This window comes from Neolamprologus brichardi, chromosome 1 (assembly GCF_056152115.1).
Source record: "Neolamprologus brichardi isolate AB-2024 chromosome 1, ASM5615211v1, whole genome shotgun sequence".
NCBI lineage: Eukaryota > Metazoa > Chordata > Actinopteri > Cichliformes > Cichlidae > Neolamprologus > Neolamprologus brichardi.
The window spans coordinates 2,292,633-2,515,952 of NC_142104.1; the positions used below are offsets into that span (position 1 = coordinate 2,292,633).

General features: G+C 43.2%; 6 protein-coding genes across 14 annotated transcripts; 4 read left to right on the forward strand and 2 right to left on the reverse strand.

Annotated features, from left to right (window-relative positions):
• The first annotated feature begins 28,032 nt into the window (after positions 1 to 28,032).
• Positions 28,033 to 30,249, forward strand: LOC102788759 (forkhead box protein B1-like). Its single transcript, XM_006802303.3, has one exon. The coding sequence runs from the start codon at positions 28,360 to 28,362 to the stop codon at positions 29,281 to 29,283; it is 924 nt and encodes a 307-aa protein (XP_006802366.1). The 5' UTR covers positions 28,033 to 28,359; the 3' UTR covers positions 29,284 to 30,249.
• A 62,233-nt stretch (positions 30,250 to 92,482) lies between these two features.
• LOC102779827 (annexin A2-B-like) lies at positions 92,483 to 102,453 on the reverse strand. Of its 2 annotated transcripts, none has more exons than XM_087838155.1 (13): positions 102,338 to 102,453; positions 99,747 to 99,808; positions 99,110 to 99,203; positions 97,010 to 97,104; positions 95,930 to 96,043; positions 95,716 to 95,806; positions 95,530 to 95,609; positions 95,056 to 95,115; positions 93,778 to 93,871; positions 93,410 to 93,505; positions 93,154 to 93,212; positions 92,939 to 93,061; positions 92,483 to 92,830 (listed from the first exon to the last, which is right to left on the reverse strand). In XM_087838155.1, the coding sequence occupies exons 2-13, from the start codon at positions 99,795 to 99,797 to the stop codon at positions 92,771 to 92,773; spliced, it is 1,017 nt and encodes a 338-aa protein (XP_087694281.1). In that variant the 5' UTR covers positions 99,798 to 99,808; positions 102,338 to 102,453; the 3' UTR covers positions 92,483 to 92,770. The 2 variants fall into 2 exon arrangements, with proteins under 2 accessions (XP_087694281.1, XP_087694332.1); XM_087838206.1 differs by lacking the exon at positions 102,338 to 102,453 and adding an exon at positions 99,887 to 100,031.
• A 6,212-nt stretch (positions 102,454 to 108,665) lies between these two features.
• Positions 108,666 to 144,678, forward strand: cngb1a (cyclic nucleotide gated channel subunit beta 1a). Its single transcript, XM_087838264.1, has 40 exons — positions 108,666 to 108,954; positions 111,480 to 111,600; positions 112,157 to 112,196; positions 112,295 to 112,346; positions 114,274 to 114,376; positions 116,045 to 116,064; positions 116,180 to 116,194; positions 116,496 to 116,595; positions 116,947 to 116,971; positions 117,056 to 117,119; positions 118,024 to 118,124; positions 118,676 to 118,733; positions 119,090 to 119,119; positions 119,312 to 119,372; positions 119,471 to 119,498; positions 121,857 to 121,996; positions 122,918 to 123,015; positions 123,170 to 123,307; positions 123,496 to 123,537; positions 125,855 to 125,974; positions 127,503 to 127,517; positions 128,330 to 128,543; positions 129,618 to 129,654; positions 131,067 to 131,208; positions 133,732 to 133,833; positions 133,921 to 134,069; positions 134,313 to 134,543; positions 135,622 to 135,830; positions 135,917 to 135,967; positions 136,864 to 136,950; positions 137,030 to 137,094; positions 137,465 to 137,587; positions 139,008 to 139,149; positions 139,244 to 139,403; positions 139,501 to 139,598; positions 139,672 to 139,755; positions 139,833 to 139,951; positions 140,272 to 140,418; positions 141,347 to 141,539; positions 142,945 to 144,678. The coding sequence occupies exons 2-40, from the start codon at positions 111,481 to 111,483 to the stop codon at positions 143,194 to 143,196; spliced, it is 3,975 nt and encodes a 1,324-aa protein (XP_087694390.1). The 5' UTR covers positions 108,666 to 108,954; position 111,480; the 3' UTR covers positions 143,197 to 144,678.
• A 19,863-nt stretch (positions 144,679 to 164,541) lies between these two features.
• On the forward strand, positions 164,542 to 194,156 carry kifc3 (kinesin family member C3). Of its 6 annotated transcripts, XM_087838397.1 has the most exons (22): positions 164,542 to 164,955; positions 174,521 to 174,641; positions 180,220 to 180,362; positions 181,038 to 181,194; positions 181,309 to 181,394; positions 183,088 to 183,153; positions 183,916 to 184,065; positions 184,147 to 184,428; positions 184,578 to 184,751; positions 186,657 to 186,804; positions 187,298 to 187,428; positions 187,578 to 187,689; positions 188,171 to 188,352; positions 188,512 to 188,616; positions 188,765 to 188,895; positions 189,402 to 189,525; positions 189,785 to 189,914; positions 190,303 to 190,532; positions 190,624 to 190,770; positions 190,891 to 191,020; positions 191,570 to 191,727; positions 193,538 to 194,156. In XM_087838397.1, the coding sequence occupies exons 1-22, from the start codon at positions 164,704 to 164,706 to the stop codon at positions 193,544 to 193,546; spliced, it is 3,168 nt and encodes a 1,055-aa protein (XP_087694523.1). In that variant the 5' UTR covers positions 164,542 to 164,703; the 3' UTR covers positions 193,547 to 194,156. The 6 variants fall into 6 exon arrangements, with proteins under 6 accessions (XP_087694523.1, XP_087694587.1, XP_087694480.1 ...); XM_087838461.1 differs by lacking the exon at positions 191,570 to 191,727; XM_087838354.1 differs by lacking the exon at positions 193,538 to 194,156 and having other exon boundaries at positions 191,570 to 191,881.
• Positions 194,157 to 196,706: 2,550 nt separating this feature from the next.
• Positions 196,707 to 216,372, reverse strand: katnb1 (katanin p80 (WD repeat containing) subunit B 1). Of its 3 annotated transcripts, XM_087838903.1 has the most exons (23): positions 216,229 to 216,371; positions 215,335 to 215,457; positions 215,155 to 215,236; positions 211,470 to 211,621; positions 209,465 to 209,617; positions 209,242 to 209,372; positions 208,365 to 208,482; positions 207,704 to 207,804; positions 207,582 to 207,623; positions 206,853 to 206,936; positions 205,331 to 205,446; positions 203,725 to 203,796; positions 203,498 to 203,648; positions 203,220 to 203,413; positions 201,860 to 202,008; positions 201,376 to 201,426; positions 201,111 to 201,175; positions 200,540 to 200,758; positions 200,309 to 200,458; positions 200,082 to 200,158; positions 198,728 to 198,802; positions 198,178 to 198,294; positions 196,707 to 197,501 (listed from the first exon to the last, which is right to left on the reverse strand). In XM_087838903.1, the coding sequence occupies exons 5-23, from the start codon at positions 209,502 to 209,504 to the stop codon at positions 197,360 to 197,362; spliced, it is 2,094 nt and encodes a 697-aa protein (XP_087695029.1). In that variant the 5' UTR covers positions 209,505 to 209,617; positions 211,470 to 211,621; positions 215,155 to 215,236; positions 215,335 to 215,457; positions 216,229 to 216,371; the 3' UTR covers positions 196,707 to 197,359. The 3 variants fall into 3 exon arrangements, with proteins under 3 accessions (XP_087695029.1, XP_087695103.1, XP_087694984.1); XM_087838977.1 differs by lacking the exon at positions 211,470 to 211,621; XM_087838858.1 differs by lacking the exons at positions 211,470 to 211,621; positions 215,155 to 215,236; positions 215,335 to 215,457 and having other exon boundaries at positions 196,708 to 197,501; positions 216,229 to 216,372.
• Positions 216,373 to 218,387: 2,015 nt separating this feature from the next.
• On the forward strand, positions 218,388 to 222,158 carry cog8 (component of oligomeric golgi complex 8). Its single transcript, XM_087838768.1, has 5 exons — positions 218,388 to 218,814; positions 219,329 to 219,536; positions 219,748 to 220,572; positions 220,659 to 220,827; positions 221,280 to 222,158. Exons 1-5 carry the CDS (start codon positions 218,486 to 218,488, stop codon positions 221,555 to 221,557), a joined length of 1,809 nt encoding a protein of 602 aa, XP_087694894.1. The 5' UTR covers positions 218,388 to 218,485; the 3' UTR covers positions 221,558 to 222,158.
• The last annotated feature ends 1,162 nt before the right edge of the window (positions 222,159 to 223,320 follow it).

Below are 223,320 nucleotides of genomic sequence, written 5' to 3' on the forward strand. Positions count from 1 at the left end.
ATAATTAAATTTGCAGTCGAGTGACCTTGAGAGTTAAAACATAAAAACATGATGGATGGGTAGACGACACACACACACACAGAAAATATAGTATGAAATTATAAAAATGTCAAAATTAAAATATCTCCTTTATATTTATATTCTGACTGAGCGGCCCATGTAAAAACAGACACAGTGGAGAGGTCAAAGGTCACAGATGCTGAAAGTAAAATTTTGAAATTTTACTTCCTTCAAAAACCAAAAGAACAAACGTTACAGTTTAATAGGAGAGAAGCTTCTTGTTGAAGACTTTCATGCTGCTTCAGGTTGTTTTGGGACTTTTTTACCTGTTTAAAGGTCTCATCTCCACTTTTTTTTGGCTTTGCTCTGAGGTTTAAACCCACTTTCTAACGGGAATCGTGCGTTTTTTCTTTGAAAAACAGCGCGTTCAGTATTCTGACATGATGAAATACCCTTTAACTATCCCTCAGTGTCTTCTTTGAGTTTGGTCGCCTAACAAACCGCAGCAAATTACATATTAACTTTCTTTTCCGCTGCTCTCTGGCTTTGTCTCATCGACTCGGCCGCTGTAAGTCATCTCTTCATACATGACGCGACCGACCTCCTCTCGGGGACTGTGTGAATGTAATCGGACCCATCGATCACAGCGAGACAGTGCGTTTGGAGTTAAATGGTCCTAAAGACTAATGACAGAGCGGGTCGAGTGTTCCTCCTAAAGTTGGATGAATTAATCTCCTCTGTCACTGCTCAGTCAGAGTTCAGCAGATTGAGCCATTATTCAGCTAAAATTCAATCACAGTTTCAGCTGAAACACATTTTCCTGTGAAGTTCCCAGGCTGAGGGCAGCTACTTCTCCAGTTTAAACAGGAAATCCACACAGGAAGGAAGCTTAGATTTAGGGTTCAGTCTGTTAGTTCAAATATTAACTGGTCTCTTCCTGTTAAAAGGGAGTTCTTCCTCCACACCATCACCGAATGCTGTTCACAGCAATCTCTCTGTCTTCGAGACAGAAAGCAAAACAAATTGAACAACCAAACAGAAGCTGCTGCTTTTTCTTCTTCAGGTGACATGTTTCGTATCTCCTGAATACAGCTGCCTGCTACCTGCTCTACAGTTCTTGAACCTTTCTCTCCTGGTCTGGGGCGATCGTGGCTCAAGAGTTGGGAGTTCGCCTTGTAATCGGAAGGTTGCCGGTTCGAGCCCCGGCTTGGACAGTCTCGGTCGTTGTGTCCTTGGGCAAGACACTTCACCCGTTGCCTACTGGTGGTGGTCAGAGGGCGGTGGCGCCAGTGTCCGGCAGCCTCGCCTCTGTCAGTGCGCCCCAGGGTGGCTGTGGCTACAATGTAGCTGCCATCACCAGTGTGTGAATGTGTGTGTGAATGGGTGGATGACTGGATATGTAAAGCGCTTTGGGGTCCTTAGGGACTAGTAAGGCGCTATATAAATACAGGCCATTTACCATTTTACCTTCAACAGGTAACGTGCGGTCTACCTTCTTGGTCTCGGGTCGTAGCATACAGTGCATATTGATGGATGATGATGCTCAGGGGTTTTTGAGGCCAGTGGCCAAGAGTATGAAGCTTTCTGGAGGTCAGTACATCTGTCAGGCGTGTCTGTCCGGTTCTTCAGTACGACGTCATTGGTTACTCGCTCTTCTCTACAGCAACAGATGGCAGCAAATGAGTTCTGCTGGTTCTTTGTGCACTGATTCAAAGGTTTCCTTTGCATAGGTCAGGAGTCCCCAACCCCCGGACTCCGGTCCAGAGCCAGAAACCATTTTGTCTTTCACTGTGTAGTTTGATATTTTATTCCTTCCAGCTGCCGTGGTTGACTTTTGAACAGGCGTGACGGGGAGTTATGTGGGTCAGTAACTTTCTGGTCCACACTCCAAGCCAGGTGGTGGCGGTATTGCACCACCAACCACCATAAAAACAGCAAAGAAGAAGAAACTATGTGGGCCCTTCAACGGCTGTATCCCAATTCAGGGGCTGCAGCCTTAACGGTCCTCAAGGGCCGCGTACTTAAAGACCACTGAGGCCGGAAGTGCGAGGCTTGTGAAATGGGACGGTCTAGCCTCCGTCGCGCTGCCCAGGTTGCCTAGCAACCACGACACTAACAGCTGGAAACGTTTCATACAGCTTTGTTTGACAGAAACGAAGGAGAAAATCTTTTGTTCATTTGTTTGTTTCTACATGAGCTTTGATTAGTTGAGTATCTGAGGCTGAGACCACAGGACTGTGAATCATGATTGTTGGGCTTCATTTCTGTACTGAACAGCCATTTAAGATTAGCTAGTAAATAACAATTAGCTCATGTTGTTCATGAGACTAAAGTCATCTCGCTTTGGTGATGTAAATATAATATGGCCAATATTAAAGTTATTATTTCAATCATTATTAGTCATTACAGCAGTGAATGACTCTGTTTCAAATACTGAGCTTCAGTAAAGATTCAAGCTGCATTTATTTATATTATTTATATTTCCTGTCACCTTAAATCTTCACTATATATATAACTGTGTTATATATAAGAGACAAATATTGTTCTTTTAATATGTTGGCATTACTAAATTTGTCTCAGTGTTTACTTTAAATATCCATGAAATCATCAAATTTTCTGTAAGATTAAGCTCAGCTATTGAACGGCGTATATTTTAAAGTAAAGGCTTTAAAACCAAGTTAGTACAAACGTCACTAATGTCACATGACTTTGCCGACATGTGGCCAACAGGAATGTTTTAATGTTCTTCGTTATTAAACATTTGCACATAAATAAGTGACATAATATTCAGTACTTACTTAAAGTTTACTCTTCGGGCGCCCCTCATCTGCCGTTTTTTTTTTCTGGCAAAATTATCCACACCCACCGCCGCGCTATGCATTCTGGGATATGTTGGGCCACAAAGTCTACACCGCCACACCCTTAAAATTCAGGGAAATGAAGGACGCATTTGAGGGCTGCATTTCGAGCAGCCTTCGAATTGGGACAGCCTTCGTCGCGTCGCTGTGACGTAATCGGCCTTAAAATGCAGCCTTTAAGGCTGCAGACCCTGCAGGGATACAGCCATCGTGGGTTGCTAAGTTACTAGCTTGGGACCTTTGCACTGGGAGGTCTGCACTTTGGACCACTGCAGCAGCTCCATTCTTGTTTTTCCAGCCATTCTTTTGGAGATTTGTTGCTGATGTCCTGCTGAGGACCCAGTTTGGTCCAATTCAATTTTATTTATATAGCGCCAAATCACAACAAGTCGCCTCAAGGTGCTTTATATTGTACAGTAGATGCAGAGAAAAACCCAACAATCATATGACCCCCTATGAGCAATATCTCACCCTGGGTCAGCACACCTGAATCAAAGGATTAGTTCGTTACCAGGCTTCTGGAGAACTTCAAGACATGTTGAGGAGGTCACTTAGCCATTTAAATCAGCTGTGTTGGACCAAGGACACATCTAAACCTGCAGGACTCCGGCCCTCGAGGCCTGGAGTTGGACACCTGTGCTGTAGAGTCTGAGTTTGAGCTCTTGGCTTTTCTGTTGTGTCTCAGCGTCTTCCAAAAACCAGTGGGTGGTTATGTCGCTTTAAAATCGAATATATGGTGATGCTGGCCAATCTAAAGAGAGCGGACTTTTAGTGAGGAGGATATTAAAGCGATTAACGGCTTGTTTCAGATATAACCAACCATTTTAGGGTAAATAGGGATTATTTTGAAGTGCGATTCATACAAAGCTACTCTAATTAAGTCTGAGATAAAAAGAGCTGTCTGTTAAAGAGCACAGAGATCCGTTTAAATCTGTGAGATGGTAACTCAAACCTTCTGCTCACATTCTTGAAATACTTTTCTGAAGAATCGCTCTTCCTGTCAAACAGTTGGAGACGTCTGGTTTTAGCTCCGACTATTCAAACGGCTCTCAGGTAAATATCATCGGCAGTCGGGTTGTGATGATGGCGGAGACAGCCGCCTCGGTCACGCCTGTCGCGTTGAACGAGTGCTTTCATTGAACTGCAGCAGACGTGTGATCAGCTGGAGACGATCCGTCTCTATATGAGGCTCGGCTCATCGTTCAGCAGACTGAAGGAAAACCCCGAGAGGAGCAGCTCGGATCCAGGAGGACTCGGCCTCAGCAGAGGCAGGAGAAACGTCCCTGAAGACTGAAGCAATCAGCTTCAGTGAGATTAAAGTCTTTGTAAAGGAGGAAGACAAGAAAGGAGGTGGGTCCAGATATCAATATGAAGAGATTTTAAAATTCCCAAGTTTGAGGTTCCTGCGCAGTATTTTTTTTTTACCATGAAGACCGACCCCTGCAGCTGCTCTGCAACATATTAAAAGTCCAACAAAAACAGAAGCAGCACAACATCTTTTATAAAGTTTAGATGTTTCTTTTGGGTTTTCCTGCAACAGGAAACGCACTTTCTCTGCATCTTTGAAAGGTTTGTTCCTGCCAGGCTGCACTGAGGGCTCAGCTTGAAAACAAACTGACGTAATCTCACCTGCGTCAGTTCATTTCTTTGTTACTGAGTTCTGTTAATACTTCCCGCGTTCATATCGTCCCTTCAAACAAAGAACAGTTTGTGTCACGTGACTTGTTCCCGTGCAGCACGTAACATGCACGTTTCTGTTGTTTGGACACATCTTTGGATTTAGTAGCGACTAGAGATGGACCGATCCGATATTACGTATCGGTATCGGTCCGATACTGACGTAAATTACTGGATCGGATATCGGAGAGAAATAAAAAATGTAATCCGATCCATTAAATATCAGAAAAGCACCTCACAAAACTTGCGACTTGGCGTAACTCGGCTCGTCGGAGCAGTGTGCTCACGTGATAGAGCGGCTGTGTGTATTTGTAGTGTCGCTACCAAACCAGCATTTTATCTCTGAGGAAGTTTTCCCAGAGAGAAGTAAAGCAAGTGTGTAAGTTCATCTCTGAATGTTTGTAAAGCATTTTCACGTTAAGCTTAACAACCGATATATGGAGCGACTGCCTCTCTCTCTCTCTCTCCTGCTGCTACTTCAATCATGAAACTGATCAATGATCAGCTGATCGTCTCTCTTGTTTGTTTTTGTCTCACTTTGCACCAGAAAGAGGAAACCAGCGGCTGAACAACAGCAGCACGTTTAAGCTTGATAAGCTGTTGTTAGAATTGATTTAATATTATTTCTACACCAGGATCTTTTTCTATGTAGCTGACGTAACTGTGCAGGGGCGGATCTAGCAAAGTTTAGCCAGGGGGGCCGATAGGGCATGAACAGGGAAAAGGGGGCACAAAGACATACTTTTCTTTCTTATTCTCATTTAAAATGTCGAGCTTTTAATAAATAATTATCTGAATCTTACACCCAAAGTTTTAATCTGATGTAAAATGTATAGAAGTCCATTACTGTATATAGTAACTGTTAAGTCTAATATACCCTAGTAAGCTATAGTACTTTTTCCTTTGGGAAGGTACCATCTGTGCAGTTCTGTTGAAGAAAGATGTTGAATCTATTTAATTATTCTTGAAAAATAATTTATTTCTGTGCATTTTTTTTCACACTGCATCAAATTAAAGTTGATTACGTCAATTAAGCATCATGAGGTGGAGGGTGGTTCCCTATTTTTATTTTTATTTTTTGCTGGGAGTTTGCAACCCTGTTAGTTAGGTTGCTTACTCTTTAAAATACCAGAATAGGGAGGATGGAGCAGGTTTAAGTTTATTAGATTGATCAGTATTGCTATGAAAGATTTTGGGTGCAGTGTATTTTTTACATACAGGTATAACAGAATAGCTTTAGTGTTGTTGTTTATTTAAACTTGAGTATGAACTTATACAAAATGCAGCAAGATATTTAAAAAACAGTTTTATTGATTAAAAGAAACACTATATCGGATTCATATCGGTATTGGCAGATATCCAAATTTATGATATCGGAATCGGTATCGGACATAAAAAAGTGGTATCGTGCCATCTCTAGTAGCGACGACGTCAAACAAAAAGATAAAAACAGAAAACTAAGAAAGGTGGACCAGTCTGTTGCAACACAGTACAAAGCTACTGAACTATGAGGCCAAGCAGCTAAATATTGCATGTGCTGATTGTTAATGAAATCAAATGAATAATTTCACTGTGTCAAACTGTCACGACCTACAAGACTCAAACATACAAACACAAACAGCTAATCTTAAATCATAACTGCCTCTGATTCGTTTCAGTTGAAGATTTTTAGTTTTTCTGTCTTGTTATTTTGCTGAATTTCCCCCTGAATCTTTTTAAAGATTAGTTTCCCCAGTACTATAAAAAAGTGTCAAATGTATCACTTTATTGTCCTTTTTTAGCCAAAAACTGTGATAACGGCTGATAATGTGGCGATATTGTGCAAAGTCTAAGGCATGTCTTTAGCCACTGTTTCATTGCTGCAGACAACCTCACCTCCGAGAGGGTTAGAAAAGGTCAGAGGTCATCACTCACTGACGTGCAGTTAGGACACTTTCTGTTTAACACTGTGAACTTAAAGATCAGGAGACCGATCAGCTTCCTCGAGTACATCAATCTGAAAAATCCACAGACATTGGCACAGATCCGTGTGTGCTGGTCTCACTGCTGATGTGGAGACAGAAGTGTGTTTAAACACTCTCAGTGTGGGGACTGGACATAGACATGCAGCCCTTTGAATAAATAGTCATTAAATTTTTCTTGGTGTGAGATTATTCTGCAGGAAGTGAGTGTGATGTCCTCTGAAGAGGTGGAAACATGACTGTGTGTGTGTGTGTGTGTGTGTGTGTGTGTGTGTGTGTGTGTGTCTGTGTGTGTGTGTGACAGATGGCGGGTTAATGAAGGCCTCGTGTGGCTGACATTTCAGTCGATACAGTATTGACGTCCCAGTTAAGCCGACAAACGAGCAGATTATTGTGTCGACTCCTGTTAGTGAACCGATCAATCAGCTCACTGTCTGTCCATTTATCAACACACACACACACACACACACACACACACACACACACACACACACACACACACACACACACACACACACACACCTGACTGTCACCGTGTTTATCTTGTTAGGCTGCTCTCATTACATCTGCTGCTTTAACCTGTCATTAATGAGCTAAATACACAGCTGTATGCCTCTAGTGGTGTTCTGTGGAACTGCAAGAAAAACTGCTACAGGACTGAAAGGTGAAGCTGGAAGCTGCAGTTCCTGTGACGTCCAGCAGGGGGTTCCAGCAGCGAGTCAGTCCCCATAGACTCCCATGTTAAAGCTTTACAGCAGAAATAAACATGTTTACAGCCTGATACACAAACTGTGTTGGTCTATATGGATAATTTCCCCCTTTATGAAGTGGTCAATGTCTTTGTAGGGGCGTGGCCTCTTTGATTGACAGGTGGATGGCGACACAGGTGGCTGCCAGGCTTCACCTCAGCTAACTGAAGTCCCTGAACTGGACCTCTGGACCACGTTTGATTGTTTTAATGACATCATGTGACCAATAATATGGCTGCTGGGAGGTTACTGTCCTAACAGACCGTCCAGGACGACTGAGCTGCAGTTCTGGTGCCAGTTGACCAATTAGGACGAAGTACATATTACAAGGTATCTGCTTTTTAAATGAGGTAATTGGCTCCACAAAACCAACTAAATGGCGTGGCCAAAATCCCAATGTTCGAAATGTAAAGGCCGCTATGATGTCATGTTTTTAATGTAATTTCATATTATTTAACATAGTAACATAATATATATCTTTAAAGGGCAAACTGAATATACTCGAAGAAAAGTGTGTGTCGTCCTCTTCACATTAATGTTGACTTAAATCACGGTAACTCCTGCCAGAACGTGCCGAGGGCCAAATTCATCTCCGGGGGCCAGGGGCAGCAGAGTAATGGAGGACTTCCTCCCTGGCTCTATTTAATAACCACCGCTGCTCCTGGGTCCCACGGTCCCTGAACACATCAGAGCCGTAATGTTGGCAGATCGTCTCCTAACAGGTCAGGACCATTTGAATGCTCCGACCCCCCCACACCTTGTTAAATCCCACTTTGTTTGCGTCCCTCGTCCTCTGACAGTTAAAGAAGTGACGGATGGCCATTATTATGGAAAGAAGGTTACTTTTATACACGGCTCGTGGTGCCGGATGAGGGGGGTGCCGCCGGCCGCTCCATCACTGTCAGGGAAACTAATGATAAGATATCATAAGACACAGGACGGCCATGTTAAGATGGAGTGGCCTCCCAGCGAGTTTTCATCAGCCGGCGTCTGTCTGCGCTCAGCATTCATCTTGATTCTGCATCCACTTGCACTTATTTTGCTTTACACCTGCAAAAATGCATCAAACACCCAGAGCTGCATGGATTTATAAACGGACGAATCTGCAAATGAATAATGATGATGAAAGCGTCTTTATTTCTGCACGATGCCACTGTTCTGTAAATGAGGAGGCTGCTGCTGCCTGTTTGGGTATCAGGCGCTGACACGCTGACAGGAACAACAAATAAAGTTCAATCAAACAGTCTCAACACAGAATAAATACAAAGACGGCAAATAAATCTCACAAATTTTGCGTCAAAATAAACCATTAATTTGTTTTAATTATAGATAAATGGACTGAGCACCTGGCCACCACCCTGAGGACCCTCCTCCTGATATATATCCAACACACAGACATGTCTGCAAACACTCTCCAGCTACTCCCAGAGTGACAGTGCAACACAAATGGTGGCCAATCTCCTTCAAAATAAAGGTTCCACCTTTTCAAAAATGTTGGCTCTTTTACTTTGAAGGCAAACGGTCTTCATTTCTGTTTTTCTACGTTATTTTTCAGGAAAGTTTTTGGGCGAGTGACAGCCAGAAACATCCTAAAAGCGCTCACCAACGACCGGTGGAGTCGCAGCCGGAGGTTGTATCACGTCCAATATGGTGAACAACTGTTGATCAATGTGAGAAACCTCTATTTGGGGCTTTGCGTTGTGCTCATTGTGGCTCAGCTCACAGCTCTCATTGTAGATCAGCTCACGTAGCCAAACCCTAAACGAGGGAGGAGGTGGTGATTTCCAGTGTTTTACCTACAATCATGACAAACATTAAGGCTTCCTGAAGAGGACATCGAAGTTCCAGTGATGTTAGGGAGCAGCCTGCAAGTACAGCATCTGACTCCAGTCATAAATCCGGTTATATATATTAAACATCTCTTCCCAGAAACTCCTGAGTGTAGGGCAGGACCAGAAAAGGTGGCCTAGGTTCTTTCCATTGCTTTGCATTTATCACACAATGAGTTAATCGATGGAAAAATACTGCCTGGCTTCTTCTTAGAGAAATCATAATTCATCATTTTTAACACAGATTATAAACACCACTGGCTGATGTGCAGCTGAAACCGTGACAGAGCCTCAGAGATGGCTGCAGACTCTCACTGTTGGACCTCCTCGTACATACTGACCATGATCTGGATCCATCGCTCCATCAGATCTGTTCCTCTGATCTTCTTGTATCATTTTCATTTTCTCCTGTTTCCCTTCTTAAAGAATGGCTTCCTGACAGCCGCCCTTCCACTGAGACTATTTCTGATGAGGTTTCAGTGAATAAAAGCTTCTTTATTTAACTAATGAAACTGGACCAAATGATGTCTGTGAAGGTTCTCAGTCATCCAGGTCATGGTAGTCTAAGGAGTTCGGAAAGAAAAGCGTCTGGACTTCTTTAAGTTGCTTGAAGATGTTTCACCTCTCATCCAAGAAGCTTCTTCAGTTCTAAGGTCAAACGGTGGAGAGTCCCAGATTTAAGTCCTAAGGGAGTGTCCCACAAGAGGGTCACGGACCCCCTGTTGATCCTCTACCTAATCACACGAGTCAAGAGACTAAATGAAGCATTTTGTGACAACCTGCTAGTGCCTGATTTAATTTAATAAGGGTTATTTGCCAGGTTGTCTCTTCTCTTGAATTAGGAGCTTTTTTTCTTCTTGAATGATCCACAGACTGGTTTTAACAGACAAAAACATGCCTCTGAAATTGTTCAGGTACCAGGACTGGATTGAAAATGGGTGAAAAATCAGAAAAACTTCGAAACACCTTCAGAAAGCTGGAGAACTTTGGCCCAACACCAACATTCAAAACACTACATCAAAGCCTCCACAGCACTTTTCTGTTGTTGTGCCCTTTCGAGGATGTGAAGTCGATCAAACCTATGTAGGGTTTTTAAGGAATAACCTGGCCACTGACGTTCCAGAAAACGATTTTTGTTTTTGCCAGCACGGTCGTCTCTCCATCTCAATCAGAGCAGAAACTGTAAAGCTGCGCGGGACTGATAACTGGTTTTAGTCTTTCTGCCTTTGTCCCTTTTACTTTATTTCACATTAAAAGTCCCAAATCTTAAACCCAAAGGAAGAAGATGTGTTGTTCAAATACTCCGGGTACATTCACGTCCCGGATCGTCTTGTAAGCAACGACGATGATAAAAACGAATTCTCTCCCCTCGTATAGTTTCTGTTAACAGTTCACTTTGTTCACAGCGGTGCGATCGGAGGTTTTATTTTGCCTGTCTGTGCATATATTTGCTGCAGAACTTCATCTCCCCTCGCTGGCGATTAAACAAAAGCTGCCTAATAAATAAAGATTTAATTATCAGAAGATTAGTGTGTGATTTTGTTGTAAATTAAGAGCGGCACAGCGCCGCCCCGCTCCTGGATGTGTGCGGTAAATTAAATCAAAATCCTCCTCAAACACATCGCGCGCAGATTTGGGAACCGACCGGTGAAAACTGCATGTTTTTCCAGGGCTTAGGCAGCACACGCTTTCAATTAATTCACAGGAAACTTCAATGAAACTGCAGCAGGAAAACAATCTGAGCCTCTAATCCGTCCATCAGAGGCGAGAGTCCGAGACGATCCACTCATTAAAACTTACACTCGTCTTCGTCTTCTTCTTCTGGTGTCGCAGGAGCTGCAGGACGATGGTTGTCGGATGCACTGTGGCTCTGAAAAAACTAAAAATCCGGCGGCTCTCTGTGCTGATGCTGTAGTGAGGTGAAAGTATATTTAAAAATGTGAGATTTCTGTCTGTAACATTAAATCATGTCCCACACTTTGGTGGATAGTTGATTCTGGTCATCTGGATGTTTTCAGTGGGAGAAACGTTTCATCGTCATCCAGGTGACGTCTTCAGTCTCCGCTGACTGCAACCTTATAAACAGGACATTTGCACAATGACTGAAACCAGCTGAAGGAACAATGGTCTGGGAGGTCAGTCCCATGATCCTACTGAAAACGTCCAGATGAACAGAATCAACCTTTTGGGATTTATTATAATTAAAAATGAATAAAGAAATTTCTTAGTCTAGCGCAGGGGTGGGCAACTCCAGGCCTCGAGGGCCGGTGTCCTGCAGGTTTTAGATGTGTCCATGATCCATCACAGCTGATTTAAAGGGCTAAATGACTCCTCGGCATTTCTTGAAGTTCTCCAGAAGCCTGGTAATGAACTAATCATGTGATTCAGGTGTGTTAACCCAGGGTGCGATCTAAAACCTGCAGGACATCGGCACTCGAGGCCTGGAGTTGCCCACCCCTGGTCTAGCGTGTGTCACCTTATTTTAAACCTTGGGCTCTAGCAATGCTTTAACGCTGTATGCGTGTAATGATGGTTGTTCGATGCTCATTTCGTTTCCTGATTCTCTGTTGGCTCCAAAGAGCGCACGTTCAAAGGATGGCGCCCTTTCAGCTTCAGTTATCTGCTTAAACCCTGCTTCCTGGTCCGAGCGCCGTGTTCATTAAGGCTGTCGTCTTTTTAACTTGTTGTGAAGCTCGAGTAGCCACAATGAGCACAACGCAAAGCCCCAAATAGAGGTTTCTCACATTGATCAAGAGTTGTTCACCATATTGGACGTGATACAACCTCCGGCTGCGACTCCACCAGTCGTCGGTGAGCGCTTTTAGGATGTTTCTGGCCGTCACTCGCCCAAAAACTTTCCTGAAAATAACGTAGAAAAACAGAAATGAAGACTGTTTGCCTTCAAATTAAAAGACTCAGCTTGAGCCAACATTTTTGAAAAGGTGGAACCTTTATTTTGAAGGAGATTGGCCACCATTTGTGCTTTGTGTTGCACTGTCACTCTGGGAGTAGCTGGAGAGAGTTTGCAGACATGTCTGTGTGTTCTTGTTCATGTTGTCAAGCTACATGCTGTTTCCTGTTTTATTTTGAAAGTCTGTGTCTTATTTCAGTGCTTTGCTTGCTTTGTCTCGTTGTGTCAGATTAGCCTCAGCCGTTTCCCGTGTGTTTCCACTTCCCCTGATCACCTCATGTGTGTATTTAGTCTGTGTGTTTTCTTCATTCGTCGTCAGGTCGACCGTTAGTTCTCGCCATGTTTCCAAGTTTCCTGTCCAGGTTTGTTCAGGCTTCTGTCAAGGCTCTTTTTTATCAGCCTTATTAAACGGCTCGCCTTTGTTCATATCAAGTTTTGTTCCACCTTCTTTTGTGTCTGCGTTTGGGTCTATTAACAATTCATACAGGCTGCTTCAGCACACTGATTTCTTCCTGGATGTCTTCCCCACATCGATTGGACTCGCTGCCCTGTCTAACTTTACACGGAAGATCATCTTCTTCGGACTCCAGCATTTGTCTTGAACTTTTGATTTGAACTGACTAACTTGGTTTTGTTGGGTTTTTTGGTGGCACTGTGGTTAGCACTGTTGCCGCACAGCAAGAGTTCAATTCCACCATCGGGCTGGGGTCTCTCTGTGGGGAGTTTGCATGTTCCCCCTTGTTTGCGTGGGTTCCCTCCAGGCACTCCGGCTTTCTCCCATCGTCCAAAGTCTTGCAGTTAGGTTCACTGATTAATCTAAACTGCCCATAGGTGTGAATGTGAGAGCGAATGGTCTCTGTGTGTTAGCCCTGCGACAGACTGGCGACCTGTCCGGGGTGCAGTAGCTGGAATAGCAACATACCCAAGGATAAGCAGAAGAGAATGACTGATATGATGAAACTGAGATTTTGTTACACTTAATTACTGCAAACACGACTAAAACCATAACTGAAACTAATCAAAACTAAACTGAAACTAAGGATTTAAAAAATAAATAAAAACTAAACTAAACTAGCAAACAATTGGTAAAAACTAATTAAAACTGATATAAAATTGAAAATATGAACGTCAAAACTAAATAAAAATAAAAACTAATGAAAACTGCAAAACTATTAAAACCCTGGTCTGGAGTGATTTTATGTAATTTTGAACTTAAAATCTTATAAATTAAAAAAAGAAAAGAAAAAAAGATTAATTATGAACCGAGAAAAGTTTGAGCCATCATGCAGTAACATCTGGAAACATCTGATTAACAGCAACTTCATTTTTCAGCATGATAGTGATCCTAAAGTCACTGTGAGTGCAGTAAAAGCATGGCTGGATAGAAACATGTGCAATGAGCCACAGAGCTGTGGTTAGGCTAACAGTTCCCGTGCTTTGGGAAAGTCAAGCGCTGTCATGGCAGGAAGAAGGCCGCGGCCCAGGTTAATCGTTAATGTATTGATAGCTTGATATGACAGCTTTGCTGGCCTGAGAGTGATTCTTCCACTTGTACCTATTTGGTGTGACGCCACCACGAGGCCACGGGCTGCAGCTACATCACGAGATTTTAAGCACGTTTGGAGCGTGTCATAAATGTCTTCCTCCCATTTCTTGTGTCTCTTTAGTTACAAAGTATTCACATATTTCTACTTCAAAGTTCCCACAGATACGCTGAACTCGTGTGTCTCTAAGTCGAGACATTTCTGTGAGACCTGCAAAACAATAATATGTGTCTGTGTTTGTGCTGTGGACCGCTCCTCGGTGAAATGTTCCTCCTCAGAGAGGCCGGGCTGAAGGCTTCTAAGCCTCACAAGTTAACGAGTGTTTCTGCTCCGTGCCGCCGCCGATCCTCAGTTCGCAGCTGAGCCACCTTTACATTTACCTCCACTGATCTCCAGAGCTTTTACTCTGAAAAACAGGCTGCGGGCTCTGTCAGATCGTATATCAACACGTGTCTTTCTCCCCGTGTTCTCGCCGCCTCCTCGGGCGCCATCAGGAGAAAACAGATTGGAGAATCAGTGGATTAAACCCACAGATCACCTGCAGGAAATCCCCGCCGCCCGCCGCTCTTTCAGCTTTACAGAGTTGTCTGAAAGAAAAATGAAATAACGGGCTTCTTTAAGGTCAAGATTTGCTGTGGCGGGCTCAGCTCAGGCGTAAACGCTCAGTAACACCGGCTCGGCTGATTGCTTTGCTCTCTAGACGATGTCAATTTTTGGTCGAGGAGCGCTCGGTATTAAGGTGGCGGCGCGTCGAGGGCCCTTGTTGGCGGCAGGTGAGTCCTGAAGCCCCGCTCTATTATCGGCTGAGCCCAGAGGAATATCTCACAGAGTAATAGCACATTACATTCTTAATGCGTCTAAAACATGAGGCGCTCCTCGCACAATCCCCCCGCCATCTCTGCACAACCTTTTTGTTTTCGTCCTGTTGTTGTTTTTGTCACTTTGCTCCGGCCTCCCAGCGGCGTTTTGGCTCGTGCTCGCTGGGCCGCGGAGCATCCATCAAACCGGAACTACGTGCCGAGGGAGCGTCGGCCAACGAGGAAGTCGTTAGAGAGGATGAATCTGTTGTATTTACTCCTCTGTTATGCAATAATAAAGACGGAGTGCAGCGCAGGACAAAAGGAAATGATGGTCTTTACACAGCGCTGGTTGGAGCCGCTGTGAGGGGAGCAAACGGCGTCTCTGAGATCAGGAAGAGGCTCCGATGTAAATGCACCGCGCTGGACCCTCCAGCTTCACCAGCACCTGTCTGTACAAATGAGAGCGTTACCTAAAACCATTAGGACGTATGAGCAGCTTTACTTTAAGGGTGGAGCAGCTTAATACGCCGGGCAAAGACTCACAAAGTGCTGAAATACATTCACATCCATGATTGTTAGTAAATGTGACGGATGGCTTTAAAATGAGCTTGAAAACAAGAAATTTCAACTTCCTGGTGTTCATCTGGTGCACGAACACATCAGTAAATGGTAAATGGCCTGTATTTGTATAGCGCTTTACTCGTCCCTAAGGACCCCAAAGCGCTTTACACAACCAGTCATCCACACATTCACACATTGGTGATGGCAGCTACATTGTAGCCACAGCCACCCTGGGGCGCACTGACAGAGGCGAGGCTGCCGAACACTGGCGCCACCGGGCCCTCTGACCACCACCAGTAGGCGGGGCTCGAACCGGCTTGGACGCTTCATACATTCTAAAAACACACATGACTTGGTTAAGCTGAGGCAGGATTCAGCGCCTCTCGTTTGGGCCCATTTATCTGAACAATACTCGCTCCAAACACAAAATACTTCAATTCAATTAAATTCAATTAAATTTTATTTATATAGCGCCAAATCACAACAAAAGTCGCCTCAAGACGCTTCATAGATACAGAGAAAAACCCAACAATCATATGACCCCCTATGAGCAGCACTTTGGCAACAGTGGGAAGGAAAAACTCCCTTTTAACAGGAAGAAACCTCCAGCAGAACCAGGCTCAGGGAGGGGCGGGGCCATCTGCTGTGATTGGTTGGGGTGAGAGAAGAAAGACAGGATAAAGACATGCTGTGGAAGAGAGACAGAGGTTAATAACAGATATGATTCAATGCAGAGAGGTCTGTTAACACATAGTGAGTGAGAAAGGTGACTGGAAAGGAAAAACTCAATGCATCATGGGAATCCCCGGCAGCCTACATCTATTGCAGCATAACTAAGGGAGGATTCAGGGTCACCTGGTCCAGCCCTAACTATATGCTTTAGCAAAAAGGAAAGTTTGAAGCCTAATCTTAAAAGTAGAGATAGTGTCTGTCTCCTGAATCCAAACTGGAAGCTGGTTCCACAGAAGAGGGGCCTGAAAACTGAAGGCTCTCCCTCCCATTCTACTTTTAAATACTGTAGGAACAACAAGTAGGCCTGCAGAGCGAGAGCGAAGTGCTCTAATAGGGTGATATGGTACTACAAGGTCATTAAGATAAGATGGGGCCTGATTATTTAAGACCTTGTATGTGAGGAGCAGGATTTTGAATTCTTGATTTAACAGGAAGCCAAAACAGGAGAAATCTGCTCTCTCTTTCTAGTCCCTGTCAGTACTCTTGCTGCAGCATTTTGGATTAGCTGAAGGCTTTTCAGTGAGTTTTTTGGACATCCTGATAATAATGAATTACAGTCGTCCAGCCTGGAAGTAATAAATGCATGAACTAGTTTTTCAGCATCACTCTGAGACAGGATATTTCTAACTTTAGAGATGTTGCGCAAATGGAAGAACGCAGTCTTACATATTTGTTTAATATGTGCGTTGAAGGACATATCCTGGTCAAAAATGACTCCAAGGTTCCTCACAGTGTTACTTACGTACGCAGCCATCGAGAAAAACATCTGCCCGGCTGTGAAGTGACAGACTGTCAGTAATCCACGAGAGTTTAATGATGAAGTTTAAAACTGAAGCTGTGCTCTCTGCTATCTAAGTTATGTTTTGAAAAAGCTCCAACCTGCTGATAGTCTTTTAGGAAGTCCAGGAAAGACGGCGTTGCAGTGATCCCGTCGACTGGAGAATATCTACAGTTTAATTCCAGGATTAAAACGTCAGCTTTTGACCTCGTGACCTCTCGTGCAGAGATAAAAGATGTCACGTCCTCTTTTCCTTCGTCTCTCTGTATGTTTTGGGTCTGTTTTTTGGCCTCCTGTGATCTGCCAGTCATTAAACGCCTCTGGTTCGACCCAATTGTTGAGGAAACGGCCTGTTTTAAGCCTTTAGAGTCAACATGGACGCCTCCTCGGGGAGAAACGAGCGGCAGTTTAAGTGATTTCTCTCTGAGCGGCCCCATAAGTGCAGCAAATATCGCCTTTAAAGCCCGAGACCTGTAAAACATCTCACTCTGAGGTCTTTTTTTCTCTCTCTGACGCGTCTTTTTAGAAAGCTCAGCGATCACCGCCGCCGTCTGAGGAGATGAGCTAATTAAATTGGTACTTTTTACAAGTCTTACTCAATAAATCTGAATAAATTAACAAGGCATTACTAAGGCTGCTACATTAAATTTGCATAGTGCATTTAATGAATATGCAGCCGCGACTGGAAAGGTCTGCCACTGTGAACCCCGGCGAATTAGCATAACTACTTCCAGCATGTTTCTTAAATAATGCTCTCATTTGCACATCACTGAGTTGGCTAATTCTGGCTTCGGCGAGGGCGGCCCCGTAATTAAAGAATCTCACTTTAATTTTTAATGAAGTTTATGTTACATCAATCCTGACAGTAATGAGGGAGACGTGGAAACAAAAAGGCTGCTAATAATTAAATTCACAAACCAGTTTGAGGGATAATAACTCCTGAGGAGGAATTACATGACTAATTATTAATTAAATATTCATAGTATCATGCAGCAGCGGCGGCGGCGGTGAGGGCGGTGGCTCCTTACCGCACGCCGCCGGAGCCCAGATGCCAAACGGCTTTTATCTGTGGAGGACCTGAGTGGATCATAACGGCGCTCCAGACTGCCATTAATTATAATGACCCTACAACAAAAACAGGCTGTAATTGGTGGGCGTTCGCCACGTCCACGGATCTGTCTGGGAGGCTTTCCCTCCGGTTAGCGAAGCTGCAACTCGTCCCGGCGCCTGAATGGACTCAAATAGCTTTCATTCAGTTCACTGTTATTTACACAGCACTACATTATTGTACTCATAAATATACTTTTTGAACGTCTTCAAATAACTTGATGCATTCTCATAAACTTATTAGATTAAAAACAGAGATGTTAGCCACCATGTTGCCACGCCATCTCGAATGCAGTGGCAGAGACGTACCTCGCCACGTGTGGCTGGAGACGGGTGAAACAGCAGCGCTCACCGATAGAAAACTTAACGATATCTCCAACAAGTCGCCCGCTCTTCAAGTATCGATGTCCTCGGACAGACGTGAGCTTCACGGACTCGTCCACTCGCAGGTTTTACAGCCTCCTCCAGAGTAAAGAGACGTGGACACCGGGCATGAGCGTCCGGACAAAAACCTTCATGGAAAATTGCAAACACGTTTTGGTTTTTTATGACGAAAAGAAAAAAGATGAGACAACTGTTACGTGACGTTTTCTAAATTTAACCTGAGACGATAAAATATGGAGATAGAGTCCGGTTAGTGTGGAAGTGCTGTTCTGTTTAATGGCCACCAGGAGGCGATACCTGTGGTTAAAGAAAGAGTCTATGGGAACTCAGTCGTGACCTCTAAGTGCTTTCCTGATGAGCTCAGTTTGTTTTATTCTGAAGTCCAGTTAATAAATGTTGGTGATGCTGATGCTGCTTCCTCGCAGGAGGCGATTCATCTCAAATCGCTCTGCAGTGACTGTTGGTCGCTAGCAGGTGTTCCAGGCTACAGTTGCCTAGGCAACTGGTAACCTGCGTTTTCATTGGTGGTTGAACCTCATAAACGAGGTCAAAAGCTGTGTCCCAATTCGTCGACTCCTTCAAATGCGGCAGACAAATGCGTCCTTCATTTCCCCGAATTTGAAGGATGGGACGGGTGTGTCCTTCGTGGCCCACCATATCCCAGAATTCATAGCGCGTTCTAGCCAAATTTCAGCTGCCAACAATGGCGGCTGCTACTAAGTTATAAAATTACTCATATTAATCTTTCTGGGTCACAAAATAAACTTTTAACTTGGGATGCAACGATACCAATTTTTTCAAACCGATACGATACCGATACTTGGATCTGAGTACTTGCCGATGCAGAGTACAAAAAACGATACTTCTACCACACACACACACACACACAAATACAATTAATTGGAAGACAGGTTTTATTATATTTCCTGCCGATAAAAAATAATATCTTAATAAAAATGACGACAAAAAAATTTCAAGTGAAAAATCAGCACTTCTGTTAAATTATTGCAGAGTCTCCACATTGTAATTTTACAAAATATCACTGAACTATTGGCACTGTCTCGAGCTTTCAGAATAATAAATAAACACTTCTGTTTGGAATAAAATAAATACAAATCAGGTTTGCGAATAAAATAAACTTTTAAATTATTGCAGAGTGTCCATATTGTAAACAAACAAACAAAATAATTATTATTAAATAAATAATAAAATATAAAAAATTATAAAATAAATAATAAATAAAATAATAATTGGCCCCCTAGTGGCCAACCTAAAAAACTACAACAGAAATGACAAGCCACCCTCTGATTAATGAAATAAGTTAGTATCGGTTCATGGTATCGGTTAACTTTTACGAGTATGAGTACACACACATTTTACAGTATCGGCCCCGATACCAGTATCGGTATCGGTGCATCCCTACTTTTAACATATTTTCAGGCGAGAAAGTAGCTGTGTAAATTACAAATATCTGCTCGGTTTATCAAGACATTGCATATTTGCAAAAGTGTACCGACGTTTTCGGAGACGTCTGCGTCCGGGGAGTTCAATGGTCACTCGAGCCGGCAAGAGCAGCGGACTCCCGGCGTCATCGTTTTCAGTCCCCCGCTCTTTCGCTACTCAGGTTAAACATGATATATAAGTCACTCGGATAACTTAAAAATGTAATTTTTTACCCTTTTTCTGTGTTTTATTTGTTCCGGAGTAAATCGGTTTGGCTGAGATCAAAGTTATTAGATAAAATAAAATTTTATTAATCCCTTGGGTGGGTTCCTCCGGGATTTTCACACAGCTGAATAAACGTCAAACAGAAAACTGATTAAACAGAAGTGTGAGACGGTCGAGATTTACGCCAATGTCCTGTTATATTTTAGATAGCAAGGAGCAGACGGACAAGTTTATTAAACTCCACCGACACAGCGCTAATCTGAAGGCTAGACCGTCACATTTCACAGCCACACACTTCCGGCCTTCTCGGTCTTCGAAGGACCTGGCCCACGTAGACCACGAAGGCCGGGTCCTTCGAAGGACGCAGCCGCCGTTTTGGGACACAGCTCAAGAAACAAAATTCGGGCAAAGAACTGTGAAGTTGACAAACAAGGGTGTGTATATATAATGGCTGCTCAGACCACTATAACACAGCAGGGGTCACTAAACACAACACAATTACAAACCACAAAAACGATGCAGTACAATCCAGTTTGTTAATAAACTCAACACCAAAGAAGAAAATCAAAAACACTAAAGTCTGAATTCACATATTTAGTTAAATACAAATGCTTGTTTAACTGAAGAAAATACACATTCTCCCCCCGTCAGCAAGACGTGGTGGTGCCGTCCAATCATCCCCTCTTTGTATTAAAGTGCTCTAAACCCCGGCCGCCATCTTTTGTCTGGTAACTCCCAGGGATCATGGCAGGTAAGAAACAAAGAGCAGTCACAATTGCAACCCACAAATAAGAAATGAGCTGTTATAAAATCACAGGAAAACTAAACGTGCACGCTTGCAAATAGAACAAATGTATTTAACCAATCAATAAACTTACTGCAAACTAAGGTGTGTCCAGTAACAGCTGGAACTAGGAACTGAACCCACAGATACTCGTGGAGTCGACCTCTGCTGGACATGAGAGAGAGTGCAGGTTTGAGTGCTCAGCACTGTTGGTTTTTGTCAGACGTTGAAGGGGCGTTAGCGTCTGGAAACAACCAGCAGACTTTAAACTGAGTGACGGTTCAAATGTAAATGTGTCGCTGTTGGCGGGACCGAGTTGTAAGCTCTTCGGTCTAATCAGAGCCGAGAGTTTCTGCCATGTTTAAAAGTTAATTTCAGAGGTAATGACTGCTGAGCTCCCGCTAATACGCCACCGCTCTGAAATCCAGCACGAGGAGGCCGAGCCCGTCTGTCCTCATTACAGGCAGCAGAAACATCCTCATCGCTCCTCTATTTAATTGAGCTGCAGAAATGCAGCATCAGGAGGACTTGGGGATAAATAGGGAGCGTTCCCATTGGTCCCACAGAGGAGCTATTGATGTTCCATAAATCCCAGTCAGGAGAAATTTAATTGAGTTATACCACACTGAATTACCTTGCATCTAAATGGCACCCAGATCCAAGCAAATGGAATAATTAGGCGCCGGACAAAATGTTAGGGAGCGCTATCCCGAGCGACGAGGCGGCTGCCGATATTCATGCATGTTAACGTGATCGGCTGCATTTATGAAGAAGCTAATCAGGTAACAGGGCCGAGCGGGGAGCACTTCACGAGCTCAGAGGAGGAAGACGCTGGAAATAACGATCCACACTAATCCTCCAGCTTCACAAATACCACAGCCACATTTAGACTTTTAATTTATGTCATGATGTCTGTGGAGATTTCACTTCGTCACATGATCTTCAGCAGATGGTGGAAACTTTTTAAATGTGTGTGTTGGAGCATCGGGTGAGAGGACGCACTGAAGCTCCTTCCTGACGCTGGAAGGAAAAGAAATTTCTTGTAGACCACTTCTGCGTTCAGACGCATATCACCTCTGCCCTCCAGTTATCTCATGATTTATCAGAAAGCATGGAATCATTTCTGTTCTGTTTATTAGTTTGCATTTGTTAGCAGTGGCCTCACTAATCACAGATGTTCCCACCTGCAGTGATCAGGCTATAAGACTCCATCCTGGGAACCCGCCGTGCTTCCACGGAAGCAGCATGACCTCAGCGCTGGATTGGAGGTGGGTTTCAGAGTGGCTTGCAGATGTGGGCGGGATAAAGCAACTTTAGTGGCCCCTGTTAGAGAGAATATCAGCTGATCTAGTGCGACTGTTGCAGAAACTGATCTCATGTTGCTCCTGAACATTTTTGTAGTTGTTTTTGGCCTTTTGTAGTTCTTTGCTCCTCACTGAGTCTGTTTTGTGTGTTTATGGTTGATTTTGGCACCTTTCTGTGTATTTTCTCGGTGGGATGGTTGTTTTGTTGTTTGCATTTTATCTGCTGTTTTTAATATATCTTTATTACAATTTGATAAATCCACAATACAATGAAATCAATAATCGGGGAACACTCCCCGTCCTTCATACTCCACTTGGTACATTCCCCCACAGGAACCTGACCATTTAAGGAGTCAGGACTAGTTTGGCACTTCCGGGGTCCAAAACAGGAATACTGGGTGCACTTTGGAGGAGATTTGAGAAACAGAAACAAACGAGTCAAATTAGTGAACTTTAGCATTTATATATAGACTTAATAGGTTTCTACGTTAGTCAGCCGTGGGTCAATTTGCTGTCCACTCTTTGCTTTAACCCTTTAAAACCGGTCAGAGCAGCACGCTCCGTTTTGCGTAACTATTTTTAAATCCCGGTAGCACTGCAACCACATAAGTTAGCGCAATAATTTTTTTTGCATATGAAACCGGAGGAGTTGTACTTACATCTTATGCCATCAGCTTGTCCTCGGTCACAGTTTCCTTCCACATATAGCTTTGCATAAACTGCATAAAAAGCACTTGCAGCAACAAAAACATAATATTCCAGAAACACACTTTGCCGATCCGATCAGCTGTTCATAACACTTCCTATGTCCATCGGCACAAACTATCGCATGTCTGCCATGACCTGCCCAAAACCGGAAGTGACGTCATTTTCGCGGAAATGTAGTTTTTTACCATCAGGGCCTCATGAGCCTATACTGGTGTTTTTAAAAGTTATCTTTGACTTTATGACTTTCTGTGTGGTTTCTGGGATGCTTAGGACTCATATTGCACTGCTGGAAATAGTTTATTTTGATGCATATGCTGCTTTTTTGCAAATTTGCATTATAATATTTATTTTCGTTTTTCCTGCAGTGTATAAAAATTGGTGTATTTCAAAAATAAAACTATGAAGACACTCAAAATAAATTTCCTGTGGTGGGAAACTATTTTGTGCAACTTTTTTGTATTTACAGTTTTGAGGGATAAGCCTCTTAAATTTCTCTAACTAGAAATATATGTTAAAAAACAAAAACGATTTTACATTTTTGTAGTTTATTGCACTTTTTTGCAATTTATGTAATTACTATGCACTTAATGCAGACATATTATTAGAATTTAGGCTGTAATGGTTGTATTGATGTATAGTAACTTGAAATGCTCCCAAAAATGGCTCCACAGCATGTAAACATATAATATAAGCTCTGGCGGACTTGGTTCTATGGTAGGTCTTAAAGGGTTAAAAAAATACTGCCATGAAAGAAAAAGTTACAAATGGCACAGAGTCAACGTCTCTCCTCGCTAAAGCTCAGGTACACTTCAAGAACGCTCAAACCAAACTTGATTTCCTCATTAACGGTGCTTCTCAGTATTAATCGGATGTTTCCCATCAGGGTAAAAAGGTCCAAACCAGCCGCTGCAGGAAGGAGCTGAAGATGAAACATGAGAATTTGATGATAATAAAAAGTCCAGGATAATGCCTCGAGATTGAAAGGAGCCTTCGTGGACGTCGTCTGCGACATCTCGCTGTGACGCGGCAGCGTTTTGGCATCCCGATGGAGTAATAATCTGTCAGTGTGGCTCTTAACGAGCGCTGACGCCTCATTCGCTGCTCTTCACACGCTAATCGCCTCACTAATTAGCAGCAGCTCTCCTGAAGGCCGCTGCTCGTTTACTAATCAGCCTCCAATCTGCTTAATCAGCGATTTAATTGAAGTGATCGCCTCCCAGAGGCAAAGAGCCACTCGAGCATGAGAGAGCTGGGAATCGAACCTGCAACCTCAGTCTTTAACCCAAGATCAATGGCCTTTGACCTTCAAATTTTAACAGTTATATATATTTTTTTTAAATATTTTTGATCAGTCCTTTAATTTTTCTTTGTGGTGAGTTTACTGTCTGTAGTAATATTGGGATAGTGGAGTGTCTGTTTAGCCCCGCCCAAGCCGCTGTGTCCAAACACTATAATTGAGTGATTTACATTGTTTTGAATTGTGTCCTCCTCCTGATAAATCAGCAGCTCTAATGGAGGCCAGCAGCTCCGACTGGGGGTTGGAGGAAGGTGGGGGGACGGTGGGCGACGTGCTGGGCGGTAACAGCTATGACACGTTCGGTGGCACCCATTCATTCATTTCATAATAAGGGCCTGGCAACTCTGCGGCGGTGGGAGGGTCGTCATTAATCCGTCACAAATTGGTGCCTGGATGAGGAACATTTAGAGGAGAAACACAGGTTCAGGTTAATGAGTTTGTGTCAACGCGACAGAAGAACCACAAACAGATTTTTACTTTTTTCCTGTTTGTCGATAAAAGTCCGAAACAGAAATTTCCTCTGAGCTTCTGGGGCTTTGTTTCCCTGCACCATTGCATCACTACGGACACTTTGAAATATATGTTTGAAAATAACAACAGTTGGACAAAAAGAAGATGATTATTTGGAAAATGAGGGGTATTAGTTTGCAATCGGACACCTGGAAAGAGCAGGACTGGTTTTAGACGTATGGACGTGTATTTGCAGAAGTTTGGATGTTATCACAAAGATTCAAAGTGCTGATTGTGACATCAGACGAGGTTTTGGGTCAGTTTAGGAGCATATTCCAATTTTAGGGTTAATGTCCCAGGAATGCATTATGTTAATGAAGGTCCTCACAAAGACAGCTGTACGTGTATATATGTGTGTGTGTGTGTGTGTGTGTGTGTGTGTGTGTGTGTGTGTGTGAGGTCGTGCTTATTTCCTGAGTGCAGCTGAAGTGTTGGTAGATGATGAGAAGCGTGCTCAAGTACCACCGCCACTGCTGCTCTGCATTTTGAATCCCCTTACACACACACACACACGTGTGTTTTTCTGCCTTTGTGGGGGCCTCAGTAATATAATGCATTCCTGGGACGCTAACCCTCAGCCTGGACCTGAACCTTAAAACCAGACCTTTGATGCTCTATCACAGAGTGAAGATCTCCTCGCTTCTGCAAATGTCCCCACAAAGTTTGAAACGTGAATGGGTCCCCACAAAGTCAGATAAATGACAACACACCCCCACATGTAAAAATGATGGGGAATGTGTAGTCCCTCATTTTTAAGAGCCCCCGCCCCCCATTAAAAAGAAATCACGGGAACACCCCTGGAGAGTACAGCATTATAGCTGAATAACATCAAACCTTTTCATACTGGAAACAATTTTACATGAACTGATTTGAAAGCAGATGTTAGAAGATTTGTTCTGATAAATGTTTATCATGCCATCTTTGTTCAGAGCTGAGACAGAAAACCTCGAACATGTCAGGGAACATGTCGGGGAACATTTCAGTGGACCGTGGGGATGAAACCTGAACAGGGTTAGGTGTTCCTCCTCTTCCTCCTCTGCTGTCGGCTGCTTTCAGCTCCGCTTTAGTCAGTTAACAGAGCCGTTAATGAGAATCCTCCTGCTGCTAATTAACTGCAGCCGGCTGAATATTTATACCTGCTGATGATTGTTATCGTCATTGCAGGTGCTATTAATGTTTGCATCACAAACCTGTAAGGGATAATAATAATATTAGAGGTGGTGTTTAATTCAGTTCAACTTTATTAATCTCAGTCAGAGGTGAGACCAACACAGCTTCAAAAGCTCCCGGCTGCACCTGCCAATAGTGATCAATACATTGATTCATTAATAGCATTAAAAGTAAAAAGGCTGTTCTTCCCTTTAGTTGTAATTCTGATAATATTTGTATGTTTTCAGTGTAAATATAATTAATAAAGCATATTACGTAACGAGGATTAATTATGATAATTGGGATTACAGCCCTGATCGCTGCTGAGCAACCAATCAGAACGCTTCAGCAGGTTAGGAGAACCTTTAAAATGTGTTTTTCATTTGCTCACATTAAATAAAAGTAATAAAAAAATTTAAAAAATCACTGCTGCAGAAAAAATATAAACTGGCTCACTCAATAATAGTATGGATAATTTTTATAAGATTGAGTTGTATTTATTGCATTTGTATTCAATATTATGTTGGATATTACTTTAAGTGAACACTGATGTTGTTTTACAAGAAAAAAAATTTTTGTCAAACATTTTAAACTAAATATACATTACAACTGAGTTTTTATATATATATATATTAAAAAAACAGCGCTCAAAGAGTTTTAAATAAAACCTTAAGAGGAAGCAGGAAGCACCATAAAATCTGCAGCTACGTGCTGAATATTATCAATAATTCATAAATCACAGAACTTATTACATTTAACACCAAAATAAAATCACATCATAAAAAACTGATTTTATCATTTAAATTCTTTTAATCAGTTTTTGAAAACTAAATTTATTTTATTTGTATTTGAGTCACCAGAAAAAATAAACTCACAGCCTAATACAACACGAATTAATGAAATCATAAATGATGATACAAGAATTAAATGACACTGAAATAAATTTTCATCGATTTAAAACATAAACAAATAAAAATGAAAACACCAAAAATGCACTGAATAAATAAAATAAAATATAAATAAAAAGCAGAAAATAACTAAAGTGATGAGCACCAACAATAAGAGTAACTGGAATAAATGATAACAGGAAACTGAAACTAGAAAATGAAATGACCAAAATCAAAAATATTAAACAGGAAACAAGTGGAAACAATAAAAAACACAATATAATTCTGTATGAAACCCTCTCATGTCACATTATCAGCTCACAGGCCAAAGGTCAGACGTGTGAAAGTAGCTGTTTGGTGTCACCCCCTCCCCCCTCCTCCTCTGGGACTGTTAAACCCCGGGGCTCCTCCAGTTTAATCCTCCTTCTGCTGCACTTTAACTGACACGATGAAACGATGAAGAACAAAAAGAAAATAATGGACATGAAAGCAGCCGTTACGTCAATAATTAATGACCAAAATATGAAGAAGAAAATCAGCTTTTTAGAATGATCATTAGTTTTGTTTTGAAGAAACAACTTTAGTGTTTACTGATAATTGATCCTATTGTAAGATCATAAAATCAGTCAACAAATTAACTCATCATCAGATGATTCTTGCACAGAAATGACTTGAGAATATATCAAGTCTCAGAAATAAGTTCTGCAAAACAAATAAATTTGTTAAATATTTTTCAGTGTTAATATAATAATAATAATAATAATAATATATAGCAATATATCTGCTAGATTATTTCCTTTTATTTTAAAACTGACAACTCTTTTTTCAGGATGATAAAATCATTCTGTCTCTTTAACATCAATAAGATTTTTAATTGTAAATTACTAGATATATACAAAAAATAAATGTATGTGCTACAAATATCAGATATTAAGATTATAATTAATTAAATTGCATTATATTAGAATTATACTGACAGATCAGTTCAGATTAAAAATGAAGCTTTGCTGAGTAAAATAAAAGTGATTAAGAGCTTTAAGGCGGAACCTTCAGATCCATCTGCTGAGGAAAAAAGACTCAAAGCTTTAGAGGCTCCTTAAAAAATTATCTGCTTATTATTTTAGAAAAAAAAAGATAAATGTGGCATTTGGGCAAAAACGGGAGAAAAAAAGCAAAAAGGGTTAATCGTATGAAATTAATCGCAGAAATTGTTTAAAGTTCAGGGTTGTTTCCACACAGAGCTGTGGATTCGCACAATAACTTGTTTAAATTTCGAGGAAATTCACTTTAATTCCGTAGTTCAAGGAAAGTGGAAAACAGGAGCTTATTAAAGGAGTTTCTCTCCCACAGTGAGAGAAGTCTCGTCTTCATCGGCTCAGACTCTGTGAACGATACCTGGATGTTTGGAGAGAAGCTTCGTGACGGTTCTGTGAACAGAGACAAACGACAAAAAGACAAATAAAACAAATTAAAGCGCTCACACAGCAGCTCTCAGCGGCTCTATTAGTCAATGCAAATTGGTGCGAGAGGCCACAAACAACCCCCCGACACACACACACAGACACACACTGCGCGTAAAACGGTGCCAACACACCTCCGCTCGGCGCACACGTTCCCGACAGTCGTGCTCCTCTCTTCGGCTCTTTCTCCGCCGCAGCTTCAAATGAAAGACTCGTGTCGGTTCACCGTGTAAATGACAGCACGGTGTGTCCCCCGCTTCCCCCCTACGCCCCCGCCTCCCTCCTCCTCCTCCTCCTCCTCTTGGCTGTGATCATGTGATGGCGCAGAAGTGGCCCATTAATGAAGCTCCTCACCGGGGGTCTTTTCTGCTCCTGTCACCGCGCACGGGACAGATCTGAGAGGGACATGGAAGAGGCAGCAGCAGCCGCTTAGCGCAGCTCACCAGCGGGCAGCAGGAGGACGGACACCGCGCTGCACCTGCCACCCAAGCGGAGGAGAGGAGGAGCACCCACCGCTTCAACTTCTCCCAAAGTTTCGCTACCAGCTGTGCGTAAAAACTGGGAGCATGCGTCCAGGACAGCCGGCGGTTTCCGTCTCGTGCGTAAAGGCGCAGTGAAGAGTTTGGAGAAAGTTTCCGAAAACAAAGCGAAGAGAGGCTCTTCTGACGGGATCCCGGTCCGGCTCGGCTCGGCAGGAGAAAATGCCGCGCCCCGGGAGGAACACGTACAGCGACCAGAAGCCTCCGTACTCGTACATCTCCCTGACGGCCATGGCCATCCAGAGCTGCCCGGAGAAGATGCTCCCACTCAGCGAGATTTACAAGTTCATCATGGACCGGTTCCCGTACTACCGGGAAAACACGCAGCGCTGGCAGAACTCGCTGCGCCACAACCTCTCTTTCAACGATTGCTTCATCAAGATCCCCCGCAGGCCGGACCAGCCCGGCAAGGGCAGCTTCTGGGCTCTGCACCCCAGCTGCGGTGACATGTTCGAGAATGGGAGCTTCCTGCGGCGCCGGAAACGCTTCAAGGTGGGCAGCATGCAGGCCGCGGACCCGCTGGCCGCCAGCAAGCCGCAGGACGCGGCGCACTACCTGCAGCAGCAGGCCAAGCTGCGGCTGAGCGCGCTGCACGCAGCCGCGCACCTCCCGCAGATGCCGGCCGGATACAACCTGAGCTCCGTCTCGCAGCCGTCCAGCTTCAAGCACCCGTTCGCCATCGAGAACATCATCGCCAGAGAGTACAAGATGCCCGGCGGGCTGGCGGCCTTCTCCACCGCCGGGTATCCGCTGCACAACCAGCTGACCCCGGCCTGGCCGCACATGTACGGCTCCGGGATGATGGACACTGCGGCCCCCATCTCCATGGCCGCCAGCGACTACTCGGCCTACGGCATGCCACTCAAGACCATCTGTCACGGCGGGCAGACGCTGCCCGCCATCCCGGTGCCGATCAAACCCTCCCCAGCCTCGGTACCCGGCCTGCCGGGGCTGCCCGCGCACATTCCGGCTTTCCTCGCGAACTCGCCCCAGTCTCTGAGCCCCACCTCCCCGCAGACAGCCACCGGCCAGAGCAGCCCGGGCGGCCCCGGAGAAGCGCTGCAGTCCGTGGTGGCGGTGCACTGACGGGGGCTGCTCCGCTTTTTCTATATTTTAAAAAAAAAACTTCCACCGCAGAGAGTTCAGGAAACCGCAGGCTGACCTCTGACCTCCACAGAAATAATCAAAATGATCGACTGGCTTTCTTTTCCACCGAGGTCAGAAACAAATTTGCTCCACATTCCTTCGCTTCACCGTGACTGAGTTTAACGGCTCGGTGGATCCCGCACAGACAAATTATCCGGATCTTTTGTGTTTGCAGCCTTTTCTTCTCGGACTCAAAGAAACCCTCAGATTAATGACTCCAGAAGATTTTTCTCCCTCTTGAGCCTCTCCGTTTCTTTTCTGCCCCCAAAACAAAAGTTAAACCTAAAAGGAGGTTAATTTGATCCCATTTGTAAAACTCTTTCTCCCTTTGATTGAACCTCAAGAGGAAAATCTGCCTAAAGAAGCCGGCAGGCTGTGAACAACCAAATATGTCCCCGCTGTTTTTTCCTTTCTCAATCGAGTTTATTTTGTAATAATCGATATGAACAATCGCAGAGAAGATGAAACTTAAAAGCATATATTTATGTCACAGTCTAAAAACCCACCGGAGAGGTTTGAATGCAAGGATCTATGTCTCTGATGCACTTTTTAAAGACCAACTTTAGATGTTTTTTATTGAGTAGCGAGGCCGTGTTGGTTTGATTTAAAGGTTTGGTGTTACAATGAGCCGCTGTCTGTGTATTTGTACTGCTGCATGCTCCTCCGTCTGAAAAGCAGAGAATAATCCAGTGTTTGTATGTTTTTTTAAATGATTATTTTCATTTTGGGGGCAGTGAAAAGCATGAACATGACTAATGGGCTTTTTATTCCCTTCGCTGTGTCTGCTCATCCAGATCCATTAAAGAAACCTTCATGGGCAAAAATACAGGAAATAAATCCAGTCCGAGTGCGTTTGTACACTTTAAAATCTCTTTAACATTTTCAGCTTTTATGGATTTGTGCAGTTATAATTCAGTCCTCTAAGTTTGTACATTTAACCTCTAACCTGCTGTTTTCTCCCTGTCTTAAAATCACAAAGTGACATTTTTTATTTGAGTTTATTTATTATATTTCAGCCCAATATCACAGCAGAATGTGAAATAGTCACAAAAACAAATGAAAGTAGATAAAAAGTTCACAATCTTTGTTAAATCAAATTAAAATTAAATTAAGAATAATTTAGATTCGCACCTTTAATCTCAGTAAACGTGAGATTAATTCTGCAGAATTCTTTTTAAATTTATTTTTCTCGTAACCTGAAATGTGGTTTAATAAATCTGCTTTACCAGGTGTTACATGAACCCAGTTTACCTGGTAACAGCTGTATTTTTTTTGAACTCCTCACTCTGTGAAATGTCACCTGTTCAGGTATTTTAACAGCCTGACACTAGGTCTTGTTTCCCTTCTGTTATATATAAACCCGAAATCTAAGGTACCTTAAATTCAAACCAAGTTTTATCAAAGTGTAGGCCTTCTGTCATGAAGTACGAGTACGTCTGTATTCCTGAGATTTGGAGCCGGAGGCCTCCGACAACAAACCAGTTTTAAAATGAGATTAAAACTCTCGCACATTTTATTTTTAACATTTCTTTGTCACTTTCACAAAGCAGCAGCTGAGAAACTGAACTTCTGTCAGTGATTTATAGGTGATCATTTCAGTGCAGCCAAATATAAAATCAGAGTTCATATTGAGAAGCTGAGATTCACATTTCAGGCTCCGTGTTATTAAATCAGGATTAAATGAACCCTCAGACTGTTTCTATTGGAACACATTAACGTGCTCAGATATTAAAACTGGACCAACGCACCGTCTCACACACAGTTCATCAATGCTGCGTTTTAATGCTAAATCATTTATTTAATAAGACAGCAACATAAAAATATACACTGAACTAATGGGCGTGAATAATCGTAACACATTTTTAGTTTGGTATCATAAAAAAATCTAGACCTACGTGAACATTTGAAAAAATATTTAATGCACACTAAAAATTCTTTATTCTTTATAATTTGGTAAAAAAATAAAAATGAGTGAAGCTTTATTTTGCTTTGTCTTTTTTTATATACACGAAAAACATTTACAATAAATGTGAAATTATGTTTAACCTGTTGAGTGAGACAACAACATAAATATAAGTTTAAATAAAGGTTTGAATATTTTTCAGTCACCTGTGACGGCAGATTTGTTCGTGCAGTGAGCTGATATCACAATCAGAGGTTTTTGACTGATCATAAAAAGTCCCGTTGAGCCGACCCGACATGTTTCATTTAATAACGCTGTAAGAAAACGTCATCGATAAACTTTGACTCAGTTTTAACGTCTAAATGTGAAAACAAACAAAATGTGAAACAGAGTAAACGCAGAACAAATTCAAAAATAATCCTTTCAGTTAATAACTAAGATTTTTTTTGTTAGACTACAAAACAAAGTCAGTTTCTTTGGTTTTGTTTTCTTTACATTAGATAAATTTCCACGTGTGTGACAGGATAAAAGATGCTGAGAAACAGGAAGTGGCGCGTCTTTGATTTATTGCATTAAAAAAATAAGATGGAAATGGAAAAGCTCGTAAAAACATTCACAGTAAATCAACATGAATGTGACTCCTTTATACATCAACTCGGATATTAATAAAATATAAATGCAGCATGTACTGATGTCGAGAGAAAAATCTCTTCATACCAAATTTATTTACTAAATATTTCACACTTGTGAGGATCCTCAACATGTCGTGACTGTAAATCAGAAGAAGACCGAGTCCCGCTTCACGTTAGTGCCGAGTCGCATTAATACATTCTCAGGGTGTGAAGCATCGATGCAGCACGTTCACATGGAAACACGCGTGTTACATACGAGTTTAAAACATGAACCATGGACGATGACGTCCCTTCAGATCACATTAACCTGGTATGTCGAGCGGCCGCGGCACTACAAACATTTCCACATCACATTTAGCAGAAGTCAAGTTTAGTTTAAGTTTATTTTCAGCTTTTGCAACTTTTATCTTGTTGTCATTACTGTGACACAACTGCAGCATTTAACCTTTTAATTAAACGCCTTTAGCTTCCCGTTATCCTTTACCTTTACTTGGAAGAAAAGGGGCGAATAAAGTCGGATACTTCAGCTTTCGTGCATGTAGTCTGACCATGATAACACATTTGTACTGTTGGGGCATTTTCTTATGTAATTATCTGACCAATAATGTGGCTCCTGTGCGATTAACGCTGCTAACAGAGCGTCCAAGAGACCGTGAGCTGAACTTGGCACTTCCTCCTCTTGCAGAAGCGGCACCGAGATCCAGCTCAAGGCAAGATTTACCTTGAACTGTGATTTATGCAAAGCTGCTCTAGTAGAGACCAAAAGTAAAGTCTGCAGTGTCAGTTTTGTCCAGAAAAAGCGTAGATGTCACCATGACAACCAAGAACCCAGAGCTTAACAGGAAGTAGGAAGTGTTTTAACACAAACCGGATACTGAAACTACCCATGTCACCTGAATAATGTAATCATAATCAAGTTTATTTGTGTTTATTTTAGTCGTCTATTCATAGTTAAACTGCAAAAATCTCATGTTTGAGTCAAACTATGGTCTCTGATGTCACATGATTCCCACAGCAGTTAGTGAAAAGTCCACATCAGAAACATCTTTATTAGATGCACAAGTTTGAATTCATATTTATGCTTTCCAAACCAGGTTTTGATGTGCGTGGGATCCAAGCGCAAGTTTCAACCATCCAGCTGTTTTTCTTTGGAGGTGAAGTTGAAGAGTTTGGGTGTAGACCTCCTCCAACATTGTTCCATCCACTTTGTGCAGCAGAGCAAAGCTGCTACCACCACCAGGCCTGACAGTTGGTACGGTGCTCCTACCTTTACTCTTCCAAACAAACCTCTCGTCATCACAGCTCAATCTTTGTCTCGTCTGATCACAGAACTTTTCTCGAGGAGGCGTCTGACTTCGTGCGGGCAGCTGCAGGTTAAAGTCAAACTTGAAGGGGTGATCGTGGCTCAAGAGTTGGGAGTTCGTCTTGTAATCGGACGCTTGCCCGTTTGAGCCCCGGCTTGGACAGTCTCGGTCGTTGTGTCCTTGGGCAAGACACTTCACCCGTTGCCTACTGGTGGTGGTCAGAGGGCCTGGTGGCGCCAGTGTCCGGCAGCCTCGCCTCTGTCAGTGCGCCCCAGGGTGGCTGTGGCTACAATGTAGCTGCCATCACCAGTGTGTGAATGGGTGGATGACTGGATGTGTAAAGCGCTTTGAGGTCCTTAGGGACGAGTAAAGCGCTATATAAATACAGGCCATTTACCATTTTTGGAGCCAAACCTGAATTCTTTCGTGCACGTATCCATGGTGATGTAGAGCTGGCTTCACTGTGGACAGTGATGCTGGTGTTGCAGCAGTTTACAGTTCATGGCAGAGCCTTGGTGGTTCCTGTTATTAACATCCTAACCACTGGGCGATCATGAGTTTGGATCTTCTTCCAGACTCTTGGCAAAGTGGTGACACATTAAAATAACTTCTACTGAAGTATATTTGTTTGAACTGATGATCTTGGAATCTGCAGCTGTTTAGCAACGACTCCACGAGACCTTCAATCATCTTTCTTAGATGTTCGTCGACTCGCAGGAGTTTCACGTTGTTTTGAGTGTAAATTTTGCAGTAGATTAATGTGCAGACACTTATGGCTGCATTGATTCTGCAGTTAAAGTTTAAGGTGTAATTTATTGTTAAATCCTGGGAGTAGCTCAGCATAGATCCTGCAGGTGGTTTCTGTTTAATGGACTCTGTTCCTCTGAGCGCTGAGAGCCAGCACCTCGTGTGAAGAGCTTTTCCTCCCCCCGCGGTGACCGAGCTCTGGTGTGTAAACACTGGCCGGTTTGTGCGGAGCAGTGAATTAGCAGCGGGCGGCGTCTGGGCGGCCGTAAGGGATTAGCCAGTTAACACTTTCCTGGTGCCAAACACAATTGTGCTCCGTCAATGCGTACGGGTCTTTGAGTGCGTTGCCAAGAGACGGCGACTGTTACCATAAAAATGTCAGTTTCTGAACACCCCTGCCACCGCCACCTCCATCCTCCTGAGCTGTGTGACCACACACAAGTAAAACAAACCGACTTTAAAGGGAAAAACCTCCACAGACGTAAAAGACGAGGTTAAAATAATCACACGGGACAGAAGGAACAGAACAAACACGACTTATTACTCCACATTTATTGATTTCTATTGATTCCATAGGGACTCAACTTTGAAATCAATAAAACTTTATTAGTACGGCCCATCTTCTGCAGTTTAGTGCTAACATTTGTTATAGGTGACGATGCGCAGTTTGATGTAAATAAACAATCTGAAACTAATGCGAGAAATAAAAATGATTCAGTTTAAAATCTGAACCAATAAACAGCTTCTTATTTTAATGAGGCACAGCAAACACGCAGCAACAGAGCAGTCAACAATATCTAAAGTTTTTTGGGCATTTGAATTGAATTGCAGGCGTTCATAGCAGGTTTGATTATTTGTGGCTTGTGTGTCATTCCAACATGGGAATTCAGCGCGTTTGTTTTCATGGACCCAACAGAGGCTGGAAGCTGAGTTACTGAGTAAGGATGAAAATGTGAGCTGTTTCCACGTTTAACCCTCGCAAACATCTTAATACGCAGCTGAGAAGCTTTTTAATGCCTCGACTTCAGTTTCAGTCGAGTGAAGCTGGATCTGCTGGATGTCCAACATCAGCTGCTAAACTCGCTGCTCGCTGAAGTGCAATTAATCACGAGCCCCTCGCTGCTGTTCGTTAATTAGACACTTCAGGATAAGGGGTGACAGCGTTAATTAGCAAACTGTACAGACGATCTGTGGAGGAAGACTCAGAGAGAGAAGAAGAAGAACGTGGCGATGATGATGATGATGACGACAGAGCATGCCGTCTGCTGTCAGCCGAACAACACATGGCTTATTTACACTGATGAACTCGTCAGATGATGAAAGGCTGTGAAAGATTTTTGGTCATGAAAATGCAGGACGGCAGGAAACACAACTCGCCGTTGCATCATCGACTCCAGTTTGGCTGAACAAATATTTAAAGTCATGTAAGATGTTTTTCTGATTAATGTTAATAACAGAAATAACACAAAGTAGCATCCAGCCAATAATCCTAAACACACAAATATGGTTTTTCCTACATCAGCCGTTGTGTCGCGTCCTTCTATGAGCCAGTCTCAACAACTGGCAGCCATATTGAAACACCTCCAGACTGTTATTATGATGTTAGGTAAAATATGGTCAATTTTAATGGTCCCCAATAGGGATGCAACGATACCAATTTTTTCAAACCGATACGATACCGATACTTGGATCTGAGTACTTGCCAATACAGAGTACAAAAAATGATACTTCTACCACACACACACACAAATACAATTAATTGGAAGACAGGTTTTATTTTATTCTCTGCCGATAAAAAATAAAATCTAAATAAAAATGACCACAAAAAAATTTCAAGTGAAAAATAAGCACTTCTGTTAAATTATTGCAGAGTCTCCACATTGTAATTTTACAAAATATCACTGAACTATTGGCACTGTCTCGAGCTTTCAGAATAATAAATAAACACTTCTGTGTGGAATAAAATAAATACAAATTAGGTTTGAGAATAAAATAAACTTTTAAATTATTGCAGAGTGTCCATATTGTAAACAAACAAAATAATAATTATTAAATAAATAATAAAATATAAAAAATTATAAAATAAATAATAAATAAAATAATAATTGGCCCCCTAGTGGCCAATCTAAAAAACTACAACAGAAATGACAAGCCACCCTCTGATTAATGAAATAAGTTGGTATCGGTTCATGGTATCGGTTAACTTTTACGAGTATGAGTACACACACATTTTACAGTATCGGTATTGGTATCGGTGCATCCCTAGTCCCCAATAATAAAAACTGGATCAACAGAAAGCTCTTTCAGGTCCTTTCCTTCAAATTGAGAAATTCAATTTTTCCCTCTTTAAGTTACTTGGTCATGTTTGCTGTTGCAGGTATTTTAATTAGACGGTTTCTGGTTTTATTTTCTTAACATTAGACAATAGAAACAAATCAAACATTAAGCTCTTTATAGCCAACCAACAGCAAGAGATTATCTAAGTATTCCTTCTACCTTTTCCACATGTAAGAAGGCAGCAAGAAATATTTGTCTTAAACTTCTGGTCCAATTACCAACCCGGACGTGTAAAATTTGTCCAAATGTTTCATGTGTTAAAACATTTGTCGCGTCTCTCTTGGTCTGTGAAGGCCTCAAAGTTTCAGATCCAACCCCACTTTTTATTTTCCAGCCTTGGAATTTGAAGCTTGGACTTTCTGATTCTTTCTGAAACACTCGTATACGGCGTTTCAACAAAGCTCAGATGATGTTGTTATTTTTCATAATGTTCTTAAGATGATTGTTGTTAAAACAAGAGAGCCATGAAATACCTAAAGATGTTAAAGATGTGATGTGCAGCTCATATTTGTGCAGTACCCTGAGCCTGCAGGTCAGACCCCCCCTCCTCTCCGTCCTGATGTGGAAACTGGTTTTCCTGTCAAAACTGCTCCAAACTCCTCCAGGGCCGACGTGGCCTTTTTCCCAGCTCCCTATCATAATCTATGAGACCTCATCCATCTGCACATCTTTCCCCTTTAAGCGCTGGGCAGGTTTTTGGCACCTCGGCAGCTTTGAAGTGCGGCTCTGAGGTGTTAGTTTACGGGCCGAAGGTGGAGATAAGATTCCTGAATGGGTCGTAAATTAAACCCATCACCGCAGAGGTTTAAAAAAGAGGCTGGAGGCAAAAACACACCGAGGTCATTAAACCTGAAAGTCTGTTATCAACTCAAACATTCTCCAAATACAAGAGAAGCTCTTTAACAGCCTGACCCGAAGCTTTACGTCTGTTTGAATAAAGGAGTTTTTACTCATGACCTCCAGTGTGTGAGCTGTTCACATTTATCATCTTCGTGTCATTTCATGTCCTGGGGCAGTGAGAACAGAAACTGCAAAAAAAAATCATATAAAATAAAACGATGAGTCGTTTTTCAAGCAAAAGCTAAACTGACACTAATTAAAATGCAATTATCTGACAGATAATTCTGGAAACGATCTGTTATCTGCAGTCTGCTTATTTACAGAAGTCCAGTTTAGTTGAGTGAAATTTGAGGATTTAATCTGGGTGTTGCTCACTAGCAAATAGCTGACCTGATTGGCTACCTCCCTGGACTTTTTTAGGGGGGAGCTAACATTGTTTAAAACAATAACAATAATAATATTTATATTTATAACAAGGTGCAATAATAACAGTGTGCAATACAAATACACTTCTTTTTTTATTACTAAGTTAATATACTGTGTTGTTTGTGTTGTGATGTGTCATATCGTGTCGTGTTATATGTAGAGCCGATGTAGGACAGTTTTCCAATTTCATTGTACTACTGTCCTATGTATGACTGTGCAATGACAATAAAGAGTTATCTTATCTTATCTTATCTTAGTCGCTGAATGAAGACACAGCTAGCCAACCATAGGTTACAGTGTATACAGCTGCAGCAGTTGTATAGACTGTATATAAAAGATGGACTTAGCCACTGTGATGTCACACCAGGGTCTGTAAAGTCCTGTATGAAGCTGCGTGCATCGTGACACATCGGGTTTGTTTTCATTTTTGCCGTTTTGTTGGCTTAAAACTGGACGTGATGAGCGATGCAGCTAACACGTTAGCTAACGAATGACGGATAATTGAATCTGTTAGCATAGCTGGGTTTATTTTTTTAACCCAAAATTGAACTTTAGTTTTAAACTTTGCGTTTTTTTCAGTGGGGCTTGAAACTAGCGACTGAACCCAAACTCATGAGAACAGCGATGAGCTCAGATCAGGCTACCAGCAGGCTCGCTAACATAGTGAAATATTCACAATACACATTCAGTGATGAAATGTGTAGATTGTGTTTATAAGATTAATAAAATGTTTTGTATAGTTCAGTTTTAGAACATTTAATTTGCCACAAATAAAGTGAAAAATGAAATAAATTAAAAATGAGTTTTGGTGATGAATTTTCTTGTTATCGGGAATTCTTTGAGCTACGATAATCACACAGTAAAAATCTGATATCCCAGAATTGGTAAATATTTACAAAATTAAGTTAAAAAATCTGACGCATGCCCTTTAAGAAAATAAGTAAAATGAGTAACAACGCATGAACAAAAGAAAGGAAAATAATTAAAATAAAATAAATGACTGTTTGTTGTTTTTTTAACCTTTACAGTTTTTGTTATTTTAGAAGATATTAAAAAAATGAATTGTCATATTATTGAACTAAAAAGCTTTTATATTTTATAAAAAGCTGAAATTTTCACTAGTTTGATATCCTCGGTGTTACTGTTTTGCTTCATATTTTGGACTTTCACGGCATCACGTTTTCCTTACTTGAAGTTTACATGATCATAAGTTTCATATTTTTAGATCGTTTCCGTTCTTGCAGGAAGAGTAAATTAAAATTGGCATCTGTCCTGGCGTTGGTGATCCTGGTTCAGGATCAGTTTGGGGTCTCAGAGTTCAGAAGTTCACTGACAGTTTATGGCTGAGTTGAAGCACCTGATGGCTGCAGGGAGCGACACCCCGTCAGTGCCGTGCACAGGTGGGTTACGGGAGGGCGGAGCCGCCTGCCACAAACCATTTAGGGTGTAGAGAGGGGAGGCCAGGGGGAGGTTAGTTAGTGGGCGTGTGAAAAGAAAACGACACTAATTCATTGGTAATAAAAGCACCACCTCGCCACCTCCTCCCCTGTCTGTTCCCAGGCAACGCCATGCTCAGCAGCCCCCACCTTCATCCCCTCCATCCTCCTCCAACTTCTATGACTAATCGTAAGACATGTGGGGGAGGAACCCGCCGCTGTGCCCGCGACCAACACGGCTCATCAGCATCATCACAAACAAACAAGCAGCGAGAGCCGGACGCCGCACACAGGAAGTTACGGGGTTTCGGGCCTTAGCGTCGACAAATAGCAACTGACGGTAAAAGGAAGTGTGAAAACAAAGATCTCAGGGGGGCGGGAACCTGGATGAAACATGTTTCTGATGTTGGTTTCAGATGTGGATCAAACCAAAGACTGACTGAAAAAGAACATCTAATGATCCCACCCAGTAGACTTCATGAGAACCAAATAAAGTCCATAAAAGCTTAGAATTAGCGTAACGATTTCAAATATACTTTTTTTATTTATATGCTAAAGTCTTTTCTTGGCAAATGCATTTGCAGGAAAATTCACCAGGAGACAGAAAGCTTGTGTTGTGGATGGATTTACTCCATTTTTGGTGTCTTCACCAAGGACCTCAACCTTTATCAGGAACAATTTACCCTTCATGCTCCATCTTCCCTGTGCTAATGTGTTCTTATTAGCCTAACTGCAGCTATGAAGCTGCGTTGGTGTTTAGTTTTCTGCCTTTGTTTATCCCCAAAGTTACTCCAGAGTTAAATGTTTCATGTTGAAATTTTTGTAATGAATAAATCCATCATCAGTGGATCATCTTTAGATGGAAGGTAGCTAGCTTGCTAACTTCTAACTCCCCTGAACCTCTTAAATCCTTTTAAATCCTCTTAAATTTTATTTTAACAGCTGGGCAAACAGCCACACCGATCACTTATTGGAGCTCAAGTTATTTTGTCTGTTTTTATAAAAAGTAAGCTCAGTGATGTCACTGCGATGAAGAACCGGAAAGTTTCATTTTCACCGCTACGATTCAATAAAAAGTAAATAACCTTAACATTTCAGTTTAAATATTAACTCTGGGTTTACGGCGGTTACTTTTTCAACCAGCTGCTTTGAAACCCTGAAAAAGACATTTTATTTTCAGTTAAACTGCTATGAATCTTTTAGGCTCATAATCTCGTTCTCGCCAGTTTTACCGAACTCGTAGCGAGGAGCGCCGGTGAAATATGAATAAAGGTAATTACTTGGAAGGTGTAAAGTAAATAAAACGTTACATTGTGCAAAAGGAAAACCAACAAAAATGCGCGAAGCAGGTCAGCGATGGCGCGCTGACCCGTCGGGATGGACTCGTTTCTCCCCGTCGCTGCATCATTTACGCCGTCACTCAGGGGAAGCCGTCTTATTTGGGTCACACATGAAATCAAACAGCTTCACCTCTAGCTGAGACGGATGATTTATTCAGACGCTGGCAGCCGCTCAGCGCGGCGGCAGATTGTGTTCTTGGTGATCTGCCTGAAGGCGCCAAAGGGAAGCCATCAGAGGAGGCTCTGCAGAGACACGGAGGTTTGCCGCGCTCACAAACCGGGAGCTCGGAGAGTGCTCGCTCCTCTGACAGATTTCAGTTTGTGTCTTAAACAAAGCACGACGTGTAAAAGAGGCACATTCAGAGACACGTCCAGTCTTCTCCTGGCTGCTGCTCCAGCTCGTTGTCCCGTCAGAGAATAAACTCACATCTGCAGGTGATGAAGACTCGAGTATATAGTCAGCGTGGAGCCTTACACATTATGAGAGATACACCACCCTCTTTGATTGTGAGGTCAGGGTCTGTGGGGCTTCTGCCACACTCCAATTGGAAGTCTGACTTCAGGGAAGTTCCAGTTCAAAATTCCGACTCAAAAAGTTGGAATTACCGACTTCCCAGAATGCAACATTAGGACCTAAAAGCTACTCGGTCAGTCTTCAGGCTCGCTGGAGGAATCTTGAATTGACATGGATTTTATCTTTATGACCTGCCGTCCTGCACCTGCATCCTTTTTATCAGGCGGAGAGGACGAACCGAGGCCGCACACATTCACATGTACAAGATTAGGCCCAATTCAACCTCCTTTCTTCCTCCACAGCTTGAAAGACACGACGAGGGGAGGGACAGACGAGCCGAGAGGACTCCTCTGGTGTTTTTTTTTATCTGCTGGAGGGTGAAAGGCAGAGGGGGGGAGAGAAAAGAAAGAGGAGGCGAGGAGACAGAGCCCTTTGTGTTTCTCTCAAGTGCTAATTCACAACGGATTCCTCTTAATGCACTCGTGAGGCTCTGTTAATGGTCTGAGTTTGCATTCAAATGGTGTATTTGTAGCTTTATAATTAGTCTTTTTTAAAAATTGAAACAAGATCAGTTTAAACACTTCAGGAACTCTGACCGGTGCAGGATGCTGTTGGCAGAAAAAGGAGCTCCAGCACTTTCACACTGTATGAAACCAGCAGGTTGACTTGTTTAGCTTAAAGTGTCATGGTTTGCTGCTTTTCTTCCTCTGGACCTCAGCAGCCCATAAAAACACATTTCCAAGTTTGTTGAGCTATTTTTAAAACTGAAGACCAGCTGAAGCTGCGAAATGACCAAAACAGGACAGTAAATGTATATTTGAGAGAAGCTCAGATTAATATTACGTAGAAGCTGTTTTACCAAATGAGGATAGAACAGTTATGATATCCAAGGGTTTGTTTTAATTTTGCAGAAACACTAAATATTCAGAAATACACAGTATTCATTATGTTCAGCTAGCATAAACAGATTTTGCTTGTCAACACGCGAGCGAGATGAAGATCCAACTAGATATTTTCTTGTAGTTCTTTATGTATTTAGTTGAAACATTCTGTATTTCCCACATATATACTTACTGCAGCAACGACCTTAGCTGTAGCTTAGTTCAAAATGTATAACTGATTTAATAATAAAAAGTCTGGGTAGCTTAAACTCAGATTTCATAAATAGAAATATGGGAGAAAAGTAGATTTTTAGAATAGAAATGTTAGCCCAGCTTAAGCATTAGTTAGTTTAACTCTAGTTGGATTCATGTTAGCTAAAAGTTAGCGGCTAAAACTCTTAAGCGATTTATAACTGATTTAATAATAAAAAAACTCTGGGTAGCTTAAACTCAGATTTCATAAATAGAAATATGGGAGAAAAGTACATTTTTAGAATAGAAATGTTAGCCTAGCTTAAGCATTAGTTAGTTTAACTCTAGTTGGATTCATGTTAGCTAAAAGTTAGCGGCTAAAACTCTTAAGCGATTTATAACTGATTTAATAATAAAAAAACTCTGGGTAGCTTAAACTCAGATTTCATAAATAGAAATATGGGAGAAAAGTACATTTTTAGAATAGAAATGTTAGCCCAGCTTAAGCATTAGTTAGTTTAACTATAGTTGGATTCATGTTAGCTAAAAGTTAGCGGCTAAAACTCTTAAGCGATTTAATAAATATAAGTTAGTTAGTTAGTTAACAGTTAACTTTAGAAGCAAAACGGCTTATTTCATGTTTAAGCAATAATTTAATGGTTCAAATTATCTAAAAGTTTTGTTAGCAGATAAGGCTAACGGTATATTTCAGTTTTTCTTGGTACTTTTTGGTTTAAGGTGATTTATATAGTTCAAATTCATTGAAAGTTGTGTTTTACACTAGCTCTGATATTTGTATATTTTGTACACTCTTATCGATGAAAAAAAAAATTAAAAAAAATTATTTTCAGTCATTATTTAAAAAAAAATTGAGGTAAAAACAAAATTTTGAGCCACGCATGAAGTTTTACAACATTTTAAAGCGTTTCCCAGCATTATAAAGCGAGTCTGTCCTCTAAGTGTGTCAGTGAGTAAATATTAATTGTTGGAAAATTATCTCAATGGCCTCTTTGTCTGGAGCTAAGCTCTTTTTTCCTGTTCACTGTTAAAATCGGTAAAACTAACAGTCACTTCCAGCCGTATTTGCTCACAGCCATTCAGCCGCACACAAAGCGCAGTTCAATCACGTTCATCCACAAGTGGGACTCGCGTTTTGTTTCGACAAAATAAACTACCGGAGCCGTCTTTTTCTTTCTTTCAGCCTCCTTGCAGCTTTTATTTCACGGCTGCTCCGAGTCTCAATGGGAATGTCAGCACTGAAGAATGCTTCGCCCTCCTCCTCCTCCCGCTCCGCTCGCCGGGATTCAGCCGCCGTCCAGCCGGCTGACAGCTTCCCCACCACATCACCTGGCGACTAAAGGGACCACACACGCTCCTCGTCCTCTGTGCCCGGCTAATTCTTCTTCTTGGCTTTTCTGGAGGGCGAGACTGTTTTCAGCCACAGGTCTTTTCTCTCTGGCAGCTTTTCACCCTCGAGGACTTCCAAACAAATTTCAAGCATGAGTGTAAAAGCTGTCGAGTGTTATTGGACAAAAGAAATGTCCCCCCGTTTGTTCCAGGTCGAAACTTTACAGCACTCAGATCTGTGTTAGTCATTCAGCGTCCACAGCAGAGCAGTGACAAGTCATATTTTGCCAGGACCACACATGCAAGACTTTATTATCCCAGAGGGAAATTTCCTCTGGACGCACAGTAAACAAACAAAGCGTCCAATTCATACTGAAATAAAAAAGAGACGATCAACTACAGCGTCACAGTGTGATACATGCCAGCATATATACGAAAGAAACATGTCTCATGTCAGTATTTCTAAGTAATATATTTTAACAGTAGTACATGCAAATTCATGTTTTTTTTGTTTTATTTTACTTATTTTTGTGGAGGTTCGGCTGGTTTAAATGCTTCTACAGTTAACTACAGCTATACTAGCTTTGAGGTTTGCTTCTTTAAATGCCTGATGGTAAATCAAAATAAAATAATTTATAAGTGATTGAATAAGTTGAATGTAATTGATAACACATGCTATTAAGAAAGGATTCTACATGGTTTAAAACTGCCAAAATCAACCCTGTTAACAGAAAGGGAAGAAACAGTCCAAAATGATCTGCGTTGTGATGAAGAGACGTCAACTAAAGTCGAACTAGTGCTGATCTGTACTTTGGTGTATTATCAAATTGTACCACAAAGTGTTGCTGAGACTGACAGTAACCTTTATTAGATCGAGTTAGTCATGCATTCTTAATCACAGTGGGGAAAATAAATAATTAGATTGTAAATGTCCCAATATGCATTTGTGATGCTTTTATTTTGAAGGAGTCGGGTGAGTTTGGACTGGAATAATTGTTTAGGTATAAAATAACTAATTGTTAGCCAATAAGCTTGCAGTTCCTCTCAGTCTGATTGTTCATTGATTGTATGAAAAGCTTTGCTGGCTACATGGCGTACATGTTCACTGCCACCAGGGGGCAGTGTCAGAAATACGTGCTACAATCAAAGTGCTGTGTAAGGCGAGGTTTTCGACGGTGCAGTGACTCGCCACATTGTTGTATAGCTTAGCTCATGCTAAGCTAATCAAAGCCTGGTTAGCTTTAGCCTGGTAGGCGACTGGTTACTGTTGCTGCTGTTAGAATAATTGTGTCACCAAAGTCGCGCCCAGTCTGCTCCAGAAACCTAATTTGTTCTGCTCATGTGAAAAAAAGGGCTATTTCCTGTTTCTTCCCATCAAAATAAGACTCTGTGTGACAGATTCTGGGGTTAGAGTAAAATATAATCCTTGATTGTGATAATTATGAAATGGCACTATCACTATTCCTCCCATCAGGTAAACTCTTTGTACATAAACCGCATATATGATTTTAAAAAACATATTATGAATGGCAACTTATTCCTAATTTATGTAATTATAAAAATAAAATGTAAATATTCTTTATACATATTTTATAATTTTCTCTGCTTAAATGAAAAGCACAACATCTCTCTTTATAAAATGAACTGCTGAACATCAGGCGCTCTGGTGTGTTTCCGTGTTGTGACAATTAAACCCTCTAAACCACCACGTGGTCCGCCTTATTTTGAAGGGTCGGGAGGCACTGCACACTTCCTATGTCAGACGCTGTGTGCTTTATTGCCGACAGTAAAACATTTTAGTGCCGCAGAAATTGGGCTGTTATTAAAATAGCGGGCTCGTATCTGTCACGGGGAGACGTACAGTTATCTTTTGGTGACGCCGAGACATATTTTATCATAATCTGCCGAGCGGGGCCTTGTACACATCATTGGCTTTTCCTGCTCGGTTAGATTGTGAAGGTCAGAGTTCCTGCAGCCTTTTATGGCTGTTTAACTTTTAAGAAGGATTGCGAGGCGGTGGCCGAGGAGATTTATCTTCACCTCCATCAGTCAGTCAGGGCGTCGTGTTTGGACTTTTACAAGATCTCTCTGTCAGTCCACAAAACGTCACTCAGATCAGGGGCTTCAGGTCAAATTTAGCAGATAAATAAAACGCAATTTTCTCTTTGAATGGCTCTGAGTTTAACATGTAAGATATACAACCATGTAAAAATGATCACAGATTGTATAGAATAAGAAAAATAAGATTTTATTTTGAGAATTTAGTGGAAATTTTGGATCAAAATAAGACTTTTAGTGATGCTGCCTCTACAAAACTTTACTTCAAAGCCAGGTTTAGTAACAAGGATGCACTGATTCATATTTCGGCATAAATGCAGTGTCGTTATTAGGATTAAGGGAAAAGTGCACCAATCTGGTCGTTAAGTGATGACGTGACGAATCCTACTTCCGGGCCTAAAGTAGTCTGCGTTTAATATGGCTTTTGTGTTGTTAACATGTTTAATGTTTTGTATTTTCTTCTATTTAATCTCAAAAAGCTCCTAAAACAGTCAGTGATCACTGTTGACCTCCCTCGGCTTTTATCACCGCTAATCATTTATTTAAGCTCAGTTTTTAAAACCTTATGATGTAACTACAGCCCAGCCCATGCAGCAGTATATGAATGACTAACCTCGTATTGTGGATGGATTATCTCAGTTGTTCTCCTGGCTGAAGTTTGGTCCTTTTACAGCATCCTGCCATGCGATTACATTTGTTCCTGACCACTGAGAACACTCACGTTAACTTTTATCGAGTGGAAAAAAAGTTAGCTTGTTTATATTATGCTAACATAGCTGTGTCGCTAGCGGTCACGTAGCACATCATTATATAGCAGCTAGCCAAACTTCAGTAACCCTACAAACGTCACTGCTGTTTAGTTTTCTGTCTTCATTTATGTTGGAAGTGATAACAGAGCTGTACGTTTGAATTTGTTTCCAAAACCCCGCAGTCAGGACATGCTATATTGTATTTAGATAGAAGCTAGCGAGCTAACTTCCTGCTAACTTCTAACTCCGTTAAATGTCATAAATTCCGTTTTCATGGATGCCTGGATGTTAAACTCAATTGTTACACCTGGTAGAGCAGAACGCTGATCATTTTATTAAAGATGAAAGACTTTAGACAGTTTTTCAACTCTCAGTAATGCCATAGTGATCGTTTGATATATGGACCTGCAGCGGAGTTTAGGCCCAGACACGGCTAGTGACGTCAGACTGAACGACCGGATAGCCTGCACAGACATATCCAGATGTATTGGCGCCCTCGCTCTGTGACCTCAGTAAACACTTCTTGATGAGTTTATGGTCTTGGCGAATAAAACCAGTTGAATTTGTAGATTATCTTTCTCACGTAGCTGAAAAAGTTCAGCTGGAGACTTCATGCAGACTTGGGAAAACTGGTGGATAAGACCTTACTGTCGATATTTTTCCTCCTTAACACTCTTTTCTTTGGACGTCGTTTCTTTCCACCGATCCTTCGTACGCTGACTCTGATGACAGATTAAAATTTGACTCGTCGGCACGTGAACACCTGCGACTTCTCGTCTGTGTTTGTCGTGGCGCTTTCATAACACGCGATCAGTCAGAATGGTGACGTCTATCTCGGCCACTGTATTCAGGAAGGCGGCAACATGGCGTCCTCCATAAGCCGGTCCCCGCTCCTATGTATTTCAGCTTAATTCTAAGTTTAGGAGATTTGTTGGCAGACGTAATCACACACTAATCTGTGTATATTTTTAAAATAAGCTCTAAAAAGACAGACGGTTCCTTTAAAGTTTCATTTACAGTTTTGTCTTCTTACACAAAGTGTCTCTAAATCTGCAGCAGACTTTGTGGAGACGGACTGCCTGAGTCTGACTGTGGGTTCAGGTTTAAAAAGCAGCTTTGCAATAACTGAGTTGATAAACTGACATCGCGCCGGCGCTCCTTCACATAATGGACTTCCTGAAGTGCCGGCCTCCCGTCAGGCGGTGAATGTTTGGCCGGTGGTTTCGGTCTCATGGGACTCGCCGTCACCAGCAGCGTCTTCTTTAAACTCTGAGCAGCCGTGTGGGATCGTCTCCGTTTCATTCGCTTCCCACCGCTGGTTCCCTCTTTGTGCTCATTAAATATTTAATGGGGAGGTTTAAGCGGTCGGCGGGATTAGCTTCAGTCTCCGGGGGAGTGGGCTGCATTGTTTCTCTCCACGGTTTAGTCTGTCTGTTTACATCTCACAGTTTAGTCGTTTTGTCGACGCTGACAGTGAATAATAAGCCGAAAGAGTCTGTTTAAAGAGAGGATACAGTGTGAATGGTGATGGACATGCGGCGGGTGGTGTTTGGATGAGCGTGCCAATTAAAACCATTTAGGCGGAGCTAAAGTGATTGTCATACACAGCTTCAGCTCTCTGTCACATGTATGAGCTGCATCAGTCGCCAGCAGGACGCTGAGGTCAGTGAAGGTTACAGTGAAACTTCAGTTTGGTTGACCTCTCTCTCAAGCAGACGTGCAGGGGGCGGAGTCTAAAGGGGGCCACGAGCGGACTAACGCTACAATATTGTAACTGTAGCTAAAAGACAGTATCAAAGTAAACAAAGATCATCATCAGACAATGAAGTCGCCGTGTCCTCTGCGTTGGCAGCGCTCGTTGTTTACTTGTGTGGACTTGAACCCAGTTTAGCTGAGTGGCTCACATGTGAGCGGCAGTCCTGCTGTCTTTGTAGTGGCAGAGCTCTAAAAACTGACACCCCGGGGGCCTCGGGGGCCCGGGGACGTTGGTATTGGGGGACTGCGGGGCCACGCCTTTCAGCCACCATATGCTCCAGATACCAAGTCAAACACGGGACTCTTTTCTTGGCTCATTAAAATGTTCGACATTTGGCAGGAGACGGCTCCCTGTCTTCCTGACCTATTTTCATGTGCGGAGCTGTGAACGTTTCACTGTTTTAGTTTGAGAGACCGATGCTGTCAGATATTCCACCACACTCTGAGATTCCTCATCCTCGGCTCTTCAGAGGCCTGCAGACTTCATGCTCCTTTACCCTCTGTTAGCAGCTTGATTATAATGTCGTCTCTCTGAAACAGGGCCACTAGTTCCACCCTTAGAGCTTGTTTACTTTTTAATTGTAAGCTGCGGTCGTTAAAGTGGATTTATTCTGCTTTTTTAAATTTTCTTGTCAAACCTGGTCAATGTTTGGTGTACATTCAGCTCCAAACACTCAGTTTATCACTTTTTCTTAATCTTGGATCTGTATGATGTCACAGAGATGGCTAATATTGATCTTAAAAGGGGAGGAGCTAAAACAGCTTGTTTCAGACAGTTCAAACTGACCTCCAGGCTCAGTATCAGATAAATAAGGATTACTCTGAACTGTTAATCATGCAAAGCTACTCTAGTAGAGTCCAACCATAAAACTACAAAGCTTAAAATGATCAGAAAACGTGCACTTGGACGTGAACTAAAGATTTGTGTTACATATTGTACCTGCCTCAAAGTGCAAAATTAATCAGGAAAGATTTTCACTCCGACTGAAGGAAAACTTAGGCTACGTTCACTCTGCAGGTCTTTATGCTCAATTCTGATTTTTTTGATCAAATCTGATTTTTTTGTCTGCTCGTTCACACTACAAATAAAATGCGACAGCAAACGCGCTCTAGTGTGAACGCTCAAAGCGGCCGCATGCGCAAAAGAAGACGTCACACACAACGCGCTCTGTTTAGACCCAGAGCAAACAATATTGTTTGACTGATGGCCTTAATATGAAGACTTCGGACTTCACGTTTCTCAATTTTGCTTTAAGTTATTTTGTTATTTACATAATAATTTAAATAACCTAATAATGATCCTTATTGCTGTTTTAGAGGAGCGCTGCTTCAAAGGATAGTTGCAGATTTCTGTCAGAATCTGCAGATTATACAGTACAAATAAAATGTTCACGTTTCTCCAACGTTGTCTTCCCAACCGGATGGCCAGGAAGCGTTCGCGATGTCTTCTCAGGCGCTGATAATTGGCGTCTGTCTTGTGTCAGTGACGTAAAAGACGGATTTAATGCAACATGACCATCAAACAGCAGTTGCTTTCTAAAACATCAGATATGTATTGGATTCAGTACCACATACGAAAGTGACCCAGATCGGATTTGAAAATATCAGATTTGTGCCGTTCACACTGTCATAGCATGATCAGATATGAGTCGCACAGGGTCAAAAAAGTCAGATTTGATGCGCTTTCGCCTGCAGTGTGAACGTAGCCTAAGAAATTCACGAGAATCCAGCAGCCACAAAACAAACCAATCACAGAAGCACAAATGATGACAGAAACTTTGTCACTTCAGTCACATTCTCACTGCTTTAGTAAATTTTTATTCATTTAACTCTCGTCAGCAGGATTCAATAAGAATATGATGATATAATGAGCCAAACACAATGCGAGGCACTAACTCACATATATAATTTTCAAAATAGTATTTTTCAGACATGTTTTTATGTTTATAACTGCTTTATTGCATTGATTGGTAATCAATAACTGTGTTTGTTGGGTTTGTTGTCTTAAATTAAATATTCTACCTTTCTTGTCTGTTGAAGCACTTTCCTAATTTGGCACCTTTATAAACAAAATCTTTTTATTGTGGGGACTTCTTGTCTTCCGTACACGTGAGCATGCTCTAAACTGCTACACAACAAGAAGTTGCTCTAAATGCAGCCCAGAGTTTAAACGTGTGACCCTGAAGTAACGATGAATGGACGCTTTCTTTAAAATCAATAAAAACTAAAAGGTAAACAACAAACTAAAACAAACACGGCTGAATTAAAGTGAGCCGATCTGTCTGTGTGTGATGTTATTATTAATATTAATAATAACATCACCTCCTCCTCTTATTGTCCCAGAGGAGCAGCGTCTTCTTTTATTACCCTGCAGGGTCATTTACAACCTGTCCCGTCTATTCATTGGTTGAGGAGATAATCCCGTGATAAATCCTCGCCGTGCCCTTCACAGTTGTCATAGCAAGACCATAAACAGCATTTATAACAATCTGAGGAGGGAGGGCGGGGGGCTCTGCTTAGCATGCAGAACAGATTAAGATGGGACGGGGCTGCTTAGAGCCCCTCGTCATCCGTGACAGACAGACGGACTCATGGGAAATGTTCCATCGCCGGCCCGTTTATTCTCAGTGGGAAATGAGCTGCGGAGACGGCGCTCGCCCGGCGGAAACGCAACTTTCCTTAAAGTGGAAAAGAGAAGCAACAAAAGCAGTCAAAAATATTTTTCATTTCCTGCACTTGCAATTTTTCAGTTGGTCTATGTGTGCATGAAGCTTTCAGGAATTTAAGACTTGGTAACGGTGTGAATGTGTGTTCAGTCTCAGTACGGTCTCAAAGACATTCATTCTATATTTTGTCCTATTTTTGTTACCAGTGAGTAACATTTGGGTGACGTATGTTAAATATGACAACAAATGCAACTGTATAACACAACATCTCATAACATTACCAAGTAGTAGAGCAGGGCGATATGACCAAAAATATTTATCACGATATACATTTGAAAATTTGCGATAACGATATAACTGACGATATAATTGAGACTAGACAAAATGCTTTACAACTCCACAACTTTATTAGTGCAAATAAACCATCAATGTATTTTCACTTAAACAAGCAGCTGTTTTTAATAAGTGCATTAAAGTTATATAAAAATTTAACAGTGCAAATTCCTTGCTGACAGTTTAACCAAAAGGCATTTCCAGTGGAAACTGGTCGACATATCCTCAGCATAACCATGTATAATATCCACAAAACTTAAAAAGAGGTTAAACACACACAATACGGTAACATTATGTTGAAGCACAGTACGTATCACTCCGCGAGGCTCCGCCTACGATAGCCGTAATGCTCCGACAATCCATCAAGCGGTGCGGCTTCGTAGCTTAGCAAAGTCGTACTGAAACATTTGACAGATTTTCGAGCGCCGTGTACATAAAATTGTTTCGAGGTCAGTAAACACAACCGGCCTGCTAGCATGCGCTACCAAAAATAGTGCTTTGTTGTGTATCTGACGGACGAAAGCTAAACCAGTTCCACACCACTGAAGTTGCAGCATTTTTACAAACCAGTTCTGGTTCATCGTTTCATTTAACGATCCACTTTCGCTCTTCTCATTCTGCGTCGCCGCCATGTGCGTATGTAAACAAAGGCACTGCGCATGCGCGTTTTACCCATATTCTATCGCCATATTTCATTTTCCTATCGTTGCCCAACATTACACCGCTATTACCGTGAACGGTATGATATAGCCCAGCCCTACCAAGTAGTTTTTAATATGTGACTGTAACCAGTATTTTATAGCACTCAAAAAGAGTTTAGCAGGTAAACCTTTGATGACATCATCATCGTCTTCTATCAGAATCTTTAGCTAACACTAGATTTGAGCACACAGCACGTTAGCAGTTCACACCGTGCAGGAAACTGTTTGTTCGAGGCTATACTGTCCACGTCCCATCAGCGGTGTCCTTCAGGCATTACTGACGGGACCCCTGCTATTTATAAATTATCTTCTTCTTCTAGGAAATATCTTCATTTTTGTAAACAGTTCCTATTTATTTCTTCTGTTATATTTTATGCAGATGACACACAACTGTATTTTCTACACCCCAGACCTTCTCTTCCTGTCCGTTCCTCACCTCCTGCCTACAGGCAATCATCACTTGGATCAACCTAAATGGCAATAAAAGTCACATTGTCCTCATTAGTTCAGAGGATCACCTTCACCAACTCTACTGACCACACACACCTGCTCTCATCCAGCTTCACTGGCTCCCAGTTCTTCAGCGTATTGAATACAAGAATTTATTTCTCAAAGCTGTCGGTGATTCTGCACAACCAGTTTTTCCAGGACTACTTCCTCCTCACACGCTCTCCGTGCTTTCTGCTCAGCTTCAGCTGTTCTCCGAACTTCTCGCTTCAGGCCGAACACCGTGGATGCCCGAGCCTTCAGCTGTGCTGCACCTCATCATTTATTACCACTACACCTTCGTCAGCTTGACTCTTTGTCACAGTCATATCAGCCATAAGCTTTGTTTTACATTCTTATTATTCCTGGATTTTAAATGTCTTTAATGTTGTTCTTGTTGATTTGGGTTGTAAGGTGACCCTGAGTTGTTATTATTATTATTACTGACCCTAACCCATCTTTATGCCTGCCTAGTCAAATGCCACAAAAGTAGAAACTGTAGAAACAAGAGCAGTGTGATAGAAACCATGCTCAGGCTAAAATAACATAAGTGGGAATTTTTGTGTCCATAAACTCAAACCAACTAAAAAAAGTCATTTTATATAAAAACTGGTGTCCAGAAGTACAAATGAAAATGTCACAGTGGCTAAATATGTTCAGTATTTAAGGCACTGCTGTGATTGTGTGTTGTTGTTTATTTGTATATCTTTTAAAAATGATGCACAGCGTGCAGTAAATCATAAAACGTGACGTTTCTCAGGCAGGTTTTTTCATCAGATGTGCGATTGTGTAGAAATACTGATGCGTGCTGCGCGCTCCCGGAGCCTCGGAGTCGCTGCCAGATTAAACACGACATCAATAAACAGTCGTATTTACTGCTGTCTCAGCTCTGCGAGTCAAAACAAAAAGAGCCGTCAGTGCTCGCGTCCTCCCCCTCCTCCTCCGGCTGCTGAACGTCACCATGTGACAGCGTTTAGCTGCTGGCGTCCGGGCTAAACACTGCCAGAGGACTCTTCCCAGGTACGCAATTAATCTTAATTAAAGCAGAGTGTGACAAAGGCATCCCACACAGGCCTTTGTTCTGCCTTCAGTCTGCATCAAAGCTGCAAATTAAAATATACATAGCTCTGAGATGGCGTGTCAACGCTTTGTTAAAACAGAAAAGCACAAAATATGCAGAATAACAACAGTAATTAACTTTAATAGAATAAAACAATAAAAAATACATTTGAACTATTCAGTCTCGGGCGTAGATCCAAGCGAAAGTGCCTCGATAGCTCGCTATTGAATCAAATAAGTAAAACCGAAGCACTTTAATGTTGCATCTCCTCCAAGGAAACACGGGAGATCTCGTGAAGTGCTGTCCTATAGATCAGCGGTCCCCAACCCCCGGGCCTCAGACCAGTACCGGTCCGTGAGTCGTTTGGTACTGGGCCGCGAGAGTTGAGGCTCGGGTGTGAAATGTTTGGTTTTCAGCGTTATTTTGTTATCATTTTTATCGTTAACTCGGTTTTCCTGGGTCTTTTCACGTGTGTTATGAATAAATCTTCTTTTTTTCGGTACCGGTACTAGTTTTATTTTGTTGTATTTATCCGCGACACTTTAAAGGCCGGTCCATGAAAATATTGTCGGGCATAAACCGGTCCGTGGCGCAAAAAAGGATGCAGACCGCTGCTGTAGATCACCACGGACGCAAGTGCGAAAACACAGAAACATGTCCTGCATTTTACTTCTGGCATTTAGACCCAGAACTTTCTGGAAAGATTATTTATCTTGTTCTGACATGAGAAGAGCTCAGCATCTCCAGGAAGAACAAAACTAAAAGCTAAAACCACTACATTACAAGAAAACGTTCAGAAAACGAGTGTTGCTCTTCATCTGCTGTTAAGCCAGTTTAAGTTTTCATAAATGCTCAGCTGATGGCCTCCCCGTGTTTTATCATCATCTTTGTATCTTAATTTTTGATGTAAAAAGGAAACAGGAAGTCAGGCTGTCACATTTTTCACGTCTTTAAGTCTAAAAGGTGGTGCGGCCCTGCAGACTCTCTGCTGACTGCTCTGTAAAGAAAACAAAGGACAAAAAAGCAATTAAGTCGGGCAGTAAAAGCCCAAGTACCATAACATGCTACATTAAATATCTATTGGGCTCCATAAATTAACACCAAGCAGCTTCTTAAGCACTTTGTCTCATTGAGGTTGTTTACCGGAGGAACAAACTTGGACTCTTTCCTGCAGATGATCCTGAACCGTACGGAAGCCAAACAGTGCCAAAAGTTGAGGTTACACTGCAGGCATTATTATGACTACAATGATTGAATGATTTTAACAATCAGTCAGAGATTATGTAATTGTAGAGAAAATGTTGTGACTAAAAAGATAAAAGAATGATGCTTTTATTTTAATCTTTAAAAAGAATAGACACCTTTATCTGCAAAAAGCTGCTTTAAGACGCAGCCTCGCTGAGTCGCCATTCAACCAGTGTCAAAAGTGCAGACTTCAAACTATATACAACATTTTAACCCTTTAAGACCTACCATAGAACCAAGTCCGCCAGAGCTTATATTATATGTTTACATGCTGTGGAGCCATTTTTGGGAGCATTTCAAGTTGATATACATCAATACACCCATTATAGTCCAAATTTTAATAATATGTCTGCATTAAGTGCATAGTAATTACATAAATTGCAAAAAAGTGCAATAAACTACAAAAAAATTGAAAATCGTTTTTGTTTTTTTAACATATATTTCTAGTTAGAGAAATTTAAGAGGCTTATCCCTCAAAACTGTAAATACAAAAAAGTTGCACAAAATAGTTTCCCACCGCAGGAAATTTATTTTGAGTGTCTTCATAATTTTATTTTTGAAATACACCAATTTTCATATACTGCAGGAAAAATGAAAATAAATATTATAGTGCAAATTTGAAAAAAAGCAGCATATGCATCAAAATAAACTATTTCCAGCAGTGCAATATGAGTCCTAAGCATCCCAGAAACCACACAGAAAGTCATAAAGTCAAACATAACTTTTAAAAACACCAGTATAGGCTCATGAGGCCCTGATGGTAAAAAACTACATTTCCGCAAAATGACGTCACTTCCGGTTTCGGGCAGGTCATGGTGGACATGCGACAGTTCACGCTGATGGACGTAGGCAGTGTTACAAACAGCTGATCGGATCGGCAAAGCGTGTTTCTGGAATATTATGTTTTTGTTGCTGCAAGTGCTTTTTATGCAGTTTTTGCAAAACTATATGTGGAAGGAAACTGTGACCAAGGACAAGCTGATGGCATAAGATGTAAGTACAACTCCTCCGGTTTCATATGCAAAAACAATTATTGTGCTAGCTCACGTGGTTGCAGAGCTACCGGGATTTAAAAATAGTTACGCAAAATGGAGCGTGCTGCTCTGACCGGTTTTAAAGGGTTAAATTACTAGGCAAAGTAAACCCACAGTTATGGTGAATGTTTACCTCGTGCTTTTTCCTGAATAATGTTGTCAGGAAGAAATGGTAAAACTGGATTTTCCAGGGAAAGTGCACAAAAAAACCTGTCCCTGTTCTATTGGTGGAAAACTGCACCACTTCAACCAATCAAAAAACTGTGTGACACGCAAGCTTTGGTTGCCAAGTAAGAGGGGTAAACTGTGCGAGTGACGGCGGTGAAAGCGATGTTGAGTTTTTAGATTTGTGAGGTTTAGCGTGATGCGTGTTTGCTTGCTTTGTGCTGCAGTTCTGTTTTGTTTTGTTTGTTAAATCTATGCGACGACTAATGTGGTGCAATCAGCGAAGCTCTTTTTGAGCTGGAGTAAGCCAAGCAGAGTCCGAGCCACGCAGTGACAACTTTAACCAGGAAGTTTTGTTATGGAAAAGAGGAAGAGGAGCCCCCGACATGCACACAGGGAAAGGATGGAGGAGGAGGATGGTGACACTGCAGGTTCCAGCCATGAAGAACAGGAGTCCAGGTAGAAACACGTTCCCCATCAGAGTCCAACATACAGACGTTTTCTGTTGTTTTTGACCAGTGACACAGTCACAACAATCGACAGCAACATGAAGAAAAACGCTGCAAAAAACTCAAGACTGGAGACAGAATCACACCTCATCTGTGCTCCGTCCACAGAGTGATGACAGGAGACAGGTTCATCCACCTCGGTGATCCTGAGGAGGAAAAACCAGGTCATGACAGCCCTTTAGGGTCAGGCCTCTCTATGATGACATCCTCAGTGCCTGCCGGGCATATTACAACCTGACGAGGGAGCTGGAAAAAGGCAAAAACTGGCACGACACAGCGTATAAAAGACCCGCTGACTGCAGACAGGGTGAAATGTTTTATATTAACTGAATCTAGAAGTGGTTACAGCATCAGGTTCAGCATATGAGCCTCATTCATGTTTACATGGACACTTTTCATACCGGTCCTGAACTCGTCCTGGACCCGACCAGCATCAAGTCTGGAGTATGTGGTCCCTACATGAGGAGGGATGCCCCAGAGGGGGGGGGGGGGGGGGCAAATGTTCTCACCAAAGCATGTGGATGAATATTTGTCAGGTGGTCAGACAGGGACTGGTGATCCCTCCACCGTCACAGACACAGATGCTGGTCACCAATAAAATGTTGTGAATAAAATGATCTAAACAAAAGGTAACTGTAACTAAGTATTTTATTTATAGTATTTTTTTAACATTATGAACATTAAACTAATGTTTAAGTGGCCGATTAATGAATGACAGAAAATTAAAAGATATTAATGAAACAAGAATATTTATAAGAAATCAACAATATTTACAGGACTCATAGTTATTTAAAGTGGCCAATGCAGGATTAACCCGAGTGAACCTTTCTTTAAACAGCAGGCCATAGAAAAGGGTGCATACAAAATATTAACTCTATAATATTAATAATATTTCAGCAGACAAATAGTTGAACCAAGAACTTTTAAAAACAGAAATTCTTTTTTTTTTCTCGCCTGTTATCAGTAGTCGTGGTCTGGTGGCACCTTGTCCTCCAGGACAGAAAGTTGCTCCTTCCAGAGAGCACCACCGACTGCCTCCAAACCTGTCGCTCCTCCTCATCACCTCCTCCTCAGGCTCATCCCGAGGAGGTGAGATGCAGATGCTGTTGACCCAAAATAGCTGAAATCAGATGTGACTTACAAAGGTGTGGTTTCCAAAGATAGCCAGGATCCTGGTCTTCATCGTTAGAGGTGTCCTCTGGAAGGATGACTGTTTAAGTGCTGGGCTCCCACACCTTCTAATAGTCTCCTGTGGTACTAGAGTATTGTACTGACCCAGATCGGTCCACCTACCTGTCAGTAAAGCCACCCTGATGGTCACAAACCTGATGGAGGATGGGAACAGTTTCCTGTTTCTGTAGCACCGACTATAAGAACTGCTCAGAGGCTCAATGTGGATGCGACAGCTGTCGATTGCACTCACGCCATCCTTGCAAATCCACAGGACATGAACTTCAGGTCCTCTGGGGTCTTTGGGAGGTGGATTACCTGGTGGCAAATGGCCCCCACCTCCTCTGTGGGTTTATGGACGATGTAGTGGAACAAAGCATGCAAAACACTCTTGAGGCCGCCCTGTAGGATACTCGGTTAACCAACCAGAAAAGAAAAGCCACAGTCTCAATCATGGCGTCCCATCCATGTCTGTGATCCTGGTTCTAGGTTGAGCAGCAATGCCAGCGGCTAACAGCTCACCCGAGGACCCCCGGGCCAGGGGTCCTCTTGGTAGCCTAGGTCCAGGACTGGGGAACTCAGGATAATCCTGCAGTTTTTTGTATAAAGATGTGACTTTGTTTATCTCAGCCTCAGATCCACACAGGCTCCAAAGGGGGAATTTACCTGTTCAGTTACAATCAAATATAAACAGGAAATGAATGTAAACATATTTGTCTTTCTAACTTCCTGTCCAGCCAAACACATTGTGACTGACAGCATCCGGCTAAGTGTGATAATCTGTGGAAGTTTGCGAACTTCTCGGGATAAATTGAAACGCCGTGGGTGTGGGATCCCGCCAGAACAACCATTAAGCAGATTTGAGTCCACCTTAAAGAGCGATGTGCTGCTGACTTCATCACTGAGAACAAACAGCACTTTAGGAAATGAGCCGGCGTCTCTGATGAATCTGCTGCGTCGTCCAGACGACTCATTTTGGCGAGGTTGGCCCAGCATTATGGCCGCCATCGTCAGATTAATAACCTCCACAGTGGACCGGTGCGGTGATTCAGCCACGGGTTAATTAAACATTTACATATAGATGCCCGGCGATCTGTTGTAGCTGGAGATTATTTATACCATCAGTATGCAGTTTAATCAGAAGCGGCGGGAGGGCGCATGTTAGCGTGCTCCGTGCTAATTGGCACCATGCTGGCTGCTGTTTTGGAGCTCAGAGACAAACGGAGTTCACTGTCGACTCGCCTCGACTGTTTCCTCTCTAATGCGCCTTCTTCCTTTCTCAGACTCTCAGATCTGTGCTCTTATTCTGACAGAGCTCTCTCCATCCCCCACATGGCCTCTGAATGAACCAAAACATGTTATTTCATACGTTAAATGTCCTTAATTTGTTCATTAAATCCAGGCGGATTCTCCATGAATCAGCCACAGTGGTAAAGGGTTAGCATCCACGGTTTCTAAGGGATTTATTTATGAAGGCTGCAGTCATTAAGGGAACTTTTTGAGGTGTTTTGTGCTGGTTTACAGGGTTAGTTATGGTTATTGATGCTGAAAGACACGTTAAATGACCCCTCACTGATTTCATAATTAAAGCTATTCACTTACTTGGATTAGATTTCTTTTAACTGCTTGCCTTTACACCCCGAATTCTTAATAAACCCTTAAAGTGAGAAATATCTGTGTTTGATAGCATTTTCTTTTTTACTGACTCGTCAGGATTTTCATGTTTGGCTGGAAAGTTAAATGGGGAGCTATTTTTCTACTATTATGCCATTTTTATATATTTATGTTAAGTATTACAAAAACAATCCCCGTTAGCTGAAAGGTCACTATTTAAATTACTCTAAATACTGTTTTCAACTATTCTACTGTCAGATTCTCTGAACTTTTCTTTGCTGAGGGTCAGGGATTTGTTTGAATTATTATTTATCTTAGCAGGATGTAGTGCTCCTCAGTAGGCTTCCAGCACTTGGCCAGTAAAGCTAAAGATTATGTTGGAAAAATTCTCAAGTTTCTCTTCTAGTGAGGACATATTCAGTTTCCACAAGTCTTTTTTTTCTAGCTCTTTGTAGAGCTTCTCATATAATCCTCTATCTCAGCGGTCTCCAACCTTTTTTGCGCCACGGACCAGTTTATGCCCGACAATATTTTCATGGACCGGCCTTTAAGGTGTCGCTGATAAATACAACAAAATAAAACTAGTACCGGTACCGAAAAAAAGAAGATTTATTCATAGTACACGTGAAAAGACCCAGGAAGACCGAGTAAACGATAAAAACGATAACAAAATAACGCTGAAAACCAATAAAAAAAAAACCCTGAAAACTAAACATTTCACACCTGAGCCTCAACTCTTGCGGCCCGGTACCAAACGACTCACGGACCGGTACCGGTCCGAGGCCCGGGGGTTGGGGACCGCTGCTCTATCTAAAGCCAGAGATCTTCTACATTACACAGCATATAGAAAAAACACAGTAGCTCCATTTTAATTGTTGTAATTTCAACAGTTATTTAGCTGATTTTAGTTTTGTATTCCCTTCAGTTTGTGCTTTAAGGGTATCAATCTGTTTTAACCCTTTAAGACCTACAATAGAACCAAGTCCGCCAGAGCTTATATTATATGTTTACATGCTGTGGAGCCATTTTTGGGAGCATTTCAAGTTGCTATACATCAATACAACCATTATAGCCTAAATTTTAATAATATGTATGCATTAAGTGTATAGTAATTACATAAATTGCAAAAAAAGTGCAATAAACTACAAAAAAACTGAAAATCGTTTTTGTTTTTTTAACATATATTTCTAGTTAGAGAAATTTAAGAGGCTTATCCCTCAAAACTGTAAATACAAAAAAGTTGCACAAAATAGTTTCCCACCACAGGAAATTTATTTTGAGTGTCTTCATAGTTTTATTTTTGAAATACACCAATTTTTATATACTGCAGGAAAAACGAAAATAAATATTATAATGCAAATTTGCAAAAAAGCAGCATATGCATCAAAATAAACTATTTCCAGCAGTGCAATATGAGTCCTAAGCATCCCAGAAACCACACAGAAAGTCATAAAGTCAAAGATAACTTTTAAAAACACCAGTATAGGCTCATGAGGCCCTGATGGTAAAAAACTACATTTCCGCAAAATGACGTCACTTCCGGTTTCGGGCAGGTCATGGCGGACATGCGATAGATCGCGCTGATGGACGTAGGAAGTGTTACAAACAGCTGATCGGATCAGCAAAGCGTGTTTCTGGAATATTATGTTTTTGTTGCTGCAAGTGCTTTTTATGCAGTTTTTGCAAAACTATATGTGGAAGGAAACTGTGACCGAGGACAAGCTGATGGCATAAGATGTAAGAACAACTCCTCCGGTTTCATATGCAAAAAAAATTATTGCGCTAGCTCACGTGGTTGCAGAGCTACCGGGATTTAAAAATAGTTACGCAAAACAGAGCGTGCTGCTCTGACCGGCTTTAAAGGGTTAATGTGCTTTTATAACTTGTTAAAAGTGTTTTATATTAAATAAATTAGAGTTAAGTAAGTAAAAATTATATGAATCTTCATGATGTTCAGTTGAAACTGAGGCTTGAGCTTCTCTAACATCGTTTTGTTGTTTCTGGGTTTTTGTTTCTCTGCATGCTGTCAATTAGAGGCCGAAGAGCTAACGAAGCTGGTCGGCTTTGATCTGATCGCCACACGGAGACATTTACGGGATCGAAACGTCTGAAATCCTCCAGAAAAGGATCGTGTTTTTACATTTTCCCTCATAAACATCTGTCTGACTGCAGCTTTCAATATTTGCCATGTCGTTGTCGTTAGAATGCAAACACCCTGTTGACACTTTACTCACGCAGGAAGCTGCATGAATATTTAATCGCCTGTAATATAAAGACTGCGAGCACTCGTGTGTCGCCTGTTTCCAGCCTGCGGAAAACAGAAAAACAACAGGGAGCATTAAAGCTAACCTCTGGGCCCTCAGTCAGTTCATTACAAGCAGACGAAGCGAGAGACAACAGAGCAAATAAACAGAACAACACCGAGTCTTCCAACATGGCAGGTTCAAAGGTGATTTAAGGAAACAGCACTTTGTAACATGCTGTTCACACAGTCGCCCTCGACTCTGTAAAGGCAGAGTGGTTATTATAACACAGAGGAAATCTGCTGAATGTGTCATATGTTCTTCACTTTATTAAAGTCAGTCCTGTAGTGATGTGCAGCTGGCTGGTTTTTCAGGCTTTTTAATGCTTTTGTGATCAAAGTGTCCAAAGTCACGACTGGAGGTCACGCAGCACAGCCTCGGGTCTTTATTGCCAACTATAATTATTACTAAGACAGCAGCTGCACTTTAATTATGATATTTATCTTATGTAAAATGTAACCAACAAAAAAGTGAAGCCAACAATGAAGTGCCAAACTCTGCAGTTCCTCTAACGTCCACCGGAGGCTCCAGCACTGAGTCAGTCCCCATAGATAGGGATGGGTATCGTTGAGGTTTTATCCGATACCAGTACCAAACCGGTACTTTTGAAACGGTGCCGGTACTTAAAGAATGGAGAACACAAACTTTGTCCAAAAACCTCTCATGTTCAGCTGTTTTTTTGTAAAAAGATAAAAAAAAACGCTATGCGTCGCCAGGTGTTTCATCAGATTTGAGGTGTTACCTCCTTTGACAGTATCACAGTATCAGCTTAAAGCACTTGTTGCAGCTGCTGAGTTTGCATCTTTTGCTGTGAAGTACAGCCAGACTTTTGCCCGCTTCGCCTTGGGCGTTTTTAATCTGTAGCTCTGCTCTAAAAGAACGTACGTACCTGGACCCGCCTACTATCCTCGGAAACATAAAATGATTGGCTAGAATCCAAAGTGTATCACAGCTCAGGAAAAATAAACGCACCGAAATGTGCGCTGCTTTTCGGTCTGGGTACTACCGTTTATGTCAGAACCTGTGCCATCATGGCACCGGATACCGGTACCCATCCCTAGTCACAGGTGAGGGTAGAGTTGTAGATCATTCAGAGACCTTTGCCCCGAAACCTCCCCATCCAAGCTGGAGGTCATGTCTCGACCGCACCAGCAGGACCACATCATCCGCAGATCCACCACATTAATTAAATCCATCAATGACATCTCAGTAAAAAAAAAAGGACCGAAATGAAGCACCGAAATGTGCGCTGCTTTTCGGTCTGGTTACTACCGTTTATGACAGTACCGGATACCGGTACCCATCCCTAGCCATAGACGGATGATCTGATATCGTCGTGTTGGTGTTGTTCCCAAATCTATCATGAAAATGTTGTTCCAGGTTTAACATTGCAAGTGACCAATCACATTGTTGTGACGTTATTCTTTGGCGCGCCAAGCCATTCCTGCATTTATGAAATTCCAATGTTGCAAGAACAATATTAATTCTGCTTACCGTTTATTAAAGGGTCACGGCCCGTTGATCGGCGGACAGTGGCAGTTTCTCGCAGCTTAAGTACAGTTTTTTGTTTTACGGCGGTTTTTCCCGAAGTCGCAAAAGTCTGACGTCACAACATTCTGATTGGTCACTTGCAATGTTGATCCTGGAACAACATTTACTATGATGGGAACAACACCAACACTCCCATGTCCAACTTCACATGTCAACACGATAAAGACACATACTGTTTCTGTCTCTATAGATAATGAATAATACTTCTTATAGCTCACTGGCGACTGACGGCTCAGTCTCTTATTTAACATTTTTGCGTGCTGGCCCGTCGATCACACTATCACACAGTGCTTTTTGCAAACTACCGGGTTAAAAAATGCACATGAGAAATGTCACAACACTGTACAGGGTAAAGGTACCAGCATGGATAATTTATTTTGAATATAATGACTAACTTTGCATTTTGTTGTTGTGTTGCTGAACTTTGTAAGCAGTCCCCGAGCACTTGTGTCACACCCATGTGACCATGTTAGAGGGCGCCTCGGTGGAATAAAATATGATTTAGTAGTTTGTTGTTGTTGGTCTGGATGATGTGACTGAGCAGGTGTGGTGAGTTCAGCTCTATTAAAGGTTTGACTGGAGCTGAATATGTTTAACTAAAAACTACTTTTCAGTTTAACTACTCGGCTTAGTCGTTTAAACAACGTGGTTAGGTTAAAGAAGAGGTTTGGGTTGACGTGAAACAGTTCCCAGTTCTTTAAAAGATGATTTTCTTGGTTGCCATGGTGATGCGTCCCTGATGAAGAGCTGGATAAAACACGTTCTCCAAATGTAATTATTAGAATGCGTTGCATCAACACAGACAAACAGATTCACTCTTTTGTGACCGTTTAAATTTTGCTCTCAGCTCCGGTTGGAAATGCGACGCTGTGATGTCAGCTTCCTGTACCCGCATCTTCTTCTCCTCAGTGAGGACTGAGACTAAAAAAAGACGTCTTCAGATCTGATTTTGTTGCAGAGACTCGTTATTCCTCCGTCTGTCCGTCTGCACATCACTGACAGACATGGAAAAATCCTCTTTCCCTCCAAACTGCGGAGGAAACATCCCTCCTCCTCCTCTTCCTCCTCCTCTCTCTGCAGGAAAGTGACAGCCCGTCTAATTGGGATTAATCAACTGGCAGCTCCAGTTGAGTGGCGGCGTCACGATCTGAAGAGAAATGGCATTGACCCAAAGAGAGAGGTGTATACCGCCCCGGGGCCGGCGCTTGTACCGATTCATCTTCCTCAGCATAACATTATTATTCCCAACTCCACCACAGAAGAAGAAGAAGGAGCCTCTTTAGCATTCCTGGGTCAAGAACAAAAAGCCAGAGTGGGAGAAAAGAAACTGAACTAATCAAAAAAGAAAGAAAAAGAGCAGCTCTTGACTTTTTTTACCACCAAAAACAAAAAAAGAGGAAGCAGCAGCAGCAGGCGGCAGCGCTACATTATTCTTTTTTATTCTTTCTCTCGCAGCCATCGCTTTGAATTTCAGAGAGAATCTTTTTGCTGAGAGTCAGACGGTGAGGAGGAAAAAATCAAAAATTCATCTGAGAGACTTTCACGAGCGAAAAAGGGAGAGGAGGAGGAGGAGGAGGAGTTTTTCATGCTGGAACCAACATTTGCAGAAAGTTCCAGCTCCTTAAGCAATTATTAGCGGTGATAGTTTGACATGTTCAAGAGTTGTCAACAACTGGCTTTAAACAAAAGTACAAAGCAGAAATAAACACGGCCCGCGGTGGAATTAACTTGAGGGACGCGCGGGGCCGATGAATTAAACATGTGCTGCTGCTCTTCTTCTGCTGTGTTACAGCCGAGTGCGGCGTGCTGTTAGCGGGAGGATGAAGAGCAGAGAAAACACTGCGATAAAACCTGATCACAGGATATCGTGCTCAGTCCACGACACTTTCTGTATTGTGTTATGTGTCACAGAATGTCCTCTACGTCAGCAGTCCCCAACCTTTTTTGCGCCACAGACCGGTTTATGCCCGACAATATTTTCACGGACCGGCCTTTAAGGTGTCGCGGATAAATACAACAAAATAAAACTAGTACTGGTACCGAAAAAAGAAAATTTATTCATAACACACGTGAAAAGACCCAGGAAAACCGAGTTAACGATAAAAACAAAATAACGCTGAAAACCGATAAAAACCCTGAAAACTATACATTTCACACCTGAGCCTCAACTCTCGCGGCCCGGTACCAAACGACTCACGGACCAGTACCGGTCCGAGGCCCGGGGGTTGGGGACCGCTGCTCTACGTAATATTAGCTCAGAAAAGCTAATGTTGTGGTGTCAGTCCAGCCTTTGCAGATATAACAGCTTCAGCACTTCTGGAAAGACTTTCCACAGATTTAGGAGTATTTGTGGGAAGTTTTAACCATTCTTCCATGAGCACATTTGTGCAGTCACAGTCTCTAATTCATCCCAAAGGTGTTCTGTCAGGACTCTGTGCAGGCCAGTCAAGTTCCTCCACACCAGCCTGGCTCATCCATGTCTTTATGGACCTGCTTTGTGCACTGCTGTGCAGCCATGTTGGAACAGGAAGTGCCATCTCCAAACTGTTCTCACAGAGCTGGGAACATGAAAAGTCTCAGTCTGCTGAAGCATGAGGAGCTCCTTTCACTGGAGCTAAGAGCTGAGCCCAACTCCTGAAGAACACCCCCACACCATAATCCCTCCTCCACCAAACTTTACACTTGGCACAGTGAGGTCAGATAGATACTTTCCTTCTCTCACCCCAACCAATCACAGCAGATGGCCCCGCCCCTCCCTGAGCCTGGTTCTGCTGGAGGTTTCTTCCTGTTAAAAGGGAGTTTTTCCTTCCCACTGTCGCCAAAGTGCTGCTCATAGGGGGTCACATGATTGTTGGGCTTTTCTCTGCATCTATGAAGCGCCTTGAGGCGACTTTTGTTGTGATTTGGCGCTATATAAATAAAATTGAAATTGAAATTGAATACGGTTCCCCTGGCAACCACCAAACCCAGACTCATCCATCGGATTGCCAGACCACACGTCCCCACTGCTCCATCCAACACTTTGCACCGTGCTGGGCTTGGCACTGTTCTCGAGCAGATCTAAAGGTCACATTAAGTTCAGTAGTGATTGATTCCCCTGTCTGTTCTTCTCCAGAGGTTTCTTCCTGTTAAAAGGGAGTTCTCCTTTCCCACAGTTACCAAGTGCTTGTTCACAGGAGGTCATGTGATTGTTGAGGTTTTCTCTCTATCATTGTTGGGGCTTTACCTTGAAATGTAAAGTGCAGTGAGGCAACTGGTGATGTCATTTGGTATTATATAAATAAAGTAATTGAACTTAATAGAAGTGAATTTGTGGTTGAGTTGCTGTCAGTCCCGATCGCTTAGCAATGAACTTGAATGTGTTATTACACAATACTGCTTTTTTCACCTTTTCAAATCATATCGACGCTCACAAAGCATTCGTTCCCATTTAAAAACAGCATCATTAATACACCAATGCAAGACTTCAGAGCGCCAAATAGGTCTGCAGATATTATTAAAGACGTTATGATGTGGATGAGGTAATCCACATCTCTTTCCAGGTGCAAGAACTTAATTGATTATTAATTTACTATCTCTGCGGATATCTGAAATTTATTTTGGTGACTGGTGTGTCGTACAAAGCTGTGTCCCTGTCGCGGACAACAGTTGTAAGCACAGTCCACAAATTTTCAATAGGGCTGAGGTTGGAGCTTTGGGGAGCCCATCCACCAATCAGCTTTCTTCCACTTATCCTCTCTGCATGGAAGGTTTCCTCCCGGAAAAGCTCAGGTGGTACCCACAGCCAGAGATGGGCAGTAACACGTTACAATTAACGCGTTACTGTAATCCAATTACTTTTTTCAAGTAACGAGTAAAGTAAGGGATTACTATTGCAAAAACGGTAATTAGATTACCGTTACTTTCCCGTAGGAACGCTGCGTTACTGCGTTACTAAAACCGTGATTTTTTTGCGAGAATGTCTCATGACAGTGACGTAAGCGAGTGTGATGTTTGTGACAACAGCTGTGTGCAGATCAACAATGGATCATATATCGAGTGCAGAGAGAGTATGAGCGTGCAGCGTTTAAAGCGTGGAAGTACTGACCTTACTTTGAGTTTGATTCCATAAAAAGTGACAAAAACATTAGTGTCCGTTGTGCGTGGGAAGAAAACTTCTTTTTACAGCGAAAAACCCCTAAACTTCCGAGCAAGCACCGAGTAGCTACGACGTAATGGGAAACTCACAGAGAAACTCGCGGATTCTTCCACTGACCGCTGCACACCTGCACCAGGGTAACCCTCCGCCTACCCCACTCCTGCTTTACAGGTGAAAATAGAGCAACAGGACCGCTAGTCTTTGACTTTATTTATTTTCTGCTGTGTTTTACTTGCATCTATTTGAAAGACTGAGTGTAAACACACAAAATATTTTATTTTATGTGCTGGAATGTGCAGAAAATAGGTTTAAATGTTAAACTAATTTCTTCCAGTCAGAGAATGTTGCAGATAATTAAATTTTTGCTTGATGCATAAAGTTAAAAGATTAAAACGAATAAAACAAGTTTAAAAAGAGACTTTTCCATTTGATTACATTTTGTATGATGATTATGCAGAAAAAGTAGAATTGGGCTGAAAGATCTATCACTTTATCACCTATTAAGGTTGTAAATCGTGTTTTTAAAAAGTAACTAAGTAATTATTTACTTTTGAAAATAAGTAATCAGTAAAATAATGGGATTTCTTTTGGGGGGAAGTAATCAGTAATTAGTTACTGATTACTTTTTCAAGTAACTTGACCAACACTGCCCACAGCTCATGGCCATAGGTGAGATGAACCGTAAATCGACAGAGATCAGTGTGTAAGTCCAGCAGACCAGTGCATCTCTTCCCAGATATGTTTCATCTCTTATTCCCTTGTAGTTCAGTTTAGTCCAGCGTATGTTCAGATAGCATCCGAGTCCATCCGCCTCAGTATTTTTTATTTTTGATGGAAACCCTTATTTAAAATATCTCCTTATCAGAGGTTCAGTGTTTGGCGTGTTCTGTTATTAATAACAATAAGTTCTTATTTAGTTGTTTAAATAACAAAAACGGCTCCATAATGGTTGGTTAAATGTCAGCCACAGGTAGTTTAAATTTATTGACATTCGCTCAAATCTGTTCCGTTAAAAACGGCTTTATTACCTGCTGTAGCTGATGTGTTTTTGTAGTGTAGCAGCTGGATTACTGTGATATTAAAGAAAATATAAAAAATTCTCAAGCAAATTAAAAGCTCAAGACTTGTTTTTGGTTTCCATACTTGTAATCCTGAATGAGTGTTACACTTTAATAAGTTTAAAATGGTTAAGATTAGCTGTTAGATGTTAGTACAATGTAGCGAATCCCCCGAATGAAGGATGACACTTTACTGATGACGTTTTGAAGGTTTAATGGCAGTAAACCATCAGTAAACCATCAATCTCACCGTAAGAGCTGGGGATGTACACATAGAAACAGCGTGTAAGCAAAAATAATCCACACTCTTATAATCGTAAACCTTATAACACGAAGTTCGTTTCAACGTAACATTTAACAAATGTAGCGACTGTCACAAAAACATCTAAACGTGTCCTCATTTATATCATAACCATACCTTGTGCTGCTAATGACAAAAGAAATCTCCATAGGCTCCGTTAAGCCATCACATTTCAAAACTCCAGCGACTGCCGCTGAAAACTGCGCCAAAAACAGTTTTACAGGAAATTGTCCCATCAAAATAAAAGCTTCTACACCCGAACAGGAACTTGGTAGTAGAAAACAGCAATGAGTGCCAAAATAAGGTGCAAGGAAAGGCATTCAGGGTTATTTACATACAATGTTATGCACGTGACAACATTTGTACTTTCGTACGAGTCGTCTCACACTGGTTAGTCCAGAAGCTCCCACCGTGCAAAGCTTCACGATGTCTTGGCTCGGTGTCTCTGTAGTTGTGTTTGTAGTTGAACAGCTGTTTTTTTTTAACACTCGTCACTTTGTAGTTGGTTTCACTCTACGTAGTAAATTTGTCTTTTTGGAGCAGTTTCATGTTTTTTCCTTTTGAAGTTTTGTCACTTTGTAGTTTGTATTTTTGTGCATCTTTGAAGTTTTTGTGTTTCCTTGAAGTTGGTTTGTGTCGCTTGTCAGTAGATTTTCTTTCACAGTTTTGTATTTTTATAGTTCTTAAGTCACTTAAATGAAGACAGCATTCTTTAACAAGCACAAGCTGGTTATTCGCTGACAGCGGCCCTCCACATCTCCTAATCTCACACTATGCTTATTATTTCAAGCACAAACACTGATGCCATTGTGATTTCTTTTTTCTTTCATGTGTAACCTGCACCTGTGTTCACACACACAGTACTTCACGTGATGAGTGCTTCTTTAATCCTGTCAAGTTGCTTCTTCGGTGGTAGGAGGGTTAATTCAGGCGGCGCTGAGCGGAACAATTCGAGATCGGCGCTCTCTCGCTGCCCAGGAGTCACATCATTAACAGGAAGTGCTGGAGCAGTGGCGTCTCCTCCTCTGTGTGGCGTTCAGGTCTGGATTAATCCCACAGAGTCTGAGAGGAGTTATTATCTCAGCAGCGTCGTCTCCGCCTCTCTGCTCGTCAACCTTCGCTCTTCATAATCCATTACGCTGTGATCAGAATGCGCGCTGTGTTGATTGATTCAAATGTGTATTAGATCAGGGGAGCGGAGGTAGATTTAGAGTAATGGAGTCTCAGACCTCGTTCGCTCAGCAGATGGATGACGGCAGCGTCGGCGCTCCATCAGTCCCGACGCTGTGAGATAATATTTGAAGTGCGATGGATGTTCACGTCCACCGCTCTGCGTTTCCCCGCGCCACCTTTATTTTTACCCCCCGCTTCTTCGGGTGATGTCGGCAGGCCGCGTTGTTGCTGAATCGCTGCAGGATATGACAGTAATGGCTTCTCACATCAGTACACGCTCAGCGCATCTTATGTTAACTCGCAGCGCTGCAGAGGAAGCATAGTTTGAGGTTCAGAGTCAAAATAAAGCACTTTGTGTCTCGAGTAGCGATGTGCGAAAATGTACATTTGGTGTCGATGCAATACCAAGTAAATACGGGGCCGGTATTACTGATACGAAACCAATACTGACGCTTTTAACCTGTAAAGGTAGCTCATGTTGGGGAGAGCAGTGTCTCATGTCCCTTATCGCCACTGGCTGAGATTTTTATTTTCCACAGTAGTTAGTTAATTAGGTGTGGGTTTTGATAATCGATTTTCCGATTTAAAATCGATTCTAGCTTGAGTAGCGCGATATCGATTCATTACAATCCTGAATTCATTTTTAAATATAAATGTATTTTTGCCCGAAACGCCACAATCTCAGGATAAATCCCACAAAATTTCAACAACCACCGAACAGCTAAAACAGTAAACGAGAGCAGGTACATGGATTCTGCACAAAGACGTAAACACAGCGCGCAGACCCGACGCGTCTTTTTTTGCGCTCGATTCTGGAGCTGCAGGTTTTGTGTCTCTCCAACCAAAATTGACTGAACCAGCAAAAGAAGATCCAAACTACACGTCACATAAACACCATCATTAATTCCCTCTTACTTGCTGTTTTGCCTCCACCGTGATAAAATCACCCTTTATGCACAGCTCTCTGTCTCTCTCTCAGGCTACGTCCACACAAATGCGCTTTCGATTGAAAACGCGTCATTTTCGCTCCGTTTTGGCCTCCCGTCCACACTGAGACGGCATTTTCCCTGAAGGAAAAACGCAGCGTTTTGAAAACTCTCTCGAAAACGAATACATTTGAAGACGGTGCGTTTGAGTCGCAGTGTGGACGGCGAAAACGGAGACTTTCTAAAACGATGACGCATTTTAGTCATGTGATGCAGTCATGTGACCAATTGAACAAAGATAGCGGAGAGCATTATGCAGCAGCTGTTTTGTTTAACAGCCCTATTAATAGGGATGGGGGGGAAAATGGATACTGTGTAGTATGGTGATATTTTGTTTGCTAATAATGTATGGATACAGGGACAGCAGAAATCGATAGTTTGTTACAAAAAAGGTTTTTGTGCTCTGACTTCAGAGCATGTTGATCCTTTTTCTGAGCAAGAATCCTGACATTCCTTCACTGTCCAAATGTGACAGTTTACTTATTTTAATTTAAGACATGTTTTATTTTAATTAAGTTTAAAACTTTTTTATTTAATGTCAAATTATATTTTGTTTTAATTTACTTTCCAATTCTTCAGTTGCTGAAGGGGCTGCATAGTTTTCATAAACTGCATAGTTCAGAATAGCTATAATTGTACCAGATGGTTGATTCAGTTAAGTTGGACTAGACTGTAATACAAACCGTTCAGTTTGTCAACAATCAAACTGAAATGAGAGAAAGACTGAGTGTGAGACTTTGATATTAGAGAAAATGAATATTGATAAAGTTTACCTTTATGTACAGAATCTGAATATCGCAAAATATTTTAAAAAATTGCAATAATATCGTATCGTGAGTTAAATATTGTGATAATATCGTATTGTGGGATGTATGGTGAACTGTTGGTGTTTAGGAAATTTGTATTGAATTTCTATGTTGAGAGGAGCAGAGACTGGGCCAATAATCCAACACAGCAAAGAATCACGAACTCGTGTTTCTGGGTACAAACGGTCACGTTTGAGTTCGTTTTTTTCGTCCTGCTGGAGAGTCCAGAGAGCATAAATGCTGCAGACACAGAGTATACTTACTTTAGAAGTACATCCATTTCTGTGTTGGTGTCACTGATAGAAAAAAACGTGACATATCTGTGAAATCGATTTTCTTTTGTGGATGGTTTGATGTATAATTGATTATTTTTCCTCTTATGTACACAAATGCTACTCTAAAAACCTGATATGTAACTCCAGGGGAAGAGGTGTGAAACTAACCCTGAACTGATTGGAGAATTTAATAGAGTTGGATGTCTAGAGACCACTTTTACGTGGTCTTGGTCTTGTCTTGGTCTCGACGGACTTCAGTCTTGGTCTTGTCTTGGTCTCGACGGACTTTGGTCTTGGTCTTGTCTTGGTCTCGACGGACTTCGGTCTTGGTCTTGTCTTGGTCTCGACGGACTTCGGTCTTGGTCTTGTCTTGGTCTCGGATCCCTCGGTCTCGTCTTGGTCTCGACGGACTTCGGTCTTGGTGTTGTCTTGGTCTCGACGGACTTTGGTCTTGGTCTTGTCTTGGTCTCGCTGTCTCTGTCTTGGCTTGGTCTCGACGGACTTTGGTCTTGGTCTTGTCTTGGTGTAACGCGGTTGCAGGACCAGGGCGCCTGACTGCAGCTACATAGACAATGAGCTCTCAGAAGTAGTCTCGACTATGGAGCCTGAGTGTGTGAAGAAAACCCAGGACACCAAAAGTAGAGCTCAAAAATATATATATATTGTGTTTGTTATGATAAATATAGAGACAGATATACAAAAAAATATATGTATAATATATCACAAACAAAACAACGCTAACAATACAAAACAGCTTATTATGGTCCAAAAGGAGGTGGGATGAGGTTTAGTCCAGTATGAGATTTGGTTCAGTTCCATGGACCTGTGATAGGTCACGTGACAACAGTTTTTGTAATTCAGTCCATAGGTTTATGATTCCTACCGCAACATAGCGGTGGTCGGGTGGCTCGCCATCCCGCGCTGATCAGGGCTGATCGCGGGGAAAAAAACCTGACCTAAACAAGGTCAAAAACATAAATCATCATTCACAGAAGAAAACGAAACGGCATTCTACTGCTGTGACAAAATAACTACGTAACTCCATAAACAACAAAGTCAAGCAATTAATGCCATGTGTCATACAACAATCAATAAACCATCTTCTCTTAAAATGAATCTCAGTCAAAGTACTATTATAGAAAAACATTATCATGGGTCCCATCAAAGTATATCAGCAATAAAGCTACTAAACATTATCAAACATTATCATAACATTACCAAATATAGTTACAAAACTCATTTAATCACAGATGTTGCGCAACAGATTCAATAATCTAAATGGGTTTTAACTCAATGCAAAATCTCATAGGCCGTTTTGGCATTTCATCAGAAAAGTAACAAAAAAACATCCAAAACGGACAAAACTACAGAAATCAAATCACTCGTTCAACTCTAGATACGTTAATTCGACATTCGGCCATAGTAGAATAAACAAAGACAACAATATTCAATGAATAAAACCAGTAATTCAACTTACTGTCGCTAGCCTAGCATCAGCTTACCGGCATTTTAGGATGTGCGACCGCCGCTCCGCATTTACAGTGATTGCGACCGAACAAAACAAACAAATAACTCACCGTTGAGTCGATTGTGAGGTAGTGTAAAGATGAATGAATCGGCCGGGTTATTGCACGTTGTCATCTAGTATGCAATGTAAAATTTGTCAATATCTGACAAGTACGCCAACCACAGGGACAACAGCAGCCGGGGAAGCAGGGAAGATGCAGCTGATTGACCCGGAAGTTATATGGGGTTCATTCCCGCCACAATAAAGGGACTAGCGGAAGTGGGAACAGAAGTCACCGTGGTTACACTCTCCCCTCCTAATCTCATGGACGTCCTCGTACATGGACTAGGCTGGCAGCGAATGACTGGTTGGCTGGGGTGCGAAGGCATCGTCTCCTCTTCTTCATCGTCTTGAAGAGCGAAGGAGAAGACAGAACTTAACCCATGCAGAAAGGTCTGAACGCTCTTTAACAGAGGCTTACCAGGCTTGATGTACTGCAGCCGATCAGGAGGATTCCTGGCGCGGGTTGAGTGCCTCAAGGGTGGTTCTGCCTCAGGACTGAGAGGTTCTGATTCAGTAGGTGAGTGTTGTGACAAGTTATTTCTGGATGCTTCTGAATCGGCAGACAGACTTTCTTCATCGGGAGAAGTTTCAGCAAGAGTAACTGGCACAGAGCCAGCTTCCAATGTTTCGTTATCAATGACTTGTTCCTCTTCAACAGGTATAAGTATAGGTTCCTCTGAGAGAATAGCATTCTCTTCCTCTGTAGCCAATACTACAGGGACGTCTGGCTGGTTGATAACTGGAACAGGTTGCGGAGTATTGGGTAAGTCAATGGTTGTTGTGAAGGTAACAGGTTCAGCACAGACAGGAACAGGTAGGTATGAGATGGGTTCTTCTTCGTCATTGTTACCATCATCATCAGCATGTACATGAGACACAGGTAAGGCAGGCATTTTTCTCTTGTGCTTAGTAAGCATGTCCTTTTCAGAAGGTGGTAAATACCCACAGGGCAGTAGGAGGTCTCGATGTAAAGTTCGCAGGGGCTTGTCTTGGCCTTCGGGTCGAACTGTATACACAGGAAGAGTGCCGGCTTTCTTCACTACAATGTACACAGATGACTCCCATTTATCTGCAAGCTTGTGTTTGCCTCTTAGCCGCACATTCCTTACAAGAACTCTGTCTCCAACATTCAGCTGTGACACAGTGACATTTTTATCAAATCTGTTTTTGTTACGTTTCATCACCTTTTCTGAGTTTTCGATGGCCAGCTTGTAACTTTCTTCCAGGTGGGACTTTAGTTTTTCCACATATTGTGTGTGGGATGTTGTTCCTTCTTTGGCATGGGGTAGTCCAAAGGCCAAGTCCACCGGTAAGCGAGGTTGGCGGCCAAACATAAGCTCATATGGTGAGAAACCTGTAACATCATTTCTTGTGCAATTGTATGCATGCACCAGGGGTTTTACGAAATCTTTCCAATGAGATTTCTGTTGAGCTGTCAGTGTTCCTAGCATATCCAGTAATGTTCGGTTAAACCGTTCAACAGGATTGCTTCTTGGATGGTATGGAGTGGTTCTTATTTTGTGGATCCCAGCCATTTCACAAAGCTCTCGGATGATTCTGGATTCAAAGTCAGGGCCTTGGTCACTGTGCAAGCGTTCTGGGATACCATAATGCACAAGAAAGTTGTCCCATAAACATTTGGCAACAGTCCTGGCTTTCTGGTTTGGTGTTGGCACAGCAATGGCATATTTTGTGAAATGGTCAGTTATGACAAGTATGTCTTTGACTCCACGATCTGGTTCCACAGAGAGAAAATCCATACACACCAGTTCCATGGGATGAGAGGTTTTGATATTGACCAGAGGTGCGGCTCGTTCAGATGGGGATTTGCGTCTCACGCATCTTTCGCAGTGTCTTATTTTATTGTTAATAAGTCTCGACGGACTTCGGTCTTGGTCTTGTCTTGGTCTCGCTGTCTCTGTCTTGGCTTGGTCTCGACGGACTTTGGTCTTGGTCTTGTCTTGGTCTCGACGGACTTCGGTCTTGGTCTTGTCTTGGTCTCGCTGTCTCTGTCTTGGCTTGGTCTCGACGGACTTTGGTCTTGGTCTTGTCTTGGTCTCGGATCCCTCGGTCTCGTCTTGGTCTCGACGGACTTCGGTCTTGGTCTTGTCTCGGTCTCGCTGTCTCGGTCTCACTGTCTCAGATCAACATAGTGTTCGGGAGATTTGGAGTCAACCATCGGCGGAGCGGTGATCACTTGACCCATATTACGTTACTTGCTCTTCAAGTGAATCAACAAAAGGCGAAATGAAAAGCCAAACAACAACAATGCTGTTTTTTAGAGTCTTAGCTCACATGTGTGTTTGTTTCATATTTTCAGTTGTTTCCCTCCACGGCTGAACAAAACTCTCTAAATCGGTTTCAGTTATGTACTGATGAACAGAACAATGGACATAAAGAGCTTCTTTCAAAGAAAAAACTCTGGTAGATGTTATTTTATATATTATGCTTTGTATGTTGTTCAGTATATTTCTATGCAAAACAAGAGGAACTTCAATACACAGCAGTATGTTCACAGCTGAAACCAGATATTTAGGGAAAAAACATAAAAACTTTTTTTTTAACTGTTGAAAATCAATTTAGAGTAAACTTGATTTGTTTTAGATAAATAAATATTGAAATATCTTTTGAATTAGTTAAATGTCAGAATAAAATTTTTATCACTTTCATCAAATTTAGGAGTACATATACAGTTAATATAAAGTTTATTGTTAATTAATAAGAAAACTCCAGACAATTCCATTCTGAGCTTAAGAAGCTTCTGATTGGTTAGTAGAGTCCATGTGAGTAAATTGGTGGCTGCAGTTTAAAGACTCTCTTGTCTTGGTCTTGATACCCTCTGGTCTTGGTATTGTCTTGGTTTAGGCGGTCTTGACTACAAGTCTAGAATTTAATAACAACAAAAACTCTTTGTCTGTCAAATAACATCTAACTCTATAACCGGTTGATTTATATCGATGGTTTTAAGCTTTAAGAAATGAGAGTTCCTTCTAATCTATGCGGACGCTTTTATTAGTTTCTTTTCTGCTGCTGCTGTTTCCTGATAATTTCCTAAAAATGACAAATAATAATTTCCCCAGGGAGGGAAAACAATTAAAGCTGTTCAAAACAAAACCACATCTTCACTCCTGTCAGTCGGTAAATTAATATTTGTGGAGGCAGAAAATAAACCCAAGGAGGAGTTTAGCGGCCGGGCTGCGTCTCCCATCTATCAGCAGAGCTAATTCGCACCCAGGATGAAGCAGTGCTGGCTGAAAAACAGCCATAATTTTGACCGTCCTTATGTATTTATCAAGATGAATAATCAGGATGAAATACCCCCCCACCACCACCACCCAAGCCCAGGAGCTGAGAGCGGAGGATCCTTCACTGCCGATCGCTCCGCCACATCAATATTCAGACGATCAGCGGCCCATGAGTAAACAGGAAGAAGCGCTGGCCTCGGCATATTTAAACGCAGCCAGTTTAGCGCGGCAGCTATTAACTGATCTGCCCGTTATTTATTTCCTTTCCTTGTTATTAACGCCGGACGTGATATTATTCTAATTATATCCGGCCCAATCAGCAGTATGGCCTGTCTGTGGCTCATTTCCATTAGCTTTGTCTTTCACACTGTGATACTAATTCAATGAGACATCAAACATTTAAATGGAGCTGAGATGCAGAGGTCAGGAGTTTCTCACTGGGTTTTTTTCCTCTCTTATTGCTTCGCTGTAATTGTGTTTGTCCCCCCGCCGGATGACTGATCGCTCCGAGCGGCCCGTCCCATCAGATGAGCCGCACACTAATGTGTTAGTTTGCTCTCTAATGCTAATATGTGTTTTGTTGTGGAAGAGGTGCTGCCGGACTCCGAGCGCCATCCAAGGCTTCGGGTTCGACAGCAGGACAGGAAGAAAAGCGAGAAGGAAAAGTTTCAGAGAAAAACACCAAACCAGAGGATGGACGCTCAAAAGACAGCGAGCCACAAGAGGGTTCGGGAGAAAAACTAAAAGCAGGTTTTCCATCAGAGTGCTTCACAAGTTTCACAATCTAACTTGAATTAAAGCCCGTTTTCCTATTCTATAAATATTAGCTCGGTGGCCAATAGTCACGTTGATTTAAATGGCACTTTTAAGCTCAGCAAAGAGCAGCACAACAATCAAGAAAACGATCAAGAAAATGCAATTTAAAAAACCCGTAATTTAAAGCAAAATGAAAACATGAATAATTACAGATAACACCCTTTACAGTTCACAGAATGAGAGTTACGAGAAAAGGTGAGCTTTGGTGAAGCAGATGACCTGATTCGGAGGCTGTTCAAGGATGATTGTTGGTTGACCTGGTCTGCATCAGGACGATCCGACAGAAAATTTAATAGAGTTGGATGTCTAGAGACCACTTTTACGTGGTCTTGGTCTTGTCTTGGTCTCGACGGACTTTGGTCTTGGTCTTGTCTTGGTCTCGCTGTCTCGGTCTCGCTGTCTCAGATCGACATAGTGTTCGGGAGATTTGGAGTCAACCATCGGCGGAGCGGTGATCACTTGACCCATATTACGTTACTTGCTCTTTGAGTGAATCAACAAAAGGCGAAATGAAAAGCCAAACAACAACAATGCTGATTTTTAGAGTCTTAGCTCACATGTGTGTTTGTTTCATATTCAGCTGCAGAATTTATTCTGCAGAACGTAGCGCTACGGGGGTTTTATGTTCCTCATCAGCTCCATGTGCAGGTAGTGACATCTCAGAGTCCTGGGACGGTAACAAAAAGAGCTAAATTAGAGTACTTAAAGAAACAATAAAATAGACGAATACTGGAGTAGCTACTTTTTAAGTCTACTTATTATCAACACAATAAACTAAATCAACTATTGTCCCCATGGCTTTTAAATATGGGTTAAAAAGATGGTTTTATGTCTTGTATATATACATATTTGTCTCGATTCGACTCAGTTTTGGTTGTTTTCCATTACAGTGATATTCCACCTCAATGTGCACGGGGTTGTTATAGCAACGTGGGACAAAAGTCTCATAATGTCATTTGTATGCAAAATAAACACAACACAACAATGGAGGACATCAAGACAACGGTGTACCTGCTGCTAAACTGAGGTAAGCGTCTGCACCTTGGTATTGGACCATGGTGTTGGTTTGTGTGCTGCTTTTCACCTCATTGTGGGTGTCAGGAATGTCGGGTTGGACTCTTGTGAAGGAGTCGCTCTCATGATTCATCCAGTGATGCCACTCCCTGACCAATCAGTGGCATGCAGTCTGTTGACATCACATTCACAGCATTCATTGGAACCCCAATAGAGTAGGTGCTAAAAATGACTCAGTACAAGGTCCTGTCATTCAATTCAATTTTATTTATACAGCATCAAATGACAACAACAATTGCCTCAAGGTGCTTTATATTGTAAGGTATAAAGTACAGTAATACATACAGAGAAAAACCCAACAATCACATGACCTCTTATGAGCAAGCACTTTGGTGACAGCAGGAAGGAAAAACTCCTTTTTAATAGGAAGAAACCTCTGAAGAAGAATCAGGCACAGAGAGGGGCGGGGCCATCTGCCGCGACTCACAGGGGACTGTTGTTGTGATTTGGCGCTATATAAATAAAATTGAATTGAATTGAAAAAATTCGAACACGTGGTTTTAAAGGCAGACTGCATGGTTAGGAGCTCGAGTCCGTGACAAGAAGTTGTTGAGATTTTCAGGCCAGATCTTTAAAAAAGTTACTTGTGAAGAACAAAGTCAAAATTCTGCAGTTACGTAGAAATCACTCACACGTGTGAAATGCTCGCCTGGCTTGTGGTCGTGATAAGTGCTGGCGTGTTCGGTTTTCCTGTGTAGCGATGAAGCTGAAATGAGTGAGGAGGGAAAGGTGGGGGAGGAGTCCTGATAATAGTATTTAATTTATCACTTAAAGTGGTGGTCGACCTCTGGGTGTCCCGGTCCCTCCATCACCTCCTCAGCTGCTCCTTTTAATTGTTGAAGCCCAGAGAGTAAATGAAAATCAACTGGCCTCATAATGAATAGAGGCCATTACTCTACTGAAACCACACACACACACACACACACACACACACACACACACAGAGCAGTAGCACAAAGCCAACCGAAGGCTTTCAGTCTGAGATCCAAGAAAACATTAAACACAAAGTTGTTGGTGAAACCTGTAACGTTACACTGAGTGGGTCGAGATGACTGAAATACCAAAATGAAGCCAAACTGTAGAGACTACTACTCCCATGATTCATAAAGGGTTTTGCGTCAGATCTTGTACCAAAAGCAGGAACACAGAACCAGAGACCAGCCGTCTTAGGAAATCAGTCATAAAGAGAATGACTGATTTTACCTAGCAACAGCAAGCTTCCCCAACCACTCGCCGACTGGTTGGGGGATAGCGGTGGGCGGATACCAATTCTGTTGCTGAAGAGCCAAAGGTAACACGACACTAAAAGGTACAGTCATTCATTTTTGAGGTTACTTAACAGAAAAAAATCATACTGTACTCATGAATATGCACTTATTAGTGCGTAATCACATCTTAAAATGAACTGAATTCCAGTTAACTAACAATGAAACTATTTAAAGTACATAAGAGCGGGATTGCAGTTTGTGGTAGCCGTCATGTTCGGTCTTCCAACTAATCGCAGTTTACGTATGTACCTAGAGACCAGCCACACATGTATGACAGAGGCTGAGCAGAAGAGAAATCACAGGGTTTCACGTGACGTGACATTTAAACTCATGGCTGCACCTTCAGGCTCAACATACGAAAGATCGTACCCATATTTTATTGTTGAAGAAGTGGTCCCCTTTACCAAAGAAACGTGATAAAACATAATCCTCTTCCTCCTCACCTCAAGCTGCATCTCATAAACTGCAGTCAGGACTCTAATACATGGAAAGATGCATAAACATGATTATTATTCCTAATAATATCACAATTACTTATTCCCACAGATGTGTGACCCTCCAGTCTCTGAACAGCCTACAAGAGCTAAACAAACAACAACAAAAGCTGGTTATAGAGATAAGACAGTTTATTGTCATTGCACAGTGATGCCTAGTACACTCGTACAACAGCGGGTACTAGGCACAACTAAACACAAAAAAAAAACAATTTAAGTTACTGTGTTTCAAGTGCAAGAAAGATATGAGCAAAAATAAATAAAAGAATGAGTGAATGTTTATTGCACATTATTGTTATTGCCCCCCCAAAAGTAAATTAACACTATGCCAGCTAACATTAGGCTAACTTTCCCTCTCATAAACAGCAGTTTGATTACATACAAGCATCAGAGTAGGGCTGGGCGATATGGCCTAAAATTCATATCACGATATAATTTGAAACATGTGCGGTAACGATATATATCACGATATATTCTTTTCTTCTGTATAACGTATTTTCCACACTATAAGGACTTAAAATCCTTTAATTTTCTCAAAAATCGAGAGTGTGCCTTATGTATGAATTCTGGTTGTGCTTTCTGACCTCGAACCGATTTTGGCTGCAGAAATCTGTTAAAAAATGTTTTAGTACAACTTTGGTAAGCCGCACTGCTTGATGGATTGTCGGAGCATTGCGGCTGCCGTAGTGAGGAGCTTCGCGGAGTAATCTGGGTCCAAAACTCCGTCAGCTTCAGGTCCCAAAGTCAAACGAACACTAAGAGTTAAAAACTCTTCTTCTTTTAATCTTTAATAAAATCATCAGCGTTGCTGCTTTAGCAGGTGTAACAATTAAGTTTAACATCCAGGCATCCATGAAAACAAAATTTGTTAAATTTAATGGAGTTAGAAGTTAGCAGGAAGTTAGCTCGCTAGCTTCCATCTAAACATGACATACCATGTTCTGACTGAGAGATTTCTGAAACTAATTCAAAAGTACAGCTCTGCTACCACTTCCAACATAAATGAAGACAAAACTAAACAGCAGTGGCGTTTGCAGGGTTACTTAACTTGGACTACCTGGTATATAATGTTATGCTACGTGATTGCTAGCGACACAGCTATGTTAGCATAACATTAGCACTCGATAAAAGTTAATGTGAGGGATTCTGGTGGTCAGGGACAAATGCAATCGTATAGCAGGATGCTGTACACGGGCCAAACTTCAGTCAGGAGAACAATTGAGATTATTCATCCACAATACGAGGTTAGTTATTAATATACTGCAACAACATGGGAATGGAGCAGCTGCGAGAGAATTTAACATTAATGAATCGATGTTACGGAAGTGGAGGAAGCGCAGTTTTTGGCTTTCCCCATATTTCAAAAGTGCTTCATCTCTTTGCTATGACTGTCAGCATAATTTGCAGATGATAATGGTTGTAGCCGCTGCGATGCTTTCGACTAAAACAGGCGCAGCTTGATGACATCATCAACATGCGCTATCGCGATAGAGCGGTATAGTCAAAATCTCTATCGTTGGCCAAATTTATATCGTTTCTATCGTATATCGTTTATATCGCCCACCCCTACATCAGAGTCCAACAAAGTTACTAACAGAGGCTAACAGCAGAGCTTACCAGCAGTTCAGCACATCCTCAGCAAACTTCACTGACACATCGACTCATATCGCACTCCTTTCACACAGTTTTCTCAACTTCACTAATTATTCTGACCGTTATGTCAGGATGTGAAAAATGCTGCGTGGGTCTCATTTGTCAGTATTTAAGTTTTAAATGCTTTAGAGAATATTTATTTGTCTGTTTCTGTGTTTTTATGAGCTGTAAAAGTATATTTATTGTTATTAAATTCCCATTTAAATACAAGATATTATTCTTATTTAGGTGATGTACAATTATGGTTGCAAAGTCTCTGATTCAAATACAGTTTATAATCTTTGCTTTTCTGACTGTGGGAGTCAAAGTTATGGAGGGGAGGCTGAGATGGTTTGGACATGTGCAGAGAGGGAGAGTAGATAAAAAAAAGGATGATGAAGATGGAGCTGCCAGCCAGGAGAAAAAGAAGAAGACCTCTGAGAAGATTCATGGATGTAGTGACGGAGGACATGCAGAGGGTTGGCGTGACAGAGGAGGATGCTGGGATAGAGTGAGAGGGAGGGAGATAAGGAAGAAGAGGCAACAGTTGACACAAAGATACGTACATCGCCTTTTCTCTCCCCGCGCACTGATGGAGCTCGTAAAAACACGATCACATGTGTGTTTATAAACAGACTCTTCTCCCCGTGCAGACCTGGACCTGGACCCGAGGTTCATCGGTGAGCCGGTCAGGCCAGATCCGTGGATCCCGAGCGTCTTCGCTCAGGACGCTGTAATGAAAAGCCTGCGAGCTTCCACGTGCTAAAGAGTTCATTACGCCCCGTCATCAATCCTTCCTCTTTCTGAAGACTTACATTCATCAGGAAAATTAAAAAAGTGTCATGTCTGCAGTGATTTGTATTCTTCCATCAAAAATACACACCGTCGCTCTGCCTCAATTTGCATATTCTCAGGATGTAATAATAACTCATTGGGGCCTGGCTCAGCCTGAAGAGCGCCAGGGACGAGATGGAGTCCCAGCAGGCGAAGAGACCAGGAGAGTCTCATAAACCATCAAGATTGTAGAGCTAAAAACCCCGAAATAAAGTCTGGTAAACACTGTGGTTAGTTCCGTTATTTACATGTTTTTTAACAGAATAGTTTAGTATACCCTGTGTTTTTTTCTTTGTACCGTGAAATTTAAATTTGGAAAGAAATCATGGATGAGCTGCTGCGAGTCCTCTGACCTTTTTCCTCAACACTACACCAAATAAACTAATCTTAAATCAAAGAAGCAGAGCTGGTCGAGATGTCAGAATCTTACGTCGTCGACGTGGGTTAGTGACATCCTGTAATGAAGCCTGTGCTGGATCCCCTCCATGCCTTTGGTAATAAATCCCAGTGGTGCTGCCAGTGCCTGAAGGTGGGTGGAGTCCTGTGGTCACCCAGGGGCGGGTGAGGGTGGATGAGGGTTATTATCCTGATGATATATATATATAGGAGAGGAGGATCAGAGATGGAGGACACAGCTGACTGAGTCCATTTACATGACGGCTTTGTTAGGAAGTTCGGTGACAGATGACGATGAGGGTCTTGGAGTGAAAAGCTGTTTCTCAGACGGAAGACGAAGAACGAGCACGTGGGAGAGAATCGCCATCTTCTGTGGAGATGGGCTGGACATACAAAGTATATACAAAACAAAAGTGAGAACTGTGATGATAGAGGAGGTGAAAACTGCCAACAGAGTCGGATCAAAGCTCAGCTCTGTATCACATCATTACCCGTTTCTTATTTAACCCTTTAAGACCTACCATAGAACCAAGTCCGCCAGAGCTTATATTATATGTTTACATGCTGTGGAGCCATTTTTGGGAGCATTTCAAGTTGCTATATATCAATACAACCATTACAGCCCAGATTTTAATAATATGTCTGCATTAAGTGCATAGTAATTACAGAAATTGCAAAAAAGTGCAATAAACTACAAAAAAATTGAAAATCGTTTTTGTTTTTTTAACATATATTTCTAGTTAGAGAAATTTAAGAGGCTTATCCCTCAAAACTGTAAATACAAAAAAGTTGCACCAAATAGTTTCTCACCACAGGAAATTTATTTTGAGTGTCTTCATAGTTTTATTTTTGAAATACACCAATTTTTATATACTGGAGGAAAAAACGAAAATAAATATTATAATGCAAATTTGCAAAAAAGCAGCATATGCATCAAAATAAACTATTTCCAGCAGTGCAATATGAGTCCTAAGCATCCCAGAAACCACACAGAAAGTCATAAAGTCAAACATAACTTTTAAAAACACCAGTATAGGCTCATGAGGCCCTGATGGTAAAAAAAAAACTACATTTCCGCAAAAATGACGTCACTTCCGGTTTCGGGCAGGTAATGGCGGACATGCGAAAGTTCGCGCTGACGTCTATTCCAACGTAGGAAGTGTTATGAACAGCTGATCGGATCGGCAAAGCGTGTTTCTGAAATATTATGTTTTTGTTGCTGCAAGTGCTTTTTATGCAGTTTTTGCAAAGCTATATGTGGAAGGAAACTGTGACCGAGGACAAGCTGATGGCAGAAGATGTAAGTACAACTCCTCCGGTTTCATATGCAAAAAAATTATTGCGCTAGCTTACGTGGTTGCAGAGCTACCGGGATTTAAAAATAGTCACGCAAAACAGAGCGTGCCCGCTCCCACCGGTTTTAAAGGGTTAAAGTGGCCGCACGGTGACACTCCCGTCGGCCATCACGCTGTGATGATGATGCCTTTGTTTGACTTTACATTCTGCATTTGTCAGATAGCGACACCGTGTTTCATAATCCATGAAGAAGAAGGCCCACGGACACAGGGAGGCCCTCGGGACTGATCGTTACCAACGCTTGTGTTCAAAGGTTTTAATAATGAAACATTAAAGACGAGAAACTGTCAACAGTGCTGAAGTTTCTGTGATTTCCAATGTAAGTGTCGTAAACCTGCATTCTTTTAATGTCCAGCGGGGGCGCTGTCTCTGGCTGTAGTCACCAGTAATCACTCATCACATCAAAAGGCCAAGATGGAAAAATGCTCGTGCTGGGTTTTTAAACCGTTGGTTGATGTCACAGTGACTACTGGGGATGGTCCTGATTTAGAAATATAAATAATCTATTTATTAGATCAAAATAGTTTGAAAAACTCTTGTCTTACAGTATATTTTTTGGTTTGTTGTTACTGATCACCAGCCTCCATCGTGCCACTCTAAGAGTCCTGAGATGAAATCGATCGATGACTCTGTGAAGGCGGTTGTTGTTCCACCACTTTCCCCAAAGAACCAATCAACAGCCAAAGCTGGAATCATATCGACCATTCACACTTATGCATGGCAGGGCGTCACAAGAGTTTGATCTGTGTGGTGGCAGCAAGCTCGAGTGCTAAAAGCTGCAGTTCCTCTAATGTCCAGCAGAGGCTCCAGCAGTGAGTCAGACCCCATAGACTCATGTTATAACCTTATATCATGAATATGTTTACGTGTAGGGGGCAGTTAATAACACACCAGTTTAAACTGTTTTAAGGCATAATGTTTTAGGGATTATTAGGGGCGTGGCCTGTGACTGACAGGTGGCTGTAGCTGCTAACGAAGCCCTGCTAATAATGAGTTAGGTCAGCGGTCCCCAATCCCCGGGCCTCGGACCGGTACCGGTCCATGAGTCGTTTGTTACCGGGCCGCGAGAGTTGAGGCTCAGGTGTGAAATGTATGGTTTTCAGGGTTTTTAATCGGTTTTCAGCGTTATTTTGTTATCGTTTTTAATCGTTAACTCGGTTTTCCTGGGTCTTTTCACGTCTGTTATGAATAAATCTTCTTTTTTTCGGTACCGGTACTAGTTTTATTTTGTTGTATTTATCTGCAACACCTTAAAGGCCGGTCCGTGAAAATATTGTCGGGCATAAACCGGTCCATGGCGCAAAAAAGGTTGGGGACCGCTGAGTTAGGTAATTGTTAAAGATACACAGAACCAGAACCGCTCACGGTGTATATCACTCTGTGTATTTGGTTAAAATGCCAATTCCTGCAGGCTACAGCCATCTTTTATATCCAGTCTATGATTCTGGAGTATTGCTCCTGCCTCGTGGCGGGATTTGACGTCCTGGTTTCTGCACTCGTGGGATTTCTCTGGGTCACACGATGAGCCTCGATAAACTGGATTAGTCCAAACAAATCGGGGCCTCCGGTCGTATCTCAGGCTGCGTGTTTCTCTCGAGTTTTCGCCTTTTTTCTTCTCGTTTTCTTTCGGTGAATGTTTCACTGGGGAGATAATCAGCTCCGATCCAACAGACGGCATCAAATAGTGAACGAAGAGCGTTTGACTGGAGTCGGCGGGCCGCGCGGTTTGTTTTGAAGTGCTGAGCGGTAGCCGGCGGCGGCGACTGGTAAAATTCTGTGCCTGCCTTTAATTTTAATGATGCTCTTCCTCCAGCTTAAGTAAAGTCTTCCACAGTGGGCACCGGGTTTCCACCCCCTTTGAAATCACATGTGAGTATATATTTAATTTTGCTGCTGGTGGCTGCGGGCGCTCGCAGACACAGAAATTAATTGGCACAACATAATGTGGCCTTATCACGTTCCTGCCTTCGCCAACAACTGACGGGAAAGTTGCTCTGTGAGTTTTCTGCACTACTTACCTGAAAGTTTCTTGACTCTCTGTCGGCAGGGGAGCCGCGATTCCCTCGGTAAACTTGCAGCCGATTGCTTTCCATCTAGAATGTAAATAAGTTGGTGTGAAATACATAACGCGTACAAGTGTGGGGAGATTTGCATTTGCCTCGTAATCAAACTCTGCTCTCTTTGCTCCCAAATATGTTCAATAAAAGATTCCACAAAGGGTACATATGTTTGGCTGTTTGCCTCCCTCGCTTCATCTTTGTATGTTAACGGGGAGAAAAGTACACTTTACAAAGGTTTGCTGTTTTCCGGCAGCCTTTCAGCCGGATCCCATTTCAGCAGCAGCAGCATCAGGGCGGAAGGAGATCAAATATTTATGCTAATTGTTGCAAAACTTCCCACAAAAGACGACAAGAGGCGCGTGACGAGGAGCTGTCAGCGGCGCTGTCATTATGACGAGCTGAAAGCGGCGGAGGCGCGGGAATCAAAGGCCAACACAGGCGGGCGCCGGGTCCCGCAGAAGGTCGGAGCTCCTTTAAAGGAGCTTCTAATGAAGGGCTGCCATCAGGAGCACGTCAGCGTCGATTAGCAGACGCGGGCGTCACGCGGCCCTGCAGGCGAACTCTGCTCCTACCTGACTCCTCAATCTCTGTCAGCGGCGCCGTCGACGTGCTGAGGCCCGACATGAAAGCCGGGACGCAGGCCCTGCTGATAAACTTTGCATGTTCCCCAAGAACAAGAGCAGAAGAAAAGGAATGAGGAACATTAAACATGCGCGAATCAAACTTTTACAGCTGCTCCATTTGCATTTGGAGAGCAGAGTTGCAGAGAGCAGCGGGCCTCTTTGTTTTCACTCATGATGATTCAACAAGCCGCAGCTTTCATGGATCCTTCAGCAGGAAATATTTGTTGTGTTTTCTGCCTCTGTCGGTTTTTGCTGCTCTCTCTTCTGGGTGCTAATCCGCGTTTAGCCAGCGGGGGAAACGCGCCGTCGCGGGGCTCGATCGCCGCTCGGGGCCTCGCTTTGATCAAAGTGGGCCCGGTGGAAGAAGCTCCTCGAGGGCGGGGAGAGAAAGGCGCTTGATCTCTGCGCTTAATTAGCAACGCGCTTCTTAATTGTTCATTTTCCAGATCGCGGCCGCCTGGTGCGCTCATCAGAATTCAGGACTTGAAGCTTTGATTCGAGCTGAAAAGACACTAAATGGTTTCAGTGAAATCTGCTGCTCTGCATTATGCATGAATCGTTTGTCTTTTTATCTCTCAAATCTTCTGTAATTGCTTCTTCCTGTAAATTATCCACATTCACAGCTGGAAGAACGACTCAGGTGTCCACCTTTTTTTCTAATCTGGGCACATTTTGGTTGCTCAGTGACGATAAAAAAAAATCCAGGAGAGACCGGAATGAGAGAAGCAGCCGAGAGCAACGCCACCATTAAAACCAAACCTGCGGCGGGACCACGACCGAGGGGAGTCAGAGGTAAACCCGCCCCCCAGCAGAGAGCAGCTCCTTGTGAATCAGGGTTATGACTGAAAAACAGATGATTGAAAACACCTCAAATCATCAGTCATTTAAACATTATTCATTCAGCTGCTTCCACAAACATACAAGAAAAATATAAAAAATAAATATTTAAACAGAATAAATTCAAATAGAAAATTAAAGGCACTTTTAACAAAATACATTTTTCTTTCAGAAATTATCTGAAGATCATCTGAACAATTATCTAATTATATAATTAGAAGATGAAGGAACAATGGCTATGACCTCATGACCTTACGTCATCTTTGAATGTGTTTAAGAGATATTGGCTTGAGCTGAATCAGAGCGGGGGCTGTACTTTCATGTAATACCAGTTTGTACCACACGGTGGTGCAGTGAGTTAACCAGGCAAAGTACATATTTACTAGGGGTGGGGGGAAAATCGATACTGTGTAGTATCGTGATACTTTGTTTGCTACTAATGTATGGATACAGGGACAGCAGAAATCGATATTTTGTTACAAAAAAGGTTTTTGTGCTCTGACTTCAGAGCATGTTGATCCTTTTTCTGAGCAAGAATCCTGACATTCCTTCACTGTCCAAATGTGTTTAACTTGTTTTTGGCAGCAATAAACATGACAGTTTACTTATTTAAATTTAAGACATGTTTTATTTTAATGAAGTTTAAAACTTTTTTATTTAATGTAAAATTATATTTTGTTTTAATTTACTTTCAAATTCTTCAGTTGCTGAAGGGGCTGCATAGTTTTCATAAACTGCATAGTTCAGAATAGCTATAATTGTACCAGATGGTTGCGTTCAGTTAAGTTGGACTAGACTGTAATACAAACCGTTCAGTTTGTCAACAATAAAACTGAAATGAGAGAAAGACTGAGTGTGAGACTTTGATATTAGAGAAAATGAATATTGATAAAGTTTACCTTTATGTACAGAATCTGAATATCGCAAAATATTTTAAAAAATTGCAATAATATCGTATCGTGGGATGTATGGTGATTCCCACCTCTAATATTTACACTGAGTACAGTTTGCTGTTAAAGGTAGAGCCTGGGAAAAGGAAAGATGAGTAAAAGAAACATTAAAACCAGCTGCACACATCGAAAACACTCATCGGTAAAATGTCGTCAAAGTTTTCAACTACACAACATATCTTTAAAATGCTCATGAAACACCACATGCATAATGATACCGTCCACTGTACTGACTCGAGATGTTTAACGCCGTCTTGTGTCAGTACATGACATCACGGGTTATAAACAGATGATAGCGGCGTTTATTTTGAGTTTTATGTTGAAAGACCAAAGATGTCCACTTTCACTCCGTCTCTGCTTTGGTACACTTGATCTTGTCTGATGATCTTATCACAGACAGGTTGTCCTCCACATCGCACTGTTAACAAATCTCCACGTTAAGGCTAACAGGTGGATTTTCCTGTTGTAGATTAGGTTACCAACAACGAATAACCACTTCCTGTTTAAGAGTAGGCGAGTGAAAGTGGACAGAATCTCGATGATTTTAGCCAGAGCTCCCTTAGACTGAGTTTTACTTTTAGTTTCTTTGTTTTGCTGTTTGCTGATCCTTCAGTTCTGCCTCCTGTTTCTAGTTTACCCGTTAACCCAAACATCGCCACAGGACAGCCGCTGTTGGACAGTAAAGGTAGAAGGTGTGTTGGTCTAAGAGTTTTTACTTTTAATTTTTCACTCTGGACCAAAATTAAAGGTCAGAAGTGGTTAAACATGGTCACCATCTTTCTTTAATCTCAGCACAGGTTGTATGTTTTTTATTAACCCCGCCTCCTCTGCTAGCTTCCCCTCCTCAGTCCTCCACATACATTTGATGAGCTGTGACCTATGGTAGAGCGGCGGCTATAATTTGAGGCTGACATTTGGTTCATGTTGGAGTGGCGGTCGTGGTGATTTCTGAAGCCTGTGTGTGAGGGGAAAGGGGGGAGGCGGTGGGATTCAGAAGGAAGGCCAGCGATGGGATTAGAGGAGCGTGACAATCGAGGATTAGCCGGGCTCTAAACAAATAATGCTCGCAGAGGTCAGCAGAGCGACACTCGGTCTGGAGAGCTGCTGCCGACTTCATTATCACAAAACCTCCCCACGACTTTGATCCACGTTTGAACGAAAAGGTGGAAAGTGACACCTGTGAGCTGTTACTGTAGCTCGTGGCTGTTCACAGGTTGGAGAATCTGTGTTAGCAGCTCTGACTGTGATGAGCCAGTGAACGTTCAACAACTCCCACTGCGGTGCTGAAGAAAGCATTAAAACCTTGGGATCCTCAGCCAGGTGCTGCCTAAGAATTCCTAAACCACCTTTTCCTCCACATTTACCTGTGGGAGGAAAGGTGTGCCTTAATTAAAAGCATTTTTGCATTTATTACCTTATGTGTGGCACTAGGGGTCACTTTTAGTGTTTGTAAACACTGATATTTAAGGTAGGCAGATTTCATTAGCGTCAAGTGTTGTTGGTTGGAAGGAGCAAAGAGTTTGTAACAGTTGTGATTCATGTTGGACGCTAAGAGAAACTGTCGAACAACTAATGCAACCGATGGTGAGCAATAAATGTGTTAAACGGACCAGATAAGTGCGGCTGGAGTTATTGGACTTCCTCAGTAGTTTCATTCATAACGGTTGTAGCTGTTGGCATGATGACATTGTATATAATTTGTATTATTTCTTTATCTTGTCAAGATCCATGTCATGATTGTAAATTGTTTTGTACATTACTTACATTACAACGTTTTGGTGCTTTTATTTTGAAAGTCAGGTTTGCTTACAAGTTGCACTAGTTTCCTCTTTGGGTAGAAAGAAGAAAAACACCTGTAAGCGCGCAGAAAGGATGGTTTTTATTGAAAGACATGTTAAGTGGACTTTAACTACACACGGTTAAACGATTAAAGAAACCTCAGAAGAACGGCGGCTAATTCCCTTTTTGCAGCCAACGAGGTATTTATTTATTTATCGTGTTTGTTGTACAGTGTTTTTACTGCTGTGTCTTACGCTGAGTTTTATTTTGTTAATGCTGTGTAGTTTTCACGGTGGCTTTGGAGAGAAGTCTTCAAATAAACCAGTGACAGAAAACCACTTGCGTCTGCCTGTGCTTCGAGGGAATTATAACGGTGGCATCGCGTCAACGCCGCCTCAAACACCTCAGTGGCTTCAAGCGTAGCCTCTACAAGCAGTTTACTATTCACTTAAATTTGATCATTCTCACACCAGCATCACCTGCCGGTTAGAAACGGGTCATGCTATTAAATTATTAATTACTCTTAAATTAAGTGACTCCGTGTGCATGAGTGTGAGACGCCAGAGGCTCTGATAAAATGTCCGAGCATATTAATAAAACACACAAACCGTAACAGCAAAACCTATAAAAAGCCTTCGTAATTTGTATGTCCGCCATCTTGGTTTTTAGATCTAGAAGTTCTAGATCTAATGAAGCTAATGCTAGCAAGCTTGGTTAGCAACCACAGACTGTCATGCTCCGCCTTCTTGGACAGTCTGCCAGTACAGTGACCTCACAGCAGCCATATTATTGGTCACATGATATCCTTACAAATGCCCCCAAAGGCTCCAACAGCACAAACACAGTGCAGAGGTCCAGGAATCATAATTCGGAGATTCCTGCTAATTATGACATTTTAACATTGCAGTCTGTGGACACTGACTCACTGCTGGAGCCTCCAGTGGACATTAGAGGAACTGCAGCTATAGGTGCATAAACAAAAAAAGAATATCATTATTGCTGAGATGCTAAATTATATTCCTTGGACTATAAGTTAGAAGTTGGACTGTTTGACTTCTTAGTTCAGGTCAGATTTCTTCACAGTGAACATGGAGATTCAAATCTTTTTCTCAGCTCTCTCTTTCTTCCTCCTCTTCTTCCTCTCTCTCTACACAGCAAAAGCTTTTTTTCCTCAGCTCCACAAATGCAAATCGGCGAGTGTCGCTCGAGGTAAAATCAGCATCTTTAATTAAAAAATTAGCAGCAAACAAACAACAGAAAACCTACGAACGATTAAAGGAAAAACAAGCCGCAGGAGCCGCAGAGCCGTACAAACACAAACACACACCACAAATATGTGTCTACGTCAGTCTGCCGGGGACTAATTAATAACCAATATTTTGACATCAAATACAGACTTTGATCCTACAAACACTGATCAATCGTCAGGAGAGCCAGCTTCGGGTTTTATTTTCAGCGCGGCAGCCTGACAGAATCCAAACCAACGTGTTCGTGGACCAAACCGCATAATAACAGTGAAAACAGCTCAGAGTTATCCTATCTGTGAGTTAAAGGATCATTCAGGATGTTTATGGCGCACTGGTTAACTTAAACCTGCTGCACATCAAGTCTCTCCACACGGCAGACGACCACGAACGAGCCAGCGCTGATTTACACGAAGACGAAAAGCAGTGACTGTAATTTTATTGTCTATAAACCCTGAATATGAATAACTGCATAAATCAGATCTGATAAACGTGGCTCCAGAATAAAGGTCGTACACTTTGGTGCCCTTTCCAGAAAAAGAGTCAAATGGAATTTTTAAAAAAAATAAAATGACAGTAATTATCTGATGTCTTTATTTCAGTGACAAAAAATCAGCATGTCAGAGTATAAGAACAGTTTAATCCATAACCTGATTTGAGAACTGAGAGATGGATTTAAAAGGAAGTGATTTTTTTTCTAATTTTTATTTAAAAAATCATTTTCTGTTTTTTATTTTTGGCGTTTTTATTTAAACTTTATTTTTTTTAGATTTTATTCTCAATGTGATTCTTCTAAACGAGGCCATCTGTGTGTGTTTAACACGGAGTTTGATCCTTCGTGGTTTCCTGTACTGCAGGCCTGCGCAGTGTTAAACGTGCCTCTGCTGCCCCCTGGTGTTCTTTCACTCAAACAACACAAAGACAAATTATTTCTTTTCCCGTTTTTTTTATTCCACAAACTGACGTCGATCACAGAGACAAACATGTTTAACCCTCTCGAGGCAGGCGTTGCAGATTTGCAACAGTTAAAAACGAACAACCCGATTACCCCACATACATAGTTTATGAGTTTTTTTACTCAGAAGTACCACTGCAGGTATTCTTTTGTGCATTAGCAACAAAAACTTAATTTGAGCCTGAGAGGGTTAATCTGAGCACCGTGAAGGATTTCATCTGACGGTTGAAGGCCCTGCGGCTCTCTGGGAAATGTAGTTTCAGTCGTCTCCTCCGCACAGACTGAGCAGAGCTTTCTGGTAGTCTCCTTTAGTGTGCTCCTAAACACAAACGCACACACAAAATTATCCATCGGCAATAAACACAAAAATGCCCTCTCCGTGGTGTGTTCGATGCCCTCCGTGTGTGTGGGATATTGCAGGACTCACAGTGATGGTCTGGTACAGCGACTTCTTGAAATGCTTCTTGAACTGTGTTCTGATCTTGATCAGGTCAACTTCACAGCGAGAAACGATGATCCTGGTCACCACCTTCTCCTTCGCTCCTTTACTCTGAGACACAAAATGTCAGCATGGACGGAGAAGGAGGAGGTGTTATGTTTTGTTCCAGGTGGAAACGTTGGACGGAAACGTGGGAAACTCACCTTCATGGCTTCATTGAGTCTGCTGGCGAAGTACAGCTGCCTGTTTTCAAAGCACTCCACTGTGGACAAACGATACACACCTGCTTAATGTGTCCTGTCACCGTGAAGTAGAATTTCACTCTTACTTTGTTCTGATGGCGTCTATTTCTTTTAGCATGTGGCTGAAAATGAAAACGAGACTTGCCCTCGTGCTCGGTTTCCCCGTTAAACCGGGTCTAAATCTGTGACTTGGATATTTGATGTTTCTTAGACGTACCCAGAGTGAGGAAGGACTTCTCCAGATCTCCCTTCACCTCCTTCCTGATGCTCTCCTTCATGTCGTAGGGGCTGTAGCTCTTATACCTCTCAAACACTGACACACAACACACACATTAAACTTAAGACTTTTTGGTTTCATGGGTCTTATTTTGTAGGTTTCATTACATTTCCTGTTGTTTAGTATTTCATTTCATCTGTTCTGCTTATATTTATAGTTCTTGTGTTTTCTGGCCTGTTGTTGGTCTCGTTTGCCTTTTTGTTTTGTTTTTATTGCTCTTAGTTATTGACTGAGTTTTACATTAGCACTGTAATGTGCTGTCTGTATAAATAAAGCTTTGTTGCATCAGTGTTGAGGATGCAGTTCACCTTTCTGCAGGTGGGGGACGCTTCTCTGGGACATGATTTCGATCCAGGTCACCACGTCGGTTCCCTTCCTCTTCACTCCGGCTTCATACAGAGCCTGGGAGGTTCACGAAGGAGGACGGTTTAATGAAGAAATTGTGAAAAAAAAGGTCAGGTTTACATAAAAAACAGAAAAAGCACAAATGTACAAAACTAACAGTTATACCTCTGGATAGATTATCCCCTCAGAGGACACCAAACCTTGTTTTGTCTTTAAAGGTGCTTTTTGTAATCATGTCCTGTAAGCTTTAACTTTCACCACCAGGGGGCACCAAGATGTTTTCAGACACGTTGCTTTAACCCTTTAAAGCTGGTCGGAGCGGGCACGCTCTGTTTTGTGTAACTATTTTTAAATCCCTGTAGAACCAGAACCACGTAAGCTAGCGCAATAATTTTTTTTGCATATGAAACCGGAGGAGTTGTACTGCCTGAAACCGGAAGTGACGTCATTTTCGCGGAAAATGTAGTCTTTTATTTGTAGGCCTTAAAAGCCTATACTGGTGTTTTTATAAGTCATGTTTGACTTTATGCTTTTTTGAATAGTTTCTGGGATGCTTAGAACTCGAATTGCACTGCTGGAAATAGTTTGTTTTGATGCACATGCTGTTTTCTTTGCAAATTTGCATCATAGGATTGTTTTTCGTTTTTCCTGTAGTGTATAAAAATTGCTGTATCTCAAAAATAAAACTATAAAGACACTCAAAATAAATTTCCTGTTGTTGTAAACTATTTTTTGCAACTTTTTTGTATTTACAGTTTTGAGGGATAAGCCTCTTAAATTTCTCCAAGTAGAAATATATGTAAAAAACAAAACAAAAACGATTTTCAATTTTTTTGTAGTTTATTGCACTTTTTTGCAATTAATGTAATTACTATGGACTTAATGCATAAATATTATTAAAATATGGGCTATAATGGTTGTATTGATGTATAGCAACTTGAAATGCTCCCAAAAATGGCTCCACAGCATGTAAAAATATAAAGTAAGCTCTGGCGGACTTGGTTCTATGGTAGGTCTTAAAGGGTTAAAGTTTCATCATTATTTTTGGTCCACCCCCGTTTATTTCACGCCATCGCTGTAACAATGGTTACTCTTCTACCCCGTTCAATAACGGTCACTTTCTTTTGTTTTTTCACATTCTTTTGATAACTTTAGCTCTTAGAAGGTTTTAAAGCATTTTTAAGTCACGTGAATTTACAAAAAGTACCTTTAAAGAAAAAAAAAAGTATATTTTGACCTACTCTGGCATCCTCATCAATCTTCTCATAGTCGACAACGTTCGAAGGGTCATCTCGTCTCGTCTGTGAAACAAAGAACAGATTAAATAAAAACAGGTTTTTGTCGACTAAAATAAATCAAAGCTCATTTTCTTATTCAAGCATCAAAACTATAAATATCCTAGAAAAGCATTCGTGTTTTCAGTGTTGGTGAGAAACCAGTGTAACTGACACTGTCTGACAAAGGCTATCAACTTATTATTAAATATTGTGAAAGTAATTTTTGTAGGTTTTTTCGTATCTGTCTGAATATTTTTTGTAACTGTTCTTAGAAAATATTTAGTTCTCTGAAATATTTTTACCAAATCCACTAAAGTCAAAATGAAGTTTCCTGTTTATATTTAACATTTCCTGTGTTGTATGTGAAACATCATTTTTAGGGTTTTATGGGAACCTGTCAGAGTTTTTCCTGCTTTGTGAAGATAAATGAAGTCCTACCTGAACCAGAGCCAGCAGCAGTTTAGCAAAGTTTCCCGACGTGTCTCCTGCTACGTCTTTCTCTAAGTCCTTCTTAAACACTGCAGAGAAAGTCAAAGTCACATTTTCTCACTTTTTGCCTTTAGCTCATGAAAACCTCTGTTATATATTTATTTAGTATTTTCAGGTTCCTGAAACGTGACTCACGGTCTCTGTAAACCCTCTTGATCTCAGCGAGTTCTTCATTGTTCCTGGAGCAGACGATCTCGATTAAGGTCTCCTCGTCGGTCCCCAGTCCCTGCATGAAAAAACCCCAAACAGCGTGAAACATCCAACAGCAGCTCTCAGCTATCAGAGTCTTTTCTGGAACGTTCAGATACCCGGTGAGCCATGTTTATTTAGTCTTTAGCGTGACACTGACCTTCATGGAGGCTTTGAGCTCCGAGGCGTCATACTGAGCGGTGCTTTTCATCAGACCCAAAACCAGAGCCTCCAGAGAACCGGATAGCGCCCCCTTCAGGGCACTGACCAGATCCTGACACAACCACAGACACAGAGTTAAAAATCACTTTAGAAATAATCATTTGTACAAAAGCAAAAAGTTCAGCATCTGTTGTATTTCTCACTGCCTTTTCTGTTTGTCAGTTTCCCTCATTTTTCCATCGACCTTCAGAGTAAAAGTTCTATTTTTGGCTCATGATTCAAAGCAGTAAGATGTTAGCTGTTAGCTGGATTACCACCATTACTGCTTCACGGCCTTTGGGTTTACATCAGGCTCCAAATGGAGGGTTGAATGAATAATATCCCATTTATTAAAACCAGATTTAAAAAATAATCTCAGTGTTGCTGATTTTTGTTGTCCACCAAAAGTTTGTCGGTTCATGAAAAACCCTGAAGATAATTTATGAAATTATAAGTTTGCCAAAAATTAAAAGTAGTGGCAGTCGTGATTTGTTTTTATATTAAAATGAATGTAAATGACATCATCCAGCTGATTGATCTGTGCGATAATCTCGAGATTTAGCAAATTTCTTTTTGATGTTTCTTTTATTTCCTTATTTCTCTTTCTATAAGTTATTATCCAAGATCATTGTTATTATCAATCAATCAGGATCGATTTATTTTGAATGATTTATTGTTTATTTTTATTTAAAAGTTATTGAGTAAAAACTGGGAAAAAAACAACAAATTTTTATGTTTATTTTTCATATTTAGGGAAATTACCAGAAACATTTTGGTGATTATTTTTTAATTATTCTATAAGACTACCCTTAAAAATTCTAAGCTATTTGGTCAATTATATAACATTTTCACTCACAGCGAACAAAATGCAACAGAAATCATCTGAACTCTGGTTTTAATAATCACTGGAAGCCAAGATTTAAATTAAAATGTGATTAACTGATGGCCCTGATTAGTTTCTGTATATTGATTGAAATAATGAAAGTAACGTATACGTTAAAGATTCATTTTTGTTCGTTAACAGAGAAGCATCTCTGACCTTCTTGGCAAATCGTTCGTATTCAAAGGCGATCTCTCTGCGCTGATCGCAGCTCCGTCTCGTCAGGATGTCGATGATGGTCTGTTCGTCCACACCTGCAAATTTGTCAAAGAAACTAAGTTACTGTTTTCATACTCAACTACCAAATATACAGACGTCAAAACAACTTTCACCTGTTGATTGCATACATGTCTTTTATTATTTTTCTAAAGAATCAGAGATCACACATTCTCACAGGGCCAGTGGTTCAGGTATCCGTTATCATTACAAGTGACTTTGACCCTGATAAACTGTTCCTCTGATTATCTCCAGCAGTTTCTTTTGTTCTGATGCTGGAAATCTCTGCCGAGGGACATCCTGCTTTTCCAGCAGCTCTCACAAAGGAAGCTGGAAAATGGAGGCCGAGCCTCACTCAGCAAGTCCTCTGCAGCGGTCTGAGTGAGTCACTTTCCAGGCAGATGAAATTATGTTGTAGTTTGAAGAGGACAGATGTGAACAGATGTGTAACCCTGTGATTCAGAGTGCTGGGAGCTTTTATTTGTTCAGATTTTATGTCCCCGTGTTCTTCCTTCCTCTTTCCATCAGGATTTTTTTGTTGTTGCTCAACCTTTTTGCTGTTTTTGTAAATATTACAATAATTAACCTCAGAACAAGTTTGTTATTAACAAGACAAACACTCCTTTGTACGGTACGGAGCCCCGCAGGGGACATGGGAGAAAAAAAAATTAAGACGAGATCTCGCAAAACAAACTCGGGATCTCGCAAAACAAACTCGGGATCTTGCGAGATCTCGCAAAAGTTGAATTCCAACAATGGCGGCAGCTACTTAGTTGTAATATTACTCTTTCTGGGTCACAAAATACACTTTTAAGATATTTTGAGGCGTGAATGTAGTTGTGTAAACGTCAGATACCTGCTCGGTTTACAAAACATCACATATTTGCAGGGCTCCGATGTTTTCGGAGACCTACTACAGCCGGGAGGAACACCGCTTTCCCGGCACATCGTGCCTCGACCTCCCGGTCGGCTTCGAGCTGGCGGCCTCCGAAGAATGCGGCTAAAACTTTTGCGAGATCTCGCAAAAGTCCGTCTTAATTTTTTTTTTCTCCCATATCCTCTGCGGGGCTCCGTACCTTTGCATTTACTGTAATGAGCATATTGACAGCGTAATGACTCCGAAGCTGACGTGGACGTGATGAGGCTACCTGTGTCTGATACATGATGTGTGGCTCAGTTAGCTGTAGGCATGTTGGATGTTACTGTAGAAGCTACATATTATACATTATGCATTTTGCTTTCTACCTGTACACATTTATTGATCGCTAAAATCACTACTGTTTCACATTGTGCATGAATTTGCACAAATTAGCATTATGGGTCATATTAGCTGCTGAATAAATTTGGCAAGCTAGCTAACGTTAGCTGATAAACTAATCTGAAAATGAGCAGCTAAGTTACTAGATCAGTTTGGTTGAATTAGTCACTCTGATCTATTCTAGACACCATTTTTCTGAGATAGCTTTAAGTTGATTTATGTTTGCAGGAAAGCTAGCATTAAGCTAGCAAAAAAAAACAACTTTTCAAAATAAAAGTTTTTATTTAAATAACTTAAAAAACAACAACCAAAAACCACTTTTTAAAATAACTGTTAAATAAAAAAGATATATAAAATGTGCAACTTTAAGGTCATGATTTAAAGTGCCTACTTTTTTTCTTCTCATGGTTGGTTATGGTGAAATCTCCTCAAACTCGTTACCATAGCATTAATAAACCATTAGGCCCATTACAATACCAGTAAAACAGTAGCTAGTATCCGCTTGAGCAAAGCCCTGAACCCCTGACTGTTGGCTATACCGATATCTTTTCCTCTTTTTGTAATCCGTTAATTGCTAAAAACCGGTTAAGGAGCTGAAACACCATCAGAAAACTCTGTTGCTGCAGTTTCGGTGATGTCCGAGTCGTGGACACTGTGTTTCCTGTGCACAGTTGAACTCGGAGAGAGAAGTGGTGGGATCACAGTTACATAACTCAGTGGAAACTTCCTGACCGGTGGGCTTGGCAGGGAAATATCAGGGAGGGAGTTTTCCTGGACTCGCTCACCTTTGGTTTTAATGGCCGTGTCGATCCTGGCAGCATCACGGGCCGGGTCGAAGTCTCGGGCCGGCACCACGGTGGGGTGTTTGGCCTCTGGTTCCTACAGAGGACAGAAACTGACCATTAGCTTCTGTCAGCTGCTTGACAGAAAGCACGAGACGCTGCTGCTGTGATTTAACCTCGTAATGCCCAACAGACTGTTAGAGACACGCAGGGGAGGAGTTCTCCATCAGGCAGCTTTCTGAGGTTGGAGTAATTCGTCTGTCAGCATCTGAATGAAGCACTGATCAGTGATCAGTTTATCTGCTTTCTGACTGTACAGATGAACTCCAGGTGGAGAACGACTCTTGTTCTCTGTTTATTGTTGACTTCATTGTTCTTGTGTTAATTTAACGAATCTGAGGTGGTGAAAATATGTCAGTTCACTGCTTTGTTTTTGTTTGGATTTTTTCAGGTGTGCAGAAAACATTGAATAACACAGAAACGCCTCCAGTACCTGAGACCTGTGTTATGGTACAGTACCAGTAGTGTGATGTAATGCTGCTCTAATTAGAGCACAGTTGGGTTCATCAGTAATTGAAGGAATAACCTGATGTATCAAAGTCATTTATGGTGATTGCTGTGTTATCGGCAGGTGACTCACCCCACTGTACGACAGCGTCAGCTGACCCAGAAACTCAGACACCAGCGCCATGATGGATTCACCTGCAACACACAGTTCAAGCAGCTTAAAGGTGAGTTTACATCATTTTCTGCAGTCGTACAGTTTCTGTTATCGCTTACTTGATAGTTAAGAAAAAGGCAGTGAGAGAAGGTTCAGTATCAGAAAGTCTGCAGACTGCTGGCAGTCGAGCTTCTCTGGAGGAGTCTCTGGAGCTGTGTTATGTCCTCTTTAACCTTTGAGTGGAAACACTGGGTTTCCTCCTCTGACTGTCTAAAAACAGACCAACAATGGCCTTCAGACTCCAGCAGGCTGTAAACACTCATACGCTGGAGGGGTGTTTGATTTATTGAGCGGGACGTGCCAGCGGAGGGCGGGTGTGCAGATAAGGAGCATGAATCAAACAGATCTGCAGGAATCTCGGGTGTGTTGTGTAACACGGTGAAGCTGAAGCTGTAAAGTGATTACTGCAGAGTTTCCTCCACCTTTGACCGTCTTACAGACTCTGCCAGCATCTCATCTCGCAGCTGCTACCAACAGTCCTGAAGTCTCGGCTCGTCCCGTCGTCTGCTTGCTGCCGTAAAATAATCTGAATGTATAAACTTCAAAGTTTTTTTCTATCACTTCACACAAAAATGTATTTATTAAAGGTACTTTTTGTAGATCTCATCACCATATGTAACTAAGACATTCACCACCAGGGGGCAGCGTTTTACCCATCAGTGCATTGAAATTTGGGGGTGTTTTGTTAATATTTGTATAGTTTTTTAGTATTTGTAATACTCGTAGTGATTTCTGCTGGTGTCTAATGGCCCAACATGGCAAAAGCATCTTTACATGAAGAAACAATATTTTGGTTGTTTACAGATTCATAATTATATTTCCAGGGTCTCCTTCAACTCAACATCCAAAACTAGTTGATCAATTATTATTATCAGGAAGTCCTAAAAACTCCCTGAAAAGCCTTCAGCTAATCCAAAATGCTGCAGCAAGAGTCCTGACAGGGACTAGAAAGAGAGAGCAGATTTCTCCTGTTTTGGCTTCCTGTTAGATCCAGAATTCAAAATCCTGCTCCTCACATACAAGGTCTTAAATAATCAGGCCCCATCTTATCTTAATGACCTCATAGTGACCTATCACCCCAATAGAGCACTTTGCTCTCAGACTGGGAGAGCCTTCAGCTGGAAACCAGCTCCCAGTTTGGATAGAGAAAACAATGCTGCTAGTTTTAAGCTTTCCTTTTTGATAAAGCGTATAGTTAGAGCTGGATCAGCTGACCCGATGGCCCTGAACCTCTGCTTAGTGGAGCGATAGGCTCAGAGGGACTTCCAGTGATAACTTATTTGTGTTCTTTAGATTTTGGTCTTTTCTGTCCCTCAGTTAGTTTTTTCTTGTTTGTTATTCGTGGTTTCCTCTTTTTCTCCCCTCACCCTCAGCCAGTTGTTGCAGATGGTTACTGCTTCATCAGCCTGGTTATGTTGGAGGTTTCTTCCTCTCTGATTGGTGGGTTTTCTCTCTGATACTGTACTGTATGTAGGACTGCTGTCATGTTTAAGGTCCATATCATTTTAACCCTTTTTCACTCCTGTGTCTTTAAGGTTACCAGCTTAATTTAGTCTTCAGGAGCTCCCACTGTCTGGAAAGCCTGTCCCATAGGGGGTGCTCTTGAGCTGGTCCAAAATGATTGGGGCTCTTTGGGGCTGCAGAAAAAGTAAATGTCCTTTTTCACCTTAGATACAACAGATATAGCTCAAATTTTTAAATATTTTACAGGTCTATACTGTTGTAAAACAAGCTGTAGTTTCTACGACCCAAGTGTAAAATAAGAGCTTCCCTGAGCCTGAGGGTACATCTGTCGTAGATAAAGAGCAGCGTGGAGATGATGGTCAGAGCACCCGATGTTTCCCTGTGAAGCTGTTTTTACTTCCAAACATCTGGAAGAACCTAAAACTACCTGTTGAACCAAACTCAGAGTCAGAAATGAGCCCACGCACTCACTTTGCTAACATAAGTTGAGCAGCTTGAAGAATGAAAGGCGACATGAAAGCACAGCGAACTGCAGCCAGTCCTCATTTATCGCCCCGAGGCGGCGGCTCGGCTCCGTGCACGACAGAACGACTCCATCTGCAGCGGACTTTGAGCTTTATAACCCCGCAGACATTTTACATCAACAAAGCACTTCAGCTTTATAAAATCACTGTTGTTTGCAGCTTCTCTGTCCAGCATTAATCACCGGTGGCCTTAGGTTTCACTCATTTTGACTCTTATTTTGGCGGATTTTAGAGGAAGCGTTTGTAAAAACTGCTCATGCTGCTTAAAGAATTACAAACAAACACTTGAATTGATGGTTTTGTTTCTGAATGTTTGGTTAAAAAATACTTTAAAAGTAAGTGAAACTACTTCTCCATCCTCAAGGCTTCAAAATAAAAGCCTCCAGTCATTGCTAAGTAAGGAAACAAACAGGATTCGTCCTTTTTTGACTCTTTGAAGTAGAAAAAAGAAGAAAAGTCATAAATCTGCTGCTAAAGCTCTCTGATATCCCGATATCTCCGCTCACTCTGATGAGTTCTTACCTTTAGAGATGCAGCAGCAGCTCCGTTATGAGCCAGGACGAGGCTGGGTGTGGTGTTTAAATACAGGCTGACTCACACACACACACACACACACACTCCGCCTTCTGACTGCCTGCATGACTCACTGAGTTTTACACATCAGGCTGAACACATGGGCAGAAATTCCTCAGCGAGGCTCAAATCGCCTCGCCAGGGGCCGAGAAAACACTCGATTCTTATTGGCTGGCTGGCTGGTGGGAGGCTTTAAAAATTAGATACAAATTTTTTCTGAAATTCAATCTGAGCTCATGATTTAACTCCTTCCTGCATCGTCTGTGAGTGAAGTTCATGAAACAAAGCAAAGCGAATGATGGCGATTCAGAAAGGTTTCTGCTCCGTGATCAGCCAGGTGAAGTCAGGCTGCTAGTTTTATATCATCCGATGGGCCTAACAAGCTGGTTATATAACCACAGAGTCAGTCTGTCGTGGCAGAGCGGGGTCCACAGGAAGTCACCGACTTTAGCTTGTTATCTTTGTCATCACCCCGTCGGGCTGGTGGGCAGAAGATGTGAACACCTAAGCTTTAAATGCAATAACTCGAGAAGGAAGTCACCTATTTTCAGATTGATACCATAGATGCATCTGCTAAAAATCTTAGACGAGTTTGAATCTCAGTGACCTCGAGGTCAGAGGTCAGGTTTTCTAAAAATCTTCTGAATGTGATAACTTGAGAACAAGGTGGCGTAGGATTTTGAAATTCATACCCAGAGATGGGCAGTAACGCGTTACTGTAATCCGATTACTTTTTTCAAGTAACGAGTAAAGTAAGGGATTACTATTGCAAAAACGGTAATTAGATTACTGTTACTTTCCTGTAGGAACGCTGCGTTACTAAAACCGTGATTTTTTTTTTGCGAGAATGTCTCATGACAGTGACGTAAGCGAGTGCGACGTTCGTGACAACAGCTGTGTGCAGATCAACAATGGATCATATATCTAGTGCAGAGAGAGTATGAGCGTGCAGCGTTTAAAGCGTGGAAGTACTGACCTTACTTTGAGTTTGATTCCATAAAAAGTGACAAAAACATTAGTGTCCGTTGTGCGTGGGAAGAAAACTTCTTTTTACAGCGAAAAAACCCCTAAACTTCCAAACAAGCACCGAGTAGCTACGACGTAATGGGAAACTCACAGAGGAACTCGCGGATTCTTCCACTGACCGCTGCACACCTGCACCAGGGTAAACCTCCGCCTACCCCACTCCTGCTTTACAGGTGAAAATAGAGCAACAGGACCGCTAGTCTTTGACTTTATTTATTTTCTGCTGTGTTTCACTTGCATCTATTTGAAAGAGTGAGTGTAAACACACAAAAAATATTTTATTTTATGTGCTGGAATGTGCAGAAAATAGGTTTAAATATTAAACTAATTTCTTCCAGTCAGAGAATGTTGCAGATAATTAAATGTTTGCTTGATGCATAAAGTTAAAAGATTAAAACTAATAAAACAAGTTTTAAAAAGAGACTTTTCCATTTGATTACATTTTGTATGATGATTATGTAGAAAAAGTAGAATTGGGCTGAAAGATCTATCACTTTATCACCTATTCAGGTTGTAAATCCTGTTTTTAAAAAGTAACTAAGTAATTAATTACTTTTGAAAATAAGTAATCAGTAAAGTAACGGGATTACTTTTTGGGGGGAATAATCAGTAATTAGTTACTGATGACTTTTTTCAAGTAACTTGACCAACACTGTTCATACCACAGGTGCATCTGCTGGGAGGCAGAGGGCTACCAGCCAGCCCACTCAGGCTGTGCAGGCAGTCCTGCTCCTCTGTGATGGCACATCCACATCCAAGTGTCATCAGAAGTAGGTTTGCTGTGTCTCTCAGCCCAGCAGCACAGGTATCATCTTCTTTGTGCAAGGAGGAACAAGAAGAGCACAACTCAAGGTCCAGTAGTGACCTCTAACTCACGTGCTTCTAAAACATCCAGGGTCCATCTATCTTCTGATTGGTGGACCTTGAAGAGACAGGAGCTAAAACAGCTTGTTTCATGGAGATGATGAATTAAGGAACTTCTTTTTTTTGTCGTGATTATGCAAAGCTGCTCTGATGCACTCCCACAATAAAAACGCTAAACTCAAACGGAGCAGAATGGGTCCCCTTTAAAAACAAAATCAATTTATACTTGCATCTTTTAATTATGAGTATTTTTTACAGTGTGGTGTCAGATCAGATTTAAGAGACTGTTGTCTCTGTTGTTGAGACAGTTTCTACGGCCCGAGTGAGACACAGCGTGCTTTAGCCCTGCTAATATTTATCCAGACAGTGCGTGATAAAGCAGGTGCGGCGGGGTGGAGCGGGACAGTGACAGAGTTTTATCGATCGTAACAGGGCCACGTGGTCTCAGGTGTGTCCCGGCAGGAAGTGACCTCCCTGTGGAGGGAGGGGGTGATGGTGGCCAGAGAAATCGGGGCCTTGACGGGTTAGATTGTTTAAACGAGCTGCTATGGTGATGCTGAGCGAGCCATCACACTCATTCAGCAGTCATCCATGAGTCAGCCTTTCTGACCCCAACAGTTTTAATCCTCCCTGCATGAACAGAAACAGGCACATTCATCGTTACCACAGACGGTGACAGACGGTCACAGCTGGAGCAGTGTCAGCAGGAAACCCTCCTGGAGAACAGTTAACAGCTGGAAAAGGTGACCAGGATTCAGGGAGGATTCAGGGTTACCTGAATTATGCTGCAATAGGTCAAAGGTGCTGGAAGATTCCCATGATGCCCTGGGTGTTCCTTCTTCACTCACTATGTGTTAACAGACCTCTCTGAATCATACCTGTTATTAATCTCAGGTCGTGTCCAAATTCATGGGCTGCTTCCTCCTGAGGACGCATTTGTAGACCGATTACGTCACAGCGACGCGCCGAAGGCTGTCCAAATTCGTAGACTCCTCCGAATGCAGCCGACAAATGCGTCCTCCTTTTCCCCGAATTTGAAGGATGGGTCGGGTGTGTCCTTCGTGGCCCACCATATCCCAGAATTCATAGTGCGGCCCAGCCAAACTCCAGTTTCCAACAATGGCGCCGCTACTAAGTTTTAAAATTACTCTTACTAATCTTTCTGGGTCACAAAATAAACTTTTACATATTTTCAGGCGAGAAAGTAGCTGTGTAAACATCAAATATCTGCTCGGTTTATCAAGATATCGCATATTTGCAAGAGTGCTTCGACGTTTTCGGAGACGTCTGCTACCCACCAGCTCGATAGCTCGCCGGGAGCTCGAGGGTCACTGAAGCCGCCGAGAACGGCACAACTCCCGGCACATCATTTTCAGATCACCGCGGACTTTCGCTACTCGGGTTAAACGTAATATTTAAGTCACTTAGACAACCTAAAAATGTTATTGTTGGGCTTTTTTCAGTGTTTTATTTGTTCGTGAGTAAATCGGTTTGGCTGAGATTAAAGTTATTAGATTAGATTAGATAAAATAAAACTTTATTAATCCCCCGGGTGGGTTCCTCCGGGATTTTTACACAGCTGAATAAACGTCAAACAGAAAACCGATTAAACAGAAGTGTGAGACGATCCAGAGTTTACGCCAGTGTCCTGTTATATTTTAGATAGCAAGGAGCAGACGGCTGAGACAGCGCTGACGCTAATCAGAAGGCTAGACCGTCCAATTTCACAGCCGTTTACTTCCGGCCTACCCGACCTTCTGAGGACCCGGCCCACGTAGACCGCGAAGGCCGGGTCCTCAGGAGGATGCAGCCCATGAATTTGGACACGACCTCTGTCTCTCTTCCACAGCATGTCTTTATCCTGTCTTCCTTCTCTCACCCCAACCAATCACAGCAGATGGCCCCGCCCCTCCCTGAGCCTGGTTCTGCTGGAGGTTTCTTCCTGTTAAAAGGGAGTTTTTCCTTCCCACTGTCGCCAAAGTGCTGCTCCTAGGGGGTCATATGATTGTTGGGTTTTTCTCTGTATCTATTATTGTAGGGTCGACCTTAGAATATAAAGCACCTTGATTTGGTGCTGTGTAAATAAAATTGAAATGACTTGAAATTGAAAATATCTGATGCAGGAGTGCAGACAAAACAAAATGATTTAACTGTTGCTTCTGCATACTTTTCTCTTCTCATTATCCTGGTAAAAGTTCATCTTGGTTTCCTCCACCAAACAATTTCTTGTTTCAGCGCTGTGTTGGCTCTTCTAGATTTTTTCGACTTCCTGTTCTTGAGTGTAATCCGTGGTTTGCACCTCGTTATAAACTCTTGATTGTAGACCTCGTTAATAACACCACAGTAACACCTGAAAAAGAAGCTAAAGTTTTATCTTCCTTTTTATCTGCTTCTCTTTTATAAAAAGCTTTTATGTGAGAAAAAATAGACACAAAGCCCACAGAGCTTCATGCTGTAAGCAGTTTCACAGTCTGTGGTTGATCCTTTTAGTTTATCCCTTTCTGTTGAAATCTGTATGGCTTGTAATTTTGTGCATAGCACAGGCAGAAAAAACCCCGACAGGTTGACCGTGATGACACCATCCTCGTCTTTCTCCACAGCTGCTGGATAAAATCCAGACTCAAAGCCATGAGTCAGTGCTCGATTGGGAAACCCTGGGAGGATTTACTGAACCACCCTGATGATCCCGACAATGTTGTTGGAATGTGACAAGTCAGATAAGAAAAAGATATCCTGGGAATGCTGGACTGGACTCATGGTACAGGGTTTGGCTTCTGTGTATTGGGGCTATAAAGACGAGGTGTGCAGTATGGGGTCATGAGTGAGATTAGCTTCTCTGAATAAGTTGTGCAAAAGATTTCTTTCTTTAAAGGTTTCATACCGCTGCATGCGTTTTATCTACAGTAATCTGTGCTGGTGTAAAACTCCCCTTTTTTTGGCTGCAGATATATTTTGTTTGGATGAACGACGTCTCTGAATATTACTTGTTCTAGAAAAATGTAAACATGTGATTCCTCCTTTGAAAGCTGTTCTTTAAAAGTGAAGAGTCCTGATGAAGGGTGTTTACTTGCTGGGAGGTGAGGAGCTTTACACAGTGGTGTAATGCAGAGGAATGCGAGCTGAGTTCAAGCTGCCCTCGAAGGGACGAGCTGAACTCTGAGGGTCAGAAAAAGAAAATAAGGACTGTCTGCGTGGCGCTGATAACACAATCAGACTCAATGTCGTCAGAGATATGAGAGCTGAGAAACGAGAGCCAGGTCTGCTCCGTGTGTGGAACTGAGGCCGACGCAGATCATCCACAAGAGGGCAGCAAAGGCCCAGTTCGCCCGAGTCCACTGCAGAGCATAAAGGCTCATTGTGTGACTGTTATTACTGTTATTAAATGAAGCAAACAGGATGAAATTTTTATGATGCAGCTGAACTGAAGGTCAAACATCTGCCGGCTGCAGGAAAGGAGACAAGGGAAGGACAGAAGAGAAGATTACATTAAAAACAGAATGGAGACGGGAAAAGCAAAAGAAGCAGAGAAGAAGGAAGGAAGGACAGAAAAATGTCCGACCCTTATTTAAGGTGCTCTCTGAGATGGCGCTCAGGTATCTGCAGCGCCTCATCCGATCCTCTGTTTTGCTGACACTGGACTTAACCTCGTTAGCAGCTAATCCTCAGGGCCACATTAACAGCTTTAGCATGGAGTCGCTACAGTCTGCTGCAGCCCAGAGCTGTAAACAAGCTCCAGAACCAAAACCAGGCCCTTACCAAACCACCTTTATCCAAACCAGACAAAAAAGGCTGTGAAACATCCACGGCTCTGAGGACAAACGAGGCCTCTGACTTGTGGAATCAAACCTGTAAATTAGAGTTATTAACATCTTTATTACAACAAGTCAGCCACAGTGATGGTACTGAACTCAACATGTTAGTCGCCGTTGGACCTGGAATCTTTTTCCCTGACGTAGATTCAGTCATATGGAGCAGGTGGGATTCTAATAACAGAAATAAATCAGTGGATCGTTTCATTAAAAACAGAACCTCAAAAGAAAGCTTTTTAATTTTCTGCCCCTTGTCTGTTCTATGCCCAAAACACCTCAACTAGTCATTCAGGACGTGTCCCAGTCAGATGGTCAAGCCACCTTAACTGGCTCCTTTCGATATAGAGGAGTAGCAGGTCTGCACCTCCTCAGCCCTCTAAGCCCAGAGGAAGCTTGTTTCTCGTGGCCATAGACTGATCATCCCCAGTCTCATCAGCACCTCGGGCTCTTTGTTGCCCAGTGAGCTCTTCCTTAGCAAAGAGTGACTGACTGGGGGGGGGTCGGCTGTTGCCATTTGCACAGAGGGGACGTTCTTGGTCGGGGGTCATGTTTACGTCGATGGTACCCAAGGTTTCCCATCGGAAGATTGTTTTTCAGTTTTTTATTTGGTGTCCGATTGCTGGATAGATCTGAACTTTATTGATAAACTTGTGGTTTGGTTTGAGGACTGTGGTTCCCTTCATGGTTCAGCTTCTGAAAGTGTAACCTGATTCCATGTCTTGCCCTGCTCTGCCTTTCATCGGCTTAGTAATCTTGTTAGCAGAGTTCCTGCGTAATCCTCCCACAGTGTTCATATCCCTGCAGGTCTACACGGCTTCTTCCCCGCAGCTCTGTGGGATGCTGCTGGACCCCAACTGAGCAACTCAGGTAGGACAAGAGACGCCCAACATTTTGACCACTGACACCTCCGTTGATGCTGCGTAGCTTTGAGAACAATGAAATAAAGTAGATTAGGTGCCGTGTTAGGGTTTCGCTTACGGTTCAGGTGCATGCCCTGGTTTCGAATGGTAGTAGCTGGTGATTTGTACTCTTTAAATTTGTTTATACTTGTAGTTCAATTTGATCTTCCTGAACCAACGAATCAGGGCAGGAGACACAAGGCTGAACCATAACTATTATTTTCTTCTTGGTCTGTGGTTTTATCAGGTTGTCCTGTAAATTTGATCAACTTGATTGCTGCTGATGCCGTGAACTTCTGCTAACACACACTCGTTTGTTTTATTGATACCCAGTTTTGGGTCTTGTGGAGGTCTAACTGAGGCAGAGATTAATTAAACGTTGTTTCTGTTGAATTTTCAAAAGATGTTTTTTCTTTTTTAACATTTTAGCATAAGCATCAACAGGAGAGCTCCCAAAGTCGCAAAATTGAACCGGGTGAGGGGTATATTTAAGTAACTTTGAGCACATGAAGTCAAAATGGTTTAAAACTCCGAGTCATGTCTGCTGTAAACTCACCAGAGGTGCTCTTCTGTGAGGTTTTCTTTACCTGAACTGAAGCTGGAGGGTGTTGGTGACTCTGAAATCCTTTGAGAGTGTTTCAGTGGAAACCGAGGGAAATTACAGGAGAATTCACGTTATTTTTCCTTGGCTGCCTAGAAGAAGAGTTGATGATTGGGGAGGCTTAGTTTCCCCTGTGGATGACGAAGTATGATATATTGTTCGTCGATCAGGTTAGAGTTGATTCATAGCCTTCATAGCCTTGGCTGTCTCACACAACATGAGAAATTTGTAATTTGGGATGACAGAGTTAAAACTGACTTAACACAAATAATGTATGGAAACAAAAATCGAATCTTTTAGTAAAAAGTGGCACTACAATAATTTTAAAATCCAAAAAATCTGCCTATATTAAAAATATACTTATGTGAAAGTATTAATTAACCCAAAATATAAAGTGCAAAAGTAAAAATATAATTTATGCACTAATTCAATGTGTAAGTGTTCTGTTTTTAAATATTACACTCCTGAAATATAATAATGTCTTTTTATATGGTTAGTTGGTTAAGTTTACGGTTTGTGTAACGCATCATTAATTACATAAATATACGTCTTTAAACCTGCTTTAGCTGTCAGATAGGGAGTGTAGTGTATTGCAACAAAAGGTAGAATATTTACCTCATAAATAAGGAGGTGATGATGCATAACGAAGCATAAAATGAAAGTAACTTAAAAAATATACTTAATTACTTTACAGGATGAAAACAATGGTCCAGATTAGTTTTGATAATTCTGGTTTAACCTGAGGGTTCGATCAGTTAGGAAGCTCTCTCTTTTGGCAGTTATCTGAAAGTCTAAAAAGAATAACCAGTCAATTCAAAAAGCTCTACCGCTTTCCTAAACCAGCTGATTCGCTCACCTGGCGAAAGAGCCAACTAGCTTAGCAGCTAGCTTAGCAACAAAAACAAAAAGTGAGAGAGACAAAGACACCATGAAGACTCAGACAGATGAATCCTTGAGTTTTACTTTTTAAAGCTAGACTTGCTTATATTTAAAAAAAAAAAAACATGGTGAGTCTGTGATGTTATCTGCTAATACAACCCGGCTTGATTAGCTTTGCGACGGTAATCAAGATGCTAATTTTAGCATATGAAACCAGGCTAGCTAACCTAGCTAAATATATTAAAACTAAATATAAATATTAAAAAAATAAACAGCTGATTATTTAGAGTGACTTAGTCCAACTAAACACTGAAAAATACATTTTTAGTCGACCAACCTTTAAAGTCCAGAAAAACAAAGAGACTTCAGGCTGTGCTATGCTAACGTTGCATTTTATCACAATAATCATGCAGCTTTACCAGTTAACGCGTCAACTTTGTTCTGTGGTTGAAAACAAGCCAGATAGAGACTAATAACGTAAACACATTATACTTCATTGTTAAATTTATGGTAATGTTGTTGTATTGCATTATCAAATGCAGTGTTTTAGAATATAAATATAACATGTTCACATCTTTCCATGTTGGCTTTCCTTTTTTAGAACTGGAAAAAAAAGAAAACTGACTAACAAATTAGTCAGCTTCCCAACTGGTTAATTGGCACATATCCCAATTAGAAAGTAAACGTGCCAAACTGGAGACCAGTTTAAATGAACGTATGGGTGCAGTGAAAAGCCGTTTTGTGCTGCCAGGCCTCCTGTGGAGGATTAGGGTCAGCATCGGTCTGATCTAATTTGGACTGACACTCAGCCAGACAGGATCTTAACACCATTAAGTGCAGCGGGAAGCGGGTCAGTTGTAAACTTAGCAGTGATACAGCTAATTGTGTTTGGTTGTGTCCTCATATCCACAGGCGTTTCCGTAGTGATTGTAAACACAGAGCCTGCCCGACGGTAATATTTAGAAATAGGTTCACACTGTAACGGCTGACAGTGTCTGTTCTTCTTCTTTGAGGATGTTGAGCTGGGTGGTCAAAGTTGTTCCCCAGCCGCCTGAGCCCAAAAAACCTGAAGAACAGAAGGATGCTGCCCCGCCCCCTGCCCCGCCCCCTGCAGCTGCTCCGCCTCCAGTTACTGTAAGCTTTGCCCGACTGAAAAATGTTTTATTGTGTCATGTTTATGGAGCATTGTGAGGCAGAATGGGTTGTTTGTCTTAATAACTCAAATTTTTGTGCTGTTCTGGAAACCACAAGTCTGTGTGGTACCGCCACACTTTAACAAAAACACACATTATTAACAATGTACCCATAATATTACACTGAAACAACAATGTTGGTGATTGGCGGAGGTTACCGTTACTATGGAAATGTTGAGACCCATCAGTTGAACCTGAAACTCATATCATCAAAATCAAAAAAAATTTTATAATCTTGATTCAGCTTGGAGCTAATTGGCTTGTTTCAAGGCTTAAAACTCTTTTTTCTGAAACTGATCGGAGAAAATGAACAGGAAATTCACTGTTAAATCCATTTGGACTATCATGACTCTGTAAACTATGGTGTTGAAGTGTGTGTGCTAAATGTCCATCATGATACTAATACTTTTATCCAGAAGTAGTATTTGCACTGTTACTTTTTATGCGCTATTTTAGTTAAATATATATAAGATGACTTTCTTTTGTGTGTTAAACAGGAGAAGAAAGTAAAGTTTCAAGATGAAGTCAAAAGTGAAAGTAAGATCATTCACATGCAAATCATTTAACTTTGTGTAGCTCAGTCGGCATCTTTGTTTTTTAAAAATATTGAACATATATCAATGTTTGACTGACAGCACCAAAAGCTGAAAAACCAATGCAGGAACCTCAGACAGGAGCGGAGAATGGGTAAGTTATAAGCTACAAATATACCACACAAGACCCAATGTTTAAACTTAAACACAACGTTAAACCTAAACTATAAAAAAGGAGCCAGCAGTGCAGCTCATATTTTCCTCCTTATTTCCTGAAACCTTTCCTCATAGTTGCATAAAAATGAGTTGTTATTTAATACAGTTACAACTGTATTTCCAGGAAATCCCAACACACACTGGTTTTATTTATAAGGACAAATATTTTTCCAAATGAGTTTATTTGTTTGGAAAAGTACACATGAACAGTATTATAACAAACATTATGGTACAACTGATAAATATACAACTTGGAGTTCCCAGTTCAAGCTATGGCTGATAGCTACATTAGCCTAAACTGCTGCTAAATTAGTTGAAATCTAATGCTAACCTAGTGCTTCAAACGTAACTGAAAAACTAATTTTCCTCTGAATTTTTAATTGTTTTTATTTTTATTATTATTTTTCAGTAAAAACCTAACTTAAAGGTTTTATTAATCCTAAAACCTAATATTATACAGATTTACTAGTTAGTACTAATAGCTCTAAAATTCCTGTTCGATTCAGTAACTTGATTAACTGTTACCGTATTTTTCTGCACTATAAGGCGCACTTAAAATCAACAGTGCCCCTTATAATCCGGTGCACCTTATGTAAGAATTCAGGTTGTGCTTACTGACCTTGAACTGATTTTATGTGCTACACGGCGCTCAAAAATCTGTCAAAAAAATGTTTTAGTGCGACTTTGCTAAGCTATGAAGCCGCACCGCTTGATGGATTGTTGGAGCATTACAGCTACCATAGTCAAGAGCCTCGCGGAGTAATCTGGGTCCTAAACTCCGTCGGCTTCAGGTCCCAAAGTCAAACGATCACTGCGGCATCACTGAGAGTTAAAAACTGTCTAAATTCTTTCATCTTTAATAAAATGATCAGCATTGCTGCTTTACCAGGTGTAACTATTAAGTTTAACATCCAGGCATCCATGAAAATAGAATTTATTAAATTTAACGGAGTTAGCAGGAAGTTAGCTTGCTAGCTTCCACCTAAATATGATATAGCATGTTCTGACTGAGAGATTTCTGAAAAAATTCAAACGTACAGCTCTGTTATCACTTCCAACATCAATGAAGACAGAAAACTAAACAGCAGTGACGTTTGTAGGGTTACTGAAGTTGGGCTAGCTGGTATATAATGATGTGCTACGTGATTGCTAGCAACACAGCTATGTTAGCATAACATAAACACAGTGAAGCTGGAGGATGAACGATAACTTTATTCCACTCTGTAAAAATTAACGTGAGGGTTCCCGATGGTTAGGGACAAATTGCATACTCAGGAGAACAACTGAGATAATCCATCCACGATACGAGGTTAGTCATTAATATACTGCAACAACATGGGAATAGAGCAGCTGTTAGGGAACTCAACATTAATGAATCAATGGTACGGAAGTGGCGGAAGCAAGAAGAACGAGTTGAGTAAAGTGTTTTGTTTTGCTTAATGCGCCTTATAATCCGGTTCGCCTTATGGTCCAAAAATACGGTACTACATGATGGAAACGTGATGTTAATGATGGATTCTTCACTGTGAATGTCTCATAGTTTAATTCTATCTGTGATAATACTCCACTGGAGAATGCACCGTTAGCTTGCTAAGAGACTTTTCCCTTCTTAATGATTTTAGTACCTTTTTTCTTACCTCTGACTCCAGTGAGGGAAGTAACCAGGGACATTTTCCTTGTACACGCTAAAGATTAAATATCTCTTATGTTTTTCAGCCTTTAAACAAGCTGCATAGTTTCAGTAGCATTTTTGATTTTGAGCCCTGATTATATTTCGGTTCAGTGTTACTTTAGAAGGGAAAAAATCTTTGCTTTGTTCCAGGAGAGTGAATAAAAAGCCTGAATTTAAACGTTTACATCTTCAGCCCAACAGCTGGGTCTCAGAGCGGCATGCTGACGTGGATCAGCGGCGCTTTGCCTCAACCCGCAGTCTCACCGAAAATGAGCCGAGCAAACTCCACTGCCAAGGTGAGGTCCTGATAAACGACCCTGGGTCTGACGCAGAGTCAGACTCAAGCTACATTTTTCAAAAAGATAAGTCTGTGAGGTTTTCGTACACATCAGATGAAATCTCTGTTGGCTTACAAGGTGGCAGTCCTGATTTTAGCCCTTAGTCAGTTTTTCAGATTTAGATTTTCAAAAAGCAGAAAATTGATCGCAGCTTACACACAGAGTATAATGCTCACTATCTTTATAATTGGCTAACAATCTCACCTTAACAGTTTCCCAGGATTCTACCTGTAGTCCCTCCTGAAAGCTTCATCTGAACCCCATGCCTGCTTGGTGTCTCTCTGAAAGCGCTCGTAGGGCCAGTTTGAGAAGTTAGTTTGTGATTCAGAAAACGCTGTTTTTACGAGTCTCGGTCTGATTGATTTGAACATCTGCTGCAGCTGGATCCAGCAGCTCTTTCAGGTCCAGCTCTTTTATTGTTCTGATAGTGCAGACGTTCCCAAAGTGTGGGGCCCGCCCCCTAGGGGGGGCGCAGAGCCATTGCAGGGGGGGCGCGGCATGAAAAGGGAAAAAAACAAAAAAACAACGCTTGGACACTGCTAGCACGGGCGCCCACACGAACGCAAAGCAGGAGATGAAGCATAGCTGAATATGTTTCCAAACCAACTTCATTCTATGGTGAAGCATATCTTCCCTTTGGTTTCACCTGCACAAGAGCCAAGGTAGGTCTCCCTGCAGGATTGGTTTTCCCTTCGTTGGGAGCAGCGCTGGGCTGTTTAAATCATGGACAAACAGTATCCCACATTCTTGATTTGTAGTTCACAAACACTTGTTGTAATGACTAACTACTCCTGACATTTTGGAGATGTTAGCTCTTTATACAGTAAAGTTACAGCGGGATACAAATAACATCAGGCTGATCCTGCCACAATTTGTTCCCCGGTTCAAATCACGGACAAACAGCATCCAACAGTTGTTTATGTTTTTGAACCCATTTTGCAGAGGGATTTTTTGAAAAATGTATTGATAGCAATGTTGAATATTATTACACAGGAAAAAAACAACTACATGTGAAATAATTACACCATGACACCTCTGCCTTTCTAAATGGAGGGACAGTAACTGCGTGTATATGTAAGCGTGTAAAACCTGCAGATAGTCAGATTAACAGTATTTTGTCTCTACCTGCCATTCTGCAATTCATCTCATGTAAACAATAATGTGCACACAGCGTGAGGTGAAAAAAGGCACATACCTTTGACATTGCATGACGAACTCTGTATTCCTCGTCCACACGTAAACGCAAAAAAGGAGTTTTAAAAAATCTCCGTTCTCGGTGATTCGAAACGCCGTTTACGTGTGGACGAAACAGCTGCGTTTTCAAAAATACCCGTGTAGGTGTGGAAGTAGCGTAAAAGACGTAATAGTTTATTTTCTTACTACCTGTCATTTATTGCAGGTTACTTGTATTTGCTTAATTGTTTACTAAATGTTTGAGGTGTGAAATAAACCGCAATGGAGCAAAATAAGGGTGTGTGTGGTTGGAGGATGTGTTCGTGCGTGCATGTGCGCGCGAGGGGGGGCGCGAACATTTTTCTTGTAAAACAAGGGGGGCCCAGCAAAAAAAGTTTGGGAACCACTGTGATAGTGTTTCCTTCTCTTTTCTCTCATGCTGCCTACTCACAGGAGGAAGTTGAACCAGCCAGGTAAACACCTGTGTGTGAAACAGCTCTGTGTTCAGTCTCGTGATATTTGTGTAGAAGCCAGAAACGTCAGAACTGTTAGACTCAGTAATGGACTTTGTATTTTCTGCCCTGACAGTAAACCCGAAGACGAGTGAGTAACCACCATAATAAAAGCTAAATACTGATCTGATTCATAAGCCGATCAGCAGGCATATTGCCAAATAGTGAGCAGCTTGAAAAGCCTATCAATGAGCGGAATGCCAAATAGTGAGCAGCTTATCAACAGGCAGGATGCCAGAGATCGAGATTCTTTACAAAAAGCACCAATAGATCAGATGCCAGATAGCGAGCTGCTGTTTAATCCTTCATTAAGCTTCGCTGGATCTTCCGCAGCGCCCCCTAGTGTCCCGTAAAATCCCTCTCACAGTTATTAATGGGTGTTTCTTCCTTAGCAAAGGGATGATTGCCTGGATATCTCAGGGTCTGGAGAAGGTTGTTCCTCAGCCTGAGTTGAAGAGCAAAGAGTCGCCCACAGCTGAGCAGCCGGCAGAGGTAAGTCCCAAGTTCTGACCAAACCCGGCCATCAACTGTCAGCTAAAGTTATTAAAGCTAATTTACATCTCTGATTTCAATTTTATTTTAAACACACATCTGACTCTGGAGTGTTTAGATCATTAATAGTTCTTTTTTTAAAAAGTTCTGTAAAGTCCAACATCCAACACAATCATTTAAAGAAATCCTGAACACAACCTGAAACCCCAACAGTGTGTGGAAAGCTAAAAGTCATCTTAAACATTGGGAAATCATTGATTACAGATTCTGCAGTGTTTCCATCTCCATGATCATATTTTTAGCTTTTACCAAAAATATTCCTGCCTTGGTTACATGCTTGTTTCTCCTCAGGTGCGTCAGGCTGCACCTGCTCCAGGTGAGAACAGACCTGAATATGTTTGCAGACACAGACTGGATTTTAGCTGCTGCTCAGTCAATCATCAGTTTGCTTGTATTTCAGTTGCAGAGCCTCCGGTTACTGTGGTGGAGGTGAAACCGGACCAAACTGAAAACAAGCCACCGAGGTCAGCGTCCTGTTTTACAACATTATCTTCCCTTTAAATAAGCTGCTTAATTTGCTTAGAAGCACGTCTGTGCTTTATTAAGATGCAGGGGCGGACAGAACTATTTATACATTAGATTAGCGGTCCCCAACCCCCGGGTCACTAGGGCTGAGGCTCGGGTGTGAAATTCTTGGTTTTCAAGATTTTTATTGTTTTTTAATTTTATTTTTTAAATGTCTTTATTGTTAACTCGGTTTCCCCGGGTCTTTTCCTTGTGTTATAAATAAATCTTCTTTTTTGTGGTACTGGTACTGGTTTTATTTTGTTGTATTTTTGGGGCGATCGTGGCTCAAGAATTGGGAGTTCGTCTTGTAATCGGAAGGTTGTCGGTTCGAGCCCTGGCTCCGACAGTCTCGGTCGTTGTGTCCTTGGGCAAGACACTTCACCCGTTGCCTACTGGTGGTGGTCAGAGGGCCCGGTGGCGCCAGTGTCCGGCAGCCTTGCCTCTGTCAGTGCGCCCCAGGGTGGCTGTGGCTACAATGTAGCTGCATCACCAGTGTGTGAGTGGGTGGATGACAGGTTGTGTAAAGCGCTTTGGGGTCCTTAGGGACTAGTAAAGCGCTATATAAATACAGACCATTTATTTACCCTTAGGGCCGGTCCGTGAAAATATTGTCGGGCATAAACCGGTCCGTGGCGCAAAAAAGGTTGTGGACCGCTGCATTAGATGTTAGAGGTGAGAGATGGATGGGTAAATGAGACTCAGGTGAAGATAATTAAGCAAAACAAGAAGTAAAACTTGAGATAGAAGAGAAAATGAGACAAACAAGACATAAACAGAAGGTTAACACAAAGAAACAGAACTCAGCTACCTCACAGGAGCTAACTGTTCGTGTGATATTTCTGCCTGTGTTCTTACTCACAGCATGATAGACTGGATCAAACAGGGCATCGAGAAGGTGGTTCCTCAGCCAGAGATTCATGTTCGCTCAAAAACGGAGGCTGAAGCTCCGGCTCCGGCTAAAGGTATCTTTACTTCTTATTCAGCCACAAATCATCATTATAGACCTATTTAACTCAGAGATTTTCTTTCATGTTGTGGTGGTAAATGTTTGATTTGAACTGCTTTGCTTGGTTGAGCTCAACTGAAGTTCGTGTTCTGCTGACAGCTGGAGAAAAGAGAGTACTTATTCTTTCTAAAACAAACATTTGGACATTTAATCACCTTCGACTGGCTGTACTTTTGTGATATTTGGTCCTGGTTGAAAAATAGCTCCAAAAGAAAAGATCGTGCCAGTGTTGGAGATGTTATATACTTTTTGAAAGTTGCCTGGACAAACCTGGTGGACTTTCAAACAAATGAAAGGTTGTGTTTAAAATTTGATATAACCCTTTTTTGTCGGTTAGAAGGAAATATACGACTGGACTTCATTTTGCAAGAGACAATGTCATGTCTGCCGGCATTCTTTGAGCTCTTTTTGCCAGATGCCTTTTCTTGGACATGTAAAACTTTAGGATTCAGTGGTGCCATTTTGTAAAATTGTGCTAATATGATTTGCTCGTCCCCTTTTAAACAGCTGAAGCTCCGCCTCCAGCTCCTCCACCTGTCCCCAAACCAGCCCCAGAGACCGAGAAGTGAGTCAAACCTTTGTCTTGTGTCCTGTTTTAAAGTCTTTAAAACGGAATCAGACCCTGTGGAATGATCTATTTTACTCTAAATTGGACCATAATTTACAAAATGAGCATCATGTTTCATTCGGTAAGATTTAAAACTTGTGATTGCGACCATAAACTCAAGGTGTTACTCAGCTCAGAGATCAGGTGAGCAGGAAGTACATTTTCTCACAGCCTTCTAAAAAATCATACCAGAGGAGTCGCCCCCTGCTGGTCATTAGGAAGAATGCAGGTTTAAGGCAGGCTTAAGGCAGCTTTGCAGCGGCTTGATTTTTCAAAGCTGGAAGCTCAGGTCTCTCCTACTTTTGTCCTCACAGGTCCACCAAGGAAGCCGAGGAGCCACCAAAGTAAGTGGAAACATGTTTATGTTGAGATAGAAAAGTATTTTGTCCTTGTTAGCAGGGAAGCTAGCGTTAGTCCAGACAGAAGAAAAGCAGTTCAGCGTCAGGTTTGGTCCTGAAAACCAAACAAACCATCCCTCCGTGATTCCATGTGGATGTTGACTGTAGTTTTCTAAAGTCTTCTTGTTGTTCTTCCAGCATGATGGGCTGGATCGTCAATGGGATCGGTCGCATGTTGCCTCAGCCCGTGCAGAAGTCGGTGAGTTGCTGCTACACGACGCTCAGCTCTCGCAAACATGCCATAAAATCCCAGTTAGATCAGGTGACCTGAAGGTGTCATCTGTTTCCTTCATACAGGATGCAGGAAATGAGGAGGTGCAGACCAGTAAGTACAACAACAAACCAACATCAGAGTCGCATCACACTCAGTTGTGAGTTTATTAGTGGACAATTGTACGATGAGCAGCTTGGACAGAAAATACTGAGATACAGATAATTTACATCCATCCATCCCAAAGGGAACAATACAACAGGGAATGCAGCTCGATGATCCGATATAAATCCACGTGAAAAGGAGACTTTTTATATATAGACTTTCTGAAGTTGGCTGAAAGTTGGTTATAGAAATCATGCTGACTGAAAACCTGGTTTATCCTTACACTGTGACTCTTGGAGTGGGTGTAAAATGCCTTCATTAAATATACTAAAGTTCTATATAAAAACATTTGCTGATTTAATAGAAGTGAGGTGGGAAATTTCTCGTGTTTCATTGTTACAAACAAACTTTTCGATGACAAACACCCTAAACCGATTAAAAAGTAATTTTCTTACTACATCTATGTTTTTAGAAGACCCCATTTATATTATTCTGTGACACGTGCACTGGCGAATTGATTGATTGGTTAGTGGTAGGTCAGGGGTTGGTGTCAGTGATGAGGCAGACTGTAACTGGGCTGCTCTTCTCCTTTTGTTTCAGGGGGGAAAGGCGGACAGAGCCCCTTAAAATAAAAGGAGAAGGAAGAGCGGGACAGAGTCGCTCACACTGACACTGACAGCAGCAGACACTTTAACTGACTGACGGACACTCAGAGCTGTTTGCGCACAGCTACGGCAAGATTCAGTCCTGTAGCGCTCACAAAGCTGCACTGCTTTTGTTTTGCACAGCCATCGTGCGGAACTTAAACTTAGAAAAGGGCCACAATTGTATGATTTTATTCAAGGGGACTCATTCTGCTTTTGCTCCCTGTTTTAATTGTTTGACTCTAACAGAGTAGCTTTGCATGATTCAAAGTCCAAAATAATCCTTTGTCTCACACCGGGTCGTTGTTCATTCACGAAGTTCTTCCTTTGTCTAAAACATTATGTTAGCTCCACCCCCTTTCTTATGATAAGCTGCCCTTTATAAGGTGGGCGGGGCATCCGTGTCTGAGATTACCATATTAGGGTTAATCTCACTCTATGACATCATTCAGATCAAAGAGTAGAAAAAACTGTGTGAAATTAAGTGTTCGCAGATGCCTGAGCCTTTTTTTATTAGACACTTTGTCCATGTTTAATATGAACTTCCACATCTGAACAGGAGATATTTGAAGGAAAGTAAACAAAAAGCAGAATATGTCCCCTTTAATGAACACCAGTTATGATTAGGAACTCTTTATTGCTATGCTCTGTTTAAAGTCCAAGCCTTTGGTGACCCTTCATACTGGGAACTCTGGATTGCTGGTAGTCCACGTCAACTGCTTGCTTGGTAAAGGGGACCAGTTGTTCTCATGTCCAGCTCTTTATTTTAATCCTGGAACTTAACCAGAGTAACTTGGCGAGATTCTCAGGTGAAAATAACTCATATATTGCCCCTTCATGTAGTTTCCTGTCTGAAACTAGCTGCTTTAGCTCCCATCTCTTCAAGGTACACATCTCTAAAAGCCCAATGCCTTCTGATTGCCTGACTTATGGAAGCCTACAGAGGGGCAGCACCTTGTGTTTTTGAGATGTACTGTCTGTACGTCATGAGCGTGCTGTTCCTGTAGCAAGTGACTTCTGCGTAGTCTTTGAAACTTTGAATACAAATAAACATAAATATGTTCATTCATATTAAAATGATACCAGCCAGAAACTGAGGTAAAGCACAACTGGTCCCCTTTGAAGGTTTTTGCTAAATCATCAACTACAAAGGAAGCCTTTTGCTTATTATTTATTATAATAAAGACATTATTTGGAAAAAAGGTGTCTGTTGTGTTGTTGTTATAAACCTGAAAAGGGCAATAGACCTATCAATCAACCAATCAATCAGTTATCAACTGTTTAAAAAATCTAATCATTTCTAGCAACTTTAGCTTTTTTAGGACTCAAAGCACATTTATTTCTAAATTCTTCAATTAAAATATTTATTTCAGACATGCCAGTTGAGTAGCAGGTGCTTAAATACTTTACAATATGGACCAAAAGGAGCAGTTTGAAAATCTAGACGTTCCAATAATTAAACCCGCACATCTAAAACAAATGAAAATGCAGTTACTCAGTATGAATTACCTGAATTACCCCAAACACAGTCCATTTCTTGACTTTAGCCTTTTTAAAGCAAACGTTTCATGCTAGCCATCTGTTAGGATTACTAGATTGATGTGTGTTTCTTATTACAACCTTTTAAATGAATACTCCAGCTTTTACTGCACCTTCTTGGAGACTAAACACATAAATATAGTGAAAGTCTTCAGCCCTGTTCTTCCTGCCATGTGCCATTCAGTCAGTATCATACAGAAGAACACCGACCTGGTGCTGGAGGACATTGAACAGGAAGAAGTCAAGGAAACAAAGCCGGAGGTGAAGGAAGTGAAGGAAGAGCCACAGCTGGAGAAGAAAGAGGATGTGAAGCCATCCAAAAAGGTGAGCCTGACCTGACCGCATGATTGTAACACACAGCTCTGAGCCACACCAGTGTAATATGCTCACTATGAACATAAGTATTTTAAATCAAATTGTAGTTCTGCCACAGGTAACATGGTACTAACATGGTACTAACCCATGTGGAAGAGTGGTATGGTAGCAGCTCTGCAGTCGTAGTCCCAGAAAGGCATGACAGCACTTCAGTTACCAGTACATGTCCTTCGGGATATCAGTATCCCAATGCCATGGGACAATCAACATGGTAATACCAGTGTAGGCACTGTGTCTATTTATATGGTACCATGTTTGGTATTATGGTTTTATGGTTTCACAGTAACTACAGGGCACTCCACCATGGCAGTACTTCTATTACCGCTGTAGTAAAGACTGTAGATGGTGTATAAACTTTTGTCCTTAAGAACAAGGGTCCAACAACCCCAGTGGCATTTGGAAGGATAAGTGTTAATACCAGTGCTGGTACTGTGGCCATCTAAATGTTACCACGGTCATTTTTGAATTAACACTTTCGGTGGGAAACTGGTACTACCAGAATAAGTTATTTAGTAAGCACTTTAGGTTCTGCAGCACTGTAGTACTGGTTGTACCATAGTATGTTTTGCAGACCCAGGATACCAGTATTCCAGTACCATGGCAAAAGTGAAATGGCAGGAGAACTGTAAACACTGTGGTAAATAGTGTGATATATGACAGCAGTCCCCAACCTTTTTTGCGCCATGGACCGGTTTATGTCTGACAATGTTTTCAGAATCAGACTCCAGTCTCAGCACTATGGGGAAGGATAGGGTAATACTAACAAAGGCCTTGTGTAAATGTTATCATGGTGCTATCAGAGTTCATTAGGTGACTGATGACTGCTCGAGTGAACTGTTGCTACGTAACTAAAATCATGGCTGGTTGCAGACTGAAGATGCAGAATCACAGGTGGATGAGTTGAGTCCACTGATTGACAGCATCAAAAAGGAGGCTGGAGAGGCAGTCCTAGCTCACATGGAGGAAAGGTTAGCCTCAGTCTTTTGTCTCATATGTGCAATAAGGATGATGATGATGATGTCTCTTGGGCGTTCTTGGGGAGCAATTTTTTTAGCAAGATGTCTTTGTTATTTAAGTCACATAAATTCTTCTATCCATGACTATTGATTGATCTTGTTACAGGCTGCAGCAGGAGCGTCTGGAGGCAGCTCGTGTGGCCGAGGAGATGGCCAGAAAGGCAGCGGAGGAGGCAGTCCGCCAGCTCGAGGTGGAGCATTCAGCTAAGATTGTAATAGAAACGCTACCAGAGTCCAATGAACAGTAAGTCACATCAATTCAAAACATCACGCATAAGCAGCGCCATGGCAAAGTGCTCTAACCTATGAGCTTTTTGGGATTTATCAAAAAAGATCCTTGTAGTATCTCAAACATCTGAGCAGTAGTATGGTAAACAGAAAACAGTCCAACGTGACCAGAAACCTCGAATTGCTCCTATTTGCTTTGAACAGGCTGCCCAATATCCTGGAAGAAGAAAACGAGGATGATCCAGAGTAAGTTTCCTTTCGTGAAGCCCAAATAACAACGCTGTGGGTCTTACATGCTGCTTTTGTGCTCCTAGCTTAGGCTGCTGCAGCTTTTATATCACCTGAAAGTGATGGGACAGGTGAGACAATGTTCTTATCTCAAACACAATCCACATAGCACTTTATATTTCAAGTGTTGGGTTGAACAGTGTGTTAAATAATTTACATACTACTGCTGAACTCCTATCAGCAACATTTCCCAGCTCTCTTTGCTGCCTTTAACAACAGGCTGGTTTCTCTCATCTTTGATTGCACTCAAATCAAAGGATGCCACATTAGCTAGCAACATTAGATAACAATAACTAGAAAAAAATCTTTTTCATCTAATGAATGCTGTCTAGCCAAATTGAAGTGTGGGGAAATGAGGATTATCGTCAGCAGAGCATTTTATTGATGTGGGCTCTTTGATTGAAAGCTGTCAATCTTGGCTAATATAAGCAAACACTAGCTCAGTGTTGCCAACTTAGCGACTTTGTCGCTATATTTAGCGAGTTTTCAGACCCCCTTAGCGACTTTTTTTCTAAAAAGCGACTAGCGACAAATCTGGCGACTTTTTCTGGTATTATTGGAGACTTATTTATGATGACTTTTTGACATGAAAACGCGTATCGCTCTTACTCTCAACAAGCAGCGGTGCTGCCTTGGGCCCCTCACCCGTGCCAAAGCGCTCACAGGCGGAGGATAGTCCTCCCCCAGCTGCTATCAGGGCAGGAGACGTTCACACCTGTGCGTCCAAACGGCAAATGAATCGCGCATGAGCGAAGCCGCTGATCCCACACTGACTGTAACACAGTCAATTCTTCTTTTACTGTTACACTGTTTTGTGGATCACAAGGTTTAAAACTACTTATAAACAAACACTCTCACACACAGTAACTCCACCAGAGTGCCGATTTCGGGTCACTTTTGCCGGTCCAGGCCTGGATAAAGGAGCAGGGTTGGAATTGTGACATTAAAAAACAATAATTGCTAAAAGAAATTTAATTTGTAGTTCTAAATAAATTCAAATTGCATTTAGGACGTTTTTTTTACTCGCTTTATGTCTCTTCCACGATGTTATTTCTCTCTCCAACAGCATAGGTTACAATTACATTAGCATGACCAATTATGCAAATTAGGTGATGACGTCATTTGGCGACTTCTAGCGACTTTTAGGACAGCCAATAGCGATTTTCCTTACTGAGGAGTTGGCAACACTGCACTAGCTTACTTGTTAGTCTTAAAGATTTGTAAGCTAACTCACACACCTCACTCCCAGGGCTGTTTGTGCAGATAAATTAGGTTTTTCTAAGTTACTTTATCAGCTAACATTAGCTAACATATTTAGCTAATTGTGTTATATTTAGCTAATAACACAGCTAACATATTTCTGTAGATAGCTTACATAGCTAAGTTAGCTAGCTAGCTAACCGTAGTGTCCTCAAGTTACTTCTTGAGAAAATCGCTGGAGTGTAAATGCTTATTGGCTAGTTGGCTACATCTAAGTTAAAAACAACTGCTAACACTAACTAGTACTACATTTAACGTTATACTGTACTGACCTTAGCCAACAGTAAGTCATGTAACAACACAAAGCGAAGGTGTATTGGCATCAATGTCACTGTACAGGACAAACAGGTCATACAGACCCCTGTTGTCGGTTTATACACCACGAGTGTCATTCATAACAGCTGTTTTTATGTCACGCCATCTGTAAGATCCATCCCTGAACACTGACCTTCCACATCAGTCAGGTTCCGCAAACCAGTCGACTGGTCATTAAATGTCAAAAAAATAAAACCTTGAAAAATTCCAACTTCTATATGTTATAATTATGAGAACATCTAAAATAATTAGAAGAGCACAAAATCGTAAAAATACTATACATTCAGGTCCCATTCAAAGAACAGGCTGTTGGAATAGGAAGCGTTATTGTTGGATTCAGCCTGTTTTTCTTTAAATTGATAGAAAATTGATTTGAGATCGCTGCTGTCGCTCTGTGCGACTTGTTTCTGTTCTTGTAGAGTTATGAAATATTTTGTCAACATTTTCAACATAAGGCCTCCAAAGGTTTGCTGTGTGCATATCCATGTGTCCATGGATAACAGTAGTGTAGTTTGTGGACAGTTTCTGCTGGTCTAGCCTCTTTAGTTTAACAGCAGGCTTCATCTTCACCTTCACTGCTCTCTGCTTAGCTCTGCCGCTACCGCCTTTAGCTTCAGAATGGTTGAAAGATGAGCTCAGCTGTCTCAGGTGTCTGACTGGGACTCTCCATCTTATTTAACATTTGCTGCACACTGTTCAGGTTACAAAACCTGCAGGAGGACAGTGAAGACAGCACAGAGAATCAGAATCCTGAGGAAAATAAAGTGACAGAGGAAGATAAAATCAAGACCACTGTTGAGGAAGAGACTAAATCTGATCAGTAAGTTTGGTCATAGAATTTGGTCTGCTTGTAGAGTAAGAAACTAAAAGATACTCAAATAGTTTGCACACACAAGCGTGCACTAAGAGGCTGACGTGCCTGCTGGCATTATCAGATTTATGAAGCTTTAAACATTTTACATCTTTTTAGAGCAAACTGAAGTCCTGCCCTGTTCCTGCCTGGTATCTCTTCTTTTTAACAGAAGGTGTTTGTTTGAACTTGACTCGCTCCACTAGGAGCTGAAATCAGTTTTGTCACTTGGAGAACATCCTGAAGGATAAAACTAGAGGGCCGCGCAGTCAGTTCTCCCATAGCTTTTTCCTCAAACTTGGTTCACAGCTCGTTTACTTTTCCATAGCACTAATGTTGCCTGGGTACTAAAGAGTCCAATGTATTTGCAGGAGTTGTTTGGCCAAATAAAACACTACCCGGTTTTATTTGGCTCCTTTCTAGCGCCAATGAATAAGCCCTCCTAATGAGAAATGGTCATTTCAAATCTTCAAGTTGTCATTCGGTTGTTAAACTAAAGCTTTCAGCGCCTTGAGGTAACTGGTGTTGTGATTTGGTGCTACAGAAATAAAATTGAATTGAATTAAACTGTATACCCAAGATGAATGTTAGAGACTTTTTTTAAAATTTGCCATGTAGTTAAAACAAAATCCAGCCCTTCCTATGATGGGTCAGTGATGACGTCCAGCCTACACATTGTTTAATTTCCTACATGTGTTTTGGCCATACAGTGCTTCTGTTAAAACATTTTAAATGTGTCCCAGTGACACCTGTACATAAATGCATATTTATAAAAAGTTCAAACCTAATCTGCACCAGCGTAGCCAGCTGTCATAACAGCTCGGCCCCAAAAAGCACAGCAGGCCAGACTTTGAACAACACAACCTCACACCACAGATTTAACCTAAGAAGAATCAGCTGATTCCTGTTGTTAACGGTGAATGTCAGACACAGCCAGCTGAAGTAGCTCAGTTGGAAGAGCGTTACACCGAAGATCTAAAGGTCCCTGGTTCAATCCTGGGGTTTGGTAAGCAGACAATGGGCAAGCTTTTGGCAGCTGGATAGTGTAGTGGTGTAGTGATTCCTTCCAAGTATCCAGTAAGGGCCCTGGCTAGGTCCAAAGGAATGCCCTGGAATGGCGCGGCTACGTCTGCAGCTCGGACGCAACACATTTCACTGCATGTTGTACTCTGTATGATTTTGTATGTGACCAGTAAAGCTTGTTTCGTTACCCTGACTTCAGTGAACTGGCATGATGGGTTCACATGAAGTCTCCTGGTGAAGCTCTCTTTGGTCTCCAACAACTAACTTTCTGTTGTTTCCTTTGTTGTATGTATAGAGGGGCTTTCAGAGTTTATGGTTATCCAGAAATCAGGGCAGGACTTTGGTTCAAATAGCTTTTATGCCCAGACGTTTACTATGCACTACTTCTGTAGAAGTTGCTTCTTTCAGTTTTTCCAGTGATTACATTTATCTTTATTTTCTGCTGCGTCTTGCCTACTTTTCTTCTGTGAATCAGGGCAGATCTCAAAAGGTAGGTTGGATTTTTTTATAGGCGGTATAACCACACAGAATAAAGCAGTTCTGTTTTTGTCAGCCAGCTACTGTGTTTCACCTGCTTCTGGTGGCTTCATTAGGGTTAACTATAGTTGAAGATTCAGTCCAAGATACAGCCAAGAGGGCACATTTTCCTTTGTATAATCAATTACCTTGAATACTAACAGGTCCAGACACGGCCCAGTGTTGTCTTCTTTAGCAATGTTGTTTGAACAGGGCAGGTATTGTAATCGATTATATTGATGTTCTCAAATATTGTTGACAGCATCCTGTTATTTCTAATATAACCGCCAACAATTAACAAAATAAACCAAACTAAACTGGCTCACCATTTCTAGAAAGAATTTGACGTGTTTAAATGCGATTTGTGTCCTCTGTCCCATAATAACAACGTTATCCAGTGAATGGCAAAAATGAGAAAAGATCTCACCTCAGATATTTGCCCCCTGGGGTTCAGGGTACATCCTTATGTCTGAATGTTTGACCAGTTGCAAACAGTTTGTCTCATAATTTAGAAAAACAGGACCCAAGAGTACAAATGTCAGTATTTCCCTATCAGATCCTTCCACAGTAGATTATACCTCAAACAGAAGTTTTCCCGTGCCCACGTGCTTCTCATAGGAAACTCACTGAGATATTCACCTCACACTGCAAACTCTGACATGAACGTTGCTGTGAATTGTTGCTCGTCAGTGCAGATGATGTCAGTGGAAGGATCAGCTCTGCAGCTTTTGTGGAGGTCTGGTTCGCTCTTCTTTGACGTTAATGATGGCTGCTCCTCTTCACCAGGTGCATGGTAGACGTCTGCCCAGCTGAAGATGAAATCAAAGCAACAACTCAAGTGGAAAAGGTGGAGCCTGCTCCAGACGAAACCCACAAGCCCCCAACTCCACCCACTGAATCTGAAGCACCAGAGGAAGCCACTCCTTCAACAGATGCAGAACCAGTCTCCCAACAACCTGAGCCACTCCCTCCAGAAACTCCACCCACTACCACGGATCAGGTGATGGTCTCCTGGATTCTGCTTCAGTAGATGGTAGTTTGGTGATCCAAGCGGAAGAGTTCAAGTATGTTGACAGGTGAACGGTAGATTGACAGAAGGGCTGTTTGACCTTTGGTCATGAGGTAGTGACCCAAAGAATGAGATCGAGGACACATCCTGTGGGGAAGAGCTTCTCCTGAAGGGAGTCTGGACTCTCCTTTAGAGGAAGGGGAGGAACTCATTTAGAGTAGAGCCATCACTCCTACACACTGAAAAGGAGCCACTTGCAGTGGTTCATCATTTGCCCAGGATGTCTCCTGCACGCCTGCTCCATGTCGAACCAGGAGGAGACCCCATGTGAGGTAGAACCAACACAAGCTGGAGAGATTGTCTCTCGACTGGTTGGGAATGAATCGGTGTCCCTCCATGAGCTTGAAGGTGGAAGAGCACAGAGGGAGGTGTAGCTGAGAACCTGAGGACAAAAGACCGGGTCAAAGTGGCTCTGAATCTTTGTGGCTTCTTTCCCGGAGAGCAAGAGGAAGAACCTGGTGAAAGTCAAAGAGACAGTCTAGGAACTTGAAGAACTTATTAGAAAAAGTTCTGGACTTGAAAGATCTGCTGACCTGGTGCCAGATACATCTGGCACTGTTATTTATTGGTCTTAATTTCTTTGGTATGTTCTCACTTCCTAAACCAGCACTCTACAACCTGAATTATACGTACTTCGAAGAGTTAATCTCTGATTAATTTCTTCTGATTATCTCAGATATTTCACCTAAAATGTCAGAAAGCAGTTCCAGCTGCTTGACTTTGTCCTGAGCTTTCAGTGTATTGAGTGGTCTTCATCAGAGGACCGAGCTGGCTAAGCTGTCATGGAGATCAGTCTGTTGGTGTTAAAGGTCATTAGCTCGTGTGGACGTCGGCGATAAATCCAATTCCTGTGGTTCCTCGGAAACAGTTGGAAAAGAGCATCTCTACTTGAGAATCACTCGCTGGCTTTCTAAGGAAATTTCAACCATGTCATGTTCCTGTGACTGCAGGGCGGATTGACAGTTATATCTTGTTTTTAATAATTGTTTTCTTCTTAATTCTCAGACCAGCACAGCAGAAGCAGAAGAAGGTGGATGTGGAGGTGAGACTGCAAAATCAGGTTTTATCTTCTTGTTTCTCTTGTTCCGACTTCTCTCTTCATGGATTTCTTTGCCCTTCGTTACCTTCACTGGTCCGGTTTTAGGACCCTAACGCTAACCCTTCTCACTGCTGTTTCTCTGTCTAGTTCCTGACATTTGCTCTCCGATAAAGAGCTTTCTGCTTCGATTCCCTCATGCCGCCGAGTGCCTGGAGAGCTGCACAAAGCTGATGCGTGACCATAACCTCACCCTTCCCACGCTGTCCGTGCCGACGCCACCGCCAGAGCTCACCCAGCTGACCCAGGAGCTGTTGCAGTTCACCAAGCAGGCGCAGCAGCGCTGTATGAGCATCTACAGCCGCTTCAGGGGCCTTAACTCCAACTCCCAGGATCCTTAGCAGCCGTAACCCCCACCCCCCTCCAGCAGACTCCTAGAGACACCTTATAGATTATAGACTAGATAATCTGCGTAGATCAAAGCCTTTGAAGTGCCAAACCAAACAAACACACTTCCAGTGCCTCCGAACGTCCCATTTCCCCCTCATCCTCACTCCCATCATGCTCTGCAGCTCCGCTGTGCTTCACCATCAGCTGCCAGCTAAGCGCGCCACAGGTAATCAGGAGGAGGTGGATGTCTGAGCTGCTGTAGGCTGTGTGCTTGTCCCTTTGCTGTTTTTAATGAGTCGTTTAGAGCTGAATCCCCAACAAAACTGGGCGACAGAATCTCCATGTTTACCTCGCGATAGTCTGTGTGATGGGATTTGTTACTGGAGAGTTCTTTATCTGCCACGTTGTTGCCCCTGGTGATGGATTTTCACGAAGCAGCGTGATGCAGATTTCCTGTCGAGGCCGAAATATTTAAGCAAGCATGAATCAGTTTTTGCTCCATTTATGTGGACACGGGAAATCAAAACTGGACTTCAGTCCTGTGATTCTCATTTAAGACTGAAGAGAAACTCCGTGACTTTACCTGCATCATATTTTCTGTCAGCTGTTAGAATAAGAGAGGCCATTTATCGAGCTGCTAACATTAAATGCAGGGGGGCTTCTGTGGATTTGGGGTTATTTCCAGACAGTTTTACATATTTAATGCTGAATAACTCTTGTAAACATCACACATCTGTAAACTGGAGAACACACTTGGCCTGTAAACGTATAAAAATTAATATATTTATTTAAATACACATTTTTCTTACCATAAAACCACATCAGTTCTTTTTGTTTTCTCTGGATGTGTCCAGAGGCAACAATCAGCATTTTATCATCTACAAATAAATGAAAGCAGAAGTTTAAAGTTGTGCTGGTGCTTTGGAAACAGTAGTCGACCCAAACTGCGGTTCAGCTGAGGGCGAGTTTATTCGTGTCGCAGGAAGACGTCGCCTGAGGTCCAACTGCATTTATTTTCTGGTCCTCAGAAAACTGCAGTAAACGTTTGGCTGAAGCTTCAGAACTGAAGGTGGAGGCGATGGATGTGATGGAAGGGAAAGGTCTGAACATCCCCCAGATTATCACCACCCCAGAACCAGAACCGAACCATCTCACAGCCCCAGAGCTCAGGTAACACACGACGTGTATGCTGCATCCATGGAAAGCATCCATGTTTGATGTCTGTGTTATCCTGTCTTCATGTCCAACTCTGCATCTTTTCATGGTTGTTCTTGTCCTGCTAAAAGTTGCTGAGCGAAACATCTAACAGCTCCAAATATGATTAAAAACACAACGCTGAGTTAAAATCAATGTAAATGGTTTCCTTAAATCTTTCTTTAGCTCCATCCTTTCTGAAACTGTTTGAATGATTCATATCTTCATGTTCAGAGGCCTGCACGCCAAAGGAAATTTGACATACCCATGTTATCACTGTCAGGGTCAAAGGTCACCTGAAGGTGGTCTTCAGCTCCATAAGTTAACCCAGTTAACCTTCAGCACACAAACATCCAAGGAATTTTACAGGATTGGAGACGTGCTTTTCCAGAGATCCGATTGGCCAGTAGGTGGTATTTTTGTATCTGCTGATCTCAAAGATAACCAGAAATCTTCAGATATCAATGAAATTCCTCGACGTGTAGCAACAAGACGGAATAAACACACAGTGGGCGGGTCCTAAGTTAATATTCTCGCAACTTTAATGAAAGCAGGCACCAATGGGAGCAAAGGATATTTGTAACTGACCAGTAGTGACAAACACTACTGGTCAATACACACTACAATATACACAACTTTGTCAGTATTGACAAGCAGAGCAATGCACGGTCTTCATCCCAAATCTTCCTGTGCAGTGTCGGCCTCCGATGGTCTTTGAGGTAAGTCGTATGTTCAGATGACGTCTCGGTGGAATAAAAATAAAACGGGAGCGACACGAAGCCAAAATCTTTAAAGCAGTTTTTAACCCAAAGAATTAAATTAGAATCACTTTTCACAGTGATTCAGTCTAAATATCAGGAGAGCAAATCAATATGCTTTCAGATGTGTGGCCACAACTGAAGATTAGCTTTAGAGACTCTGAAAGTGTAGGTGAGTACAGAGCTCGAATAAAAGCTTTGTGAATCTGAAACTGTGTTTTAAACCATTAATGAAGCTGACTTGTTAATCTGGTCGAAATTAGAAGCTAGTCTCGCCGCTCAGCAGCCATGTGAGTAATGTCTTGGGTGGTTATTGGGGCAGTTATTCTAAGGCTACTATCTGAATGAGTCGGTGGAGAGTCTTGACTTTATTGTCATTGATCACTGAGACCAGTTAACAGCAGTTTAAAGATGTCTGTGAAGGTTCTCAGTCATCCAGGTCTTCGTAGTCAAAGGAGCTTGCAAAGAAAAGCGTCTGGACTTCTTTAAGTTACTTGAAGACGTTTCACCTTCATCTGAGAAGCTTCTTCAGTTCTAAGGTCAAATGGTGGAGAGTCCCAGATTTAAACCTAGTGGGAGTTTCCCCCCACAGAGGGACAAAAGGACCCCCTGATGATCCTCTAATCGCCTGAGCCAAGGTGTGAAACTGGGTGTGGGTCACAATCAGCCAGAGTTTCAGGTGAGCTCACCCGAATTCCTGAGGTCAGATGGCCCAGGATGTGAGTGGGCGTTAAGGCGTCTGGGAAGGGATCTCAAAACTGTGACATCAAAACTCTCTTTTGATGATGCCAATGTTCACATTTTGGACAGAGAGGACAGATGGTTTGAAAGAGGAGTGAAAGAAGCATCTATGTCCACTGTGAGCGACCATCTTTGAACAGAGGCGATGGTTTACGACACCAACTCTCTGCCATCTATAATCCAGTTTTGAGATCCCTTCCCAGACGCCTTAACGCCCACTCACATCCTGGGCCAATGCGATGTTCTGTCGTACCACCATAAACACATCTTTAAGATTGTCTGTCTCCACAGACGGTATGTGAGCATCATATGGACACCTGCGCTTTTGGTGAATTTCTCTCACTATAGTACAATGATACTGTGACCTCAAAGCAGCCATATTATTGGTCACTTGATGTCATTAACCCATTTAATCCCACTGGCAAAAATTGTTGCCGTTTTAACCCTCTATGACACAAAAATTAAACATATTGTGTGTAGGGGAAATCTAAGGAGTAAAATTATTTTGCAAAAGGCTCCAACAGCACAAACACGGTGCAGAGGTTCACCATCCCCCTCTCAGTCACAGAGGCCACGCCCACTAATATTGCAAATTTTAATCCCGATTGGCTCTCTGGAGAAAGAGCAGACAAATTTCTGTCCAGGACTCCGATCGGGTCCCTGTCTGATGAAGATAAAAGCAAGTCTGAAGTCTGTGTTTGAACTCACCAAAGCTTTGAAACATCAACCGTCTCCTGGAAATGTTGAAAATGATTCACAGTTTCTGGGTTTGAGCTTTCTTGATTCGACTGAGCTCTCTTCAGTATTGTGATTGTTGCTGTTGTTGATTTGTTGAGCTGACTAACGTTTTAGAGGCATGTTTTATCGTGCTGTGTTCTGGATGGAGGCACTTCCTTTAACCTCAGTAAGAGCATCAGTCTCTGCCATCCTGAATCTGGACTAAATGCAGGCTGGAACATCTTACTGTTTCCTCTCCACGTGTCCGTGTCGATGTCTGTAGTGTTGCAGGTGATGTGTCTGCAGACGAGGACGATCCCGAGCTGCTGAGGGTCGGTTTGAAAGTCTGGAGCACTCAGGGAGACCACCTGACTGCAGACGACGAGTGAGAGAAACCCCGCAGACTCACAGTGAGCTCCCTGCTTCCATCTATCTGTCCACCATGTTTACCTTCCCGTTCTTCCTCCTGCAGGACACGTCCGCTGTCGGCGACCAGCGTCGGCAGCGTGGTGGTCCAGGACCGCCTCAACGACCTCGTCAGGCTGTTCAAAGGTCGGACGGAGCGGCAGAAAGAACGGCTGATCGACCCGGACGAATCGGAGGAAGAAAGTCCCGCAGCCTGTACGTAGAAACCGGTTTCACGAGTCAGGTCGAAGCTTTGATAAGATAAGAACCAAATCCTGCATCAAAACGCCGCTGCAGTGGTTTGCTCAGTGATTGTATGAGTTTAACAATATTCATGCATGAAGGATTTGAATAAATGATGAGATTAAACAGTTTGCATCAAATACTGAATGATTTTCAGCTGCATCAGTGTAAAACCATCAAAATGACGTTCTCGCGTTTCCTCTCTGATCCCTACAGCTCCAAGCAAAGCTCCGCCTCCCCCTCCTCCCCCGCCTCCCCCGGGAGAGGAGAAGAAAGACGCAGCAGAAGGAGGAGGAGAAGAAGAAAAGGAGGAGGAAAAGGAGTTTAAATTTGAGCTTCTGGGATATGAGGTCAAAATTCCCAATCTGCCCAAACTTCCCCCGATGCCCGGCTGGCTCCGAGCCATCCTGGACTTCCGCTTCCCCTCGAGCATCGACCCGTTCACCGGTGAGAAATCGAGTTCTCCATCACCGCACTTTTCAGGACAGCCATATTCACCCGCTGCTTCAGCTTCTAGAGTTGGGTGGAGATGAGTTTCAGGGGTAATTTGTGACAGAAGCAGAGAAGCAAGCGTGAAAGGGAAGGTTTACAGGATGGCGAGCTGAAGATGTTCAGATGTTTATTGGGAGCGAGCGTCCATCGGAGGGACAGCTCAGAGAGGCTCAGATGGTTTGGACATGTGCAGAGGAGGGAGGGTGGAGGATGAAGACGGAGCTGCCGGGAAGACCTCAGTGGAGGTTCATGGATGTAGTGAAGGAGGACTGCAGGGGGTTGGTGTGACAGAGCTGGTGTGGTGACCCCTAAAGGGAGGAGCCAAGAGACAAAGAAGTAGAACGGCAGTGCGCACCTTGCTTTGGTGTCCTTTCAGCTTGTCGTGCACCTCTGGATCTTCAAACTCCAGCAGGTGCAGCTCGGTCTTTAACATCTTTTCAGAGATAGATCAGTGAGGAGCTCAGAGGGTCCCAGACGAGTGAGAGGGCGATGCTGCAGCAGCATCAGGGCACCTTCTGGAGCAAAGTGTAAAACACAAGCTGTGCAGTCTCTCATGTATCCTGTGGAGGAGACACCTCTCAGAAGGTGCAGAGAGGCCAGAACACCGTAAGAGCCTGTATCAGGGGTCACAGGGATCTGATGATGTCACATGTGACGCACTGACCATAAGGTTTAAAGGTTGGATCGAAACTTGATTGAACTTCCTTCAGAGAAAGTGAAATCTGGTGAGCAAAGGTCACGCTGGTGGCCAAAAAGTTTCTGAGCTGGTTTGAGATGAAACATGACGCGTCAGGTGAGGTCATCCCCCCCGGGTCAGACTGTCAGCTGGGGGGATGAATTTACGATGCGCTACACAAGCATCAGGTTCTTGGTTATCTGAAGTTCAGGTCACCACAAACAGGTGGCGCTGCAGTAAGAACGTGAAGTTAAATGATAGTCAGCTCTCTGCTACCAGGGTTTTTTTATGGGTTCTTCTTTTTCCGTCATGTACGAAGGTCAGAGAGACGTTTGACTGTGGATTTCTGCCCCATAGACCTGATCTACGTCATCTGGCTGTTCTTCGTGGTGGCGGCGTGGAACTGGAACGTATGGCTGATCCCCGTCCGCTGGGCGTTTCCTTACCAAACCCCCGAAAACATCCACCTGTGGCTGCTGGCCGACTACACCTTCGACCTCATCTACATCATTGATATTCTCGTCTTCCAGCCCAGGTTGCAGTTCGTCCGCGGAGGCGACATCGTGGTCAGTAGAAATGAAACGACAAATAAAACTTTGATTTTATGTTAAACTTTCACAAACACCTTTGATCTGGAACTTCTTTTCCACAGTGTGACAAGAAGGACATGAGGGAGCACTACATGACCACAGAGAGATTTAAGGTGAGAACTTTGGGCCAGGGCCACCTGGTGGATGGTGAAGGTACTGCAAGCGGGCCACAGGAAGTTAGAAAATACGATGAATAATTTAAAAAAATTATGTTTTAATTTAGTTTACATTTTAATATTTTTTTTAAATATTTTTAAAAAACAAATCAAATCACTTAAAATAACAAACGTTATTCTGCCTTTGTGACCCTCTCTCTTTTTTTCAAATAGCAGGAAAAACTAAAATGATGAGATCAAAAATAATAATAAAGAAACACAGCTGTCACTAAAGCTTCGGCTGGGATAGAAAAGATTTTCATATTACTAAAACTGCTGCATTCATCTGAAGTTTAGGATCTGCTGTTGTATATAAAAACCATAACTCTCTGTGGAAGCCTGCATTCTTTCTAACGTCCAGCAGGGGGCGAATGTCAAGTCTGACCTCAGTAAACACAGTTTAATAGTCTCAGTCTCTAGTTTTAAATATTAGTACATTAAACTTGATCATTACTTTGTGAATCATGGTCACATTACAGGGGGGTCTGGCTTCAAAAATCTAAGATGCCAATGGACAAGTCTTAAAAACAGGACCGGTGGGTTTATAAGATGTATAAATATAAACCGGTTTATAAAATCTGGCCTCTAGTGATGGCTGATGTATCTGGCAATGGTCATAATGTGGATGCTAAAATATGTGTACGCTGCTGGAAAAAAGATGTTATAATCCTATAGATTCATGAATCCTAACAAAACAAACGAGTCTGCATCTTTGATATTTTTGCGTCTTTACATTGTGCGCACAGTTTTTTAAACTCAGCACAACCTCAGCTGTCTCCGGATTGATTCAGATCTCTAGAACTTCTTTAAACCTTTGGTTTCCCCCTGGTGAGTGTTTGCTGTGTGCTTTGCAGATGGACATCATCAGCCTGTTTCCTTTGGAGGTATTTTACTATTTCACTGGAGTCAACTCTCTGCTGAGGTTCCCTCGCCTGCTGAAGGTCAGAAAGTTTTTCTGCTTTGTTCACAGCTGATCTTTGTGGTCGGGATGAACAGCTGACCTCTGTTTTCCTCTCTCAGTACATGGTTTTCTCTGAGTTCAACGACAGAATGGAATCTGTGATGAAGAAAGCGTACATCTATAGGTGAGAAGGTCTCCACTGTTTGTCCTGGACATAACATCACTCAAAACTAAACTAACTAAATTATGAAAGTTTCCAGTAGCAGGGACAGAAGTAGGTTCAGGGACATGGTGCAGTTTTTTCAGCTGATAAGAATGATCATCATTTTAGTTTTATTTTGATGGGAGAAAGTTTTGTCATTTAGGCACCAAAAAAGGCCAAAAACAACAAAAACAGTGAACCATCTGCAAAAAGCCTAAATGCATTCGTAGTGGCCCCAGTTTGGATCCTTGAGGAACGCCCAGGTTAAATAATAATTTATTTCAGTAGATCTCTTTCTTGTTGCTGTTCTTGAATTTTTGATGTTATTTTTGTTTCTGCCTCTGTATGTCAGGGTGATCCGAACCTCAATGTACCTGCTGTACTCCCTGCACATCAACGCCTGCCTCTTCTACTGGGGCTCCGATTATGAAGGACTGGGATCCACCAAGTGGGTCTACAACGGAAAAGGCAACGCGTAAGAATTCAGATTTATATTTTTGCAATAAGAAGGGTTCAATGTTAACGATGTGAGACTGATTCTGTCTGTTTCTGGATGTCAGAATGAGGAAGAAAGAGGAAATCTGAATATAGAAGAGCCATAACTGTTTGCTCTTCAACAGGGCAAACAGACCGTACGGCAGTTACGTCATGTCTAAAACTGCAGCAGTGTGACCGTGCTTCATTTTCACTGTATCTTATTTGGTTATAGTTGTAGCTCAGACATCAGTTGACAGATCTACTAACATCAGGGTCACCGACTTATTGTAACAAAACCTTTTATTCACTCTGTAATTGACAGGAAATGACAGTTTCTGATGTAAATGTGTTATTCTGTGTCTCTGATCCACAGGTGACGGTTAGTTTGGCCTCACAGCTGTGGCTGGGTTATACGGAGCCCCGCCGGGGACATGGGAGAAAAAAAAATTAAGACGGACTTTTGCGAGATCTCGCAAAACTTTTGCGAGATCTCGCAAAAGTCCGTCTTAATTTTTTTTCGCAAAACTAACGCAAAACTTTTCTCGCAAAACAAACTCGGGATCTCGCAAAACTTTTGCAAGATTTCGCAAAACTAACTCGGGATCTCGCAAAACTTTTGCGAGATTTCGCAAAACTAACTCGGGATCTCGCAAAACTTTTGCGAGATCTCGCAAAACTTTTTCGAGATTCCGCAAAACAAACTCGGGATCTCGCAAAACTTTTGCAAGATTTCGCAAAACAAACTCAGGATCTCGCAAAACTTTTGCGAGATCTTGCAAAACTAACTCGGGATCTCGCAAAACTTTTGCGAGATCTCGCAAAACAAACTCGGGATCTCGCAAAAGTTGAATTCCAACAATGGCGGCAGCTACTTAGTTGTAATATTACTCTTTCTGGGTCACAAAATACACTTTTAAGATATTTTGAGGCGTGAATGTAGTTGTGTAAACGTCAGATACCTGCTCGGTTTACAAGACATCACATATTTGCAAAAGTGCTCCGACGTTTTCGGAGATCTGACACCCACTAGCTCGAAGCTAACGGGAGGTCGAGACCTACTACAACGGGGAGGAACACCGCTTTCCCGGCACATCGTGCCTCGACCTCCCGGTCGGCTTCGAGCTGGCGGCCTCCGAAGAATGCGGCTAAAACTTTTGCGAGATCTCGCAAAAACTTTTGCGAGATCTCGCAAAAGTCCGTCTTAATTTTTTTTTCTCCCATGTCCCCTGCGGGGCTCCGTAGGGTTATTGATTGAATTTACCCATATAGTTAAATTTTAACACTCACAGATTCGTCAGCTTTATGTTGCATTTTGCTGAAATCCTTGAAGGAAACAAAACCCAGTAGAAGTTTGAATTTTAAAAGAATTTTAAAGCTGAAGCTCTTCATGAATCGATGGACTGTTTTCATTCCTGCAGGTACATCCGCTGTTACTACTTTGCCGTGAAGACGCTGATCACCATTGGAGGACTGCCCGACCCAACCACTGTCTTTGAAATCTGCTTCCAACTCATTAATTACTTTGTTGGCGTCTTTGCTTTCTCCATCATGATCGGTCAGGTCGGTAAAACCACCATTTACAGCTCTGCTTCTTTTTGGCCATCCATGACCTAACGTGGTTCCGCCCCCTTTGGTTTTTGGTGCAATGTGTCAGATGAGGGATGTAGTTGGAGCGGCGACTGCCGGGGAGAACTACTACCGTGCCTGTATGGACAGCACGGTTAAGTACATGACCTCCTACAACATCCCTCGCGAGGTCCAGAACCGCATCAAGACCTGGTACGACTACACCTGGAAGAGCCAGGGCATGCTGGGTAAGAAATGTCTGAGAGAAGCTGTCTGAGACCTGGTCCCTGAACGCCTCGTGTTGAGTTCAAAGTAACACTGAGCTTTGTGGTGTCCCGTGTGCAGATGAGCAGGAGCTTCTGATCCAGCTTCCCGATAAGATGAGGATGGACATCGCCGTGGACGTTAACTACGCCATCGTCAGTAAAGTCGCCCTGTTTCAGGTCAGAAACGGCGAATAAAAAATAACATTTATTTATACACATGAATGCATAAATATGTGTGTGTGTGTCTCAGGGCTGTGATAGGCAGATGGTGTTTGACATGCTAATGAGGCTCAAGTCTGTCGTGTACCTGCCCGGAGACTTTGTTTGTAAAAAGGTAAGAACGCACCTGTCGAGCCGGCAGAGGTGTTACTGAGCTGATGGTGACACAGACAGTGTGTGTGTGTGTTTCAGGGGGAGATCGGCAGGGAGATGTACATCATCAAGCAGGGCGAGGTTCAGGTGGTGGGCGGTCCCGACTTGCAGACGGTGTTCGTCACCATCAGAGCCGGCTCGGTGTTTGGAGAGATCAGGTCAGAGCTGCTTCCCGTCATCCTGTTAAACAATTAAAAACCAGCACGTGGCGGCTGCAAATAAAGACGCTCAATCGCTCTCCGGATGTGCGGCTGGGCAGCGCGCCAGACTGAAATATATTATAGACATATCATCATACTGTGATTATGTTTTGTTAAAATTAAAATGATAAAAATACAGACAACTTTCATACCACAGAGGGAGAATGAAATTTACCCAACAGGGTGTTAAATGTTTCAAAAAAGTGAAATCATGTCAGTAGTTTAGTTTTTCATGACCAATGTTTTGAAAAAACTCTCTGTGGTCTCTGATTGGTCAGTCTGCTGGCGGGAGGCGGAGGAAACCGGCGCACAGCCAACGTGAAGGCCCACGGATTTGCCAATTTGTTCATCCTGGATAAGAAGGACCTGGCAGAGATCCTGGTGCATTACCCCGAGTCCGAAAAACTGCTGCGCAAGAAGGCCAAGTAAGACCGAGACCCTGTTAGAGCGGAACGCAGTTTAATTATTTTAATCCAAATCCGAGTCCTTTCACACCGAATTACGACATTTAGCTCGTCTTTGAGTCAGCATCTTTACTCTCGCAGCAGCAAAGACTTCAGCTAGAACCTTCTGGTTTATGGCTGCCATCGTAACCCCAAGAAACCTTCTTGGCATTTTTTAAAGCATATTGTCAGGGTTTATTGGGAAGTTAAGGTGGAGAACTATTACAGAACCTGCTAACCTGCAACACGTTGTCCAAACCACGGCCATCGGGTGGAGAGACAACAAGGTTAGTGTTTGCGTCCCACCAGCTCTGTTTTGTAAACAGCAGTAAAGACTCTCACACTAAGCTGGAAGGGTTAGGTCCTGTTGTCCTGTCACAGTAGGAACACTATTATTAATAAATACTGATTCACTGCATTCATGACCTTACAGAGTCTGTAGAGACACACTTATGTTACCACAGTTTACAGATGAATACCTGAGCACAGATTTGTACTTTAACCAGCCGGATTCTGGTCACCATGCGGCTGGAGGCGGATCCAGCATGTCAGTAAAGCAGCCCCAGTTGCTAATAACAACCATCAGTTAATAGTAGGCTGATTGTTTCTGCTGCTTCCTCAGCTCGCCTTCCTGTTTGTCTGATCTCTCTGTCCAGGACAGGATTAGACTCACCTCTAATCAGCTCACGGCGCTCGCTCTAGTTTGTGTTTGAGAATCGGGTCAGCTCATTGAGGTGACCCACCTTCCTTTATCTGCTCAGTCAGGCCATGGCGCTGAAGCAGACCGGCCGGAGCCACGGCAGCCGCCGGAGCTGCTGAATGTCGGATTGTGGAGGTTTGGAGATGTAGGAGCGAGGTTTTCTGTTTCTGAGCTTGTCTGGACTGCCGCCCTGTGTTTGTCTTTGTGCAGGAAGATGCTGACGAAGGACAAGAAGCCGGAGGAGAAGGAGGAGGGTAAAGGTGCAAAGACAGTCATCCCGCCACGACCGGACACGCCAGAAATGTTCAAGGCCGCCCTGAAGGTGACGGAGCAGGCAGGCATCGAGGGAACCTTCGCCAAGCTGAAGAAAACATACAGACCGTCTGAGGTGGGAGAGGCACAGGTAGGCCAGCATCACCACATCACCTCTGTTCAGCTGCAGGGAAGGAAGGAAGGAAAAAAGGAAGAAAGGAAAAGGATAGATAGATAAAAATAAAGTGAGGAGACTGAAAGGTTCTTTTCAGTGCTTTATTCAGTGACTCCACCAGAGCAGCTTTGAATGATTCACAGTTTATAATAAGCCACCTTCATCTGATGCTGCACTGTTGTGGAGGCCCTCATGTTATCCCTTGTCTGAAATGAGCTGTTTAACTCCTCCTCTTTAAACCACCTTTATTTTGATTGGGTCTTCTTCATGGACAGAAGGTTTGATCATTAGGTGGGAGGGGCTACTGCGTCCACTGCCATATTAGGAATATCAGTAATGTGTCAAAACTGAAATAAAACGATTCATGTCCTAATGCATGCTGATTGGTAAGAAACAGATTTAGAACATCATCCCTTGATAGAAATGTTCATATAAAAGCTAATTTGCTCGTTTGTTTTCGGGAAACCTCAATCACTAAAACTGCTTGACCTTAACTTACTTGATAACGTTAAGTGCTCTCAGATCCTGGATCAGCTTTTATTTTTGTGCCCACATAGTTTTTTCAAATTAGCAGACTCCGTTTCTTAGGTAGAGGTAGCTAACGTTAGCTAATGTTAGCTCATGTCTCCCAGGTGCTTTGCTCCTCTACAGAATTCCATGGCTAACATTAGCTAACGTTAGCTGACATGAGCTAACGTTAGCTAATGTTAGCTCATGTCAGCTAACGTTAGCTAATGTTAGCTCATGTCAGCTAACGTTAGCTAATGTTAGCCATGGAGTTCTGTAGAGGAGCAAAGCACCTGGGAGACAGCACAAACTAGGAGGGAAGGAAGGAACAGTGGGGGGCGGTAAGGAATTTTAGAATAAAGTAGAAATGATGGAAGAAAGCAAGGAGGAAATGAGGAAGGAAGTAACGGTGCAAGGAAGAAAGAAAATAAGAAAGAAGTGAAGAAAGTAAAGGTGGAAAGAAAAGAAAGCAAGGAAAGAAGGGAGGAAGGAATAGAGGAAGGAAGGATGTTTGTGAAGGGAAGAAGGAAAGAGGAAATAAAGGAAAGGAGGAAGGAGCAGTTAGAAAGGAAGAAAGTGAGGAAGGATGGAAGGTAAAAAGAAGAAAAGAGGAGTGGGTAGGAAGAAAGAAAAGATGGTAGGAAGAAAGGAAGGGTGGAAGGACAGGAGAATGAAAGTTGGAAAGGAAAGAAGGAATAAAGAAAAGCATGAAGGAAGTAAAAAGAAAGACTGTAAAGGAAAGATGGAAAGGAAGCTAAAAGGGATCAAAAATAAATCGTAGGTTTTTCAGGATTTGGATTTTTCCTGTGTGCAGCAAAGGAAAGTCATTTTGTCCTCCATCTTTCTTCCTGTCCTTTCCTTCTTTGTTCTTCAGGCTCCTCCCTCCATTTCTCCAATTCCGCCCCCTTCCCCAATGCACCGCCGGTCTCCGGTACCCCTGAGTCCAGCTCCGGAAGACGGAGAGGAAACGGTGGCAGAGACAGCCGACAGCTCGGTCATCATCAGGATGACGCCGCGGCACAAAGGGGAGGAGCTTCTCACCGTGGAGATGAAGGCAGGAGAGAGAGGGGGGGAGGAGGAGAAGGAGGAGACGAAGGAGAAGGAAAAGGAGCCATCAAAGGAGTGAGCTGACAGGAAGCTGCTGCCCTCCACCTGCTCCAAGGAGGAAACCGGACACTCTCAGGTGTAGGACATGCTTCTTCTTCTGTCGTGGATTTTATTGTCACAGAAAAACACATTTTCATCTAAACTGTCACATGACAGGAAGGAAGGAGAAGAATGATGTAAATGAAAGGAAGCAGGAAATAAAGCAAGGACGGAAAGAATACTTCCTTCTTTTCTTCCTTCCTCCCACCTTAATTCAGGTTTTTTTCAGGTCTCAGAGTTTCAGAGAACTTTGATCTCACGGAGGTTACTGTCTGGCTGCAGTACCGTCTTTGGCCACACGAACTGACTTACATGTACCAGCCATTAGAACCCAGAGGGGCGCTGTTTCACCACGCAAACAAGGTTGAGGAGTGTGTCTGTAACAGAAATGATTAAATAAACTCATTTTCCCAGAATCCCCGGTTTCTGTCCTGCAGCTTCTTAACCACTGACTTTCTGGGGCCCTCCCTCAGCTGATTTTAGAGGCATGTGTTGGGAACTACAGGAAGCAGCCGGAAGAAGAAGAAGAAAGGCGTGAGCTGCGTCTTCTTCATGTAAAAACAGACTGAACATGTATTTGTGGCGTGTGAGAGATCTGACAGCCGCTGATTGATTTTCCACCGAGAGCTGCTCGATAACGCTGTCTGACATCAGCTGAGCTCTGAGGACATCCAATGATTTTAGCCGGCAACTTCCAGGTCATTCAGGGTCACCAGGATGACGGTTCAGGGTCAGCGGGTCAGTTTGGACCTCTGAGTCATGAGGTCTTCATCAGCACACACAAAAGTGCAGCATGTATTTTAATGTCTGAACATGTTGCTTTTCCTATAACCCAGTAAAAATATCATAGTTAGAACAAATGGTTCACTGTTTGAAGTCTGGAAGCTTGTTTCTATCAAAGAAAAAAAGATTTTCTGCCATTTATGAACCAAAATTTGCCCAAAAAGTTGCCCAAAAAGATGAAATTTGGGGATACTGAACCTGAAATTTAGAATTTATGATGTCAAAAATGTACTGAAACAAGCTTCTGTTCATAACAAAAACCGCACATAAAAAATCTAAAATAAGCAATTAAAAAATGAAATCATGAGGCAAGCTTTAATACAATAAAGCCTACAGTCATTTTAGCTGTAGCTGCTGGAGGGCGCTGCTGAGCTTTCTGATACAGTAAAGAGCCTGGGTGTAGAAGCTCCTGCCCACAGAGCTGCTGCAGCGTTTATACAGGACAGGAAAAGCTTCAGGAAGCGCAGGAAACTGTGTCGGCCGAGCCGAGAAAAAGGCGGGAAAACAGAAACAATGCAGCACAGGAAGCTTCGTGATTACTGCTGATTGTCGAGAGTAGAAGAAGAAATGTGACACTGCTGCTTTGGCTCAGAATTCAGGCTTTATTGTATTTGTACTGAAGCAACGACGTCACTGTAAGAATTAAAAACCAGTTTGTAAATAAAATGATTATAACGAGTGTCTGTGTTTCAGCTAAGATTGCTGCACATTTCATTTCTTCATATTTTGTAGGGAAACATGCAAACACACATGGAAATAAAGGCAAAATCAGAGTTTGCGCGACTCCGGTGAACTTAAAGCGAATATTTGGTGTAGCACCTTTATTCTCAGGGCTTCTTGGATGTTCAAAGCTCTTCTTTGGGTGTTTCTGCCTTTCCTTCTGTTCTCTGTCAGGATGATCCCACACTGCTTCAGTAACGCTGAGGTCCGACTCTGGGGAGGCCGACCCATGACCGATAGACCAGGTGTGCTTTTACGGCATTGTTATGCTGAAAATGAAGCTGCTGCCAATATGCACATAGTAATAAAACCAGACATAGTAATAAAATAAAATAAAAAGAATTAGTTACCCACAGAGTTAAAAGCCAGGGAATAAAAATAGGTTTTTAACAAAGACTTAAAAACTGGCACTGATGTAGCCTGTCTAATATGGAGAGGAAGGTTATTCCAAAGCATCGGCGCTGCAACAGGGAACGCTCGGTCTCCTCTAAGTTTCAGCCGTCACTTTGGGACCAAAAGCAGCAACTGCTCAGATGAACGAAGGGAACGAGTGGGGACGTGGGGCTTCAACAAGTCAGACAAATAAACAGGTGCCAGACCATTTAGAGATTTAAAAACCAATAAAAGGACTTTAAAACGGGTCCTGAATTCAATTGGAAGCCAGTGTAAAGAGGCCAAAATCGGAGTGATGTGATCAAATTTCCTTCTGCCAGTTAAAAATCGTGCCGCAGCATTTTGCACTAATTGCAAGCGTGACAAAGTGCCCTGTCCAACCATTAAAAGAGAATTACAATAATCTAAACGTGAGGTAATAAAGGCATGAATAACACTTTCCAAGTCACGCTTGGAAAGAAAGGGCTTAACCTTCAATAAACGTCTGAGGTGATAAAATGCTGATTTTACCACCCCGTTTACATGGTCATCAAAGGTAAGTGCAGAATCAATTTTAACTCCGAGATTTGTGATCAAACTCTTTAGTTGGGAAGTCAAAGCTGCAATATCAACATCCGGAGTATGAGAAGAACGATTTGGGCCAAATAAAATCGCTTCTGTCTTCCGATCATTAAAATTTAAAAAGTTTTTTGCCATCCATGCTTTGACATCAGTAAGGCAGTCAAGCAGAGGTCGAGTTTGGAGACTATCAGAATGACTAAAAGGTAAGTAGAGCTGGCAGTCATCTGCGTATAGATGGAATGGCACTTTATGTTTCCGGAAAATCGCACCAAGAGGCAAAAGGTACAATGAAAACAATAACGGCCCAAGAATAGATCCCTGTGGCACACCCCAAAGCAGGGGGGCCACAGAGGATGAAGCCGACCCCAACTTAACACAAAAGGTCCTATTTGAGAGATAGGACTTTAACCACAAAAGTGCCGAACCAGAAATTCCCACACAGTGCTGTAAGCGGGAGATCAGCAAATCGTGATCCACAGCGTCAAATGCAGCGGTCATGTCCAACAAGACCAGCACTGCATATTAACCACGATCTGTCGCTATCAGGATGTCATTCATAACTTTTACGAGGGCGGTCTCCGTACTGTGGAATGGCTTAAAGCCGGACTGAAAGATTTCTGACAATTTAGAGTCATTCAAGTAGTCCATCAACTGAGTATAAACAATCCTTTCCAGAATCTTACTAAGAAAGAGAAGCTTAGAGATGGGTCTAAAATTTGATATGACTGAACTGTCTAAGCCCCTATGGGCTCAAAATGTGGTCATAAATATTTTGTACTTGTAAATCAGGATTTGTATGTGTAAAAAGAATTTGTGTGTGGACTTGGCCAAAAAAAAAAACCCCTGCAAGTTACAAGTACGAATTTTGACCCTATTTTTCTTCCTTTAAGCTGATTGGTCAATGTCATGTCAATCACAAATGTAACAATCCAATCAGAGAACAGATGGGTTCGGCTGTCGGAGGGGCGCTTTTTTGAACTGCAGGTCCTTGAAGGGAAATACAGTTTGAAGCTGGAGGATCTCTATATAAATATCCGATAGCAGTTAGGTCGCCTAACTTTCAGCAGCTGTTGAAAGGATAAAGTTGTGGTATATCAGTGGTTAGAAATACCATTATTACTTTAGGATTAGTTTAACACAAAGTCAGGGCAGACCCGGGACCATGGCTGTGAGTCACAGTGCGCAGCATAAAGGTCCTTTCACATCAGACGCAGGATGTGCTGCTAATGCTAACTGCTAACTAAAAGCAAAGGATCCAGAATTTGTTGCGCTGGCTGCTGAGCTCTGTGGGTTTTTGCAGCAGCTCTACCTGTACTAGATGCACCTGCTCCTTGTTTCTTCTATCTCTGACTTTATGTCCTCTACAAGAGTTTCTGTTTTTTTTGCTAGTTCTTCAAATGTTCAATAAAAACATCTATGCGACGAAAGCTTTGTAATGAAGATCAATCATTTCCAAAACACTGCCCACCCCCCGCGGTCCGCAGCGCTGTTGAAAAGGCTGTGGAAGTCCCTATATTAAACACGTAGACCTGTGACACAAAAATCACCAAACTCGGACGACCACAGACTGTTTTCCTTCGTGGTGATGAAGGAAAACGCTGGGTTGGCATGTAAAAGGGCATTTATTCCCTTCAAAGACCTGCAGTTCAAAAAAGGCCCCTCCAACAGCCAAACCCATCTGTTCTCTGATTGGATTGTTACATTTGTGATTGACATGACATTGACCAATCAGATGAAAGGAAGAAAAATAGGGTCACAATTCGTACTTGTAACTTGCAGGGTTTTTTTGGCCAAGTCCACACACAAATCTTTTTACACATACAAAACTGATTTACAAGTACAAAATATTTATGACCACAGTTTGAGCCCATAAAGCCCGGTTTCTTAAGTAAAGGATGTATGACTGCATGCTTAAATTCCCTAGGTACCTGACCAGACAAAAGACTAGTATTAATAATGTTCAGAATGTGTGGTCCGATGATAGGAAATACCTTTTTAAGAAAACGGGGAGGAACAACGTCCTTTGGAGAGCCACACGGTTTAGCATTCAACACAAGTTTCTCTAAATCAGATAAAACAATTGGTAGAAAAGCAGAGAACAGACTTGAGCAAGAACCATGCATGGCTGGGTCAGCAATAGGTAGAGTCGGGGGTCTCAAACTAGCAACCTTGTCCACAAAATAATTAAGAAACTTATTAGCCGTCAGTGATGTGTTTCTGTGACAGGCGGCTCGTAACAAAGAGCCTGAAACTCAAACAGGTTCTTTGCTAGCTTGTCTGTTACGTGTCGACACACCGATTCATCCCTTCAGTTAGGAGCCTTTTTATGCTTGAAGGATTCATAGATTGGGATTAAGAGGTTTAAGCAAACAAAAGCATTCCTCTGAAAATGGTCATTACAAAGACTGGAAATGAACCTCGTGACACCAAGTCTGACTGCTTAATATCAGCATGGACTTTGCTTCCAAGTGTCGGTCCTTTAAAGCTCGCACTCTGTCACTCAACCATCCGGATGTGTTCCATCACGTCCATGACCACAGGTGTAGAAATGCAGATAGCTTCTACAAAGCTGAAGGCACTGAGACCAAAGTCATCAGGTAAGTGTTCACTGAGCTGAGCTGAGGCTCCTTGTCTCATAGACGTCCTCCTCTCACTCCTGACCAGCCACAGCAGATGATTACCAGGTTTCTTCCTGCTAAAGGGGAGTTGTTGTTTCCCACTGTGGCCATGTGCTTGCTCATAGAGGGGTTGTGTGATTGTTGAGGTTTTCTCTGTGTTATTGTAGCCCCCTGCTGGCTGTTGCAAACAATGCAGGTCGTCACTCAGAGGCTGTGTGTCTCTTATAAACACTGTATGGATGCAAACTGCTGTTTTAGAAAACAGGAAGGTATTTGGGGGGTTTCGGTTTGTGATCTCGAGTCGATTAACGATCTCTGCGTTTCCTTGTTTTCAGCACTGATGGAAAAACTATGAAACCCTTCAGCTGCTGTCTTTAACTGCTTCACTGTTTGAGGCCTTGATGTGTTTCACGTGTTTGTGTGAGCGTAGGAGGTGCTGCCTTCAGGGTCCATGGGTAAACATAAACTCTCTTAACTGAAACTAAACTAAAGACTAAAACTAGATGTGAAAAAAATACTTTCTTAGTAGAAATAGAATATAAACTATACTTGCAAAGTAAAATGGGCGATCGTGGCTCAAGAGTTGGGAGTTCGCCTTGTAATTGGAAGGTTGCCGGTTCGAGCCCCGGCTTGAACAGTCTTCTCACCCGTTGCCTACTGGTGGTGGTCAGAGGGCCCGGTGGCGCCAGTATCCGGCAGCCTCACCTCTGTCAGTGCGCCCCAGGGTGGCTGTGGGTATAATGTAGCTGCCATCACCAGTGTGTGAATGGGTGGATGTGTAAAGCGCTTTGGGGTCCTCAGTGACTAGTAAAGCGCTATACAAATACAGGCCATTTACCAAAATCGAACATGTCAGTTTTAGTTTCTGTTAGTTTGATCAAACGTGAAGAAGCTGAAACTCAAAAATGAAACTGAAACAAACAAACCTGCACGTCCTCAAACCAAAGTGAACAAATGAACAATACAAACATAAAAAGCTTCCTTTAAACGTGGGTGTTGTCTGCAGGTCTTTGGCTTCTTTAGACAGAAAACTCTGAGTTAGTTCAAAGGTTTAATTGTGCTTTGATTAAAATAAGACGATTTTAGATTCCAGACTTCTTGCTGGATCGCTGCAACTATTTCTAAGTGATTTTTGAAGCTTCCTGATGGATATTAGTGAGGAGACGAGGACAGGAAGTGGAAATGACTCTCAGCCCAAACACATGCGCGTCACATGTTCAGCTCTGACTGAGTAATGGTTTCATAACCTCGGAGAATATGGGATTTTTCTCACAGCAGAGACCTGCGGGTCATCCTCGCACGTCCTGATTGGCTGCAGTGTTTGAGACTCGGCCCTATAACAGTCCCACAGGCCTCCAGCCTCCACGTCGCCGTCTTTTTCCACGAAGCCTGAGGTGGAAAATCACCAAAAAGTCTGAAGCCACACAGACGTCTGTGGGATATGATGAAACTTCCACCACCAGTAAAATGAAATGCAGCAGCAGCAGAACAGACTGGGAGGCTCCCAGTTACTGGATGAAACTGGTGGGAGGTGCATTGGAGAGCATTTTCATGTGTTCATCAGTTTCCCTGTGAATCTTGAAACCTGCAGCTCAGCAACAGATGTGCCTGCTGACAGATGCTGAAAGATTTTTACACAAAGCAGCGACTGAAATAGCCGCTGACAACATTTTAAAGGTTAGTCTGATAAAAATATATTCAGGAGGAGGCGTCACGCTGCTGTTTGCATCCCTGTGCCTGTTTGGGCTGTTAGATAAACTGCTGCTGGATCCAGAGAACACGTGGGTCAGTTTGCTGCTCGCTCTGCCTCGTGGATAACTGTGCGCTCACCTAATGACAGGTTTCTGCTGTGGTGACAGTCTGAGGACCAGCTGCTTGTTTCACACACACGATGAAGCTCTGCGTGACCTCAGGTCCTTTCTGTTTACTTGCATGAACTGGAAGCATGCACCTGAAGAATGAATGTTCTCCTGTTCTCCTTCATATTGATTTGAGGATTTCTGCATGAGGGTAAACCTGGCCTCCAAATGGCAGCTCTGAGCCAGAGGAGCAGCACTATGCGGCGCACCGTTGCCGGGCAGGTTCCTGCATCTTTTTTAAAATGGGTAACATAGTGCAACAACAATCACCTCAAGGTGCTTTATATTGTAAGGTTAAGATGCTAATAATACAGAGAAGACCTCCAAACTCAAACATCCTCTTGTGAGCAAGCAGGAAAAGCCCGATTTAAACGAGAATCCTAAATCTTTAAATCTGTTTCCTTCACCAAGATGAAGGATGAAGATCTCTGTGTCACTTTTTTTCAAGTGAAGAAGTTAGAAACACTTTCTAAATTTGACTTGTTTGCATTTAGAATTATATATTAAATTCTATTTATCCTCAGCAGCAGTTTGACTCCTGGTCTTCCCTTCCTGGGGCGTCCTCGTGTGAACCAGTTTCCTCGTAGTGCTTGATGGTTTTTGGGGACACATTCAAAGTTTTCTGGACTGACTGACCTTCAGTCAATAAAGTAACGATGGGCTGTCGTTTCTCTTTACTTAGCTGATTGGTTCTTGCCATTTCATTTCATTTCATTTATTTATTTATTTCACACTTGGTACAAAAAATCAAACAAACCAACCACACTTTCTATCAAAAAGCACTACATCCATGTGTGAAAAGGAGCAGGAAGAAGAAAATATTCTTATTAAACCCCGCCCCCTATCTACAATCCAATTTATATTACAAGTGGGCACCAAAAATCAGGGAACAAACTAACATTAACATTTATCTCCGGTCCTAACCCAAACCAAACAACACATTTACAATCAGAATAACCGCTCCACATAGTAACAAGGAGAAAAATTAAAATTAAAATAAATTAAACAAAAATTCGAATGGATCCTTTTTCAATGAACTCCAATTTCATTCACATTCTTCATATTGAGTTATCGTTTTAAGCATGTAACACTTTTTAAAACAATGTAAATTTATACAATTCTTTAAATTATAATGAAGTGAGTTCCACAGTCGTTATAATATGAATTGTAACAGTTGTCAAGTAGGGCTGATGGTCACAACTGATGGTCTCAACCAGATTAAGAAACTCCACAAATGAACCCTGACAGGCTCACCTGTGAAGTGAAACCATTCAGGTGACGACATCATGAAGCTCACTGAGAGAAGGTGGCGAGGTTTGCAGCGCTGCCATCAAAGCAAAGGGCGGCTGCTTACAGGAAACATATTTAGAGTTAGTTTTCAGTTTGTTTACATTTTAGAGAGAAGTAAAAATAAAGAAAAACCATTCAATGAGAAGCTGTGTCCAAACATTGTGCTGGTGTGTACATTCACAGTGATGCATTCAGGAGGGTGGCACTGAGGTCCAAAGATTAAGTCACACCCCCACACCTGTGTGGAAACACCTGTTATTTCTTCCTTTCTTCAAGCTTCCCTTAATGTGCCGCTCACCTGCATCTGCAAATAATGCATAAATAGATGCATTTATATAAAGTCTGAAGTCTTATTGTTGTGGTTTTATCTCACAATCAAGTCTGAAGAAGTGAAAACACGTTTCACGCTCTTTTTGCAGGTTTTATGTAAAAATATGTCACATTTGCCCAAAAACACCAAGATGAGAGCTTCATGTAAACAGTTTCAGCTGCAGCGGGTCAACGTGACACACTTTGTACTGTCTGTAAAGATATCAGTCATATTACTGACATGTTGTCACCTGTTTGACTCTTTGCAGTGATACACACTGACACATGTGCAGGTCATGATGTTTTAGAAAACCTCTCAGCTGTGTCAATCATCACCCTCACAGTGAACTCACTGAACCTCAGCTGAGAGGCAAAAAAAGAATAATCATGAAATAAAGAAAAATCTCAATTTTAAAGAGCTCATCTGAGCTGAGGACGTATGTGTGCCAGAGCCTGATGTTTTTCACTGACAGTCTCAGTCAGACCCGCCCTCCGGCTATAAAAGTGCCATTTTTTTCCACTCCGCCCATGCGCGCTCAAACACACACGCAACCACAGAGTTACCGCATATCCCACAGTCCGTGAAGGCAGCAGCGTCAAGCAGGCAGTCCGGAGTTTCCAGCGGCGCAGGGCAGGAGGCGCACACGGATTCGGGGCCTCGGAGATCCGCAGGTTTCACTTTGAATCCGCGTCTGGTTGCTGGAGAGTCTGCCCGAGTCTGCGGAGGACTTCACTGCGAGGAAGGAGCGGGAGAAGAGGAGGACGAGGAGAAGGAGGGAGAGGAGGCGCTGCTCGGGACCGGGAGGTAAGGAGAAGTCTGCTTCCTCTAAACTTTTCCTTCCGTCGGGCTGTCAGCTGTTCAGAGTCTGGGTTCTGGGTGCTGTCCTTCACATGACCCGGGTCTGGCCCGGCTCGGCCCGCCTCCCCGCGGCTCTCTGCCTCTTTTCATCCGGCCGTCCAGCAGCTTCCACCGCTTCAAAGCTCTTTTCTTTCTCAGCGGTTTTTACGCGGACAAAAGCCCCGCGGCCTCACCTGGCCAGCTCTCCACGTGTTAGTTTCCATGGTGATGATGACGACAGGCCCGCCGGCTGTCAATACCGCTCCATCAGTTCGTGCCCTGATCGATGGCAGGGGTTCAGTTTGACACAGAGGTCCGAAACCTGCGTTTACGCAACCCCGCTGATCATTTACTGAAAGTCCTCAGCGCTCAGCTTCACCATCAGCAGATCAAAGTTTCTCTCAGCAGCAGCTTCTCTACCTCACAGCAGCAGAAAGCAGCAGATCTCTGCTTTACTGCTGGGAAACAAGTTTTCAGCTCGTCGGAGTTTCAGTAAAAAGTCAGAAAAGTGAAAGATTTGCACGCACGTGTTCTTGGACACTTTGTCCACGTCACAGAAAACTTTTGCTTCGCGTCCGGTTTGTTTTTAGAGTTTATTCTCAGAGTGGCAGCAGATGCATGCTCGTGGAAACGACACAGACGGTGTCCGCCTCATCGATTAATCGATTAATCGATTAATCGTCTGCCCTGCTGTTAGCTTTGATCAGCAGATCGCAGGTTCAGTCTGTGAGTGTACAAACGCTGAAGAGGGAGAGATGCAGGAGAACAAATATCTGCATTTTCTCCTTCAAAGATCTTAAACCTATTTTCAGACTTGATCTAAACGATAATTGGAGCAGAAAAATAAAATATATTGTTGCTGTGGTTTGGTGTCGTTGAGCAGCAGCTGTGCAGAGCGCAGGAGGAACAGCCTGAAAGTTGCATTTAAACAGCAGCAGGAGAAACAGTCACATTTAAGCCAGTTTATAGACAGAGGGGATAAATTTGCCTTCTTTTATCTGATATCCATCAATAACTGGAGCAAGAACGAGCAAAATGGTCATAAGTCAGAACAACATCCGTCTTTAAAACATTTTTAAATATAGTGACGCGTTTAAAGAACTTCTGAGGAGAACAGGAGACCTACAACCTCACGTTTAGGACCATCAGCTCAGCCTGGGGTGGGATGGTGATCTATGAGTCTTCTGACTTCTGTTAAAAATGATCGATTATTTGCTGAGGACGCATCAATGAAAAATGTTCTGGATCTTCATCATTGATGTTCACAGGTGTCACGTTTTCACATCTGAGCACCTGTAAACGCCGAGTCAGCTGACTGTTACCACTCTGTGGTCGTTGCTGTTGTTGCTTTGGTTGCCGTGGTTGCAGGAGTTGCTGCAGCGTGTTGGTCTCGCTTCCTGGTCTTTTTTTTCTTTCAGCTGAATAAACTGTTTAAACCTGAAGTCAAACATTCGTCTTCGTGGCGCTTTGAATCGGGCCGAGAGCTCGGCTCAGGAAAGATGTTGGAAACTTTTCAGCTGAGAGGAAGAAAAAAGGAAAGTGTGTGTGTGTGTGTGTGTGTGTGTGTGTGTGTGTGTGTGTGTGTGTGTGTGTGTGTGTGTGTGTGTGTGTGTGTGTGTGTGTGTGTGTAAGAGCGACTGAGCGAGCAGATGGCGAGCATGTGAGGCCTGAAGCGAGCTGCACGAGAAGCTGCTGAAGTTTTCCCTCTGGAGTCAGACGCTTCCTGTTCCTGCAGCAGTGATGGAGGAGGTTGGCCTGCAGGGTGTGTCTGCACACGCTGACCACCGCAGCACAAAACCTTCTATAAATACAGTCTCCTCTCCGAAGAAGCCTCGTCACGCTTCACTGACGTGGACGGACTCCTGCTTTAACCCTTAAACTTCCAGGTTTCCAGAGTTCGGAGCTTCTTTCTCTCTCTGGAGCTTTCCGGTTTCTCCTGTGATAACTGAGAAAATGTCCTTTAACATGAGAGCAGGAGAAGCAGGAAACCCACACAGTGTCACCACAGCAGCCCGACTATGACCGGTGTCGTTTCATTTCACCAACAGCTCCAAATATTTCCCATAAAAGCAGGAAAAGGAACAAAAATGAAACTGTTTTGTTGTCGGGCGTCTTTCAGAAAACTGTTTTTCTGTTCTTAGTGTTCAAATCCCCGTCACGCCTGACGTGTTTTTAGTCTGCGGCGTACACGCAGCACCGCTTTTATCCAGCCGGCTACGACCGAAGCGTGGCCTACAAAAGGTAGATTGTGAAAGCTTCGCCAGGTGTGCTGCGTCACTGCGCTGCCACAATTCAGACAACAGTGACCACGAAGCTTTGTTGGGTTTTGTAGCTTCCAGGTAACAGGGAGTTACACCTTGTTTACTGCACCGTTCCCAGGACGGCCTCTGCAGGCTCACGTGTGTTTACGCCGACTTCCTGCATCAGCCTGACTTCCACGTTTCAGAGCAACCGTCTCTGCGTGGATCCTTTAACGGCTTTAATGTCTTTCATATTTCAGGCTGCTTACAGGACGAAACGATTGGGCGTGCATCAGAAGTTGGTGACTGTGAGCTCTGCCCGTCAAAACACCTGGAAACTATTCTAATGGTCATCAAAGCACAACTTTATTGATATACACAGAGGTGTCAAAACTCGTCATTGAGGAGGAGGAGGTCAGACGTAGCGGGATAAAGGCGGGAGCTGCAGATGTATCAGTGAACATGTCGGCAGGTCAGCAGTGATTTTACACTTCAGACTCTGAACTCAGCAAACAGCCGGTTAACCTTTAATGAGCCGAGCGGCCGAAGCTGGTTCCTGTAAAGCTGAACAGCTGGAGTCAGAGCTAGCGTGATGCTCAGTTAAACCGGATACCAGCGAACGCCTCGTCTCAGCAGCTGTTAGCACATCTGCTTTATCAGGAAGACGACTTAAATGAAAGCTCACGTTTGTTCCCGTTTGGTCTCTTTCGATTGGTTTCTGCCGTCACGGCTTCGGTTTGATTCTAAATCTGATTTCTGACACCAGAGATCACAGAGGAGTCGTGAAGGCAGCACAAGCTTTTCTGTTATGTGAGGACGTTTAGTTTACTGCCGTTTGACTTGTTCATGGACTCGATTTACTCGTCAGACGTGACGCTGCTGCGAGACGCCCGCGGGCCTGCAGGGAGGGTGTGGTGCTCTTCAAGTATGATGATGACGATGATGATGATGATAGTTATTATGTCATCTTGACTTCACACTGAGAGACTGAACCCAGCAAGAGGGGGAGTGTGTGCACTCACACACACCCCCTCTTGTTTGTGTGTCTTAGTGGGGACTTGAATAAATTTGAGACATTTTGAGGACTTTTTGTTGAACAAGACGGAGCCCAGATTCAAAAATTTAGTAGTAGTTGTTTTTTTTGTGTGTTTGTTTTCTTGTCACTTCTAACTTTATGTGACTCCATCACTCTGATGTATGCATTGGGCTGTCTTGCTCTGCGATATGACCAAAATCTCATATCCCGATATAAACACTTCTTATCCCGATAACGATATATATCGCACAAATTTTACATTTTCGGTAAATTCCGTGGATCTCGGGCAACTCAAGTGTTTTCAGCTGTGCGTCATGTACCTGGAGTCGAGTGTTTTGTCTGATGCCACACGCCGTGCGTCGGGGAAACGCCCGTTTTAACGTTTGAGTCTAAGGTTTATTTGGAGCACCTGACGGCTCTTTTTTGCTTCTCATCCGTAAACTCTCTACAAACTCTGTCACGTGATTCTTGCGTCGGGGTTTGTCGTGTTTGAGTCTGTGGTGGGGGCTGGTTTGCGGCGTAATTTACAGAGTACAGTTTTCTGGTCCGTGTCAGACGTTTCATAATCCAACCATGTCCGTGCTACAGAGGCAGCCCCTCGTTTGGGATTGGTCCTTCTGTTTGGAGCTACCTGGTTCTGCCTCGTCTTCACTGGCTATGCTGGGATTCTCTGTGCGTGCATCCACGTGGTGACTGTAAGCGCCATTTATAGTTACGTCATGTTTGTATTTGAGGTCATTTGTTTGATGCATATTCTGAAATTTGATGATTGAGAATAATGTATTTTTCCGTCATTTCAGTTTATTTTGAAAAGTCTTCCTTCTCTCACCCCAATTGGTCACAGCAGACGGCCCCGCCCCTCCCTGAGCCTGGTTCTGCTGGAGGTTTCTTCCTGTTAAAAGGGAGTTTTTCCTTCCCACTGTCACCAAAGTGCTGCTCATAGGGGGTCATATGATTGTTGGGCTTTCTCTGTATGTATTATTGTAGGGTCGACCGTAGGGCTGTGTGATATGACCAAAACCTCATATCCCGATATAAGACATATATCGTCTGATAACGATATAAATCACAAAAATGTAACACTTTCTGTAAATTCTGTGACTCTCGGGCAGCTCGACTTGCATGAAGTGTTTCCAGCTGGGCGTCATGTAGCTGGAGTCGAGTGTTTTAACCGATGCATTAAAATATACATTTTTAGACATATGTTGTAAAGGCCGCCGTTTTCTTTGAGTATTTATTACACGGTGTGCTGCGGGGAAAAGCCTGTTCTAACGTTTGAGTCTAAGGTTTATTTTTTAGCACCTGGCGGCTCTTTTTTACTTCTCATCCGTAAATAATCTGCATCTTTCACGTGATTCAGTTTATTTTGAAAAGTCTCAACAGGATCTTGAGCTTTATTGTGAAGGGTTTATATGGAAAATAAACAATCGGACTCCGGAGCCACACGATAGTTTTACTGTCATTGTTGCTAACGACAACGCGTAAAAACAGTTGCTTGTCCGTCTGTAATGTGGTTATTTAAATCTTAGAGCGAACTTTAAGAAACACAGCTGCTACAGTGACCATCAAAACCATGAAGCAATACTCCGTAAACAGTTTATTTTGTGACACCACGAAACAAACGGTAGCGTATAATATGAAACGATAGACGTTTTCATATCGTCATATCGAACAGCCCGATGTCCTGCCTGTGGATGCTCCAACATGCAGACTGGAGGGATCATCCACCAGCCTCCTGATTGGTCAATCATCTGTTGGACATCCTGAGCCAGAGCCACTGTGCACACTGTCAGATTCAGCAACTTGAGTTTTTCTACTACAAAGTTTAAACAGTTTATTTTGAAAAATGGAGAATCTGAAGGACATTTATATTTGTTCTTTCTTTCAGTCTTTGAGTTTCTATTTGTTTGTTCTTCACAGTTGAAAATGTTGCTAACGTCTCGCTCAGTAAATGAAGTCGTGGCTTCACTCTGCAGGACTTGTTTTTGGATGCCGGGTCCTCCTGAGGAGATCGGCCACGAGGCCTGAGAATTATGTCAGTGGCAGTCCTGACAAAGATGTGTATACAGATGTGACTGTGTTATGTAACGCGTGTGATTAAAACCAGACGGCCGTAGCCGGGCTGAGTCCAGCAGGCGGAGCAGCTGAGTCAGATCTCCCATGATGCCTCGGGGCATCTCTGCTGTACGTGTGATTGGGTCTGCGGACTTCATTTCCTGCTCAGTGGGATTCCAATAAAACAGAAAGCGAGTTCATGTCGGCCCTGCAGAGCTGCTGAACCCAGCACGGACTGACTGAAAACAATGACAGGACACACACACACACACACACACACACACACACACACACACACACACACACACACACACACACACACACACACACACACTAGTTTAACAGTGATATTTGATCCAGATGTTATTTTTTTATTTAAGAGTGACGATTTGTTTTGCTGCTGTTTGGACTTTAAAGCGCAGCAGGTGGTTTGTGGGAGATTTGAGTCGTTTTTGTTTTTTGACGGCAGCTTAAATCCTCCAGCTAAAAGTTTCAGGCCTGATGAGATGAAACTGAACCATCGCAGAGGCGATGCAGTAAGAAACGATCGCTTTAGATCAAAGACAGAGCTGGGCATCGTCTATAATCGATTGGATTTCTGACTGTAATTTGTGCCGTCGGGTGAACGATCCACGCTCTGCGTTTACGTCTTTCTGCTCTCATTTACTGTTTTAGCTGTTTTAGCTGTTGAAATAGTTCTGTGAGCTTAAACTGAGACTCTGGCAAAATTCATTTATATTTAGGAATCGATTCAGGATTTAATTTATCGATATCGCATTATTCAAGCTAAAATAGAGTTTAGTTAAAGCGGTCTCAGAGCCGTTTCTCTTATTTAGCATAAAAGGGATGACCAAATCAGAAACCCCTCTGTCGTGGGTCTGCATGCTCCTGCCGGTCTTTAATGACTTCTAGCCTGTTGTATTCGGCTTTATCTTCCTCTGATAATCAAAATAAAAATCAGGAACAGGGGCTGCGGTGAGAAAGGAGCCGACGCCACGTATCCTGGTCCTGTTCCCGGCCTGCCGTCATCCATCCTCAGAAATCAGAAAGCTCGCAGCTGAGTGTCAAACGCCTGACGAGTCTCACAGAGGCGAGAGCTGCCGGCTGTCGCTTCAGCCGTGATTCTGTTACGAACAGTCTGAACATCGTCTCGTCTCTCTGTGAGGACGTGGGCTGTTGGATTAATTGTTTCATATTAAATATTTCAGTGGTTCTGTGAGACGAGGGTCTGTGGTGAGCTTAACCTTTTTGTGCTGTTAGATTTTTGTCCTCTGGAGAAGAGAACCCCCGCTGTTTACATACCAGAATCAGTTCAAGCAGCACGAGTGTTTGTGCATGAACACAAACTCGTTTTAAGGATGTTGTGGGGACTCGGTGTCAAATAAAATGTGTTTGATCAGCCTGATGCGTCCGCGTCGTTCTGCAGCAGCGCTCAGTTCAAATACAGATTCTCAGCTGGAGGACGATCCTGGCGTTTAATCAGGAGCTTACCCAGAATGCACTTCATCAAGTTCATCAGAAAACAAATGAAACATGTGGGACACCAACACTTCACACTGATGATGAAGATGAGATTGTGACGAGAACAAACCAACGACAGTCTGAAAATGTTCAGAGTGTGAAGGTGAAGCTTTATTAAAATGTGCTGAAGTTACAGCAGAACAAAAATCCCCCCGAAGTCCTTTACTGTCATAAAAATCTGCTGCTCTGCGTCTCTGAGGGTTGAAGTGTTTGAAGCAGGAAACATGGAGTTTAGTCTGAGGTTTGGAGCTGAGGAGAAACTCCTCCTCCTCCTCCTCGTTGAGTTGTTTCCTTCTCTGTCAGCTCTTTCCTTCCCTCCTGTTTTCCTTTTTTTCAGCTGCTTGATGTCACGGCTCCGTTACTCAGACTCTGTGTGTTTCCACCCAGCTGATCTCTCTGTAATTTCCTCCTGAAATAGCTCAGAGCAGAAGAGGGCGTAAACCGCCAAGCCCAGCCGCCCCCCTCCCCCCTCTAAGTGCTGCTGCAGTGGTGAAAAGAGCAAAAAGGTGGGATGAAGACGGAGGGAGACAGGAAGTCAGGACTACATGAGTAGAAATCGGCCTAAAAGTGCAGCTCATGTGCCGGTTTCTCTGGTTTTCCTGAAACACATGAATAAATCATAAATGAGAGCTCCGGGTCTCCGTCCTGAACCGAGGCTCATCCCGGTAACTTCGGGGTTAACCCCTCTTACCGCTGCAGACCAACCTGTACGTTGTGTTTAAGGTCGCTTTGGTCCTGCTTTTGTTGCTTTAATAAGATTTAAAAAGGAGCAAAGCTGAGCGTCCTGCACACGTCTGAGGTTAATTTGAGACGATATGTAACTGCTCAGCATTCAGATCCTCCCACTGCTTAATGACAGAGCTGTGATGGCGGGACGGCTGTTATCTTCATAGTCAGATTTCTTTTTGTTTGCTTTCCATCTTTTCTTTAAATAAACTGTTTATATCGTCTTTTTCTTCCTCGCGCAGCTCTGTCCTCTCAGTCTGCAGCTGTGCAGGCTGTTTATTCTCCTCATAGTTTCTAATCCTGAGACTTCGTGTTTGTGGAAAGTCCGCCTCTCAGAGCTGAACTGATATTTCTGGGTCAGACTTCTCCGGCCGATAAGGAAAAATATCCTGGATGTGTTGAACTGGTGTCAGAATGAAGCCCATAAACCATTTATTAAAAAAAACTTTGCTGAAGGATTGATGTGATTGGTTCAGCTGTTTGTTAGGATGACTCTGAGATTTCTGGACAGATGTGCTTCAAAGTTGTCACACAAATGTCTTCCTTTAAATACGAACTGGGAGGTTTCATCTGATGTCTTCAAGAAAATATCAAACTAAACGTCCCAAAAAACAAAAACCGAACAAACTTTATTATTTTAAGCTGAATTTAGCAGGTTTCCAGTAACCTGCAGCAGGTCTGAGCCTCTTACAGTCACCGACACACCTGAGGCATGAACGCATGCCTGCACTGCCCCCCACAGGACAAACACAGGAACTACATGTGTGAATCCATCACTCTGACCTCGCCGTTATCTGTGAAACATTCCTGTGATTTACTTGATATAAACATTACGTCTGAGGTTGATGTGGAGGGAGGGTGTGAGAATGAAACACCGGATTATTTATCCATGTTCATCTAATCAGCTGATCATGTTGCAGCAGTTTGGCGTGTAAACATTTTCCATTTCCATCGTCTTATCGTGTGTGTGTGTGAGATAATAAAGGAGAGTCCGATCTGATAACTGACACTCCTCCCCGTGTTGGGGTCATTAACTCGCCACAGCCCGGTTTCTCTGGAAGACTTTATACCTGTGATTTGATCAGTTATTGTTTGATGGCGCGTTCAGGTCACCTCAACAACAGGAAGTGGTTTCAGAGGAGCGCTGGAGGCGCGAGGCCGGGATCTCGTTCTGTAGTTTTCTCCTGTTTCTGTGACACATCGTTTAAAACAGCTAAAGGAAAATCGGCTCATCTCTAACGCAGAGTCCCAGTTTGAGCACAATTAAATCAGTCAGCCTGGTTTAAAGCCAGAGAATAAAAACTGGCTTTCAAACAGGTGTTACAAGTGTCGGCTGATGGAGCGGCAGTTTGTTCTGATTTACTGCGGAGCTCAGTGATTTGTGGAAGGACGCGCCGAACAGCTCGGGTCAGGGAGCCAGCACGGACGACTGTGGTCACACTTGTGCCACTTTAAAGCAGCCGTAGTCGATCAAAGGCTGTAAAAGGCTGGCTGTCCTCCACAGCATGTCTTTGTCCTGTCTTCCTTCTCTCACCCCAACCAATCACAGCAGACGGCCCCGCCCCTCCCTGAGCCTGGTTCTGTTGGAGGTTTCTTCCTGTTAAAAGGGAGTTTTTCCTTCCCACTGTCGCCAAACTGCTTGTTCATAGGGGGTCATATGATTGAGTTTTTCTCTGTGTGTATTATTGTAGGGTCGACCGTAGGGCTGTGCGATATGACCAAAATCTCATATCCTGATATTAAGACATCTATCCAACGATAACGATATAAATCACAAAAATGTAACATTTTCTGTAAATTCTGTGAATCTCAGCTCGACTTGCATGAAGTGTTTCCAGCTGTGCGTCGTGTACCTGGAGTCGAGTGTTTTAACCGATGCATTAAAATATAAATTTTTAGACATAAGTTGTAACGGCGCCGTTTTCTTTGTGAGTATTTATTACACGGCGTGCTGCGGGGAAAAGCCTGTTCTAACGTTTATTTTTTAGCACCTGGCGTCTTTTTTACTTCTCATCCTAAATAATCTGCTCTTTCACGTGTTTATTTTGAAAAGTCTCAACAGGATCTTGAGCTTTATTGTGAAAGGTTTATGTGGAAAATAAACAAGCGGACGCGCGGTGGTTTTACCGTCGCTGTTGCTAACGACAACGCATAAAAACAGGCGCTTGTCCGTCCATAGTGTGGTTATATTAAATATAAGAGAAAGAGAGAACTTTATTAATATAACCACTACAGTGACATCAAAACCATGATAAAATATCGCCGTAAACAGTTTATTTTGTGACGCCACGAAACAAACGATAGCGTAAAATGAAACGATAGACGTTTTTATATCGTCATCCGATATATATCATTATATCGAACAGCCCTAGTCTGTACAATACAAAGCACCTTGAGGCGACTGTTGTTGTGATTTGGCGCTGTGTAAATAAAGTTTTGTAAGTCTGAGATTAAAAACTACAAACATAAAAAGAAAATCTGCTGATTTTCTAACTAACACTCGCCAGAATATTGTTTTGGAGCCGCTGTGAGTTTAAAATAAAACTACAGGTTACAAGAAAAAAGTTGTGAAAGTAACGAAGCCAATAAAAATGTGTTAAATCTGAGTAGGTTTCATGTCAGGATGGAATTTAAGAGTGCATGTTTTCCCAGGCTGCCTCATTAGCACAGAGCCCTGAAATCCAGGGTTTGAGTCGATCCTCTTTGTTTACCATCAGCTGTAGAATAAACTGCTGCGTGTCTGAGGAGCACGTTTGGACAGTTGGAAATGAAAACTAAAGTCCTCCTTGGCTCATTGAACTTCTGCAGGAGCTCTTACAACTCTCTGAGATCTCGATGACCCCTGGCTCTTCCTCGTGAGGTTTTTTAACGTGTGACCCTGAGTTTGGACCGCAGCCCCGCCCTCCCCTCGTTAGTGCCCTGAAAGGGGTCGGTGGACCGGAAACGTCCCCCTTTTGTTCTTGCAGGAACGTTTCCAGAAACGGTCCCGGCTCTGTTTACAGTGAGCTGCAGGATGGATCGCTGCTATATGCAGTGAGGTCTGCAACCAATCAGAGGCGAGCATCAGGATTGGCTGGCTGTGATTCAGACCGTCAGCTCCCACTGGGTCAAAGTCCCAGCATGCCCGGCTCTGTCACATGTCACGTATGGCACATATTTAGGAGAGGTGGTCCCCACGACATGAAAGAACGAGGTCACTCTGACCCTAAAACCCTTCGCTTTACCAAAATAAAAGCCTTTGTGCCTCATCTACTTTCCCAATCAGCAGCTCGTTGTTCCCACAATAAAAGCCTTTTATGATTTTCCAATCTGCACATTCAGAATGAGACTGAGTCAATCAGATTGTCCCTGTCACTAAAATAAAAGCCTGTTCTGATCTAAAATTATACTTGGACATTGGGCTTTTCAAAATCAAACTTTTCTGGACTATTCTACCAACTAGAACATCACTGCTGTCAAACTAAAAGTCTTCTGTCATCTAAAATTATAGTTGGGACAGCACTTTTCAAAATAAAATCAGCCTTTACTGATCTTTATGACCAGTGTGCTGCAGTTATGTTTACTGTACTCTACTTTATTTCTACTCTCTTTATTGAATAAAAGTGCTCCAGTAAAGTGAAGGTTACAGAGATGTGATCAGTTTAAGCAACGACTGCAAACGGATCAGTGATCAAAGAACTGGACGTAATCCCGACTCTTATTAAACGTGAAAACCGGCACGTAGCTTATCCTGAAGATATTAACATAAATCCATCGTTTAGTGTCGTGCTGTTACGTCACTGCCGATCCTCCGCAGTTTTATCCTGCAGCAATAACAACAGATGGTCCCGGGACAGCAGAGAGAGAGGCAGGAGAGGAGAGGAGGCCCCTCGAGCTCTTTCTCTGATCCACTCAGTCTGATGGAGGTGAAGACTTCAGTGCTAATCTGTTCCATTCACACAGCAAACAGTTTGCTGCACCTGCTGCTCCTCCACAAACTCTGAGGAGAAGTTCTTGGATTCGTGCTTTTCTTGCAGGTCTGCACAACAAACTTTGTTTTTCTTGCAGTGGAGCTCAAGGTCAGGATATCACTGCAGGGAAAACTTTGCATCTTGCTCTGCGTCCATGTTGCACTTCGAATCACTTTTCTCTTATCTGGGGATTTTTGTTTTTGGTGCACGGCTCTGCAGCCTCGCTTCAGAGCAGGAGGTGTTTGCACAGTCTTGAGTTTCACTGAGAAACTGAAGCTGGCGGCTGCAGGCTCCGGTTACCTGTCTTGATAACCGTTGGCGTGACAGCAGAGAGGAGGACGGGACAAGGTTCAGAAGCTTTTTATCGTCTGTGGATGTGCGATGTTGGCGGGGCGGGGTTCGTGACAGAGGTGAACAAACACAGCAGGATTTAAACAGCTGATCCGTTTTAGAGGAAACATTAAAGCGAGGATCGTCAACCTCAGCGGGACCCAAACGAGACGCCTGTGAGCTCCACCTGGAACAACCCTGTGATGAAACCAAACACCCACCCGAAGCACCCTAGAGTCTGAGGGGTGGGGGGGGGTCATGTATGTCCTGTGCACCCTGGCGGTTCTGACGCTCCACAACCTGATTAAGAACCGGAACAAACCGGAGCAAAGCCAGTCCACCGAGGCTGCGGGACGGGAAGGTCGTCGGAAGGATGGGGGCGCCGGCGCCGGGTGCTGGGGGACGTCCGGGCCCCGGGATCGAGTGGATGGATCAATGAACCACAGAGCTGAGGGGAGGAGGAGGCGAGGGGGCATACGCAACCTCCCTAACGGCAGGAGGCATGTCCAGGTGAGGAAGAGCGTGAGGTTTCAATTCTTGAAAATATTAAAACATAAAAACTTTAAAACAAGTTTGGGAAACGGGGGACTCACTCCTAATTTTAGAAGGAAATAGAAACTTTTAGTTACTTTTAGTTACATTTTCTGTGAGTGTGAGTCTGCACTTATTAAGGATTGACACCTTGATTTGATCTGAAACGCGCTCGATCAGTAAAGCTGCACCTCCGAGTGTAAAGTTGAACCCTTGTTTACCAAACGAGTGACGTGCAGCAGAGAGACTTCACAAAAACGAGCATCAAGATCTTTGCAAAGGTCTTAAAGTATTTTATTTTACTGATTATTGTTTTTAGACTGATTTGTTTACATGTAGAAATATTTTTACTTCATTTCAGTATCGTTGGCCTCACTTCAGCTGGACCGTTTATAGCCTGAAGCTTCTACACCTTTAATTTGGTCAAATTAGTTATATAATAGAATATAACACTGCGTTTAAACAAGTAAATCGTTTTTAAATTATGATTTTGGTTCCATTAAAACGTGATCCGTCTGTAATCTGAATGCGACATTTGTTAACAGTAAAAAATAAATAAAAAAATCATAAAACAAAAAATCTGAGCCAACAGTAGAAACAGAATTTGTGTTTCTACTGTGTGCAGGAAGATGGCGCATAAACATGATCGTCATTATTTTTAAATCAAAGAAGTAAATGTTCTTAAAACTGTAACCATGACGATCACAGCAGCAGTTATGAGAGCTCGGTGTGTTTTTGTCCTCGACGTTTCGATGTTTGTGAAATCTGCTTTGGTGAATTTTTTAATTTTTTTTTAATTTTGTATTTTATTAGTGAACAAGCTGCTCTTATTTTGAAAAGTCAGCCACTGCAAACCAGTTAGAGGTAAAACATTTGAAATCCACTGAGGAGAACATGATGCACAGGATGCTTGAATCTAACGCGACTTCATTTGTGCCAAAAAAATGGTCGTCTACCAAAAGCTGACTGCTCGTATTTAAACTGCTATAAATAACTGGTTGGACTATAATATGTGAAACATGTCCCTCATGAATGATATCAAGTCATTTTGAGCCACAAACAACATCCCTGTAACAAAGTAGAAGCTGCATCAGTTTTTGGCAGACACTTTTATATATCCTTTATTTATCCAGTTAAAAAAATATCTTGTTGTTATTAAAATAATTATTTTTTAAGAGTAATCTGGCCAAGAGGACAGCTGACAGTGCAAGAAATATAACAATAGTTATGTAAACATATTTTAAGTGGACAAGAAGGACTGGATTAGTTACAAAGTAACACAGAGTTATAAAGAAAAACAGGTCATTTTTAAATGTTATATTTAGACTTCAGTGAAGTCTATTTACAAACACATGTTAAGATATTACACATAAAAAAAACACACAGAAACTTTGGAAATCACTTTTTGGCACAACACCGGCTCTGAGGCCCTGAACGAGTCCTTTCACCAGTGTATGAATGCGAGAGTGAATGAATAGTGGCATTGTAAAGCGCTTTGGGTGCCTTGAAAAGCGCTATATAAATCCAATCCATTATTATTATTATTATTATTATTATTATTACTTTCTTTGAGGCGTCAGGTCTCGCTCATCTTTGCATTTCCTGATTAATCCTGCAAACAGTAAAACAGACGTGGCTCAAACCCCACGGAGGGATTATACAACGACTCGTTGCACACGTACACAAACTGAAGGCGCTGACACGCATTCACAGACGGGACGTTTTTACCTGAACTTGCTGACGGACTGAGGAATGTTTACAGCTGCACAGTAAAAGTTATCATATCTGACCGCAGCAGTAAAATGTCACTAAATGTTAAACTTTATGGGGAAATCTGTTGTTAGGCAAAGGTGAGTCTGCTCTCTGATTGGCTTAAAAATCACGAGTCTGATACGAGAGGTCAGCTCAGCAGGGTTTACTCGGTCAGTGACTCAGACTTGGTGGAGCTCTGATACAAACGCAGATAATACTCGATTGTGAAAAAAGCCATTAAATGATAACAAACTTTTACTGCGGAGTTTATTTTGTGATGTGACGCATGTTTGGGTCTCATTGTCCGATTTGTGGTGTTGTTTCTGTGCAGTTTGCTGCTATAAAAACTATAAGTGCACTTGTTTTACACTCAGGTCAGCTGGTGTGGAATATTTCACAGGTGATGAACCTGTGAGTTCACATTTGTGTCGGCTGTCAGAAACAGCGCCACCTGCTGGTAAACTGATTGCACTTGTGTAGACGGAGGTGAATGATGAGCAGATGTGGAGTCTGAGCCAGAGGACGGACTGTGAGGATGATCTCAGGTTTCACTTCAGCTTCTCTGTTCCACCCTCGGGAGGCGCTAGAGAACATGGAGCAAATATGTGATTTGAACTTCCTGTGAACATGCGAACTCTGTGTGCGTTTATTTTAGTCCCCCTGCTTTACTGTAAGTAATAATTAACCCCAGGAGGCATATTTGTGTGGTCTGAATGTGCAGGGACAGGCGGGCACAGATGGTTGTTCAGATATGTTCACTTTTTAAATGTTTTCCCCGTAACTCTCTAACACTCTGATGGTCCCAGCGGCTCCTGTTGATGCAGGTTTTCATCATGTTCAGAAGCTTCATGCTTCCAGTTAAATCTGATGTTTGTTTGTTTGTCACAGGACAGTCGATCACATCATATAAATGTCTGAAATCCTCTGCCTCCTTATAGAGAGACGGCATTCAGGGTCGAGCGCGTCGGTCACATCAGTTATGTAACCAAATATTCATCAGCATCCTCTGATGGTATAATCTGTGAGCTCCCGTCCTGCAGGACAGGACGAGCTTCATTTTCCCAGAAGTTTGTGTAACATATTCTGCAAAAATTAATATAAAAAATTTCCCCAAATATTATACTTTATGAAAGGCACAAACAGGATGTGTAATGTGTTAGTGGAATAAAAAAAAGTAACAATTTTACAGTTTAAGATGTGAATGACTTAAAAAAACAACCTAATTCGATATCAGTTAGACAAACTTCATCTAATACATTTAATAAAAGAAACTTAAAAGCATGATTTTTTTTTTCATCCATCCATCCATTCGCTTCCGCTTCTCCTTTTCAGGGTTGCGGGGGGCGCTGGAGCCTATCCCAGCTGTCATAGGGCGAGAGGCGGGGTACACCCTGGACAGGTCGCCAGTCTGTCGCAGGGCCAACACACAGGGACAGACAACCATTCGCGCTCACATTCACTCGCACATTCACACCTAATGGCAATTTGGATTTTCCAATTAACCTATCCCCACAAGCTGCATGTCTCTGGACGGTGGGAGGAAGCCGGAGTACCCGGAGGGAACCCACGCAAACACGGGGAGAACATGCAAACTCCACACAGAAAGACCTGATGGTGGAATTGAACTCAGGACCTTCTTGCTGTGCGGCAACAGTGCTAACCACCGTGCCGCCTATGATTTTTTATTTTTTATTTTTTATTTTTTTTTCTTTCTTTCTTAATTTTGATTGGGTCCTTTAGCTGAACCCCTCACCTTCCCCTCACGTAAAGCCAACCTTGTGCGTTGTGGAGTCCTCGCATCTTAACTGTAAACTTCACGTCCCCACAATCTGAGTAATACGAGTACACAGTGCTGAATATTTGAGGTGGGGGAGGAGCAGCCGCTCTCGCTTCAGTGGAGGCTGAAATATTCATCTGCTGCTGGGATGGAGTGAGGAGGAGGAGGGGCTACAGGAGGTGTGATGCTGCTGTGCTGTTGCTAAGGAAACGGAGGGAGGAAGCTGTGTGTGTGTGTTTGTGTGTGTGTGTGGTTAGGGGGGTTGGTGGGTGTCTTTGACTCTGATCCTGCTGCTGTGTGTCGGCGCGAAGCTGCAGCAGTCTGGGCGATGCGGCGATGATGATGTGGACGGAGAGGCCGCAGGGAGGTAAGAGCCGGGCGGATGGTGCAGAGAGGGAGGTGGGGAGGGATGGAGGCGCTGCAGGAGGAGGCGGACATGTTGAGCAAACATGGAGGTCTGGCTGTAACCTGATGCAGAGCAGACGCTCGTGTTTCATGACCTGAATACGAGCCGTCGGTGGCACAAAGCTTCATCCTCATTCATCTGGTTCCTCTCCTCCTCCTCCTCGCTTTCACGCCGTTTTATCTCGCCATAAACCTCTTCCTGTCCACGGAGAGTTTACCAAGGGACCCGTAGATCGTCCTAATTGAAGCGCACGTCTGCTTTCACGCATTGTGTCCTTGCAGCATGTGTAGGCGGAGCCACTGCCAGGTATTTTTAGCCTCTTCATAATGACTTCAGCAGTTTGTAAAAATAAGTGGGTCAAAAACGTGAAGCGTCTGTGGGACGGAGCAGGTGAGTGTCCTGATGATGATGTCACTCATTTATCTGCCTGTTGTCTGAAGCTTTAATCACATCACCGGTGAGCTGAAACAGCAGCTGAGGTTGTGTCTGCCTCTGCTTACAGAGAACATCCAGATGTTTCCTGCTGTTCTTCAGCTCGCTGCCTGGAACAGATAATTTTGTTTGTTCTGCTCTTTTCTGTCCAAGAGCTCACAGATGCAGATGAACAGGGACTCAAAGGGCTGCGTTTAGATGCCAAAACAAAGCAGGTTGCATACAGATGTCTTTATCATGCCATCCTCTTTGTGAGACATGCAAAATAATTTCAGGGCATCAAAGATGTTGTTGTTGTTTTCAGTTGTAGGAAATGGTAAGATTATTTGAGAGGTTATAGTCTGAACTTTGACCCTGCAGTTTTGCTCTGTGGGGCAGACTGGCTCTAAAGATGAGTGTGTGCAGCCAACGGAGAACAGACTGAACAGACGTCCACATCAGCAGGGTAAAAATCCCCACACAGCCACAGTGAGCACAGGTTAACATGGTGTTGTTAAATGCCGGGTTCCCTTTTAGCTGCCTCAGCTTCAGGTTTGAAAAAATGAAAGATGTACTTCCTGTGTAGAATGTGTGTTTGTGGGGTAGCGATGATGATGATGATAATGAGTCTGAGTACAGGGAGAGAAACGTAAAGATTTGACCCAGTTTGGAGGAGGCGGCTCTTAAAGTCTCTTCGGGAGGTAAACGGAGCAGGATGCTCATTTTGTTACTGTGACACTGAAGATTAGCCGATGATGCCATCCTTCTCCTTCATGCTTATTTCTTTCTAAGAATGTAAACGTTTGCAGCATAAGAGGATAGAAAGTAATTCTGCACGGTGAAATCTGAGGGTGAAAATACAGGTTTATCATTTTTTGTCTCAGTTATGACAGGATCACTGTAAACGCTGAGAAATGTAAAGATTTTCTTTCTGCTTTTGTCCAGTTTAATTACAAACTTTTTAAAATCACGTCTGAATCTTAGATGAAGGATTTTTATTTCCCGTCTAATTCGGTTCACTGTGAATTTGTTTTTTAGAGACAAAAGTGAACGTGAGGTATCAGCCGATGATGAGGGAACGTTCGTATTTTAAGAAGGTTAACATAACCTTATGTGAGGGTTAAAGTGGCATTAGCCTAAGGTTATATTAGCACATTTTGGTTAAAGTAAGGTTAATATTAGGTTAGTGTGTGTGTGTGTGTGTGTGTGTGTGTGTGTGTGTGTGCATTGTGATAACTGGCAGTATGAGAGGTGAACGTGAGCTCTGCTGTGTGCAGGGAAAAATGTGTCAGCAGCTGTCAGCATTAATAAAGCTTTGATATAGAGTGTGTGTGTGTGTGTGTGTGTGTGTGTGTGTGTACACTAATCTGCACTTTCACCATACATTGCATGAGTCAGCAGCTCCAGCCGTGTAATTCCTTCCTAACTTGTAGGTTTGAAATATCAGCTCCACACACCAGGCAGCTGGAACATCTGTCTGTACGTGCTCTGCTGCTCTCTGAGCGGGAAAGCGTCGGCCTGAGTGCTCGTTTATCGACCGCGTTTCCGCTCCGAGCGTCTCCTGCTGGCCTTTGTCTCTTGTTGTGTTTTGTGGTTCTCGACCTCTCCGCCATGTTATTAGAAGCGTTCGTGTGAACGCTCGCAGCGTTTTCCGCTGCAGTTTAACTTCATGTGTCCGAACATATGCTCACGCCCAGATGTTCTTTTCGTTTTGTCTTTTCTATTCTTGGCGTTGATTTCTGGTTCGTGATCGCCTCTCTCTCCTCCGTCTTCACTGTGATCATCAGCCTCTGTTTTCTCTGGACTCTTCGTGTTGCTGAGCCTCTCTGTGACGATCAGCTGTGGTCCTGCTAACGTTCACGTCTCCTTTGATTGCATGTTGTGGGTTCAGAGAACCATTACCAAATCTAAATGCCACAGTTCAAATCCCCTTCATACAGTTTACCTGCTCAAACGATGAAGAAATAACAAAAGCACCTGTGCAGGTTTTTGGGAGTGCTGCCCAGCTTTCTTTTGTGTAATGCCCTCAAATTAAAGCGGATAATCTGCACTGCGAGCCCACATATCTGTAACTTAAAGATCTGTTAGTGATACCAGGTGCATCTAACCTTCCCCATGGTAGAATTAATCCATCACAGTGACCTTGGGCTATGAACGGATTACTGAGCAGGGTCAGAGGACCTGTGGACTACAGCAAGGGGTCCTGTAGAGTCTGAGCTGGAGACGGCAGGTAGTTTAAGTGGACTTGAGTCCATTGAGTGGATGAAGTTTCTCCTGATAATGTTCGTCATCTCTTCATTCCTTGTAAGAAGACGATGTCGTCCACTCGATACTGAATCCAGCTGGATCCACATTAGTTTGTTTTCTTTAAACTCTTCCTTTTGATGCATTTGTGGTGAAAAAGAATGAAAAAGCTCGGCTAAAATGTTCTCGTAGAACTTTGAGAATCCTGCAGTTAAACACAATCAGGTAATAATCACAGAACCGGTTTGTGAGGTGGAGGCAAACCTGTGCTGTAAAATTTCTCCTGGAAGTTTAACGTAAACGAGCTGAGGTGTGATTGGTGCTAACGACGTGTGAGTCGCGGTCACTCGAGGGTTAACGAGGCCATCTGCTCTCAGGATTAACAGATTACGCTCACGCTTGGCTCATCCTGACCAGAGAGACTGCCGATCAGCTGTTCTGGGATCAGCTGCTGGTAATCCTGCAGGTGATGTGGCGGTGAGGCTGTAGGTGGGTTAACTGACTGCCGTGCAGCAGGAAGCTCTGACCGCCCGTCTCACATGCGGCCGGTCGCTGGTGCAGAGTGAATGGGTGACTGGGACCAGCGGTGCGGAGTGGCAGCATGCTGGGCTGGGTGGGAATGCTGCTCAACAAGAGCTGGCTGGACCGACAGCGCTACGTCCAGCCTTCAGAGAGAAGAGCTCGCTGTGGAGCGGAGGCTGTTAGAGAGGGAGGCTGTCGGCTGATTGGTGGAGTGCTGCAGGTGAGACCGACGGGCTGTGATGTCGAGGTCTGAACTGAGAATGCTAATGTAAGCAACTTAGCTTAAGGCCTCAGGATGTTACCTAAAAGAGTCAGCCAGGTGTGTGTTCGTCGTGTGTCGGCATTGCTGATATTTGCAGGAAGGATTCACTCAGCGACGTTTCCTGCTCGGCTCTGTGGAAGTTGACAGGTGTGTTTCTGCTTTAGTGGTCATGACCCACTACACGTGCTCATTAGTCGTTTCTGGTGTTCATTGTTGAGGATTATTGGAACTGATGTCCTCTGTACTGACGTCCGGATCGGCTGCTATCCGGCAAAGATGAAGTAAACTGACATCACATCTGCTGTTGTTAGCCACCTTTTCTGCTCGCCGTGCAGATTCTCGATTCTTGTCACTGCAGCTGGATCGACGACACGAGTGCTCGGTTGTCGGTTTTTACTGCAGTTCAGTGATCATTAAAGAAGTTCGGAGATTCACAGATCAGTGTTTCAACAGTTTGAAAAGATGAGACTTTGTGGAAAACTCCCTGCAATTTCTGTACTTCCTGTTTCTGATGAATCCTCATCCTATACCAGCGCTGATATAGATTTTGTCTGAGTGGCGACACCTACTGTTCAGGAGAATACTGCAGCTGTAACAGTAGCATAAATGGAGGTGGCTGTGCGATGGCGGCAGGTTTAGTCAGACCTTCGGTATTGGGTTAGTTTGGTTACTTTGGAGTTTTCCACAACTTTTCAGTGGTTGGTGCCACTTGTGAGCCCAAATACGCCACGAGTCACGCCACGCTGACGAAGACTCAGGTGGGAGGCGATTGGTTCAATTCAATTCAATTTTATTTATATAGCGCCAAATCACAACAAAAGTCGCCTCAAGGCGCTTCATAGATACAGAGAAAAGCCCAACAATCATATGACCCCCTATGAGCAAGCAGTTTGGCGACAGTGGGAAGGAAAAACTCCCTTTTAACAGGAAGAAACCTCCAGCAGAACCAGGCTCAGGGAGGGGCGGGGCCATCTGCTGTGATTGGTTGGGGTGAGAGAAGAAAGACAGGATAAAGACATGCTGTGGAAGAGAGACAGAGGTTAATAACAGATATGATTCAATGCAGAGAGGTCTGTTAACACATAGTGAGTGAGAAAGGTGACTGGAAAGGAAAAACTCAATGCATCATGGGAATCCCCCGGCAGCCTACGTCTATTGCAGCATAACTAAGGGAGGATTCAGGGTCACCTGGTCCAGCCCTAACTATATGCTTTAGCAAAAAGGAAAGTTTGAAGCCTAATCTTGAAAGTAGAGATAGTGTCTGTCTCCTGAATCCAAACTGGAAGCTGGTTCCACAGAAGAGGGGCCTGAAAACTGAAGGCTCTCCCTCCCATTCTTCTTTTAAATACTCTAGGAACAACAAGTAGGCCTGCAGAGCGAGAGCGAAGTGCTCTAATAGGGTGATATGGTACTCAAGGTCATTAAGATAAGATGGGGCCTGATTATTTAAGACCTTGTATGTGAGGAGCAGGATTTTGAATTCAATTCTGGATTTAACAGGAAGCCAAAACAGGAGAAATCTGCTCTCTCTTTCTAGTCCCTGTCAGTCAGTCTTATTGTGTCAGATTGGTGACACAATGAGAGTCTCCACCTGTTGTTACAACCAGGTACTACAGACAACCGGCAACTGCCGTTTGTTTGGCTCTCACACATAAACAGACGATTAAAGTCCGCATACCTGCTGCCGTTTCTTGAAACGTCTGGTTTTAATCCCAAAAAAAGTTGATTCTGTCCATCTGGACGTAGCGTTTCAGAAACGTTTCGTCACTCATCCAAGCGACTTCTTCAGATTCAGTTTCACAGTTTTGAGATTTCCTTGCCTGCATGGTTGCTCCTGCATCAAGACGTCTGGTTTTAACGTGTGTAACATTAAATAATATTTGATATCAGCTAATATTTGCAAAGTTGTTTCACATAAACGTTCGTATCTACTAAAGCAGGAAGGATGGAGCGTTTGATGGGGAGGCTCTGATGGTGAAGTGGCAACTAAAGCGCTTAACATGTCAGGAAACAATGTGTGAGAAACGTTATGTGAAAGTGTTTGGCTCATAACCTGTTGGGTCAAACAAAAGGGGGTGGGGCTTATCTCAACCAGCCACCAGAGGGCGCTGTAGTGTAATCCATCCATCAAGAATAAACTTCCTTTCTGTTTGTCCCTCTGTGCTTCCAGCCGGTCCAGCGGTCCAGCGCTCTGGTCAACCCGGCGGTCATGTTCGGCACACGAAAGACCTGGGACCTCGGCCACGCCCCCTGCCTGCAGGATCTCTGGAAGAAAGACCTCTCATTGGATGGTGAGTCAGCCGCCTACCTCAGGAAAGAAACAGCAGCGTGGCTGCATATTTTCTGTGTGTGTGGAGGAGAGGTGAGTCATACCTGTGTGTATGAATGAAGCTCAGCGGTCAGAGGAATCCTGGGACTGTCAGTGGGGGGGACAGGTGAGCTGAAACCGTCACGTTTGCTTTATTGACCGCTGCTCGCTGTGTTTTTCTCAGCTGCTCGTTTCTCAGCGTGAGTCCCCGGAGAGCCGGATCAGGTTAACAAACACTGCAGCTATTGTCTGTCCTGTTCACTCGTCAGACTTTCATTCTGCCCTCTCAGCCACAGCCGTGTGTTTAAAGAGGCTCAGGGCTCCAGGTTTGTTTGAATGAGGGTTTAGGCGATTACAGGAAAGGGCAAACCTGCAGTTATTTTCATAATGTCGGTAAAACTTGTGTCTGAAACTTCAAGTTTCAGTTTATTGTGAGTGAAACCGGACGAGCAGGTGGAAAAAGCTGAGGTAAGCTGCTTCACATTCCTGCTGCATAAAAACTTAAATGTCCTGTGGATTAAAATTAATATCAGCTTAAAACTTTTCATTCTACCTGCTCGCAAGTTTCATCACGTCCTTGGCACTGCTGCAGGAAAGTTTGGGGAATGACTTTTGAGTCATTATTGAACTGCTTAAAATAAAAGCTGAAACTTCACCACGTTTTTGAAATGCTAGAAAGGATGTTTGAAAAAATGTTTAAACAAACCAGAGATGTGATCGGCTTTTTTCCTCATATATATATATATATATATATATATATATATATATATATATATATATATATATATATATATATATATATATATATATATATATATATATATATATAAAAAAAAATTCTTTTAGGGGTGCAACGATACACAAAATTCACGGTTCGGTTCGATACTTTGGTGTCACTGTTCGATATTTTTTCGATACAAAAAAATGTTTGTGCCTTTTTAATTTGTCATTTATTAAAATAATAAATATATATTTTAACTCAAAAGTACAGTTTTTAAATTTAATGTTGCTGAAACAATAAAGTAATAAAAAATAAATCTATCTGATGGAGAAATCACTCATCTTTGGAAAAGAGAGTTTATTACAGAGAAATGGCTCTTTCCAAAATAAAAGCTATACTATCCTCTTCTTCTGGGCTATATTCTCAGCAGCATATTAAACATATCAGGTCCCCATAAGGAGAATCATGTGCTAACGGCTGTCTAAATGACTCGGGTAAAGTTTGTAGCATGCTGCTTGTTGTTTTTGTCTGCTTCCACTTGTCTTTGCACTAGGATGATGTCGGAGTAAATGTGCAGTCATATTCGTTGTGTTCCCACTAGTGCTGTCAGCGTTAATCTGAAATGACGTTAACGCCACAACACGGCAAATCTCCGTTAACGAGCTACCGCGGATCGCCCCGTGCGTGGGGCTGGATGGCCAACACGTTAACGAGCTAACTGCGCTAACGCACGAGTTCCCACCAATGTAATTGAGCATTGCTGGCACATCCAACATACTGTTTTACTTTTGTCCATGACGCGCTTACCTTCAGGGTCATACTTCACATGAAAACCAAAATAGTTCCAAACGCCAGATCTGAATGAGGGTGGGGGAGGTTCAATTTGCCATGTTGCAACGAGCTTAGCTTCTGTCTTGCTAGCTTGCGCTGCGCTCAGTGGATCTGCGCTCGACAGTGCAGCCTAGGCGGAGTAGTCGAACGCAGATCCACTGAGTGCTCAACACAGACAGCATCGTCAGAAGAAAAGTTGATAAAATAAATTAAAAATTTTGTGTTGTTCGATACATATGCCTACCGAACCGAAAACACTGTATCGAACGGTTCAATATCGATACGAGTATCGTTGCACCCCTAATAAATTAACTTGCAGAACAATAATAGGAGCAACTCTATATTTTTTAAGCGATGTGCTGGAAGTTCATCTGCAGGAAGTTTCAAGCATCAAGCATCTTGATTTCCTGCACTCTGCTGAATTTTTATGCACTGTTTTGATTTGTATCCCTGCTGAGTCGACACATCCAGGCGCTTCATTCATCTGTCGTCTCCTCTTTGTGATTTCCTGACTTGAGTGTAATGAGTTGATCATTTGCTCTGATAGCGGGGCGATTTTCAGTCTTTTATTCAGGGAAGCTCAAATGAAGAAATATTCTGCACACAGCATACGTCACATATTTTAGGACGTGCACATCTGAGCTCATTGAGACTGAGAGCCAGGAGCTCAGGTAGCATTTACTGAAGGTTGATTAGCAAACGAGCAGCAACACTTTAGAAGCCACTTTTAAATTAGAGTTTTCTGTTTCATGGTTTGTGCAGTGCTTTCACTTTTAAAACTTTGAGAGTCTTCATAAATTACTTTGGTGTCTGGGTTCTCCCTCAGAGATGTTTCTCCTACAGTTCAGTTGGTTGTTCTGAATGGGATGCTTCACGAGTGCCTCCTAGATGAGGTGTTTAACTGGCAGGAGACCTCAGGGCAGATCTAGTCTGGGAACGCTTCAGTGTCCCTGCTGGAAAGCTGGAGGAGGAGGTGGCTGAGGGGAGGTAGGTCTGGGCATCTCTGCCCCTAGAAGCGTAAAAATGGATGGGTGGATTTCTGTTGTTAGTTTTTAAGGCTGGCTAGTTTTAAAGTCCCACCCAAGGAAAGGAATCTCCTGGTGATGAAACTCTCTCCCCGGAGTTTGTGGGTTCCTCCTGGGGTGGAAATGCAGGTTGTCTGTTGCCAAACAACAAAGGCTTTAAACAAAGTGGTGATGAGCCGCCGTCTGTGAAATTCAGGGTGGATACTGACGTGGATTTGGTTACTGTGCAATGTCCTCTTCAAGGTCTCCATTAAAACTCTTTTGATTATTTAGCCAGAACAAAACTGGTCCGTGGGATCTTCTTTGCTGACACGCTTTATAGAGGCTGAGGGATATTGAGGTGAAGGCAGTGACGCTGCAGTATTTCCCTGTCAAACTGGGTCATACTCAAAATGTGATGAAATATGAAAGTGTAACTGGAGGCCGGAGGAATGCGGACCGTCAGACCTGTAATTTCTAACACGTCAGCAGCGTGTTGGACCTGCGAGCTGAGGTTTCAGCATTTATTTTTCTTTCCATGTGTAAACATTTACTGTGATGCAGGAAAAGCAAACGCGCAGCACTTCTGTGTAATCCTGTTTTCTAATCCGTCATTATTTGGTTTAAAGCAGGTTTTCTGCTCAGCTTGAGTCCACGATGCAGCTCTGAATGTTAAACTTGGACAAGAAAACACTAAAACGATGTCTGAAGGTCGGCGAACAGCTGACTTACAGAAAATAAGATTTAAACGGTTTTATGGGCCCTTTGTTCACCTGGAGCAAAAGCACAAATGAGAAAAACATTCAAACAAAATCAGGGAAAAGAGACGAATAGCTCGAGACTTTAGTTTCTGTTGTTTTCTATTGTAATATTGGGCGTCACACTGACCGCCAGTGCCCAATATTACAATAAAGTAATACACAGTTTCACAGCACACTTGTTTTCATGTCTGCCAGCTGGAGTCATGTGAGTGATGAGTGCCATTATATTGTCAGATGGAGGCGGTTTGAACATAGCTTTGCTTTGCAGTGAGCTCCTGTAGCTTACAACAATAGTTTCCCCTGACAGTCTTTTTTTTCTTTTAGCGGTATTTTGTTTTACTTCCTCACGAACGACGTTTGGTTAACACACCACGGGCCTATTGTACGAGGTGTTGCAGAATAAGCGGATCTCTTTTGTGTCTTTCATTAACCCTTTAAAGCCGGTCAGAGAGGGCACGCTCCGTTTTGCGTAACTATTTTTAAATCCCGGTAGCTCTGCAACCACGTAAGCTAGCACAATAATTATTTTTGCATATGAAACCGGAGGAGTTGTACTTACATCTTATGCCATCAGCTTGTCCTCGGTCACAGTTTCCTTCCACATATAGCTTTGCAAAAACTGCATAAAAAGCACTTGCAGCAACAAAAACATAATATTCCAGAAACACGCTTTGCCGATCCGATCAGCTGTTCATAACACTTCCTACGTCCATCAGCGTGAACTATCGCATGTACGCCATGACCTGCCCGAAACCGGAAGTGACGTCATTTTGCGGAAATGTTGTTTTTCACCATCTGGGCCTCATGAGCCTATACTGGTGTTTTTAAAAGTTATCTTTGACTTTATGACTTTCTGTGTGGTTTCTGGGATGCTTAGGACTCATGTTGCACTGCTGGAAATAGTTTATTTTGATGCATATGCTGCTTTTTTGCAAATTTGCATTATAATATTTATTTTCGTTTTTCCTGCAGTTTATAAAAATTGGTGTATTTCAAAAATAAAACTATGAAGACACTCAAAATAAATTTCCTGTGGTGGGAAACTATTTTGTGCAACTTTTTTGTATTTACAGTTTTGAGGGATAAGCCTCTTAAATTTCTCTAACTAGAAATATATGTTAAAAAACAAAAACGATTTTCAATTTTTTTGTAGTTTATTGCACTTCTTTGCAATTTATGTAATTTCTATGCACTTAATGCAGACATATTATTAAAATTTGGGCTATAATGGTTGTATTGATGTATAGTAACTTGAAATGCTCCCAAAAATGGCTCCACAGCATGTAAACATATAATATAAGCTCTGGCGGACTTGGTTCTATGGTAGGTCTTAAAGGGTTAAATAAGCGGCACATAACTTAGTCGTTTAACTCAACCGTCTAGATGTGTGAAATTCTCATCCCTGAGGAGCGGCCAAGTCAAGGTGTGACTAAGGGTTCTCACAAAGAAGGAAAAACGGGTTTGTGTGTATATGTTTGTACCTGTTTAAACATATTTGTGGGGACCAACAGTCCTGTCCAAGTTTTAAGGCATTTTTGAGACTCAAAATGTGGTTTTACTTTCAGGGTTACACTAGGTTATGGTTAGGTTATGGCTGAGGATTAGTGTTAGGCATTTGTTTTTGAGGGTTAGGGTTAGGAAAGCATTCTCCCCATTAGATGTCCTCACTAAGATATGAAAACGTGTGTGTGTGTGTGTGTGTGTGTGTGTGTGCACAGAGAGCGGATTGTTCTCAGGTTGATAAGATTTGAGGCCTCACACACTTAAAGAAACTTGTGGCGACGTTCACACACACACACACACACACACACACACACACACACACACATGCAGGTTAATGTGTCAGTGGCTGTTATCAGTAGTTATCTGGTTGGACTGGTTTCCATGGAGCTGCAGGTTTTCTCAGGAGGAGAACGGGAGCTGAGAGAGAGGAGCTCAGCTTGTTTCTCGCTGTGACCTCAATAATCACTGATCACTTAAATCTGCTTATAGATTACCTTACACCCACTCAGAAGGTGCTTTAGCTCATTAAGGTGGGACCATAGTTTAATTTCACAACGAGGTTTTAACACGTGAACTTTAACAATCGAGCCATTGTTCGATTTCAGTCGGAGTATCCGTGTCTTCTTCTTTTGGAAGATGCACTTTTAATTTTAACTTTAAAAACAGTTCATTACTAAATGAAATGATGCTGAGTAACACGTGACGTCATATAACTAAGCTGTGTCTCCCGTGTCTCCGCAGCGAGCTCAGTGGACTTCCTGATGAGTGATGGTGAAGACGACGGCTCCTTCCTTTCTCTGCCAAGCACCGCCTTCTCGCAGCGCCCCTCTCTGACCGCCGAGCTCAGTGAAACGAGCGCGACCAGCCAGCAGCTGATCATCCAGGTAAACGACCAGCAGAGACAATCGACTAATCAGGAGACTTGAAACGACCGTAAAAGCATAAACTGAGGCTCGACTGAGCGTGCTCACTTCATGCTGCACGGCGGCATGTCTGCAGCGACGGCGCTGACTCACAGCTGACATCAGCATAAAGTGTTCAGCTGACCGAGCCTCTGTGTTTACGCCTCGGGGACGCTTCCTGTCCTGCTCGTCACATCTGTGACACGACGGCTGACGCTCTCTGAGTGTTGTTGCTCTGTCAGGTGACGTTGGCGACACGCAAACGTTTGCAGACTGACGAATGAGGCTTTGAGGCCCAGACTATAAAAGATGTTCACTTTTATTCTTTGTCTTCCACCTGTCAGATTTCTGGTTTTCTTGTCCGTCCATCATTCCCTCCGTTTTTGTTTTTCATGCCGTCTTCATCTGCAGAGGGTCACGTGGTCGTGCTGGTGGACTCCTGCCAACGTAAAAACCTTCACTGTCCTTGTTGCTCGCTGTAGATTCTTCTTCTTTTGTATTTTTCTGTAGCGTTTCCCTTTTTGTCTCAGACAGGAAGAGGTCGTAGTGAGCGTGTAGACGTTGTTGTGAGCTTCTAGAAACGTGTTAAAAAGAATCGGTTGCACAGCCTGGATAACTGTTGCCGCTGATTGATTTGTGCTTGTCGTGTGTTTTCAGACCCTACAGGACAAAGTTTGCGAGTTTCAGGCTCGACTTCACTCTGAAGAAGTAGCCCGCCACCTGCTGGTCCAGCAGCTGCAGCAAAGTGTCAAAGAGAAGACGTGTGGAGGCGTTAAGACGCTGCAGGAGGAGCGGACGTCAGAGACGCCCAGCGGTCAGTGTTTGTAGAAAGACGATTCCATTCGATGCGACTGATCTTTAATTTTACTCTGAGATGGCAGGCCCTGCAGTCCTCTGCAGTGACGTAAACGCGTCTGTGTGTTTGTAGGTGTGAGGGTGGTGCAGCCCAGCGACCCTGCGGATCGTCTCAGCTGTCCAGAGGAAGAGCAGCTCGTTACTCGGCTGCGCACACAGGTACGTCTGCAGGAAGCCCGCCGATCAAACAAGGCAGGCCTGACACTTCCCACAATGCTTTAGGGGGACACAAACATACGATATCTGCTAGCTTGTAGTCGTGAGTAACACGACGGTCTGCAGCTCTGATATTTGTGTAGAAGCTCCTGTTTGCAGGATTTAGTGGTGTTACAGACAGCTGTTAGTGAATCTGCTTCAATACTGAACAAATGAATATAAACATGAATATTCAGGTGAAGGATCTTTAAGTTCTAGTAGTTTATTCTGATCAGCGATGAGATTATTCTCAGGACAGTAAATCCAAAGCTGTGTTTCTGTGTGTTCAGACTCTGAACACTCGAAGGTGTGTAACTGAATATTTCCTTGTGTTTTCTTTGCTGTCGGGCTGACATCTGCACGTTGGCGTCAAATAGGGCTGCCACGATTAGTCGACTAGTCACGATTACGTCGACTATCAAAATCGTCGACGACTGATTTAATAGTCCACACGTCGTTTGAAGCTTTGTCAGATCACAAAAGAAGCAGGAATAAGTAGTAGGATTTAAGAGTGTAATAACGGACTGAAACAGAAGATGGCAGCACTGCATGTACAAGGATGCCAGCTGCCGTTAAACCCCGAAGAAGAAGAAGCAGTGTCCCAGAATTCATAGCGCAGCCCAGCTCAGTTTCCAACAATGGCGGCAGCTAGTTAGTTTTAATATTACTCTTATTATTCTTTCTGGGTCACAAAATAAACGTTTAACATATTTTCAGGTGAGAATGTAGCTGTGTAAACCTCAAATATCTGCTCAGTTTATCAAGACACCACATATTTTCAAAAGCGCTCCGACGTTTTCGGAGACGTCTGTTACCCACTAGCTCGATAGCTAGCCGGGGGCTAGGCTAACTAGAGCCGTGAGAACACCGGACTCCATCGTTTTCAAACCCACCGCTGTCTTTCGCTACTCAGGTTAAATATATATAAGTCACTTAGATAACTTAAAAATGTTGTTGTTTGGCTTTTTTTAGTATTTTATTTGTTCCTGAGTAAATCGGTTTGGCTGAGATTAAAGTTATAGTTTTTACACAGCTGAATAAACGTCACGCAGACAGCTGATTATCAGAAGTGTGAGATGCTCGAGAATTTACTCCGGTGTCCTGTTATATTTTAGATAGCAAGGAGTTTATTAAACTTCACCGAAACAATCTGCAAATTTCATTAAAATTTAATAAACTATCATCTTGTCTTTATTTTTAGTTAGCACATACCTTAAACACTTAAAGCTGTAAGCTAATGATAGTTATATAAGAGCAGATGCTGCTGGTGCAATAAGCTGTATGTTTTACGTCCAATGGATGATGATCTGATTAGTCGACTAATCGCAAAAATAATCGGTGACGAGTCGACTATCAAAATAATCGTTTGTGGCAGCCCTAGCGTCAAATTTAAAGCGAGTCAGAAACGTTGACAGATTTGTTACATCAACAAAACGAAGCTGCCAGTCCGATCTGCAGCTTCATGCTCAGCAACAAACGGAAAGATCCCAACTATCGAATACGTGTCGTGACATTCAGCAGAAAGCTGATCCGAATGCGATCTGCAGCTGAGCCTGCGCGTCTTGAAACGGACATGTTTAACTGAGACGTGGAAGATATAAAAACAGGGTTAAAAGTTTGTTTTTTACTTTTTAATGATGTTTTTTGGCATCTGCAGGTGGAGGAGCTGGAGGAGAAGCTGTTGGATCAGACCCAGGAGGTGGAGAGACTTCGCTCTGAACTGGTGAGACCCTGCTGGACCATATTCCTCAAAAACGCACGCGCGCTATAGTCGTAGGACCCACATCTTAAACTTTAACCTGACTCAAAACCTGAAGCTCGTCTGAAGGTTGCTCCAAAACAAGGGCTGGATGCAGTTTCCCTGTTGCTCCTGTTTGACAAAAACGACTCATTTTCAGTAAAATGTCCCAGTTTTGCAACAAAAGTGTTTATGCAACAACATCCTGACTTTGGAAACAAATGTTCCTGCTTTGCAGAACAAATGTCCTCATTGTCCAGCCAGGAAAAGTGAGACAGCACTCGGTCATGTGGTCATGATGTTATCGATTAATGGGAAATTTCCCCTCCTGATTGATTGATTTATTTATTTTAAAACTCTCCAAGATTCAGGAGAATGTTTACTTCATACGTCTCAGTAAATGGAAGTGGAGCTCAACTCAATAAGTGGTCAGCTTTAGAAGAACGTCGGGTTTCACGTACAGGAAAAATGTTTTTCACTTGTTTTAAATCATTTTTATTGATTGCCAGGTTGATGTGTCCCTCCTGAGGACTCTGCAGACATGCAAACATCAAACAAACGTCCTACTACACACCACCAGTTTAATTTTGCCCAAAAACAGTGGCCACAAACACAAACACACCGCTTTATTATTTACATCGTTTCAAATTTTGCCAGGAGGCTGGGCCGGCCTTTGTGAGGACCCTAATGTGCAGCTGTGTTAAACGTTGGTACGCTCTGATCTTTGTGTGTCTTTGTGTCCTTTAGGGGGCGACAGACCTGGAGAAGCAGCTGGAGCTGCTGCTGGTGGAGAATGAGCGTCTGAAGCAGGAGCTGAAGTCATGCAGGAGCTCAAAGCTTCAGAAGCTCGATGCTGCCGCAGAGACCTGCAGCTGCAGCCACTGCCCCCACAGCCAGGTAACGTGCATGTGCGCGGGCTCACTCGGCAGCCTGCTCCAGGTGTGCTGACGAGTTTAAACTCCTCGCTGTGTGCTGCAGGACGCGGAGGCCCTGCAGAGGGAGGTGTCCCGCTGGGAGACCCAGGCCCGGCAGAGGGAGCGGCGGCTAGCTGAGCTGGAGAGAGAGCTGCTGGAGAAAAGCTCCAGGATGGAGGCCCTCCAACGGCAGCTGGACGACTCCACCCGGCAGCTGGACGACAGCCGCAGGCAGCTGGAGGAGTCGAGGCGGAGGCAGGGGGAGGCTGAGCAGAAACTCACCCTCCGGCTGCAGGAGTGCGAGGAGGAGCTCGCCAGACAGGCAGCGACGCCCCCCAGAGTCAAAGTGAGGATGCTGGTCGGAGATTAGATTCATGCCTTCAGTCTTTCAGGAGTTCCATTAGATCTGAAGTAGCTGAACTCTACCATGAGAATGAAGCATTGTCTTGGGTGGAAACTAAATCTAATCGGCTCTAATTGTTTGGTGTTCCTCAGTATGTGACGCAGACGGTGGAGGTGGAGTCGGCGGACTCTCAGAAAGCTGTGGCCGAGTTGCAGGTGAAGAACAACGCCCTGCAGGAGCAGCTTTCTGCGCAGAGGCAGCTGCTGCGAGAGCTCGAGACGCAGCTGCACGAGTCGCAGAGGACCTGCGCTCAGCTCAGGACGCAGGTAAGTTCACCTGCAGTCGCACGTCAGCTCGTCCGGTTAGGTAGAGTCGCAGACACCTAAAAACCTCAGTGAGGCTCCAGAAGTGCTGCATGACCCAACCTGCAGAAGCCCGCTTTGCCTTTTCCTCCTCGTCTTCCTCTTTAATGTCTCCGGCAGCTCTATGAACGTGAAGGAGGAGACGAGCTGGAGAGGAGTTTTTCTAACTACGAAATTCCCATAAAGACATGATGTTGGGTCAGAATAAATCATTTTGATGTGAACCAGACGTTATCTTCACCTGTGGTGAGGCAGGTGATGAGCAGACCTCAGATCAGCCAGTTTCCAGGTTAACCCCTACGCTTCACCTTTTCCTCTCCGCATGCATCCGGTTGCAGCTCCTTGCAGATCGAGGCCGTCTGTGCGGCCTCCTGTCCAAGGCCGTCGGCCGGCGCAACAGCGAGGTGGTTCGCAGGTTATCGAAGGTTGGCCACACAGTCCTTTTCCCCGCCTACCCCGTGACATCATTAATGTTCAGAGAACAGAGGTCACAGCGAGCGACCGCCCCTGACAGAGAGCGCCGGCACTGAAGCTGCCAGATAAACCAGACACGTCAGCCACCGACGCCATCGTTTGTTACGATGCAAAGACACGAAGTTTTATAAAAAATGATTACATGAGGGCAAAACGGCAACGATGTGATGGCAGAAATAAAGATCTTGTTTAATTGGATAAAAATTTAAATATGAAGACATGAATCGGTGGTTTGAACTGGTTTAACTGGGACGCTTCAGAGCCTCAGACCCTGTGTGATCACCCAGTGTGTGGTTTTTAAACCATCCCAGTAACTGTCCCAGTGCTCCCTGGTTATTGCAGGCTGTGTTCACATTAAAATACGAAGCTTTTTATTTTGGTTGTTCTAGTTTAGCATAAAGAAAGCGTTGGCTCAGCTCCAGGTAACAACCAACCTGTCGAGCAGCTGCTGGATGTTTAATTTAGTTTTTAAAATTGTGGAAACACATTTCAGCCGTTAGTCATCAGTGTGAAGAAGCCTTCCTGTATGTTCCTGTTCCACCTGTGTGATACACCCGTGTGTTCTCCTGTGACACTAGCTTTTGTGTTAACTGTTCGCTTTGACAGTGTGTAAAAAAATATTTACTAACTGCTGCTTAGCTAACTAAGCTAACATCAGCTAACTTAGCTGATGTTAGCTTAGCTAACTAAGCTAACATCAGCTAACTTAGCTGATGTTTGTTGATGTTTGCTGGTAATCCTGAAGGTTTTTTTTCCTCGCTGCATTTGAAGCGTCACTAAAGTCTGAGATGTTTCCTTGGTCTTGTTAGCTTTGTGATCAGGTGTGTCTGGTATAGCTCATGTAATGTTATTCTGAATATAACTTTAATTAAACATGACCAGTCTGCTAATGGAAGTTATCCTCTAAGAAATTCCATGTTTGAAATGTCAAATTAAATTCTGAGTTCTTGTGAATCCAATAATTTTAGCTGTAAATGTGAAATTATATTTAAAATTTGAGTTTCCAAGTAACATCAATAAGTCATTTTAGTCCTAATTAAAGATGCCTACAGTTTATTTTTCACTAGCAAAACATTTTTCATTTCTTATTAGTGAAACTGTAGATCTGTAATTAATGTATTTATATTTTGAAATAACTGTAAATGTAATTTGGCCTTTTTGTAATTTATGTTGATATTATCTGCAGCTTACTTCTCATTGGTCAAAATGTCATTAATTAGCATCAACATTTCACATAATGTTTAACGTTATGGAAACAAGTCAAACTTGAATCGGGGATATTTAAAAGTTTTCCGTGAGGCTCGTCGTACAGATGAACGCAAAGGCAGAAACTCGATGATGTGCTCGGGTGTGTATTCTGACACTGGCCTCCACCTGTGTGCATCCGCCCTCCAGATCCTGGTCTATGAAGGAGAGATGGAGCGAGCTCAGGGTCAGCTGGAGGCGGAGATGCAGAACCTGGAGGAGGAGAAGAACCGCGTCATCGAGGAGGCGTTCATCCGAGCCGAGAGCGAGATGAAGGCCGTCCACGAGAACCTCGCAGGTCAGACGCAGTTTCCTGTTGGTCTGAACCGCAGACTGTGTATACGGGCTCGGTGACCATTCCCATGTTGTATGTTGTTCTTGGTAACATCCAAATAAAATCACTCAGACATCTTGGAGAGTCTGTTAGTACAGTAACCTCACAGCAGCCATATTATTGGTCACCTGAAGACATTAAAAATGCTCCAACAGCACAAACATGGTCCAGTTCAGGGACTCTGGTTAGTTGAGGTAAAGTCGGGAGAAAGCTACAGAGGCCACACCCCTAATAATGTAAATTTTAATGCAGACGACTCACCAGGCATTACAAAGGAGGAAATCATCTGCAGAGACTGCAGCAGAAATAAACGTGTTTACAGCCGGATACACAAACTGTTCAAAGTTTTAGCTTGGGAGTCTATGGGGACCGACTCACTGCTGCCTCTGCTGGATGTTGGAGGAACTGCAGGTCTTGACGCTTCCTCGTTAGCTTCATTTGTTGTTGTTGTTTACAGGTGTGCGTATGAACCTGCTGAGCCTGCAGCCGGCCCTCAGGACTCTCACCTCGGACTACAACTGTCTGAAGAGGCAGGTACAGGACTTCCCCTTCATGCTGGACAAAGCAATCACGGAGGCCAAGCAGGAGGTGAGTCAGAGCCCCGCCGTCATGGTTACGCTCAGAGATGGGTCGAGTCAAGACGCCTTTTAAATGGGGATAAAAAAACTATAAGTGTTAATTCATACAAATGATTTTGCAGTCATTTTATAAATATAAAGTGTGTGTGTGTGTGTCAGATCTGCCAGGTGATCAGTGAGGTGAGCAGCACCAACCAGGAGCTGCTGCGTAAATACAAGCGAGAGATGAACCTGAGGAAGAAATGCCACAACGAGCTGGTTCGACTCAAAGGTCTGAAACAAGCTTTGTGTTTTTCTGTCTCTCACCTGCTCGCTCACACACCTGATCGCAGATTTTAATACTTAAAAAGCTATTAAAGAGCTTTAAAGAAGCACATATCAGTCTGCAACATGGAGCATATAGCTGCATTTTATTTTGAAGGAGGTGAGAACCTGCTTTTCCTTGCTTCCTGTCATGTCTCACTGACGAGCTCATACCAAAAACTTAAGCATCAGGTTACTCCAGACATCAAACACAGGTACAGAGGGGCAGCCAATCAGAATAAAGTTGGCATAAAGAGGGCGGAGCTCTAAATCGGCTTGTTTCAGATGGAGAATGAACTCCGCTGAGGATAAAGGATTATTTTGAGCCATGATTCATGCAAAGCTGCTCTGGTAGAGACCGATAGTCTCACCTGTGCAGATGCAGAAAATGACCTCGTCTGTTTGGTCAGAACTAAATGTTCACCGTGCTGCTGTGTTTGGTCTCCAAGGTAACATCCGTGTGTTCTGTCGCGTCCGGCCGGTCAGTCAGGAGGAGCAGGACTCCGCCGATGCCAAAACCATGCTGAGCTTCGACTCGGACGACGACGCCATCCTCTACCTCTCTAACAAGGGCAAGGTCATGACCTTTGAGCTGGATAAAGTCTTCCCCCCTCACGCCACGCAGGAAGAGGTGAGCGTCCTCGGAACGTTTAGATTGTTGAACTTCAAAATAATGAAGCCTGAAACGACCTCCAGGTCAGAGGCTCGTCTTGTGAGCAGATACCCCATCGGTCATCGTGAATAAAGGTGTGCGTCTCATCTGCTGGTCTCTCTCTGATTGGCTCATCAGGTGTTTCAGGAGGTTCAGGCTCTGATCACTTCCTGTGTTGACGGCTATAACGTCTGCATCTTCGCCTACGGGCAGACCGGCTCCGGGAAAACCTACACCATGGAGGTAGGACGGGGCTGTTTACATGTATCCGCTCAGAAAAGCTCAGTTTTTGCTCCAATAACGAGACACAAATTCAAATGTAAGTAAAATGTAATCGAGATGTCGCTGAATACACCTGTAAACTCCGCCTCCTCTGCCTGTGGACCTTCAGGGTGTCGCTGATAACCCCGGCATTAACCAGCGTGCTCTGCGGCTGCTGTTCTCCGAGGTATCGGAAAAAGCTCCAGACTGGGACTATAAGATGACCGTCAGCATGGTGGAAATCTACAACGAGACGCTGCGGTGAGGAAAGAGCTCTGAGGGCCTCTGACCCCGTAGACTGATGATGGCTTCATTTACATGTAAACTACAGTGTTTGTTTACAGCGAGGAGGAAACATGAGGATGTGTTTCAGGGTTTGAAGTGTGGAGGTCTGTTATCGCAGCTTTTACTCCCGCCTCCTCGTATGGGAGCAGCTGCAGAGCAGTTATGTAAAGCTCCATCTGTCCAGCTGTTGTGTAACAAAACATCTGTGCAAAGAGTCAGAGCTCAACATCTGGCAGAAACATTCAGAGCTCTGAAGGTCAGATTAAACTCAGATTATCAGACTGAACAACACGAAACAGAAAAACGCAGAAATGGGAGAAAGGCTTCACGAGCTGCAGAAAGGTTAAAGGTTAAAGGTTTGCTTCATGCTTCAAATTACGGATCTCTTCAGACCCCTGAGTTCTGTTTTAATCAGCCTTCGTTGTTGCACTCAAGCCCTGAGTCGAAACCTGCAGGCACTCAAACGCCTCTGTTGCCTTCAGGGACCTGCTCGGGGAGAATCCGTCTGACAAGCTCGACATAAAGATGAATCCCGACGGCAGCGGCCAACTCTACGTCCCTGGACTGACCGAGATCACCGTGCAGAGTCCCGAGGACATCAACAAGGTGAGGACTTCCTGCTTGTCCTTTAGTGTAACACGCCTGATGATCATTTGCCCTCCTGTGATGATGGATGACGGCTTGTGTTTGTTTTGCAGCAAAACCAAATGTAAAAAAAACAAACAAACAAAAACAATCAACTTTTGTGGATTTTTTGTTTGTTTTTTTTACTGTTTGCAAACATGTGGATCTAAAATTCATCTTGAGCAGGAATGATGTGTTTAGCTCCCAGCGGCTCATGGTTAGTCTGTTTACCTGTCTGCAGGTGTTTGAGTTGGGTCACGTCAACAGAGCGACAGCCTGCACCAACCTGAACGAGCACAGCTCGCGGTCACACGCTCTGCTCATCATCACGGTGTCTGGATTCAACACAGCCACTGGCAACCGCACGCTAGGTACACACACACACACACACACGTACGCTTGTTAAGGTGCCTCTGTGAGGACTTGTGTTAATGCACAGGATTACCAGGACACCAAACCACCAAACAGCCCTTAAAAGGAACCAGAGTGTGGATCAGATCAGCTGTCTCCTCTTTCTAAAAAGAAAAACCTGACTTACCAAATATTTCGTCTTTCAAAGGCCTCTTTTTACAAAAAAATCTTTACTCTTCCTGTCCCAAAAATGTCTTCTTATTTCAAAGATTATCTTTACAACATAGCTGTATTCCCCAAAACTTTCAATAAGGGGTCCAGATTTCATCGGTTTGCCCTCTGAAGAAACATCCTGGTTAGATTCCATGACTTTCCCTGTGGTGCTCACTCTGCTGTGCTGTGCTTTAGGGAAGCTGAACCTCGTGGACCTGGCGGGCTCGGAGCGGATCGGTAAGTCGGGGGCGGAGGGCAGTCGGCTCAGAGAAGCTCAGTGCATCAACAAATCCCTGTCGGCGCTCGGCGATGTCATCAACGCGCTGCGGAGCAAACACTCCCACGTCCCGTTCAGAAACTCGCGCCTCACGTACCTGCTGCAGGACTCGCTGAGCGGAGACAGCAAGACCCTGATGATGGTGCAGGTGAGTCCAGGAGCTGGCCAATAAAAGCAGCGACCTGAACGACCCCACAGGGCTTTGATGAAGGTGACGACTTCCTGTTTGTCATCGTTAGGTCTCTCCGTTGCCCAGCAACATGAGCGAGTCGGTCTGCTCGCTGAAGTTCGCTCAGAGGGTTCGCAGCGTCGAGCTGAGCTCCTCGTCCTTCAGGAAACACGAGAACTCGTCCACGTCATCCTCGCCCACCCACGACAGCGTTGAGGTAAAGACGCGTTTCTTCTTCTTTGGTTTATTCACGATCAGCTGTTGACGGTGTGATGTAGGGTAGAAATAATTGGTTTTATGAGACAATTAACAAAAGTTACCTTTGACCTCTCTCTAGCTGGACTCTCCCCCGGTGACCCCGGTCCCTCTCCCCATCTCTCGGGCCAGCAGCGCCGGCTCCACCCTCTCCTCCGCCTCCAGAACTCCCAGCAGCTCCCGCAGGAGGTCCCAGTCGCAGCTCTCCACAGGTACACTGCGCTCAGAGGTCACATGATTAATTGGGATTGTTGCTAATAAAATTATTTCAGCTGGAAGCTCAGTGTTGCAGTTTTAGCAGCAGCTCGGCGGCTGCTTCCCGTCACCTGACTAAACTGAACCCTGAAGTCCCCCAGAGCGGCTTTGCATGATTCAGAGTTTAAAATAATCCTTATTTGTCTTACACTGAGCCTTGGTGCAGCTCATCCCCTTCTGCCTGAAGAAGGCTGTTTAGCCCCTCCCCTTTTGAGCCAACTTTCTACTGATTGGCTCTATTTTTTATTTATTTATTTTTTTTACTGATGGTTTGAAAAACAAAAGCAAGTGGGTGGGGCTTCTGTCTGAGATGACCATATGAGGATATCTTCTTTATGACATCACACAGTGCCAAGAGTAAAAAAAAATGTTTTGTTGTAACTGAGCAACCTTCATGCCATTTTTCTGCAGTGCATTGTGGGAAATGTAGGGCGCTGGCGCCTGAGCAGGGGAACAGCGGCAGCCTAAATAATAATAATGATGATGATAACTCCTGAACATCGCAGGTCTGAGCTGTAAGAGTGGAGGAGGAATTTTCCAGGAACGCCCGCTGTCAGTCTGTCCTCCTCCTTCTTCTTCTGTGTCCTCATTCTGTGGTCTGATTGGTTGGTTTGCAGACAGACAGGTAGACAGAGCCAGCCCATTGGTGGGGGACGGTGGGCAGGTAGGTGGGGGTGTATTGTGATTGGTGGACAGCTTGGCATGGAAGCTCTCAGCATGGCATGGTGCTCCCTCCCCCCGTCTCCTCCACCATCCATCTAATGCTCCTCACCTCTAACCAGTGTGTGCGTGTGCGTGTGCGTGTGCGTGTGCGTGTGTGTGTGTGCGTGCGTGTGTGTGTGTGCGTGCGTGTGTGTCGCCTGTTCGGCTGCTGGAGTCTTGTATTATCACTCATCGGCTTCTTTTGGAATTCAAGTCACCAGAAATTTACACGTTTGAGGTTTCATCTCATCCCAGGACAGAGAGGTGCAGGACGAGTTGGATAAACTAAAGATGAGAAATGATTCTTAAATTAACATCTGGGAATAATAAAGAAGATAAACAATGAAGGCACTGAGTGCAAAAGCAGCTTAAACCTGCATCCTTTCTGATGACCTGCAGGGGGCGACTCAGTTTGAAAAAGAAGTGCTTTGAAAGTATGATTTATATCCCAGGTAAAGACTTTCCTGGTGAGTTTATGGCCTCGGTTGCTCCTTTCAGGTCTTATCAGGTGTTTAATTTTTAAAATAAAGTTGTGTTTAGAAGGACGGACGATAAACCCCATGTGATGATCTCCAGTTTCACTCAGGTCTGGTTACAAAAAGCCATTATGGAGACGTAAAAGCACTCAGAGGCTTCGGAAACAGCTGGAAGGTTTGTTTTTTTTATAAACCATTTAGTCCTTAATGGAGCGAGGCCAGCAGCGTGATCCAGTCTCTAATCCTGCTCCTCCCTGTGCTGCTCTCAGATGAAACTGCAGCTTTTTTTATTTACTCATATTTCTGAATCTGCAGCAGCTAAAACCAAACGAGCCGCCTCTCTGTCCGACTGTTGGTGGGTGTTTGAGTGCGCTGGTGTCCGGATAAATCCCGTCCCTCCCCCTCGCTGCTCTGTGGCCTGGCTGAGCGTCCTCGCTGATGAGCAGAGGATTGTGGGATTGCTTCCTTCCTTCCATGTCTGCACTGATAAATCTGAAAACACTGTTTGTGTCAGTTTGATAGGAACACTTCTGGTTGTTGCTCGTTCACACTGCGGTCAGTCTGAGGTTTCAGCCTCGGTAGATCATCTCGACTGACTCCTGCTGGTTTTTCTGGGACCACTTTTGACAGAAATGCTCGGTGAGAGGTCGTGTTGATTACCAGAAGCTAATTGAACAAATGTGACATGAAGACTCAGAGTTGATCTTCAGGTAACGTTAGCAAAGGTGCTGCTGTTTCGTGTATTAGCAGCGACCGGATGACTGTGGAGTAAAATCCTCCATGTTTCTGTTTTTGGTTAGAACAGGAACTGTTATCATGACGTTCTTGAACCGTGACTGTAAAAAGCATAAAATTGGCCAGATTTAACTCTTTAACTTTAATTGTATGTTTCATGTAGAAGTTGGAGGAAGCCAAATCTGGGAAGTGGTGTGCTGAGCAAAGATCACGTCTGTCGGATCTTTGCTCAGGACGCACAACTTATCTTTAAAAAACGTCAGCGGTACACAAGAGAAATATTTGAACCCAGTGCAGTTTGTTTTCTTCTGAGCAGAGGTTAGTGAGGGCAGCACAGGTGTCTTGTTTTATTTGTGGTCCATGCAGAGGCGTTAGAGGACGGTCTGCAGGAGCTGTCGGGATGCTCTGCTCTGCTTCACTTCAAAGTGTAAGAACTTTGTGATCAGCTCTAGAAGGGAGCGAAATGAAGAGAAACATGTTTTCACATTTATTGTCAGTAGTGTGGACATGGTGAGTTAAAGGGTCACGTGACTGCTGGCTGACGCTCTCGTTTCTCTGCAGGACGACTGAAGCTGACGGCCTGACGGACGCCGTCGCTGCAGGACGGGCTGCGGGGTGGCAGCCAGCACCCCGAGGCCTCTGCCGCCTCCCTGCTGCTCTTCCTGGATTTATTTCCTCCTTAGCCGACGACAGGAGCGGCAAAAGCGATCAAAGACCGATGGAAACTTTACAGGACAGGACGGTCTTAAATCTGGACAGACGATGGGCAAATGTCTGGACTGCTGTGACGTCTGATACGAGCTGACGGGACTCGCGCTCCTCCGTCGGGACTCAAAAGAATCCTTATTAACCCTGAAATCAGTATCTGCTCTCCGATCAGTATTTCTCATCGTTTCTTTGTTGCACTTTAAACTTTTAGATCATTTTCTAACCTGATGATGTGCATAGATGCATAATGTGTTTGTATATTTATGTTTGATATGCTTTAATTTTTTTCTTTTGGAGAATGCGGACACGTGGATTTTTCCGTTTTTGTTTTTTTTGTGATCCAAATTTAATATTTTTTGTCTTCATCTGTTTTTAATCTTTTTTTCTCTGCACCGTGTTCGATGGAGGATTTTGAGGCTGAAACCTTAAAGTGTACTTTTTTTTTTTTCTTTCATAAAGTTGAGATAAATTTAAGGTTTTTTTTTTTCACGTGTGTTGTGTTCCCATCTGTAGTTTCTGGAGGCTTTCCTCCTTTATCCAATCAGGGTACTCCACTGATCCTAAGCTGTCCAATAGGACTTGAGCAATACGAGGAAGTCTTCTGCTCCTGTGGACGTTCCTTTTATTTCAAACTTCCTTCAGCTTGAAGAACAAAAAGACTCGAATCGTATCTAAACTCATTTCTTCTCCGTGCGCTTCTGCTGTCATCTCTTCACCTGTTTGGAGAAAACAAACCTCCAGGAAACCACTGGTGACCTTTGACCTGACAGAACACGTGTAGCTGTTGACTTGGTGCGAAGTGGACTGTTAGCTGTAGCTGTAGTAAACAGGAATGCTTAGAGACGCGATGAGCTGCTGTGTGTTGACCTGATGATCAAACTCTGCTTGCTGTTTTTGTTTTTGTAATTACTTTTTAATAAACGCTCCAGAACAAACACACGTCGCCATCGTGTGGACACAAATATTTAAAAGAGCAGTAAAAATGAGTGTTTGACACACCATCACTGTAGATTTGAAAATGACCAAGATGTGAGTTGAGTTAATCTAAAGGGCGTTAATAAAATGACTGAATTAACCACTTTTTCCCCCGAGCGCCACTTTCAGAATCAAGTAACTGGACAAACTGAGCTGAGTTTGTGGCTTAAACCTCATTTCCTGTCTTTGCCTCCAATGTTCCCACACAGCTTAAATCACATTTAAGGATCGCATCAGTCAGGAAGGCTTTACACAGAAGGTGAATGATCATTTCTACCTGCAGTAATTGGCTCCAACTCGATGTCACCTGTTGTTGACACCTCAGTTCCTCAGGCTGGCGGAATAGGAGAAGGTGGGCTGCAAAGCGGCTTGCAGGTGCAGAGATTTGTTTAGGATGTGTAGATTTGCCAGGGCCGTCACAGAGTTTGGCTGGACTGGATTAATTAACTTTGAGGTGCTTCAGGACGTTTCAGCTCTCACCCAAAAGACTTTCTCACTCCTAACCGCTAACGCTAACCTTGGAGCTGGTCCTGAGAGTTGTCATATGACTCATTGTAGACACGTGGAGTAAGGTGCGATCTGGTGTGATTGATGAATCTGGTGGCTGATAGCTGGCGCTTGGAAATAATTTCAGGTGGACACGGAGAGACCCAGGCGTTTAATCTCTAGTGTCAGCTGCTTTATCTATAGAGACGCCATCGTTCAGCTTCTAGATTTGAAAAAGTTTTTTTAGATGTGAGACGGGAAAACCCTGAATGATCGGGAACATTCAATTCAATTTTATTTATAAAGTGCCAAATCACAGCGGTCCTCTCATTGGAAGAGCCAGAGATAACTGAACTCAACCATGCTAACCTTCCCTCCTTTGCTTTAGCTGCCACTGGCTGTGTCCCAATTCAGGGTCTGCAGCCTTAACGATCCACAAGGGCCGCGTACTCAAAGACCGCTAAGGCTGGAAGTGCGAGGCTTGTGAAATGGGACGGTCTAGCCTCCGTTGCGCTGCCCAGGTTGCCTAGCAACCATGATACTAACAGCTGGACACGTTTCATACAGCTTTGTTTGACAGAAATGAAGGAGAAAATCTTTTGTTCATTTGTTTGTTTCTACATGAGCTTTGATCATTCTCTGATTAAGCTCAGCTATTGAACGGCGTATATTTCAAAGTAAAGGCTTTAAAACCAAGTTAGTACAAACTGACTTTGCCGACATGTGGCCAACAGGAATGTTTTAATGTTCTTCGTTATTAAACATTTGCACATAAATAAGTGACATCATATTCAGTACTTACTTAAAGTTTACTCTTCAGGCGCCCCATATCCGCCGTTTTTTTCCGGCAAAATTATCCACACCCACCGCCGTGCTATGCATTCTGGGATATGTTGGGCCACGAAGTCTACACCGCCACGTCCTTAAAATTCAGGGAAATGAAGGACGCATTTGAGAGCCACATTTCGAGCAGCCTTTGAATTGGGACAGCCTTCGTCGCGTCGCTGTGACGTAATCGGCCTTAAAATGCAGCCTTTAAGGCTGCAGACCCTGAATTGGGATACAGCCACTGGGTCTATCACCAACCCTCAGTTTGTGTTCAGGAAGTGAAAAGCATGATCAGCTGATCGACTCGACTGTTGAATATTCTGGGTCTTGGGTTGCGTTCACAGAACGTTTTTGGTTGTCCAGTCAATGAGTCTGTGTCACACCTGTGACTCCGCCCACACGTCACACTCGGCTGTGTGCTTCAGATTTCAAGCTGTTATCTGTATTTCAATCACATATTTTACTATTTTAAATAAATTGTAGTTGTTTACAGAAGCAAAAGAACAAAAACTGCCCAAACACTCATGACCTGACCGTACACTCAAGAAAAGATCTTCAAATGTGAGAAAGAGTCAAAATGATCTTATGTTGTAGAAATAATGCTCGATCGTGTCTTTCCACACGCTTCCCGTGCAAATGTCTGATTCTTTACAGACTGTGAGCAGATCACCCGACATGACTTTCACACGCTTGGCTCTAAACTGATGTTGCATTTGAGGTCTGCAGGAAATCTGAGACATCAGAGCTTCTGGTGCATTCACGAGTCACTCTGAAGAGTACAGTAATGTGAAGAGTGGTTTAAATGAGCCGTTTCCTGCTCGCTGATCCTCTGAAGTGATATTCACGCAGAAGCAAACTTTATTCTAACTTTATTTTGTCTTTATTTAAATAAACAGAGCTGTACATGAACACAGTGGAGAGAGTGAACGGTAGAAAAGTGAAAACGTGCGCACAGAGTCCGAGCTGGAGTTTGTTTTTGGCGTTTTGAAATCTGCGCAGAAAAGCGTCGCTGGTTTACGGGGTTAAACATGGCGGATTCAAACGTTCGCATCAGAGCGGTTTGTCTCTGTCCGCTGAGCTTTACGCCGCCTTTCATGAATCGCTCGTGTGGTGCAAACCTGTGAGCACTTTTTAAACATGCAAACCTCTGAAGGCACATTCCCGTCGGCGCCTCCGTACGAGACCGAGACTCCTCCCTGATTCGAGTCCCGACCCGCTCGTTTAGCGGCGGCGGTTTAATTTCTCGACTTCCTCCGAGTGTCGCTTAACGTCTTCAACATTAAAACATTTCTTCTTCTGTGACGGAGGCCTCAGGAGAGAGTCGTGACAAAAGAAGGACACGTGAAGTGCGGGGTCTCGCGAGTCGGCTGATCCACGGCGCCGCCCTCAGGGCGAGTCGTCGAGCGGCGCCATGAGCAGCTGCAGCTCTTTGAAGGTGCTGCCGTGACGACCGACCTGCGTCGCCTTGTTCTTCACGATGTTGCTCAGGTTCTTCAGCTGCTTGCAGCAAACTCGGCACTTCTGGTGTCTGGAAGCACAAAAACATCAGAGGACAAAGACGTTGGCGATTAAAACGGGTTTCCTTCAGTGATCGAACAAACCGCCACTGATGATGATGTGTTGCTATGAATTATGGGACATCTTTGCTCCAGTGTCTCGTCTGATTTACGTGCTGTGGACTGACTGTCGCTGGTTACAGTTAAATTCATTTTATTGTGAAGGTTCCTGTCGTCTGAATACTACACCAAAGGTGGTTTAATGTTTCCTTTTTTACCTCCTTTGGAGGAGACACTGAAGCATCCTTCATTCTGCCCCACCTCACTAACAGCTCTCTCTCTGAAGCTCATCTCAGGAATAACGTCCTTTAACCTCAGCAGCCTGTGTGCTGCTGGCGAGGGCCTGCGTCCTCGCCAGCAGCACACAGGTGACACCTGCTGGACAAACAAACGTACTACAGTCACTAAAATACAGCTGTGGCTCCTGCAGATGCACAGACTGCAAAGAGGAGACCTGGAAGGGAAAAGCAGCCGGCTGAGGAGCGATTACACCAGGAATCAAGTTTCTGGGTTCGAACACGTGTGTCAGACGTCTCCTTTAAAAACGTTCAAAAGCGTTTCCTCCTCAGAGTAATCGGAGTAATCAGCAGATTGATTGATGGTGCTGCTAAATCAGTCAAGCAGCTGTTGGACAGATGTGAGACTCACCGCTCCTCTCGTGTGATGTCGACCCCGACGGACGGCGTGGCCTTTAGAGTGTCCGAGATCAGCGTCCAGAAGTGCTTCATGACGAGTTTCAGAGACGTGCAGCCGGTCTGTATGTAGCTGAGGAAACGCACAGAGAAGGAGGCTGATTGGATGATTGAATTACCGACACACTGACGGCATCGGGGCAGGTTCAGGTTCAGGACGGGAGGAAGCGGAGATCTGCTCCACCTCCTGACAATCAAAGTACTCCAGGTGACCTCAGGTTACCAAACAGGAAGTGATCTTTGTTTTTACTTAATGTCTGAATTAGAGTTTTAAATTCACTTTAGAAAGACGAAATCATCTCTGATGCAACCCAAGCTGCCAAGTTCGTCTGAAGCATCATCAGAACTCATTTCTCTCATTGTAATGGTGAAACCCACAAAGTCATCCGTCACACTTGATAAAAACGCCCACAAAGATGCTGACGTTGTTTTAAAACGAACCCTCTGCCGCTGAACGCTCGCGCGCCGTCTCTGGACAACAGAAACTTTACCTCGGAGCCGCTCACCTCTCGTACTTGCTCTGCAGCAGTTTGTCGAGCTGAGGAAGGACGGTCGTGCACACGTCCAGCTTCCACAGAGATCTGGAACAGCAGCACAACATCTGGTTTTATACATTCATAAAAGTCAGCAACCCGCAAACAACTGCAGGTCAAAATCTTCAAAAATAAAACTTAGAAGACAGATCCAATCAAATAAACAATAAAAACTTCATCTAATACGTTTTCAGTGATTGGAAACAGAACAGACTGAAAATATGAGCTGCGTAGAACGATTCATCTTCATCAATCGTCAGCTTCTTTCACTGTTTCTAGATTTTTGGGGTTAAACTCACAAAGAAAGGTTTTGTTTTTGAATTCCAGTGTAAATAAAGGTTTGTACTTGTATAAAATCAGAATTGTGTGTGTTTAGACATCTTTGTCAGGACAGAAAATTGGCATGTTGATATACTTGTGGGGACAAAATGGCCTATTGTTGCAGAATAAGCAGATTTCTTTGTGTCTTTAATTAAACAAGCGGCACACAACTTTAGGCTCTACAGATATTAGTCATTTAACTTGACCGGATAGATGTGTGAAACTCTCATCCCTGAGGAGCAGCCAAGCCAAGGTGTGACTTAGGGTTCTCACAAAGATATAGAAACAGGTTTGTGTGTGTGTGTGTGTGTGTGTGTGTGTGTGTGTGTGTGTGTGTGTGTGTGTGTGTGTACCTGTTTAGACATCTTTGTAGGACCGAAACTTGAAATGTTACTATACTTGTGGGGACCAACAGTCACCTGTGAGGACAGAGTGCCTGTCCCCACGAGCTTGAATGCATTATTGAGGCTCAAATCTGTCGGTGCTGTGCTTTTTTGGAAACCAAATTTCCCAGAGGAACCCACCCGAGGGATTAATAAAGTTTTATCTTATGTTATCTTAAATCCTCAGGGTTACGAGTAGGCGTTCATTTTTCATGGTTTGGGTAAGCAGCTCTCTAGAGCAGCGGTCTCCAACCTTTTTTGCGCCACGGACCGGTTTATGCCCGACAATATTTTCATGGACCGGCCTTTAAGGTGTCGCTGATAAATACAACAAAATAAAACTAGTACTGGTACCGAAAAAAAGAAGATTTATTCATAACACACGTGAAAAGACCCAGGAAAACTGAGTTAACAATAAAAACGATAACAAAATAACGCTGAAAACCAATAAAAACCCTGAAAACTATACATTTCACACCTGAGCCTCAACTCTCGCGGCCCGGTACCAAACGACTCACGGACTGGTCCGAGGCCCGGGGGTTGGGGACCGCTGCTCTAAAGCATGATGTCAATGAGATGTCCTCGCTAAGATATGAAAACGAGTGTGTGTGTGTGAGACTCACGGCTGGGGGTTGATGATGTTCAGGATGTCCACGACTATGGACGGATCACTCATGGAGACGGCGGTGTCAAGAGCGATCTGCACACAAACAAAGAGCAGTTTGAAAATATTTTTATTGACACAAACGAACTGAAAACAAAATAAAAGCAGGACGCATGAATGAGCTGCCCAACGGTCATGACCTTCACACACACACGCCAGCTGCTGGTACCGGCGTGTCAGCCTCACCTTGATGCCGTCTCGGGTCCACACCCCTCGGACCGTCTGCAGGTTCTTCAGTCGGCTGCTCAGCATCACGCACATGGTCTCGTGACCCTTCTTCATCTGGGTCAGCGCCTCCTCGTCACTCAGGGCTCCGGATCTGTGGTTGGGTGAAGACTGACCGACCACACACGTTCAGCTTTATTCTCATCATCAAAGCTGTCGCGAGAATCTAAAAACACTGACGCGCGCACTCACGGGCAGGAAGTCGGCCACGTTCAGCCCGATTGGCTCGTTCCGGGCGCTCGAGATGATTTTAAGCTGCGGTTTGGATTTGGCCGTGGTGACGGGGGGCTGGGTGGGAGCGGGGTGGCCGGAGGACACTGTGCCCGCAGCTGGAGGGGACGGACGCTTCGCAGCGGAGATGACCGTAGGCTCCACCCTCACCACGGGAGTGGAGGCAGCCAGCGGAGGACCCTTTAAAACAACAGACACGAGCAGTCACAGCCTTTACTTTCTGATCTCAGCTGTTAAAACTGTTAATAATGACAGAAATTATTACAAAATAACTTCTCACACATCGTTTTAGTTGTTAATTTAGACTCAGTTCAATAAAACCTCTCATATAAACCCACTCAGACCAAAGTCACACTGCTGTTAAAGGTTTTAGAGGTTTTGAATTAAACTGATTTTCTGAAGACAAAGAAAAATCTTTAACTAAAGAAAGAGAAAACAGAGCGGTTGGAGGACTACTTTGTTGTAAACAGCAGGTATTTGAGCGTCCATGTTTCCTCACAGACACACGGCTGCAGCTGCTGCGTTCACTGACCTGCTGTTTATCAGGAAAAGGAGACTTCATGTCCTTCAGCTGCCGGCTGATCGCCAAAATGGACTCTGAGCAGAAGAAGAAATCATCAGTAAATGACCCAGTAAGAACAAAACAGGAGCTGAAACACCTCTGTCATGTTTTTGTGTCGTGTGTTTTTCACTGTCGAACACACGATTTATTGTTCGTGTTTCATCTAGAAACTGAAACGGCGGCGGCGCGTCGTCTCCTGATGTCTCACAGAAACGTGAAGCTGTGCTGGACTCACCGTCCTCTGGAGGAGCGGGAAAAGGCTCCGACATCTTAGGAGGAGTGCGAGCTGGAAGAGAGGAGAACGAGGAGAAAATAAATGTGACCGACATGAAAACAAAAGGCATTAAAAGAAACGACGAGAGGTGCTTCGAGTCTTTGTCCTCATTAGGATGAATATTTTAAAAAGGCACAAAGAACCAATCAGATCCTCCCATCCTGTTTGGCTCTTACAGCGAGTAATGTTTACTCCTCTCACTTTTCAAATATAACCTGCTTCTCAAAATCAGCCAGAGCAGAGCTGATGGCGATGCTGCAGGTGGATCAACAGGTGAGGAAATGGAAGCTTTCAGGAAACTAAACACAGATGTTGTTGGTGCAGCGTTGATTAAAGATGAACTCAGCGTCCTTTTCAATAGCAATAATTCACAGATCTTGTTGTTTGTACGTATAACTGTATTCTTTATTCAACAGCTGAGCTGCGACGCTCCGGCTCCACCTACAGATGGCGTTCTTTGGCTGGAAGATGGCCTTGTAGTCCTCTGGGTTGTGGATCTCAGCAGACGACAGCTTCTCGTCCGCCTCGTCCTCGCTAGGGCTCCGCCTCTCGCCTTCGGGGCTCCGCCTGTCAGACTCTGAACGGTGCTTCAACCTGATGACATCACAAACATTTGTTTGTTTTTTAGAAGAAAACTGCAAATTTTTTACTTTATTTACTTTCTGGAAGTGAAACTTATATCTGTACGTACATACGTACAGATATATTTGGATCTACAGGAAAAGCAGAAAAGCCGAGCTGTGATAAGTAAGTAAAGTTTATTTATTTATATAGCACCTTTCACAGACATATGTCACAAAGTGCTTTACAAGGTAAAAACATAATACAGTCATAAAATACACCATGAAAACCCTGGTCTAATTAAAAGCTTTTTGAAATAAAAATGTCTTTAGCTGCTTTTTGAAGGTCTCCACTGAGTCCAAACCCCGTAGAAATAGGGGAAGTGCATTCCACAATCTGGGTGCAACAGCTTGGAAAGATCGGTCCCCTCGGGTTTTAAAACGAGTGTGGGGGACCACTAAAAGGTTTTGGTTACGAGTGGAGGTGTGTGTATGAATCAGATCAGCAATGTAGGGGGGTGCCTGTCTCTGTAATGCTCTAAAAGTTAAAACTAGAATTTTAAAATGGAACCTGAATCTGATTGGTAGCCAGTGCAGCGACTTTAACACAGGGGTCATATGAGCACCCTTGTTCGAGCGGGTCAGTAGCCTCGCCGCAGAGTTTTGAACAACCTGTAGGCGGGATAGCCCTTTCATGTTTAGACAAGTAAACAGGCTGTTACAGTAGTCAAGTCTTGTAGAGATAAAAGCATGTATTATCATCTCGAGTTCACTTGTTGACACGATGGATCTAAGTTTAGAAATGTTCCTCAGGTGAAAAAAGCAGGTTCTTACTGTCTGATTTAGATGTCCCTCCAAAGAAAAAGCTTCATCAAAAATGACACCCAAGTTTCTAAGGTTATGTTTCTGGGAGGAACCTAAGTCACCCAGTCGCCGTTTAATATCAGGTATTGCACTGCCTGGTGCAATAATCAAAGTTCCTGTTTTGTCTGGGTTTAGCTGTAAGCAGTTATTGTTCAACCATTGTTTAATGTTGGTTAAACAGTCAATCAGATTGGAGAGCTTATGAGCTTCAGCAGGCTTAAACGAACCTTGTTTCGGCTTCAGAGAGGATGAACTTTCTCTCTGACATGTGATCTGAGTGTTTGATGAATGAAACCAGTTGCTCATGTATAAAACTTTAAATCCAGGAGTCAGTATCTGCAGTATTTGGAGTATTTTCTCCCGTCTCTCAGTGTGCCGTACCTCTGTGATCTGCAGGTGGTCGTGGGTCTCTCATAGTTCTTTCGCAGTGCCGCTCCTTTGGGGTCCTTCTTCGGCTCTGTGAGCGGCTGGTCGTCCTGGATGATCCCCTGGATCACGGCGCCGCCGCTCTTCTTTACCCTCTTCAGATCGACCACGTAGGACGACACACTCGACAGCTGATGAGACACGCCGATCTGACATGTGGAGAAGGAGGACGATTAAGATTACCTAAAACTTCTGCACGGTACCGTTACTGAGCGGTGGGCGGAGCTACACACCAGCTGCTGGTTGCAGATGGCGAGGTCGGACACCTTTCCCCAGCTCACCGGCACCGCGTCAAAGCAGCGGTCCGGTTCCCAGCCGAAGACCCGCAGCGAGTCCGTGGCGCCGCTGTACAGGCAGGAGCCGTCTGGGCTAAAACATATACACCTGAAACCACAGGGACAGGGGTCAGAGGTCAGAGGTCACATTCCAGTTACACCCTGCTGCAACGGGAAAAACTCACCTGACCGGAGTCGTGTCGCCCTCCAACGAGCCGATCATCGTAAACTTCTCCAGATCCCACAGCTTGATGGTCCTGCAAACACATGCAGAGTTCATACGTCAGACACACCTGTAGGTGTTTCAGTGTCAGGTGAAGACGCCACGACACGGCTGAGAAACAGGAAGTGACCTCCAACAGACCCACGGTCAGCAGTGACACGTCAGTAAATGAGGAGAAAGAGAAAAGAGGAACGAAGGGAGGCGGGGCAAAACACGAACAAAAGAGGGGAGTGGAGGGCGAAGTGCACCTCTCAGTGCATCATGGGAACCTGAGGGATGGTTAGGGTCACATAACCCAGCTCTAACTATAAGCTAAGCTAAAGATCCATCCATCCATCTTCATCCGCTTTATCCGAGGCCGGGTCGCGGGGGCAGCAGCCTAAGCAGAGAGGCCCAGACCTCCCTCTCCCCAGCCACCTCCTCCAGCTCGTCCGGGGGAACACCAAGGCGTTCCCAGGCCAGCCGAGAGATATAATCTCTCCAGCGTGTCCTGGGTCTGCCCCGGGGCCTCCTCCTTGTGGGACATGCCTGGAACACCGCGCCCAGGAGGCGCCCAGGAGGCATCCTTGTCAGATGCCCGAACCACCTCAACTGGCTCCTTTCGATGTGGAGCAGCAGCGGCTCTACTCTGAGCCCCTCCCGGATGGCCGAACTTCTCACCCTATCTCTAAGGGAGAGGCCAGCCAGCCTTCGGAGGAAGCTCATTTCCGCCGCTTGTATCCGCGATCTCGTTCTTTCGGTCACTACCCACAGCTCGTGGCCACAGGTGAGGGTAGGGACGGGGCTTTAGCTTAACTATAAGCTAAGCTAAAGATACTTTCTTCAATTAATTATACAAATATGTGTTTGATTCACTTCTTATTCTCATAAATGAGATCAATAAACTGTTTGAGATAAAAATGACCCTGCTCCCTGTTCTGTCCCTAAAACAGACCCAAAACCTACAAAATGTCTCATTTCTTTGACGTGACAAATTCAAAGCTTTAACGGTGGATCCATCACGATCACATGACAATTGGCACAAACTAAAGCTTTGCTTGCTGGTGTAACTTATAAACTGTCTCTAACACCAGGTCGGTGTCCTCAAATTAAACATAATAATCAATTTAAGTGATTAATGTTGGAATACTTATTTATACTTCATATGCAAAAATAAAGAAATGATTAAATACTGATTGGACTTGGATGAGTTTTTTTGCTGGTCGTGTTGGAGAAAGGATGAGTTATTGTTTCCATTTTATTATATTTATATTATATTTCCTGTTTACTTTTAGTTATAAATGTATGATTCAGTGGCACCGCAGAGGAAATGTAGAAGACACAGACATGTATGTGAGAAAAAGTAAAAGAATTTCAGACTAAAAGAAATGTTACATTTAAAAAACAATCAAACTCAGCACCAAAATAAAATCTTGGCACAGAGAGAGGACAACCTCGCGCAGCCTCCGAGCTTCATGAAACAGAAAAACTAAACGAGCCACAAACTGTCACAAACGCTGATTCCACTCATGAGTCGCTCCTTCAGCTCCGAGCTGCCGCGTGTAAGCGCTCGGCCCGCGGCGACGTACCTGTCGGAGCTTCCGGAGGCCAGCAGGTACTCGTTGGGGTGGAACTGGACGATGTTGACGGCGGCGGTGTGAGACTTGAATTCCGTGATGGTTTTGCCCTGAGCCAGGTCCCACAGCTGATGGAGACAAGAGGACAGGGCTGAGGTCATCGAACAGGAAGAGAGCAGAGCTCACCTCCTTCAGCCAATCAGAATGAGCGATTTTATTACAGGATGCTGCCAGTTTGATTTGCAGAATAAACACATCATGTTCACACTTTTAAATTCCCAAGATGCTCTCAAACAGCCGAACATCAGACCGCTGCAAATGAAATGAAACTTAATTCTAAACATCGATGAAATGTTCGCCTAACGAGTCGTTACACATCACCAGCTTCTTACTTTATTTAAATAAATGTAACTAAACCTGGGTCAGAAAGTGTCCTGAAAACTATTTTAATAGAAAAGATGAATTTTAAAAATCCTAAAACACTGAAGTGATTCAACAGACGGACCTTTTAAAACCATTTTAAAATGCAGAAGAATCTTGGGTCGGCGCCTGGAGAAGCTTTTAAACAGTATTTGAAAAATGTGACACGTTGCATGAAGGCGTATCTGTCTCATTACACAGTTTTCACATATGTAACTCTTCACAAGCATTTATTTTTACGTTTCTTTTTTTAATGCTAGTTGATGATGTTGAATCGGACCAGAGCCACGGGATGTTTGGCTTTTGTTGCCACGGTTACGCTGCAGAGCTTCGATCGCTTTTTTCCTCCTCGTGTTGTTTAAACTGCGCGAGCGGTTTTAAACTCTGCGCAGCGTGGCCGACGCATCGAGCGTCCTGCAGGGCTCTTTGGTCTTTAGCAAGTTGCACAAGTTGAAGGTGCTAGAATCTTCTGTACGAAGGGTTTCTGCTACTCCTGCTTCTCCTTTTAAAGAGATGTAGAAGGAACCAACTAATAACCTCTGTTACCTCGAAGTATAACATGCTTTATCACAACGCTCGAATATATGAAAAAGTCTAATTTCATTTTATAATGTAACAATTCTGTCATTGTTTTCCAACTTTTTTATATTTTGTATGTAACTTTTTGCATTAAAATATTCATTTAAAAAAATAAAATAAATAAATAAATAAAATGTAGAAGAATCTAAAAATGTTGCGATTCCATCGCTCGTTTTTTCTTCTTTTTTCCCGTCTCATTATTAGATAATTAACTAATGAAAGTCTGATCTCTGAGCGGCGCCTCGGTGTTTGTGGTGATGAGTCGGGACAGAGAGTGACACACGTGACCACCGAACATGAACCAGGACCAGCTGGAACGTTTTAACGTCATCCAGCCTTCTGCACAGTTTACATTCACAGCATCGTGTAACTGCTGCAGGTTATAGTTACTCTGAAGGTTTCTCAGCATCTACTGTTACAGAGTCAGAGTTACCACAACATGTAAGTACCGGGAAAAACAATCCTTAAAATATATTTTATTACATTAAAGGTGAGACGCAAAAAAAAGAAGCTTGTAGGTCAGATCAGGTCGTACCTTGACGGTGCAGTCGTCGCTCGCTGAAGCTAACCACTTCCCATCAGGACTGAAGGCCAAACTCCTCACAGCCTGAGTGTGACCCTGCAACACCAACACCAGCACTGGTCAGATTTTTGCCATCGAGACTCATGTGAAGCTTTTATTTTGAAGGAAAGTAGAAGCCCCGAGCCTGGCTCTGGAGTTTTTCCTTCCCACTGTCGCCAAAGTGCTCATAGGAGGTCATATGATTGTTGGTTTTTCTCTGTGTGTAGATCTTAAAGTATAAAGCGCATTGAGGTGACTGATGTTGTGATTTGGCGCTGCATAAATAAAATTAAATTGAAGTCTCTCAGTTCTTTTAAATGCAATAATCAGTTTACTCCATAAAAGCGTCCTCGGCTTTGGCTCACAGTGACCACGTTTCTGTGTGTGTTTGTTTTGGATGTGATGGTACAACAGTGGAAAACAATCAGAATGTAGAGCGGGGCTTAAACGTCTGAAAACATCAAAAATCTGTCAGAAACCTGAAAATAATCAGGATTTAGCTTTTCACACGGTGCTGCTTCCAGGTCACGTGAGGTTAACTCATTTGCATAAAAGATCAGATTCCACTGAAGCAAATGTCCACATGACACTTTATTAGGTCACCACAGGTGTGTGTTTACCAAATCCACCTGCAGCCACTGTCCACCTGTTAGAAACATGCACCTGGATTCGACCGGCCTGTTATCCTGAGAACAAACTTACCTTATATCTGAACACGTATCCTTTCCTCCGCACGTCCCACAGCTGACAGCAGAACAGAAGAGACATTTCATTAGAGTGGATTAAGACTTCGAAGATGTTCTCACGCAGGAAAGCACGCCTACCTTAATGTTTGTGTCCATGGAGCTGGAGGCCAGGAAGTCTCCAAAGGGATGGAAGCCCAGGCTGGTGATGTTGGCTTTGTGTCCCATCAGAGTCCTTAAAACTGAGCACAGGAAGCAGCAGGGTCACCTCTTTGCATCTCTTTCTAACTGTGCCATGTTTTCTAAAAGACCCAGCTTAGGTGCATTAAAACGCCTCCGTATGATGGGACGGACGATTATTCTGACTGCGGGGCACAACATCCTCCGTTAGAGACTGAACACTGAGGAAGCTGTATCAACTTTCAAAATAAGAGTAGATGGAAAAATACCAATAATAATAACATATACTCAATCAGACCGATGTACTATATTACATCATGTGGTATGACGGATGTCCTGTCTGTGTCCTCGAGGCAGCAGAGCTCATAGCTCCACTCAGAAATTTAGAAAAAACTCACCACACTAATAAAAAAAAGCAAAGTCGTTGATTTTAACATATTTCAGCTCTTTGTGTGTCATATTTCTAATCGACTGGTTCGCTCGCTTCCCTTCTCTCTTTGTCAGTGTGAACCTTTTGTCCACCGCTGATCTAAAGCACCTGTGCAGATAAATTACGCACACAGACAGTTTAGAGGCGGTGAAGCTAAAAAGCCTCGTAGCCACACAACAGACAGAGTCTTACTCTTGGCAGCCTCCAGGTCCCAGACTCGTATTGAACCTGACTGCGACCCGGCGACGACCTGCTCCTCCGACACGTTGAAATGGATAGACTCCACTGGGTTCTTGTGACCAGTCAGACTCTGAGAGGAAACACAGTCGAAACAGACGTCGTCACCTAAAACTGCACCTCGCTCCTTTCTCAAAAACTCAAAACACAGACTGTATATTAAATGTTAGAGTTAGTGCAGCTGCTGAGGGACACCACAAAATAAGCCCACCTTCCTCTCCTGCTTTATCGTCCCCCTGAACACTAATAGAAACCATCATTTCCAAAATGAGCTTCATCTTTTATTCAATAAGACCTGAAAACAGCGACTGAGACCATAAAGCCGTCAGGAAACTGTTTACTGAGCTCAGAGATCAGGTGAGGAGGCGGCTCGTTTTCTCACAGACTTCTATTCACAGTCAGAGGAGTCGCCCCCTGCTGGACGTCCATGAAAAACGCAGGTTTAAGCTTCACTTTTCAGAATTCAAATCTCCATCCATCCTTTATATACAGTCTGCGCTCTGCCGTGATGTGGTGCTCTACACACAACGTAAGAGGTCAGGCAGGTTAGTTTAGTTGGAGGAAGACGGCGAGCAGAGGAGGGGAAACATGAGTCTGTTTAATTCCCATGGAGCGAACTCTGTTTTCATAATTTAATAATCAGAAATCAATAATAAAGATAAGATAAGAGGTGGTGACAAGAGAGAGGCAGGTGTGGGCATCATGACCTGCAGACTACAGAAGAGCAGCAGGTAAAGGATGGCTTTGAATCTGCTCATGTTTCAGGCCTAAAAAACCTCGACGGAAACCTTAAAAATTAGAAACCCGTCGCATTTTGCATTGAAGGACTCACCATGATGCAGTTGGCCTTGCTGACGGCCCAGATGTTGACCCTGCAGTCCTCTCCTCCTGTGGCCAGCAGGCGGCCCGAGCTTTTCCCCAGAGCCAGACAGGAAATGGAGCTGGAGTGAGCCTCGAACTCCTCTGTACGGAAACAAACGAGGAACAAATTCAGGTCGGGCTGGGCTGCCGGACGGGAAGGGTGCGATGATCGTTTGAGTAACTTTAATACTCACGAAGGCGCCATGCGATCTTGGTAGTGCTGGAGGCAGCCATACTGGTCACACTGGGAGACTGGCTGCTGTGTTTGGCGACTGGACCCCGGCTGAGGTTAATTCATGAGATGGACATCAGCTCCTCATTTAGTGTTTGCACTGAGCGTCAAACACCTGCGGGAACACAACACAGTGATAAATAAGTCATAGAAGAGAGAAGATATATAAAACCGTCTCAGTCTCGCCTCTCTGACGCTGAGCTCTCATTTCTACTCCCAGTGAAGACACCAACGTCTTCAGCTCGGCCTCCAAACCGCACATCACACACGTCTCACTACCACCCTGTAAACCCTCCCTTTCATGCTGGCTGCCGTCCTTCTGTCACAAATCACCCCTGAAACTCCACCTGCACACGTCTTCATGTCCCTTGTTTTGGATGGTTGACCCCAAGTATTTAAACTCATCTCTTATTGGAAAACACTGTATACAAGCCAGAAGCCAGATGATAGAAGTTAGTTAAACTGCAGGAAGGTCTTAAAGATATAAAAACCTTGATGACCTTTAATATCCTACAAATATGGTATCTAAGCAGATTCTTACTCTGGATGGCATTACCTTGGCCTCCAGTAACGCTGTGAGGAACCTTGGAGTCATTTTTGACCAGGATATGTCCTTCAACGCACATATTAAACAAATATTAGGACTGCGTTCTTCCATTTGTGCAACATCTCTAAAATTAGAAATATCCTGTCTCAGAGTGACGCTGAAAAACTAGTTCATGCATTTATTACTTCCAGGTTGGACGACTGTAATTCATTATTATCAGGAAGTCCTAAAAACTCCCTGAAAAGCCTTCAGCTAATCCAAAATGCTGCAGCACGAGTCCTGACAGGGACTAGAAAGAGAGAGCAGATTTCTCCTGCTATAGGTCGTGTCCAAATTCATAGCTGCTTCCTCCTGAGGACGCATTTGTAGACCGATTACGTCACAGCGACGCGCCGAAGGCTGTCCAAATTCGTAGACTCCTCCGAATGCAGCCGACAAATGCGTCCTCCTTTTCCCTGAATTTAAAGGATGGGTCGGGTGTGTCCTTCTTGGCCCACCATATCCCAGAATTCATAGCGCGGCCCAGCCAAGCTCCAATTTCCGGCAATGGCGGCCACTACTAAGTTTTAAAATTACTCTTATTAATCTTTCTGGGCCACAAAATAAACTTTAAACATATTTTCAGGCGAGAATGTGGGTTAGCTCGTTGATAATTAAAAATGAACACAAAAAACAGAGAAAGATTTCGGGTCCGTTTTCGATTTTCGTGCCGTGGCGCTGGCAACCGGAAATACTCTGAATTAAGGGCGGGAGTAGATCGAGAAGGCTAGACCGTCCAATTCCATGGCCGTTTACTTCCGGCCTACCCGACCTCCTGAGGACCCGGCCCACGTAGACCGCGAAGGCCGGGTCCTCGGGAGGATGCAGCCCATGAATTTGGACACGACCATAGTCTCAGGCTGCTGGTGGATTCCCATGATGCACTGAGTGTTTTCTTTTCCTCCCCTCACTCCCATACCGGCCCCTCCCCGAGCGTGGTTTTTCCTCACCACTGTCACCAAGTGCTTGTTCATTTTACCTTTATTTATACAAACAGTCCTGAGACTCAACGCCTCATTCACAAGAGAGACCTGTTTCAAACAGGTTAATAAAATAACATCAATAAAATATTGAATATTTAACCAAGTGTCTACACAGTCAAACTAAAAACCAGATTCCCAGTGATGATTTCACAAAACCATTTATGCGTCTTTTAAAGTCTGCGAGCAAAATCAGCTGAGAGCCTGAAATCCTTCTGTCATGTAATCCATGAGGACGGGACAGGAAAGGAGAATAGCTTCTCTCTGAGGTCTGAACAGTGAGTGTAAAGAAGTCCTGAGACCACAGATTACAGGTAATCTGACAAATAGGAGACGAGAAATGAATTTAGAGACAAAATGCTATCAATGAACCGTCCTGCATGAGGCTAATGAGGACTAACCAGTGAATATAAAGTACAGTGGTGTGCTAAAGGTTTACAGCCGGTGATGAATCTTAATGCCAAAGTCCAACGATCCATTTCTAAGAAAAACAAAACTCCAGCTTCAACAGGAACTCGATGTTTGTAAGAGTCCACAGCTTCAATGTTAATACCTTGAGAAGATACAAGAGAGGGAAGTTAGGATTAGGGTTAACCGAACCCTCTGAGAAGAACACAACCGTGTTTGTTTTTATAAATGCATTTCAAAGACAGCCTTAGCAGAAACAGCTGTGACTGTGTACAATCAAAAGCTAACTGCAAATGTTCGAAAACCACGTAGATACCAGATTATTACCATAATTAATCATCTGCGTAAAAATAGGCAGTTGCACTTAGATTTTGTCCCACAGCACTGACATAAATAGTAAATATCGTCCCGATACCCAAAAACTCCAACCCATCTTGCCTCAATGACTACCGCCCAGTAGCACTCACCCCCATCATCACTAAGTGCTTAGAGCAGCTGGTCCTAGCACACTTCAAATCCTGTCTCCCCCCCACCCTGGACCCCCACCAATTCGCATACCGCCAGAACAGGAGCACAGAGGATGCAGTCTCCATCGCACTGCACTCTGTCCTCTCACACCTGGACAACAACAACACATACGCCAGAATGCTGTTTATAGACTTCAGTTCAGCATTCAATACAATCCACCCCTCACAACTCATCAGAAAACTGACAGACCTGGGCATCAGTCCCCTCATCTGCAAATGGTTACTGGACTTCCTGACCAACCGCCCCCAACATGTCCGGCTGGATAACCACTGCTCATCTACAATCACAATGAACACCGGTGTACCACAAGGCTGTGTGATGAGCCCTTTCCTCTACTCCCTCTTCACCCACGACTGCAGACCTGCTGATGGTTCCAACACCATCATTAAGTTTGCAGATGACACCACGGTGATTGGCCTCATCAGTGACAACGATGAGGCCGCCTACAGGGAGGAGGTGGATCGTCTGGCTGAGTGGTGCGACAGAAACAACCTGCTGCTTAACACAGAGAAGACCAAGGAGCTCATCGTGGACTACAGGAGGAATGCTGACCCACATCCACCCATCCACATTAAGGGGACGGCTGTGGAGCGTGTGAGCAGCTTCAAGTTCCTGGGAGTCCACATCTCCGAGGATCTCATCTGGACGACCAACTGCTCCAAGCTGGTCAAGAAGGCTCACCAGCGCCTCTTCTTCTTGAGGACTCTGAGGAAAAACCACCTGTCCTCAGACATCCTGGTGAACTTCTATCGCTGTACCATCGAGAGCATCCTGACCAACTGTATAACAGTCTGGTATGGGAACTGCTCTGCCTCGGACCGGAAGGCGTTGCAGAGGGTCGTGAAAACTGCCCAGCGCATCGCCGGAGCACCACTTCCTGCCATAAAGGACATCTACAGGAAGCGGTGTCTGAAAAGGGCTGGGAAAATCATCAAAGACCCCAGTCACCCATCACATGGACTCTTCACCCTCCTGCCCTCTGGGAGGCGCTACAGGAGCCTCCGGACTAAGACCACCAGGTACCGGAACAGCTTCTTCCCCACAGCTGTCAGACTCCTGAACTCTGCCTCCTGACATCTGACCCACGTTAAACTCATGGACTGGACATACACACACCCACAACCACCTACACACACACAATGGACAACCGTACCCTCAAACACACAATAATAACATGGACTGAACCACCATTCACAATCACTAGCACTTTATATAGCCTCTGTAGAAATTATCCACATATCTCACTTATCTTAACTGCACTACTGTATAGTTCTGTGTAAATAATCATACGATAATTTTTAATCCTACAATCCTACAACTGTTTATAACTTGCATAGTTCACATTTCTGTATAACTGTATATCTCAGATTTCTGTATAGTTTTTTTTATTTTCTTATTTTCATATTTATATCCTGTTCATAGCCTGTACATAGCTGTACATAGCTTGTACTCACTACAGCCTGTACATACTTATAGTTATAGAATATTCCTAACATACTTCATACCGTGTACATTATAACATACCATAATAGACCCATTTCTGTAATATACTCACATATCTATATTATTGCTAATATATATTGTAATATATCTATATCACTAAAGCACTTCTGGATGGATGCAAACTGCATTTCGTTGCCCTGTACCTGTGCATGTGCAATGACAATAAAGTTGAATTCTAATTCTAAAAAAAAATAAAATAATGCAGGTCCCAAGACAGAAGCCTGTAGCACTCCATCAGTCACATTTAAAAAACTGGAAGAGAGACCATTAAACTGCACACACTGCTTACGGTGAGAAAGGTGCTTAGCTTGGTCTGATCGGCCCTTTTCCAATAACCTCTGACATAAAACCCCACGATCAACAGTGCCGGAGGCTTTCGATCAATAAAAAGAGGGGTGCAGTATTTCTTTGCTTCCAGGGCCTCGTAGGTATCATTGAGAACTTTACATTTTAAACTTTTAAGTTACAGTACTGGAGAGATAAAATATCATTTTCATTCTGATAGCTCTAAGGTTGATTATTCCTCAGCCATTAAAGAATCTCAGCTAAACTACAGAGTTTGCAGATTGGTTCATATTATTACCATCTAAGAATCATCAGCTTTCAGGAGGGCAGCACAAAGGCACACTGGGATCTCTGGTGACGTGTTCAGTTGTATGGAAAGATTAAAAATATAAGACGCTGGCTCATCTATGATGTTTGCAAGCAGACACAAGAAGAACGGAGACAGATTGTCTGGACCGGTGACTTTTTAATGTTAATGCTCTTCAAAGCTGTCAGAGAGAGAATTTATAGTCTGCCAAAACGTCCCAGGGACTTTGAGACTGTCAGTGGTTAAGATCAGAAAGTAATCACATTTGGATTTCCTAATCGAAGCAGCGAAGCTATTAACCTTAGCCACTGGCATCAGAGTCGGACTTTCTCGAAGCTGCTCAGGGCTGCTTCCTGTCCCACCCTTTCACTCTGACCTGGCAAAAAGCAGCATGTTTGTCCACAAGGTAGATAAAACTCTCAGAGTAATATTTACAAGCTAAGTTAAAAACCGTCCATCAATGTAAAACTGACCCAATGTAAATTCATTAAGTCGAGACAAAAGGCTTTAAATTCCTGTTTGTGATGATGCTCAGAGCTCGCAGCACCAACCACGCAGCGATCAGTCAAGTCGCTGGTAAAAACTGCTGTGGAGAAATTATGTGGCACATTAACCAAAGATGATTTATCTGGGGAATAAGGTGAGTGGGGCTTTAATCATTTGTGTTAGATTAAAAAACAGTGTGCCTTAGAATAATCAGACACAGGAGAAAACCGATCCCAATTAAAATCACCTGCCAGAATGATTTCATTATAATAGCTGAGCCAAAGAGGAGAACATGGCAGGGTCGAAGTCAAAGACAGCTAAAGACCTAGCTTTATAAAAAACTGCCACACTTCTACCTTTCTGAGACTGCTTGAGCGATACATTTTAAATGCATAAATTCCCACTATTCCCATTATTAATTCGGCACTACCTCCGGTGCTTGCATGTTAACCTTTCCACTCGTCTCTCTCTCATTGTGTGAATGAGAGCGAGACGAGTGGCACGTTATCCTCTTCAGTTCAGCTATTTTCCTCCTACTGACTTTCATTCCTCTTGTGTTCAGAGCATACCTCAACCTGCTCCCTGCAGCTCACGGTGTCATCTGCAAACATCACGATCCACAGAGACTCCTGCCCGGCCTCGTCTATCAGCCTGTCCCCATCACCACAGCAAACAAGAAGGGGCTCAGAGGAGATCCCTGATGTAATCCCACCCCCATCTTGAACCCATCTGTCATTCCCACCACACACCTCACCACTGTCTCTCTCCGTCCTCATACATGTCCCGCACCACCCTCACATCCTTCTCTGCTACTCCCGACTTCCTCATGCAGTACCACAGTTCATCTCGTGGCACTCTATCATCTGCTTTCTCTAGATCCATAAAGACACGGTGCAGATACATCATCAACAACCTCAAAGCAACCGCACAATTCAAACTCCTTGAATTTTTTTCAAGGAGCACTTTAATAACATAATTCTTCACCTGCAAACACAAGATTTTACAAATGAACAAACAGAATAAATCTTGTTTGGTGTTATCAGGTGATGTCGGTTGGTGTCTGATATTCATTTCCTGCTATAACAAATATGGGATAAATAAGATATAAATAAGATATTTCTCATCCTCATCAGCACCTTCATCTACATCCAAACTGTTAGATAATATCTATTTTTCTAACACAAAAATAATATTTAAAATCTGCAAGAACCTTCATCTGTTACTGTCTGCAGACTGAAACGATCATTTCTGCTCTGCTTTATGGAAACTGGCGCATTTTTCTCAGATCATAACGTATATGAAAACACTGGTAAACAAACTGAGCAGTGCTGTTGTGGTCAGGAGTGTTTGCTCTGCTCTCCTGGAGCTTCAGCTAACTTCAGGTAATCTCATTAAGGTTCTTCATTAAGCTCATTAAACCACAGACGAGCTCATGTTCAGACTAAAACACCAGAGGAGGTCCGTCTGCTCCCCACTTTAACCCGTTAACTCTGACTCTGTGGCAGGTGCTGACCTAACCACCCGCCGTACCGAGCTCCGAGCTAACGTTAGCCGAACACTGAGGCCGGGCGTCAGCGTCAGGAGCAGCGGCTCCCCGGTGGAACCTTGGCCGAGCAGACGCAGTCTGGCGTTGGGCAGCTTACCTCCGTCTGTCGGTCACCGACGGACGGCTTAAAGTTGATCCGGTGAGACGGCGACAGCAACTTGTTGACGGTCCGTTTACTGCTCGGCTGCAGCTTAGCAACTGAATCACACACCTCACTTCCGCTGACGTCATTACCCCTTTCCCCCCAAACAACTTTATTAACAAATACGCCTGTAAGTCATGACTGTAGAAAACGATCACTAGGTTGAACTTTTCAGTAGCGCCGTTAACTTAGCGGTATTTATCTTAAATTTCTATTTCTCCAGATTTGACAGGTTTCTCTTTGTTTTTATTTTTGATACGTTTGCCAAACTTAACAGTGCTCAAATCTTTTCTGGTAAATTTAGATTTTTTTCCTTATAATTTTCCCCTAGATGCATCTTTTATTTTCTTGTGATTAAGTATTTTCCCCTCACAAATCTGTCCCTTTTCTATTGTAAATTTGGTTTTTAGCTTCTTGGTTACCCGGCCCCTCTAAATTGGCCTCTAATGTTTTAAGCTGCTCTGAAAGAAAAGCAGCTTTGTAAGAAAATGAAAGCGATCTAAAATGACATTGTGTTTTTACAAAACTAAAATAAAACAAAATTAATCAGGAAATTAATTCATTAGTACAGGGCTGGACTGGGACAAAAAATTGGCTCGGGCATTTTGACTAGAGACCGGCCCCCCAGGTATTATAGAAAAAACCATAAAGCCTTTGAATGAAAACAGACGCTGTTGTGACAGTGATGCACACCGTTTTGTTGGTATATGTATGATTTCTATACATTTTACATCAGATGAAAATTTTGGTTGTAAGATTCAGATAATTATTTATTAAAAGCGAGACATTTTAAATGAGAATAAAAAAGAAAAGTATATCTTTGTGCCCCCCTTTCCCTGTTAATGCCCTACCTGCCCCCCCTGGCAAAACTTTGCTAGAGCCGCCCCTGCACAGTTACCAGCTGTCAGCTACTTAGAAAAGGATCCTGGTGTTATTTGTCTCTCAGAAACAGTTCATAACTTCCCTTCAACTCATTCATGTCACCTAAAAGGTAAACCTGTTTCTCCATCACCTGTTCAGCTCTGATGATTCAGTAAGGACATCTCCTGGTTTCATCTTCATGTTTCCCTCTCACCACATATCCAAACCGACATCATGACCAGCAGCTTTTTTACAGCTGTGGCTCCAGCAAACATCAGCTGATACTAGAAATTAATATTAAATAAATTCTAACAACAGCTGATCAAGCTGAAACGTGCTGCTGGCGGCCGCCTCGGGTCTCTCCTCCTCCTCCTGCCTCCCCTTTCCCTCATCCACCTGCTGGCCTCAGTGGGAGCTCCACCATAGCCACCACCAAACAACTGACTTATTCTTACACATCTGCCAGCATCTGGCTAATCCACCATACTGTTACAAACAAACAAACAAAAAACCATCAGCCCATAAAAACGAAAAATCACCAAATGCCCGGTATGCCCATGGCCAGACCAGCTAAGCATTAGTTGTAATAACGTAATTCGTTTAAATTAATTTAGGCTATTTTTAGCCTCACTAGGCTTTAGTGCAGAGGTTCACTGAGAGGTTAACGAGTGTGTGTAATTTTTCTATTATAGTATCATATATTTACTGTACTGTTATGTACTTAGAATATTATTATCATATTATTATACAGGTGAATCAGTATCCTAGTAATTATTTATATTGGTGTTGGTGATATTTGCAAAAACATTTAAACAGTCATAAATTAATTGTTGGCCTGTAATCTGTGAAAAATGTGTTAGACATCTCTCTCATGAATGATTCATTCGCTTTCCACAAAAAAAAAAAAAAAGAAATCCTATCTCAAGGCAGAAGCTGCCTTGATAATAGCTGAGTTATCAGTTTTTAGCAATAGAAATGTCTTTTTCCAGAGAGATGTGGCCAAGAGGGCGTCACACAATTTAACAAATGTAACGTCACAGTTATAGAAACATGATTTAAGTGACCAAAAAGGACAAAATAGATATAATAACTCAGTCACAAATATATTCTATGTATTTCATATATACCTATTATAATATACATTCAAAACAAAAACAAAGAAACCTCGGAAATGATTTTTGGCACAACACCGGCAGGGGGCAGTATTTCACCTTTAAGCTTTTTTGACACGTGTCAGAAGGAGAAGAAGAAGAACCGGGACGTGTTCGTCAGCGCTGGATGTTCCGGTTGTTTACAACCAGGAAATCTGTCAGTTTATGAACCGGGACTCCGTGAACCTGCAGCGGTAAACATGGCGGCGGTGGACGTGGAGGATGAGAGCATCCTGGCGTCCATCTTTAAGGACAGCTTCCCGGACAGCTGGAGGGACAACCCGGACTTCGCGGCCTACCTGTCGGAGCTCAGCTCCTTCGGGGTGGAGAAGCTGGGCCGGGAGCCGGAGAGGCTGGCGGAGGAGCGGGCTCAGATCCTGCAGCAGACCCGGGAGCTGGCCTTCTCCAACTACCAGACCTTCATCCGCACCGCCGACTGCACCGAGCACATCTACCGGGACTTCGGCCGGGTGGAGAGCAGCGTGTCCCGGCTGCTGGACAAGCTGCCCCGCTTCGGAGAGAATTGCAGGTCGGTGGCTCCCTGTGGAGGGGATGTTAGCAGGAGGAAACTGGTTTAATCGATTAACACGGGGTCTATAAAACACCTGAAGTGTCATCATTTACCGTTAGGTTAATAAAAACTTTTTAAAAAAGCAAACTGATCAAGGAGAGAGATGCAGATTATTATTATTGTAGCTCACTGTAGGATCACAACCTGCCTTTAAATTCAAAATATTTAAATACAGAAAAATAAAAAGAATCAAATCAAAGTGAATAACTTAGTTATTTTCTTAGGAATATGCCACAGAAGGTGAATTGGGAATAAAACAGCAGCAGATTAATTTCCTCTGAGCTAGCTCGTCAGCCTCCTTTCAGAATAAAACACAGGCAGTCAGACTTTAGCCACAACCAGAACAAAACTAAAGACTGGGAACATTAATGAAGGATAATAAAAGCTTCTTAGAGCTATAAATTGTTACACATAGTTGTGTTTTTGCTGTTGTGCTGTCTCTCTGAGCTTCGGGGGCTGATTTTGTTTTCAGGCACTTCACGAAAGAGGCGGAGGAGATCGGAGCGAGCCGCCGGATGAACAGCCTCACTCTGAACCGCCACACGGAGATCCTGGAGATTCTGGAGATTCCTCAGCTCATGGACACCTGCGTCCGCAACGGCTACTACGAAGAGGCTCTGGAGCTGGCGGCGTACGTGAAGAGGCTGGAGAAGAAACACTCGTCGCTGCCCGTCATCCAGGTGAGTCCAGACCAGGCTGACCAAAAAGGTTGTTGATGGGGCTCAGGTTCAGGTTCAGGCTGGAAGTCGCTAGTTTAAACTGTAAATTGACAAAAACTGGAGAAAAACAGTTGAGAAACTTTCTCTTTGCTGAGATATAAAACAGAAAAGGTCACCGTGGAGAACATCTAATGTTTCGGCTCCTCTAACCTTTGACCTTCTCCATCTTTAGGGTATCGTGCGTGAAGTGCGTCAGTCGGCTCAGCTGATGCTCAACCAGCTGTTGCAGCAGCTGCGCAGCAACTCCCAGCTCCCCGTGTGCCTCCGCGTCATCGGTTACCTGCGGCGTATGGACGTGTTCACGGAGGCGGAGCTGCGGGTGAAGTTCCTGCAGGCTCGCAGCACTTGGCTGCACTCCATCCTCGCCGCCATCCCTGAAAACGATGCTTACTTTCACATCACCAAGACCATCGAGGCCTGCAGGGTGCACCTGTTTGACATCATCACCCAGTACAGAGCCATCTTCTCTGACGAGGACCCGCTAGTGCCCCCCGCCGGGGGGCTCACGGCTGTGAACGAGGGCGCCATCTTCCACGGTTGGGTGGTGCACAAGGTGGCGGAGTTCCTGGAGACCTTAGAGAGGGACCTGCAGCGGGGTGTGGGCGGCCGCCTGGACTCCCTGCTGGGTCAGTGCATGTACTTCGGTTTGTCCTTCAGCAGGGTGGGGGCGGACTTCCGCGGGCAGCTGGCGCCCATGTTCCAGCGGGTGGCGGTGGACACGTTCCGCGGAGCCGTGAAGGAGGCGGTGGAAAAGTTCCAGGAGGACATGAACCTGTACACGCTCATCGCCCTGCCCTCAGTGTTGGCAGGGACCATCCCCGTCGTGGCCCCCGCCCTGCAGCCCGGCACCCTGCAGCCCCCGATGTCCCTGCTGGACTTCCAGCCGCTCGCCTGCTTTCTCAACAACATCCTGACAGCCTTCAACGACCTCCGCCTCTGCTGCCCCATCGGAGTGGTGGAGAACGTCACCAAATGCCTGGAGGACGCCCTGAAGATGGTGAGCAGCTGGATCTTTGGTGTAATCTGGGTTAACGTCAGACTGATGCTGGATTAACAGCTGCTGACGGTGTCATTTTTTGTCAGGTGACCCGTCAGATTCTGGTGTTTCACCGGGCGGAGGAGACGGCCTTCAGCAGCCGGGAGAAGGAGCTGTTTGTTCAGTTCTGCTGTGCGTACGCTGAAGACCTGCTGCCCTTCCTGAACCGCTGCCTGCAGGTCCTGTTTCCACCGGCTCAGCTCGCTCTCATCCTGGGTGAGGACTCGCAGCAACGTCTGACTTCCACTTTGTTCGTTTCCTCGTTTAAAACGGACGCGGTAACGCTGAAGAAGTTTAACGACGGGCCTGGAAGTGAAGTCGTTATTCCAATAATGTGGAAACCGCATGAACGTACATGGTAGACTGTATATAAAAGATGGGCGTAGCCACTGGGACATTTGGTCTGAATTTGGAGTAATGACCGCTTCAGCCTGTAGGGGGCACTAATAACACCAAAATCACCACACAAGCTTTTTTTCTGTAGTAAAGTTAAACTTTTGGTCCAATCAGTCAATGAAAAGAAAACTTCACAAAATTAATTTCAAAGAGAAAAAATCTTTAATCTCTTTTTCCTTTTTTGCCCTGGACTCTTATCTCAAAGTTATTCTTTGTAATACTAAAATAGCTTAAGAAGTTTGGTCTGAATCAAATCGGTTGTCTCTCCGCAGGTCTTCCTCCCACTCAGCTGCATAAGTACGGCCATCTGGGCTCCATCGACCTCGCCGCAGTCCTCGAGCCTCTGGACTTCCTGCTTCCTCAGAAGGAGCCGCCGGTGCCAGAGGTCGACATTACGGCTGAATTGAACAGCCTGACGTTTGACGTGGAGCCCAAAGAACCGGCAGCAGATCCAAACTCGGCGCCGACAACATCCGATGTTAGAGACTCAAAACCCGGAGCTGAACTGACAAAGACGGAGTTTGAAGAGCCGAAGCAGGACGAGGAGTGAAGGCGAGGAAACGCCGGCTCTGTAAACTGTATCCTGTGACGGACGTCTGTCAAAACTGAAGCACTAAAATATTTTTATACATGTGAGAAAAAGGCTTTAATGGTGACGTTTCTTCTCTTATTTAAAGGTTTACTCACTAACATAGAAGGAAAATAAGCAAATAGTTTAGTTTGCTTCTTTTTCCATCGATGATGGAGTCCACCTGATTGTAACTCTGCTCTCGGAGATCTTCAGCTCGTTCTCGTCCTTTAAGAAGGAAAAACTGAATGTTTGTGTTTTCCTGGTAACGTGTCAGAAATCTGAGAAAACCAAAAGTTTGGTTTATTGATAGGAAAGTCCTGAAGGGCAGAAACTGACTCTGCATTTTCATCCAGCGTCGGCCTCATCTTTGAGCTTTTTCTGCTGAGGCAGCTGGGAGTTGTAGTCCATCAGCTGGGAGTTGTAGTCCGTCAGCTGGGAGTTGTAGTCCGTCAGCTGGGAGTTGTAGTCCATCAGCTGTGTCTGATTTACATGGTGGGTTTGTTAAAAACTGTCTGGAGACTTAAATCTTTCACTTTGATTCAAAGATTTATTGGAAATCAATAAAGATCAATTATATTGACGAGTCAGTCTCATGTTTAAAGGAGCGTACTGCAGGTTCTGCACAGTCACGGTCAGTCTCTGATCTCCACCTGTCTGGAATATCTGAAGATAAACTCAAGGATCTCCACCTTCAAAGATCTACAGGTGAGCATCTCGTGGGCGCTACTTCCACCAACTAACAGCCTAACTACACCTGCCTGTTAGGACTAGAGTTTGGACACTAAAAACCTTCCAGTGATCATGTTCTCCCTCCGCGTCGTGTTTGAATCGTTGGTTTTTGTGTCATTTTACTGTCAGACAGCGACGGGACAATTTAATGATGTAATGCCGTGTTACCATAGAAACACAGCATTTCTGGCACAACTTCAGTGACTCACAAGGTGCAACGAGAAGATAAAGACGTAAAAGGTCCAGCACTGTGCGGCACACAGTGATGTCACTCACTGTTTAACCAAACGTCAAAGCGTGAAATTGTAATCAATAAAGTTTATTTACGTCAAACATGTGGCCCTCGGGCCCAGAGGCAGCCCAGTGGAGGGTCACGTTTGTGTAACAGGGTCATAAATCACATTGTTATAATTACACAAAATGTGTTCTAAACCCCCAAACTGTTCCTTTTATACCTGACTTTTAAGACCTCCAAGCCTGTAGTTATGTTCATTATCAGTTAGAGCCCCTCCTCATTCTTTTCTTCTTCTTTGGTGCAATCCTATAAATACAGTGTACCCCTTTTGCCTCTCCCCTTTTCTACAATTCCCCTGTGGGAGAGGTGGGTGTCATTTCTTTCCAACACCTTAAAACACACATATAATGCATATTTAGCCACCTGGATGTTTCTGATTGTGATTTTAGTTCAATTATTGTCATTATTAAGCCTGTTTTTGTTAGATGTTACAAGTGTGTAGTATGTATGTATCATAAATGTGTTTTAGGCGCCATAAATGCTAGCATGAATATATACTCCTTGCTAGCTTGGAAGTTGTGGTGGGTTGAGCTAACCCTCTTCCCCACTGTTTGTATTTGGTCGTAGGAGCTGGAGTGGGCAAATTATTTACTTGGAGGTCTTTCTTTCTTTTACCTTTTTTATCAGACACAACGCAGAATCACACCGGTTACATTTGGTCCGGCTTTACAAAGTGTGAAAGTCAGTTTGTGTTTTTCAGTGCTGGACCCCGACGTTA

Excerpts from the sequence above, each read along its gene's own strand:
- LOC102788759 (XM_006802303.3), top strand. The coding sequence starts at position 28,360 with ATGCCGCGCCCCGGGAGGAACACGTACAGCGACCAGAAGCCTCCGTAC.
- cngb1a (XM_087838264.1), top strand. The coding sequence starts at position 111,481 with ATGTTGAGCTGGGTGGTCAAAGTTGTTCCCCAGCCGCCTGAGCCCAAA. Across the intron at positions 135,968-136,863 it reads TGACCACAGAGAGATTTAAG|ATGGACATCATCAGCCTGTT; the intron begins GTGAGAACTTTG and ends TGTGCTTTGCAG. Across the intron at positions 139,599-139,671 it reads GTAAAGTCGCCCTGTTTCAG|GGCTGTGATAGGCAGATGGT; the intron begins GTCAGAAACGGC and ends TGTGTGTCTCAG.
- kifc3 (XM_087838354.1), top strand. The coding sequence starts at position 164,704 with ATGTATGTCCTGTGCACCCTGGCGGTTCTGACGCTCCACAACCTGATT. Across the intron at positions 183,154-183,915 it reads AGAGACTTCGCTCTGAACTG|GGGGCGACAGACCTGGAGAA; the intron begins GTGAGACCCTGC and ends TGTGTCCTTTAG. Across the intron at positions 184,066-184,146 it reads GCCACTGCCCCCACAGCCAG|GACGCGGAGGCCCTGCAGAG; the intron begins GTAACGTGCATG and ends TGTGTGCTGCAG.
- katnb1 (XM_087838977.1), bottom strand. The coding sequence starts at position 209,504 with ATGGCTGCCTCCAGCACTACCAAGATCGCATGGCGCCTTC. Across the intron at positions 201,427-201,859 it reads CCAGCCAAAGAACGCCATCT|CTCGCACTCCTCCTAAGATG; the intron begins GTAGGTGGAGCC and ends CCTCTCTTCCAG. Across the intron at positions 200,159-200,308 it reads GGACCCGAGACGGCATCAAG|ATCGCTCTTGACACCGCCGT; the intron begins GTGAGGCTGACA and ends GTTTGTGTGCAG.
- LOC102779827 (XM_087838155.1), bottom strand. The coding sequence starts at position 99,797 with ATGGCGCTGGTGTCTGAGTTTCTGGGTCAGCTGACGCTGTCGTACAGT. Across the intron at positions 96,044-97,009 it reads ACGAACGATTTGCCAAGAAG|GATCTGGTCAGTGCCCTGAA; the intron begins GTCAGAGATGCT and ends TGGTTGTGTCAG. Across the intron at positions 93,872-95,055 it reads AGATTGATGAGGATGCCAGA|GCTCTGTATGAAGCCGGAGT; the intron begins GTAGGTCAAAAT and ends TGAACCTCCCAG.
- cog8 (XM_087838768.1), top strand. The coding sequence starts at position 218,486 with ATGGCGGCGGTGGACGTGGAGGATGAGAGCATCCTGGCGTCCATCTTT. Across the intron at positions 218,815-219,328 it reads CGCTTCGGAGAGAATTGCAG|GCACTTCACGAAAGAGGCGG; the intron begins GTCGGTGGCTCC and ends TTTTGTTTTCAG. Across the intron at positions 219,537-219,747 it reads CGTCGCTGCCCGTCATCCAG|GGTATCGTGCGTGAAGTGCG; the intron begins GTGAGTCCAGAC and ends CTCCATCTTTAG.